This window comes from Stenella coeruleoalba (assembly GCF_951394435.1).
Source record: "Stenella coeruleoalba genome assembly, chromosome: 1".
NCBI lineage: Eukaryota > Metazoa > Chordata > Mammalia > Artiodactyla > Delphinidae > Stenella > Stenella coeruleoalba.
The window spans coordinates 141,310,949-141,554,741 of NC_137169.1; the positions used below are offsets into that span (position 1 = coordinate 141,310,949).

The 243,793-nt window shown below is 39.3% G+C and overlaps 1 long non-coding RNA gene across 1 annotated transcript; it reads right to left on the reverse strand.

Moving 5' to 3' along the window:
* Window positions 1–29,982: 29,982 nt before the first annotated feature.
* Window positions 29,983–242,751, reverse strand: LOC307191587. Its single transcript, XR_013829805.1, has 3 exons — window positions 242,717–242,751; window positions 107,163–107,342; window positions 29,983–30,149 (listed from the first exon to the last, which is right to left on the reverse strand). It is a non-coding gene; the product is annotated as an uncharacterized lncRNA (long non-coding RNA).
* Between the last annotated feature and the right edge of the window lie 1,042 nt (window positions 242,752–243,793).

Here is a 243,793-nt window from a genome sequence, read left to right on the forward strand (position 1 = left end):
CTATATCGTTGTTTGTACCATAGATAATTAGACCAGCTATCATTTGTCACCAAACAAGGTTTTATAAACAGCTTCAAGTGTCATAATATTTTAGCAGTTCATTCTATTTTTCACAGTAAACCAGTAGACAAGGATCTTGGTGAAACATTTCAATAAATGTTTTTTGAAATAAATAATAAAATAAAAAATAAATTTATTGATTTCAAAGAAATACAAACTTTAGCAGTCTGAAGTTAATAAAATTAAGACTAATTCTTTGAATGACAGATTATTTAGAAACCTGTGCCATGACAAAGATATTAAAAAGTTTATCTGACATACTAGGTAATTTTTTCCATACATTTGAATGGCTCTCAAAGGAAGTGGCTTATAAATATTTTGTTCACTATTTGATGCTGTTGTAGAGCTATTTAATTTAACCAATGAAAAATTAGTGGCAAATTCAATGCCAAAATTCAAATATTGAAAAATGATGTGTTTATTTTTCAGAGTTCTTGATGAAGTTAAATGAAGTGATCCTGATGATGCAAGGAAATGAGTTAATCACATTAAAGTGAAAGGAATTTTCATAGGAATTATCAAGAAACACATTTCTTTTAAAATAACCTTTATCACTGAGCATTTTCATTGTTCTTTGGAACAATGAAATGATGTTGTTGGATCAGGTTAAATGTAATAATATTGATATTATATTACTCATATTGATAATATATTACTCTTATATGGCTGAACCTGATAGATGAGATATAAAGATCTGAATGAATTTTCATTAGTGATTGCGTGGGATTTATTTATTTGAAATGGAAAAGGTCCGTCAGCCAACATTTGCAAAGTGAGTTACCTGGGAAAGAAAGAAAGGACAGGGGTCAAAGAATTTAATCAGTCTAATTACAAAGTTATGAATTTCAAACCTACCTCTTTGGAAATAAGCTAAATTACTTATTAGAGCGTTTCCAACTTCATATTTAGCTGGAAAAAGTTTCAGTGCTATCTCACAGTTATTACAAAGTACAGTAACTGTAATTATATTGCAATGGTCATTGAATACGCTTAAAACATACAGCAAAGATGATTTAACTGTTTCAACAAATTTAAAACCTAATATTATTAAATTAGTGGAGTAAGGATTCTTTTCATTTTTTAAAATAAATTTATTTATTTATTTATTTTTGGCTGTGTTGGGTCTTCGTTGCTGTGCGCAGGCTTTCTCTAGTTGTGGCGAGTGGATACTACTCTTCATTGTGGTGCACGGGCTTCTCATTGCGGTGGCTTCTCTTGCTGCGGAGCACGGGCTCTAGGCTCTCGGACTTCAGTAGTTGTGGCACGCGGGCTCAGTGGTTGTGACTCATGGGCTCTAGAGTGCAGGCTTAGTAGTTGTGGTGCACGGGCTTAGTTGCTCCGCTGTACGTGGGATTTTTCTGGACCAGGGATCAAACCCGTGTCCCCTGCATTGGCAGGCAGATTCTTAACCACTGCACCACCAGGGAAGTCCAAGGATTATTTTTAAATATTTTATATTATTACTCAGATATATGTAGTAGCTCAATAATAAGAAAATTGTGCTTTAAAAAATGCATATTTATTTTATTTGGGTTGCCTCTTTTTTCTGAGAAGTGTAGTATTCTACTGAGCCAGTTGTCTTGTTAGAAAATTAGCCTCATACATAGTTTATGTTTTGTATGAAATGTGCATTTTATCATTGTCTACTGTCAAATAATGTTGTACTCCCTTTACAAGTTACATAAGAAGTTTATAGCAGTATTTTTCTATTTTTCCCTCCAATCCTTTGTAATATTACTGTCATTTATTTTTCACTTCTATGTATATTATAAACCACACCACATTTTTACTTACTTTGCTTTAAACAGTCACTTGTATTTGGAGAAATTGGAAAACGAGAAAATGTCCCTAATATTTGCCTGATATTTGCTATTTCCAGTGCATTTAATTTTTTCATGTAGATCTGAGTTTCTAAGTGGTATCTTTTTTCTCCTTTAGACTTAAGAACATCCTTTAACATTTTTTATAATACTTAGAGAACAAATTCTCTCAGCTTTTGTTTGTGTGAAAATGTCTATTCCATTTTCATTTTTGAAGGCTGTTTTTGCTGATTTAGGGTTCTTTTTTAATTTTATTGAAGCATAGTTGATTTACAATGTTGTGTTAATTTCTACTGTACAGCAAAATGACTCAGTTATACATACATATATATATATATATATATATATTCTTTTTCATATTCTTTTCCATTACGGTTTATCACAGGATACTGAATATAGTTCCCTGTGCTGTACAGTAGGACCTTGTTGTTTATCCATCCTGTATATATCAGTTTGCATCTGCTAATCCCTAACTCCCAATCCTTCTCTCCCCCATCCCACTCTAGCCCTTGGCAACCACAAGTCTGTTCTCTATGTTGTGAGTCTGTTTCTGTTTTGTAGACATGTTCATTTGTGTTGCATTTTAGATTCCACATATAAGTGATATCATATGATATTTGTCTTTCTTTTTCTGACTTACTTCACTTAGTATGATAATCTCTAGGTCCATCCATGTTGCTGCATGTTTTAGGATTCTTGACTAACAAGAATTTTGTTTTGTTTTGTTTAGTATTTTTAAAATGTCATTCCTTGTCCTCTGGTTTGCACTGCTTCTGATAAAGTCAGTGGTAATTGTTATCTCTGTTTCCTGGTACATAATTTGTCTTATTTCCTCTGGCTGCCATTGAGATTTTTCTCTTTCTTATCAGTTTTTAGGAATTGTACTATAATATGCCCCTTTGTAGTTTTCTTTGCATTTCTCCTGTTTGGAGTTCATTAGGCCACTTGGACCTGTGTGTTTATAATTTTCATCAAGTTAGAAAATTTTTTGAATGTTATTTCTTCAAATATTCTTCTACTCTTCCCTTCTCTTTTCCTGGGACCCCAATTGACACATTTGTTAGACCTTTTATTTATTTATTTTTAATTTTTTTTGCGGTACGCGGGCCACTCACTGTTGTGGCCTCTCCCGTTGCGGAGCACAGGCTCCGGACGCGCAGGCTCAGCGGCCATGGCTCACGGGCCCAGCCGCTCCGCGGCATGTGGGATCTTCCCGGACTGGGGCACGAACCCGTGTCCCCAGCATCGGCAGACGGACTCTCAACCACTGCTCCACCAGGGAAGCCCTGTTAGACCTTTTAGATGATCAAGAGGGTAACTGGGAATCTGCTTTTTCATGTTGAGTACACTTTGATTCGATTCTGAATAGTGTAAATGTTATAATGTTGATATTCTCCATTTTGTTGTCTTCCTTTCAAGAGTGTTGAATTTTTGTTCCAGCAGCTGTTAAATTAAGTGTGAATTACCTTGATTCTTTGGAGTCTTGTTCTTCAGCCTTATTAGGTCAAGCCTTGAGTAACTATTTTGGCTGTACTCCTAGGGCATGTCTTCTCTGGGGCATCTCCTAATGCTCCAGATATTTAATGAGGTCTTTTCATTCTAACTTGATCAGATTCAAACTCTTCTCAGGCTTGTGTATGCTCGCCTTATAGCTCCTGCTTACTTGTCTTTCCACAGTAGTTGTTTTTCTCCAGCCTCATGAAGTTCCATTCTAGATTCAATGGGACTTCTATGCAGATTTTCTGGAGCTTTCTCTGCATTTCTCCTTTCTCCCTGGCCCTCTTCCCTGCACATTCTATCTCTCTCAGCCTCCCTGGTCTCTGATCTCAATCCCAGGCTCAGCAAGACGGCTGTGCTCCAGGTATGCTGTGCCTCCCCGTGCTGTGGTCCAGAACCCTGCTTCAGACCGAAAACCAGAGCAATCAGATGACATCCCTTACCTGTCTTCCATCTCTTGGGAATCCCAGTCTTGCACTGGCACATGTCCAACATCAGAACACAGTTGTTTCCTACATTTGGTGCAGATATGTATTGTTTACGGCAGGAAGACTATTCTAATACTAGTTCCTCAGCCATGACCAGAAGCAGAAGTGAGTTCCCTGTTAATTTTGATTTTCCTCTTGCCCCAGAAACATATCCTAAAACCGTTTTCTACAGCCTCCTGTGTGTATTACTCTTCTTTTTTCTTAATCCACCCTCTTCTCCCTACCACCTGCCAAAATATTTGGCCTTCAAAGTCTTAATAAATAACAGAAACTGAAAGTGTTCCCCAACACGTGGCAGCAATTTAAAACCTAAGATATGCTTTCTGTGCTACTCTGTCACGACTCTGCCCTGGGTCATTTCGTATGAATTATTCTGACTCTCCCCTTACAAGTGAGATACGGCCCATTTGTCAGACTGTCACACTTCCTCATTTCTCCACTTTGTTGCTCTGCAATTTTCCTTGGCATGTTATCCCAACTTCAATTAAGGTCATTTCTCTCTTTCCCTTATTATACACGAATGAATCCAGGTTGTTACAACCTATCCACACACTAGCTTCCATTTTAGTGTAACTCATACCTCTGCTATTTCATTTCCCTGCTTATCATATGGAGCATGCTTTCTTATCTTTTTACTTGTCGAAAATCCAAACTCTCTCATCTGACTACTTCACTGCATCTTCTATCGAGAATCCAAACTCACTCATCTGACTACTTCACTGCATATTCTAAGTAGCCCTGTCCAGGCATTTACATAATGAGATGCATACTGTTATAAATTGCTTTTCTTTTTTTTTAAACTTTATTTATTTATTTTTGGCTGTGTTGGGTCTTCGTTGCCAGGCGTGGGCTTTCTCTAGTTGCAGCGAGAGGGGCTATGCTTTGCTGTGGTGCATGGGCTTCTCATTGCGGTGGCTCTTCTCATTGCAGAGCACGGGCTCTAGGTGCACGGGCTTCAGTAGTTGTGGCACATGGGCTCAGCAGTTGTGGCTTGCAGGCTCTAGAGTGCAGGCTCTTTAGTTGTGGCACACGAGCTTAGTTGTTCCACGGCATGTGGGATCATCCCAGACCAAGGATCAAACCCGTGTCCCCTGCATTGGCAGGTGGATTCTTAACCACTGCACCACTAGGGAAGTCCCTGCTTTTCTTTTATTTGTCCTTTTTGAGGGTATTATATTTACATGGAGACATATTAATGTTTTTGAAATTATGTGTGTACATAGATGATGTCATTTGTTACTTCTATTTCAGCACAGTGAAAAGCACATGACAACGTATTGGCTATAAGAGGGCCTTGGGTTCTATAGGATTGGAAACCATTGATTTACTTATTTAATACAAATTAGTAATTCCTTTCCATGTTCAAAACATTGTCCTATGTAAAATATAAAGGTGAAGTGGATGTCCTCAAGGAGTTCAATTTAATAAAAGAGAAACCCCAGAGATTCATGAATGTAGGGTTCACATCTGTTTGGTTTGCTACAGTATCCCTTTTTCCTAGAACAGTTATTGACACAGAGAGGATGGTCAATAAATACACCTTGAATCAATGAAGGTAGGTCTTCAAATAGTTTAATCAAAGGCAATAAGTAAAGAATGACCTAATAGTGGTATAAACGGAATACTGTAGGAATTTAGAGAGGGAAATATCAGACCTACACTGCCCATAACAGGTCTCTTGCAGGAAGAGACTTTTCATTTAGATCCTGATGCATAAACCAGACTGACACACAGGAAGTTGACAAGGGCATTCTGAAGTGAGGGGACAAGCAAAGAAACGCAAATGCAGAATGACATGGAGCATTGGAAGAATGATCAGTAACTACGTTTGTCTGGACCTTAGTAATCAAGTTCAAGTAAAAGAGTAAGGAGAGAAGAGGCTTGAGAGTTAGGGCTGGCCAGAGCGCAGAAGGAACTACACCCCAGACAGGAGAAACCAGGGCTCATTTATGACATAGCAAAAGTAATACCCAAGGAAGGTTATTCTAGCCTTGCTGTGTAAGGAAATTGTGATAGCAAGTGCAGAACTTAACCTAGAGGACCTTCTCCTGATCAAATGTCCACCAAATATGTGAACTGCAGAAAAAACTCCTTTTTGAAACTAGTAAATTTGAGAATGACATTATTATTTTTAATATCCTATACCTGCAATGAGGAGATAAAGAGAAATTAGTGGCGTTTAAGTCATATACAGGTTTAGGGAAATAATAGACAGTTTGAAGTAAAAGATTAATGTAATAAGAGATAAAGGGATCTTCCCAGGAACTTGAGTGTTTTGTCCCTCTTTGTTCTTCAATATGGACATTTGTGTGTGTGTGTGTGTTATAAATTAAAAGTTATTTTACTATGAGAATAATTACCTAATTACCAATTACATACCATTGGAATAAAAGACAGTCCTTTAAGTTTAACACATTTTGCATTGTAAGAAACACTTAAATTCTAAGAATCTAAAAAAGAGTGGATATATGCATATGTATAACTGATTCACCCTGCTGCACACCTGAAACAAACACAACATTGCAAATTAACTATACCCCAACAAAAATTATCAAAAAATAAGTAAATAGGAAGAGAGGAACCAAGATGGCGGAGTAGAAGGATGTGCTCTCATTCCCTCTTGTTACAACACCAGAATCACAACTAGCTGCTGGACAATCATCGACAGGAAGGCACTGGAACTCACCAAAAAAGATACCCCCCATCCAAAGACAAATGAGAAGCCACAATGAGATGGTAGGAGGGGCGCAATCACAGTAAAATCAAATCCCCTAACTGCTGGGTGGGTGACTCACAGACTGGAGAACACTTATACCACAGAAGTCAACCCACTGGAGTGAAGGCTCTGAGCCCCACATCAGGCTTCCCAACCTGGGGCTGTGGCAATGGGAGGAGGAATTCCTAGAGAATCAGACTTTGAAGGCTAGTGGGATTTGATTGCAGGACTTCGGCAGGACTGGGGGAAATAGAGACTAAACTCTTGGAGAGCACACACAAAATAGTGTGTGCATTGGGACGCAGGGGAAGGAGCAGTGACCCCAGGGAAGACGGTCTCCTGCAGAGGCAGGGGGTGGCTGTGGCTCACTGTGGGGACAAGGACACTGGCAGCAGAAGTTCTGGGAAGTATTCCTTGGCGTGAGCCCTCCCTGAGTCTGTCATTAGCCCCACCAAGGAGCCCGGATAGGCTCCATTGTTGGGTTGCCTCAGGCCAAACAACCAACAGGGAGGGAACCTAGGCCCACCCATCAGCGGACAAGCAGATTAAAGTTTTACTAAGCTCTGCCCACCAGAGCAACAGTCAGCTCGACCAACCACCAGTCCCTCCCATCAGGAAACTTACACAAGCCTCTTAGATAGCCTCATCCACCAGAGGGTAGACAGCAGAAGCAAGAAGAACTACAATCCTGGGGCCTGTGGAACAAAACCCACAGTCACAGAAAGATAGACAAGAAGAAAAGTCAGAGGGCTATGTACCAGACGAAGGAACAAGATAAAACCCCAGATAAACAACTAAATAAAGTGGAGACAGGCAACCTTCCAGAAAAAGAATTCAGAATAATGATAGTGAAGATGATCCAGGACCTCGGAAAAAGAATGGAGGCAAACATGGAGAAGATGCAAGAAATGTTTAACAAATACCTAGAAGAATTAAAGAACAAACAGAGATGAACAATACAATAACTGAAATGAAAGCTACACTAGAAGGAATCAATAGCAGAGTAACTGAGGCAGAACAGATAAGTGACCTGGAAGACAGAATGGTGGAATTCACTGCTGTGGAACAGAATAAAGAAAAAAGAATGAAAAGAAATGAAAACAGCCTAAGAGACCTGTGGGAAAACATTAAATGCAACAACATTCACATTATAGGGGTCACAGAAGGAGAAGAGAGAGAGAAAGGACAAGAGAAAATATTTGAAGAGATTATAGTCAAAAACTTCCCTAACATGGGAAAGGAAATAGCCACCCAAGTCCAGGAAGCGCAGCGAGTCCCATACAGGTTAAACCCAAGGAGAAACATGCCAAGACACATAGTAATCAAATTGCCAAAAATTAAAGAAAAATTATTGAAAGCAATAAGGGAAAAATGACAAATACCATACAAGGGAACTCCCATAAGGTTAACAGCTGATTTCTCAACAGAAACTCTACAAGTCAGAAGGGAGTGGCATGATATACTTAAAGTGATGAAAGGGAAGAACTTACAACCAAGATTACTCTACCCAGCAAGGATCTCATTCAGATTCCATGGAGAAGTCAAAAGCTTTACAAACAAGCAAAAGCTAAGAGAATTCAGCACCACCAAACCAGCTCTATAACAAATGCTAAAGGAACTTCTCTAAGTGGGAAACACAAGAGAAGAAAAGGACCTACAAACACAAACCCAAAACAATTAAGCAAATGGTCATAGGAACATACATATCAATAATTACCTTAAACGTGAATGGATTAAATGCTCCAACCAAAAGACACAGGCTTGCTGAATGGATACAAAAACAAGACCCATCTATATGCTGTCTATAAGAGACCCACTTCAGACCTAGGGACACATACAGACTGAAAGTGAGGGGATGGAAAAAGATATTCCATGCAAATGGAAATCAAAAGAATGCTAGAGTAGCAATACTCATATCAGATAAAATAGACTTTAAAATAAAGAATGTTACAAGAGACAAGGAAGGACATTATGTAATGATCAAGGGATCAATCTAAGAAGAAGATATAACAATTATAAATATATATGCACCCAACATAGGAGCACCTCAATACATAAGGCAACTGCTAACAGTGATAAAAGAGGAAATCGACAGTAACACAGTAATAGTGGGGGACTTTAACACCTCACTTACACCAACGGACAGATCATCCAAAATGAAAATAAATAAGGAAACAGAAGCTTTAAATGACAAAATAGACCAGATAGATTTAATTGATATTTATAGGACATTCCATCCAAAAACAGCAAATTACACTTTCTTCTCAAGTGCACACAAGAACATTCTCCAGGATTGATCACAACTTGGGTCACAAATCAAGCCTTAGTAAATTTAAGAAAATTGAAATCATATCAAGCATCTTTTCTGACCACAACACTATGCGATTAGAAATGAATTACAGGGGAAAAAACGTAAAAAACACAAACACATGGAGGCTAAACAATACGTTACTGAATAACCAAGAGATCACTGAAGAAATCAAAGAGGAAAGCAAAAAATACCTAGAGACAAATGACAATGAAAACACGATGATCCAAAACCTATGGGATGCAGCAAAAGTAGTTTTAAGAGGGAAGTTTATAACTATATAAGCCTACCTCAAGAAACAACTCAAATAAACAATCTAACCTTAGACATAAAGGAACTAGAGAAAGAAGAACAAACAAAACCCAAAGTTAGCAGAAGGAAAGAAATCATAAAGATCAGAGCAGAAATAAATGAAACAGAAACAAAGAAAACAATAGCAAAGATCAATAAACCTAAAAGCTGGTTCTTTTTTTTTCACAGTACACGGGCCTCTCACTGTTGTGGCCTCTCCCGTTGCGGAGCACAGGCTCTGGACGCAAAGGCTCAGTGGCCATGGCTCACAGGCCCAGCTGCCCCGCGGCATATGGGATCTTCCCGGACTGGGGCACGAACCCGTGTCCCCTGCATCGGCAGGTGGACTCTCAACCACTGTGCCACCAGGGAAGCCCAGCAAGATCTTTTTTGACCCACCTCCTAGAGAAATGGAAATAAAGACAAAAATAAACAAATGGGACCTAATGAAACTTAAAAGCTTTTGCACAGTAAAGGAAACCATAAACAAGACGAAAAGACAACCCTCAGAATGGGAGAAAATATTTGCAAACGAATCAATGGATAAAGGATTAATCTCCAAAATATATAAACAGCTTATGCAGCTCAATATTAAAGAAACAAACAACCCAATCCAAAAATGGGCAGAATACCTAAATAGGCATTTCTCCAAAGAAGACATACAGATGGCTAAGAAGCACGTGAAAACCTGCTCAACATCACTAATTATTAGAGAAATGAAAATCAAAACTACAATGAGGTATCACCTCACACCAGTTAGAGTGGGCATCATCAGAAAATCTACAAACAACAAATGCTGGAGAGGATGTGGAGAAAAGGGAACCCTCTTGCACTGTTGGTGGGAATGTAAACTGACACAGCCACTATGGAGAACAGTATGGAGGTTCCTTAAAAAACTAAAAATAGAATTACCATATGATCCAGCAATCCCACTCCTGGTCATCTACCCAGAGAAAACCATAATTCAAAAAGACACATGCACCCCAGTGTTCATTGCAGCAGTATTTACAACAGCCAGGTCATGGAAGCAACCTAAATGCCCATCGATGGACGAATGGATAAAGAAGATGTGGTACATATATACAATGGAATATTACTCAACCATAAAAAGGAACGCAATTGAGTCATTTGTGGAGATGTGGATGGATCTAGAGACTGTCATACAGAGTGAAGTGAAGTCAGAAAGAGAAAGACAAATATCGTATGCTAATGCATGTATGTGGAACGTAGAAAAATGGTACAGATGAACCAGTTTGCAGGGCAGAAGTTGAGACACACATGTAGAGAACAAATGTATGGACACCAAGGGGGGAAAGCCATGGGGGATTGGGGGTGGGGGTGTGATGAATTGGGCGATTGGGATTGACATGTTTACACTGATGTGTATACAATTGATGACTAATAAGAACCTGCTGTATAAAAAATATTCAAAAAAGAAATAAATAAGTAAATAAAATTTAAAAATTAGTTTGAAATTTTAGATTCAAAAATAAAAGAAACACTTAAAAAAAGTCAATATGGACAATTTTAATATCATCCCAGGCATAAGATACTGGGAGCAATATAAAGTCACAGTAGTTTAAGCTTCAAGAAAGCTGTTGGGAATTCCCTGGAGGTCCAGTGGTTAGGGCTCTGCGATTCCAATGTAGGGGGCCTGGTTTCGATCCCTGGTCGGGGAACTAAGATCCCACAAGCCATGCAGCGTGGCCTAAATAAATAAATAAATAAATAAAAGCTGCCTCCTATATGAGATGACAGACTCAGATAGCTTGACTTTCGTTACCAACAAAAAAACATCTGAATACACATGATTGCCACAATAAGAATGTCACTTAGTGAAGTTTGCTATTTTTTATCTTTCCTGGATGCTTTATCATTTCTTCTCAGTAGCAGAGAGCCTGGGTTTTTTCATCTGTTTTGGCTTTGCAGTTACCTGAGAGAAATAGACTTCAAACTGTAAAGGCATCCTATGTATACCTTCCGAAGAGCCATGGATTCATTCAACCTCTAAGGCGATGGCTAATAAGACTTTATTTATTCCAAAACCCAGGCAGCAAGAAAAAGCCCCTTCCGCAGACTCCAGCTGAGATGACACATGAAAGCTAGAGTGTGGATTCGAATCTGCCCTGGTCAGAAGAGATGAAGAGTCCTGTAATCTTGTGGTATAACATTCGATCCTCAGCGCACACCACAGAAGTCCATTATGGGCCCCAGAAATCCCCTGGTTACTTCTCCTCCCACACCCTAGGAAAATAATTACTAGTTTATGCTCAAAGATTAAAACAGCCACAGCATGAAACGACTTCAGTGTTCCTCTTAGCGTACTTATTTACTTAAGCCCTCTTCCAGAATATCCCATCAGTCAGAATTCCAGGCAGTGCTTAAAACGTGCAAAGTTGCTCAGCTTTCATCTCGGGCTATTTTGACTTGGGCCCCAGTCTCTTCCTCTAAGTGGGGTGTGATTTTTATTTTCATTCTTTCTTATACAAATCACACATTTCTTCCACTTAATGTTTCCTTGTTTAGCTACGGTAACCAGGAATGAGGTCTCTTCCAAATTGAGAAGAGGGAGGAAAAAATAAAAAGCTATTAAGTCTTTTTTTCTTAATCTGAAACTGAATAAATCAAATCTTTGAATGCTGAGTGGGCAAGAGGAATAACCAGCATTCTGTGAATGGATGCGGTGATTCAAATTAACTTTGGCAACTGAGATATTAATTCTAATAAATTCTAATCATTCGTTTTAATTCTAATTAATTCTAATAACCTAACACTAATGAACCTTTAGTTGGGAGCTAATGAAATTTTGATAGAGGTACAGTAATAATAGCATGATAAACCGACACAAGAATAAGATCTCTCAGTAAGTAGAAATGAGTTTATTTATTGATGTCAAACTGACGCAGGCTAGTATGAACTATTATGAATGTGTAAAGTAGAACCTCAATAAAGTATAAGATTCCATGAATTGAGTTCTTTATCATGACTTCATCTATAAAATTATAAATAACAAAAATATTCCATCTTTACTGAGCACTTACTATGTGCCAAGTGTCTTCATGCATTTTTATCATTCAGTCCTTATAGTCCTTTTATGACATAATTCTGTCCAATTTACAGACATGGAAAATGAGCCTGAGAGATGTGAAATAACTTACCTAAGTAAACTAGTGGGTGGTAGGGCCGGGGCACAAAACTAAATCCTTATTCTTAAGCTCTTTGCTCTTTTAGTTACTTTATATATATATTTCTTATATTACAGTATGATTTTTAATCATATGGTTAACATCGTGTTTTGAAAGAATCTTGCTGATTTTTTTCATCATGTGTTGAACAGGTAGGACTACATTTGGTTGCAAGCAGCAGTAAGTACACCTAAATGACCTAAACAAATCGAGGGAGGCTCCTTGTTTGGTATAACGCAAAGTTTGGGGTCTGGTCTGGTCTAGCTTGGCAATGTCATCAAGGATCCAGGGTTTTTCTGTCCAGTCAGTACCCTTAACACAAAGGAGTGTCATCTTAGAAGTGTGATAGAAGTGTGAGCTCCAAGCATTAGGTCCACAGGCAAGTCAGGAAGGAGGGGAAAGCCTGGACCAGTGACATCTGTCCTTTTTCTTAGAAAATCAAAAGCTTTCTCAGCAGTCCCAGCAGACTCTTCATACATGCTACTGCCCAGATTTGTCACATGGTTGCACCTAACTGCAAAGGCAAGCAGTATTTTTGGCAGGTTCTATAAGTGGAAGTAGGCAAGGGAGAAGGAGTTTGGGACTGGGCACGGAGTTAGCCAACCAACAGTATCTGCCAAAAGTAAACATTCAGTTACAGAGGCTCTTAATCAGTTCTAGCTGCTATAACAAAACTACCATAGACTAGGTGCTTAAACGATAGACATTTATTTCTTACAGTTTCGGACACTGGGATGTCCGAAATCAAGATGCCGACAGATTCATTTCCTGATGAGAGTCCTGCTTCCTGCTTTGCAAATGGATGCCTTCTTGCTGTATCCTCATAGAGTGGAAAAAGAAAGATCTGTGTCTTCCTCTTTTATAAGGACATTAATCCCATCATTAGGGCCCCATGACTTAATCTAACCTTAATTAACTTCCCAAAGTCCCACCTCCAAATACCATCATATAGAGGATTAAGGTTTCAACATATAAATTTTAGGAGGGGGACGCAAACATTCAGTCCATAGCAGAAAAGATTATTTGATCAATATATTATAGCTTTTATTAACTGGTAATAGAATTGTTATAAAGCATATTTTTTAAGAGACAAGGTCTTGTGGAAAACAAACAGTTTTCAGAGTGATAACAGTGCTGAGAAATGCCTGTTTGCAGGTGTATGTCTGGGGCATACAGAGTCAAGTACGCATAATGTGCGCGCAGGTCTCTTGACAAGTATGGAGAGAGCATGGGGAAGCAATTCAGGTTAATACGCAAATAATCATAAGGTAACATAGGCTACAAGCTATGAAACAGTGGCAAGCAAAATGCAGACTTCAGAGGAAGGAGAAATTATTTTTCACTGGGGAAAATGTTTTGCTACAAGGAGTTATTTGCCTGTTCGATAGAGAGTGGAAAGAGAATCTTCAAATAAATGACTCTCTAATGGTAAAACTACAAATACTGTGGCAATATGCATAAGAGGTAAAAATGCCCAGTGTAAGTTAAAGCACCAAAACTGCTGGATGGATAAGAATCTGCCTGACAGTGTTTAAGCAGTGTGGCATCGGCAGCCATGGATTGGTGCATTGGATTCCCCAAGTGGCAACATGAATATGAGCGTTCTTGATATCTCTGATGCTTAGATATCACCATGGCCATTTCTGGGATTTTCCTCTTCCTTAATCATTTCATCAGCTTGAGATTCTAGGGTGCTTGGGGATTGAGAATTGTTTGCTGTGTTAGAGAAACACATAACATTTTAATTGTGCTTGGAGACAGGGAGACTCAATGAGGGAGACTAATTAAGAAAAATAAATAAACTAGGAGTTCTGCTTTGCCTCATGTCATATCATTATGGTTCAGAATGAACTTCTAAGCTTTATTATGAGTCAAAGAAGTGATCAGAGTCACTGATTTAGGAACAAGACTAAGGGCTCTATGTAACATATAAAGTAAAGAATGGAGGCAACTACTATGGTATTATAATTATTATTTTTTATTGTACATATACTTTGGTTATCATAAAATACACTAATTATTTATGGGGCATACATCATGTGCTCTGGCATAATCCATGAATGCATTATAACATTTTTTATTTCATCATCACACTAAACAAATGAGATAGATATTCTCATTACCTTCATTTTCTAAATGAAGAAATAAGACTAAGAATGTTCAAGTGACATACCCAAGGTTATATATTCCTCTCTGGGTGCTTGGCAGGTGACACAACTTGCTTTGAATCATGACTTATTAGCCCCCCGCAAAAGCCATGTTTTTAACCATCATGTAAACTTTGATATTTCTGTAACCCAAAGAAAAGGCAAAAGAACTTTGAATTCAAGGAAAGTTTGGCAGATTTCAGGTGTAGAGAGATTTATCTTGGAAACAAGCAATTAAATGCGAACATATTTGATATGGAATGCTGAAATGCACATAGAAATGGTCCCATGATTGGATGGATTTATTAATGCAGCTAACAATACTATATGTGAATGCTTGTTTCCATAGCTGCATAATTAATGGTGCTAAATGCTCATCTACATGCAGGGGTTGGCAACAGGGGTTGGCAAACTTTTTCCGTAAAGGTCATATGGTAACTATCTTCAGCTTTGTGGGCCATAGCGTCTGTCACATTTGCTCAACTCTGCTGCTGAAGTGCAAAAGCAGCCACAGACAGCACATAAATGAATGAATGTGACTTTATTTACGAATAAAACTATATTTAAAACACAGGCAATGGTGGACTTGAACTACGGTCCATAGTTTGCCAACCTCTGTGCTGGAGAACTAAAATAATTCCATTTCACTGAGGAAATTCCAAGATTGCCACAACTGCAAGCAAGAAAAAAAAACAGGTGTATTTGAATTTAAGCAATACCTGAATCTTATGTTTACAAATGGAAGAGGTCAACATGATTCTTGTTTTTACTTTGAATCGTATTAAATGACGAGACGGAGGAAATGGACTTATGGTAAATGATAAAACAATTCAGTAATTCATAAGGAAGACTTTCTTAGCTGTCAGATTAACTAAACATTGGAAGGGACTTTAGAGTCAATATTAACAAAAAAATAATAATGTTTACAAGAACCAGAGTAAAGCTCAGTATCAATCAGTCTATACATATTTAATGCTGCAAGTCCTGTTGGAGAAACACAAAGATTAAAATAAAGTAAAACAAAAGAAATGAATACTAGAGAATGAAATATATTTAGTTCATGAGAAATTGTTATGTGAGTAGTTATTAAAATTATTTATTTGGTGGTGTAGAAAATACTTCCACAGTTAAGAGTGCATAAGCCACTTCTATAATTAAAAGTCTACACGGTAGCCATCTCTAGAGATGACAAAGAAGAAAATAGATCAGCCTTAATGGATTTAGACTTTCAATCGTTTGAAATCATGGAATGGATTCATATAACCTCTTGAAATTAGTTATAGCTCTATTACTCCATAGCTTTATAAAGCACGCACCAAAATGACTACATATATATACACACATATATGTATGTATGTGTATATATATATATATATAGTGTATACATATATATATAGTGTGTGTGCATACACAGACTATGTAAGTATGTTTTATACATATATGTACATTACTTATTATTCCCTATGCTCTGTAAAGTATATATATATACATATATATAGTGTATATTATATATAACATATAGTGTATATATTATATATAACATAGTATACACACTATACATATACTGTGTATATATAGTATATAAAGTTTATATAGTACAAAATGTAAAGCTACGTGTAAATAGTTTATATATAGCATATGCAGTGGATATATACATATATATTTCATTCTACATATATATGCTAAATAGAGAATAAAGGCTAATAAGTGATGTAAGATTACCAACATTTTAACATCATATATCTCATTAGATCTTCACATCAACAGATAATACCAAAAAAGGCAAAGTAACGTGAACAAAGATAATAGTGACTAGATTTTTAAGAAGACCCCTGTTCAACTTAACCTGTACATAAGAGTTGGATGGCTTGAAGCTTCCATTCTTTCCTTCCCCAACAGATGACACAGAAGGAGAAAAATGGGACTCACATCAAGTTGTGCTCCACATCATTTATCTTCTATAAGATGCGGGGAAGCCACTGAATTGGTAAACAAGACTTTTGTAAGCATGCATAAAACGTATTCAATATTTGGTCACAAGGGATTTCCATTAAGCTTTCATGGGAGTTAATAAATCAACAGAAACCACTTACTGAAACATTTTCATGGGTCCTGTGGAATTCTAAGCAAATATCGGGTTTAAGAATGAAAAGTCAGTTATATTTTCAACATAATCTAATGTTCAAAGGAGTGTAAAAGATGCTTAAGTGTTAATATTTTATGTTTCCCCACTCTCAGCAGTAATTGCAGCTCATTAAAAAGAATGCTAAGCCATAGCTGTTAGCACTGGCACGGGCCCAAGGAAACACTGAACCGTCGCAGAAGGGGGTTAATTGCTACACGAAGAGGTAATTTATTAAGGAACACTGAAGCCCTGTATACTCCCCAACGTGAGGCTGAATGGCACAATCTTACGTGAATATTACATTTTATAATCAAGGCCTTTTCTATGGTAGATTTCAGAACAAGCTTAGCTAAACGGTACAGAGAGGTGGAGGGGAGAAAAAAAAAACTCCAACGCAATTTTTCTCTATGGCTCCCATAAACTCGCCCTTGGTGCCCTGCAGTCTGTCGCTCCCACCACCAGGAAAGTTGGCTGCAACATAAAATTCCTGGTGGCTGATGAGAAAGGCTCATATAACTATCAAGTTGAAGGGCGGCTCCTACTGTTTATTTGTCCAGATCTGGTGCTTCAGTCCTCTTCTGAGGGTTAAACTTAATTTTCACCATTTGTCAGAAGTGGTGTTTTCAGAACTTTATCACATTGAAGTAGCCCTTCATCACAGTTTAGACCAATATTGTGAGGCTTATTAAACATCACGTGAAGAGAAAATTGTGGCCGCATGCATCCCTTGCCTAACGTCTCCCTTTTGGCAGAGTTTCATCTCAATCCTCTGCGTTCCTGGTTGTGTCCTGAACTTATGATTTTTGTCCTGAACAAGAGACCAAAAGCAAGTGGGAGGGCAGGGTGGCTCTGAGGAATCCTTTTACCTAAAGTGCTGATGGTTTTCTTGGCTGTACTAACAACAAATTCTCGATTCTCAAAGGATTAGTAAAAGGGAATTAGTTTTACCTCTTTGTCTCTCTTTTCAATATTGTTAACAGCAAACTGACATTGAAGAAAAATTCCCTTGAAAAACAGGGTAAAGGCGAAACAGTGGTTTCTCTAAAATGCATCCTTGATGTGTTCCAGCTTTTTCCACTTTGTAGCTTGGTCCTTTAGACATCTCTGGTCAAACCCTCAATAAAGAAGTGTTTACGGAGTACTTATTTTGCTCCTGGCACCGGGTTAAGAGTGATGATTTAGCAGAATACAAAAGGCATACAAAACATGGCTCCACCCTTACGGAGTGTTCAGTGTTACAGGAAAGATCAAAAAAGGATTTATGTGAAGCAGAGAACACTTTTATAGAAACTGCAATAGGAATGATAGCAGAGAGAGAGCAAGATGGGCAGATTTTGATAGGTCTTTATTCATCTCCTTTGTTGAACTTCTCTCCTGCTACAGTTCTTATTTTCTCCTCTTCTGCCACTTTTTCTATAATGCAATGGCATCTTCCCTTGATCTGCAGATGATCAGAGCCATTATCTGGACCTTTCACCACTCAATACCATCCAACCTTGAAGGGCTCCATGATCAAAATTATGTCTTACACTTGAACTATTTCCCCCTAAAACACTCTCATTTCTTCAGTGTCACTCAGCTAGGTGTTTGGGACAAGATACCAATTAAATTGGCTCACACTCAAGCATCCTCCACCTTCATCCCCCTCTTCTTCAATTTTTTCATGGATGGTCCAGATCTCAAATATTCTACCCTATTCTAAGACTATACCTTGACCATGAATCAGATGATTGGGACACTCCATCTACATCAGGGGAGAGAACAAGAGACGTTTCTTTCTCAGCTTCAGAGGACTGTCTATTCCACCATCCCCTTTTCATTTACCACCAAGTTCCATTACTGTCCTTGATCCTTTTCTGTTTAGAGTTTGATGGTCAGGCTGCTGTACTTGAAACCGAGCAGGACCTTGTGAGGCTCCTGGGCACAGAAGCCTTTCTGTCCCCCATTTCTTGTAGGCAAGACTCCAGCTTCCATGACCTTCCCTGAGTTGCAAAGGGCAGATTCAAACAGCTGCTAATCAAGGGAGGAGCAGCTAAGAAACCACCTGAGGTGAGATTAAAGGGCCCAGGGGAGCTCATCAAGCTTAGGAGACCCACCACCTGAGATGAGATTAAAGGCGTTCAAGCTCTGCACACACCCTAATCTTATCTGCAGCCCCACCCTTGAACCATTGCTATAAAACTCCTCATCAGATCCTCCCGGGTTGGGACACATAGTTTTTCAAGGCAGAAGTCTGCTGTGTCCCCCTTTGCCCGGCAAAGCAGTAAAGCTATTCTTTTCTACTTTACCCAAAACTCTGTCTCCAAGATATGATTCGCACTGTGGCACTGGTGCAGAGGCTGAGCTTTCGACATCATACTTGATATGTCATCAAGGAGAGAGAAGAAACCACTTCTTTTTCAGGCTCCGGACGCTCAGGCTCAGCGGCCATGGCTCACGGGCCCAGCCGCTCCGCGGCACGTGGGATCTTCCCGGACCGGGGCACGAACCCGTGTCCCCTGCATCGGCAGGCAGACTCTCAACCACTGTGCCACCAGGGAAGCCCGAAACCACTTCTTTTTTAGAGCAAAAGGAGCAGCATGCCCTAAGTAAAAATGTTTGCTCTGCTTTAGAGCATCCTCGGGGGGACGCGCCTGTCCACTGGAGACCCCCAGAAAGCTGAAGGCAAACAAGGTCCCTATTGAAAAGAAAGAAGGAGATTGGATCCTCCAGATGCAGATCCGTGTGACTTCCTAGGGCCTTCAAGTTACTTTCTGTTCTCCCCTCTTCCCTCTATTTGGAACTCCAAATGCTCATCCTGGCTATTTGTAATTAATACTAAGCATGGTAATTTCTATTTATATCTTTAAAATGTGTTTTTAAAAAAGAAATAACTTTTAAGTTTTTCCAGTCAGTTTTTTTCATTCTTTTTGCCTCACAGGTGGTTCCTAAATCAGACCAATATATCCCATAGTTAGAGCAGCCTCTATTCTGGATAATTTTTCACTCATTCCTCATCCTAGGCAGATTTAAAAAGTCATTAAAGATCACAGCTTTATGATCACATTAAAGATTCAGCTCACAGAATGAAATCAAACATACACACACATGAACACACACACACATTGCCAGGGGTTAGTCCTTTTCCTTGGGTCTTATTTTTAAAGAAAGCCTTTCTGTATGAGATCTTATTTTTTGCAAGTATTCCATTGAGCAGTATCTTATCTTTATAATCTTGAAGTTTATCTAAAAGGAATTCTTTCAGTCATCAAGGTCAACAACCCTTTTCTTTCTCTCTCCTTGTTTTCAATTTTCTTTCTAAGGAATTGGAAGAAAATGCAGGCAGATGAGTAGTTAAGTAATCCCAGCGCTGTGCATGTCACTTGGACCAGAGCCAGGCACATGTAAAGGTCTTCACTTGCCAAAAACACACCAGGGACCTCTTAAGCAATCAGGAATTGCTACATGTGTACAAGAGCTAACGTCTTGAACACAATAGAAATCTGTAATTCAATTATCCTCTCTTTCTCATACATTTGCCCTCTGAGCATCCCAACATGTAGGAGCTTGAAAGTCTAAACTGGAAGCTACTGAAAGCTCTCCCTGCATGAGGACAGGTAGTGAGGTCACTCCCTCCAGTTCACAAAGGAGCATAAGAAGGAGGAATGGGGCTTCCCTGGTGGCGCAGTGGTTGAGAGTCCGCCTGCCGATGCAGCGGACACGGGTTCGTGCCCCGGTCCGGGAAGATCCCACATGCCGCAGAGCGGCTGGGCCCGTGAGCTATGGCCCTAAGCCCTGGGGAAATGGGAAGGAAGGGAAAGGGAAACAATAACTGAAGGAAAAAGCATCTAGACAAAGGGTAGACTATAATCAGGAAGAAGAGTTAGAGTCATGAAAGCAAAGCAAAGAGAAACTTAACCAAGTGTTAACTTCTGTTGCTCTTTGAGTTCTCTTTGGGGACACCGATAGCATTCTTGGGAGCTGGTCCTCAAAAAAAGGGGGGATTTCTTTGCGTGAGATAAGAAGAACTTATTTTTGCTGTTGGCACATTTTCTACTTAAAGGAGCTTCACTACCTCCAGTCTTTCCCACATGCAAGGGTTCTACTTCTGAAAATGGTATCCTAAAATACACAAGACATTATTCACTACCTGTGTAGGATATGAGAATTAGAAAAAAGTATCCCCCAGCAGTTCTGCTCATATTTATTAGAGTGGGCCAGGACATTTCCCATAAAAATGAGTAACTCCCAGCAGAAAAAAAATGTATAGTATGTGCTGATCTTGAACAGAGAGTATTTATATACTATATTTTATCACCCACAGACCCTACAGAGCTAGGTTTTTCTCCTGGGATGCACTGTTAATATTTCAACCTCTGCACATGTCAAATGGAAACAAAGATTGTTTCAAAAGGTAAATACAGTGCTGTCTTTCTTCCTGGCACAATACAGATGCAGTATATTTAACTAGAGGTACTATGAAAACCGCGTGTGTTTTACAAGATGTGGCAACATTATGCAAATGGCTTAATCCAGTTAAATTCTTTTAAGTACTATGTGTTACACAGGGTTCTTTTGATTGCAAGTAATGGAAACCTAACTCAAATTTACTTAGAGGGAATTTATCGGTTGATACTGGAACATCTCAAGTTATCAAATGAAGGGTTAAATAACCAATTCATTAGAAGGACAAGGATGCTGTTAGCCCTCAAAAATAAATGGACCAAAGTTTCAAAACTGTTGGACTTTCTTTCTGTGTCCCTTATCTTTCCTTTTCTATGTTGGCTTCTTTCTCTTTTAGTTCAGATTTCTTCCAGAGCGCAGGAAAGCACAGTACCTGGCCAATCCAAGGCTTCATAGCCTTCAGTTTTTAACTACAGAAGAGGCTTTATCTTCTCTTTATTCCCAGTTGGAAAATCCAGGTGAAGAATTCTTTTTTTTTTTTTTTTTTGCGGTGCGCGGGCCTCTCACTGTTGTGGCCTCTCCCGTTGCGGAGCACAGGCTCCGGACGCGCAGGCTCAGCGGCCATGGCTCACGGGCCCAGCCTCTCCGCGGCATGTGGGATCTTCCCGGACCGGGGCATGAACCCGTGTCCTCTGCATCGGCAGGCGGACTCTCAACCACTGCGCCACCAGGGAAGCCCCAGGTGAAGAATTCTGATTGGCCTGTCTGTGTCTGGTGCTCATCCCGCAGCCAACGCGTCACCCTTGCATCAATTGTCAGAGTGTGCTCTTTCCTTGCGCTTGGAGTGCCTTCTTCAGATGTTGATTATCTACCAAAATGGAACGAATGTTACTCTCTTCCTTTCAGTTCAGCACCAAGAGCAGCATCATGAGAAGTAAGCTCCGATGCTGAAGATCTTGTGTGGGAATCCTGGATGGGCTACTTGTGAGCTGAGACCTGCAGAAAAATGACCCTACTCTTCGAGTTTGAGTTTCCTGCTCTGTAAAATGAAAAAAGAAGCACTTTCTCAAAAGAAGTGCAGACTGATGCAACATGTTGTGAGTCTTATGTTCATTAGGCTGAATGCAAGAAACCACAAGCAAATGAGGACAGAGTGTATCATTCCATTTTATAAAATTCTAGGAAAGGCAAAACTGTCTTACAGTGAGAGAAACTCAATCTGTCCTGGGGGGTGTGTTGGAGGATGCTGAATGAAAAAGCATGAGGGTAAAGGGCACAAGCTTTCAGCTAAAAAATGAATGAGGTCCGAAGATCTAATGTACAACACGGTGACTGGAGCTGATAACATTGTATTGCATAATTGAAATTTGCTAAGAGAGTGGAACTTAAATCTTCTCACCAAAAAATAAAAATAAAAAAAGAAGATAAATATGTGAGGTGATGAAGAATTAATTAACTACATTAATTAATTCCATGGGGAGAAATCTTTCACAACACATCGCATATGAAACCACTACAGCGCACACTTTAAATAACTTACAAATTTTATGTGACATTTATACCTCCATAAAGCTGAATTTTTAAAAAAAATATGTATTTATTTGTTTGTTTGTTTGTTTAATTTATTTGGCTGTGCAGGATCTTCGTTGCCATGTGTGTGATCTTTAGTTGTGGCATGTGGGATCTAGTGCCCTGACCAAGGATCAAACCCGGGTCCCCTGCATTGGGAGCATGGAGTCTTAGCCACTGGACCACCAGGGAAGTCCCTGAAATTTTGAAAATACAAAAGAGAAAAAAGAAAAAGGCAAGAAGGATCTTTCTGGGAAAATAAAAATGTTCTATGTCTTGATTCGGGTAAAGGTTATATGGGTGTATATATTTGTGAAAACTCTTTGACTCATATACCTAAAATATAAGAATTTTATTTTGTATAAATTATGTCTTGATAAATTTGAGTTTATTAAAAGGTGTGTCTTTCTTCAGAGGGTTGAGATGAGCATCAAAATGAAGCAGGGCACATCAAAGCCTTTGCAAACATAAAGTGACATACACATTTTAAAAAGTCTATTTAATTGTGTCTTGTTTGCTTAGTTAAATTAAAATGTTAATACAACTAAACATGGGATCAGACTCTACTACCATAAATGACTCTTGTCCCTTTGGCAATGTCTCCTCTGGGCTCTTCCCACTCTAGGAGTCCAGTTCTCTAAATCCCAGGTGGTAAGGCTTTTAAAGGTATCCCAACCCCTGGTGTCATTTGTAGCCATTTGGTCTTCAGGGAGACACAAATTGCAACAGAGAAAAGTGTACTCAGCACAAGAGGCACCATTAAAGTTTCCTCCCCCTGCAGGATGGCATTGCTTCTGACCTTGGTAAGGCTGCCTTACTATGCATTTCAGTTATTTCTTGCTGCTTAACAAAACTACTGCAAAAACAAAACTTAGAGTTTCATACAGCAATGATTTATTATTTCTCATGATTCTGTGTGTTCGCTGGGCTCAGTTGGGCAGTCCTTTCGCACATGGTGTCAGTTGGGGTCATCCATGTGAGTGCATTTAGCCAGGAACTCAGCTAGGGTTGGAACACCCAAGAGGGCTGCACTCATATTTGGCACCTCAGCTGGGGTAGCTGGAATGGCTGGGGGTTGCCTGGGCTTCTCTCTTTCCACATGGTTTCTCATAACTCATTCATCCAACCCAAGCTCCTTTCTGTGGCATCTGGATACCAAAAGGATGAAAAAAGAAGATGCAAGTCCTTCCCAAATTCTGACCTCAGTAGGCTCAGAAAATCACTTCCACGTCATTCACTGGTCAAAGCAAGTCATTAGATCATCCCTAATATATGAGATGGGGAATCAGATGCTACTTCTTGATGGGAAGAGCTCCCTTCGGTGGAAGGATGGGAAGACTTGTTGGTGGACAGCTTTACACACAATCTACTGCACTCTGCCATTCACTTCTTTCACCCATTATAAATAATTAAGTTTAAGGTCAGTTAGCCCCAAAGACTTAGGCTACAAAAGGAGGGCCTCCTTCATTCATATATTCATTCATTCAAATAACAAGTATCAAGAATCTATGTGCCATGTACATTGTAGGCTATACACACCAAACCCAAATTCCCTTCACACGATAGGTCAGGAAACCACCCAGTACCTGGAGCTGCAGTCTTGGCACGGTCAATCACACCTTTATTAAATCACATGAAGAAAGTTCCCATTTGCCTGGCTTTTAGGAAAAATAGACTACTTTGAAGGTCACCGGCCTATCCTCTGGATCTAAGAGGAACTTCTTTATATTTCCTCAGCTAGATCATAATTCTTTCCCTTTTGAAAGAAGACTTAGGAACAGAGTGAATAAATAGAGAGAAATAGCTGTTTGTGTACATTAGGGCAGGATCTACTGAAAGATGGAATTGGGTTCAGTCTTATTCTATGAATTATTCCATTATTGTCATCTATCCACTCCATAAAAATAAGTGCTTGCTATCTGCTACATCATAAACACTTCTATTTCCTGATGTAGAGGAATAACCCTTTCATCTACCTTCACTTTAAGTTTAATAAAGTTTCAGGCCCAGCTCCCTACTGGCATTTGTTAAAAGTCATAACTCGAATAGGCTTAATCCTGAGGAAGGCTGGGACTGGGAGCCAGGTGGAAGCCTAGCTGGAGAGGTCCAAAGCCAGGGTATTAAGACCCCTTTCCTTCAAGTGTATGGTACCCTCCTCAGGGACACCAGGGTCTCCAGTGGCCAACTGCCAGGTCTCTTCCATCAGCTTGGTGCCTTTGAGTTCTTTTTTCTTCTCTCCTTCTTATCCTGATAAAACCTTACTGATTCTATGACCTAATCCCTCTAGGGTTAACTGAATCACAAAAGGATGTTAAAGATTGACAGCAGCTTCCTGTGTTACCTCACCAAGAGACATTTGCATTTGGACTCTCAGAGCGGAAGCAAATGATCCCATTAGGCACAAAGCCCTAATGGAATCAGGCAAAGGCATGAGAGAGAGGCACTGGGGTCAAAGTCTCAGGCCAGCATTCCTTACTTCATAAGATGTATGCAGCTTTTGTCTGCCTATCAAATAAATTTATCTGCTTAAAAAACTCCATGCGTTTTCTCCTGGAAACTTTATTTTTTTTAAACGCTTGGTGGATGGTTGTCAAGAGACATATCAGAAGAGAGCCCTTGATTCCTTGTGGAAGCAAGTCACTGGAACACCCTCATTTGTTTTTGTCAGAGGACTCTACTACAGAACTTTGGATTCTGGGAATTGATCAAGACCAAGAGTTTGTGGGGGAAATGAGGTCAAGGTCACTGCCACACCACATGGCTGGGGTTTAGCTCAATGTTGGTGTGTGGGTTTGCTTTAACAATGTGAAGCAGATTAATAAACAGAACATGCTATATTTTGGAAAATAAATGAAGCCCAGTACTAGGAGACTCTTGGGTGGAGTGTGTGAACCCTCTCCTGAGACAGAAATGGGACCTCTGAGGTTTCTCGTGGAAATTACAAAATTTGTGGAATCGAAAACAGAGAAGTGGCCAGATCTTAAAAGCTGAATGAGAATGACTCATTTGGGTAAGGTACTTTGCAGCCCGCACAAACATTGCTCAGTCACTGTCAGGACTGGAAACGTCTTTAGGTGGGCTCTGAAAAACGCGCTGTGGTTTCAAATCATGATGACCACGGAGAAATTAATTTCTCCTCGTCTTTGTTTCCTCTGTTTTAAATGGAGATAATAAGAGTATCTACCTCAGATGCTGTGAGAAGTAAGAGAGGGTCTGGAGCATTTTGAACAGTGTGTGCCCCATAGGACATGCTAAGGAAGTGTTCCTCGTTATTATTTAAGTATTGTCAACTCCTTATCATGTCTATTGCACATCAGAATAGCTGGACAGATTTTCCCAATAATGATGACTGCACAGACATCTGCCTATCAAAGAGGGGGCTGGCCCAACAATATGCTGTATGATAGGAAGAAGGTGGGCTGATTTGTCAGGCCTCTTGAAAACTGAAGATACTGTGGTTTGAGGAATCCAAGTTTCAGAGGAGTAATCCACCATTCGCCTACATGTCCAATGGTGAATGAGGCATTGACTCATTTTATGAAAGCTTTCCTCCAGGCTTCCAACGCTAAGTAACAACACTTTTCCTCCTCATCCAACTAACCATCTTTCTCTCCGAGCATCAGGTATTCATTCCAGGACCGAACATCTGTGTTTCATCACCAGGTGACCCAACTGTTCTTTTATCTTTGTCAAAGTCCTCTGTGTGTTCTGGACGGTGCTCGGCCAGGAGTGTATGCATTTTTATGGCAGAATATAAAGTAAGCAAACACAAAGCTATATAAAGTATAAAATGGCAAGTTGAAGCAGCAGAAGTACCATAGGGCGGCCCCAGGCAGAAGTGTTAAAAAACAGATATTAACCCTTGAGAAGACTCAGCAAAAGCTTACAAAACAGGCATAATGCATTCATTCAACTCTGAAAATGATCTGGGTGTTTTCAGCAGGGACTCTTCAGGTAGGGCTCAGCATCATTGATAGAGTTTCTGTGAGCAGTTTTTTCAAACTGCGAGAAGTCCCAAGGACCTTCTAGATTTGGGGAGCAAAGAAGAGTCTCTGTCAATTAGAAATTAGAGGGAAATGGCATTGACTGTTGTGAATGAGCAACCAGATCAGCTTTTTAAAAACGCAAGTCAGGGCTTCCCTGGTGGCGCAGTGGTTGAGAGTCCACCTGACAATGCAGGGGATGCGGGTTCGTGCCCCGGTCCGGGAAGATCCCACATGCCGCGGAGCGGCTGGGCCCGTGAGCCATGGCTGCTGAGCCTGCGCGTCCGGAGCCTGTGCTCTGCAACAGGAGAGGCCACAACAGTGAGAGGCCCGCATACCGCAAAAAAAAAAAAAAAAAAAAAAGCAAGTCAACTGAAAAACTCTGATTTATCCATTCAACAATAAAAGCATGTTTGAGCTTTTATGGTGAGGTATCTGTCCCCAGCCCTCTCTACATGTAGGGGATGTAAACCTCCCACCTTCCTGTAGTTTAAAAATCTGGTGAAAATGACAGATAATACATAAATAATCAAACAAATATAAATTCCAACTTCAGGTAGTGCATTGAATAAAAATGAAACAGGGCAAGAAGTAGAGATAACCGGGTTGAGGGTATTGTAGAGAGGGGTCAGGAAAGACAGAATGGTCTGGATCCCTTGTTTCTGGAGTGCTGTGATTGAGTCGAGGGAAGTCCCTCTGTGTGATATTGATGGAGACAGACTCAACTCCTCCCCCCACAGATTTGTAACTATTTCTGACCTTTGGTCAAAAGGGGAAATTAGAAACGATTAACCTGCAGGCTTTCCTGAAAGTTAGCACTAGCAGACTTTTTTTTTTTTAAATTTATTTTTGGCTGTGTTGGGTCTTTGTTGCTGTGCGCAGGCTTACTCTAGTTGCGGCGAGCAGGGGCTACTCTTCGTTGCGGTGCGCGGGCTTCTCACTGTGGTGGCTTCTCTTGTTGGGGAGCACAGGCTCTAGGCACGCGGGCTTCAGTAGCTGTGGCATGCAGGCTCAGTACTTGTGGCTCATGGGCTCTGGAGCGCAGTCTCAGTAGCTGTGGCACACAGGGTTAGTTGCTCCGCAGCATGTGGGATCTTCTCGGAACAGGGCTCAAACCGGTGTCCCCTGCGTGGGCAGGCAGATTCCTAACCACTGAGCCACCAAGGAAGCCCACTAACAGATTTTTTGAAGTGTCTTTCAGCCCTGTAACAAACTCTCCTTTATCCATTTATCTCCAGAAGCTGAGATTCACTTGTCCCCAAGTAGCTTGAAAACTAGTCAGAGGAAACAGTGACAGTGCTTTAACGGGTTTGCTATTCCTCGATTTGCAGAGTCAGTATAAATAGACCATGTTTTAAAAGGTGAGCCAGAAAATCCCCAAAAGGTTGAAAAATAGAGAAGCTAAAAATAAATGACTAAAAGAGAAAAGTTCCTGTAATTTTAAGTTTAAAATACGAGGTTGAGTAATCAGGAAAGTATTTTTACTGCCTTGTCAATATTTTTCCTGGAAGCTCAAGTAAATAGACCTTCTTCAGATCTGCAATGTGCGTGCCTAATGGTCTTAGGTGTCTCTAACCACAGAATAACTTTATCCCTAAGAAATAGAGCAAACAGGAACTTTGTGGTTTTAGCATTCCCCACAAATAACTCAATATATGGATGTATATAAAAAAGGTTCAGTGCCATAGGACAGATAATTTGGGCCCATTTGAGAAGTGTTTCCCCTCTAGTGGAATCTTCCATATGAACATTTCCATGCATTGAAAGGTAGTCCTTTTGCCAAGAGTGATCATCGTATTTTCTGCATCATTTGTACTCTCTTTCAATTTACTGTTCAGTGCCCAGTAGAGGTGCAGAAAGCATGAGAGGTTGTCCCTTTTCTAAGTTGAGTCCTCATTTATTTACCGTGCTGGTGAAAAACCCACTGGCTTTCATCTCCTCAATCTGCAGCCAGGTGAGGCAGGGGGTCACAAATGTTGAACAGAGTCTAAAAAGGAGAAAATTTATCATAAGAGCCTTCAAGCACACATTGTCCGCAGTTCTAGCTGTCCCTGGGTTTTACGAGGTATTTGCCCAAAGCCCTGATGTTCAGGCCAGGGGAGCAGCACGTGGTTTTGTTGGCAGCCAGGAGCTCTGTCTCTAATTGGGACATGCTTCCACTGGCTAATTCATAAGGTTGTACTGATTCTAGGGTTTAACACAAATCCATCACTTGAGTAACTAGGACCCCTCAAACCGTGGATCCTTGATTATTTGATGCTGGATGGAAAGCAGGTGCTGGGAATTGTCAGGGGAAACGAAGGGCAGATCAGATGCCCATATATCACCTTGAAGGCCACCAATACAGTGTGTGCTTTCCAGTCAGACATGACTAATAGGTCTTCAATCTGGAATTGGCCAGTGTGCAGCCTGCAGGGTTAACAGAGAGGAAGGCTCACTCTCTCTTCCAAAAAGTTCCAATATGAACTAATATCTCCATTTGTCTGATGGCTTCTGACTGAAAAGATTTGAAAGATCACTTGGAGCCTGGATTTTTTGAACTGGTAAAAATTCATAATTTCACCCCAGAAGGAAAAAATAATGTTGTTCTTCTAGATTGTTTAGCAACTTCTGACATCATCAACATGCCAAAACTTCCAGTTAATTCAGTCAAAAAACCCAGTCAGACCAGTCATTTTCAGGCAAATAAAAGCAGATACTTCTTCAAATAGCAAGTAGCAAATTATTTCCAAGACATTGTATGGGTTGAAAATATCAAATGCTCCAAGAAAGCATTAGATAAATCTATTATTAATCAACTTAATACAGTTTGTCATGGAAAAGCTAGCATATCCTAGAAACATCCATGAAACAGACAACAATCACACTTTGATACAAAATGGCCCAAAAAGCCAACATGCAATGATAAATGTGAATTCCTTGATGTTCTTGAATTTGATATAATGTGGGCAAAAAATAAATGAATAAATAAATAAATAATCATCTGAGCATTTCTCTGTTATGTTGAGGTAGCCTTGTTTTCATTCCTCCCAGGACATATTTGAGATGACTATACTGTATACCAGTTTGTCCTCACCATCTGACACATCCACGACACTTCTTCCTCCAGAAAGGCAGTAAACAGTAAGCAGACAAGCAACAACTTTTTTCCCACAGTATCTTGAGTCTGGTCTTGTTTATCTTTCTATAACAATGGAAACAGATGTATTCCTATGCTTACAGCTTCCTAGATGTATTACTCTAAAATTCCATCAGCTGTTCAGAGATGTTGCTAGTTTTGAAAGGAGTGAGGGCTTTGCCAAATTAATTGCTTGACTCAAGATACTGCATTTTCTGCATGCGAAGCCCACTCTCTGCAGTAGTTGGGGTCCCGTTATAGTGGACGATGATAATAAACTCTCAGCAAAGTGGACCTCCAAGTGGAACTTAGTGTTCCTGGAAACACTGTGTGACAACATAAAGACCTGGAGCTCAGAATCAGTGATGAATAAAATTGCCTTAATCCTGCAATCAGCTTTGGTCAGAATTGATCCCAAGGCCCTGTGCAATAGTTGGTGTCTGGTTGAGGTCGAGTATCCTGGGTTATGGGAAAAAACAGACCCAAAATCTGAATAGAAAGTAGGCCAAACGTTATAGAGTCACACTCTAACTGTTAGAGAAGCCTGTTTTGAAAAGAGCATCTTTCCTTTTCTCTAAATTATAGTAATCCTTCACTAAGTGTGCTTGCATCTTCCACTAACCTCTTAGCCTTTACGAAAAAAGTATACATTTTTCTCTTTATAATTCTCTGTACTAATGTGCTGAGCAACATAAACTTAGAAAGATGTTCAATTTAAAGCTGTGTAAAACACAGCACTTAACAGCAATAGTGAAACATACACTTTTTTTTCAACTGCACACAGAGCATTCAGCAAAACTGACTATATTCTGGGCCATAAAATAAACATTAACAAATTTAAAATGATAGAAATCATACAAAGTATGTTCCTGGATAATAAAAGGATTAAACTAGGCATCAATAACAGAAAGATACTTGAAAAATTCCTTAAATATTTGGAAATTAAGAACCCATACTTCTAAAAAACCCATGATTCTGATGGGCAGTCAGGGGAAATTTTAAAACACTTTAAGCTGAAAAAAATTAAACTATACTGTAACAACATCTACTGGATACAGAGAAAGTTATGCTTATAATCTGCCTACATCAGGATTGAAAAAAGAGATATCACTCAGGACCCCACAGACAAAAGAAAAATGAAATGCTACAAACAATTCAGTGCCTTCAAAATGCAACAATCTAGATGAAACTGACTTATTCCTTGAAAGACACAAGCTACAAAAATTTATTCAAGAAGAAATAAATAACAAGAAACATCTATTACAGAAATTGAGTTTGTAGTTGAAAACCTTCATACAAAGAAAACTCCAAGCTTGGATGATTTACCTGGGTAATTCTATCAAACATTTAAGGAAGACATAATACAAATTATAAACAATCTCTACTGGAAAACAGAAGGGGAAAAAACACTCCCCAACTCATCTAATGAGATCACCATTACCCTAATATCAAAACCAAACAAAACATTACAAGAAAAGAAAACTACAAGTCAATATCCCTCATGAACATACACACAAAACTCTTCAACAAAATATTTGCAAATGAAATTCATCAATATATAAAAAGCTTGCTAGGTCATGACCAAATGGTGTTTATACAAGGATTACAAACTGATTCAACATTTAAAAATTAATCAATATGGAAGAAATAGAAAATATGAACAGACCAATCACGAGCACTGAAATTGAAACTGTGATTAAAAATCTTCCAACAAACAAAAGCCCAGGACCAGATGGCTTCACAGGTGAATTCTATCAAACATTTAGGAAGAGCTAACACCTATCCTTCTCAAACTCTTCCAAAATATAGCAGAGGGAGGAACACTACAAACTCATTCTACGAGGCCACCAGCACCCTGAGACCAAAACCTGACAAAGATGTCACAAAGAAAGAAAACTACAAGCCAATGTCACTGATGAACATAGATGCAAAAATCCTCAACAAAATACTGGCAAACAGAATCCAACAGCACATTAAAAGGATCATACACCATGATCAAGTGGGGTTTATCCCAGGAATGCAAGGATTCTTCAATATACGCAAATCAATCAATGTGATACACCATAATAACAAACTGAAGGAGAAAAACCATATGATCATCTCAATAGAGGCAGAGAAAGCTTTCGACAAAATTCAACACCCAGTTTTGATAAAAACCCTCCAGAAAGTAGGCATGGAGGGAACTTTCCTCAACACAATAAAGGCTATATGTGACAAACCCACAGCCAACATCGTCCTCAATGGTGAAAAACTGAAACCATTTCCACTAAGATCAGGAACAAGACAAGGTTGCCCACTCTCACCACTATTATTCAACATAGTTTTGGAAGTTTTAGCCACAGCAATCAAAGAAGAAGAAGAAATAAAAGGAATCCAAATCGGAAAAGAAGAAGTAAAGCTGTCACTGTTTGCAGATGACATGATACTATACATAGAGAATCCTAAAGATGCAACCAGAAAACTACTAGAGCTAATCAATGAATTTGGTAAAGTTGCAGGATACAAAATTAATGCACAGAAATCTCTTGCACTCCTATACACTAATGATGAAAAATCTGAAAGAGAAATTAAGGAAACACTCCCATTTATGGTTGCAACTAAAAGAATAAAATACCTAGGAATAAACCTACCTAAGGAGGCAAAAGACCTGTATGCAGAAAATTATAAGACACTGATGAAAGAAATTAAAGATGATACAAACTGATGGAGAGATATACTATGTTCGTGGATTGGAAGAATCAACATTGTGAAAATGACTATATTACCCAAAGCAATCTACAGATTCAATGCAATCCCTGCCAAACTACCAATGACATTTTTCAGAGAACTAGAACAAAAAATTTTACAATTTGTATGGAAACACAAAAGACTCCGAATATCCAAAGCTATCTTGAGAAAGAAAAATGGAGCTGAAGGAATCAGGGTCCTGACCTTAGAATATACTTCAAAGCTACAGTAATCAAGACAGTATGGTACTATATAGATCAATGGAACAGGATAGAAAGTCCAGAGATAAACCCATGCACATATGGTCACCTTATATTTGATAAAGGAGGCAAGAGTATACAAAGGAGAAAAGACAGCCTTGTCAATAAGTGGTGCTGGGAAAACTGGACAGTTACATGTAAAAGAATGAACTTACAACAATCCCTAACACCATACACAAAAATAAACTCAAAATGTATTAAAGACCTAAATGTAAGGCCAGAGATTATAAAATTCTTAGAGGAAAACATAGGCACAGCACTCTATGACATAAATCACAGTAAGATCCTTTTTGACCCACCTCCTAAAGAAATGGAAATAAACAAATGGGACCTAATGAAACTTAAAAACACAGCAAAGGAAACCATAAACAAGATGAAAAGACAACCTTCAGAATGGGAGAAAACATTTGCAAATGAAGCAACTGACAAAGGATTAATCTACAAAATATACAAGCAGCTCATGCAACTCAATACCAAAAAACCAAACAACCCCATCCAAAAATGGTCAGAAGATCTAAACAAACATTTCTCCAAAGAAAATATACAGATTGCCAAGAAACACATGAAAGGATACACAACATCATTAATCATTAGAGAAATGCAAATCAAAACTACAATGAGGTATCACCTCACACCGGTCAGAATGGCCATCATTAAAAAATCAACAAACAATAAATGCTGGAGAGGGTGTGGAGAAAAGGGAACCCTCTTGCACTGTTGGTGGGAATGTAAATTGATACAACCACTATGGAGAACAGTATGGAGGTTCCTTAAAAACTAAAAATAGAATTACCATATGACCCAGCAATCCCACTACTGGGCATATACCCTGAGAAAACCATAATTCAAAAAGAGTCATGTACCACAATGTTCATTGCAGCTCTATTTACAATAGCCGGGACATGGAAGCAACCTAAGCGTCTGTCGACAGATGAATGGATAAAGAAGATGTGGCACATATATACAATGGAATATTACTTAGCCATAAAAAGAAACAAAATTGAGTTATTTGTAGTGAGGTGGATGGTCCTAGAGACTGTCATACAGAGTGAAGTAAGTCAGAGAGAGAAAAACAAATACCGTACGCTAACACATATATATGGAATCTGGAAAAAAAAAAAAGGTTCTGAATAACCTAGGAGCAGGACAGGAATAAAGACAGACGTAGAGAATGGACTTGAGGACACGGGGAAGGGTAAGGGTAAGCTGGAATGAAGTGAGAGAGTGGCATGGACATATATACACTACCAACTATAAAATAGATAGCTAGTGGGAAGCAGCTGCATAGCACAGGGAGATCAGCTCGGTGCTTTGTGATCACCCAGAGGGGTGGGATAGGGAGGGTGGGAGGGAGATGCAGGAGGGAGGAGATATGGAGATATATGTATATGTATAGCTGATTCACTTTGTTATACAGTAGAAACCAACACACCATTGTAAAACAATTATACCTAATAAAGATGTTAAAAAAAATACACAGCAAAGGTAAGTTTTGAGCTGATGAAATTTTTGTGAATCGTGATTATGACGGCAAACACTTATTTCTCAGAACTCATAGAGCTTTATACCACAAAGATTAATTTTTCTGTATGTTAATTTTTTTAAAAAAAATCAACAAGGATGTTGTTGTGGGTACCCAAAATGGAATACAACTTAACAAATGACCGTAGGTCTATCACAAACTAACAGCATAACTACACCAAAGCGGGTAGGGAAGAAAAAGAATTAACCTAAATTACTTTGGAATAGAGTATTTTGGTCAGATATGGTAAGACTAAAGAATAAAAGAACTGTGAAAATCTGTAGTTAGTAAATTTGCTTTTCTCAGGGGAATAAGTTAGCAGTTCTGTGTTTCCTAGGGTTGAACAAATAAAAAATATATTAGAAATAATGAGAGCCAAGTTTCCCACTGTCAGAGAAGAAAGTGACAGATCAACCCAGGGGCAAGGTTAGAATGAACATCATGGCATTGGATTGGAATGAAAGGTGTCACTATCAACTCATTTTTTAAAAAATATAAATACAAATAGAAACAGAATAAACATAGATGTATGTGCATGCATGAGTTAGTATGTATACATATACTTCTAATCTCTGTACACTGAGACTGTCTAGAAGTAATGACACGCTTGTAGCAATGAGCATACCCAGGAGCCAGATCTTTGCTTTTAAAATATCATTCTCAAAAAGGGAACCAGGGGCCTTTGGAGAAGTGGTTTATTCTAGGGTTGGGCAGAGAAAATACAAATGAAACTTGGTGCCAGAAAGTAAGGAAATGGTCCCAGAGGATGGAAGCATGAATATAGAAGCCAACCTAAAAGAGCTCCAAATGGCCAAATCTGGACAAATTTTAGCATCAAAAATAACAACAGTATTAGATTTACTTCATAAAATATAATAAATAATACTCTGTCTATACTGATATGAGTAAATAATTGAATAAACAAATAAATGAAGAAGGGGCAGCTCTTCCTTACAGAAGAAATCTAATTAATAAACATAGAAAGAATGAAAATCAACATTAGATCCATTAACTGATGCTAAAATTCGTAGGTGAAAATTTGAAAAGAAGTTGGATATTTGTACTATGTCAAAGTATTTCTTCAAGATATTTATGTATAAAGGAAAACATGGGTGGCTTTACAATGGAGAAACCCATCTGATATCATATTAACCATGTAATCAAGGTTATCATCACCAATAATGAGGTTTATTTATTTCATATGCCCCTTGATATAATGTACAGAAAAGGACACATCTCTTCTGTGGCATTCTGGTAAAAAATTCATAACCTTCATCTAATCATGAGAAAACGTTAGACAAATACAAATAGAAGAAAATTCTACAAAATTACTGAACATTACTCTTCAGAAGGGTCAGGGTCATGAAAATCATGAAAAGACTGAGGAACTGTCACACATTATGAGGAGAATAAAGAATACAGGACAACTTGAATCCATAATGCAGGATTCCAGATTGACTTCTGTAAAAACAAACAAATGAACAAACACACAAAGAAGACATTAGTGGAAAAACTGGTGAAATCCTAAATAAAGTCTCTAGCTTACTTAACAGATTGTACCAATGTTAATTTCTTAGGTTTAATAATTGTACTATGACTATGCAAAATGTTAACTTTGTGGGAAGGTGGGTGAGAGGTATAAAAGAACCTTACATTCTTGCAAATTTTTGGTGAGTCTAAAATTATTTCAAAGTAAAAACTTAAAAAAATAATTAAAAGAGAGGAATGGGAAATACAAACCAGTCACTGGTCTATAGGAAGGATTGAATTCTGATGGGCGGGATTTTGAAGTCTTCTTGCTATGGCAACAGAGATAGTCTCAGTTCACACTGCTTCTGCTTTCTGAGAGGAACTTTTTAAAAAAATTTTTATTGGAGTATATTGGAGTATAGTTTTTACTATAAATTTTTACAAATTTATTGGAGTTTATTGGAGTATAGTTTTATTGGATTATAAAAGTTGTGTTAGGGCTTCCCTGGTGGCACAGTGGTTGAGAGTCCGCCTGCCGATGCAGGGGACGCGGGTTCGTGCCCCGGTCCGGGAAGATCCCACATGCCCTGGAGCGGCTGGGCCCGTGAGCCATGGCCGCTGAGCCTGCGTGTCCGGAGCCTGTGCTCCGCTACGGGAGAGGCCGCAACAGTGAGAGGCCTGCGTACCGGGAAAAAAAAAAAAAAAAAAAAAAAAAAAAAAAGTTGTGTTAGTTTCTGCTGTACAGCAAAGTGAATCAGTTATACATATACATGTATCCACTCTTTCTAAATTCTTTTCCCATGGGAGGGATAAATTGAGAGATTGAGAGAGGAACTTTCTCAATCATTGTCCTTCCTTCATCTTCCCCGACACTGAACACTAATAAGTTCTTTTCTTGTTGATTGCAGATTTATTGAGGTATAATGGACAAATAAAATTGTAAGATATTTAAAGTGTACATCGTGGTGACCTGATAACATGTATACGTTGTGAAAGGATTCTCCCCATTTAGTTAACACATTCACCAACTCAATATTTATCTTTTGTGTGTGAGAGAGAACATTTAAATTCTACTCTTTTAGCAAATTTCAATTATATTACAATACAGTGTTTATGAACTAGTCACCATGTTTTAGATTAGATCCTCAGAATTTATTCATTTTATAGCCTAAAGTTTGTATCCCTTTACCAACCTCTCCTTATTTCCTCCATCCCCCAGTCCCTGGCAACCTCCATTCTACTCTCTGTCTCTATCAGTTTGACTTTTTTTTTTAGATTACACATATACCACGAAGTACTTGTCTTTCTCTGTCTGACTTGTTTCACTTAGTGTAATGCCTTCAGAGTCCATCCAAGTTGTCACAAATGGCAGGATTTCCTTCTTTCTCATGGCTAAATAATATTCCATTGCATACACATATCACATCTTCTTTATCCATTCATAATTGATGGACAATTATACTGTTTCCATATCTTGGTTACTATGAACAATGCTACAATGAACATTGGTGAGCAGATATCTCTTTGATATCTTGTTTTCATTTGGATATATACCCAGAAGTGGGATTGTTGGATCATAAGGTAGTTCTCAGTTTTTTTAAGGAAGCTCCATGTTGTTTTACATTGGAGCTGTACCAATTTATTATTATTATTATTTTTTTTTTTTTTGCAGTACACGGGCCTCTCACTGCTGTGGCCTCTCCCGTTGCAGAGCACAGGCTCCGGACATGCAGGCTTAGCGGCCATGGCTCACAGGCCCAGCCACTCCGCGGCATGTGGGATCTTCCCAGACCGGGGCATGAACCCGTGTCCCCTGCATCAGCAGGCGGAATCTCAACCACTGCGCCACCAGGGAAGCTCTGTACCAATTTATATTCCCACCAACTGCGACCAAGAGTTTCCTTTTCTCCACATCCTCACCAACACTAGTTATCTCTTAGCTTTTTGATATTAGCCATTCTAACAGATGTGAGATGATGTTGAGTACCTTGTCATGTATCTGTTGACCATCCATAAGCCTTCAATGAAAAAATGTCTACTGAGGTCTCCACCCAATTTTAATTGGATTGTTTGTGGTTTTTGCTACTGACTTGTATAAGTTCTTTATATGTTTTGGCTATTAACCCCTTATCAGATATGTGATTTACATGTTTTCTCCCATTCAGTAGGTTGCCTTTTCATTTTGTTGGTGATTTCTTTTGCTGTGCAGAAACTTTTTAGTTTGATGTAGTCCCACTTGTTTATTTCTGCTTCTGTTACCTTTGCTTTTGGTGTCAAATCCAAAAAATAATCGCCAAGACCAATGTCAAGAGCTTACTTCTTACATTTTCTTCCAGGAGTTTTATGGTTTCGGGTCTCACATTTAAGTCTTTAATCCATTTTGAGTTAATTTTTACGTATGATGTAAGGTAGTTGTTTGGTTTCATTCTTTTTTATGTGGCTGTCCAGTTTTCCCAACACCATCTGTTGAAGAGATTACCATTTCCTCGTTGTATATTCTTGGCTCCTTTGTTATAAATTAATTGGTCATATATGTGTGGGTTTATTTCTGGACTCTCTATTCTGTTCCTTTGATCTGTGTCCGTTTTTAAAACTCTGGTAAATTCTTACTGGTCCATTATCCTTCTAAGCCACATCTAAAATAAGTGATGGGAACTATGTTCTCTTGGCAAAAGTACAACATTTATACCCTACTTCCTGCTGGTGCAGTTTTGATGTCCTGTAAATTGACTAAAGCTTAGACAGTCATTTCTTTGCCAATACAATTCCCTTAAAAAAATGATATTAGACTTTAGATATTTTTGCTTCCAGTTGTTTTCATGTGTTAGCAAACTACCTAAAGTTCTTTTTTGGACATATTTCTAATTCCTGCTTTATTTCACCATTTCCACTTGTGACACATGCCTATTGCTCACTTGAATGATAACTGCTTTGAGGTCTTCTGAACCACAAGCCTGGTTGGAAAAGCCACTTCCTTGGTCTGTTCTTTGTCCATCCTGTGTCCCCTTAAATTAAGGTTACGTGTAATATTCTCTTCTCTTTGAGGTATATAAAGAATTAGCTTTTCCTAACATGAGAGACTCCAAATTTCTAGGCACTGTCTATTTTCTTTCTTTTCTGTTTGCAAATTAGCCACTTATTTTCTGAGATTCTATCTTTTTTGAAACACCTTGCTAAAGCAGCAAAGAACTGGAAACAGACACGAAACTGCTGGCTTTTTCTTGCTTCTCTTTAACCTACAGGCTCAGTGAACAAAGGCCATAAAATGTATTATAGGAAAGAGGTTTAGCAACTGTTTTGTCACAGCATTATAAAGGTCATAAGCTCTCTGGTATATCCAGGCCAACTGCTGCCTGACCACTAAGCCAATGTCATATATACTGGTTTAGTTGGAAGAACCCCACTTTTAGTGCCAATTTCTGAATTAACTAAGATGTAGCTGGGCAACAATACAGTGTCTTAAAGATCAAAGAGGCTTAACAGCGGTGTCCTTTAGAGAATAAAGACTTCATTTCTCTCTCATCTAACAGTCAAAGTTGTTGCTCTCTTGAGTTGTTCTCCTCCATCTTTCCATCTTGTTTCTCTACCATGCCTTAGTGCACTGTTCTTATCTACATGATGGAAGTTGGGGAAAAGAGCATGGGAAGTGCATGTGCAATGTTATAAGGGTACAGCCCGGAAATGGCATGTGCCATTCTGCTCACAACCCACTTGAGGCATTTAGTATGTGGCCACACCTGGGTGCAACAGGTGTTTGCAAAGACAATCTTTTCAGACGGTAGGCATTTGCCCCGCTACACCCTAATTCTGCGGAAGAAGTAGAGAATAGATGTTGGTGGACACGTTCTCCATCACGCTGTTCTCTTGGATTATCTATCTCTGCATTTTCTTAGTTTCTCTCTCATTTTCTACACTATTTCTTTAGTCTCTTTTGCTGACTTCTGCTCCTTTGATGAACCCCTAAATAATTGTTAGGGATAAGTGCTCCAGGGACCAGACTTGGGATCTCTCTTCTTATCTTATTTCCTGATTATCTCACCCATGCTATGGTTTTTAGTAACAAAAAAAAAATGTCAGTTCCTAAACTCCTTTCTCCAGCCTTGTCCCCTCCACTCCACTCAAAATGTGGATGACGGCTATCATGTAACCAACTGCTTGAGATCTCAATTCAGCACCTCAAACTTATCATGAACAAAACTGAACTCTTCAGTTTACCCCTGCAAAATGACTTCTTCCATAGTATTTTGTTCGTCCTGACAGATGGTAGCATCATCCAGCCAGTTTCCCAAGCCAAAAACACTTAGGAGATATCCGGGATTTATAAATCCTTCCCTCGTTCCCCCATCCTATTTGTCAGCAAAGTCTTGTTGGCACTGCCTTTAAAATGGATCCTGAACCTATCTACGGTAGGCTGAATAAAACTTCCCCAAAGGTTTCCACATTCTAGTCTCCAGAACTTGTGAATATTTCACATGGCATGGACAAGGAAACGTGCAGTTGTGATTAAATTAAGGGTCTTCAGATGGACAGGTTACCTGGTAGACCCAATGTAATCACAAGGGTCCTCAGAGGAGGGAGGCAGGAGGATCAGGGTTAGATCAGACAGAAGGTGACAGCGGAAGTAAAGAAAGAAAAGGCTATGTTAGACAAGCCAAGGTGTGAGGTCAGCCTCTAGACGCTGGAATACGAAGGAAATGAATTCTCCCCTAGAGGGTCCAGGAGGAACACAGGCCTGCCAACACCTTGATTTTAGCCCGGGAAAACTGATTTCAGACTTCTCAGCTACAGAACTATAAGGTAATAAACTCATGATGTAGAAGCCCTTAAAGCCGTGGCAATTTTTTTCAGCAGCAATAGGAAACTAATACGCTAATTCGTGTTTCTCTGTTTCTATGGTTTCTACCATAATTGAGGGGCAGTTGAGAGCACAGATTCTGAAGCCAGACTATCTGTATTTGAATTCCAGCTCTTCCACTTAACTGCTGTGGCCAAGCCCCTCAAAACTCCTGGACCTCAGTTATCTCACCTGTGAAATGGAATTGCGGTAGGGCTGTTATGAGGAGTCAGTGAGTTGCTATACTTAAAATGCTTGGAACAGTGCTTGGCATATGGTAAACGTTTTATAAGTGTTTCCTATTATTGCTTGTGTAATCTAGGACCCGGATATTTATAACATGAACCACTTGAATATTCTTAGCTCGTCTCCCTGTAATCGTCTCTTGCCCCTGTAATCTCTTATTCACAGAGCAGTAAGATTGATATCTTTACAACATAAAATCACATAATCCCCCTGATTATCATCCTCCAAGGGTTTCCCATTGCAATTAAAATCAAATTCAAAATTCTAACTATAGCCTGTGAGGCCTGATCTGATCTGGTCCACTCTCTCTGTCGTTCACTCCCTTTTACCACTCTGCCCTTCACGCTGTGCCTTAAACACACCAAACCCGTTTCTGCCTCAGCATCTCCAAGTGGGCTCTTCCTTTGCCCAGAATGTCATTTTCCCAGATCTTCACATGACTGTCTTGTTCTTGGAATTCAGTCAAGGTCTCCTTCTCAGAAAGGCTTTCCCTCATCACTCACACTAAAATAGCTACCTCTAACCAATGTTTACTCATTTATCTCATGTTTGCCCCTTGAGAGGAGCATACTGCTACATCCCCAGTGCTCAGAATGCTATCTGGCATACTGTAAGTACTCAATAAATATTTCTTAAATGAGTAAACTGTTGGCTGATGTGTGTGAAGGCCATTTTTGAGGTATCATATTGGTGACTCCCACATACATTATGAATTAGGTTAGGATAGCTGTAGATCTTCCCTCTCAGCAGAAAGGCTCTGCCTAAAGATAAAGTCATTTTTCCAGTGATGATTATGTCTCTTTTCTCACATTTAAAAATTTTTCTTCTTAACAAGTGCCTCTGAGGACATTTTCTACCAAATTACTGTAAAGGGGACTTTACATAACACTGTATGAGAAGTTGAACTATGTTTCACCTCTAAGTCCCATCCCTTTTAACTCTTAATTCCATTACATTTTTAACTTGTTTGGTGAAGAGTGAAAATCTGTGTGGTCTAAAGTATCTGCTTGAGGTGGTACTGCCCAGCTGCACAGCACTTCAGAGACTGATTGTTGAAAGAACTTGGAACTCCCCTCTCAGAAGATGCAAAGAGAGCTGAGATCCAATAGCAAAAGGAGGGTAGATCTTCCATGGTCTGTAGACTAGCTCCCTTGATGTCCTCACACAGTGTTGGCCCATGGAGTGTGGCGTTAGTTGGTACACCTCTGTACCCTGTTCTAACATATTTGTTTTTTCCCTCTTTACTTCTCAGCCTGAGGCTCTGTGCAAATAGAAAGAGGACTTTTCTCAATCTGTATCTCTCTAAACTCTTTCCAGCACCATCCCTTAAAATTCAAGACACTTCATGAGCCTAAAGTGTATTTTCATATCGACGGGGCTTTCTGGGTGTTTCATTGTGGATCTTATTGGCTGATTTGGAGCTGGTAACCAATCTTTCGTTATTTTTAAGATGTAATAGTGACATTGGGGTTTAGGGTTAATGGGAGAAAACAGACCCCTGGAGGATGATTCACTCTTTTTCTCCCTAAAGACCACAAAGTGTAATCCTAGGGTGGCCTCGTCCACATTGCAAGTACATACCTGGCATTTCCACTGACAGCTAGAGAGTGCCTGCTATTACTCAGAAGAAAAGATGGTATATCTGATAATCTGAAAGAACAAAGACTCCAGTTACTTCACCTCTCTTGCCTGAGGGCCTGGAATTAATTGTGTTTCTTTATACCCCATCTAATTTTATAAAATCATACTTTTCCATGGTAGTTTACTAATTTACCACCTTATCTAAGATAAGACTTTGCCAACAGTAATAACATTTAGAAAATTCTGTCAGACTTGCTGAGAATGGCTCCTGCCCCCCCACCAGCCCATACACACACACACACACACACACACCCCTACCCAGCTTGCTCAGACTTTAAAGCCGGTAGACTCGATCTCTGAGGACATGAAGACATCAGAATGAATGATCACGAAGACATCAGAATGAATGATCTGGTGCCTCAGAAGTTCAGAAGAAAATCAAGAATAACTGAATCTATTCAGAGACCTCTGGGTATCTGCTTCAGTTTCTTTTCAAAAGGTAGAGAGAGTAAAAAGAAAGAATTCATCTGCTTTTCAGAAAAACATATCCATGTATTTACACGATACACGTTTATTGTGTACTTACTTACTGTGTAAAAAACCACTATGGGGCTTACCTCCCCTCAGATATAAGGGGATGGGAGGAAAGCAGGGAAGTGGCAAAATTTGGAATGAGCGTGGAAATACCAAGCCTGAAGATTCCAAGTAGGAAAGTTGGTGTTTGGGGGATAGAAGGGAGCTGGGGCTTTTTATATTCATGTCAACTGCATAGTCAGTTTTAGCAACTCCTACTCTATTCTAGGTTTTAAGTAAAGCAGGCTCAGGATACAGAATTCCTCTACATTCCATCACTGGAGTGGCATAGACATGGAGACTCAGAGGAGGAGAATGGGGCAGAGGTCACCAAAATCAACTGTGCTTCCACTAGTCTCTATTCTCCGGGCCATCAGGCAATACACCCCTGATCTTTAAATATGATATGGCGTATGTGCGTGAGACGTGTGTGCACCATGAGCGTGTATGCTTGTGTGAGTGTGGGGTGGAGTCCAAAGCAAAGCAAAATAGTGTATGTTTCCCTTGTGGCTCAGATTCCATTTGTAGATATAATTATTTGTTTAACATAGTCACACCATATTATGTTACATTCTATGATTTATTAGCAAAAGCATGCTCTTTAAACTCCACTTTCCCAAGCCATGATCATTTCTTGACATGTTTCATTCCTGGGAAATGACATAGACATTTGTTATATTCTCAGACAATAAAATATTGCCTTGCTAAAATACCTTCATGGAATATTAAACACAATGAATGCTGTTCCCTTTCCTGTGTTTATCATATCATATTAAAAGTGAAGACGTAGCCCTTATGTTTTCTTTCCTGATAGACAAGACATTGGAAAGAATGAGTTTAGTTTACCCTTCATCCAACTGGCTTTACTTAGCTATGTCCAAAGCCTCCAGCAGTGCCGTTAGAATAGCATTTCAATCATCCAGCTTCTCAAAGGCCATTTTTAATGTACCTTTCTTTCAAATCATCATGAAGAATAAAATCCAAAATTTCTCCTGTAAACTTTCCCTTGGTCTCGACTCCAGATTCAGTGAGTTTCAGGCAGTGATGGAAATTGCAAAGACTGGGGAGGGATCCAGTAGAAGGACTGAAGGACTAATCTCCTTAGAAACTGGTTGTGGACCAGCCTCAGAAATATGTTGTTAATATTTACCAGTCAACATACTGGATCATTCCATGTGCACATAAAGACCATATGAAACATACAGAAATATCAGAAAGTGTTATCTAATCGGAGTGAGTGATTACCTATTCACAGAGTGGTACAGGCACACCCACAACTACACAGATACACACATTCGTTTTGGAAAGTTTTTCCTACTACTATTGACTTTCTGTGTAAAGCAAGCTCATCAGAGAGAACAATAAATTATCCTTTGAGTTTCATCATATGCATAGTATACTAAGGGATTTTTCAGGGCTACATGTAAGGTTAAGTTGAATCCCTAGTATGCCTAAGTTTTTCCAGTTCTCACTGATAGAATTAGTATTAGACGAAGGGGAGCGTTGCTAAACATCAAAATTTTTAGCTAAGGAAATCTGTGTACTTTTTAAAAATTTTATTTTATTGAAGTATAGTTGGTTTACAATGTTGTGTTAATTCCTGCTGTACATCAAAGGGTTTCAGTTATATATATATATATATATATATTCTTTTTCCTATTCTTTTCCATTATGGTTTGTCACAGGATATTGAATATATTCCCTGTGCTACACAGAAGGACCTTGTTGTTTATCCATGCTCTATGTAATAGTTTGCATCTGCTCATCCCAAACTCCCAATCCATCCCTCCCCCAGCCTCCTTCCCCTTGGCATGACTGTGGAAATATAGCCTAAACAATCTAAAACAACCTCAAGCTTAAAGTCAAATGGTCCAGGTTCTATGCTTGTTTTTGTTACTACTTTGTTTGAACATAGACCAGTAATTATATTCTCAACACTGATTTTCCAGTATTCACTGGAGAATAGATTTGCTCTAGCTGCTTTAAAAGGTGGTAGGGAGAATAAAATGAAGTTATGCAATCAGGGCAAGGTTTATGGGAGGATAACCAGTGCAGCTGCATAGGGCCCTGCTCTCAGAAGGGCTAAACGTCTAATGCTTCCCTGTCACTGACTTGAAATCCTAAATAATTTTATCTTTGAGGTTGTGCTTTGTAAGTGAAGTTGGATGGGGGAATGAAACATGAGCAGAGCGGATACGCCAGGTGTCAGCACACGTATGTACAGACTTGGGTCCTCTGGTACAGTGAGTATGGGGTAAAAGCATCAATTGGGGCAGCAGCAGCCATGGCCATGGCGGAGGGAGAGAGCAGGGACTGTGCACAGTGGCAGGACCAAGACCAGAGGTGAGAAGTCAGCTTGCCCATTCATCCCCAGATCCCGTCCTTACAGCATCCGTACCAAAACTAATTCTCCAGTCTGAGCCCTGGAACAGGAAATACCTCAGCTCAAGCAGTAAACTTTGTCAGAAAATTATTACAGAATAAGACTGTGCACACAGACATTGCAATAAACCATATACTCATTTATTATTAAAATTCTTTAAAGGATTTAGAATCTCTGGTTTTGAAAACTTCTACGGCATTGCAAAGCAAATCTCCACAAACTCAGATACAGGAATTAAAGATTGTTACAGTCAACAAAAAAGAACATTATTCTCACATGAAGCTTCAGATAACTAGCTATTAACAAGGCAGACGATTTTAAAATCATTTTTCCTTTGTAATTGAATATATTATAATATGATGTATAAACAAATGTTCTGAATTGTATATAAATCTTGAAGCCACCTTTGTTTTTTTTATATGACCTCTGCAAGTTACAGGAAATGTCAGAGAAAACAATAAAATGCCATTGTGTACATTTACATTGAAAATTAAATTCAGACTTATATGATGTGTATAAAAAGTTAAATCTTTTCTAAAAAATTGTTCTATAAAAATCATCAGCTCTAGATGATTTATTCCAATGTTGTCAGTCTATAAAATACTATTAACAGCTCCAGTAACAGCTGCATCCACAGAAAAATTCTTCTTAAAATTGAATATTCAAGAATTATTTGCAATCTTACAACTGCCAAGAGAACTGACCCTGCTTTCAATTACATTGATTGAAAATAAAATTTCTAAAAGTATAAATTTCGATGACCTAATAAATTTGTAGAAGATTGAGTCAGAAAAACTTTATGATTAATCAAGATATCACATTAATAAAGTATTGTTATTTATTTAAAATTATGAAGCCAACATATTATCGCAATTTGTAAGTTTATGTTGTTACTCAGGCAACATTATTATCCCTATTATGTTTTACAAGTAACGGAATGTTTTTAAAGAAAAAACTTTTTACTTTAGTGCTTTTAATAACACTTTTTTCCTCCTTTTTTGAACAAGGAGCCCTGCATTTTCATTTTGCACTGGACCATGCAAATTATGTAGCCAGCCTTGGATATAATAGAGTTCAGATTTTTGCCACAAATTTGCTGAGTCCTGTTTAACCAAAGTGGGGCTCATTTTTCTTTAAACATTTTAAGCATACTCATTATATGTTATTTATCCAACAAGTCGGCCTCCTGCATATTTGTTTCTTTGTGTGTTATATAAACTTTGATTAGCGTGTTCCTGTTTAGCCTGTATATATCTCTGACAAGCCTATGCATCAGGGTTGAAATCTGCCCCTCCAGTGGGAATTTACATGTTTCTGTCAGACACCCCAGGATGCTGGTGGGCCATCATATTAATACCTTAGCTTGGGATTTTGCTGATCAGTCAAAACCCATATGATGGCGGATCTGTGTTAAACATCGTCAGGAAATTTGTTTTGCTACCCAGAACCCTAACGGAAAAAGACAAGTTTCTTTATCATTCCCTTTTCATGAGGATTTTTTTCCCAGTCCATATTTTCATAAGGGTGTGGCCTTTCAAACATCCTAATTGCCTCCCCTCCCTCCCCTCCTCCCCTCACCACCCCCCCCACCCACCCACCGACCTTGCCCTGAGTTCTCTTCCCACCTGATCTAAAACCAGCATTTAGGTGAAGAAGTGTTCAGCAAACCCAGTGATCCTTCACCTTCCGGTTTCAAACAACCACTTAAAGTTAGTCCCTGGTAATCACAGCTACTCTGTGCATTGGAGATAATGTTGATGACATTTTACATGCCTTTTAGAAGTGTTTTGTAGAAGATCATCCTGTCTGAAACAAGGCCAGAAAAGGAAGTTGGGTCTTTGTTTTCTATTATGTAATACGAAAGTGTTGAGTTAAATTAACACGAAATTACAGTTCACTCCTTCAATCTTCCCCTCAGTGTTTGTCGAACATTTACTGTGTGCTTGACACATGGTTCAAGCTGTTAAGGATGTGGAGATGGATAAGACACAGCTCTTGCCCACAGAGAGTTCACAGTTGGGAGGATAGAGACAGAAACACTAAATAAACTGTGGCAATACCATCATAGGCTTATGCACAGGGTAGCATACAGTGTGGGTCAGTGAAGGCTTCCAGCAAGAATTGAACGGTAAGCCCAGTGTGGAAGGATGAGCAGAAGTGAACCTGGTGTTTGGGGGTTAGGGGGTTGGGAGAGGGGTGCTGCTAGAGTGGAGAATGTGACTCCTAAAGGGGGGATCATAGTGATGGCTGAAATAAAAATGCACAACCTGAGAGCTGTGAGTTTTGGTTTAATCTGGGGACTTACTGAGGACTGTAGCCCAGGAGACAGCCTTTCAGCTAGCTCAGAGAAACTGCTCCAAAGAGGTGGGAGGCAGGTCAGCATAGGTGTGATTTTGAAAAAACGTGCAATCCAGCACACATATCGGTAGACAGTTGCTGCTAGTCATGAGAAACAGATATCTTAGTTAATGATTGTAGTGCATTTCTAAGTATGGGAAGATGCAAGAAATTGGCTTCATAAAATTTTCTCCTGAAAAACTATCTGAAGGCCTGTTCTGCCAGTCTTCCCAGAGCACAGAGTGTCTCATTCCTGATCTCAGTCCTGAACTCCTTTCAGGGTAAGCTGAAGGTCAGGGACTGCAGTGGCTAATGACTCAATCCTTGTAGAGCCAGATGGTGAGCAACACTCTTCAGTTGGCAATTGCAAAAGGACAGAGGTGAAAAAACAATATGGTGGAAACAAGAGGCGACGGATCCAATGAAACAGCCTTGCTCTAATCAGTTTTTATAAAGGATACTTAATAGATCTATGAAAATAGGAACTATAATTGTCCATTCAGTTCTCCTGATTTAAATGCTTCTTAACATAACCTAAGGAGATTTACTTTAACTTAAGATTTTATTTCTTTAACTTTACTACTTTTTTGAAATTTATATAAACTAAAACTATACCCTGGAATAACATGAGCTTTTAACAGCTCAAGCATAAAAGTGTACAGCAAATTGCAAATCACTTGCAGATATAAGAACAATGTAGTTCTGGTGGAAATTAATCAAATCCCTTCTCTAGGGTATTAGTGAGCCCCTTAGCCAAGCTGTCAAGAGAAATATTTTCGCCCCATTTCCTGTTTCTGTTGTCTCGATACTGTCTCCAATCCAAATTGTATGTGGCTACAATTCTCATTGAATCAAGCTGGTCTGATTGCTTCCCTCATAGAGCACTCAGTCCTCAATTCCCTGCAACTGTTCCAGGTTTCCATCTTAAAATACAGGATTTTGGCTTCAACTGCCCTAAGATTTGCAACAGAACATTTACTGCTTTTGCAACTGTTACTCCTGTTTCTTATATTTTATTGCACAATCCCATACAACATGAAACCTGTAAGAAATGAGGTTCCTCTCAAACTCAAATGGATTCTGTCCTATGACTTTAAGTAGGAAACGCTCCTAGTATTCAGATGAGTTACTCTGTGGCTTTAGGTGACTAGAAAACATTTTCTGAGCTGAGTACTCTCCCCCATTACTCAAATGTCCTTCCTTTAAATGTTTCCTTCCCCCATTATAGATGTTCCATTGGAGAAGGAACTGCTTATCCATATTGCTGAATTGGCTTGAAATTCTACTGCTTAGCTCTTATTGGGTCACAAATTCACTTTGAAATGGTTTAACAGTGGTATATATAAATGCGAAGCACTGTTATTATATGTAAATTACTACCTACTTTGTATAATTCTTTCTTTTCCCTCTTCAAAAAATACATACTGATATTGAAGTTCAATATACACACTTTTTTCTGCAGATTTCTGTGAATAGCTATATGATATTCAAGTTGTCAGGATTCATTTCAACCCAAATGAAATTTCATCAACTTTTCATTTGCTAACAACGTAAGTGCCAAATTACTTTGTGTTTAAAGATTACATGAACTAATGTGCTATAGAATGCGAAACTTTCCACTTTGAGGGTTTTTCTTAATGTCTTTAAAGGGCAGTGTTATGGTGTTTGTAGCTTATTTTAAAATACTTCAGTATAGACATTATGATACTGTAAATATGCCATTTAATTTAAGCTTCAGTTCTAAGGACAGTCACTTCCTTCGACTGAAAATCTGCACTCTGGAAAAAACCAATTAGTATCATATCAGAAAGGCCACATGTGTCTATTAAAAGCACTTCTATTATTCATATCTTGATCAACCCCTGAGACTTTGTTAATTAACACAATACATATCAGATTCTCAGAGTCATTATTTAGATTAATGAATGTTACAACTGGGTGCTTATTAGTGAAATTTAAATATATTTGAGATATATAGATTGGGTGAAATATTTTATTAAATTAAAGTTATTTAAGCTGTGTACATTAGAAATTGGATAAAATATTTTAATTCACTCATTCTCTGGTGAATCTAGCAAGCCGACAGGGATAGTGATAGGGATACATTTCTTTTAAATAGTTAAAATCATGACTCTATGATATAAAATGGACATGTATCAAAGATTTTATTTGACTCATTAATTAGTGGGAAAATCAGAAAAGAAGTTGCAATTTGTTCAAAGGAAACCTCAAAGACCAGACAAATATGTAAGTCCATTGGTTATACTGAAATAAATTTTCTTTATGGGTACAAAATTGGCTTCTTCTACTATAGAAAAGGTAAGTCAATTGAATCTGCACTAGAGAGAATGTATTTGCATGTATATAGATAAGAATTATTTGTATTACTATTCACTTTTCTACAGGTTGACTTAGATCTACAGAATTGTAAAATAGATCAAAGACAATGAAAGGCAGAAACCCCATAGAATCAAATAACCAAAAAAGAGTATGCTCTAAACAACCTAGTTCTCTACTAAAACACCCAGTAATCTTTTGGACTCTCTAAAAGTCTTCCACAATTTTCCTTTCAATAGGCTTATCTCCAACCACTGGTTTACAAGGATTTCTGGTTGCTGCAAAACAGGTAACGGAAGGCTGCTTCCAAAATACTGTCTAGTTTTCCTTGAGCTAAAGTTTCTTGCAAGGCATTGGTCAGAGTAACTAAAAGAAGAGAGAACTTGACCGCATTGAACTCACAGAACATATTATATTGTGCTTGCTTGCTCATAAAAGTTTGTTTTAAAATGTCTGTATCTGTGATGAAATTTGTCAGAAGCTTGCTTTCATTATAACCTTGTAGCAGGAATCTATCAACCTCAAACATTTTGCGTTATTGCCTTCACCTACCAAAAACAACCCAAGAGTAGTGCGTATCGAAATTAACTTAGGTAACATCACAACAGGCAGAAATAGGCATCAGGGTTAGCCTTTTTTTTTTTTTTTTTTTCCTTTGAGAGAGGGTTACTAATTCTGCTTACCAAGAGTCAGAATTAACCTCTGTAAAAGATTTGGACTGACCTATGATGGATTTTAGCATTGGTGAGGGCCCAGTTTGGCTATTTACCCTTTGTTCCTAGTTGTAATGTGGCATGGACATGACCCGCTCAACTTAACGTAAGAGGAACCAGGAGACACAATTTTCATTCTTTATCCATTCACACATACCTCCCACCTGCAGCCCCTAGTCTCAATATCCTTGTCCCAGCCTCCCTTTAGCCACTGTCCTGGGGAGGTGGCAGTGGGAAGAGTTAGAAGGCAGGTGTGGCCCCCTCAGGCTCTATATCTCTGAGCCAATATTCTGTGCTCTTTTTCAGTAAGACTATATCACTGGACTATAAGATTCTTTGGCAGGAACTACCTCAAAATGTAAACACACATGACTGTGAGTAAGCTACGTTTCGCTCCTCCAGCTTGGTTCCAGAAGAATTAGAATTTCCATACACCTCCAAATGAACTCTTTAAGGCGGGCCTCAGTGCGAAGGAGGTAAAACAAAGACTTACAACATATGGTTTATCTTTTCAGTAATTACATTTTCAAATGTAATCCTATACACTTTTTCCCCTTAAATAAAGTCTTGTTTAAAACCAAATGTTTCTCTGTTAACACAGAGTAGGCAAATGAGAGTCCACACGCGGATACTGAGATATTCAGTGGTTTCATGGTTTTGAAAAGTCTGAGTTAACATGCTGTACTTGTGGCCTCCTGCAGAATAAGGCTGTGCAAAGGGAAAAGCGGTTAAGCACTATAGGCTTGTGTCTTCCACATGGACAAGGTTTTTCAGGCCACACTCAACTGCAGAATCAGCATTTTTTTTTTTCAGGGAGGACAGAGCAACCATGCACTAGAATATTTCCCTCGTGCCTACATCAGAATGGCATATTTCTGAATTCCAAGTTGCAAGGAGGAAAACTACCTTCAGATTTTCCTCCTCAGTAAAGGTAGCTTCCACTGAGCTTTTTATATCTCTAAGGTCACTCCAAAGGGAAAAACATGAATTTTACAAACCATACCTATGAACGATCACACTCCAAACATGTTTTCTGCTACTCTGGTGACACTGTGAGGTTACCACACCTTTCCTAATACCTAAGTTTTCTGTTCATCAATCAGGCAACATGTTACTTCTTCAGGGAAAATAAAACCCTCTCCACTAAATTAACTTTGTAGAGATCAATAGGACAGGTGTCCTACAGTGAACCAGAGAGATGGGCTGCTGCAGGCTGAGCGGTAGAAAGGCAGATGACATTTACAAGTCAAGAGAGTGTGCTGGGCACTGTGGTTTTGTTTTCTCAGTCTCCATTCAACCCTCTTTGTTCTGCAGAGGTTAGTGAACTGAAATCTACACTTTCCAGACTCCTTAGCAACGGAGGTTGGGGATAAAAATCAGGTTCTCTTGTATCTAAATACATTTAGATGCCTGCATTGGTCTGAGATTTAGAGATAAGTAAAGGAGGCTATTTTCGTGCCAATGTCGTGCTGGCAAACCAGGTCATAGAGATGTAACTCTTAAAAGGCCTTTTTGCTGGCATAGGCAGGAGTCCAGTGTTGGATATCAAGTCTCCTGGGTATCAAGAGGCAGTTACTGTGGCAGCAGAAGGGACCACAGTGGTGTAACAGCAGCCAGCTTCCTGATGCCTTGGCCATAACCATGAATAGTCCTGTGCTGGGCCCTTGACCCCCAGTCCTTCAGTCCTTCCACTAATTTTAAATCGCTTTCTGTCTACAATAGCCAGAGTGGTTTTGCTCCCTGTGCTCCGCTCTGACTAGTATGGAGAAGACCTGTGGTCATTAGGAAATGATCAACCACAGACAGTTAGGAGCTGGAGTCTCTATATTTATAAGTTTTAGAATTAGAAGGGAGTTTACATAGCCTCCATCCCGTCCAACTCTCCTCATTTTCAAGGTGAGAAACTAAGACTTTAGAGAGGTTGTATGGCGTGATTAAAAGATTTGGGGCAATGTAGTACAAAAGACAAAACAGAGAGCAGGAGTAAAGCATATCTGAGTTTGAATCCTAGAGCTGCCACCAGTAAGCCATGGGACCTTAACTTCTCTGAGCCTCAGTTTCCTTGTCTGTAAAACGGGGGTAATCAGGAACACGGTGGGCACTCAATAACCTTAGATTCTTCCCCTTCTTTTGTTCCTTTATTCATTGTCATGTGATGTGGCAGTACCTGCTTAGAATACAGGTTTCCTCATCACTAGAAATACTAAGATGAAAAGCAAGCTCTAACAATGGGCTCATGTCCTAGCACCCTTTTAGTCTGTGGACAAAGGCAGAGCAGTGAAAACAGGCAGAACAGGTAGCAACGCTGAGATGAGAAGAGCTACCCATCAGGAAGGAACAGTGGCAGATGAGGAAGAAAAGAAGTTGAGATCTGGAAATGTTGTCTGTTGGAGTAAAAAAAAATAAAATAAAATAAACGAAATAAAGGGCCCTACTAGAAAAGGCCTGTGTTAGTCAACTCAGGCTGCCATGTCAAATACCACAGACTGAGTGGCTTAAACAACAGAAGTCTATGTTCTCATGGTTCTGGGGGCTGGAAGTCGCAGATCAAGGTGCCAGCCAGTTTGGTTCCTGGTGTGAGTTCTCTTTCTGTCTTATAGGAAGGAATGGCCTTCTCGCTATTTCCTCACAGGGCCTTTCCTTTGCGCACGTGCCTGCAGAGACAGAGAGCTCTGGTGTCTCACCTTCTTCTTATACGAACACCAGTTCTATCGGATTAGGGTCCCCCCTCAGAACCTCAATTAACTCAATTTCACAAAGTTCCTACATCCAAATGAAGCCGCGCTGGGGGCTGGGCCTTCAACACATGAATCTGAGGGACACAATTCAGTCTGTAACAAGATCCAGGGGACCTGATAACAGAAACCAAAGCAGATGATATAATTCATGAGGGAGATGGGTGTCCATGATCCAGACTGAGGAAACTGAGCTGGATCCAGCAGCTGGTGTTGGGGACTACGGCCTGCTATGCCACAGAGAATAGATCTGAATTCTCCAGGCAGGTAGTGAAGAGCAAACACACTTCCCAGAGTTAGAGTACAAAAGCAGAAAGCAAGTCAGACCAGATGTCAGCCTCCTTTTAAGTTCTATCCGATCACGCTAAGACAACAGGATCCACCAGTAAGCACATACTGTACCTCACAGAGCCTGGGCAGCAACCTCTTTACCTGTTCGGTTCTAAAGATGGTACTTGGAGCTACTGAAGTGATAGCATAAGCTTTAGTCTCCTCTGGTTGTTTTGTGTTGACCTACACTCATAGATACGTAGCTCACGTGGCCCTTAAACCATAGATCATACGGTTTGAGACGCTCATTCTATGCCCTGTGGAAGTCCCAATGCATCTAGAGATTTTTGCAGATTCCCAGGGATATATGTTCACCTAGTCACATCTCTTTTTCTAGGCATGTTTTGGTGCTTCTCTTTCATATAACGTTGAAACAGATATAAACATTTAAGTTTCTCCATTTTCACACAAACTTCCATAAGCCTAAGTAGGCTCTGCTGAAATTTGAGGGTCATGGCAAAGAGCTTAGGAAAGAGTCACATTGCCTTCTGCCACCTCTCCAACTCACCTTGCCCTCCTTCTCTGAGCCCCTACACCCCAGCTGTTATGCAGAATGGTTCAGCTCTCCTTAGCAACTTCTCCCAAACCTGTATGTCCAAACCCACACACATGTTGACTTTGGATGCCAACACAAACATATCCAAGATAGATTAAGGAGTTTACTTAAAAACATAAAATCTAATAAAAAGTAAAACTGTAAAAGAAATAAACAAACCAACATTTATAAACAAAACAGGCTCAGACAGAGAAAGACAAATATCCTATGCTATCGCTTACATGTGGAATTTAAAGAAGTGGTACAAATGAACCTTTTTACAAAACAGAAGTTGAGTCACAGATTTAGAAAACAAACCTGTGGTTACCAGGGGGGAAAGGATGCAGGGGAGGGATAAATTGGGAGATTGGGATTGACATATACACACTACTATATATAGAATACGTAATTAATAAGAACCTACTGAATAGCACAGGGAACTCAACTCAGTACTTTGTAATGACCTATATGGGAATAGAATCTTTAAAAAAAAGTGGATATATGGAATGTATAACTGACTCACTTTGCTGTACAGCAGAAACTAACCCGACATTGTAAATCAACTATACTCCAATAAATTTTTTTTTAAAAAAAGCAGGCTGGTTCTCTTAGGGAAAATGAAACACTTCTCAACCTGGGTTGGTTCAGCCTAATGGTGCAAAAAAAAGTGGAGGTGGAATTAATTCAACTATCTTAGCAATCAAGAGGAAAAGAAATCAATTATGCTAAAAGAGAACCGTTTTCATCAGTGCAGTAAAGTCGCCATTAAATAATGTCACTGAAAATAGCTCTGATGTGTTTCTCCTTCAACCTTTCCCTATCTCTTTTCTTTTTACTTATTCATTTATTCAGCACGTATTTCTTGTGCATCTACTGTGCATCAGGGACTGTTTTAAACACTGTAGGTATAGCAGTGAGTAAAAGAGGGGCCCTGCCCTCATGGAGTAACATCTGGTAGAGGAGAGAGATAATAAGCATGAAACAAATGCATAAAATAAGGTCACAGAATGGTCAGTACTAGAAAGAAAATAAAGCAGGGTAACAGAACAGAGAGTAACTGGGAGAAGTTGGGTCAAGTTGATAAGATAGACAGGGAAGCTCTCCAAAGAAGACCCTATTGAACAATGACCTTCTTAGTTAGCAAGAAAAAGACATGGAGAAGAGAATTCCAAAGGTGGGAAGAGCAGAGGGTGTGAGGAACAGCGAAGAGGCCAGTGGAAGGTGAGGAGAAGGGAAGAAGGGAGGTGATGGTAGGTGACATCAGAGACAAACAGGGCCCAGATCACCAAGACTCTTGTGAGTCATGATAAGGAATGTGGATTTCATTACCATCAACACTATTATATTCCAACCATTTGTTAAATATTTTTTTGACAGAACTAGAAGTAAGTAGACCTACTTCTTTCTTTTCGTTTTTTTCTTAAGTAGCTGGAATACGGGGCTTCAGTAATAATGTATAACATTCTAATTAAGTAGAAACTTAAAAATATTAAAAGCCTTAAAGCCCATACACACACTCACACACACGTTGAAGGGGGTTAGCCTCTGTCTCATGGGTTTTTACACATAGAAGATGCACAGCATGCTATCAGGAACCTGCCTTGCCCATTGCCATCTGCTCCTGCAAAATCTACTTGCATAAACAAGAAAATAAGTCCTTGCAGTATTATATCCCTGGCTCCTAATTTCAGACCACGGATGAAGTTAAGCACTTCGAAGACTTTGAGTTTCTTCGTCATTTAAAATCAGTAGAAGAACCATTCCAGATTTTTCTTTTTTGCTGGGTTCTTGGGATGGCTCTGAAGAGAGTACACATGATTTTTTGGAAACTGTAATCCTTTCCAGCCCCTAGAGATGGGGAGGAAGAGTCAACTGGGTGCCAGAAAAGTGAGCTGAAACAAATTATGTAGTGGGCCTAATAGAAAACCCACCATGTGATGAAATATTCTCTCTCTCTTTTTTAATTTATGAAAAGTACTCCCTTGCATGTTCCACACCCATCTCGCTTGGGACTTCCCAGTCAATTTAACTGCATCACTGAAGAATTAATTTTTTTCTCCAGAGCCAAGGTTATTAAGACAGCAAGACAAAGATCAGCATCACTATTCCATTGGTTCAGATGGAGTCCCCTTAGGGATTCCCTTCCTCCTTATCCCAATGTGATTCTAAATAACACTCGTCCACCCCAATTTTGAAATACAGTTGATCTTATCCATTTACCTAGAAGTTAGAGGTACAGAGCAATAGCTAAAGTGAAGCCACCAGCTCACAGATGAAATCTTTTTAGGAACCTTCCCCAAGTTCTACTAAACAGAATAGTGTCTAATCCCACGGTCAGGGTATGGTTTCAAGTAATGTGGGAAAACCAACCTACTGTGGGATTGTAGCCAATCCCTTCGTCTCTCTGGATCTCGGTTTGTCCACATATAAGAAAATAATTAAATAAGAGAAGGAAAAAAAGCAATATGAACTAAAATGCTCATTGAAACATGAAATATAAAGGTGAAACATTAGAAACAATTTAACTTCCAAAATGCTAAAATCATAACAATAGTTTACAGGATTTTGTTACTAATAAAAACAACTACAATTTGTAGAGCATATTACTTTATAAAACGTTTGCAAGTGCATTGCCTGCTTTGTAAGCCGCCTAACAAAAAGCAGAACAATTTATGATTTTATTTATTTATATTTCACAGATGAGGAAACTAAGGCTCAAATAGGTTAAATGATTTGTTTCAGATTACACAGCTTGTATGTGACAGAGCACGAACTCAAACCCAGCATGGAGTTTGGATCCAAGCAAGTTTGGCTTTGAATATTAGCTCTGCCATCTATCGCTATATCTTTTGAAGGTTGTTCATCAGTATAGACCTCAGTTTTCTTATCAGCAAAACAGGGTTGTGGGTATGTGATCAAACAGGAGAACATACGTATAATGCAGTGCCTAGCATGTCATTGTTATAATAAATCCTACTTCTCTTTCCCTTCCCTTTTAGTTGGTCATCCCATAGCCTTTCTACTGACTAACCAGGCTACCTCTACCATCACTGGACCTAGTTACCATGGAATTCTATTCTCCTTATCTGCCCAGTCTGGGGCAGTATATTTTCCAACAGGCCACCAACTTCATTAGTATCCCCTGGCCCAGAGCCACCCATACCCACCAGACAGAAAGAGAAAATGACCTTTCCCCTGGCATCAGCATCCACCAGTCCTGTTCCTTCAGACTCTGACTTCCTGCTTTTGCCTCTTTAAATCTATGGCACTTGTTGGCTCCTTAGTTGCGTTCCCTAGTGTCAGAAAACAACGTGAAAATCTTCATGTTTCTGCATGTTCAAGCTTTTTGAGTAATCTGGGTTAAAGGATGAGTGAATAGCAAACAAGACTTGGAAGTTAAAGATAATACATTACTCAGGAGAGATTTACAGATTTATCTACCCTGGAGCTATTTGTTCACATTCCAAAGGGTTGTAACACCCTTGGGACCTTTCCCTTCTCTCCTCAGAGAAGATTTGTTTACATTAAGGAGCAAAAGTTTCTGTCCTTCTCTCAGGAGGGAATAAAGACACCTGTACAATTGCTCCTATATGAGCTCCAAGATTCACAATTTCAAGGTTCCTCTCCTGCACTCTAGTCACCCTCTCCCTCCATACGTGCATGTGATGACTGCTTTTATCATATCACCCTGAGGAGGAGATGGGGCATAAGTAAATAAATCAGTCTGCCTCTGATCCAGAAACCTTGTGTTTACTGTAAGGATAAAAATAAATAAAATATAAAATATTATCTCCTTGGTTTGATTTCTTATCCATAGAAGCCTGAAATATCTTACAGCCTCCTTCCTGCTTGGTTGAACCTGAGTCATTATCATTTACAGAGTCACCTCAAATGAATGCACATGAAACATTCATTTGATTATCAGTTCCAACCCGAATCAGGTAGAATTTAGTGGAAAGGAGAAATCTGCCTATCTTGAGCACCAGACTTAAGACCCTACACTGAACCCTAAATGTCCTTTAGGGAGGATGGGGAAGATATAAGTCAGAGGAAATGAAAACGTGAAAGAGACACACCCAATTACTATAAATACAATATCACAACATAGTCCTTAACTATTTCAACTTAAGAATGCAAAATGATCTCTCGGCTGCCCATTCCCAAGACAGATTTTAGATTTCTTTCTGGGGCCCTTCAGAGAAATCCTCGATTGTCCTTTTGTATAAAGCCTAGAGGGATCCTGCTACTCAGCTCTTTTACTGCTCCCCCATCCGAAGCACAGCCTGCTGCCCTGCTGGCGTCTCTTTGCACCCCACCCTCTTGTCCCACCTCCTCCTGCTCTATCCAATCAGTTCAGCATTTGACAAAAGTGAAAACGTGGAAAGCCTGGTTTCTCTTATCATCTCAAAGGTAGATTTATTCCATGGCTTTGGACTAGTCATTCAACCATTCTGATCTCTTTTAAAGCGTAAGTAGCTAGCGTGGACTGTCAGCACATAGCTCTCCATGTTTCCAGGGATAGCCTTCAGTAAATTATAAAAACCCTCTGGAACTGTTAGTTTAGCCAAAGCAGGCAAATTCCAACCTTGGAGAGGTTAATCCCTTCATAAAATAGCATAAAAATACTTCAACACTAAGTTTCAGGAGGATGGAATCTGACTCTAGGTAGATTGTTCTGTCCTAAACCTCAGCCCATGTCGTGAGCCAAAAAGCCTTAATAATTAAATGCATTTGGATAATACAGTGGCAACACCAACTTCCTGAAGGAGGGAAATTATATCTGCCCCCGATGGCTTTATTCTGTTTGCATGGTGGCATGAAAACTACCACCAAAGTTATTTCATGAGGTAATTGACCGGTATGGCAACATATCAGCCTCACTATTTTTCATTTTCTGGGGAACAGTAGAAAAGATCAGTGCCCTACCATTTTGAGGCATTAACAGGACTGAAAATATCAATCAATCGAATTTACTGGAAGAGGCTTTTGGATGATAAGGACAATCATTTCTGCCCATGACATTAGGCAGTTTCATTACAGTGAGAAAGGCTGATTGTTTCTATCTTATCTGATTCTGTCATAGTCGTAGAGTTGGCTTCTGCTAGGGGTCGGGTATCCTGGGAAACTGACCTCTTTGCTCTGGGGCTGTTAAATCACAGAAGCCTGTGGGTCTCACCCAGCTCACTTTGAGGGAACATCAAGGCAGTTCTACTCTTTACTGGGTGAGAAATTATGTGAAAAGCTTACACCCAGATTAATAATGAGCATGGTCTCTGTTCTGTAATGCGTACATCTACAGAATCCTACAGCCAGCTTCAGTGATGAGGCCAGCTTTGATTTTAAATTAGACAGCACCAAGCTAATCTCATTTCCTTATATCCATCTAGGAAGAGTGGGTTGTGTTTAAGGCCAGTCCAAGACTATTTTATCGGCTGTTTTATAAGCCTAGCATTCCCTTCCCACCCAGAATGGCCAGTTAATATACCAGGGCTAAATGTTTGGAGAATTACTCTACCATATGGAAGTAGCAAATGAAGAACATAAAAAGCAGAAAGATCTATGCCCTGGTGGATAGTGGTCTCAAATTCACTCATTATTCATATGAAAGTAAGAAACCCAGGGAACAGGAGAAGGTCAGTGGGGTCCATGGAGGCCATTCCTTTCCAATATACTCTTTTTTCCTTGGGCAGCATCTAATTGCTTCTGTTCTGCTTACACTCGGGCCTGGAATTCTATTCCAAATACTTGCTATTTTCAGAAAGAAAAAAAAAGTTCCTGGTGTCTGTTCTGTATATAAATTGCTGAGTTTCAAATATTATTCAAGTTGCTGGCAGACAAGGTCCTGAGCAGAAGTGGGTTTCAGGGCAGGCTTACGTTGTCTCCCAGGGGGTCCCTTCCCTCTTGGAGAGAGAGAAAGAGCTACTTTTAACCCCAAAGTTTGTTTATCATTTTCCATTGGATGGAGGTATACTTCTGGAAAATGGCAAGGCATAGGGGGAAATCAAGTGGGATAGACATTCTTTTAAAAGAAATCATGCTCTCTGGTTCTCAGGAAAATAGAAGAGTGAAAAATGCCTAGGCGTCACCTCCTTCCCAGCCATTAAAGCATTTCTTTTCTTTTTCTTTTCTTTCCTTTTCTCCCTTCCTTTCCCTTGTTTTGTTTTTGTTTAATATACAGAGCCCACCAGAATAAAGGTACCTTATCTGGGAAGTCATTATTTTACTCTTGTCTTCCTTGTTCCAAGGAGATTTCCAGTGCCTTCAGAACAGCTACTGGTCCTAGCTAGCATATACTCTCAGAGGTATGGGAAGCCGCCCCAACTTTTTGGCAACAAAATCCTCAGTGCCCAGGGACAGCCAAATCAACAGCTGCTAAAACTGGGGAAATGAGAAGAATAAAACTTTTGCTCACCCTCAAGTAACTTGTAGCCTTGCCAAGAAGATAATATCCATGCATATCAAACAATTAATTAAAAATACATGACAAGATTCCAAATATATGTGTTAGCATACGGTATTTGTTTTTCTCTTTCTGACTTACTTCACTTTGTATGACAGACTCTAGGTCCATCCACCTCACTACAAATAGCTCAATTTCATTTCTTTTTATGGCTGAGTAATATTCCATTGTATATATGTGCCACATCTTCTTTATCCATTCATCTGTCGATGGACACTTAGGGGCAGGACAGGAATAAAGACAGATGTAGAGAATGGACTTGAGGACACGGGGAAGGGGAAGGGTAAGCTGGAACGAAGTGAGAGAGTGGCATGGACATATATACACTACCAACTATAAAATAGATAGCTAGTGGGAAGCAGCCGCATAGCACAGGGAGATCAGCTCGGTGCTTTGTGACCACCTAGCGGGTGGGATAGGAAGGGTGGGAGGGAGACACGAGAGGGAGGAGATATGGGGATATATGTATATGTATAGCTGATTCACTTTGTTATAAAGCAGAAACTAACACATCATTGTAATGCAATTACACTCCAATGAAGATGTTAAAAAAAATACGTGACAGTATATTGAGAGTATGTGAAGAAGCTCTGAATTCACTACATTAAGACCTAGTGCTGGGCCAGTCTAAGCCTAGGTTCTGAAGTTCTACAACCAACAACTAGGAAATTTTATAGGGGCTCTTGCTTGCTACACTTAAGGATTTTCATAGCAATACGTTAGTCCTCAAAAGATGGGTAAGAGCCATACATTCTTTGTTCAATAAAATTCCTAATACTCTGGGGTTCATAATTTTCTTTGTCTAACTCCTCAGATTCCTTGGGGGCTTCATATCCTGGTATACGCAAGGCAATTATATTATCAGACAAAACGATCTCTCCTTTTTTAAAATTTCAATCCAGCAAGTAATGAAGTGATGCATTTGGGCTGGAATTCTCTCGTTCCTGGGACTGAACATTAATCATCCAATGAGCTGGTCTGTTCTTCCTCAAATCAAGGTTTGGTCCATCTAAAGCACTCTTCTCACACATGAGAGATGGACAAATTTGACCACCACGGGCTGCCTGCAAAACAAGATGTAGTTTTCAAAGAGTGTTATTCATGACCTCACAAATTCTATAGTATGTCTGCCTTGGGTTTATTAGTACAGTGAAATTTTGATGGATTTTTAAATATATATAAATAACTGTAGTAAAAAGTCTGTTTAGCTTTCACCCACACACGAACTGAAGAAACTCACAGGCACAAGTGCTATGAACACAAACACACCCAACTGGCTTTGTTTGGTGAGGTGATGATTTCACTCTTGGAAGCTCTGCTACTCTTGGATATGCTTTATTATTTTCTTCTAATATAAAAATTTTACATGCAAAAAGGTAAGGCAGAATGGCTTCTCATTGACTTATGCTTCTATAATTATGGGAAGAACAAAAAAGGGAAGCAGCTTAGATTAGAAATAAAACATATAAACCTCAATGAAAGCAAAGTACGGAGACATGAATTTTCTAGTGAATTTTATCACAATAACCCTGCACACAAATGCCAAGTGTATCTGTTGACCCCATGATGTCAGAGAGTCAAGACAGAAAAAGCAAGACAGGTAAAAGGAACTTAAAAGTAACAAGAAGAAATAGGAAAACTGAGGAAGGTGAGAAATAAGAAAGTTCTCCTAATGTTGAGGAGTTAACAGTTTCCTAAATTCAGGCCACTATTCCCCATGCCTTGGGTTTGGGGAGAGGGATAAGTTGTATGAATTTTCTGAACTACCAAGACCTTGTGGCTCATTCAGAAAAGAAAACAAACACACAAAAAAGCTTGTTATCTCTAACTGGTTAGCACTGGAGAAATCTTAGAGAAATTACGACTCAGAAGAAAAGTGGTTTTCAAAGATCTCTCAGCTGATCAGTAGAAGAGGGGGTCTAAATTCCAGATCTATTCCCTAACCCATTTTTATGTCCACTAAAATTCTTTCTTGACTTTTGGTGAGCACTTATAATCTCCCATCTTTTTGTGTACCCATCCCCGTCATCCTCCAATCTGCCACCCACCATCCGCCCCCCTGGCCTTCACACACACACACACACACACACACACACACACACACACACACACACTTGCACATCTGCTATATGCTTGTGAAACATGAGTTTTTCCTCAGTTAGGATGGGTTGGCAAGAATTAACACGGAATATATTTTGACAACCCAATGCTTGCAAACTGAACACAAATACCATGTAAATGACCACATGGCACTCCCAGCTACTACGCATGCCTGAATGTAACCTTTGGGAAGCTCCGGATGGAATTTACCAGTTTTCTTCTCTCTTCTGTAGGGAAACAAGAAGCCCTGGGGCTGGAGGCACTTCCCAGTAGGTTCATGTGTTGAAACAATCTTGCTGTTGTCCCAGTGACTGGGAAATAGCCATTTGTTTTGTGAAAATGTGGGGATTCAGTAGACTTCCTCCAAACCAAGTAACAGATACCTAAACTCTTGGATTCCAACACTTCACCTAGTGGGCACTGTTATGCTCCACTCATGTCCCTACCTCTGATCCCATCACCCTACACACACTCCACTCCTTGTTTCCACAGTAAGTGAGTGGGATTTTGCAGTAAGTGAGTGGGATTTTGCTTCAAGACAGATCCCACTCACTTACTGCAAAAGACCAAAGTGAAATGGTAAAAAATCCCTTTATTGTAAATTTTTTAAAAGGGGCTTACATGATGCAGTGTGCGCATCTTCATATGAACAGTGCTGTCATTGGCAAGCCATGAGAGGAACTTGAGGTTTAAGATGTTTTTTTAGTGATAAGGATGCATTGGACAATTGAAACTGGATGGGTAGCATGGTGGGGGCCAGGTGGAATGGTGTCTATCCTTAGAATATTTCATAATAGAAGAGCAAAAAGCAAACCTAGGATTATAAAGACATCCATGACTGCTTTATAGAAGAGGAAACTTCAGTTTGAGACAAAGAAGGACTTTCTAATGAAATAGATTATTATATGCAGTTATTTCAGTGGAGGTTGAATGACCATCTGTTCAGATATTCCTGGCAGGAATTCTTCTGAGAAATGATGAGCCAGAGACTCTGAATCTCTCCCTACTCTCCATACCTGTGACTATGGAAATCCTTCTGATGTTTGGTTGAGAACAGGACAACATTATATGCATTTGGAAAGAACCAGACTAACTGACTGACCTAGGAATTAAAAATGGACTCATTAGCAGAATGTTCCAGCCAACTGTGGAGTGATTCTATAGCTCACAGTGAACAATGTAGTTAATAAGACCTTCAGAGGCCTTCTATAATGAGTAGAAAAGAATATTTTATAAATATCACACCAGAAATGTATTTGACTTTTCCAGTACATGTGCATACTTCAAAAGCTTATTCCCTTAGGTCATACGAATAGCAACTTTTAACCCAAAATTTGGGAAACAATAGTCCTTACTTCATAGAGGCTGTGAGGTTTAAACAAAGTCATGTGTAAAAACCACAGGACAGATCCCCTAGCAGAGTCAGTAAATAATAAATATTAAATATTAGCTGCTTATCTTATTTACAGTCACATTTGATTTTCTCAATAAGCTGTTTCTTGGTCGATGGTGCTTACGTTGATAACACACACTAGGTCAGAAGCAGCCCAATCCCAGATTTCCAGAGTTGCACTGTGTGGTCTTCATTGTACTGAGGAACCTTCATACTGGACACAGTATCATGTAGATATTGGATGCTTGGGTATGCGGCATGTTAGTATCAGTGTCTCTTGGTGTGACCCAGTGGGTATACACTAAAACAGATTCTCAAAAGGCTCCATTTTTCTAAGAAAGTAAATAAAATCACAGCAAGGTGGAATCAAAGGGACAAATAGAAAGAATTGGGTCAAGAGAGACTTCATACACAGATTTTCTTGTGTGACTAATTTAGTGGGCTAGTGTTGCCTTGCAACTTGTGGTGTTTTCCAGCTGGCTCGGAGGAGTAGAGAATTTAGGGCCAAACATTTGGTGAGTTTCCTAATGAAAGAAATTAAACAATAGCTGCTCTGGCTTTTTGTAAGCAAAGATGTGTTATAGTTGAACTCCAGAAAGAGAAACAGCTTTCACTCTATTCCATATTCATGGATTTCTATAGGGTCAGACCAAGGTGGACACACCCAAAGGTCCATGCGACTGCTCTTTCCCTTCACCAGGCCAGAACAAAGGCATCAACATACACTGAGAGGGACTCTTAAAAAAAGTGACCTCTGAGAAGCAAGCTATAGACACTTTTTACCCACAAAGCAAAGGTACAAATTGCCCAGAGGCAAATGGGTAAATGGCCAGCTAACTCCCATCCAGAACACAAGACCAAAGAACTGGAAAGCTTACGTACTTAGAGGACTCTGGAACCAACTCAGACTCATTGGATGATACCACCCAATTTAGGATCAACACCCTTAACTGACAATCTAGCAGAGTTCTCCATTCCAGGGGCCAGCCTTGCAGTGACCGCCTGCGTCTCCTCAGCTAAAGTCTGCACCAAGAAAACTGAAAAGATGAGGTTCTATCTTTGCCTGTTCCTGGACATCAATTCTTACTGGATGTCTGGGACATCCAATTGAGGTATTCTTAGACACAGAAGAGTTAAAATGGTCTTTGACTATGTCCACTTCACAGGTCATGAATTCTACTTTACCCAGAATGAAACAAAAAAAAAAAAAGAAAAGAAAAGAAAAGAAAAAACTGCCCACAGCACACACAATGATTCTTCTTTCAGTGTAAATGGTCCAAATTGAAACCACAGAGCAGATGGCATTCTTTTAGTGGCATACCCTATGACTAGGATACTGACAGTTCCTTGGAGTCTTGACATTTTAATGTAATGATGAAATGGGGTGTGCAGTAAGCAGAGGTCTAAGATGGCCCCCCAAGGTTCCTGTCCCTCAGTATACATATTCAGTGTACTCTAATCCCTTTCCGTGAGAGTGGGCAGGACCTGTGAATAGGAAGTGATAATCACTCCAATGATTAAATGACATTCTGTGAGATTCCACTGTAAGACTAGAGAGAGATTCTCCAGTTGGCTTTGAAGAAGTTCACCGCCTTGAACTAAGAAAGCCTTATGGCTAGGACCTGCAGGTGGCTTCTAGTTGCTGATAACCACCTTCAGCTGACAGCAAGCAAGAAAAATGGGACCAGATTTCCTATATCCACAAGGAAAAGGATTCTGCCAACAACATGAATGAGCTTGGAAAGGAACTCCAAGGTCCAAGGAGAACACAGCTCAGTTGACAGCTTGAATTCAGCCTTATGAGACCCTAAGCAGAGGACTCAGTTAAACCATATGTAGACTTCTGACCCAGCTATGAGACAATAAACATATGTCATTTTAAGCTTCTCAGTTTGTGGCCATTCATTATACAGCAATGGAAAATGAATACATTGCCCCAGCTGAGTGGCCCTATGTCCTCATTTACCAACTGTGTGGCCTCGAGCAGGTTAAATAACTCTCTGAGCCCCCACTTTGTCATCTCCAAAATGTGAATTACAAACATATCGGCTCAATTGCTTGCATATGTTGGAAGAGAGAATGAAAGAGAGATATTATTTAGGAAAGATGTTATTTTGAAAATTGTAAAGCACTAATCAAATAGTTGGTAATATTCAGTGAAAATCTTTGAAGTCTGTGGAAATTCAAAGGTCGTTATGGGCTGAAGACAGGACTTTAAACTCTGGCTCCAGACTTTCAAACAAGGGTAGGATTATGAGAACCCCGGCTCCCATGACCTGTCTCCAAAGCAAATGCCAGAGGAGGCTTGGGTTCCTCCAGCAAAAGGTGTAAACATGGGGAAACTCCCTCTTTCATGGAAACTGGCAAAGCCTCACCCTGCAAATGATCTAGTTATTCTTGACAATACACATTACTGTGTCAAGCGCCAGGTAGGCACTGTGGATAAAGAGGCAGACATGACCCAGTGTCTCTGCTTAGGCCAGTTAAAGTGCTTAGGAAGACACAGATAAGAGATGAGCAAATAATAACGGCATGAAAATGTTATACTAGGTGGTAGGTAAACCATTGCGAAGGGGAGAGTATAGAAGATGAGTGCTCACTCTTCACGGGGATGTGCAGGGAGGTGCCCCAGAGGAAGGCAGGCTTGAGTTGATTAGTAAAGGACAATTAAGGGTAATTAAATAGACGAGATGGACAGGGGACTGAGGAAGAGGCATTTTAGGGGAAATGGTTAAATTAAAGACATAAAGGTTCAAGGACATGACCCTTTGAAAGACAAGCCCCTTAGTGCCATCTGGCTTCATAAATGAGAACATGAAGATACATGACCAAATTCGACTTGAGAGTTGGGAAAAGACCATGAAGGATCTTGCACTCTTTGCTGAAGAGTCTCATATTCATTCTGAAGATGATAAGAAGTCCTTGATGACTTTTAAACAGATTGACCTTTTCAACTTGGACAGCAGTGTGGATAATGGATTTGAAAGAGGAAAGGCTCCCCTTTGAAGGTAATTTGAGTGTCCAGGTAAGAAAAGATCAAGATGTCAGTGCAGATGAAAAGAAAGATGAATTTAAGAGCCAATAAGAAAGGAGTACAAGCAGGACTCAGTTGGCCAGGGTGAATCTAAGAGAAAAAGAGGTCATAGTTGAATCTGAGGTTTCTTTACCGGATGCGTATTTGAAAGATTCATGAGTACTCCAGCTTTCGGCCTTTTAGAAGGGACAGAATTTAGGTAAGGACTTCAGGACTGTCTTAAAGCTTGTCAGGAAGTAGGAGGAGAAATTATTAATACAGGCAGCCACTTAATTTACGTCCTAGATCCACTGAGGCAAAACTTTACCAGAAATTTTCCCTCACCAAGAAGAGTGGTTAGGGCAATACAAGGCCTTTCTAGAACGAGAATAAGGCAGTGTCCTTATGTGTCTCCGATACCATGAATGTCTGGGCAGCCAGATATTCAGTAAGTTCATCATGGGTCCGTTTCTTGATGGGTGTGTCCTCATCGTGGTACAAGTTAACTGTAAGCATTTAGAAGGCAGAATCAAGAACTTGTTGACCGATTGGTTTATTGGCCTAGGAATTTAAGGTAATCGTGGTTTAGCTCAACACATCTGCACTCTTTTGAAAGGAATTACAAAGTGTCTCAGATGACAAAAGAAATTTTAGCCTCAAAAGTTACTCTTGCAGTAAAGGAGTAGGGAGGGCTCCGAAGGATTGTCAACATTGTTTTTAATTCAGTTTTTAGAACCACGTCATTCAAAATGATGTTTTCAATTATTCCTGCTTTTAAATTGAATTCTGCCCGAAAATAAATACCCTCTACCACTTTTAGTGCAAACACCCTGTAAAAAGCACTGAGAATGTGGAATCGATTTTTAGGTTGTGCACGAGACCTGGTACTCGCCAAATCACACCACTCCTTTTAAAACATATCTCAAGTTGGTCATCTGCTGTGGAGCATTGTTTCATTACCATTGATCTTGCTCCAACCCACCAGCAGTAACCCGAATCCACCTTTCTCAGTGTTCATTGTTGTGGTTTTTTGTATTTATCTGTCTCATGCCTATTTCTTACTGAATATATTGACTCTCTCCTGTCTCACAGATTGGGCCCAACTTCATTTTTTACTAAGTGCCCCAAAAAACATGAGATGGTCCTGTCATCATGGCTAATTAACCAATCCTTGTTTATTACTATTCAAGCAATAAACAAACAGACTGAAAAACTGCATCCAGAAAGGAGATGTTTTTTATTGTAACTTTCTTTACCTAACACCTAGAAATTGATGATTCCCTTCTTTTCTTCCTCTCTTTTCCACTATAGTGGAAGGAAGGGACGAAGAGACAGAAATCTTCTTGGATTTGGAATAGAGGAGTTCAAGTTCCCACTGGAGGAGATAGACTCAGCTTAGTGAGACCCAGAGATAGGAAAAGGGCAGCCTGGGGTGGGGGTGGGCGTGTAATGGGAATGGGAGATGGGAGGAAGGCCACCTATCAGTGGTTAAGCCCAAAGAATAAGGATGAATACAGGAGAATGAGCAGCCAGGTTAGTACCTGGGAGGGTCAGACCCAAGATAGAGTCAGATTTGAGGAAAGGGTTAACTGCAGTAAGAGTTACTACAATTAAAGAGAAGATCCATTTTGTAAATAAGTTCATTTGTATCTTTCTTTTTTTAGATTCCGCATATAAGCGATATCACATGATATTTGTCTTTCTCTGTCTGACTTACTTCAGTTTGCATGGTAATCTCCAGGTCCATCCATGTTGTTTGCAGAAGGCATTATTTCAGACTCAAAGACTTAGAGAATGAGCTTAATGGTTACCAGTGGGGAAGAGTTGGCGGGGGAAGGGATAGATTGGGAGTTTGGGATTGATATGGACACACTGCTATATTTAAAATAGTTAACCAACAAGGACTTACTGTAGAGCACAGGGAATGTTGCTCAATATTCTGTAATAACCTAAATGGGAAAAGGATTTGAAAAAGAATAGATATATGTACATGTATAACTGAATCACTTTGCTGTACACCTGAAACTAACACAACATTGTTAATCAACTATACTCCAATGTAAAATTTAAAAAATTAAAAAAAAAAAACCAAACAAACAAAAAAAGAGAAGATCTATTGCAGCTCATCCTTTTACGTGGTTCCCAGATCATTTTGGCCAGTGGAGGCAAGTGGAGTTAGCCCAGGGAACAACCCAAGGAACTCATCTCTACTCTGTGCAATTCCAGGAACTATGCAACCAAGAGTAACTTGATTTTATTTTCACATGGCAGGTGAGGAAACACAGACGGTGGTCTCCTACAGAAGCCTGTCTGTGACTTTTCTCACTTTTCAATAATCCCGTTTTCATTCAGCTCAACACAAGTCAGCCAACAGGTGCTTGCTCCCCAAATCACTACCGGATTTTTATTTTCAATTTAAGATTCTACACCAGTTATTCCATTCCCTAATTCACCACCAAAGCTTTGGCTAGGAGATTTATTTATTCAACAAATACTTGAATGACTTTAGGGTTGGGGTGTGGGGGGCAGGGGTTAGAAAGAAGAATGCAATTAATTAACTGATACTCCATCTTTAAGACACATGACTAGATTGACCATTCCCTACCTGGACTTATTATATGATCGTTCATCCTCCCTCTTCCTGATAGTCCCAAAACATAAGAACTTGCCATATGTCTTAGTATGTTTTCTAGGATTCAGTCAATTTTTTTTTCCAATATTTCTTTTAGGGTGGTTTTCTTTTTTACAACTTTGGAAACTGAGAACAATGCGGCTTCAGATGGTTTGGGCTCTCCTCTGTGAAACTTTTCTCCAACGTTGTACAAGGGGAGGCCATGCTGGAAAGCTCAGCTTACATAACCTCACTTGACAAATATGATACATGCCCAAAACTTGACATTTCACAATACAAACTTTTTATGGAGAAGCTTTATGTTTCAAACACAATACAGCATTCAAAGAGCATGCGATCATCCAACCACCTCCCCAGGTCCCAAGGGTTCTGTTAAAAATATATGGGGGAAGAAGCAAAGCGGCTCCACATCATGGCATCAAATCCTCTGCTCACCCTTTGATCCCTTCCTCTTCCCTCCTGTGTTCTCCTGGGTGGCAAGGCTAATGCCCTTGGAGATTCACTTCACCACCACTCCCAGGGGCTGGGAAAGCTCCTCCTTTGATCTGGGAAGGAGTGCCCTGAAAGAGGTGTCCAGAGCAGCCTGGTGTGACAGAATGGTCATTATCTCAGATGAGATAATTAATGAGAAAATGTTTGGTAAATCATAAAATCCTAAGTGTTAATGATTGTTTTATTATTGTTATTTATTTATTTATTAGTATCGTTGCTACTAATGATGACTCGCCAAGCTTCCTGCTTAGAGTTCCAGTTGAGGCTACAATGCCTCAGAGAGGTATGGCATGAAAAGCTACTGAGGAAAACGGGAGGAAAAGGTAATCCAACCCTGCTTCAGTCTCTGGGAAGAGTTGTCATGTTTACAAGAGCCCACTGGGACCCTCGCAGACTCTAATTTTCCATTGCTGAAATGATTCTCCTTTATCAATGATAATAACACCCATGTATTCTTATTGTGGAAGACGTTTGCGGTTTATGTCTGTCTCCAGTAATTCCACTGTGAAAAGATCACCTCTCCACACCTGAAAGGCTTAAAGACCTGACCACCTTCCCCCCCTCCCCCAATACTCATGGGCTTTTCTCAGACCCCTCCCCTAAAGTTTTCCAACTATCTCACAAATTAGGATCACCCAAAAAGAAAGAAAAAAAAAAAAAAACAGAATATGATTCAAGCGAAAATCTTAGTAAGCAAACGTATCTGGCACTAAGAGATGTGGAAAGTTGAGTCTGAAGCCAGGAGGTGGTTACTTGACTCTGCCCATAATTCTACACAGACAGTTACATGCAGTGAACTTGGGGGGCTCAGATGAGTGTAGTGGGAAGCACTTTCGAATTTTTACTTTTGAGTATTTTTCAATAAGTAACTCCATTTGAGCTCCAGTGGAACAGTCTGCCAAGCTACTTTTTCAACCAGGACTTTAAAAAGAAAGAAATAAAAGAAAATAATTTATAATGATCAAAGATAAAGTAAAATATTAGTCTGGAAGAAATACAATTTCAGGTTTGGAAGTTGGTTTTATGAGGGAGATAATTCTCCCCTATTTTTTCCAGGCCTATAAATGCAATTTTTATTTTATTTTTCCCCCCAGTCCTCAGGTTCCTACAAAGATTGAACATGGGGAAGATTATTTCATTTATTTTCCAGGGGGGTACTCGGCAATAACATTCTGCAGACCCACCTAGTGCTGTTTAGAAGCATAACTTGGAAACGTCCTGCTAGCTGCTGCTTGTCAGTGGATCTAATCTTCACTTTTACAGTCTGATGAAGACCTAGACCTTCTGTATCCGGGGACAATCTGTGAGTTTGGTCAGTGTCTGCCATTGTGTCTTATGCCCATTATCAACAATTAACACAAAGAACAGATAAGATCTTGGCTGTTTCAGCCTTAGGGAAAGACCAATTTTTTTTTTAATGCCGATTAGAATATAAAACTTGATACCAAACCACTCATATTAACGTCACAAGCAGTTCTGAAATATGTCTAATAGAAACAATAACCCTGGTTTATGACATTCTGCTCAAATCTCTCTCCTTTGTGCTTCAGAGGGTCCCATAAGGTACTCTTCCAGAACAGGAAAAGAGAGGCCGCTGTAGCTTCACCTGGGCATCCTCCTGCAGCATAAGAGCAAATTCAAGAGAATTTTTTGTTTTTAAATGTTGGGCCACATTTTTTAATTCTACTTGGTAACAGCTTATTGCGTTCCATGGTAAATATGTATAATCATACAACTTAAATGATTTACCTTTTCACTAGAAGAATGTAAATGAGAAAAAAAATGGCACTGCTTATCAACCTCTAAAATTTCCAAGTATGGAAAATTAGAAAGAAGTAGACAGAGAGAAAAGACCTAATCTTTCCTAAATGAGATTGCCAGCCATGCTGAGACGCAGCCAAATGCTACTCGGCCCGCAGGAGAGAAAGGTGTTTATCAATACCCAGAATATTTCCAGAACATCTATCAAGAACTTGTGCCATTACAGGAAATACAAACCAAGAAGTCACCTTTTTCATTCAATCTTCTAATAACATATTTTTCAGGGACTCTCAGGACAACAGAGGTTTAATAGGACAACATGGCAAATGTACAATACGGATTATTTCCAAGTAATGGTCTTAGTAATGCAGGTGGGTTTGATTTTTATTTAATGTAAGTGCTTTGTAATCAACCAGACCTAGGTTTGAGTCCAAGCTCTGACACTAAATAGCTTTGTGATTCTGGACAAATCTCTGAGTGTGTTCCCTTATCTGTAAGAAGAGGATAATTATGGTATGTATCTTACCGTCTCATTGTTGAGATTAAATAATAGATATAAAGCAATCCAAGCAGTGTCTGACACATAGTACACTCTCAATAAATGATAGCTATTGTTATTAGCAATGTTCCCAAACCTTTCTCCTGCTGTGTTCTGATTTTCTACAGCAATCATTCATTCTAGCTGTCACTTAAAGGGAGCAATGTATGCATTTCTGAGAAACAGATCATGTCAGGAACAGACAAGCAAATAAAAAAACACTAATCAATTATCAGAGAACCCAGTCATTTACATAAGAGACAACGTTCCATTTTTCTGGAGGCCTAAAGGGAGCTGGAGAAAGTCAAACAAAATGTGTTCATTTCTGGCCCCCTTTCATGTCTGTGTACAGATTCCAATGATATGTTTCCCAATAGGGAAAGCAACTTAGTAAATTAGAGCACTGCAGAGAAAATTGCTAGAGATCTGCAACCCCTCTCCCCCTACCTACCACCACATAGACATAGCTAGGGAGTCTAAGCTGGCTGCTCATCTAACTACTAATTGTGGTAGCAATTAATATACATCTAACAATGATGGGTACGTAGTCAGCCTCTGCGTATGTTCTGCTTCCTTAGAAGGACCTTTCTAAGAACAGAGACAAGCTGAGTCTTTTTTGCTTGGTAGAGAAGCATGCTGCCAACAGATTTCAAGACCAATGCTTCCAACTTACAATGGTTAACCAAACTATCAAGGGAGGATTCCAGAAGGAATACCAGGAGCACGTTCCAGGCGTGGGCTTTCGAGACAAACAGATCTGACTTTAAATCTTACCTCGTGCTTCCATGTGTGACCTTGGGCAAGTTAGTTAACTTATTCTACCTCGTTTCCCCATCTAAGTTGCCTATTCATGCCGGTTTGCCTGAGACAGTCCTCGATGATTGTCCTTGGATGATTAATAAAAGCTGCCCCATCACTCCAAAAGGGCTTCTGTTTGAACAATAAATTCATAGCCACCTCATTCTTCCATAAAATTAAAATAATAGTCACCTCGAAGGGTGGCTGTGAAGGCTAGCCATAATGTATATTCCTTGCTACCACAGTGCCTTGCATATAGAAATGTTCAATATAAATTAGTTCCCTCTTTATCAATTTCCTTCCGATCCGCTCTGTCCAATACAGCAGCCATTAACCTCACAGCACTACTGAGCACCTGAAATGTGGTGAGTTCAAGCTGAGATGTACTGTAAACGTAAAATTCACTAGATTTTGAAGATCTAGTACATTGAAAAAAGATTAAACATCTCATTAATAATTTTTATATTAATTACATGTCCAAATGCTATTATTTTAGACATATTAGGTTAAATCAAGTAAATTATTAAAATTAATTATACCAGTTTCTTTTTACTATTTTAGCATGGCTACTAAAAAAAAAAGGTAAAATGACATTTTATTATATTTCTATTGGGCAGCAGTGCTACAGATGGTTCATTTATGCGTGGACCTCATACACCTCATCCCACCTGTTGAATTCTTCCTTCGAAACTCAAGGTGAGAATCGAGTATGCGTTCATCATATTTATCAACATGTTCATAAACTTACTCTGGGCTTTTGAAGGTAAAAGGGCAATAAACTAAGGGGCAAAATAAAATGGACTCTGATTGTGCCTCTCAGCAGTGGTTTCTCCTCAGGGAGAGAAACATTGACCTTGAGTACATTAGGAGAGCTGAAGAACTGGGGCCAACTTTGGAAGATGTCAATGTTGGCAAGGAAAAAGAAGCTTGGTTTGCCAGAAAAGATCTCGCAATCTCTCCCTGGGTCACGTTTGCTAATTCTTGCGAATGCTTATGAAACATCTCTGGTCTCAAATCCGAATAACATAAAAGAACTGGGGCCCATGAGCATACTATATAGGTGCTGCCTTGAAAAGAAGCATTCCCACCATAAAAAATCACCAACTTTCAGCCCCCCAAAATCTTCTAAAAGCATTAAAACAGCCTCTAGTTTGATTCTTGCAAAAGCCCCTGACATACGGGTGGAAGACTCGCAGAACAGCAAAGTGTAGATCAAATTCACTCCAAAACAATAATTTAATTCAGTCAGTGCCCATCCCACACTGATACAACTAGCTGAAAAACATCAGCTTTCAATTTTTAAAATAGTAACAAATTGGATTTTTTAAGCATTTTAATCAAATAATCTACTTCACAAAACCTTTTCAGATATGCAATATTTTTATAAATTATTCTGTCTGGAAGAATCTTATTGGCTGAAGTGGTTGCCCTGCCATCTCATGTCAACTCTGTCATAGAGGTAAAAAGAAATGATTCAAACCGGTTTCCTAGCACAACCGAACAGGAACTGTCGTCCACATATTGAATTTTTCACATTTCAACCAGTTGCTCTAGCACCGTGCAGACATAAATGTTGACATCACTCCTCAGAGGAGCACCGTCTTTCCTGATGGCCCCATAGTTTGGAAAGAAGGTAATGACAGACAATATGAGAAGTATGTGTTGGATTGATCTAAAATTTAATGTGTTCCATGGGATGCTTTGTGTCTGAGCTCCACCAGCTCTCATCAGCTAACTCCCCCACCCACCCACCCCACAATCAAATAATTCCCCTCTCTTTGACAATGCACCAACACAGGGAGAGGCGAGGGTTTGGAACAATAGCATCTGAAGTGGAAGAAAACACAGTGGGCTTCTCACTCTCCCTCTCTAACCACAACAAGTGGAGGTGACTTTGGCCTGAAAAATCTATCTGCTACTAAATGGTACCCAGATGGAAATCACAGCTGCTCTCCGGTACCAGCTGTACCTAGGCCCGTCCATCTTCAGAACATGCCTGCAGCTGAGCAGAGAGAAAAACTGGGTTGACAGAGCAGTTAAATAGCCTCTCTTTTCTTCTGCACACTTTTCCTTTTATCTTTCCCCCTTCAGTTTCAGAGTTTCTTGTTCTCACCTTCATGCTGTGGCAGTGCTGACAAAAGAAAACTGCAGCTCTGGAAAACCAGTGGTGAGTAATAGCCCCAGGCTTTGAATACCTAATGCCTATTGTATGCGTCTGTGGGAGGGAGGGCCAGAGGGAGGGGAAGAATTTGGTCAGATTGCCCCGGTAGGAAGAGGACCTGCGCCGGCAACCCCAGTGCATCCAGAGAGTATCTGACTTTTGATACCTGTCTTCTAATTAAATCCAAACATCTAGTATGCACAGCCCGTAGGAATGCATTGTTCAAACAGATTCGATTCCTGCCCAGAGCCTTTGCAAGCCACTGACCACTTTGAACCTAATTAGAAAAAGCAGAGGATACTGGAGACATTTAATAAAAGGAATCGGGTTGCTGCTTCATCTTCATGACCTGGGATTTATAAGGGAATTTCACTGGCTTTGTAGCAATGTAAAATAAATAGACATTAGATGATGACAGGGAAAACAAAATTGCTGCCAAAGCTAAAAAGAGCTTTGGCAAAAGAAGAAAGAACTACTACACAGTCAGTCATTATTTACTGTACAAACCTTTTCATAAAGCACAGAAGAGAGATACATAGGAATAATGGGCCCTTGCTAAAAGATGAAAAGCGCTTTCTATATCATCCCCTTGCTGGAGGGACTGACATGTCCCAATGGTTACACAATCTTATTGTTCTATTCAGCCATTCAGAAAGCTGAGTGAACAGCCCCGCTCTGGAACTTTCAAAGGCTGAAATAAACACTCCACACGTTTCTAAGGAAAAGAATAAAATGGTAATGGATGGAAAGAACTAATTAATTCGTTAATCCTTGCAGACCGCCAAGGTCCACTGCATAGGGTCTCACCCGTTAATTATTCTTTTGCCTGTAATGCTAAAATGTAAATAAGTGCCGTTAACTAATCTACCGGCTCTTGACAGAAAGATCCAACTGTTCATTATTTCATTGAAAAGAAGAAATGCTTTGCTGTTTGCTGATGGTGTTGTCTCTGAGATGTTGGCAAAACAGTGGGACCTGAAAGAGCCATCTTAAAGAAGCGGTTTGATTCTATACGTTCCCTCTCCCTGCCCCAGGAAACTGAAATCATGTGGCTTCTTTAACTAAAGTTGTGTCCACCCAATCCAACAATAGGGAATTATTTTTAAATGTTAATGAAAAAAATGTTTTTTTTTAAAGACTAGCATTCTCATAGCTGTAAAGCACTATAAACTATAACTATAAACTTGGTCTAGACTAGAACAAGAGATGCGCAATGGAAAGATTTGAAGAACCAAGGTACATTATTGATTATTTGGAATTAGTAGTCTATTGTGCTGCTAGGTTGCATTTTGATAGCTAATGTCATAGGTAGACTCATTTAGCCTTTCGTGTGTGTGTGTGTGTGTGTGTGTGTGTGTGTGTGTGTGTGTGTGTGTGGTAGGGAAGGAGATTGGTGGCCTGAGGTGGAAAGTGGGAATATGTGTTCCTACAGCATCTGAGAAACCTGGAGGAAGAAAGTGAAAATGTATCCAGGGGAATGAACAACAAAGGAACCATTCTAACAAAGGAAAGAACATTGACCCTATAAGCGGCAATGATATATTTTATGGTACCCAAAGCAGAGCGAAACCCCGTTTAACTATGGTGAGCAGAAAGTGGTAGATTCTAATTAATCCTACTCTCTAGAGCAGTGGGGCCATGTAAAGACAACTAACTGAGTGCCCACCATGACTTTGTATAGTTAGGACCTCAGGGTCCTGGGCAAGATATCTGTCCTTCCTAAGCCACCATTTCTTCAACAGGAAACTTTGGAGACTAACACCTCCTGCCTTACAGTATTGTAATTTCAAAGAAAAATACCAAAATGATGGGAAGGTGTTCTGGAAGCTGTAAAGCCCTGTATGAAGATGGTGTTTAACTGATTACAGTAAAGAAGTATCACATACATAAGCAACAGATGAATGTTTCAAAGAACATGGAAAAAATACTCAACACTATAACAATCTTGAACACAATTTAATCTTTCTCTGAGGGTTTAGAAAGTATTTTAGGAAGCCGCAGTGTCTCTCTCTGCCATGAATAGGCATCAATTACAGAAATAGCCAACTGAATTATATGGCAAAAATTAAAGTTCTGATGATTTCATGTGTGTGGTTGTTTGAAATATCAATTATCAGTAGCTACTATATCCCATTATGTCTTTCAACTTCATCATACAAGTTGTATGAGATATTAATCAACCTTTAAAAAGAATGATTTAGAACTATATCGTAGACTGCAAGAATTTTCATAAGATAGTACTGATTGAACAATATAAGAGGGGGATAAGGGGACATGAGTTTGGGGAATAACGAGAGATGCTGTCAATTGGAGAAAGATGCCCCTTACTCAAGAGGCTTTATTTCCATCTGTTGGGATATTCTTATAATATACTGCCATCTGCTAGAAAATCATTGCAATGAATGTAAAACTCTTCACTGTCTGCAATATGATTGGAACCCTATTAGCTGCTGTGCTCTTGTGCAGTGCACAACCCTCCCAACCATGAAGGATGGCCCTGAGATGTTTAGTTTTACCTTTTACACCTTCATTTTGTGTTATTACATTTACTGCAAAATTTATGAACTACCATTTGCAACTTGGAAAACACCAAATAGGGAACATTAAAAAAATATATTGATAGGCCCCTAAAATAAATTTTAATGGCAATGATTAACCTAAACCCCTTAGAGCAGAGTTCTAAATGTCTGAATATAGACATTGGCTCAGAGGCTATGATTTCCAGCTTGGTTTTCCAAATATTTACTGTGTGCTCGGGCCCCAATCGATTAATGCTTTTGCTTCCTTCTTACATCATTTCTAAATTTTATAATGATAGTTTTATAAAAGTACTTAATATTTAGTGACAGATAAAATGACTAGCCTATAATCTTCAATTTATATGTAATAAATCTACCAACTTATATGGAAGAACTTCATAAGTTTTCAGTTATAATATTTTAATTTTTTAACATATAAGCATCATTTCAAATTATAAATAGATTTTTGAGGCTCTGATTCAGTCACGATAACTTTCTGTTTTCCTGCTTGTGTTGTCCAGTGTCACTTTCAATATCTGAAACAAGTATTAAAAGTGTATTAGTATTGGAAACCATCCAGGTGTCCACGAATAGGGGATTAGTTAAGTTAATTACATATGTTCATTTACTAGAATACTCAGAAAGCCATTAAAACAGTGAGGAAAATGTATATTATGTTTAAGAGAAAAAAATGAAGTTAAAAATATGTGCGTAGTATTCTAAATAGACATAGATGCTGTTAAAAGAGGGATGGATAGATATGCATATGTATCTGCAGAATAAACCTGGAATGACATACAGCACACTGTTTCAGTGGTGATTCATGTATGGTTGGAGCATGGGTAATTTTCATTTTCATATTTATACATTTCCATGTTTGTTGGACTTTTTATAATAACCACAAAATGTTTTTGTTGGGAATTTTGTTGGTTAAGTTGTGCTGGGAAAATGTCTGTCTCCTCCTATTTAAGAGGAAGGATCTTTGGACAACCTGGAGGAATAGTTAATATTTAACTTAGCAAACCAGTTAAGTCATTGGCAGAGTTTGTCTTGCTTTCAGTAAGCACCCAGGTTGACTTTTATATGTGTTCTCTATTAGTTTAGTTCTTTAATCATTTTCCTCAGGATAATACAAAGGAAAGAAACTTGGGTCTTGGCCTGCTGGTTTCAGTGGATAGAAAGGACTCAAAGGAAGTTGAAAGGAACAGCAAAGGGCATACTCATTCTCTTTAGGTGGTGGCAGCCCGGCTTAAATATGGTTCTCTATGTTATCCCTTTATTTACACTGTATCTGTAGAGCCTAGCATGTTCCTGACTGTTTTCAATCATGGGAAATACAAAGATGAGAAAGATTCAGTGCTGCCTTCCAGGAGCTTACAATTCATTCTGTGTCTCCACAGTCCTGAAGCTTCCAAACACAGATTGACACGACCAAGACAATTAGCAGAAGACCAACAGTTTGCAGAATAACCACTCATTGCACTAAAACCTATGAATACTTCTTTTCAAAGCATAATTCTACTTTATACAAGGAGACAGCCATTAAGATTCATGAAAATAAGTCACCCGATTAACAGACATCAAAGTTGAAAATCTTCACAGGGCATTGGCAGGAAAGATCTTTATTCTCAGTTTGTGAATGAACATGAAATGTGGTGTGTTCGTGTGGGTGTCTCCCCGCAGAGCTGGCAGTAAGCAGGCGTACCCTTAGTGTCAGGGGAGAAGGCAAAGTGGAAAACACAGCAAGGAGTAGAGACGGCTAATGGAGAGAGTTGTTTAATGGGTAAGCTATCATCTGCACACACGGAAGCCTTCACGTGGTTATGAACGTGGGGTAATTGCAGGATGATTTATTAATTGAAAGTAACTGTTTTATTCTTGGTGAAACGGCTTAATGTCGAAAAACCAAACACATGATAAAAGGACATGCACAGTCAGCAGAGAAACCTCAGCTTTCAAAAATCTGCCAGGAAGAAGAAAGTTTAGAATGGATTTGTTCTCTGGCTTCTCACAACAAATAAACCACCAAGGGACTCCCAAGGATCTGAATAACGAGCCAGTCTCTTCCTCCCCCTTCCCCATCCCTCCCCAAGTCTCTCTCTTTGCCTCTCCCTAGCTCTTGCCCTTCTATCTACTCATATGTGCATGGCGAGCAAGTACCCAAAGAATTGCTATATTTTGGGTCCTCCTTCTCATGTGGCAGCTAATACCTGAAAAAAGAATGAATTCCATGCATCCCATACCCAAGAACTAGGGGCTTACTATAAAAACAAAATAAAAATTAGATTTCTGGTCTATGAGTCATTTTTCCCATTGTTAAATAAATATGATTGGCATTCAACAATTGTGTCCACAAAGTGACTATGTGGGTATACTTGCAGACTGGGTTTCTTACACGTTTTATTCCTAGGTTCAGCAACAGGTTCCTAATTTACACATTACACGATATGGCTGCGTTGGAGGGACCTATTTGGCTATAATGACCAAAGCCTTTGTGAAAAAAATTTTCATTTGCTACTGGGCACTACTGTGAAATGTCTGTGCTGAAGTGTGCTCGAGTGGAGATACACTGCTTTGAGCCTCCCAGAAATGAGCCCAAAGTATCCTTTCATGATGTAATAATTAGAACCACAAAAACATTATTTCACTAGGAGTATTTGTCTTTGAACCAAAACAGTGGCAGTCTCAGGCAAAAGTCACACATATATACAACACACCCTATGGGATCCAGCACCTCCAAGTTTTTTTCTCTCTTCTCCTAGACACATATAATATGTGCCAGAATGTGAATTTAAGTCAATGAGTTACCTTCTTAAGATAAAATTTGTTGGTAAATGATGTTTAAATGTGTAAGAAAAGACTTCAATCACCCTTCCTCTTTATAAACACTCTAAGCACTAAGGAGAGGCTTGGGGAAGTAGCACTGTTGAAAACCTACACCATGTTTTCCTCTCTTGAATGAACCAGTCCCCTTTGCAAAAAAGACAGAAGTGTCAGTCCAGAGGGAGGCAAAACTAAGTGTTCTGGAAATGAAGCCCTGTCAAGAGGTTCTTCTTGGTGTTGGAAAAACTTCAACCATATTACATGTCTTTTCAAAACAAGTTTTTGAGGGCTCTGGAAAATTCTTCCTGGGCCACAATACAGAACAACTGACGGACATGATTTGGTGTCTACCATCCATTTGTCAGTCCAATGTTAGTTCTCATACTTCAGCTTTGGAAATCTATAATCATATCACTGGACTTCCCCTGTGAGAGCCTTGGCTACAGTGAACAAGAACGTAGATTTTCACTTCTTTATTCAATACTACTATTTTAGCTTTTTCCATTTTCTTCCCATGGTTAAAAGAGGAAAATAAATCCTTCCGGGGAGTTCTAGAACTGGCTTCATGGTTTACAAAGGATGAAAAGGACTTGTGAGAAGCACAAGGAGAGAGAAGACAGAGCCAGGGTAGAAGATGGAATGGAATGGATAAATGTCACAAAATTGAGCACACTGGGGAGGTTCACAGCAGAGACCAGCCCAGGTAACATGGCACAGCTGAGCTGAGTTTGCTCTCTGTGCATTTCATCATGGAGACGTACACGACGGCTGCCATTTTTAATGCTGAAATGAAAGTGATTCTGAAAAAGACTATTTCATAAACTACAGGAGCAAATGATCCCCCCCACTGTGTTTTTTTTTTTAACCATGAACGGCATTCACTTTTTCTATTAAATAAATAAATTTAAAACACAAGAGAGAAGTTTCTCTAAGAATGCACAAATTCTAAATCCTCTGATGCTGGAAACAAGGTTGAACAACATGAAAAATCATTCCCACAGCTGTTTCTATACAGCAGCTATTAGGAAGGGAATCTCATGTGTCACTTAACCAGCTGTCATATTGAGGAAAAGTGAATGTACCGATTGATGTAATGCTCCTGGGAGGTGGGAAGAGTAGGGGTTTATTTGAGAAGAGAGGGAAGAAGGGTCAGGGAGCTATGGCTCTAACCTGTGAACAGTGGTTGAATTGTTTGGGATGTTGATTCAGGATCCTACAAAGGCCCCATTATCCCTATTCTCCAGGTGATTGTACACCTGACAAATGGTAATGGCAACATTAGCCGACCTGAGAGAGTTCTCTAGCCCTCTAATGTGTGCCAGTATTAAGTCTGATAGCCTCTCTCTCTCTCTTTCTCTCTCTCTCTCTCTCCCCTATTTTGATAGCTGCCTGCTGTTTAAGCAGAGCGCTGGGTTTCCTGACAGCTGAGGCCCAGGTGGCCTCAGTATCAATCTAAACAAGTTGACGTGAAATTGATCTTCCAGGGTTGGGACTAGGGGAGCTGGTGTCAACAGAGCATTCCACCTTCAGTAAAGATAATTCTTTCATCATCAAGGGTGAGGGGAGGGAGGACTTAGGAGAGCTGACACAGGTGCCCCGGTTGCCCACTTGTATTTGCTTTTGAAACTCCAATTGTGATGACATCATCCTATCAAAGGGCTGTGTTTGTTGATGTTTGTTTATGTGGGTTTTCAGTATATAACCATGCACAATTACAGCTGGGATCAACCCTGTCAATTAAAAAGATGGAAAAGTTGAACCACAAAAGAAATTCTTTGGGCAAAGAAATGTCAACGGAAGCAAACAAAGAAAATGCAACCTGGACGGAAATTTCCATAGTTTTAGAAACAATCTGGACAGTGTGGGAAGACTAGTGGTTCAGAAAAATACATATAGTTGGTTCAATTATCCCACCAATAAAATCCAACCAATAGAATAAGTAATCCAGAAATAGTTTTCTATTTAGGTTTTCAAATCAATATGTGAATATTTTAGAAGTAGACTTATTTTAACCTAAGCCAAACAGCTTAGGATTCTCTGAGTTTTAGCACTTCATTCATCTTTGGGGGCAATAATGTATGTTCAAAATAGAAGTCAGAGTGACCTTCTTGTTTGTCTAAACCTAGCGCAGTCAATGGGAAAAAAGAACAACCACCAACTTTGTAGAGAGAAAATGAGTTGTACTCACGAGTTTAGTTTGGTGGCATGAGTGGGGCATTTCTTTTTTGAATCTCACTGAGTTGGAACAGCTAGAAATGAGGCATGACCTCGAGCTGCAATGCAAGAAGAGCTAATCCCTTATCTATAGGGGTTGTCCTGAGATGAGGCTAGATCTTCAAATCACTATGAAAACTGATTGGAAAGTGAAAAATCAGATAAGCAACTGGTCCTTTCATTTCTGCAACGCTAGAATAAGTTGATGTTGGAGAAACCCAGACTTTTCCACTTAAAGAACATTCTGAAAACTCAACATCAGCCTATAAACATGAAAAAAAAAGTCTACACTTAAAAAACCAACCAAATGAACCAAAGAGCATCTTCCAGTTTGGAAAATGTGAAATCAGAGTTAGCAAATGTGTAGATTTTGCAGAAGGGTTGGGTACTAGCGGTGAAAGATCTAAAGACACACATCGTCCTGGGCTTGCTCCACGACTCTACGTGGCCTGACGCTGAACGCGCAAATTCTTTGAGCTACAACCTAATTTTACCTCTAAAAGTCAATGGAAATAATAAAGAACACTACAAATGTGGTAAGGGTCTTGCTACGATGACTGGGAGAATGGATGGCTGAGCACGCTGAAGAATAAAATGGGAACACTATCTGAAATCTTTATATCAGTCAATAGCACTTCATCGTCTACACACCAAGTTGCATGAGATTTTTCACTCCAACCTAGAAAGTACTAGAAGCCACAATATTTGGTGTAGCCACAAGCTAACTGAAAAACAAGATAGTTTTCATAATGCAGCTCTTCTATGCTGTAAGAGAGAGGCAGGGCATGTCTTCTTAGCACTTTGCCTAATTTCATTGTCTTGTCTTAGAGGATAACACACACACTAAGAAAGTTCTAAGAAGGCTTGCCAATATAGAAAAATCCGTATAATAAATCAAGCTTGAAGCGCTATTTACAATAACCAAGACATGGAAGCAACCTAAGTGTTCATCAGCAGAGCAATGGATAAAGAATATATATATATATATATATATATATATATATATATATATATATATATATACACACACACACATACACACACATACCACTTCCATTGTACATATATACATGCAATGGAATATTACTCTGCCATAAAAAGGAATGAAATAATGCCATTTGCAGTAACATGATGGACCTAGAGATTATCATACTAAGTGAAGTAAGTCAGAAAGAGAAAGACAAATACCATATGATATCACTTATTTGTGAGTCTAAAAAAATGATACAAATGAAATTTTTTGTAAAACAGAAACAAACTCACAGATATAGAAAACAATCTTATGGTTACCAAAGCAGAAAGAGGGGGAGGGATAAATTAGGAGTTTGGGATTAATTATAAACTACTATATATAAAATAGATAAGCAACAAGTTTCTACTGTATAGCACAGGGAACTATATTCAATATTTTATAATAATCTATAATGGAAAAGAATCTGAAAAAGAACGTATGTGTATATGTATAACTGAATCACTTTGCTGTCCACCTGAAACTAACACAGCATTGTAAATCAACAATCAACAAAAGTTAAAATCAAGCTTGATGTAGCACTGAATATTTTCCTCTGATCACTGTTTTACAGAGGACTTGAACTAGAGCTATAAGTCTCCTGGATCAGTTCTGCTCAAAGGCACTTGTTCTTCATATGTACATAATAATATGTATTAAAGTCTCTTTTTTGGACACCATAAAAGTACAAAATATGCAATGTAAGTGAACATTTCAGATAACTTGTTTACCACTATATTCTAGAATCAAGTTCAGTTCTTGACCAGTAGTAAATGTTCAGAATAAATAATTCAAGCTTGTCTTTTTAACAGCATGAGTTGTTTTGAATCTTAACCATTTTTACTACATACACTTCAATCTTAAGGAACAGGGCATTCTAAACGTAATTCCATGTTTTGTCAACAAATGAAGTTTACATGGAAAGCCTCCACTGTTTAATCATGCTATTGTGGTGATGCCTTTAGAGACTGTTGATGAGTGCAAGGCAATTTTCTCCTACACTGGATGGTCCAATCATAACATCCTTTCATAACATTGAGTTCATTAAGCCTACCTCCCTCAGGCCTGTCTTCACTCACCACGCATCTATTTCATAAATATTTATTGAGCATCTACCTTGTACTATACCGGTCCTAAAACTCTTATAGACTATATTCCTATAGAGGAAAGTGCTTGCATTTTATGATAAAGATTTTCCATGCTGTTCGGAAACTCTTCTAACTTATGTATGATTTTACATCTGTGTTCTAAATGACTGAGGTTTCTAGATTTCCAAATTCTAGGTGAGTGGGGCATGAGTGGAGCTCATCTTCTTGCTTTATACTTTTCCTCCATGCTCACATGTTGCTCTCCATCATGCTCTGTGTCTTTGCTTCTAATGACCCGTAAGTCAGGAGGCTGCAAAAGTTTCCCTTCCTCTATCGTGGCTAAACCAGCGTTGATCCTGAAAGTATATCTGAAAAATATTGGGGGTTGGTGGAAAGTTATCACAGAGTAGTATTTGGTTATTAAAAGCCTCAGGTCTCACATTCGTACTCAAAGAATACAAGCCTAGCTCTTTGCAAATTGCTCTGATTTCATTCTCACTGATGTGTTCTCAAATTCATTCTCAAATCAATGCCGTTTTTCTGTCACGCTTGCACCTAATGCATGCCATGCCCAGACAGGAGGTGCACGCAACAGTATGGCAGGGCCAGGAGAACTCGAAGCAGCCCATTGCCCGTTAACTAGTTTTACAAACAACAATGAAACAGGAAATAACAAAGCATGATCCTTGAATTAGTACTTCAGCGAAAATACTCAAGAGTTTTTCCACAGTCTGTAAATCGCTCCAGCTGTGTTTTCATGGTTTATGAAATTGAGAGAGGCAAACTCTAGAGACAAATTAAAATCTTGGATCTGGTCAGAGACGATTTTATAATAAAGGTGCTCAGTTATAGGGCGTAGTGTATAGATACACACAGAGCTATAAGCCAAGCTCTACTGAAAATGCAAACAGTTTACTTTATGCATTGTCTACCCAGAGGTATCAGGACTGTCATATATCAAAACACAGATCAACCCAAAGAATAAGGTCTGTTTTATTGCTATGTTTTATCAGGAGAGAATGGGGGTATAATATTTTATTATGAAACAGCTAATAGAAGGGACAGAAGAACACGTAGAGATGGTCTCACTTTGGAAGGAAATGAATAATGGATGAAGAGTGCCACCTTTTGGCTATTGGACGTTTTGACAGACTCTGTGGGGAAAAAAAAAAAGGACTTTTGGCTTAGTGAATATTGAGCTTTGCAATCTAATTCAGAAATATTTCTAAAAGTTCTTTTCCAGGTATCTCTGGGTCTCATCCTGCTTGGAATGAGCCCTTTCAGACTTCCTCATGTTCTGCCCATTCAGATACTGCCCGAGAGGTTGATGTTAGCTATTTATTGTTCCCTATTGCTTCCAGAGTACCAAAGATATAGCCAGAAAACCAAGAGAACATTGAAAGGCAGGGTCCATTTTTAAATTGCAATGCACTCCTGGCCGGGATGGCACAGAACGAATGAATACAGAGTCTGATTGAGCTAACACAGTCCTTCGAGTCTAATAGTCCTGACCTTAATCCAAGCTGTGACATTTGGGAAGAGATTTATGGTACCTGGTTGGATAAGCATGGAGTCTTCCAGAGAAATAAATTAAGCATACATGTAATAACACAAATACCATGCAGGTACTGATGCATGTCACAGAGGCTCCCCACCTCAAGAAAATCTAAAAATAGCCCATTATTTGTGGCAATATGAAAAGATATTGGAGACTAATGATGGACCAAGGTTATGGGTTACCAAGCCATAGTGAGATGGAGAGTAAAACTGCTGGCTTCACGTTCTCTGGAGAGAATGAGAGCTTTGAAAGAGCACAGTGAACAAGAGTTCTTCCTCTCACTCCAAACAAGACAGAGCTAATGAAAAGAGCCAATATTGAAAGAGTCTTCCCTCCAGAAGAATTTCGTGGTAGCCCCAGAGATTTCCCCCACCCTTAATAGTTTCTTAAAAGGAAGCAACAGCATTTTGAGGTCCCATTGCCCAGGAGAGAGCATAGGTGGACTCCATACAGACAGAGCCCTGGTCTCTATCTCAGCAACAGCTAAGCATCTGCCCCGTGTCCTCAGGGGTTTACTAAGTCCCTTCTGTAGGTGCTCTATGCTTTGTCCCAATAGAGTGCTTCAGGGAAAATATCATGAAAGACCCACTCCTGTATTCCTGTAGGTAAGCAGTCAGAAACAACCCATGAGAGAATCAAAGGAACAATCCAGACAAGATGGAAGTGAGTGCTGAGATGCTGAGGACAGGCCTGAAAGTAACAAGTTGGGAGGACCTCGTCTAGTGCTTGGTTCATATCTCACACTCAGAAAATGTTAATTCACTCCTTCTTTCCTTCCTTCCATCCACTCTCTCCATTCCTTCCTCCTAGTCACAGTGACTTTTGACACACCTTTATCTCTGGGGCTGGGCTACCTACCACCCACAAGTCTTACTTTGACAAACAGTTATTGAAGATCTTCTGAGAATTATTATCCGGCAGCACTGATTGAAGCTTTAACAGCAAATTTCCCCAGAGGTCAGTCCTTCTTCTAATGATGCTGAGAGGTACATATCCACATTGTATCCACAGTAACAGGCAGAGCCCAGAAGCCTGAGTCACCCCCTGCCTGATCAATGACGACACAGCTACACAGCCAGGGTGAGGTGGGCATATGGACAATTCCCCTTACTTCCACTCCACTGAGTTTTTACAATACGCTCTTTCTGACTGAGCCAATCCAAGCCTAAAAAAAAGGAAAGCATTTTACCAAGAACTGATCTAGATGATAAATTTTATTTTCTCACCATCATCAAAATGGCCTCCTTGCACCTCACATTTGCAGGCTCTGGACATGGCCCCTCTTGAGCTGGTGAAGAGCTGGGTTCACAGTCAGAACCAGAACAACAAGCTGCCCAGAAGGCACTTGTTCACAAGTGCACCTGAAAATCCACTGAAGGAAATCCATTCAGTTATTCCACAAATATTTGCTGAGTTCCTATTAAGGTTCCTATGAAACTATCATCTCCAATGTATTTTCTCAATTAATCCCCCAAGCAACCCAACATGATGGGAATTATTATTATCCCCACTTGGCAGATAAGGAAGCTGAAGCTCAAAGGTGAAATCAATATCTAAACCCAGATAGAAATATCCTTAGTGTATCTGCAGAATGGAAAGAATGGATGGGCAGGGAAAAAATGAGGGAAAAGAAGATCTGAAAGGATAGGCAAGGTGGAGGTCTGAGAAGGGCCAACAGTGATAGGGGAAGCTGAAATAAATGCCTGGGCACGGCAGATACAAGTATTCTGGAAGAGTTGAAAATAACTAAAAATCCTCCAAAAGTTATTTTTAAAAACTGTAAGAAAAGGTAGTGTATTGAGAACTGAAAATATTTCTATTTATGATTTTTCATCTTTACTTTGTGCCTTGTGGTTTACGTGAAATGTTTGCAACTTTTATCTTATTTGTTCCTCCCAACCAAATATGTAAGGTGGGCAAGAAAGACAGTACAGTCACCATTTGCAAGTGAACGAACCAAGGTTTAAAGCAGTGAAATCTCCTGACTAGGGTTACACAGCTCAAGAGTGCACGGTGTGAGGTACACACTGGGTTTTGCATTTGAATTCCCGTATTTGTTATTTTACAATGTTTACACACCCTGGAAAAGCCAAGCAAACTCAAAGCTGTCATCCTCAGGTGTAGTTAAAATAGATGGTTAAAAAGAGAATCAACCTGACCGAAGCCAATATTGTTACACTTTTTTTTTTTTTTCTCCCAGAGAAACAAAGTACTAAACGGTAGGAGAACAGTTGAGTCACAGCCACATGCTGAGAAAGCAAAGCCAAAGACTTTTAAGATGGGACTTTGTTCAGCACCTAAAACATATCAAACTAATTATTAATTTTTATTCAATTTTATTTTTTCAATTGATGAATTTTGTTCCAGATGAAAATGTGCATTGTAGCAAAAATGTGAAACACCACGTCATTGTCTTATTATTCTCTAAAAGAACAAATTTCACCTAGGGAGAGATTGTAGACAAATTACTTCAACACGTTAGGTTAAAATTATATACAGGTACAGACTGTGGGTTGCATTAGAGGCAACCTGTCCTTCCAAAAGACTAAGACCAGTCTCCAATTTTACACCCAAGAGACAGAAAAAAAAAAGAAAGTTTTAGAATAAATTATTGATAAAATAAAAATGATTGGAGGAAAGTAACCAATAGCAAGTTTAAGAGATAAGGTGCAGAATTATTAATTATTGCAGTCTTTGGAAAAAAAGTATGCTATTAAAGGGTACCTCAAAGCTAAAATATCAAGAGCAAAGGAAAAAAGGTGGTGGTAGGAAAAATGACCATTTATCTCATTTCTAAATTTAAAAGGCATTTGGTATCAGGAGATTAATAGAGCTGTCAGTGTAATCATTCTCAAAAAGCTGGCAAATTTCCAACTGGAACTGACATATTCTAGATATAATAATGGTTTTCTGGCTTCCTAACTAATTTGAACTTGGCTCTATTTTTTTTTAATAGACTTTATTTCTTTTAGAGCAGTTTTAGATTTTCAGAAGAATTGCAAAGACAATACAGAAAGTTTCCATATACTCCACACCCAGTTTCCCCTATTAGTAATGTCATACAATAGCATGGTACATTTGTTGTAATTTGTGATCAACGTTAATACAGTGTTATTAACTAAGTCCATGGTTGATTCAGATTTCCTTAGTTTTCCCTAAAGTCTTTTTCTGTTCCAGGATCCCATCCAGGACACCACATTACATTTAGTTGTCATGTCTTCTTAGGCTCCTCTTGGCAGTGACAGCTTCTCTGACTTTCCTTATTTGTAAGGACCTTGATAGTTTTGAGGAGTACTGGTCAAGTGTTTTGTAGAATGTCCCCCAATCAGGATTTGTCTGACGTTTCTCTCATGATTAGGCTGGTGTGAGTTTGGGGGAGGAATACTAGAGAGATAAAGCGGCATTTTCGTCACATAGAAAAGGGCACACGCTATCACGATGATTCATCACAGTTGACGTTGACCTTGAACACCAGGCTGAGGTAGTGTTTTTCAGGTTTTTGGTCAGGTTTTTCCACTGTATGCTTTTTTTTCTCTCTCTCTCTCCATACTGTCCTCTTTGGAAGGAAATCACTATGTGCTGCCCACTGTTAAGGAGAGGGGAGCCATGTTCTCTCCCCTTGAAGGCAGAATATCTACATAAATTATCTGAAATTCTTCTGCAAGGATTTATCTTTTCTCTCTTATTTACTTAATCATTACTTATATCAATACGGACTCATGTATATTTATTTTATCCTTTGTGTTGTAATTCAATCCTACTGTATTTGTTTTGTTGCTCTAATTGTTCCAACTGGTTTTGGTGTCCCTTTGACACACCCCCATCAAGGTAGAGGTTTTTTGGTTTTTGGTTTGGTTGCTTTGTTGTTGTTGCTGCTGTTGCTGTGGTTTTTAGTACTGCCTTACTTTCTGGCACTACAAGATACTCCAGGCTCATCTTGTAAACAGTCGTCCCTTGGTATCTGTGGGATATTGGTCCAGGACCCCCCCGCCCAACCCCTTGGATGTCAAAATCCATGGATGTTCAAGTCCTTTATATAAAATGGTTAGTACAGTCAGCTCTCCACATGGGAGGGTTCTGCATCTGAGGATTCAACTAACTGCAAATCTGCAGATGATTGAATGTGCAGATGTCGATATGAACATCCAGCTGTAGGATCAGCCATTTCTCCAAAGAGCCCGGGCTCTTTTTTTTTTATTATCGGGATAATGTCAGAAAACAACTCTGAATGCTGGGTATGCTCATTGCTACTGGGCTGACTTGGTTCTATTTTTAATGTCAGTTGAAGAATTTTTAAAATATTTATTGAACATTCACTGTCTGTTTGGAACTATACTGGACACCCAGCCCTGATTAAGACACCCATGATTTTCCCTCATGAAGCTGACATTTTGGTGAAGTTTAAGTGGGAAAAAAAAAAAAAGGAAAAAATCCGATTGTTAGTTTATTACAAGGTGATGAATACCCTTGAAGACAAAACCCCAAAAGTGGAGTAGGAGGAAGGAAGTTGCAATTTTAAATAAGAGATCAGGGAAGGCCCCCCCGAGGAAGGTAAGGGGACTGAAAGAGTTACACAGATTTTTGGAGTAGAAACGTTCCAGGAGAGGCAAGAGCGAGTGCAAAGGCCCCAAGGCAGGAGCATGCCTGGCATATGCATGGAACAGAAATGAGGCCAGAGAGCAGAGAGCAAAGCAATAAGAGATGAGGCTGGAAATGGAATGGTGTGGTGCAGCAAGGGAGTAGGAAGGAGGTGCAAGGCATATATAGCAAGTCAGCCATTGCGAAGGCTTTGGCTTTGCTCTAAGAAAAATGGGACGGGGGGACGCTGGAGGGTTTAGATCATCTTGGCTAATTATAAATGGAAACTACCATTCAAGATATATTTTTATTTTTTAACTCATGCAAGGGCCATGAAAAGACATTAGGACTCCAAGCCAAACCAAAGAACGCAACCAAGAAGGGGTTCTACATTTTCCAACACGGCTGTTATGGACAGTAGTGAATTCATCTTGAGAAACTCTAGGGGTTTTTCTTGGTCCTGGTGTATTTCTGTGAGCTCCTGAAGGCAGGGTGGGGGACCTCCCTGGTGGGGAATTCTTAGGTTCTATCTTCAAAGATCTGAGAAGGAGAAGGCATCCAAAACATTCCCCCATGCTCCTTCAGGATACTCAGCAAAGCGGTTTCATCATCAGCCTTATCATTAGAGTGTCTGGTAAACTGATCTAAAAGATTAAGAGTGGGTTTTAGTGGGGAAGGGGGAAAATCCACTGGGGAAGGCTAAGGAACTTCAGTGGGAGAGCACACCGGTGGCAGGTACTGCCAGCCAGCTTTCAACATGCCATGTCTGTCTCAGATTTCTGATTTTCCCTTTCTCTCACCTTCTTTCTTCATTTTTTTCTACTCTCCTTTGTAAGACCCCTCTTGTTTCACATTAGGCATTTCTAGGGTTACCTAATCGACAATGAACGAGAGTTCAAAGAGTTTGGGGTCCTTGATCTATAGCAAAGCCTTCCATAATTCCTGCAACTACAGTCAGTGGCTCCCTCCACTTCATGCCCTTCTTTTCTCTCTGCCTTTCTTAGGATGCCCCTAGGAAGCACAGGGTTGAAGCACTAACAGAAGAGAGGAGGTCAGACCCATTTCCACCCCTTACCAGCTGGTGACCTCGGTTAAGTTATTCAACCTCTCAGCTTCAAACTCCTCAAGCACTCAATTGGAAGAAGGGGGTGAATGGAAAATATCCACTTCAAAGGGTTACTGTGAGATTTAAATGAACTAAAGAATGTAAAGTGCCCAGAACACGCATGGTAAATACTACACTTTCGCTAAATTTGACTTGCCTTCCCCCTTCCCCTAGTTTGCTATCATGTAAGGTCTGTGGATATAAAGACTGTCTTGTTCATTTCTGTTTCTCCCTCCATATCTAGCAGTGACTTGCACTAGTAGAGACGCAAAAGCTGTTAGCTAAATTAGTGGATTCATGAGGCTTTATAGTTCCACTTCATATATGTTTAAGGGAGAACAAACACCCACACACAGTGGCTCACAGGAATCGGAGTGTACCTTAATGCACATGTTGTTGACTTACTCTGAAGCTTTCCACAGCTCCACAAAGAGTGGGAGTTTGATAAATGTTGTTGACTGACTGATAGCTCAGACTCCATGAGAGATGGACCACTCAGGTCCAACAGTTACCACCTGTGATTCCCAAAATGATTGCCTTACTCCATGCATGGGACGGCTAGGCAAAACCAAATACTCAAGTTGCCGTTGTTGTCAAGGGCACATAGACTTTACCCAGGACTCACATGTGCTGTATTTCTGCCTCATCATGTGCTTTTCAGCTTCTTAATTAAAGTATAAATTGAATGTGCTTATTGTAAATGGAACAAAGTCGAAATGATGGATGAGCTGCCACTGAGAGAATTGCCAGTCTGCAGCCACTGGACGTCTCTCTCTCTTACAGTGAACTTTCCAAGGGCTGTCTGTTGGCCTGTGAGATATGGTAGAACAGAGACTGCCCAGGGCTACTGAAAACCAGTGTGTCAGTGCTTGCACCCAGTCCAGATTTACACACCTCACTGGACTGACTGCCTCCATATTGATAAGGGGTAAAGTAAAGGGCCTCTGAAAGTTGACTTCAAAGCACAACAAGGCCTCCAAGAAGGGACTGCAAGACTGCAAAGAAAAGGCCCCGATGGGTTACACCAAGGCTTCTTGGTCCTGCAGGCAGTGCCCCAGCTCAGCTCAGCCTGCACAGAAATGATGCTGCCACCAAGCAGTACCCTCTCCTGATGATTCGTTCGGGAGCTGGGGAAACACTGCCACCTCTGTCATCTTGGAAGTCTGTTTGATCTAAACGTGCTTCTTAAGTTCTCATGAAGCACTGTGAGTAGTCACAGCAAAGGAAAGCGGAGCTTAGGCTTGGAGGGGTGGGATGTATATTTACATATTCTTTCCTCTGGGCTAGTTGTGCGGTTAGAAGCAGAGCCAAGCCAACAACCAAGGTCTGAAGCCCAGTCTCTTCCACCTTGGTCTTGCTGACCATCAGAGGGAACAGCAACATGGAAAAAATTCACCCAGCCAAAGGGACAGGAGGGAGGCGTGTGAAGGGAGTTCATTTTGGCCTGTAGATCTCACGTTTTGTTGCCATTGGAATCCCCTGGAGGCTGTTTAAGCATCCTAATGCCCACGGTCACCTCCATGACCAATTAAATCAGATCTCTTGGAGTGGGTCCAGGCCCCAGCATTTTTAAAAAGACCATCCAGGTGATTCCTGAGAGAAGCCAAGTTTGAAAATGAGTGCTTTGGGCCATCGGGGTCCACTGGAAAGGCAGACATTGGAAGAAGGCTTTGAGGGGCCTCATCAGCTCCAGGCCCCTGGAAGCTAGCCGAGCCCACCGGCACCCGGCACCCCAAAGCTGACACACATCTGTTGGCACAAAGCCCATATGTTTCTCTGTTGCCTGGAGAGCAGAATGCTCCCGGGAGTGATTTGCTAAGAGGACCGATTTCACTCTGCGTAACCAGAAGGTTATAGACATATCAGCTGAGGCTCTTCTGTTTCAAGACAAAGGACTATAGGAGGAATAGACTAGAATTCGTCTCTACTCAATTTACAAGGACAAAAAGCAACTGTTGCACCACCACCAGTGTGAGCTTTCGATGCCAAAGGTTTGGTAAAGGCTGGGTTTAATTGTATCTAAGGAGAACAGGAAATATTTATTTAGGATTAGTGGCAGCTGCTCCAGTGGTACAGCTGGGGAGAGTGGAAGATATAATTAAGGAAATTGCGTGAGGGAGGTCTGGAAAGCCACCAGAAGGCACAGGAGCCTTGGTAGAAGTTGTCTGCATTGGCTTTTTGTGTGGGGGCATTGGAGTGTCAATAGGCACTTCGAAAAAGATAAATACGCAGTCTAATTAGCAGCTGACTTGAGGTTGCGGGATGAAGTATAGGTAGAATCCCATTATAGCCTTCACCACAGGTCCTCAAGATTGTTTTGTTGAGTGAAATTGCATGATAATGAGTACATGTTAGAAATCATCACTCATATCTCCCTGTCTTTTCTTACCACGGTTCCTCACCTAGAATACCCTTCTCACGCAGGTGCGTTTGGGAAAGGAGTGGCTGGGAAATTTACAATCACCAAAAATGTGCTAGACCTGTCAACCGTAAAAGAAGGAAGCTGTGTAAATAATGAGCAGAAGTTGTGGTTCTATTTGTTCTCTAGAAACGTCAATTTTTACTTGTTTCAGCATGATAAAAGAATAAAACACTACCATGAACAAAGGCTCCGTGCCCTTAAACCAATCGGTCAAGTCTTCAATTTCTTACTCCGTTGAAAGCACCAGATTCTTCTTTCAGGCCTGAGTGGCCAAAGCCCACCCACCCTGCCCACATCCTTGTGAAAGAAGAACTCTACCTCTTTATAGCCCCAGCCCCATATTATTTGTATGTTACCTGCACATTTATTTCATTCTGCCTTGAATCTTACTGAGCTGTCTTGTTTACCTTCCTCCCCAACGGGTTGTAAGTAATAAAGGAACAGAGCATTTATTTTATCCATCCTTTATGGGACTGTGTTCATGGTAGGTAAAGACTGAATGTTTATGAATTTGAATTATGTCAACCCAGATTCTCTCCAGAGAAAAGAAGGTTGATCTGACTATAATTTTCCCTCTATCCCTACTCTTTGGACAAAGCTAGAATCGGAATGGCTTTTAGAAAACATTAGTTCCAATGTGCAGGTGCCCTTCTTTTCAAAAGATGTTGGGATTTTTAAGGACCCCAGAGAAAAATTGCCCTGTGCAGTTAACTGGTTGGCCCCAGGATCCACAGAAGGTTAGGTCAGACCAGATCCACAACTGGAACTCAGACCCCATGAGACTTCCAGCCTCTTCTAGATGTCCTTTACCCAGGCTACTGGGTTATGTGATAGCCATCTGAAAATTTGTTTCCTAGCGTTCCTTTGGTCAATAAATCTTTGTCAATTGAACTAAAAAATTTCAGAAATAACTTATTCTCCATTCTAATTAAAATAGAATTTTCGGTGTCTCAATCTACATTCTTCCTTAACTTCTCCGTTAATCATCTGTCATAAGCACTATCAAATGTCCTAGAGGCTCCATCCCTCCAATACAGCCACTAACTACAGGAAAGCCCTCCAAATTTAAATTAACTGAAATTAAATAAAATTTTAAATCGCATCAGCCACATTCAAATGCTCAAGAGTCACGTGCGGCTGGCAGCTACCCTATTGGACAGCACAGATACAGGGTATTTGCATCAAGGCAGAAAGTTGCTACTAGAGAAACTCCATCAGTGAAAGGAACCCTGCAATGAATAAAAGGAAAGATTCTCACAATGTGAACAAACACAGCCAAATCCATCTGCTTTAAGTCCGGATTCCCCTACCAGATTTTCTTAAAATAGTCAACTGTGTGCAGAAGCTCATCAGAGAACCCCTATACACTTAAATTTTAGATCCATAGCATATCTTATTCAATAAATACCCAAAATTCATCCCTTGAAGACTTTAAGAATTAACTAGCAAATGCTCGAAACTGTCCTTCATTCTAGAAAACCATTATTCCTTGTCATCACTAAACAGTCCCTCAGACCAAAATAGCTACTTACTAAAACAATTGTCACAGTTTGTGGTCTAAGGAACCTCCCATTTCAAAGTCTCACGGCCAGGAAAAAGTTATTACTTGAAGCCAATATTTTTCAGTTTCTGCTATGAGCCAGGTATGTGCTGGGTGCTTTATGCTTTATTGCTTTTAATCCTCTCAACGACTCTTTGGGATAAGTATTCATATCCTCATTTTATAGGTAAAGAGAATGAGCTACAGAGGCATGAAATTACTTGCTCATTTTAGGGCTGACCAACATCCCAGTGTGCAAGGGAGTGATGGGTTTTCCAGGATATAGGACTTTCAGTGCTCAAATCAGGAAAGTCCTGGACCAACTGATGGTTGTTCCCCCGTCAGGTCACAAAACTCATAATCTCAGAACAAAAATCAAACTGAAATCTTTCTAGATCCAGAATCCAAGTGGGAATACACCTAGAAAAAATCGACACATGCTCCTATAATAAAAATTTCCCTCTCTTATGTCCCTCATGATCTTGTCCTATTTTCTTACTGTTTCTAGTTCTCATTGGATTCAAAAGTGTTTTTAAAATTTAGAGTCCATGCGATCAGATTTTCTCTTTTTGTGCATTCCCAGTTTTCTTCCTACATAAATTAAGCTTTGTGTTGATATCTCAGATATTAGAACGATCCCACAGGGTTTCAGGAGTTTGTTTACTGGCCTCCTCCAATATAATCTAACATGTCTGATGCATTCCATTGTAGGATTTGGATTGTGCTTTAAAAGACGCTGGTGAACACATCTGACAATTCATTTTCCTCCCTGGTCTTTGCCTGCTCTGTAGGCAGGGGAGAAAGAGAGAAACGAGGCACTACACCAGTGTTACTGAAAGTTTGACTATCAGCAGCATCTCCTGGCATCTGGTGTGAAAATATAATTTCTGAGTCCCACCCAGACCTAGAGAATCAGAATCTCTATGAATGCAGACCAGGGACCTGAGTTTTAAGAAGCCCTCTAAGACAGCTGTCTGTACATTAAAGTTTGAGATGCACCAGGCTACACTCAATGAGTTCTTCTCAAATGTTGTTGAACATTAGAATCACCTGGGGAGCTTTTAAAACTACTCATGCCCACACCACACCCACACTAATAAAATCAGACTTTCAAAGGTGGAAACCCAGAGGTAAGCATTTTTTTAAAAAACTTCCCATATTATGGACAAATGGAAAAAAATAGGACAATAGAAAATGATTTAAGTAAAAGCTACATCCACTTGCAGCAAATAAAATGACGTGTATATTTATTTGAATGGAAACAAATAGCTATTTTTAAATGAAAATACAGTTATAACAACATCATCCATTTTGTGTATAAGCTGATAGGAAACTTGTGTGAAAGATATCTACAAAATATCAATGGCGGTTTTCTTTGGTGGATAAAGTGATTTGTATTCATATAGTTAAAAAAAAAAAAAACTTCCCAGATGATTGCAACATGCAGCCCAGGTTGAGAATCTATAAACTAAGGGAGATGGAATCACAATCTTTTGAGATTTTTAGAGTCATTTCCTGTCTCTGCAAAATAATGCAAAGATACTTGGAGTGATTCCTAACATGTTTTGTAAATAGGTCATCTTTTGGAATGATAATGAACAAGGAAAATAATAGCAAAATATCTTTTTTAAAAAATTTTGAGTGGAAAAGAAATGTCTCTTTCAGGAGCAGCTTGTGGTAAACGCCCAAACACAAATCGTATGTTCATAACAAGTTTCAATCCTTTCAACAAATGAATAAGCCAATACCGCCATAGGCAGGATTGTATTTTCTTCCTAAGGTCATCTCAGATGGCAAGGATAAGCTGGCAAAGAAAGGACGCGTAGATATCTGTTTTCTATTACTCTAATTATGGAAAGTGATGAGAGTCCATTTGCTGTTAACGTTTCTGCAACTCTGTGATTTGTGGCCAAATATTGAAGTTTACTTGATGGTGTGGTGATTTTAAGCACAGCCAACATGATCACAGATAAAGGAAAAGTGCTGAAATGGGGCATTTTTGAAGCACTGGGAGCATGGCTCTCCTTTTTGGCAGCTGGAAGCGATGGTGTAAACTTCATAGCCCACGGTTGTGTTTATAAGCCCAACCAGTTTGACAGGATTTGACTGAATTAGTAACCGGTCAATTCATTCATCCCATATTTGTCTGAAGTTAATTTTGATGAAAACAAATTTAGTCAAATCTGTTTGCCCAGTTGACCAGATTTTTAGTGGTTTTTCTTTTTTTCCCCACTTGAAGGATAATGTGTTTGTTATATAACCTGAGGGATGATGCAAAAGTCACCAAAATTAAGTTCTCTCATTGAGAAGGCATGTACTATGGTGACATTGCAGCTCTGTGATGGTCTTCAGATGAGAAATCCATACACATCTGGCAGACAACTGGAATGAGGGCACTAGTTACCTCTTTAAAGAAGCAATGGGGACCATGCAAACCCCAGGCTGCTTTAGCAAATGGTTCTTCTCGTCCTAAAACAAAAATGTAGTTGATCTTAATAGTGGGGGGACTCCAAAAAGGGAGTTAGTCTAACCATGAAAGCATGCTCAGTCTAGGTGCCCATGATCAGATCAAGTAGAGAAAAGCCATGAGAATTAAGCAATCATGCTCAAAGGAGATAGAATATCCTGCTCTCTGGGTTTAAAGGCCGTATGTTTCAGAGCAGCCAGGGCAGTACCATATCCTGTGACTCAATACTCCATAAATAGGAAAAGAACTAATAAAATTGGCCTGGAGATGCTCTAAAACATAGTGTTTCTTCTTTCCTTTCTTCTTGCCAAGAAAAGCTATCATATTTTAAAGTGGTATGTACTTACCCCTCTAGAGGACACCCTCTAACCAGTGTTTTCCCAAGCATAGGATTCATGCCCCTGCTGGAACATGAGAGAATTTTAGGGACACAGAATTTTAAAATATAAGCTCAGAAAAAGCCCTGGGAAGGAGTACAGAGGCCCCCAGCTCACCTTCTTTTCTCACCCTCAATCTTGTTCTGCATTGCAAGGGTCCTCACGTGCACGTCTATGGACCCAACGAGCCACATCTTAATGCACTAAATACATCTTTCCTAACAAGCCCTCTTGCTCACCTCTCACACCGAGGTGTGTGCACATCAGCGGCACACCCCATCCTCAGGAGGACAAACATGGGGTAGCATCTGGTGGCGCTGGCTGTCTGGAGGACTAGGGTCTAGGAGGACTTGTCCCTTTGACTCTGTGGATCACTCTTCCCACGGGTACAGCACAGTTGGAAGAGAACCAACACAGGCCTTCTAAAAGCATGGTGTCCAGGGCAGGGGACCAGTCACTTTCATCCAAGGGCACACTGTCCGGTCAACCTCCAGCAAGTGTTCTTCCAACTCTGGGTTCAAACACTTCAAAGGGCAGAGTGATCATCACTTCATAAGGTGCTTCAATATTTAGTAAGGGTCACAAACTCAAAAAAGCAGCAAGAGCCAGGAAGTAACATAAATGAGTGAAGGAGGCTGATGTAGGTCCAAAGAAAGTGGTGGAGAATGTGGTGAGCTGGAAAGCACGAGTCCTTTCCAAAGGAAACAGCCTCCAGCTGGGAGGCAGAACAGGGGGAGTTTGGGCTCTGCTGCTGAATCGTTCAAATTTTCAAAAAAAGCCAGAATCTAAAATCTTGGGCCATTCCTTGATCCTTAAATGTTGGCAACTAATTCCAATATTCTTTGAAATACTCTGTGGGTACAGCAAGCCACATCTGCTAGCAGTTTTTAACTTATGGGCTACCAGTTTGCAACCTCAGAAATAAAAACCTTCTTCATTAGGTTGTATTTAAATATGTTTCCTTGGGAATCCATGCACCTGAAGTAACCAAGAATCACTATCCCTCTTCCAACATGCCTTATTTTGAAGCTAAACCTCATTTCCCCTGAATATCTCCCTTTTTTAAAAATTTATTTTATTGAAGTATGTTGATTTACAATGTTGTGTTAATTTCTACTATACAGCAAAGTGATTCAGTTATACATATATATATATATGTTCTTTCCCATTATGGTTTATCACAGGATACGGAATATAGTTCCCTGTGCTATACAGTAGGATCTTGTTGTTTATCCATCCTATAGACAACAGTTTGCATCTACCAATCCCAAACTCCCAGTCCATCCCTCTCCCACCGTTGGCAACCACAAGTCTGTTCTCTATGTCTGTGAGTCTGTTTCTGTTTCATAGATAAGTTCATTTGTGTCATATAGTATATTTGTCTTTCTCTTTCTGACTTCACTTAGTATGATCATCTCTAGATCCATCTAGGTTGCTGCAAATGGCATTATTTCATTCTTTCTTATGGCTGAGTAGTATTCCATTGTATATATGCACCACATCTTCCTTATCCACTCATCTGTCCATGGACATTTAGGTTGTTTCCATGCCTTGTCTATTGTAAATAGCACAAATAGCTCCCTTTTTTTGAGATTAGTTAGCTGAAATATCAGCTGCAGCTTCTACAGCCTAGCTTCTGTGTCCCCCACTGTCACAGCCACCCCCCTCTGCAAGTCTCTCCTTCATCAGTTTTTATGGGCAGGTAACACCATGAGTGAAATACTTCAGCCATGATTGCTTGTCCTCGCTAGGAACTATTTTTCTTAGGTTTGCATGCCCGGCTTGGAAAAAGGAAATGATGACTCAATCACCAGGCTTCTTGTACAAAGAGGGTGATTTCAGTAAGTGGATGGAAGGCTGACGCTGCTAACAGCATTCTTGATTAGTCGGAGAGTAGAAAATGAGGTGTGTATTTGATGTACTGTCGGAGTAGCAGATGGAATGCAGCAACCACGACACGGTGGAGGTAGAACTTAATGGATCATCTTGACGTGCCTGGGGCTGATTAGCCGTGGTACGGCTACATTCAACTTTTAACTGATTGATTTGAGTTTGTGGTCAGAAAATGACTGTCGGCTCCAGCTTATCTATAATTATCAGTAATCAGAACCAGACTTCTCTCTCCTTAATCGGCCAGGGCTCCTCCAGTGTGCTTGACTTTTCTACTTTTCAGACTTTCTGTAACCACTGCCTAATAGCTTTCACTGCCATAACATGATACCTAGTGACCATCTGAAAAAAGGCCCTGGGGGCACAAATAGAAAGGTAACAGGAATGCTGCTCATTCATTAGCTTAATAGTTTGACTGTTTTGAGTGGAAGACAGTTTCAGGTTAATAGGAGTTCTCTCATTCACCATTTAGCTAGTCTGTTGTAAGCAAAACCAAATAAAGGATTAAAACAAGAATTCCTGTAACTCTGCCCAAAATCTCATTTTTAACCTAAAAATGATCTTGATGTTAATTAGAGACTGGAATTATTTCTAGGAGTCAGGGTGTCCTGGGTAAGGCATCACTCACTGTCCAACAGACCACCCAAATCAGAAACCAGGAAATCCTTCTAGACCATTCTCCTCCTCACTGCCACCCACCACCTGCCACATCCAGTCGACCATGAAGGAGGACTGAGTCCACCCTTCAACTCTGCATGGCCTTAGAACAAGTGTCTTGGAGACACACAGACCTGGGTTCAAATTCTGATACCATCACTTATGAGTTGTGTGGCCCTGAGCAAGTTAAACAAGACATTGTATGTAGCACATGCAGTGTGTGGCATGTATGTGCTTAATGAGTTATTTAAAATATTATTGTTGGAGAGGAGAGTGGCTAGTTACTGGGGAGGGACCTAGGTAGGACTTTTGGGGGAAGGGGGCTGGTAATATTCTGTTTCTTGATTCATCAAGCTATGTATTTATGATTAGTGTACTTTTATGTACAATAAAAGTGAACCCAATAAAAATACACTAAAATATTGAAAAAATTAAAAAAAATAAAACATTACAGTTGATGTATTATTTCTACCTCCCCACCAATGCAGCCTAGGTCCTAGACAAGGAATCTCATGCCTACATGAAAAAGGAGGGGGAGGAGGTGGGAAGGAGAGGATGAAGGAGAAGAAGAAGAAAAGAAAGAGGAGGCGGGGAAGAGACAGAGAGAAGCGGGTAAGAGAGGGGGGGACTGGATAGGGGTTGGGGCTGGGGAGATGGTTACGGTGGTGGCTCCCCTCCTTGCCTCTGAAGTTGTGTGAATTCCCCTTGTGGCCACCCCAGGACCAGCCATCAAGAGGTAACATCTGTGTCAGTGGGGTCACCATTTCCTAAAGCTATAAGCATGCATCTGCCTGCTAAGGTAGAGTAGCTAAACCACTGGGCTAAATTGTCTTTTACTTTTGACTTCTCGTTGCTATGTTTTGTTACTTCAGTCTCAAAGATGGAGTCTCTAACTCTTTCAAAATCCTCGCAAGATTTTGTGAGAAAACAGTTCCTTTGGCTTTTTTTTCCTTAGAACCAGACTCGTCTATGACTCTAAGGAAAGGGGATTAACCCCATTTTATTTTATTTTTTTAACATCTTTATTGGAGTATAATTGCTTTACAATGGTGTGTTAGCGTCTGCTGTATAGCAAGTGAATCAGCTATATGTATACATATATCCCCCATCCCCTCCCTCTTGCGTCTCCCTCCCACCCTCCCTATCCCACCTCTCTAGGTGGTCACAAAGCACCCAGCTGATCTCCTCAGGCGATGCAGCTGCTTCCCACGAGCTATCTATTTTACATTTGGTAGTGTATATATGTCCATGCCACTCTCTCACTTCATCCCAGCTTATCCTTCCCCCTCCCCATGTCTCAAGTCCATTCTCTACATCTATGTCTTTATTCCTGTCCTGCCTCTATAACCCCATTTTAAAAATGAGAAAACTGAGCATAAGGAAGGGTACAAAAAACTTGCTCTAAGCTACACAGCAGAACTAGGGTCCTATGACCCCAAAGTCCAGTTCACTTCACCAGATAAGATTCTCTCTTCATCTCTTTCCTATGAATTCATTATTATAAATGCTGTTTTCTCTATGCATTGCCTTATTTCCTGAGAGTGGGGAAGAGTAAATGCTGGAAAGGTCTGAGGAAGGACTCTGGTCTTGATTCATTTGTCATTCTAATCTCATCAAGCAACAGGAAAAGTAGACTGATAGAAATGTTGACTGTATCACTGGTATTTACTATATGTTCCTTCCTTTAAGTAGCTCTGAGGTATTCAACATGCATAGAAGATATACCAGTACCCAGGATGAAGGTAGGCATTGGAATTCCTGCTCCTTCCCTTCTATCACTCATTATCAATTTTTCCTTAGAGGGCCAGGCCCTGCTTTGGACCTAGAGATAGAACAATAAATAAAGCCAAGTTCTTACTCTCAAGCAGCTCACGTTCTTGCACAAAAAGTGAGGAAATAAACAAATGAAGATATAGATAAATAAATGTCAGGTGGCAATAAATACGATGAAAATGATACAGCAGACTTGGAGAGGGTGCCATTTTATATAGGGTGGTGGGGGAAGGGTTTGAAGAGGAGGTGACATTGAAGCAGAGATGGGAATGAAGTGGTAGATTTCAGGCAGAATAGATATAGCAGGTGCAAGAGCCCTGAGGTATAAATACAGCAACCACGTGTGGAAAATGGCACTGTGTCCAGAGAGGGAGAGGGAGAGAGGTAGGCATGGAGATTGGGAGGATTGGGAACAAGGCGGGGTGGGTGGGGGCGGGCGGAGAGAGAGTGCAAATCATATAGGGCGTTACAGGCCATAGTAATTACTTTGGATTTTACTCTGAGGGATCTGTCAGGGAAGTTAGATTTAAGCAGAGAAATGACATGATCTTCCTTATATATTTTTTTAAGGCTCATTTTGGCCATGACACAAGGGCTAAGGTGAAAGTAGCAGTTAGGGAGCTATTACGGTAGGTCAAACAAGAGACTATGGTGGATCAGACAGAGGTGATGGCGATGAAGATGTCAATGACTGGCTATTCTTCAAAGGCAGAGACATTTAGCAGCGGGGCTACTTTAACTGAGACAATTAGCACCTCCTGGCTTCAGTTCCCTCATCAGTAACATGAAGATAAAACACAACCAATCTCATGAAAGCACTGTGCGGATTAAAGGAGATCATTTATAAGATGCGCTATGCCTGCGGTTGGTTTCCTTTGTTGTTTGGGGCAAAGTCTGCAACCTTTTGGAAAATCCCACTGCATATGTACTCAGTGTCCAAGATGTGAGAATATAGAACCTTGGGTTCAGAGTAGCAAAAAACAATTTTGAACCTATAGCAATTTACACATGTCTATCTCAACCTTCCAATAAGAAAACAATGATGGTTATTAATAAGTCTGCCAGCTTTTATGGTTCATCACAGGACCATGGCACATCCAAAATTATAAAACAATAGGCTAAGGGAGGGAGAAGGGAATGCTGAGTCTTATTTGTAGAATAAAAACTGGAAATATTTGTGAAAATATCTTAATAGTGATTATATTTGGTCAGTGATATTGCAGAGCATTTTTAATTTCCTCTGTTCTTTTCTACCTTTTTCAAATCAATACAATTCAAAAGGTATGTGTAAGGGGATTTGCTCCTATATCTAATGAGCAAGAAGAGTTAGAATCTCTGAGAGGAAAAGGGAGACAAGCAAAGAAAATGGTATGTTGAAATTATAAGGGAGGTAAAAAATTGACATTATGAGGGCATCAACTATGCACAAAATACACCAAGTAGCCATCTAATTTATGCAAATTAATTTAATTATTGATGTCCTGCACTAATTATAGCAACAGACAGGATCCAAAATGACACTATTTAAGCAAAGGATAAAATATAGCAGCAGCATTCAAGTAAAGCTGTGCATCAGAGCAAGGGGTCTGGAGGAGCCAGGCCTGTGCTCCAGTTGTCCTCTCTTTGGAGGGCCATACCAGGGAGTGCTTCTTTCTTGATCAAGAACCACTGATGGATAAAGAAGATGTGGTATATGTATACAATGAAATATTACTCAGCCATAAAAAAGCTGAAATTTTGCCATTTGCAACATAGGTGGACCCTGAGGATATTATGCTAAGTGAAATAAATCAGATGGAGAAAGAAAAATACCAAAAGATTTCACTCATGTGAAATATATAAAAAATAAATAAAGGATCAAACCAAACAGAACAAAAACAAACACACAAAGAACAGAGTAACAGAGGGTTTCGACAGGCATGCATTCCATTCATGAGGTTTCTGTTTTGCTGAAGCCTTCCCTAAGCCGTGTGGCTGACAGGGTCTTGGTGCTCTGGCCTGGTGTCAGTCCTGAGCCTCTGATGTGAGAGAGCCGAGTTCAAGACACTGGACCACCAGAGACCTCCTGGCCTCACGTAATATCAATCAGTGAGAGCTCTCCCAGAGATCTCCATCTTAGAGCTAAGACACAGCTCTGCTCAATGACCAGCAAGCTCCAGTGCTGGACACCCCCTGCCAAACAACTAGCAAGACAGGAACACAACCACACCCATTAGCAGAGAGGCTGCCTAAAATCATAATAAGTCCACAGACACCCCAAAACAGACCACCAGACGTGGACCTGCCCACCAGAAAGACAAGATCCAGCCCCACACACCAGAACACAGACACCAGTCCCCTCTACCAGGAAGCCTACACAGCCCACTGAACAAACTTTAGCCACTGGGGGCAAACACCAAAAACAATGGGAACTATGAACCTGCAGCCTGCAAAAAGGAGACCTCAAACACAGTAAGTTAAGCAAAATGAGAAGACAGAGAAATATGCAGCAGATGAAGGAGCAAGGTAAAAACCCAGGAGACCAAAAAAATGAAGGGGAAATAGGCAGTCTACCTGAAAAAGAATTCAGAGTAATGATAGTAAAGATGATCGATCCAAACTCTTGGAAATACAATGGGGAAAATATAAGAAATGTTTAACAAGGACCTAGAAAAACTAAAGAGCAAACAAACAATGATGAACAACAAAATAAATGAAACTAAAAATTCTCCAGAAGGAATCAACAGCAGAATAACTGAGGCAGAAGAACGGATAAGTGGCCTGGAAGATAAAGGACTGGAAATAACCACCGCAGAGCAGAATACAGAAAAAAGAATGAAAAGAATTGAGGACAGGCTCAGAGACCTCTGGGACAACATTAAACATTCGAATTATAGGGGAAGAAGAATGAAGAGAAGAAGAAGAGAAAAAGAAAGGGACTGAGAAAATATTTGAAGAGATTATAGGTGAAAACTTCCCTAATATGGGAAAGGAAATAGTCAATCAAGTCCAGGAAGCACAGAGAGTCCCATACAGGATAAATCCAAGGAGAAACATGCCAAGACACATATTAATTAAACTATCAAAAATTAAATACAAAGAAAAAATATTAAAAGCAGCAAGGGAAAAGCAACAAATAACACACAAGGGAATTCCCATAAGGTTAACAGCTGATCTGTCAGCAGAAACTCTACAAAGCCAGAAGACAGTGACAGGACATATTTAAAGTGATGAAAGGGAAAAACCTACAAGCAAGATTACTCTACCCAGCAAGGATCTCATTCAGATTCAATGGAGAGATTAAAACTTTTACAGACAAGCAAAAGCTAAGAGAATTCAGCACGACCAAACCAGCTTTACAACAAATGCTTACAATAAATGCTAAAGGAACTTCTCTAGGCAGGAAACACAAGAGGAGGAAACGACCTAGAGAAACAAACAAAAAACATTTAAGAAAATGGTAATAGGAATATACATATTGATAATTACCTTAAATGTAAATGGATTAAATGCTCCAATCAAAACATATAGACTGGGCTTACCTGGTGGCGCAGTGGTTGAGAGTCTACCTGCCGATGCAGGGAACATGGGTTCGTGCCCCAGTCTGGGAAGATCCCAAATGCCGCGGAGCGGCTGGGCCTGTGAGCCATGGCCGCTGAGCCTGTGCATCCAGAGCCTGTGCTCTGCAATGGGAAAGGCCACAACAGTGAGAGGTCCGCATACTGCAAAAAAACAAACAAACAAACAAAAACATATAGACTGGCTGAATGGATACAAAAACAAGACCCATGTATGTCTACAAGAGACCCACTTCAGACTTAGAGACACATACAGACTGAAAGTGAGCAGATGGAAAAATATAATCCATGCAAATGGAAAGCAAAGAAAGCTGGAGTAGCCATTCTCGTATCAGATAAAACAGACTTTCAAAAAAAGACTATTACAAGGGACAAAGGAGACTACATAATGATCAAGAGATCAATCCAAGAAGAAGATATAACAATTGTAAATTGTTATAACATAGGAGCACCTCAATACATAAGGAAAATGCTAACAGCCATAAAAGGGGAAATTGACAGTAACACAATCATACTAGGGGACTTTAACATCCCACTTTCACCAATGGACAGATCATCCAAAATGAAAATAAATAAGGAAATACAAGCTTTAAATGACACGTTAAACAAGATGGACTTAATTGATATTTATAGGACACTCCATCCAAAAACAATAGAATACACTTTCTTCTCAAGTGCTCATGGAACATTCTTCAGGATAGATCATATCTTGGGTCACAAATCAAGCCTTGGTAAATTCAAGAAAATTGAAATCTTTTCAAGTATCTTTTCTGACCACACCACTATGAGACTAGGTATCAATTACAGGAAAAAAACTGTAAAAAATACAAACACATGGAGGTTAAACAATACACTACTAAATAATGAAGAGATCACTGAAGAAATCAAAGAGGAAATCAAAAAATACCTAGAAACAAAGGACAATGAGAACACAACAACCCAAAACTTATGGGATGCAGCAAAAGCAGTTCTAAGAAGGGAGTTTATAGCAATACAATCCTATCTCAAGAAACAAGAAACATCTCAAATAAACAACCTAACCTTACACCTCAGGCAATTATAGAAAGCAGAATAAAAAGGAAAAAACCTGAAGTTAGCAGAAGGAAAGAAATCATAAAAATCAGATCAGAAATAAATAAAAAAGAAAGGAAGGAAACAACAACAAAGATCAATAAAACTAAAAGCTGGTTCTTTGAGAAGATAAAATTGATAAACCTTTAGCCAGAAACATCAAGAATAAAAGGGAGAAGACTCAAATCAATACAATTAGAAATCAAAAAGGAAAGTACCAACTGACACAGCAGAAATACAAAAGATCATGAGAGATTACTACAAGAAACTATATGCCAATAAAATGGACAACCTTGAAGAAATGGACAAATTCTTAGAAAAGTACAACCTTCCGAGACTGAACCAGGAAGAAAGAGAAAATATAAACAGACCAGTCACAAGCACTGAAATTGAAACTGTGATTAAAAATCTTCGAACAAACAAAAGCCCAGGACCAGATGGCTTCACAGGTGAATTCTATCAAACATTTAGAGAAGCGCTAACACCTATCCCTCTCAAACTCTTCCAAAATATAGCAGAGGAAGGAACACTCCCAAACTCCTTCTACAAAGCCACCATCACCCTGATACCAAAACCAGACAAAGATGTCACAAAGAAAGAAAACTACAGGCCAATATCACTGACGAACATAGATGCAGAAACCCTCAACACAATACGAGCAAACAGAATCCAACAGCACCTTAAAAGGGTCATATACCATGATCAAGTGGGGTTTATCCCAGGAATGCAAGGATTCTTCAATATACACAAATCAATCAATGTGATACACCATATTAACAAACTGAAGGATAAAAACCATATGATAATCTCAATAGATGCAGAAAAAGCTTTTGACAAAATTCAACACCCGTTAATGATAAAAATTCTCCAGAAAGTAGGCATAGAGGGAACCTACCTCAACATAATAAAGGCCATATATGACAAACCCACAGCCAACATTGCCCTAAATGGTTAAAAACTAAAACCATTTCCTCTAAGGACAGGGACAGAGAAGAAATTCAGAGAAGAAAAAGAAATAAATAGAATCCAAATCGGAAAAGAAGTAAAGCTGTCACTGTTTGCAGATGACATGACACTATATAGAGAGAATCCTAAAGATGCTACCAGAGACTACTAGAGTTAATCAATGAATTTGGTGAAGTAGCAGGATGCAAAATTATTGTGCAGAAATCTCTTGCATTCCTATACACTAATGATGAAAAACCCAAAAGGGAAATTAAGGAAACACTCCCATTTACCAATGCAACAAAAAGAATAAAATACCTAGGAATCAACATACCTAAGAAGACAAAAGACCTGTATGCAGAAAACTATAAGACACTGATGAAAGATATTAAAGAGGGTACAAACAGAGGGAGAGATATACCATGTTCTTGGATTGGAAGAATCAACATTGTGAAAATGACTATACTACCAAAAGCAATCGACAGATTCAATGCAATCCCTATCAAGCTACCAATGGCATTTTTCACAGAATTAGAACAAAAAAATTCACAATTTGTATGGAAACACAAAAGATCCCAAAAAGCCAAAGCAATCTTGAGAAAGAAAACAGAGCTGGAGGAATCAGCCTCCCTGTCTTCAGACTATAGTACAAAGCTACAGTAATCAAGACAAAAACAGAAATACAGATCAATGGAACAGGATAGAAAGCCCAAAGATAAACCCACGCACCTATGGTCACCTTATCTTTGATAAAGGAGGCAAGAATATACAATAGAGAAAAGACAGCCTCTTCAATAAGTGGTGCTGGGAAAACTGGACAGCTACATGTAAAAGAATGAAATTTGAACACTTCCTACCACCATACACAAAAATAAACTCAAAGTGGATTAAAGACTTAAATGTAAGGCCAGACACCATAAAACTCTTAGAGGAAAACATAGGAAGAACACTCTTTGACATAAATCACAGCAAGATCCTTTTGACCCACCTCCTAGAGAAATGGAAATAAAAACAAAAATAAACAAATGGGACCTAATGAAACTTAAAAGCCTAGCAAAGGAAATCATAAACCATAAACAAGACAAAAAGACAACCCTCAGAATGGGAGAAAACATTTGCAAACAAAGCAAGTGACAAAGGACTAATCTCCAAAATATACAAGCAGCTCAGGCAGCTCAATATCAAACAAACAAACAACCCAATCCAAAAATGGGCAGAAGATCTAAACAGACATTTCTCCAAAGAACATATGCAGATTGCCAACAAACACATTAAAGGATGCACAACATCACTAATCATTAGAGAAATGCAAATCAAAACTACAGTGAGGTATCACCTCACATGGTCAGAATGGCCATCATCCAAAAATGTACAAACAAAAAATGCTGGAGAAGGTGTGGAGAAAAGGGAACCCTCTTGCGCTGCTGGTGGGAATGTAAATTGATACAGCCACTATGGAGAACAGTATGGAGGTTCCTTAAAAAACTAAAAATAGAGCTACCATATGACCCAGAAATCCCACTACTAGGCATATACGCTGAGAAAACCATAATTCACAATCATGTACCACAATGTTCATTGCAGCACTATTTACAATAGCCAGGACATGGAAGCAACCTAGGTGTCCATCGACAGATGAGTGGATAAAGAAGATGTAGCACATATATACAATGGAATATTACTCAGACAGAAAAGGAAACAAAATTGAATTATTTGCAGTGAGGTGGAAGGATCTAGAGTCTGTCATACAGAGTGAAGTAAGTCAGAAAGAGAAAAACAAATACAGTATGCTAACACATATATATGGAATGTAAAAAAAGAAAAAAAATAGTTTTGATGAACCTAGGGGCAGGACAGGAATAAAGACGCAGACTTAGAGAACGGACTTGAGGACACGGGGATGGGGAAGGGTAAGCTGGGAGGAAGTGAGAGAGTGGTATGGACATATGTACACTACCAAATGTAAAATAGATGGCTAGTGGGAAGCAGTCGCATAGCACAGGGAGACCAGCTCGGTGCTTTGTGACCACCTACAGGGGTGGGATAGAGAGGATGGGAGGGAGACGCAAGAGGGAGGAGATATGGGGATATATGTATATGTATAGCCGATTCCCTGTGTTATAAAGCAGAAACTAACACACCATTGTAAAGCAATTATACTCCAATAAAGATTAAAAAAATTAGTTCCGTAAATTGAACAAATGTTACATTAAAAATAAAGAGACAAATTGACAAAAACAAACAAAGAACAGAGTAGGGGTCGCCATAGGGGAAGAGCTGTGGGGGAGGGCAAAATAAGTAAAGGGCATCAACTATATGGTTACAGATGAAAACTAAATTTTTGGTGGCAAACAGAAGTAGAAATATATTGTACACATGAAATATATAATGTTATACACCAACATCACCTCAATAAAATTCTTAAATTTTTTTAAAAAAGAACAACTAAAGGGGACTTCCCTTACAGCCCAATGGTTATGACTTCACCTTCCAATGCAGGGGGTGGAGGTTCGATCCCTGGTTGGGGAGCTAAGATCCCACATGCCTCGGGGCCCAAAAACCAAAACATAAAACAGAAGCAATATTGTAACAAATTCAATAAAGATTTTCAAAAATGGTCCACATCAAAAAATCTTAAAAAAAACAAAACAAAACAACTAATGTGTGCATAGAATACCTTTGCAGCAGTGAGCCAATCATGAGCTCTCAGCCTGGACTTCATATACCCTGTTGGTCACTAAAGCATAGTCCTTCTCTGTAACCACCATATTCACAGAGCCCTTGAGGTCTGACTGAGATCAGGTGCAAATCATCAATCTTACTGTTATCAATAAACAATGCTGACCAGCTGGTACATACCCCCCAGTAATTCCTCAGATCCACAGTGACAAAGCAGCACTTTTGATCTGTCCATGTCATGCCTTTGCTCCCAAGAGCCCCACATTTTCCCCTTGAAGGCCACTGGGCCTTCTGCCCCCCCATCTAGTGGATATGCCAGAAAAATTAGACCCTGCGCATTCAAGCATGGACGAAGGAAATTGACCTGCCTTGTCCAGTTTCAGAGTAAAATATCTATAAGGTTAAGCATTGTCACTGCTTAAACAATCACTTCTTAGCATAAGTCTCACACTTTATTAGGCTTAGAGCCACCACCACTTTTCTCTGCCTTGCCAAATATCTCATTTAGTTACCATATCTAGGTATGAGGAAACTGTCAGGTAGTCCAGAGAAGTTAACTATCCTACCACACGAATAAGGAATATAATACTAGAAGGTTTAAATGTCTTGCCTAATCCCTGACCCTTCTGAAATCTAACTTATTAAAGCCTTTTCTCCTTCATGAACTTTCCATCTCTAGTCTAAATCAAATGCATGCATTTCATCAGACATCACAACCTCTCTCTCTCTGATTTCAAGACAATGGCCAGGGCCCTGATTAGTTCATACAACACCTTTACATGAATCAGACAGAAAACACACCCCTTCCTCTTTCTCTTCCTCTGGGCAGATGCAGCCCCATTCAGGCTAGATCTCAGCTTCCGTTCAGCTGTGAACATGATGCCCTAGTGCTGGTACAGCCTGCACCACTGTATACGAAGTCCTTCCATTGGACTGGATAATTAAGATGGCTCCCAACACGAAGAAATTTCCACTTAAATATCTTGTCGACATTTTAAATTAGAGGTGTTAAAAGTTGAGGGTATTATCCTCTTCATCAAACCCTTTTCCATTTTGTCTGTTCCTATCAGTGGTATGCTCAGACCACCTCTGCTCTCAACTTTGGAATCAATATATATTCTAGCCAGCTTGTCTTCTTCCTCATATCCAGGTCAACAGCAAATCTTTCCAATTCTCTTCTGAAAAGTAAGTATATTCTTTCCCTCCAGCTACTGCCCTCTGTTAGCCTGTGGATTTCATTCTTAGACTCCTGAAACAGATTCTCAGTCTGTTTTATATTTTAGCCTCTTACACATCCAGATCTTCCAACACACCAACAAGAATCATATTTCTTGGCCACCAAGTTTAATCATGTTAATCCCTCTCTCAGAACACTGCATCTGCTAAAAATAAAAAAAATAAGAAATTCTCAGCTTTCATACTCTTTTCTAGTTTTAACCCCACAAAAATCCCCTTGGTCGTATAGCACTGTTATAGGTTGGGTGGTCCGGCAGCAGACCTGATATAGAGCTTAGTGCGCAGGATACAGAGTGTTCCCTTGGGACCAACACCTGTGGAAGGGAGTGGAGGGAAAAGTGGGATTGAGCAGAAGAAATACAGATTGTGATACAGACCTGACAGACTGGACGGCCTTAGCCAACCCCACAGGGAGCTCCAGAACCTGTCAGTTATGCCACCCAGGACTAAAATGGGTGAGTTTTTACACCCCTACTTCCATCAGTCATTGTTCGTGGGCCCCCCAAGGGAAGGGATGACCTTAGGTAAGGCAGCTCTCTGCAGCTGAGATAGTCCTTGAAGGGGCTGAGAACCACAGGCTGTCTGCTGAGGATAGTAGCCAGAGACATGTCCCTCTCAGAAGGAGGTTTTGGGGTGCACATCTATGTGTCCATCACAATCTATCCCTTGTGTCAGTTGGATCCGCTTCCTCAAATATATTCGGGGAGCAGTTTTTCCATCGTTCTAACCAAGCATCTCTTCCTGTGGAAAACTAAGATGAGAAGTCATTGGGATGAAGCACAGCCCCTGCTCCTGCACCTGGTCTTGGAGATGCAACTGATACTCATCATCTCTTTTCTCCATTATCCAGTCTAGAATCTCCCCCCCGCCCAGGCAGCATCTCAGCTGGTATTACGGCTTATCTGGTGGCATACACTAGATTCTCATCTCTGAGGGATCTGGGCCCCTGGTCACCATGCCCTTATCAGGCGAGGGGTGCTGCACTTGTCCATTCACCATCACAGTGGGGCAGGTACAATGGACACCCAGGTGGAATCACTCGGATGCCACTCTCTTCCTCTCTGCAGCTGAGCCTCCAGTGCTGATGAGAGCCAGTTACTCTGCCATGATGGTGACTCCACTTGTTGCCTATTGTCCCTGAAAACAAGAAACCCAAAGTGTCCAGGCAGGAGCCATAGAATATAGTGAAATGAGACTCTTTGTCGTGGTCCTGGCAGAAGTGTCGCCCTTGGGGGGAAAAGAACTTCTAACCCTCCAGAAGTGTGGGGATGGAAAGCACAACTTGGCAGGATTTTCCTTCTCTACTGAAATGCTAACTTTAGTGCACTGACTAACCATAGTTTGCTCTCTGTTGCAACCACATGGATGTACTTTTGCCTTCTATTCATGATTTACTTACCTCTGGATGCTTCTACGTGATGTTTCTCCATTATGGGCTACGCTTCTACATCCTCCAAACCATTAACGTTCTTCCTTTCCAAAGTAAAACTGATTAAAATGGTATCAGGCTAGTAGTTTCTATTAGAGATGGCTGTCTTCAAAAAATTCCCTTTAAAACATCCGTGCAGCAATAATAACAAATGAAAACATGCAACATTGAAACTCAGCATAGCAGCTGGCTATCTGTCATTATTCCTGGAGGACTTTTCACAATGACAAGGCAGATAACAGTGGTCTATTATTCCTACCTTATCAAAAGCAAAGACTTGTGATTTGAGTGGTGACCTTTTCAAAGGACACTGTAGAAAAGAAAATAGAACTACATTCTTTACATTTCTTAAATGATATTTAATGTGAGCCAATGCATGTGTCCTGGCAACACTTCTTATATCTGCTTTTCTCTTCTTAGTACTCAACTCCATTGCTTCTGGAATCTCTCATTGGCTGACTCTCAGCCCAAGTTCTCCCTCTCCGCTCTGTCCATTCAGCTTTTATTCTCAATCCTTTCCTTTTTCCTATATTGCATTATTGAGTAACTCCACTTAGCCTCACTAGTTAATTCTTTTCTCTAGTCTTTCTGTCATTTCTTCCCCATCTCATTCTCTACACTCTTATTAGGCATCACAGAGCTGTAGAAAATCACTTGGGAGACAAAGACTGTCCTCAGAGGGTAGAGAAGGAAAAAGAATGGAGGAAATAGGGAAAACTATCTTGCAAGTAAAGAATCTTCTTTGAAAAACTGGATGTTTTGGGGAGGGAACAACACTGTCCTGCTAGCCAAGAGGCAAAAAAGAAGGCATTCCAACTCTCTTTGAGTGCATGACCACAATTAGCTCAATATATGGAGTGAACACTCAACCAGAAAAACAAGCAGCTGCTTCCTTACTTAAGAGACTTCTTTGGGAGGTCCTCGAGTCATCTCCCTTAGCAGACCAGTACCATTCCATTCCATCCAGCCAGCCATCTATTCATGTCATTTAATCAGCAGTTATTTATTGCAGCTATTTATTGAGTATCTACTATGTGCCAGTTCAAAGAATGTTCCAAGATCACAGGAGGAATTAAAAACTGTTGTTTGGGACTTCACTGTAATAGAGAAACACAATGTAACAATGTTTTTGAAAACAAGAGAAACAAGGCCAAGTATCAGGACAATAAATGTAAATGTTTTCAGTTCCCCTATGAAACCTGAAGACTTTCAGATTCAATGAACAAGAGTACCCAGAGCACCATGATATGTAGAAACAAAATACTAGAAACAATAAATGGTGGTAAATTCATACTGTAGAGTACTATAAAGCAATAACTGTGAATAAACTACAGCTATATTCAACAACATGGATAAATTTCTCAGAGAAAATATGGAGAAAAAGAAGCCAGAGTTAAGATTCATACGGAGTGATTGCATTTCTCTAAAGCTGGAAAAGGGGGACAACAGAGTTACCGTGTTAGAAATGAGGATAGTGATTGCTTTTGAGGAGGAGGGAGGGAGTGGTGTTTGGGAGGGGGCATCGGAAGATTTCTGAGTGCTGGGAATATGCTTTCTTGAGTACTGTTACATATCTGTGCTCACTTTGTGATAATTCACTGAATTGTATGTGTTTATATATTGTGGATATTTCTGTACAGAATTCAATAAAATATGAAGAAACAAAATTATCTCTGCGATACCTCATATATTCACCCCATCATAGTATTGGGGGGAAAAAGATAAACTTAGAATGTTTGGGAACTACACAAATTCTGAATAGAAGTAGTCAAATATTTCAGTACATTGAACCCCAGATTCAGCATGCAATAGACAACCTGCCAGGGATCTGGTCATTTTCAATTGAGTATGAGGCATGGGTATTAATACCTCTCTTGACTACAAAAGACAGATGATTACGCAGGCTCAGTGACCCTATTTGGTAAGATGGTCAGGAAAGCATCTCAGCAAATTCAGCTATTGTCCAGCAGTGGATAAAAAGTGTTTTGGTGGTATGATTTTCCTAGAGTTTTCAGTCAATTTTATCAAATTGGTTAAAGTTGCCATTTTTGTTTGTTTGTTTCTTTCTTTTTTAAAATTTTGTGTCAAAGTTACCTGTGACCAGACTTTGGAGGAATATAAATACTGACTCTTCAATATATTTGAAGGACTGAAACTCTACTCTGATGAATAGACCTTTAAAAAGGTATTCAGTGAACAAAAATCTATGTGAGTGGGCACAGATCCTAGAAATGTCTCCATCATCACCACTGGCTTTATCCCATCCTTGGTACTGAATACAAGATCTTCCTGGAGTTCAGTAAATATTATACAATTCAAGATTTGTGGAGAGCTCACTACAATTCCTTTAATGGTCTGACTCAGAGATATCAGATTTTAGATGCAAGGGAAAAAAAATAGAAGAGAAAGAGAAGTTGAGTGTTTTTGAACCCTTTAAGAGTTACTGAGTAGACACATTAAGCAAATGTTTAAGGCTTTCTTATCCTGTTTTATTTATTCAATTAATACTTATTGAGTGCCTCCCTTGTGCCAGGCACTATTCTAAGAGCTAGGAACACAACAGTGACCAAAAGAGATAAAAATCCCAGATTTCATGGAGCTGATATTTTAATTAGAGGAGACATAATAAAAAATTAAAATAAACATTATATGTGACAGGTAATGAATGATATGTAGAAAAATTAAAGCAGAGAATAAGGAATGGGGGGAGATTTCAATTTTAAATAGGATAATCACTGAGACAGTGACATTTGAGAAAATACCTAAGGGAGTTGAGGGTGCATGCTTTAAAAAAAAATCTGAAGGAAAATAAATCCAGGCAGACAGTAGAAAGTGGACAGGCACTGAATAGGGAATGTCCCTAGCTTACGTGAAAAACAGCATGGAGGTCAACATGGCTGGAGTGGAGTGAGTGATGGGGAAAGTATTAGAAGATATAAAGTCAGAGAAATAGCAAGGGGTACCACCTATTGTGGGCCATTATAGGACTTGGGCTTTTACTCCTAGTGATGTGGGAAGCTCCCATTAGTTTTTGAGTGAAGGATAGCACACTCTGACTTATCTATTGAAAGGACTACCCTGGCTGGTATGTTGAGTACAGACTCAAGTTGGGTGATGACAGAAGCAAGAAGACCATGTAGGAAGCTATGACACAAACAAGTGAAAGATGAGGTGGCTTAGACTAGGTAATTTGCAGTGAAGATGATGAGAAGTGATCAGATTCTGGATATATATGGAAGGTAGAGACAAACAATATTTAACAGATTTTTATTTAGATAATTTGAACACATGATATGAGATTAAGAGAGGAATCAGAAATGGTTCCAAGAGTTTTGGTCCAAGCATCTGGAAGGATGGAGTTGCCATTGACTGAGATATGGAAAACTGCAGAAAGAGCAGATCGGGAGGTAAGCACAGGAGTTCAGTTTTGGACACATTATGTCTGAGTTGCCCAGTGGACATCTAGGTAGGGAATTGAATAAGTTTTGAATTCAGAGCAGAAATTCTGAGCTGATCCTTTTAGCATGTATTGAATCCCATCATTTTTTTCACTCTAAACCCTCCAATTACTTCCCAGATATAAACTTAGGGAACTGCCAGCATTGGGATGCTTTTTAAAGCCATGACAAAAGATGAGATCACCAAGGGAATAAGAGTACCTAAAAACAGAGATGAGGTTAAAGGATGGGGCTGTGGGTGACTCCAACATAATCTCTCACCAGCCCTACCTACAGGAAACTGAAAATATCTCCAGAGAGAGAACGAGGCCATCTGGACTTGTAGGGCTCAAAATACTCTTGGAGATCTGAGGAAACCTGGGGGCCACCTTCAGGGTTTGTGTCCATGTTGCTGGTGTCCTGCAAGGCCAGGGGAGTTGTCTACTGTCCTCTGTGGGGTTTGACAACTGGAGCCAAGCACACAAAGCAGCTGTTAAATTAAGGGACATGATAATGAAGGGATAATCTAAAGACCCCAATCAAAGGGCATCATTGCTTCCTCCTAGAGAGCCAGAAGTTTGCTTTGAAATTGGTATAAACTACAACTGGTTACAGAGATGTTGAGTTAAGGGCTGCCCAGTGAAATGGAAATATAAGAATCTGTTTGACCTTTGGATTCCTGCCCCATCTTCCTGAGAGCATAATGTGACAACTGTGACCATTGGAAAAGGAAAGAAGCCAATAACTGAAATGAATCAGGTTACTGGGGACCTAAGACATGTAAACAAAACTTGCCTAAATGCAAAACATTTGCCTTGCCAATTTGGACATTTTTTTTCCGGGAATCATTCAAAGCAGCAATTCTCTAGAGCTAGTGTGCTATACTTCTTATTCCCGGACAAGGGTTGGGGTGGGGGGGATAGAATCCACGTTTGTATGGAGCCTGAAGGTTATACTGTTTTGGGGAGGTGCTTTTTAAATAAAAATAATACAAAACTAGGTACAGGGTCTTGGAAGAGACCTATGCAAGTGAAGGCCTAAAGCTATAGTTTCATAAGTTTCACAGAAAGTCCACTTCTGACCCTGGAACCAGACGATAGAAACCTTGGGAGCAGTAACTGATCACTTAATCCTCGGTGATCAAGTTCATAGAAAAGCCAAGAGACATTCACAGTTAGCCAGGCATCGTGGGGAAAACACTCCTTGATGTCTGTTTCCCCCTCAATGCCACTCATATAAAGGGAAACATTGAAAGTCATGTAGATGAAAGGAGATACAGTAAATATTCTTGTTACTTGGGATTTTATAGAGCAGGATCATCCCAACAACCCGTAGCACATCCAATAGTCTGAGCAATCTCGCTGCACTTCACTGACACTAGGGGCACTGTGGTCTGAGCCAGAGGACCAGTGACGGCATCAGAAATGATGCCCCTGGCTTTTATCCTACGCGTAGAGTTGTCCAATAAAAGGCAGCATGCCCGTTTAAATTTGAATTTCAAACAAACAATAAATAACTTTCTACCATACGTCCCAACATACTCATACCAGAAAAGTACTTGTTTATCAGAAATTCTGATTAAACTGTGCATTCTGCATTTTTATTTGGTACCTCTGGCAATGCTACCTACATTGATCTCTGCTTTGGGATATGTAACAAGATAGGAATTTAGAGAGCACATCTAAGGAATGTGCTACAAATAGCGTATTGATAGATCACACCATTGCTCCAACACTGGTCCCACATTCACAGAATGTTCCACTGTGGTATCAGAATCTATAGGGAGAGAACAAAGGACTGTGCAGCATTTGTGCATATTTGATTAGCACAGAATGGATGACTAGTAAAAGCTATTCCTACGCAACTGACGAAAAGGATGAAAACACTGCTGTGTGACAGGCGACATCATTGGAAATACAACATTCCACTGTGCCCCTGGTCTCCCAGAGGGATAAAATATTTTGTTATTGCTGGAAGTGTGATAACAAACCAAAATGCATAACGCAGTCTAATTGTGAAAAGTAAACCTATACGCTCCTCTGTAAACTATTTGTTCAACAAAGTAAAAGTCACTCATTTTCTCTTAAGATAGAAAATTAGAATTAAATATAAGACCTAAGTCTCAGCTTGTGGAGAGAATTACCAGTGCTATGTCCAGTACTATGGACCTTACAACTGTTTTAGTTAGATAATGTCTCTGAATAACTAATATTTTAGTACTTTATAGTTTTCAGATATCTATAGATAAGCATACGTTCTCTTATTCCTTCCCTACAAAATCCAAAAGATAATATCTTATCATCACCCTCATTTAAAAGCTATTTATTTATTTAACGGATATTTACTGGGTATTCATTATGTGTTTAGAATAGTGAACAAGACAAAGTCCATCGTGATGGAACTTACCTTCTAGTATGGAAAATATATATTTAAAAACTAATGAAGTTTCAGAAGGCAATACTGCCATGAAGAAAATAAAACTGGGCAAGAGCGTAGACAGAGAGGAAGGCAGCTACCATTTAGATAAGGTGATAAAAGCCTGTTTGAGATGGTAGCTGAGCCAGACATACAGCTTGTATAATAAGAAGATCCCAGGCATGTGGAAAAGGAGTAAGAATATCCCCTGAAGAAGAAATGAGTTTAACAAGTTTCTGGTACTGGATGGTACAGTGGAGTTAGTAGGGGTGTGGAAGGAAAGGAGGGTTGGATGTGGCTGGGGATTAGGTAGGCAGGGGCAAGCTCACATGGAGCCTTGAAGGGCATGGAGAAGTATAGTCTGCCAGGGCAATGGGGAGGCACCGGAGGGTTTAGAGTAGGGAAGTGCTGTGATCCAATGCATACTTAAAGGATCAATCTGGCTAATATTGAAAGCAGAGCCAATAGAACTTGCTGCTAAATTTGAGGTAAGGGATGAGGGAAAAATAAAGCACACTGGACAACTCTTCAGATTTTTACCTGGAAGGTTGGATGCTAGTAAGTGAGATGGAAACTGAGGTCTCTTAGTATTAAAATACATTCCTATATTCACACTTTAACAGAGCCAAGATTTAAATTCAGATCTTTCCAGTGTTCCAATGTTTTGGGACTGATAAACATAAATCTACTAATTTATTTACTTTCTTAAAAGTCCACCTTTTCAACTGTAAGCTCCTTTATAAATGACAGAGGGTTCTGGTAATATCTGATATCTAGCCACAGCAGTCAAAAGCACATTGATGCTTTTTGATGGCGAGAACATTTGTAAGAAGTTATGACAAGTCTATCATCCTCCACATTGGCCACCATCCCTGATTAATTCACCAATCGGATTCTTTCAGAAGACAATACATGCTTCCTATATTGTTGGCTTTGGAGTCTGCTATGGAAGTACTGATTTCATGTCAGAGACCAGCAAACTTCCCCTTCCTAAGAATGTATATGGGTGCAATTGCAAACATATGTTCATGGAGATAAAAACACATGCTAGTTATTGTCCTACAGGCAAAGCTGTCTTGGTGGAATCAACAACAGCCTTTAATTATTTGAGAAAATCCAACAGAAGAATATCTCATCAACTATCTTACAACATTCTGTGTTTGATTACCATCTGAAACATACTATACTCAACATTAGAGTCTTATAAATTTAAAAAAACCCTATAGTTCCCATTATCAATGCAATTCTCAGTCAATCATGGCATGATTTTGTCTTCCTCATAAATGGTTAGGAGCCACACAGTTCCATATATTTTCCAATAATCCTTCTAGAGAATATTTAAACTCAACACATCAGAAGCCTCGATTAACTCAATGATTACTATTATATTCTTCAACTGGTATTCCAGTCTTGGATTTTCAATACCTTCCTCAAATATTCAAAAGAAATTTTTCTTCACACTTCATATAATCCTCTTTTCTTCACACTTCATATAATCCTCTTATTCTGTATGTAATATTAAGACTCAAGGCCCTTCTTCAAGTTATCTTAAACTGATCTACCAAAAACAAAAAAATCATTTGTTTCCAACTTGCCTCTTTCAGTGACAAAATATAATTCAAACTGTATCACTCTATCATTTCCAGTTTTTCTAATACCCTTCAGAGAAAATTAAAAGGTATAGGGGTGACAAAGCTAGAAGGGGAAACACATTCCCCTTGGCATTCATTCCTACGACACTCAGCTATGCCTGGAACATCTACTTCAATCTGAGGAATCTGGCATTCCTGACAAATAGGGGAAAATTTTTCTGAAGGCCCTTGAAAAGAGAGATTTTTCTCACCCCAGATACTGATCAACATCAAACAACTTGGCTCAAATCTCTTTCTGATAAATAGATCTTGCCGTGTGATTAAGAAGCTTATTGATAAGGTATTTTTTTTTTAATACCCACTGAGATCTCCTAAGTGAAAGCTTTTGGAGATATTGTTTATGGCACATCTGTCGAGAAAGTCATTTTCAACTTGTCAGGCAAGACATGAGCTAAAAGCCTCTTTATTCAATACATCCACACCCACCCCCCGCCACACACACATGAGGGACAGACATAGAGAAAGGAAGAGGGGAGAGAAGGAGAGGGATGGGGAGAGAGGTTCCAAGTTACCTAGGAGTCTGTTGGGCAACACCAGGCCTTGTAATGTTCCTCATTCTTATGATTTTATCCTCCCAAATGAGGGGAGAACAACTAAATTTTTTGCCCTACCTACTAAACCCACAGCCTCAGAAAAACATGTCTGTTTTCGGGGAAGAGAGGTGATGATGGCGAGCAGAGGAGGAATGATGTTTGCAATCACATTATTCCAAGTGATTTGTGGATGTATTTGAGAAGAAATGGATTGAAGCTCCTCAAAACTGCTAAGACAAGCTGAAGAAGGAAACATCGATTGTCTGAATAAATCTAAACATTTTTGGAGCAAATTTAGGGACTATCACTTCTGAATGTGATTGAATAACTGGGAACAAATTTGTCCCCTTGCTGTAAACAATAGGAAACTGGATAAAATATATGAAACAGGTGTTTCAGACACTGAAAACAGAGCACAGGAGTGTGCATTCTGTAAACAGGGAAAGAAATGAGGTAAGTCCTATGATCAACATGGCTTTCTGGCTGGAGGCAGCCACTTCCTAGACTGCAGGAAAAAGAGGTTTGAACCCTAGCGGAGCACTGAATATAGGAAAGAGAGATAAGAGTTCAAGGAGGCTGAGAGAGCTGAAATGTGACGGGCAGAGAGAAAGAGCTCCAGAAATACATAGAGAAGTTACCTTGAGTCCTTCGTTGAACATGGAGCCACACATGCATAAGGTGTAACGCTAAGAGGCCACTCATAAAGCAACTACTGGGATCTGTGAACCAGGAGTTAAATTGTGACCAGCTAGAATGGGGAGAACTTGCTGAATACCCTGACTATTTATTAGAGCCTCTTGAAGGGGCATGCTTTAAGAGTATAATTAAATTAGCCCTAAAGGAAAACATTCTCCAGATTCACCCTAAGAAAGCTTAAAAACAAGCCTCACAAGGGTCATATTGAACTGCGAGTCACTTAACTCCCTGCCAAAACAAAATTCAACTTTCTAAAAGAAGATGACTAAATACACATTTTCAACAATATAGCATTTGCAGTATCCAGCATCCCAATAAAAATTATTTAAAATACAAAGAAGCAGGGATATATGACCCATAACCAAGAGAAAAGTCAGTCGGTACAAACAGATGCATAATGACAGAGATAATGGGATTAGCAGTCTAGGATGTTAAAACAACTATGACAAATATTCACAATGACTTTTAAAAAATATGAACGTAATGAGGGTATAAATGGAATACACACACATACACACATACACACACTCAAATAAAAAAATAGCTCATTGAGAAAAATCAATAAAGTTGAAAAAATTTTATCAAGACTGAAAAGAAAAAAATAGACAAGGTACAAATTACCATAACAGGAAGGAGAAAAGAGGATATCACTGCAGACTGAAGACATCAAAAGGATAATAAAGGAATACTATGAAAAACTCTACGCACATAAACCTGACAATTTAGAATAAATAGACCAATTCTTCAGAAAGCACAAACTACTACAACTCATCCAGTATGAAATAGATAATTTGAATAGTCACATAACTTTTCAGAAAATTAAATTTGTAATTTAAACCCCACCAACACCAAAAAACATCCCCAGGCCCAGTGGGTTTTGCTGAAGAATTCTACCAGATGCCTAAAGAAGAATTAACACCAACTTTCCACAATCACTTTCAGTAAATAGAATAAAAGGAAATACTTTCTAATTCATTTTAAGTAGTTAATATTATCCTGATATCAAACCAGATAAAGACAGTACAAGAAAACTACAGAGTGATATTCCTCATAAATTCATGATGATTAAATGCATAAATCCTTAACAAAATATTAGCAAAAGAATTCAGCAATATATATAAAGAATTCTACATGATGACCAAGTGGGGTTTATTCTAGGGATGTAATGTCAGTTCAATGTTACAAAATCTCTAACTGGAATCTACCATACCAACAGACTGAAAAAGAAAAATCACATGATCATATTGATCAATGGAATAAAAGCATTTGACAAAATTCAATACCCATTCATGATAAAAAAAAAACTCAGAAAAAGAGAAATAGAGGAACTCTCTCAACTTGATTAAAAGCAATTATACAAATCCTACAGCTAACATAAAATGTCATAAATAGTTAATGATGAAAAACTAAATAATTTCCTTCTAAGATTTGGAATAAGGAAAGGATGTCCACTCTTATTCAACATAATGCTAGACATGTGAGCAAGTGCAATAAGGCAAGAAAAAAAAAAAGGCAGACAGATCAAATAGGAAGAAATAAAACTGACCCTAGATGCAAATGACATGATTGTCTACATAGAAAATCCCAAAGTATCTACAAAAGCTTTTAGAATTAATGAAGAGTTCACCAAGGCTGCACAATACATAATAAATATATAAAATTAATTGTATTTCCATATACTAGCAATGAACATACAGACACCAAAATTAAAAGGACAGTACCATTTAGAATGTCAAAAAATAAATGTTTAAGTGTAAATCTAAAAAAATATTATGTACAGGACTTATATACTAAAAACTACAATTTACTGATGAAAGACTGATGAAAATACTGATGAAAGACTTCAAAGAAGATCTAAGTAAATTGAATGACTTACCATCTTCATAGAAAATAATATAATAATAAAATAATAAAGATGTCAATTTTCCCCAAATTGATACACAAGTTTAATGCAGTACCCATCAAAATCCCAGCAAGATTTGTTTTAGATATAGATAAGACTATTCTAAAATTTATAGGAAGTGTATATATGTCCGTGCCACTCGCACTTCGTCCCAGCTTACCCTTACCCCTCCCCATGTCCATTCTCTATGTCTGCGTCTTTATTCCTGTCCTGCCCCTATATTCTTCAGAACCTTTTTTTTAGATTCCATATGTATGTTTTAGCATATGGTATTTGTTTTTCTCTTTCTGACATACTTCACTCTGTATGGCAGTCTCTAGGTCCATCTACCTCACTACAAATAACTCAATTTCGTTTCTTTTTGTGGCTAAGTAATATTCCATTGTATATATGTGCCACATCTTCTTTTTTTTTTTTTTTTTTTGTGGTACGTGGGCCTCTCACTGTTGTGGCCTCTCCCGTTGTGGAGCACAGGCTCCAGACACGCAGGCTCAGCGGCCATGGCTCACAGGCCCAGCCGCCCCGCGGCATGTGGGATCCTCCCGGACCGGGGCACGAACCCGCGTCGCCTGCATTGGCAGGTGGACTCTCAACCACTATGCCACCAGGGAAGCCCCTGTGCCACATCTTCTTTATCCATTCATCTGTCGACGGACACTTAGGTTGCTTCCATGTCCTGAGTATTGTAATTAGAGCTTCAGTGAACATTGAGGTACATGACTCTTTTTGAATTATGGTTTTCTCAGGGTATATGCCCAGTAGTGGGATTGCTGGGTCGTATGGTAGTTCTATTTTTAGTTTTTTAAGGAACCTCCATACTGTTCTCCATAGTGGCTGTGAGAGAGTGGCATGGACAAATATACACTACCAAATATAAAATAGATAGCTAGTGGGAAGCAGCCGCACAGCACCGGGAGATCAGCTCGGTGCTTTGTGACCACCTAGAGGGGTGGGATAAGGAGGGTGGGAGGGAGACACAAGAGGGAGGAGATATGGGGATATATGTATATGTAGAGCTGATTTACTCTGTTATACAGCAGAAACTAACACACAATTGTAAAGCAATTATACTCCAATAAAGATATTTTAAAAAATTAAAAAAGTAAAATTTATAGGAAAAGGCAAAGGAATTAGGATTGCTAAAAACAATTTTGAAAAAGAAGAATAAATTTGAAAGAATGAGTCTATCCAATTTCAAACTTACTATAGAGCTACAGTAATCAAGACTGTGTGGTATGGGCAGAGGAACAGAGACATAAATCAATGGAATAGACTTGTGAACCCAGAAATTGACTCACACAAATATGCCCAACTGATTTTTACACTTGATCTTAGCCAAAAGGCTGAGAAGCGATGCCCAACTGATTTTTGACTGAAGTGCAAAAAAAATTCAATGGAGGAATGACAGCCTGTTCAACAAACGGTGGCAGAGTAATTGGACATCCAGAAATAATAACCTTGACCTAAGTCTCATATCTTATACAAAAACTAGATCATGGACTTAAAAGTAAAACTATGAAACTTAAAAAAAAAAAAGTTGGAGAAAATCTTTAGGATCTAGGGCTAAACAAAGAGTTCTTATACTTAACACCAAAATCATGATCTATAAAAGAAAAATTGATAAATTTGACTTCATCAGAATTAAAAACCTTTGATCTGTGAAGGACCCCACTAAAATAATAAAAAGGCAAGGTACACACTGAGAGGAAAATATTTGCAAACCATATATCCAACAGAGGAGAGGTATCTAGAATATATAAAGAACTCTCAAAACTCAGTAAAAATCATTCTGTTAGAAAATGTCAAAAGACATGAAGACACATTTCACTAAAGAGAATATACAAATGGCAAATTCCACTCCTACATATTTACTCAAGAGAAACGGAAACCTATGTCCACACAAAGACTTGTACACAAATATCCATAGCAGCTCTAATCATAATAGCCTAACTGGAAGCAATCCAAATACCTGTAAACAGATGAATGAATAAATACACTGTAGTGTAGCCAAACAATGGAACAATATTCAGCAATAGAAAGTAACAACACAACAACAACACGTTATAAGATACAACCACGTGGGAGAATCTCAAAAACATTATGCTGAGTAAAAATAACCCTACACCAGAGAGTCCATACTGGATGATTCTATTGATAGAAAATTCTAGACTAGGCAAAATTAACCTATAGTGACAAGACGAAGATCACTAATTGCTTGGAGTTAAGGTGGGATACAGGTGGGGTCTGACCACAATGAGATGAGGGAAATTGGGGGTGACAGAAATGTTCCGTATCTGGATCATGGTGGTGTTGGTTACACAGGAGCATACAACTGTCAAAACTCATCCAACTGGAACACGTTTTATGTGCAAATTTTACCTCAAGAAGACTGATGAAAAATAAAATCCAAAGCATCCAACAAATACGTATACTACTAACATATTTTTGTCACAGGGCCAATGAAATTCAGTAATATTCAGATATCAGAGCAGTTAAAGATTCATTTTAAGAGCATGATATAGCTGACTCTGCACAATGCCATCTGACTTCTGCTGTAGAAAATAAAACGATAAACTTTAAACGTGACCTTGTTGTCTACAAAGTTCACATTGCAGGAAGGAAGGAGGGGTGCTCACAAGCTAGAGTCTGGGGATTACCAGTTCTTTAATTCCTGAAAATTACAGGTTAGCTTTCATTCAAGAGTTCAAATTAAGACCCTTCCAAGAATTTTTGTGAGTGTAGTCAGGAGGGAAAGAGGTTCTTCCCAAGTCAGGTATAGAAGGGAGATCTCATGATACTCAGCAGGGGTGGGGGGAGAGCAGACTTAGTAATCCCAAGAGAGAAAACTTCAGGAAGGCAAATGAACTGATGTACAAAACAGAAACAGACCCACAGACACAAAAAACAAATTTACGGTTACCAAAGGGGAAAGGGAGGGAGAGGGATAAATTAGGAGTTTGGGATTAACATATACACACTACTATATATAAAATAGATGATCAACAAGGACCTACTGTGTAGCACAGGGAACTATATGCAATATTTTGTAATAACCTAGAAGGGAAAAGAATCTGAAAAAGAATATATATATCATATATATATATATTTGAATCATTTTGCTGTATACCTGAAACTAACACAACATTGTAAATCAACTATACTCCAATAAAAATTTTGAAAATTAAAAAATAAATAAAAATAAAAGGGGGACCGATAACCCACACTAGAGAGAGCTCAGAGTTTGTCCATTAAACACAAAGAATCTATAAAAGGAGCACACTGGCAAGTGATGTAAGACATTAGGAACCTCTTTGTTGAGACTTTACCTTTCTTGGTAACTAAGGGCATGTAGCACTGTCTTATTATGCAGAGGCCAATTACCTCATTTCTTGGTGGGTCTGAGGCCATCAACCCACACAATTCTGGTCAAAAACATTTTCGGAAACCAAATTTTTTTTTTTTTAACAAAGAAAAGGCAAGAAAGAAACGTTACACAATGTTAAACCCAGTTGCCTTTAAATGCCAAAATTATGGATCTATTTCCACTAACTTTCTATATTTCCAAATATTGTTTTATAAGTATTACTTTTGCAATGGAAAAAAATAGTAAACATGTCATTATGGTCAGCATTTATTGGTAATGAAAAAAAAATTTCAGGGACAACAAATTGTTCTGTTGTACTCTTCTAGCTTCTATAAATTTCTGTTACTTTTGCAAGAAAATTGCTGCATATTCTAGTCTTTTCTATTAATAAACAAAGTGTGCCTTCCTATACCACAAACAATTTTATCCCACTTGGTTCCTTTTTCCACTGCATGTGTCCAATACGTCAATGTCCCCTCCTACACACCACAAGCCACAGACCACGCACGGCCACCTGGGGAAAGTGGAAGAAGTCTCCTCTGATTTTGTCTACCTAGGGAAGGAATTCATGCTACTTCATCCCAGGCGACTTTGGTAGCTAAGATGCTCAGGGTGTTAGCACAGGAGGCGTCTTCACTCAGGAGGAAATACCAAGTATCACAAGTAAATTTAGAAAATACAAGTAAAGAATTGCATGCAATTAAAAGAAATACCTTCCCCTCCCAGATTAGGGTTACTTTTGCAACTGGTGACAATTTAAGATGGTGTCTGATTATCACACCAAGACTCTGAACACTGAAAGCATAATTTGCAGCCCTTTGCTGGCAAGAAAGGTTTTTCCATGATCCCTTTACACCTTCTTAAAGATTAATGAGCTTAAATGAATGCCAGTATACTGCCATGCCAGAACTCAAACAGGTGTGTTCAGGAGTGGAAGTTAGGTTTGGGGTTTGAGAATATTTTTGTCGCTCCCTTCTCAATAGATTATAATGGAAAAATGACTGTCCAAACTATAGCTGGATTATGGCTTTAGGCCATCATGTGTGGTGGTCTTGAGCCATCTTCATGCTTCTTACAACCATCTCATTTCTTTAAAATAACTCTCAAGAAAACATCTTTTACACTTTCTTAGCAAGCCCTCTGCTTATTTCTTAGCTCAGTAAAGATAAAGTAGCTGTTTGGGAACCTGGAATCAGACATGCCCCCTGATCTGGGTAATTTTTCTCACATTAGTGCTGCTGGTACTGTGTTACTGGGAGCCAGAATTCATTCATTAGTACATTCTGCCCTCAACTGCACTCAAAGAGGACCATAGGAGGGGTTTGCGCGTGGGTGTCCTTCTAAAAGGCATTCCATGTTATCTCTGACTCTGTGTCAAATGACAAGGAAATTTATAATGGATCCTAAAATCAAATGGGCTATTCAGCAAGGAGAAGGAAACTGATACTTACTGAATGTCTACTGTGTACCAAACACATGACGTGCATTAAACCCTTGCCACTCATGGTCAGTCTTCACCTGGGAGCTTATTGGAAATTCAGAATCTCAGACACCGTCCAGACTTGCATCGTAACAAGACCCTCAGCATTGCTTCATCAAAATTGTGGACATACATGATACTAACTTTATTTTATATTAGGAGATTAAGGATCAGAAAGGTTAAGACATTTACATAAAAGTCACACCATAGTAATGAGTAAAGCTGGATTTGGGGCCCATTTTAAAACATCATATTTCCGCTCCACTGGGCCAAATCCTAAACCAGCCTGAAGGTGCAAGACTTGGGTTTCAATCCAGACTCCACTATTAATATCTTTCCAGGCTCTTATACACCAGTTAACCTAACTGGGTGTCACTTTTTTTTGTGCTGTTTATTTCATGGAATTGCTACAAAACAAATGAAATGAATATATGTGAAAACACTTTGTAAAGTATTTAGTGCTGGCCAAAATTAACCTGATAATGGAATCTTCTATGTGACTCTTTCTCACTCGGTTTTTGCCAAGGCAGAGAAACCAAGAACAAAGCATGAGATGCCCAGAACTTCCACATCATACGGTGAGAGATCAGACTGCCTATGTTTTGAAACTGGACAGGTCAGCCTTGGGCCATCACCCACCTCAAGGGTATACAAAGTTTGAAAGAACTGGAGACTCTCAAAAGTGTTTTTATAGAGTAAGATCACTTGACCTGCATCTCAATCCTATAGAAAGGGGCGCTAAGGAGAGCACACAGGGAGCTTAATATTTGTTCCCTGAAAGAATATAACTTAATCTGGTAGGAGAAATCTACTATATTTTGGTATTACCATGCTGACTATAAAACTGGATGGCAAAGTTTAGTTGTGCGTCTTGGGGCTGAAAGTGACTAGTGGACTTTTTATTATTTAAAAGTGTCTGAAAAGTTTTCTGGAACCTGGTCAAGATTTCAACCAAAAAAAATAAGGAAAAACTAATCCACAGATCTGGTTTAAGGGATAGTGAGAAAAAATAAGAATAATAGAGTTTGCTGCTTGCATCCTCTGGAGAACTGCTTTTCCAATGCTCTAGTTCCTATTATTATTAAAAACCAACACGAGGTTGATAGAAATTGTGTTTTCAAAGCAAAACTTTGGCTTTACAGATAAAGTCACAGGAAATAGATGGAGCAGGCAGGTAGTCTTTCCTCCGAATTACCTGTTCTTCTCCTAAATCCAAAACCCTAAAGGACATCCTAGTCCAGACTCTTACAGCTGCTAATCATGCAGAGCTAAGTGAAACTTCCCACCAGGAAGGGAGCCTACTTCCATTTTTCTGTGGGAAACCACAGAGGTTTAGAAAGATTCTACCCGCAGTCAAGTACCAGCCTAGCAGATGGGATAAGATGGGAAGAGAGCAGCCAGCTCGCCCCTCACAGGCGTGCCTACTGGGGATCAAGGTCCCTGCCAGACTAGTTAAGGTAGCGAAGCTGGGAGGAGAAGCTTAGGAAGACCCAGAATGTTGGGCAGGATCTGGGGACGTGAACAGAGGAGCAAGGTTACATGTGGTTGGTTGGAGATAAAATCACACATGCTTAGCTGGGAAACCAAGAAATCAATATATGTATTGGAAAACAGAAATTGAAAATATCCAGTTGACCAGCTTGTTCAGTTACCACATGTGTCAGGATGACTTCAAATTCATATCTCCATCCCAAACCTTTATAGGAAGCTCAACACCCATGGACATCATCTTAGTCTATCTTCTGATTCCATCTTCCCTCATCCCCTCCCCTCTCCTGACCATCCAAACATCAAAGAGTGGACTTGTAAAAACTGTCATACCATCACGCTCTAAAAAATCCTTTGCTGCCTTCCACAGCCTTTAAACAAAGTCTAGTTTCCTGAGTTGGCATCCAAGGTCTCTCACGATCTGACTCCCACTTACTTTCAAACTCATTTCTCACCAATTCCCATCCCACACCCCACGCCCCACAATCCAGCCAGATGGAACTGCTCATGGTTTCCAAACACGCCCCACCTTAGAACCTTCGCGTTTCCCGTGCTGCAGAGGTTTCCAAACTTGTGATGATAAGAGTTACCCGGAATGCTTGTTAAAATGCAAATTTCCAAGTCCTAGTACAGACCTACCAGTTCAGAATTTCCAGGGAAAGAATATGGGAATCTGTGATCTTTATAAAGCTTCCAAGTGAAAATGATCATCCAGCAACTCTAGTGTAAGCTCTACAAGGGCAAGGACTCTAGCTGCCCTTTTCCTAGTGTTACATCCAGCATCCTGAGTAAATGCTCTTCCCTCTGTCTACAATGCTCGCCCTGCACCCCGCTTTTCACCTGGCTAAATCCTATTTTGTTCACACAATACAGGTATCATGGGATTAACCTAATATGCAGTTGATATACATTGAATGAACAAACAAATAAATAAGAAAACAAGTGAGTGAATCAAATGAATGGAGCTGGAAATTTGGGGGGTGGGGTAGGCTGAGAGTTTTTTACAAGTGGCAGGCAACGCATAGATGTCACTCACACTGGGGACAGCATCTCGGAGGCCTGAGCACAGGGATCCGGGATCAGAAGTCACACATCCAGGCCCTGGAGCATGAGCTGCCAGATAAGTATCTGGTCACTAAAAGGACTAAGGTCACAGTGCAGAAATCTTGACATTTAAGAATAATGGAGATGATCAGGGAAATTTGTTCACTGGAGAGTTGACTAGAAAATAGAGACTCAGCCATACTGGGACTTAGAAACAAGATAGAGACCCAATAACTGGGGAACTTACTGCTAAAATTTGAGTGGGACCAGCCACAATACATTCTAATAATGAATTACTGAGGGGTCCTGAGAAGACAGGATGGGGCCGGTCTTTGTTGCATATACAGGAGTTTTACAACCCAGCTCTGAAGATTAGGAGGAGATACAGAGTCTAAGAGCCTGCACCTACGTCTATCTGCTACCCACCTCCCTTCCAGGTGCAAACAAGATCATTAAAGTTAATGAGTTCTTCCTGCCTCCTCAACTAAGAAAGTGCTTTCCTAGACTTATAAGTTATTCAAGGAAATAGCAGAGTTGATTTATTTATACTTGAGAGTATGTGAGGACATAGAGATTTTAAAAATGTCCAGGAAAGCTGGACAAATAGAGAAAAAAGAAAGAAATCAAGAAAACCTCAGACTGTGCTCTTTTGACATCAGACCCACCTGGTGAAGCTGGGAATGTTTATTAGTTTTCCACAGCTACATTTATTTATGTCATAAAAATTTATCCATAAAGCCTTCAGTGGTGGCAAGAAGAAAGCCAGGTGTACTTGAGGTTTTGTGAAGCTCTCAAACTCTCCCTTTTCCTTCCCAGATGTAAGTGGAGAAGTTCGAAGACTCAGAAAGAGAGAAAACTATGAAACTCACAAGACATAACCACTTTTCCATTCACGCTTAAACCATGTGTACTTGAGCAGAAATGTAACTCATGTGATCCTGATTCATTTACGCGATAATCATCAAAATATTGTTTTCAGGAGCAATTTAGTATCCACAAAGATTTTTTGAATCTTTTCAGAAACATTGTGAATCCATTTTCCTCATAAAAAAGGAAGCTGCGTTTACCAAATGTCAAGTGGCTCAATCATGAAGAAAAAGTTCAGACTCCCTTCAAATTTTCAAGACCATGACTTTTAGTAGATTTTCATTATGTCAGACTAGGTTTTCTAGCCCCACAGAGAAAGGATAGTGCTTGCCCAGGCGGGTGGGTTGATTTTCTGCAGGTGTTACTGGAAGCTGATCTCAGCCAGTAGGTAGGGTTCCAGCCCATCATACACTGGCCCTGAGTTAATAATACAACAAGTTATAAAGAAAAATTAAAGTATTGTGCTTAGGTAAAAAAATCCATATTTAGATGTATAAATGCATAGCAAAGGGTACCATTTTAAAGAAGTCACAGTTTAAAAGGGACCTCAGCAAACTAAAGTGGTTTCCAGCGGGGAAAAATCTAGATGGGAAAGAATTCAAATAGCTTGATAGTATAGAAATTGGGACCATTTAGCCTGAAGATGAGAAAACTTTGAGGGGATAAGACCACTCTTCAAATAAAGTAGATGACAGATAAACAACCACAAATACATTTTATAGTCAGAATCATAGCAATGGACTAGCCTATCCCCCAAACCCTTCTAGATCTGAGATTCTGCATTTTTCCCCCACCAAGGCCTATCCAGCCCTTTTCCTTCAGAATACCTCAGCTGGTTTAGAAATTTATAAATACTAACAACCGGTTTGGAAAGCTCCAGTATAAAGTTTTCAACTTAAAAACTGGCACTGCCTTTCACATCAACTTTTTGACTTTTTTGTTTCCTCAGGCTCTTCTAAAAAGAGATGCCCGACTGTAGAGGTCACCTTCTCCAAGTTTAAAAGACGTAAGGAAATCTACGCCCGAACTTGACGTATCTCATCAATTTGTAATCAGCCACCTTTTATATACATTGGCACATTCCCCAGGTCTTTTTTAAAAGATCTAAGAACCAATCCCTCCACTCTTTGGGGGATTTTTAATTATTGAACTGAGTAGCAAGAAATGGCAAATGTGTTCAGTGATGGAAGAAACTAACAGCCATGATTTCTTATGACATTTAAGAGAATGGGAAACTAAGATAAACTCTTTCTAGGTAACCATTCTAAAGGTTGAATATTTGGCCACTTTTTTATTTCCACACAATCATTAACCGTTTTGACCCAAAGAGTTCCAGAGTACAAGGCTGAGCATTTGGATGACAAACTAAGAGACTGCCTGGTGATGAGAATTTACTGTGCGCTCCGTCCAAAGTATTTCATTTGGGAAAACTAAGACAAGAAAGTCAACTAACTTTACAAGAGAAAGAAAAAAAAAATCAATTTTTTCTCTTCAGTTTACCACTGTGAGTATTCAAAAGACTCCACTTCCAAGAAAACTATTAATTTTTGCAGTGTCAGCATGTTTTTTTTGCAACTGTATTTTTATGATACCATGCTCAGTGTTGGGAACATTTTATACCCAAGAGGAAAGTCTGAGCTTTTGCAAAGTGGAGGACTAGTATCATAGTTAAGCCATTTGATCAAGTTTTTGAAAACACTGTAGTTAATCCCACATAAGAGCATCTTTTAAAGTCTTTTAAACAGTCTTTGCTAAGACATCTCCTAAGTGTTGTATCCTGTTCTGTCTCTCCTTTGTCTGAGCTCCCACCATACTCTGCATGGTCCAAGAGGGTGTGTCGTCTATGCAGTCAGATGGTTGTGTGTCACATATCAACAGAGAATCCTCCTGCCCCAGCATAAATTAATCTGCTGCCTCACACATCCTGTCTGGGCAAGAGAAGAGCAGTCGGCATGATTAAAAGGATCAGAAAGAGTTCCTGCAAGGAAAGGTTAAAGGAACCAGAGGTGTTTTACCTACAGAAGAGAGAGAAGGATTTGAGCATAGTCCTTCAGTCCATGGAGATTTCTTTTCTAAAAGCTATAAATGATTAAATAAATAAATAAATATGCTCCGTGCCCACAGAGGACCCACAAAAGGAAATATACTTAAGTTATAGCCAGAGAGTTTGCCATTGGACCAAAGAAGGTCATTTCAAGGTTTGAGTGATAAAGCATTGAAATGATCTCCTCTGGGAGGTTTTAGAGCCTGTCTTCCTGCAGAGCTTCCATAAGACAAGAGCTGTTCCTTTGTCTCGGATGGTTGAAACAAAGAACATCTGTGGCTAAAATGCAGAACTGGGGCCTCGTGGCCCCATAATGCCAGACAGAGATGAATCCATCCTGCTACAAAGGCCTGTGGGAAAGTATTCCCTGAACGTCCCTTGGTAATCAATTCTAATACTTCGCAATCTTCCCTCTCAGGGAGTTCCTCTTTATAGACTCAAAGCCCATACATTAAGTTCAGGACTTTTTCCAGGCACGTGAACACACACAACACACCCTTGAGCGGTCCTTGATTTCCTTGCTGATGGGGTGCTCACTTGTACCCTGGTATAGTGGTATTCGATCTAGTTTATTCTTTCATGTGCCTGTCATGGGGTAAGCTCTTCAAAGAGCACACACATGACAGTTCTGACAGTGGATAGAAGAGGCATGTGTGCTGTTGGGTGATCTCAAAAGGTACCAGCATCAAATTCAGCTAAACTCAATAAGGACATTTTCAGTGACTTTCCTTTGCCCAACTCTAAGCTAAATTTTGGGTAGGTACACAATAAAAGTATGTCTTTTTTGCTTGAAGTCATAGATTTTAGGTAAAAATGAGATATATTCATAGTAAAGAAAATAGAGTGAAAAAACCATAATGGAAAAGACTTTTTAAAAAATAATGTATATGTATGTATAACTGAATCACTTTGCTGTACAACAGAAATTAACACAACATTGTAAATCAACTATACTTCAAGAAAAAAATAAAAATCAAATAAAAAGTAGAGTGAGACAGCTTTTGTTAGACAACAAGGTGACACAGTGAATAAGAAATCAGAGGTGGCAAGGACATCTGTGGACTAGGGTAGCTGGGGAAGTCCTCGTGCAGCTGATGGGACAAAGTTTGGAAATCTTGATACATCTCGTAGCTACTTTTCCATCTAAGTGACTTCCCAGATTGACCAATACTCTTTTGTCTCTGTGAAGCACACTGACCCGTACCCACAGGCAGCAGATCACTTTTAGTTTGTAGGTGGCTTGTCTTGTTTTTAAATATGAAAATTTCATACCAGCTGAATTTGTTTTGACATTGTGTTTTTAGTGTTTTCTTTTTAGTGTTTAGTTTTTTAGTGTCTAGTTTTAGTGTTTTTACATAGCAATCCAACTGGAAATCTTGGCTAATCTAAAGAAGACAACATGAGCTCTAATCCCTGGACTCATACTCAGAAAAATAAATTATCCTTGGCCATGAATGTTTTTAAGTCATTCATTATGTGTTCACTTATACATTTTCATGATAAAATAAAATGTTAATGTTAAAATATACATACCATCTCTTTTAATGATTCTCTGCTTTAAATGACTTCATTAACCTGTCAACTACTTACCCCCTAGCATTGCATAATAGGGCTTTGCTTGCCAAAAGTGACCTAAGGAACACTGGACCAGAGGAGCAAAGAAGTGGATTCTAGCTTTTACTCTCTATTGGAACTTGGTCAAGACCATTCCTTCTCTGGCCCCAGTTCTCAATTCCATAAAAAGAACTGGGGCACAGTAGGTCTCTCTATGGCTCCTTCCAGCCTTGGAATTTACAAATCAGTGATACCAGCTTTCATGAGCTCTCTGCGCACTGCAAGGCCATAATAAATACTTGTTAACCAACAATCATTTGCACTTTTTACTGTCCCAACATAGCACATCTTTAAATACTCCAAGGCTGCAGCACCCTTGGAGCTGATCTTATTTCTCCATGTGACTGCTTTTCTCAGCAGGAAATGTGGTATCTTCATTTCGATCTCCATTGGGTTTGAAACAGAATGGAGAGCAAGGTGTATTAAAAAAAACACACTTCCAACAAATGCAAAAAAATATGAGAGTTATTAGCAGGCATTAATTTGGGCAAAAACAAATCCTTGATGATTTTGGCATGTGCCTTGAGAAGAGATATGATAATTACAGTAAATTCTTTTTATAGAGAAACAGAATGCATTTTTCCCAACCCAAAAGCACCCTGCAGCCCAGGGAGGGAACGGTCAGCCCTTTCTCCTACTGACAGGGACCAGAACCCTGAAACTAATGTTTTGCTGTCCTTTCACTGAAATGACTGCCTTCCGGGAGGTCTGGATTACTCTTAGGCCCAAAGGGCATTCCTGTAACTCATTGGAGTGAATTTTGGGACACAAAATACTTGCCAAAAGCCTGTACAGTGGCATGGCTATCAGCCCGGGAAGCCGGTGACTGAGTAACTCACACACGGGCAAATCATAGGATAGATATTTTCCACTAAAGAGCAAAGCGATATTCACAGATGAAGTTTCTCTGGGTCTTCTGCAGACAGGAAGTGAGGAACATTCATGGACTCTTCAGTTACCTTTTCCCTTTACATCTGAGTCTCTCCTTGCATCAAGGACTAGTAAAGCCGAAGTGGTGGGACTAAGAATGAAAGGAAAAGATTATCTAAGAAAATGCAATACTAAGGGTCTCCAGGGGAAATATGGCTACCTTAGGAATTATGGTTCATCTTTATGTCCCAGGATTTTCTACATATTCACATCATATATTCTGCAATATTGGTTTAATTGAGTCAAATAGAATCAGATAAAAATAGCATTTTAGCGCTAGAGTTTATCATCTCATCTGATTGTTTCATGATCTGAACACTTTGCCATAAAAATAAAATGAGAAGAATGAGTGTATCCTAGTCAGAGCTGTTAACAGGGGCAGCATCCCTCATGGCTGTTATAATCCACAAAGGAATATTGACCGTGGACCGCGGAGCCTGGGAAAATGAGTCGGGGACTGGACAGATGCTGTATGGTGAGGGATGACATGCAGACGTGTCAGTGCTTACCTGGGGTGAGGCAGCCATGGACAGGAAAGATATACAGTACCATCCTCTTGGAAAACCTTGAGAGAGCCACAGCCAGCAATGCAGCTTTGTAATCGAAAATACTGTTTAACGTTGCATCGATCCCAGAACATTCACTTCAAAGGAACTGAGAAAGCCCATGCAGTTCAAATTCCAAATTGAAATATTAATAAAGACGTTTACAACTCTTACGGCGGTGCCTGAGCTGCAAAACAAATGATCTGTTGCTGCTGCACTCTGTCTTTTTTTTATATAATAGTTTCTTCATTGGAAATGAAAAAGTAGTTAATGGTGCAGAATGATCATATGTTATCAGGCCCCGGAGAGTCATGAGAGAAAATGGGGAATGAAAGAGAGAGAGAAAAAAGAAAAACCTCCCTCTTTCCAGGGCTTTCAAAACTCTGCTCCTCCCTAGGGAAAGCTGCCTCTGATTTTAAAAGAGACTTCTGTGGCAGCAGGCAGACCAAGGTAAGTACACCTGCTCAGGAAACTCACCAGGAGTGGCTTTATGAGTTCCTGATCTCCTAAAAGCATCTGGAGGCACAGCTGCTTTGCAAGAGTTGAGGAGGGCAATAAGCAGGGTTAATCCCATCCCTTGGAGTAAAATAAAAATAAGAGGTGATCACTCAGCTACAGACAGGAAAGTACTCTATTGCTCATGTGGGTGGAATCCAAGCATTATAGGCTGGAAACAGACATGGAAATACAATAGAGTCTATTCCTTTTTCTACTCCAAGACATTTGAAAAAAAAATATTGTGTTCCTCGGGTTTTATCCCACTGAGGAGAATAGCTCTCTACATTAGGAACAGTGTTGTTCAAAAAACACCCTTGAGTTCCATGCCCCATAAGTAATGCCACCTTATAATGAGGTCTTGTTGGCCCTTTAGGTCCTAAGTCCTCTTGAATGGTGTCCAAGAGCAGCCTGCCTCACATTGCATTCCATGTGACATGAAGAAATTAGAGTGGGGTTTTGGCATTGGTTTAAAAGTCAAAGAAAAAAGCAGCTGGCCACTTCTAGTAACATTTTATAATTTCCGTCATATATAATCAGAAGGCAACTTATTTTGACCAGTTTATGATATGCAGTCACTAAAACTGATATATTCAACTAGAATAGCTGAAGTTATTATTGAAACTAGCTCAGAGTCTAGAGTAAAACAGTTGCTTCTCACATCAAATATTAGGCAGTCTTTAACTTAATTCAGGGATCATCAATCTATGACCCCTGGGTCTGGTCTACTGCTTATATTTATAAATAAAATTTTATTGGGAAACAGGCATGCCCATTCACTGACTGCATTCACAATACAACAGCAAAATCAAGTAGTTTTGCTGACCCTCGGATAAGCCATAACTTGTTCTTCTAAACAAGATTACCTTGATTCTGGAACTGAGAAAGATATCCCTTAACAGACAAAACAATCTCTGAATGGTCATAGGTAAAATATATTTCCAGAGTTGCATGCATTATTCTGCAAATAGAATCAGTTCTCAGATTATATACTTCCATCCTGGTAGAAGCCTGCCATTTTGCTGCACTGGAGCCAGGGCAGTCATGAAGACACGCAATCTTCACATATTGTAAATAAAATTTGGCTCTACAATGGCTTTTGGTTGAAGAATATTTAAAACACTGTGGCTTGCTTTCATGGGTGTGTGTTTTTCTTCAGAACTAAGTTTAAACATCTCATTAAATGATTTTCATTTATTTAGAAGTCATCTGAAGATTGTGGAAAGGCCATAATGGTTTTTTTTTTTCTTAATTTTGAGCAGTCCCTTTTCACTCCCCTTTTAACTTTCAAAAGGAAAAGTAAAAAGAATTATACTCTAGCCCTCTCAGCGTAATTCCCTGATGACTAGTTGACTCTCCTTTTTGACTCCAAAGCACTTTGTCTCTCTATACTATCTCTTCAGCTAAAAGAGACTGCTGAAAAACAAATAAAATGAATTCTGTTCCAGTTCAATAGTTTCTTTTCAGTTGTTTTTATTTTGCCTCACCAAGTCACTTGGCCTCACTTACCCCAGTCATGGGAACTTTGTCCATACTGGATACCCTTCACTCTAATCCCCAAAGCCTCATATCCTGTTTTTCACTCTTTCTCTTGATTTTAGCAGATGTTGTCTATTAATGTGTCTGAGAGCCTAGGATGCTTCCATTATTGACTGAAGAAACAGGCTATTTTCACTCTGTGTGTTTCCCCACAGCTACTGTCCATTTGTCACTTGCAAGAGTGCAACCACCAGGATAAATCAATCACGAATTGAAATATGTGGAATGATCAGGCTCTGAAGATTTGGGTTCGGGGCATCAGAAAGCAGAAACGCTACAGTTGTCTCATGTTACTAATCACAACTTAGAAACTCTCACTTGTCTAAATAAATCCAGGCAATGCTTCCTTGTTTTTAAAAATCTGCCATCCACCTGACCCTCCTTGTTTGAGTGTCAAAACATAGTGTAAATCAACGGCTAAGCTCTGAATGTGTACTAAGCGTATGAAAAAAATGACCGTCTGGTTTGGTTGAATGTAAGTTCACCAGGGAAAATTGGTATAAGCCAAATCTAGAAAAGGTAGGGTAAGCCCTGATCACCTTGGTAAGAAATTTTGTGCTTATTCTCAAGGCCACAGAGAGCCAGTGAAAATATTTAACTAGTACGGACTACTGGGTTCTGGAAATGCATTCTTTCTCATTAGCTGATTGATTTTAGCCATTTGATTAATTTGTCCTCAAGTTTTACTAGCAGTCAAAGTAAAACCTACTTTCTATAACTCAAAATATGGTTCAGAGGAGCAAATGAGATACACTTGCAAAATGTGTATAAGGATAAAGTTTTATGATTATCATCATATTCATCATAATGGCCCAAGTTATCCCACCAATTTCAGTTCATTGAAACCAGTTTAGCAGAGTACACTCAAAACACCTGAGCCTGGATTCTGGCTCCACCATGTACTATGTGGTGACTTACCTTACTGAAGTTTCAACTTTGTCTTCCCAAACTACTGTGATAATAATAGTACCTACTTCACAAGCTACTAAACAATAAATAAGGTAACTCATAAAACACTTAAGACAAGGTTTGACAGATGGTAAGAGATAAGAGCTAGCTTTATCATCGTCTTCATTCATAGCTCACAATGGGAGTGTTAGTTGGGTATGAGGGACAGAGCAATAACTTCACCCCACATCACCAGGGAGTGTGTGCAGGGTCACTCCAACGAAGGAATTTTACCAGTTGATAGATGACTTTCTTAGCTTGATATACAGTGCACATAGTAGTGCTTCAACAAACATTAGTTCCTTCATTCAGTAAGCTTTCAACAAATGTGTGCTGAGGACCTAATTCATGCCACACAATGTGGAATATAACATTGAACAAGACACTGTAGAGTATGGATTTCACAAACCAAACAACAAACCGGGCTAAGTGGAGGGTTCTGAAGGAATGCACTGCAGAGCCACTTAATCCAGTCCAGAAGGGTTAGAGAGGGCTTCCTAGAGGAAATAATGTCTAAGCCAAGACTTGAGGCAGGAGAAGGAATTGGCCACATAAAGCAGTGTGGGGCAGGAAGGTTATTTCATCAGAGGCAGCAGGATGTGGAAAGCCTCAGCGATCAGAAGGATCATGGAAATCCATAGATCGAAAGAAAGTTAATATGGCTGGAGAGCAGAATACGATGTGCTCTGTGATGGAGGTAAGAAAAATAGCTCATGGCAGAGGGTATTGAATGTAGACTGAAGCAGTTGGACATCATCCGAAAGCAACAGAAAACAAAGGGTTTCAAGCAAGGAGTGTGATCTGATCACCTTTACATTTGAAAAAATTATTAAAATAAATGAAATCACTCTTGCTAGAGAATGAAGTTGTCTACCTGAAAGATGATAAGATGATGATGATTTCTGTTTTGTTTTGTTTTGTTTGGCCAAGGGCACGCGAGATCTTAGTTCCCCGACCAGGGATCGAACCTATGTCCCCTGCATTGGGAGCTCGGAGTCTGAACTACTGGATTTCCAGGGAACTCCCGTGATTCTTGTTTTTAAACCTTAATGTTCAGCCATTAAAGGCACTGGCAGAAGGGCAGTGGCAGATAAGTTTGAGATATCCAGGGAAATGGAGAATGGTGAGGGATTGAGAATTCAGCCACAGATTTCTAGGAGTGGAGGGAGTCCTTGTTCTTATCTCTGAGTTTTAGTTGTGTCCAGTGATCAAGAACCATATTGTTCCAATTTATAACTACTGCATATGACAGGGACTATATATATATATAAAGTTATGTGCTTGCCATCTTTCCCACCTCCTCCACCCTCACCTGCCTTTCAAGAAAGATAGCTTCTTGCTTTTGTGTTCAGCTTTTATAACCTCCTTTGCCGCAAAGAATGCAGGGAGAAAAACTCAAGCAGAAAATTTAAAAGACATCTGAGAAACCAAGTGGATTTACCTAATAAGTAGTTGATCCAGAAAGAGGAAGAAAGAAGCAAGAAACATAATAAGATTAGTAAAAGTTTGGGAAAGCTTGACATGGTTGTGGAGATATATTTGGGGATGCAGGATAGCGTAGGAGATATTCAGAATGAAAAAATGAGGAAAAACATTTTACCAAGTGTTCCTGTGTTATAAATGATGTAATCACAAAAAAGTGCAGTAAGATTTAAATTGTTTTTCAATTATTTAAAACACAGAACAAGCATTTATTGTATTGCAACACCAAGCTGAAGTGGGGCTGCAAGACTTCTAAACTATGCAAAAGTTACCTGTATGATGAGGAGGCTTCCCCCAAGACATAGTGATCCATTTCCAGAAAAGTCTGTTTAAAATTCTTACCGAGGAGGAAAGGAAAAAGGGGGGAAAAGGGTCTTTCTTTTCACATCCACATGTATAGGACATAAAGTAAGAATTTTGACAGACACTGTTTTTTCCCTTCCAATTATGCTCACTTAATAGTATTTAATAGGAAAGGTCTTAGGAAAGATGAATGAAAAAGAAGCTCCAAAGAAAAAATGCAGACCTGGAATACCCTAAGCAGCTGCATAAGAGAGGGAAGAGATACTGTGGTATAATCATTATTTGCTCAGAACAGAGCAGAGTAGGGATTTGTGCTCTGTTTCTGCTTAAAATATTTCACATAAATGAATCAACCAAAGAGTGGAAGCTAAATCAGACAATTTAGCAGACTAGAGTAGGGTATCTAAGACCACAGAAATAAGAGGAAAATACTGCTTAAACTGACAACAATTTAAGCGTGATTTATAAGGAATCCAAATGTATTTTTACTTTTTATTATCAGATAGCAAAGATTTCAAGGAAATGATTGCTCAACCTGTTGGAGAACAAGGAATTTTGGGAGCCTGAGACAGCAAGGAGCCCAAGAGGTACATGGCCAGGGCATTTGAGAGTGTGGGGCAAGAGGGGGACTTTTCTTTGCAAAATTACGTCTTTGAATCAAAAGTTTAAACTTACTTTTTTTACATAGGAGGATTAGGGCTTGGGGTGATTTGCTATTTTCTTTCAAAAACCAATAATGAGCTTGTCTCTGAACAAACATACTATCTAGTCTATTGTACAGGCAATAGAAAATTGGGTGTAATTGAGAATGCTGCATATAGCATTCATGCAGCCAGCCAAATGGCTAAAAGCCTGTGTTTTCATTCTAGACCCAGAAAAAGGGGAATTTGTGGGAAAGGGGAAATTGTATGTGGAAAAGAAATATATCTGGATACTGGATCTTTATTCAGTATTCACTTTTATGGAAAAAACTGAGATATCCTATTTTTAAACCTCAAAGTCCAGCTATAAAGGAAAATCAGTTTTGAATATGCATCATTGGAATACAGTTTCTTCAATTTGTTCCATACGTTAAGCACCAATTACAGCTCAACCTGTAATGGGTAGCTGTTTGGCAGCTTCCATGAGAATGCCACAGCAAGACATTTACACTATGTTACAATTATTGAAACAATAGCGTGGTACTAACTACTTCATCAGCAGGGTATGCCAGTACATGGACACACAAGGAACTCCTTTCTCTCCACAGTCCCCAAAGAAGGATGGAAAAAACAAGATCTAATCCCTGCATGATCGCAACCCTGGAGACCAAGTGAGCTGTCGGAAAGAAGAATGCTGAAACAATTAGCGATCATTCAATCCAGGCATCACCAAAAGAAGATGCAGATGATTATTAATCTGTATGTGCTGAAGATGAGCAATACATTCTCTCCAATACCCTGCTGCCCACAAGAGAGAATCAGAATCAACAACAGTGTCATCTAGGGCTGTAATTTCACTCCACCTACATTTCTAGATGATTATCTCAACTTCATGAGACAAAGGGGGAAAAAATTTATCATTTTTATATATAAGTAAGCTGAATAAGGGAAGCTGCCCTTCCACAAATTTCCTGGGCTATTAAAGAACACCCAGATGCAGAAGTCCAAATTCCCAGTCCAATATTTATCCCATTAGACTACGGAGTTTCCTGTGGTCATGTCAAGGGCCAGAGCAGTTTCTCATTGTTGATATTATTGATATTTGGACAAGACAATTCTTTGTTGGGAAAGGGAAGCTGTCTTGTGCATTGTAGGATGTTTAGCAGAATCTTTGGCTTCTACCCACTAGATGCCAGAAGCACCTTTCAGTTGTGAAACAAAAATGCTTCCAGACATTGCCAAATGCCAAATATTCCCTGCAGTGCAGAATCACCCAGCTGAGTATCACTGGACTAGAACAATATTAACTTACCTCTTAAATTATTAACAAAGTATATGAGTTCATCTTAAGAATTTAGCCATACTCTTTTAAGAATATCATACAATTTGTTATTAACACTATCATAAACCCCTATTATAAAAGTCTAATCTATACTACAGTTTAGTGGTGAGTTAAATCATTTCTTAGCTACTCGTTAAGCAACACAGAGGATCCTTCTCATACACACAGGCATTAATTTCAAGTTCAATAGCAACCAAACACTGATAGTCTAACTGTCTGTTAGAAGCTGTGAAAATATACATTATCTCATTATTAATCACTTGGCATTACATAGACATTCTCAAAACACTGATATCCAGCCTGTCATAACCACGTTATATGTAGATGAAATGGGACTTGGGAACACTTTGAGGAAATATTAAATTCTGGGAACCTCTAGATAAATAAAGATATCAACCAGGAAAAGTTGGATTGTTCTAAAGTCAACATACTTACAATTACCCACTAAAGCCAAATGTAAATTCCAAGTCAGTGAGCCTAAACACCTTCTATACTTCATGAATCCTTTAGTAATTATCTTCTTGGACCCATCAAGTTCTTGGGAAGATGTCATAGATAAATTATGGAGCATACAATTCTCCACTTAGAAAATTTTGTCTGAATTTGATAGTCTTTGCAAAATTGAGCCAGGCTTATTCATCAAAGATCACTGAAATGGAAAGATCACTGTTTGATCCATCACTTGGATCATAATTACGTGAAGATATTAGTTGAAGCCTACCGTGGTGCTCACCTTTCGTTGGGGTCTTTTTTTAAAGGACATCTTCCTTATGGACATAAGAATTTAGAAATTGGGGCCAAGAATCTTCCAGGAATAACACTGCCACAGGACCTCTAATGGAAAACCGTTATTGTTTCTTCAAGCAATATGATTGTGTGAGGATTGGATGCATACAAATGAAATATTTTAAGAATTACTCAAAACCATGATGCCTTGATTTCAAATGAGATCATTTATTTAGAACTTGAGTTTCTGTTCTTCCTGGAACACTACTTCCAAAGAGAGACATTTTCTGGGGTTGAAAATCAGAGTAGATGAACACTTTTTGGAGGAGTGCCAGGTTAAGTTGTCTTTATTCATATAATGCTTTTAAATATAAGATCGTCCTCTGAGTGATCACTCTGCGTAAATTCATCTCCATTCTTAGAAAAAGAATTATAGATGACAACACAGGGTCATAGTGAAAAGAACTATCTCCCAGCAGACATCGCCTTTGGTGATTATCAGCGTGAAAGTTTTTAGCTATCTTTCTGAAATATACCAGAGCTGTGACCACAGTAAACTGAAAAGATGGTCAGAAGTGTATAAATATCATCACCATCCCTACCACAACCTGCTAAGGATTGGAGTTAAACACTAGGATTAAACAATGTCCAATGATAATTCCCAAGAGCCTCTTCTGCTTGTGCACGGTAGAAATTACAATGGATGATTCCAAACCTAAAATAAACAACTGTTCCACTACTGGTGAATTTAGAAATTATTAGCTTATATAAAAGATTACAATTTAGGTCTATTAAAATGAAAATCTTGAGCCCACGGGAAAAGAAAGGATAAAATGTATTTGTAACATAGGAAATTTAGTGTTTCTGTGACATGACATAGTAAAATAGTCACAACTTATCCTCAAACAAATGTCACTTTACTAATAAACATGTTGCAACCAGGTTGGCAATGATAGCATGAGAAATCTTCTAATCTTGCCTGGTTTTGTATATTAAATGATTCTCCTTCATAGGGAAGAACAGTGGGTACAAAACCATGGGAATTTGGTTGGTGTTGGACATTTGCCCTAAGCACATTTTGCAAAGAAAAGCCATTTGTGTATGGAAAAATAATAATCTAGTCAAGAGCAAACTCCTATGTGTTTTGCAATCAAAGAGATAGTTGCAGAGTTCTAATTTGCTTGCCAATGTTACAAGGAGTCTTTAAAAATGTTAAAACAGATGATAAAGTCCACATGTTGGCTGACCTGTTTCTTCCTTGCCCTTCTTATAAGAGCAATGGAAGTTAAAGGTAGGCAGGAGGGTGTGTTGCAGTAGGTGGGTCATGGATATTGGACTTACATTTGGTTGTTTTTGTACTTCCATTAAATGAGAACTGATGGAATCCCTAGGATAATACTAGAAACATCTTTTTGGCACTTCGGAACAAGAGTCATTTGACCAAGAACTATCCCATGACACAAGCATGGATATAATAAGATCCAGGCACATGAATGTGAAATACTGTAAGACCTTGAATATAAAGACGACTTAGAACTGGTTACAATGGAAATATGGACATTATCCTGAGAAATATTTTGGGACCCTACTTCTTCAGAGAAAAGAGGAGAAATCATTTGTCTTCACAGCAAAGGAATTGAAGGAATCATTTAGTGGCTGATACAACACAATGAGATATCTATTCTCCAAATATTGGCTTCATAAGGCATAGATTATCCGTGAAGAGGTGCTGCACCAGTTATCTACTGCTGCATAACAAACTTCCCTGAAACTCGATGGATTACAAGAAATGTATTTCTCAGGATTCTGTGGGTCAATGGGGCTGAGGTGGACAGTTCCTTTCTACCTGGTATATCTAAGGTCACTCATGTGGCTTCATTCCTCTGAGCCATCGGCTGGGGCTGGAAAGTCCAGATGGCCTGTTGGGTTGCACAGTCTCTTTCCACGTGGTCTCTCATTCGGCAGTTTAGCCCAAGATTCATGACAGCATGATGATTAGTTGCCAAGAGGAAGACCTCCAAGATGAGAAACCTCACTGTGCAAGACCTTTCCATGTCTATGCTTGCATTAAGTTTACTAATATCCCATAAGACAAAGTGATTCACATGACTAAGCCCAGATTCGCTGTGAGAAGAGGTTACCAAAGGGCATAAATACTGGAGGCAAAGTTCACTGGGACCATATATATAACAGTCTATAAGAGACGCATAGGAAATTTACATCCTATTACGTTGCATTGTATTTGTTTTATATTACATTATATTTGTGGGATTAAATTGGTGGAGAAATTCAAAATCAAACCGGAACTGCATTAAGCAACAATAACTGTTTGAAAAAAATGCCTTCCAACTACTGGGTAATTTGGTTTACAAAATACCAATTTAATCTCATTCCCCACCCCCCAACCTCCACCCAATGTAATCTCCTCTTTTCACAATACTGAAAGACAAGATTCATCTTGAAGAAATGATACCAAACTAATGGTAGGAGTAAGACGGCTGCCATCAGATAGCCGAATTATTTTGTGATGTTCTATTTTATTACTATGAAGCAATCATTAGGATAGAAATACCTGCTTCAATTTTCTAACATGTTTATAAAACCCAAACTCATCTGAGCCCTCTTGGCTGCTTTACAGACCCCAGGCAATCCCCATCCTGAGCTGGGTCCCCACCTGAGACTAGGCCAAATGCTGCTTCCTGGGATCCTTAGTCAATTTTGGAACCAAAATATTATGTGCCAAAGTCAGGTACTTAAGACCAGTCATTTCTAACTAGCCCCTCATTCCTTTGATCAATGAAAAACAATTTCCCTCCGGCTCATCCCTGTCCCTTATGTTCTCAATTTTCTCATTCCTTAGCCATTGCGGGCTTTCTCACTACTTGTTTTCCCACTACTGACTTGTCACTGAGACCACCTTCAACCATCCTTCTAATACCTTCTTACTATTGAAAATAGCTTCGAAAATCTCCTCATTTAATTCTACACCTACCTCTTTGATACAGCTCCACTCTTTCCAATGGAATATATTACATGTCAAAAGGTTGAGATTTTTCCTGCTTTCTCATCTCTGCTTTGAAATAATTACCCTTCTGCTCTCATGTAAAAGTTCACCTTTCTATAAGATTTGGACTATTTGCAAAACCACTCTCCAACCCTGCTGTGGCCATGACAACTTCAGTAATGCTGACTCCAAAGCTCATTTCTCAAGTCAAGTCCTCCCCTAGCCCAGGCCTTCAGACTTACAGCTACCAGTCTACAACTTGAAATTTTCACCTGTTTATACTGAAGGTGTCTTAACCTCAATGGATTGAAAACCAGATCCACTACCTCTCCCTTAAATTTTTGCTTACTTCATTATCATCTATATTAGTATCACCCATAATCAGGTAAGTTAAAAAACTTGGAAGTCATCCTTAATGCTTTCTTGTTCCTCACTCCTCATCTTCATCACTCTTTGAGTCCTGCTGATTTTCCATTTGAAATATTGTTAGAATCCACCTCCCTCTTTCCATCCACTACAACCTATTTCAGTTCTCAGCATCTTTTACCCACACTACTGAAGCCACATCCCAACTAGTTTACCTGCTTCTAGTCTTGTTATCCTTACATCCTTCCTCTGCACAGCTACCAGCACATAAGGATCGACAAATCCAACACTGTCATTGCTAAGCTTAAAAAACATCAATAGGTCCCTATTCATTTATTCTGCAGAGTGTTGAGCACTTCCTATATGCCAGGCATCACTCAAATGCTGAGGGTACAAGAGTGAACAAAACAGACCACATCTTAGTCGACTTTCACAAAACTACACTCTGCTGAAGAAGACATGAGTAAAATAACTTTTTAAATAGGTATGTAATATTATGTTAGAAAGTCATGCATGCTCTGAAAAAAACAACAAACAAATAAACAAACAAAAAAGGTAAAGGAAGAGAAGTTGCCAAGAAGTACCATTGTATATAAGTCCTTCAGGGAAGGCCATTGAGGGAAAACAGAATGACGGAGGGGAGCCAAGGGACATTCAGGGGAAGATAAACCCCTCAATTTCAGGATAAAGTCTAAGTTTGTAACGCCATAGACAAGACACTCTGTGCTGACCTCTGCATCCACTTCCCTCTACTTACTATCTCTCACTTTCCACCAACAACACAAAGCTGCCCTCAGTTCTCCACAGTCATCATCCCACTTTTTACTTTTGCTCCTTTTCTTACACTGTTCTCTCTGTCTGAGATGTCCTCTCCATTTGTCCCTCTACCTCAAACTTCACCACCTCCAAGCAGTTTCCCCTGATGTTCTCATCTACATATACATACCCCAAACACCTTGAGCTTACCTCGTATTTTTTAATATGGAAATAACATTGGATGGTAATTCAAAAGATGCAAATGTGAAATCTTGTAATTTAATAAAGTTTTATTTTATTTGAAATAATGCACCCAATTTGACATAATGCACAGCATCAATTTTTCTTTTGATTCATTGAGCTGTTTAATTTCAAAGTTAACACTCTTTGTATTTCCACCATTAACAAACGGCAGTGCCATATTTGATTAGTAAGTATAGAGCTGCCATCCTTTTGGTCAGTTTTATGGGACAAATTGTCTTGAATTCTTTTAGTTGTTTGGGGGATTTTCTTGGTGTCCCTATTAGATATTTATAGTGTATTTTTAGTTCCTCCCAGTCCAAATGCAGTTTACCAATTAGGGTTCATTTTTGCCATGGCAATATTGACTAGAAACATAGGAAACATGCTTCTTTATGAGGTTTCTGGAGGAAGTGAGTTAGGAAGTTAACTAAAAGTTAACTGAAGGTCAAATACACATGCATAATAGGAAAGGGTTTTGTTACTCTTCTTCTATAAGCAGCTTTTGAGGTATAATTGACATAAACTAACTAAAGGTTTTTATAATATAAAATTTGGTAAGTTTTGACAAATGCATACATCTGTGAAACCATCACCACAATCAAGGCAATGAATATATGTATCACCCCCAAATATTTGCTTGTGCCCCTTTGTAATCTATCCCCTGACCCTTCCCCAACCAATGCCCCTGTCTCCAGGAAACCACTCACCTGCTTTCTGTTAATATAGGTTAGTTTGTGTTTTCTAAAATTTTACATAAATAAAATAATACAATATATACTTTTTGGAGGAGGAGGGAGGAAAGACTGGTTTATTTCACTGAGCATAATTATTTTAAGATTCCTACTTTTTTGTGTGTGAATCAATAGTTCATTTCTTTTTATTGCTGAATACCATTCCATTGTAAGGCTATACCACTATTTGTTGATCCATTCACCATTTGAGTTGTTTTCAATGTGGGGCTGTTAAATTGTTGCTGTTATTTTTTGCTTTTATAGTGTAGTCATTTGAAGCAAAATCCAAATAAGATCACTACCTAATTCTATAATTCCTACTGCATTTTTTTAGCTGGATGGCATCTATAAAGAGAAATTTCCCCTCGTCAGTATTTTGGTTACACTAAAATATACTTTGTACTGGAAGGAAAGCATTCATGCTTGATTGTACGTGAGCTTCAGTGTAGAATATCTTTGCTCCCACAGGAACAACTGGCTGATTTGGATTAGGGCTCTTTCCTGACCAATAAAACTCTAGAGCTGAGCTTCCATTCAGCTGAGCACCAGAGACAAGAGGAAAATGTTCCAGGACATCTCTGATTAGCTGTGTACTGTAGCTCCTTGAAGTTTGAAGTTTTGAATTATGAAGGAAGACATCCCTCATAATTTAAGTTTATATATCTATTTCTCTCACTAACCTGTGAGCTCTTTGAGAACAGAGATTTAGTCTTCCAGAGCTGTATGTCTACAGCATTTAGCATAGTGCCAGGTACATGGGTAAGCTCCCAATAAGTGTTTCTTAAAAGAACAGAACGATTGAATTAAATTCTACTGCAAGACTGTAGGATCTGGTGCTGAAAGAGCTGAGGCCCTGATTCTCAATAACACTTTAGCAACTGGGAGGAAGAGACTGAACTCACCTGGAAAAGGAGAAAAGTTTTGTGTCCTTTCTACTTCTGGCCCAACCTCTCATTTTACTCCTGAGTCCATTTATTGGTAGGTTATTGTTCTGTTTTTGAGCTTATTGAGAAGTATTTAAAATCAACTATACTTTCAATTTAGTGATGAACTGTTGGGGATTAATTGCTATATTGCAATTTGATGGCAGATACATACATACATACATAGACAGATAGACAGACAGCTATAACACATGTCCTCTTCATTCTTGTCTTCCTGACAACCATATAAACACAGTGACTCATGGTTGATAGGGCCCCTCAAAGTGCAAGTTCATTTAATGCAGAAAATTCATTGTATCGAGAATAATTTGTTTTCTTCATTGTAGTCAGAATAATTATTTAAAAAACAGAAAACAAAAGTCAACATGGACTTTGGAGGGAGACAAACTAGGATGAGACCAGGGTATCAGTTCCACCCACTATATGCCTTTGAATATGACTTAACCTGTCCATTTTTCAGTTTCTTAAAATAAGAATAATAAAATGTATGTTCACGATTTTTGTGAAGATAATAAATGACATATGCAAAATATGTAGTGTAGCCCTCGGTAAATGATAACAACTCTCATGACAAAGCATGAAGAGCTTGATCCTATAGAGGACAGGATTTGGAAGGCCAAATCCTGTACTAGAGAAAACCTAGATTTTAGAGTCAGACAAACCAGGGCTCAAATTTTAGTTTTTTTAAGCTTCTATATTCTGTCATCTTTAGTAACTTACTTAACCTCACTGAACATCAGGTTCTTCCTCTACAAGATAATAATAATAACACATAGGTTAGTTGAGAGGAACAAATAAAATAATGTTTGTATAATACTTGGCATATAGCAGGGATATCATAAATTTTAGTTCTCCTCTTTGGGCAATAATATTTATTATAATACTTTTCACCTATATCTATATAGAAAGACAGCCTCCTAACTTTCTAAACATGTGTAATTGGTATTTGCTGGAAGTAAAACTTGAACAGTGACTTCAGTCAGAATTATCATCTGAAAAGTGAACCACAGCTACCCACATACTCAGTTCTTAGATCTATCTAGGGAGCAGAGCTCTTGTTCCTTGGGCCAAACCATACTTTCTTTAAGCAATGATCTCATTCAGAGCTTCCCTCTCACTTGTCTCCTACTCGCCTCCTACAGTGCCCATCTATTTCCATTATCCTGAATGTCTTGGCTAATACTCCATGGAGTCAGCCAGCCCTACCTCAGTCATCTTCAGATCTGGAATTTGTTCTTCCACAAAAATATTTATTTTGTTAAAGCAAACCAAAGGATTCTCAAGTTCACCCAAACAGCAGGTTTCTGTTTTTGCCAAAAATGCTCCTTTCATTTTAAGGACATTGTTTCAGGCACCAGAAATAGAAATGATGGAAAACCTGAGTGCAGGTCTGTGTGGTTCCACTAGGTTTAGGTTATCACCGGACACTGAGCAAAGAACAAGGAACTGGATAGTTCATTAACCCTTCCCACTCTTACGGTAGCTGTGAAGAAGAGATCTTCAGCTCAAGAAGACTGGAAGTTTAGAACTGTACTCCTTACTCTTATACTGCTGTGTGACATTTGTACACAGAATTTAGAATTCAAACTGCAATCCCAAAATTAAAAAATCAAAAGGGGAAGTGGAGGAGAGATTTTAAAAATGGAACTTAAGTAATGGAAAACAGTTGGCTGCTTCTTCAAATATTAAAGCTCTGTGGAGAAAAAGAACCAGAAACTCAAGAAGACATAGAATAAATCATGAACAGTGCCTGTAGGTGGCTTAGACTTCTGAGTTGAGATGCAAAATTAAGGTGATATTATTTTGTAAATGTACAGAGAGCTTGGAAATAAAGATGCTCTCTAGAATGCGGAGAAAAGGGAAACTTCATACACTGTTGGTGGGGATGTAAATTGGTGTAGCCACTAGAAGAGTTCTCACAAAATTAAGAATAGAACTACCATATTATCCAGCTATTCCACATCTGTGTATTTATCTGAAAACTGCAAAAACACTAATTCAAAAAATATGTACACCCCTATGTTCATTGCAGCATTACTTACAATAGCCAAGATACGGAAGCAATCCAAGTGCCCACTGACGAATGGATAAAGAAAGTGTGATATATATGTAGATATGTGTGTGTGTGTGTGTGTATATATATATATGTATATATATATATACACATATACACACACACAATGTATACATATACGTATATATGTAGATGTGTACATATATGTAAATATATGTATATATGTGTGTGCATACACACACACACACTGGAATACTATTTAGCCATGACAAAGGGTGAAATCTTGCCATTTGCAAAAACATGGATGGACTTGGAGGGTTATGGTGCTAAGTGAAATAAGCCAAATGGAGAAAGACAAATACCACATGATTTACTCACATGTGACTTATATAAAAATAAATAAATGAGTAAACCAAACCAACCAAAAGCAAACGCATAGATACAGAGAACAGGGTAGTGGTTACCAGAGGGTGGAAGGGTGAAATGGGTAAAGGGATCAACTGTATGGTGACGGATGGAAACTAAGCCTTGGTGGTGAGCACACTGTAGTGTAGACAGACTTTGAAATATACTATTGTATATACAAAACTCATATAATGTTACAAGCCAGTTATTAAAAACGATGCTCTCTAATGTTCTCATTACATAACCATGTCAATCAACAATCTTTTAATACTTGGTAAACATCTTTTGCTCCTAATTGATTCATGTGTCCTGGCCTCCCAACTACCAAGCAGTAAGATCTGAAGAATATCACCTCATTTCTTCTGTATCCTCCACAACACCTACCATGATTCCAATAATTTATTGTGGAAAGGGAGAATAAATGAGCGAGCAGTAGATAATGTACTACATATTAATGTCCTAAAACACAACTGTGTTTGGGTTATTATAATGAATTTTGATAACTTCTACTGTTCAAGATGATATTTTGAAAGGTTGACAATAATTCTCCAATAAAGAAAAAAAGAGCTAAGTTACCATTCAGGATGATATGAAAGTTATAAGAAAGCTATAAGAAAACTTTAGAATAAAACAACCAATATTTATCTACAAAGAGGATATAAGGTAGGCAAGTTCTGTATTCTCAGTCTTATAAATTGTCAGATAATATCACATTTCATTTGTAATAATTTCAGTTTAGAAAGCACTTTTCTATCTTATCTCATTTAGGTGTTTTTGCAACTCTATGAGGAAGGTATTTATTATTAGCTGATTTTACTAATGAAATTTAGATTCAGAGAAGTAAAGTGTCTTTCACAAACTCACAGAATGGGTAAGTTGTGATGCCAAGACACATCTGGTTTCCTCACCTCAGGTTCTGTGCTTTCCCAGCTCTCCAAAGTGGCTAATTACAGACTTTGGGAGGGGTTGAATAGACAGATAGGTATGGTCCAGACAGGGAGTGATGTCTCCTTTGTGACATATGACAAACAGGAGTGACTAAGAAAATACAGTCAGAGCTTGAGAATCTAGACAAATACCCAAGATCTTCAAGAATCCCCGAACTTAAGAATAGCATATAATTTACCTCAGAAAAAAATCCCCAGGGCAATGAGCAAAGTACAGTTGAGTCCATTGAGAGGCTGACGCTGAGCCGTGAGCTGGGCCCCCCTCACTAGCTCTGTGGCTAACAGCAGAGAGACCAACATTCCTGTTTCACAAAACCCCACGCCACGGATCTCCTAGAGCTCATAATTTCAGACCATGAAATCAAAATGACCGCCTGTTTTATGTACTAACTCTGAGGGAAATTTTTAGAAAGCACTGACAATTTTATGGATTTGCACCTATTTATACGTTTGGAAAACTTCACACAAAAGTCAAGGTGAGAGGCAGCAGAGACCATATTTGAGGGGATAATGGCTAAGAAATCGCCAGAGTGGATAAAAGCTACTGATCTGTAGATTCAAAAGTACCAATGAATCCCAAAGAGGATAAATATAAAGAAATCCATACCTGGACAGATTTAAACTGTGAAATTAAGAAACATTTGTGGTAAAACTCTAAAGAAAAAAATAAAAGATTGCTATATATTTCAGGATAGTGGTCACAGAAAGACCACTTGGAAAAATATCTTGCGGATTTCTGGAGCTCTGACTAGGTATCATTGCTTGATTTGAGTAATTGTTCCATGAACATTTTTATCATAATAATTACACATCATGTTATTTTATGTGTGGTTTTTAGAATTTTTTAGAGCTGTTTTAGGTTCAGAGCCAAACGGAAAAGAAAGTACAGACATTTCCCATATACTTCCTGCCCTCACACATGCGTGGCCTCCCCCATCACCCATATCCCCCCATAGAGTCATACATTTGTCACAACTGATAAACCTACATTGACTCATCATTAACACCAAAAATCCATCGTTTACCTTAGGGTACACTAGTGGTGTTGTGCGTTCTATGGGTGAGGACCAATTTATAATGGCATATATCCACCATGAGAGTATCCTACAGAATATTTTCACTGCCCTAAAAATTCTCTCTACTCCACCAGTTTACCCCTCTATCTCCCCTAGTCCCTGGAAACCACAGATATTTTTACTTTCTCTACAGATTTGTCTTTTCCAGAATGTCATATAGCTGGAATCACAACATGTAGCCTTTTCAGATCGGCTTCTTTCACATAGTAATATACATTTACGTTTCTTCCGTATCACTTCATGGCTTGATAGTTTTTTAGCCCTGAATAATATTCTATAGTCTGCGTGTGCCAGTTTATTTACCCATTTACCTACTGAAGGGCAATCTGTTGCTTCCAAGTTTTGACAATTATGAATAAAGATGCTATGAACAAACAAAAAAGTCAAGGTGGATTTTCCAGAATGTATATGGTACTTTAGATGGTTACAAATTGTTGGATGGATACAAACTGTTGCTAAAAATTGTCCTTACAAGATATACCAGACCTCTCATCTGACAGGGCACAGAGGGATAGTTAGTCAGTACGTGAAAGTTTCTCTTCACAAGATCATCTAGCACCAGCAATGATTCCCTGAAACTTACCAACTTCCCTCTATTTGAACTGGAAGTTGTATCTCCAACCACATAGCTAAGTGAGGCAGCTACCAGAGCTGATACGGAAGTCACCGATCTGAAAATAAGGAAGAAAAAATGCTGGATGCTGGGGGGTATAGGAAAGGATGAAAAAAAATCTAGTTCTTGGAATTAGAATTCAGTAAGAAGGTAGGTGGGCCGGGGCTAGAGTCTGACATCAGGTCAGCAGAGAGGCCATGCTGAAATCTGATGTTAGAGCAGAGAAGAGGGAGATAAGAGAAGACACTAGTACAAACATCAAGTCAGCCTGAAGAGATACCCATAGATGGGTAACCCACACCATTTTTAAAGGCTCTGTTCTCTGCAAGACATATTTGACACTAGAAGTGGCTTTTCATGAGGGCAGGAACCAAAATTCTATAAGAAACAGGGATCTACAAATATCAATTGTTCCTGAGGAACTGAAATAGATGAATAGACTCTATGGCCTGAAATGCTACAAATATGACAGAGAAACACTTTATTTCACAGAAAAGAAATGATTTATTATTTAGACTCTCTCTGCTTTCTAAGGAGACTGCTTCTAACATGGGGCCTTCCTAATTGGAGATGATGGTTGAAGGTGAAGATAGGAGAAACTGTGAGAAGATTCCGTTGCTTTACATGGGGGAGGGTGGCGGAAGTTCTGCAAGGTAAGAAAAGGTGGATTCAGTGAGGCTGTAGAGTCTGTAACTTGGGGGCATCTAAGAGTGAAAAGAAGTAGATGGTGACTGCAGAGGCACTGGAGGGGCAAATTATTTGACTGAGATTTTTATTAAGTTTTGCTGGATGGTGTTACCATCTCTTCTCTTGCCTGTGACATCTTCAGTAAAGTTAACGTTATTCTCGAATACTCTATTGAACTGGATTGACTTTTGGAGATTTGACAAAGAGATAAGTCCTGCTCAAAAGGGAGAGAAAGGAGCAATGATATAAGTTAATCCTGGAGGCAGAATCATATTTGAAATATACAGTAAAGCTCTTTTATTCTTTAGTCACAATAACAGGGAATGCTGATCACAGAGAGTTCTGAGCCATGTACACTCTAGGTTGCAACTGATCTGAAAACTACTGAAGTCACTACTTCACAGGTAGCCTCAAAATTGCAGAGGACCAACATAAAAAGGATGATCTTCTCACCTTCAAGTCTCATTATTTTGAAATTAAGTGATAAAATAGTCCGAATTTAAAACAAGAACAGAAATTATTTTTCAGAATTGAGTTAATTTTAATAATACTTCAAAGATTGTCAAGATACCAATCACTGTTATTAAACAGTAATTTGATCTTAAGCCAACCATGTACCAACTCTGGTCCCAAGTTTGTTCATGAGAAAGATGAGGGGGATGGGCTTGAGAGCATACATTCCCCTTCCAGCTCTCACAACCCGTAATGTCATGGGTCCAACCCCATCTCACTCTGATTCCAAGACATCAGTCTCTCAGATTTTTAAGTCAGATTCAAGCCCTTGGTCTCGGGGCAGGATAGGAATAAAGACGCAGATGTAGAGAATGGACTTGAGGACACGGGGAGTGGGGAGGGTAAGCTGGGACGAAGTGAGTGAGTGGCATGGACATATATACACTACCAAACGTAAAACAGATAGCTAATGGGAAGCAGCCGCATAGCACAGGGAGATCAGCTCGGTGCTCTGTGACCACCTAGAGGGGTGGCATAGGGAGGGTGGGAGGGAGACGCAAGAAGGAGGAGATATGGGGATATAAGTGTACATATAGCTGATTCACTTTGTTATAAAGCAGAAACTAACACACCATTGTAAAGTAATTATACTCCAATAAAGATGTTTAAAAAAAAAGTCCTTGGTCTCACCCATCAGAAAAAGGATCATCATTAATAAGACAGATGGTAGGCTCTTTGTCGATATATAACTGGTTTATTGAACGAGCTCATCTCAGTGGGAGTTTCTGTTTTTCTTTATTCTCCTATTACTGTGTTCAATGCTTCTCTCTTGAAGCTCTCTTTCTTGTCCCCAAACAATGTCTTCTGAAGATTCCATTATTTTCCTTTGCTTTCATTTACAGGACTCCACTGAATTTCAAACTCAAAACTTCTCTTCCAGGCATGATCTGCTCTTTCATTTCTCCTCCACCCCTTCTCCTTAGAGTAGATAGAAGCGTATTCTGGGTTTGGCACCTCTCCGCCTTCGCCCTCCCGAAGGTGTTACTCCACTTGGTATTGAGGGTCGGAAGGGTACATGGGTAAGAAAGAAACGTCTCTCTTACTTAATTGAAATCCTCTCTCCATTGCGATTTTCCCTCTGTTGGGTTCTGCCACATATATGCCTGCTGCTGATCCACACCAGTGCCCTCTCAGTGATCAAGCATTCAGTTATTGCTCTTTCATAAGACAAGAGAAATTTCTTTGGGACTTCTGCAAGGCCATCCACACGGCACGATGCTCTGAAGTGAGCTTCTGGACCTGGCTCTGCATCTTCCAATTCCTCACATTTCTTAGCCCTAGCAGAGCATCCCACAGCCTCTTGATGCCAGACCCCTACACCGCATAGCCCACTCTCTTGAATGGGGAACTGGTAATAAACTTCAAGTTTTTAAACAGAGTCCATTTGGCCCATGGGAAGATCCCACATCTTTTTTTCCCCTGCCTCTTTGACATTCCAACCACTGTGAGTGTGGACTACTCCAACGCCATCTCCTCTCTTTGCCCTGCCATCGCTCTTCAAAAATTGTCTTTTCTGTGCTTAGACACAAGGGGTACTTCACTAAGTATTGCCTAGCCTGGTAACTTATCAGGGACAGTCTTCCCTTTTTCAGTGACCCTCAGTCTCTACCAGTGAATCTCAGAGCTCTCATTCACCTGATTTTGAAAAGGTGAGGGAAGTCAATGCATCCCCAAGTATGTTAATGACTCTACTGCAATAACTATTGATTCTCAAAGATTTCCATGTACTGCTCTACATTTCTCAGACTCCTTGAAGTTAGGCTAACCATGTGACTAATTCTGACCAATAGAATAGAAGCAGAAGTGACATGTGTTCCCAGGATGATCTTAGGGAACACACAATGGTAGAGCCACAAGATGGAATTAGCAGCATCTATAAGTCCTAAAGGAGGTTTATGGTCCCAATAGTTGGTTTTTCTTTTTAGAATGTGAAATTCTTAATGTCTCTTTGTCCTCAGTTTTGAGCTCTATTTGAAGGCAGTAGAAAGAAGTCATCCAGTTACAAATGTTATTGCCTTTGTCTTCTCATTTGGTGATCTGAACACGAAGCTGATGACTCAACAAGGCCATGCAACCACAAAGAACATACTCTGTAAGGTTGTGATCCAATGTGTTTGTGTTTCCTTCCATGATAGCTCTCTTCAATTCAATAGCTCTCACAGACTTGGGCGATTGTAACATCTTCAGTCTGGACTGTGTATCTCACAATCATGTACTGAAATGCAAAGTTGAAGTTTTATGTTTAACACCTATTAACTGAAATACACAAAGCAAGAAAAATTGGATAATGACTGCAATGTAAACTCTGAGAAGTTCCCATGTATACAAGGGTTATTTGAGTGATAACCCCTTTCATCTGTTCAACTCAGTATCTGCCTGGTCAAAACAAATAAGTGTTTTTCACAGTACTTTACAAGGAGGTGCTTGACTTTAAAATTCACTTTTATCAAAGACATGAAGCCAGTTGGTTCCCATGGTGCTTTGAGTTCTTGTGCTCCTTCCTATTTGCATTGCTTCTTTATGGTGTCAGAAAGGAACAAGGTGAGAGCCTGCAGCATATGCCCTGAGGAAAGGACATTTGCTAGAGTTCCTTGTGAGTGTTTTTCTTTAACTGAGGTTTCCTAGCACAAAACCATATAAAGTACAAATGCCAACTTATAAGAATTTCATCCACAAACTATATTTAAACACGGCATAGTTACCAAATAAAATAAGACTACAGAAACGGCTTTACTGCTTAGGAGAAAAAAAAAAGTATGCTTTCTGAAGTTAACCCACAATAGCACAGCTGACAACTTCAAATAACGGCCACAATCCTGTGAGCCTGTAACTCAATTTTACATAGGCTTGGTGTAGTGTTTCATGTCAGGGATAGAGTTTCTTTACTTCTTTTAATGGTGGACTTTAGAAGCCTTCTTCCTGCAATTAGTATAATGGAGGATATAAGAATGGAAATAGAAGACTTTTCCCCTGTTCACCCAGGCAATGAAAAAGTTTAAAATCATAAATAGTCCCAAGGTTAAACAGAGGTCACATAGATTATCTCCTTGACTCTATAATTGTGCTTGTGTTTGAGAGAATTTCCTGCTTAAAAATTATTCTGGTTAGATCACGTCTTAAAAAGATAGACCCAGTCCATTGTCCACTGACTAATACATGGCCCTGGAGGAAATTCTCAGCTGTGCAGGAGTTACTGTACTTGCCATGGACTGTGTAAGCTTCGCATCCCAGGGGGAGGCAGTGCACTTTCTGAAGACTCTGACAGTCAGTGCTGGCCCCTCCATAATCTTCCTTTTAGTCATGCCCACTTGGCCTCCAGGTTACCAGTGCATCTGTGATTCCTTGCTGTTCTATCTAACCCTGGACTATAAGTTCCCTCCACAAAGATGGTGCTGCAAGACTTCTTGACTCTCCAGCCAAAGGTTCTTGGCCTATAGCAATCTCTCACTTTAAAATATTGAACAAGTGGTGACAGTACATGTTTCTTCCCTTATCGACTTTCCAGCTAGGTAACTAGTGTAATAAATTATTCAATCTTAAAGTTCTGAGGATTTCATAGATGATACGTTTCATGCATTAGCTACCACCAATGAATCTAATTTCAAGAAAACTGAAAAGATTCTAGTGCCCTGAAAATACACATTTCCACCTATTGGACAAGGCTTGAAATTCCCATTCCACATTCTAGTTCTTCATGGAGAGATTTATTATCTGTTAACAATTAAATAGTCTCAGGAAGATTGGCACATTAAACTATTATTATTTATAAAAGTATAAGTAAGGACTCTTAAGGAAAGTAAGTAGAGTAGAAACATAATTTGGTCACTGGATTTCTGAGGAAAGTCATGCAGTGAAAAGAGAGGAAGAGGTAAAGAATCAGAAGTTTGAGGGCACAAAGGAATTTCATCCATTTTTTTTTAATGAGTAGTATTTCTGTTCCAGTCATTCCAGAGAGCCTCAATCTTCATCGAAAACTAAGCACACTTTTTAACAGCTCTTTGGAAAAATACTTGGGAAGACGAGGGCTTTCTAAGGCATATCTTAAAAATCAAAAATAGCCTACTATCAAATACCTACCGTGTTCTAGGGAGTCTACATGAATATATTCTCACTTAATTCTCAAGCAAGTCAAGAGTTCCCATTTTATAGATACAAAATCAAAGATTCAGAGAGATTAAACAAGAATTGGAAAAACAGAGATTCCAACCACATAATATACTGGACCACCTACTCCAATGCCAGCAGCTTCACCACCGCCACTATAAAGCAAGTCTTCCCCAAAGCAGCACTGTGCGTGTGATGGTAAACGTGATCCTGTGTGGTCCTGATCCAACTAAGCAGTCTGCCAATACTGCTGCTGGTCCTGACTCAGCAGTGCCACAAAACTGTATGCTGCCGTACCCTAGCACAGAACTTGTGTTCAGAAGCGATCTGAATAGAAAGTGGCATTAATATTAATATAAATCAATATCTGTTGAAACTCAGAAAGCCAGACCTAAGGAGCAGCCAAAGGCTTGCACTAAACCTGACTCCTGGTGCTTTGTACGTTCATGCCTAACCATCTAAGCAATTTACAGTCTCTGCTCCCAGTTGGTGCAACCCATTCCCAGCAGCTTGGATCAAGTTGGTGGTGAGTATCCAGTCTTCAGAGCTGGAAATGGACTCAGCGCCTCTTATGAGCCAAATTATGACTTCATGCAAGGACTTTTCTTTTTTGGTTTGTTTCTGTAGCTGTAATGATGCATTAAAGAGGAAAAAATGAATGAGAACAGTCAGTTCAACAACTGTGTCTGAGCACCTCTTATGGCAAAAGCCCCATGCAAACTAGGCACTAAAGGGACAAAGAGATTTCAACATGTGCTCTCAAGAAACTTATCTAATTGTTGGCACGAATATTTAAGGGAAAATGGGCTGCACTCACCTTCCAGAGTAAGACTATCAGGCATTCCACTTCCTGAGTGAAAAACAATATTATCCATATTGAAATAATGTCTTGGTCTTCTCCTGAAGCATCAAACCCTTTATTTTTTATTCGACAAAATTGATACCCGTTGCACAGCAAGCTCCTACCAGAGCTGAGAGGTTTCCATCAGTCACCGACTGAGAAAATTACTGCTAAATCTCTCTTCAGATGCTGCCTCTCAACATCTTTGCACCCTTTGCTTGAACATAACGTAAGTGCATGTGTAATTCTAAGATTAATTTAATATCTACATTCCATATCTCTGCCTTATCAGCTCCCTCACCATGCGCCCCCCCCCCCACTTGGTCACCACATCTGTCCACTTACTCCACTCAAAGTACAATCCTGCCCATCACTGAGGCCAATTAATGTGCTATAGAGTGACATTTTCCTTTTCATCCTAGTGGGCAACCTGGTCCTCATTAGGGCCAATTAAATTAGAACACCACCCTGAAAGTATATTTAAAGTTTGTTCTGAGAACAAAAGAGCAAATGCAGTGTTATCTGTCAGTTTACTAAGCAATATTTTTGTTGGGTTTGCTTAAGGAAGAAATTGCTGTTAACTCATAAATAAGCCATTAGCAAAAAGATAACTACCAATTGACATAATCTCCTAATCTGCTCATCTCTGTTTTGACCACAGAGTAAAAAGGTCAATAAATCTGTTGATTGATCCACCATAGAGATAGAAGGAAAGCACTCAGGTCATTCAGACTCCAGAAGAAAAAGAAAAAATAACTTTTTTTGTCTCAATTACCTCAAAACTTTGCACTAAAAATCTTGCTTTGGGGTTGACTTCTTTGGTTCCTTGCCTTACCTCCCACTTATTTTATGAACAGACATAACCTTAGGGCTTAGAGCCCATTTAGCCCAATTCCCTCATTTTACAAATGAAGGACAGGAGTCCAAGGGAGGTTAAGGGAGGCCCCCAGGGGTAGAGCTGGGCTGAGAACTAGGTGTCCTGCCTTCAGCTGCTCCCAAGATTTCAGCTCCGTCGGCTCACTTACTTCTGCAGGAGAGGGGAGCGATGCTTAAGTTAGCACTACCCAGGCCAGTCACAGAAGTTTTGTTCCTGCAGAGCGTGAGGACGTCAGTGCGGGCTGGGGGTCTTCCTAAAGGAAACCTACGGTGCTGTCCAAGCTAATCAAATGGCAGAAGACCCAAACGGGGGCGGCGTGGGGGAGGAAGGGGTGTGGCTGGAGAAGAGAAGAAGACCCGAGGCCAGGACAGCTGCAAAATGACTGACATCCAGAATGGGACCGTGTGACATCAAGCTTCCTCTCTTTGGAGTCCCCTGAAAAAAATACGTCTTAAGCTTCTTCAGCTGCATATATTTGGTTCTCTGGCGCCCTTTGTATTCTGGATGATGATTCTTTTCTTTTTCCTTCCCTACGTTTAAAAAGGGAAGGGGAAGGGGGATGGAAGTCGGGTACTGTTGCGACAGCTTCACACCCTGCAGCCAGCTTGACGCGCTGCAGCCTGTCTTAGAGCGCCCCCTGCCGTTCCTATCGTGGCTCTTTGTCTTAATTTTTCTAGGGATTCCATCGCAACACCTGAAAGAGGTTACTGCTCTGTGTGTTAAGTTCTGCTAATAGCCGAATGTTACCGCAGTATCTCTGCAGACACCGTGCTTCTGTATGCTCAATGGGAAAAGCTTGGAAAGTAGCAAAATTAAGTTGATAAAAATTGTTTCCTGCAGGAGTACCTCCTAATTCCAGTGGAATATCGCTCACCAGTGGGCTTAAATAAACCCTTAAACATCCACTTTATCATGAAAATGGCACTGTTTATTCCACTGGAAATATCTTGTGTCGAAATCTGAACAGTATTTCTTCTCTAATGGGAGTGAGACAGAAAACCCTGCCAATCAAACAGGAAAAAGTAGCCTGCATCAGACAGCAGGCCTCTGTTTTCAGGGATAAAAACCCATATTCATTCACACAGGACCACTGCAACTTTAAAAAACAATGTCACGAGGGAAAGAAGTTAGAGTTGCAAAGAAAGTTCTCTGGGCGCTCTTTTTGTTTGTTTCATCTCTTTTCTCTCTCACTTTCTACCCTTAAGGAAAAAAAAAAAAGCAGGCATAATTTCTTGTTTCCTTAAAGGCTAATGTATATTTACAAAAGCATCCAAGCCATAGATTGCTTTGAATTTAGTAGCTCTCAGATATACAATAGGGTTACTGTGTTTCAAAGGATTTGGCCACCCATCGTGACCCACTATTCAGTCTGTCATCCATGAATCTAAACACAGGCTCTCTCAGATAGATCCAGATGCCCAAGAACCTTTTACATTTTTTGATACTACTTTCTGGTTACTGTACCTAAGAGGGAAAATGTTGCTGAGAGATATTCCAGTGTCTCCCAAAGGGTTTTTAAAAAGCTCCCATCCACTTGCCATACACAACCATACACACACACACACACAAAACCAGGCTCTCTTTTCCCTTGTCAAGTATCCATTTTTGTATCAGTAGATATAGACTAATGCTAGAAGCTGATACAATAAAAATGGAGCAGCCCACAGTGGGGAAAGTCTTCTCACTGCAACCTGATGAGAAAGTCTTCTCATGCAATCTGATGAGGATTTGGTTTGACTATGTAACTCTTTTTTAGAGCAGCTTCTAATCAGCAGAAATAAAGTTTCTTCTGATGCTGTAATAAATAAATGACATCTATAGAACTTTAGAAGCATGAGAATATTAAAAAGAAAGAAAGAAAAAGGAAAAATGACTCCTGAATTTCTATGCCAATTAGTCAGTTTCCAGCTACATTATTAGTTCCTTCCCCTTGCCTCACCAAAAACTACATCACCAGTCAGGTTTCCCAAAGAATCTCCTTCCTTTCCCCCACCCCTGGATCAGGGGATTCATGGAATTCACCAGTTACCATAAAATTTCCTTCTACCATACAGCAGTGTGGAGCCACATTTCATGTGGAACCCTCTTGCTCCTCAATTTCACTCATGAAATCCTCTTGATCTAATACAATGCAAGAAGAAAATCACCTATTCTGCCTGAAATTCATTTATTTATCTGTAATATAGGACCACTGCCTCCTCTTCTATATTCATAATTGTACTGGGGCTGACCAAAAGGGAAAACAAGAGTATTTGTGTTCCCCATGATCCCTTATAATTTTATGGAGTAGAAGGAGTTTTGTGGCACTACCTAATTATTCCTCAAATATCCAAATCTAAAATATCCAAAATATCTAAAAACCTCAAGTGGGTGAAAGCCTACCTTATTTGGAAAATATCCACGAGAGGAAGAGGGAGAGACCTCACATCCTTATTTTAACCTGTTGCTAAGTCCAAATATCCACAACTACCAGAGTCTAAGCTGAATTCTTCCTAAGAATTCTTCCTAATCAGCTCAGCACTGGTCATTGGAACAGAATTTGACATCATGATTAACTAGCCCAGTGATGACTGTTTCTATTTATCACTACCAGGACTATTTGCAAAATTAAACTTCTAATCTATCCCTCACTTTCATCCAAATGATATCAGAAAACATTCTGACCCACTTATTCACTGAAACTCTTTAATTATGGCCAGATGTTCTCCAGAAATTACTCTTCTTTCTCTAACTTTATCACCCACAGCTTTCCTTCAACCACCCTTTAACCACCTCCAGTGACATGGAAAAGCTAATGCTCCAAACATATCACAATGATCCATAGCTCTGTCTTTACACATGCTGTTGAACTCCTACGCATCCTTCAAAACCCAGAGTTCGTACCATATGAAGTGATTGTGAAGCCTCTCCTGATTCCACCCCTAAACAAAGGCTTATCCCATCTCCTCAGTGTTGTTTCTGCATCCTATATACAAGAACTCCTCCATGAACATCCTGCATAAGAATTACCCAGAGTGCTTGTTAAAACTGCAGAAGGGCTTCCCTGGCGGCGCAGTGGTTGAGAGTCCGCCTGCCGATGCAGGGGACACGGGTTCGTGCCCCGGTCCGGGAAGATCCCAAATGCCGCAGAGCGGCTGGTCCCTTGATCCATGGCCGCTGAGCCTGTGCGTCCGGAGCCTGTGCTCCGCAACGGGAGAGGCCACAACAGTGAGAGGCCCGCGTACCGCAAAAAAAAGAAAAACTGCAGAATCCCAAGCTCCATCCAGTTCTGCTAAATCAGAAACTGAGGCAGAGGCTCAGGAATCTGCATTTACTAAGCTTCCCACCCTCTCCCCAGTGATTCTGATACAAATACAGACATTTATTTTATTGCCCGCATAATTCTGAAGAGCACCTAATATTTACTAAGTGCCTAAGTTGTGCCAGCCAGTGGTCAAAGCACTTCATATGTGTATTAACTCTTTCATTATAACAATATCAACTCAATTAAATACCCCAATTATCTTTATAAGAAGAGAAATTTTTATCTCCATGTACATGTTGATTAACTTCTCTGAGATAAAGTGAAATTAGGAAACTTTCCCAAGAGCACATAGCTAATAAATGGCAAAGAAAAGATTCAGAACCAAGCAGAACCCAAAGCCCATCACCAAATCATTGGGTTTTACCATCTTGAAAATATTTGTTTTCTGTCTCCTGTACTAGGCTGAGAATTCTTTCAGAGAAGGAATTATATCCTTTCATCTTGATAACAGCAGCACTTACCATAGTGCATGATAAAATCAATAGATATTTATTGAATTGCTTAAAATGTAGAATAAACCAAGATACCATGTTTTTGCCTATGGATAATAATATCAGTGAGGTGAAAAAACCTTCATGAACCACAAAAAGCAACAAATAAGTAAATGTGGCAGTGCTTCGGTGAAACACCAATGAGATTATGTCTGGTTTTCATTTAAAAACATAAGTAGTATAATAAATACAGTTAAATTAACTCATACCAGAAACCATACCCTCCTCAGCGTCACCACATGGCAGAAAGCAGAGCTGGGGACCATGAAGCGGTCCCCAAGGAATTACTAGTGACTCCTTAAACCATATTTTCCATCCCTTAGTCTAGGTGTAATGTCAAACAATTAAAAGATATGTAAGGTTATGCAGCTGCTTCATTTTGAGGAATGGTATATAATTGCACTCTTCCTTATGAAACACCTAGAGCCTTCAGCCAAACAGCTTGAATAAGTAAATTTTTCCAAATCTTTGAAGAAAGATCCAGCTCTACAAGGGTGGTAACACCTTGCAAGTTAGGCTCCGCTCCCTCAAAGGGATATCCTATGCATTCGTCCCTTACCCCAACGTGGGGTATTGACAGGTAGACCCAAGTGCATCAGAAAAGCCACAGATGTTACCAACTACTTCTTCAGAAGAAGAAACATAAAAGGTCTAGACTCTGAACTATTAAAAACTGGCATGTTTTTACATAAATGATATCAGAACTTACATGCTGTGTCTACACTTAGCCTAAAAACCCAATGAAAACTGAAAAAATAAGAAACCATTCAGCCATATAGTTTGCATTATAGAGCATTATATACACAGATAACAAATGAGATGGTTTTCCATTTTTTTATCCAGATGTTTTGCCGCTATGTATACAAGCAGATATGTCCAAATGGCCACAGTCCCTACATTTCTAATCTGTTGTGTAACCTCTCACATCTTCCAAGCTTTGGCTCTCAGCCAACGTCACAGGTATCTAATGACAGGTGCACATCCCCCCACACACACACAGAATGCTGATTCTGATGGGATTTTAGATTATTCTAAGTGGTTCTCCCACCTGAGCCAATCTGAAAACCCCGTCAAAAGAAATCTCTGGGCGCCGGCATTAAACCCCGTTCTTGCTTCCAGACTTGCTGAGGAAACATTTTCCTCTTTAAAAAAAATAAAATAAAATAATTATTTATATATATATATATATATATATATATATATATATATATATATATATATATATACACAATACCCTACAAGAGCATATGTCATCTAAACTGTTCAAGTGTAAAGGATAGTTTGCTGGTGGTGACTTCAAAGTTCAGGGCAAACACTCAGAACAACATTTAAGGACAAGTTGTTACCAGACACGTGTGTAACTGTGGTACACAGACCTGCTCCGTTACTGACAGCTTGCTTCATATGCTTACAACTCCGGGATGCTCCGGAATTTTGGTCTTGTTGGGCTAAGACCAAATGTCAGACAGGGTAAGAAGTGGTCCTGCGTGTGCAGAGAAGCAGAGTCGTCAGCCTTCCCATTACTTTTAGCAGTGGAACATTTATTTCCCTTTCATTTCAAGAGGAGTTATGAAAATGGTGATGAAAGATGTGGCCATTGTCAGCTCCTCCAGGACCAACAAGAAAAAGTAGAAGTCTCACCACCACAAGGAAGATTTTTGCATGATTTCTGTTTCCTTTTGCGATTTGCCTACATATTCTCCTGCCAAGGAATGCAACACTTTACAAACAGTGACATGAGGACGTAGCTGGACTTTCCAGCGGAAGTCAAAAGTGGTTTGCTTTGGACTTGCTAAGGGGAAGCACTCTGTGTTCAGTCTCATCGGTTCGCTCAACCCTCCGTCAAAGGAAGTCTTATCCCCAACTTTCAGAACCGCAAAACATGAAACCATTCATCTCTCGCTTTAGAACCTTGTCTGAGCCACTCAACACCCCTAACGGAGGCATGCGTCTCTCCATCCAGCGAAGCGTGTTTCTCTGAGCCAAGCACGTTTCTATAAATGCTTTACGTGGGAAGGAACAAAACCAGTAAGTCAGAAAGCTGACTCAGAAATGATTAGAAGTGTTTCCTTTCCTCCCCCAGTAGTGATTTGCCTGTGCGATCGCTACGCGAGGCTTGACTGACTGTCAGTAAAGGACAAAGTATCCAGCTACCAGTATCATGACTGCCCAGCAAGGAGTCCTTATGGGCAAACTCCGGATGTTTGGGAACCTATGGCCAAGCCTCATTGAGCTTTCTCAACAAGGGAAGCCAGCTGTGAGGGCCATCACTTTGGAAGCCTGGGATCCACCCCCCTACCCCCCGGTCAATCAGCAAAGACTGAGATCACTTATGCCTGGACCAAACAGCACCAACTTTTTCAAAGAGCCACCACTAAAAATAACCTTTGCATTTATAAGATAGTGCAGCATACAAAACACTTTCCAATGCAGCGTGCTCTTGCAGTCCTGACAACAGCATTGTTAGGTCACCACTAGCCTTGTCCTCATGGACCCATGAGAAAACTCTGCCCTAGAGGAGTTAAATGCTGTGCCCAAATCACAGATGTTAAGAGCCACACTTAGGCCTGGTGTCTTTCCAGTACCCCTCAGCTATGAACATGAACTAGAAACCAGTTCCGGTGTCCTCCTTGGAAGAATCCCATGCCCCCAGGGGTGCTGCCAAGTTCTGTGGGAATCACACAGTGGGGCACAGGGTTGAGGGGGCGAGTGTTACAGGAGGGGAGGGAGAAGCCCCTGTGGTTACCTGCTTATCCAGAGGCAGCCGGACCTCCTTGCTGCAGTTGCTTTAGTACCTGCCGTCAACTAGACCATTCTTGGGCTTCCGTGTCTACTTCTCCTTGTCAGGAGAATTGGAAGGTGAGAAAAGACTTGTGTTCGTGGCAGCGTGTTTAGTGCATTAGCTCTGGAAAAAAAAGAGACCAGCTTGGAATGCTAGCTCTGCACTTTTTGCTGTATGACCTTGGGAAGTTTGGTCTTTTTTGTTTCTTTCATTTTGTTTCTTTACCTTCGCTTCAATGTTCTTGCCTGTGACCCAGAAATAACTAAGGTGCCTACTTCAAAAGGTCATTTTAAGAATTAAATTATAGTGAAAGCAAAGCCACATATCGCCTGGCATATGTAAACACTCAATAATAACTACTAATATTGTTACTGTTATTAATTGTATATTTATAAAATACTTGGAGACTAATTTTGTTCCAAAATGTATATACTCATTTCCTGTGTGAAGATGGTCTGATAAGCATTAGTGGAGCGCCTGGTACTGGACTAGGCCCCAGGGACAGGAAGAGGCATTGGACACAGTCTCTTCAGTAGAGAAAGGAACTCCAATATAGCAGGCGCTTGATTCATAGGAAGAGGAAGTAGGCATTAATTACAACTGAGAAGGTTTTTTTTTAATTGTTCAAAATTTGGAAAAGGAAGCTTCAAGCAGGCCCATGCACGCATGCATGACACACACTGAGTACCTCCAAGCCCTGACAGTTCTGGATCTGTCACCTTTTTCCCCAAAATAATGCCTTACTTCTGTCTCATTCTCTTGGGCTTTTGCTAAGTGACTAGCTATTTGAAAAAAAATTCACACTGAAGTATCAGTAATTTCAGTTTACTGCTCTTAGAAAATAAAGTTGAATTTGATTGGAATACCAAAATCTCTCTACTATAGGAGCTTCAGATAATACTGTTCCAAGGAGTGGATATCGGGCTGGGAGATGGAAATTCATTCATTCGTTTATCCAGCCAACCGACCAGCCAGCCAGGCATTTGTTCAACAAATGTGCCAGGTTATAGGTACTGAGCAACACAGTCACAGCCCTGACTTCACTAGACTTAGAACCTAGCAAGAGCAACAAACATTACTCAAGTGATGTAACAAAGAACCAGATACAAATAGTGGTAATGGTGAAAAAAATAGGTAAAATGTTAAAGGAGGGGGCAGAAAGCAGAAAGCATTCATACATAGAGTGACGTCAGGAAAGCTCTCTCTTTATTTAAATGAAGTCTGTGGATGAATTTCTTTTTAACTTCTTATTTTATATTGGCGTATAGTTGATTAACAATGTTGTGTTAGTTTCAGGTGTACAGCAAAGTGATTCAGTTATACATATATCTATTCTTTTACAAATTCTTTTCCCATTTAGTTTGTTACATAATATTGCACAGAGTTCCCTTTGCTATATAGGTCCCTGTTGGTTATACGGATGAATATTTAAATTGAGGCTTGGGGCTTCCCTGGTGGCGCAGTGGTTGAGAGTCTGCCTGCCGATGCAGGGGACATGGGTTCGTGCCCCGGTCCGGGAGGATCCCACATGCCGTGGAGCGGCTGGGCCCGTGAGCCCTGGCCGCTGAGCCTGCGCGTCCGGAGCCTGTGCTCCACAACGGGAGCAGCCACAACAGTGAGAGGCCCACGTACCGCAAAAAAAAAAAAAAAAAAAAAAAAAAAAAAAAAAAAAAAATTGAAGCTTAAAGAAGGAGCCAAGTCAATCATTTTGCAATGCAGACAAATATCAAATCATTATGCTGTACACTTGAAAATAATATAATGTTATATGTCAATCATACCTCAATTTTTAAAAATTTTTTAAAAAAGAAGGAACCAGCCCTACAAAGGAAAGGCTGGGGAGCAGGTGAAATGGCAGCAAAAAGCCCAAGGAAAAAGAAAATGGTTTGGATTGTAGGACTCAAAAGAGACTCACACTGTGAAAGCTTGGAATGGAGAGCCAGGGAGAGATCACACATCACCTTGAAGATCCTGGAAGGAGTTTGGATTTTCCTGAAGGACTTGACCAGGAAAGCTTTCCAGATCCCTTACATGTATTGGATGCTTTAATATATATTTTTATTTCAAGGAAATGTAAATTCATTTTTCATTTAGGACAAAATCTTAGTTCTCTTGATTCTTGGCCAGCACCTTCTCTCTCCTCTGTAATTTCAGACTCCTGCCCCTGCCCCGCACCCGGTTCTGGAAAGAGTACAGGGTGTCTTCGTTCTGGTGCTGGCACTGCAGGGCGCTGGCACTGCCGGTGGTGTGACCTTGACCAAGTCCCTGCCATTGCAAGCCTTGACTCCATCAACAAAGGAGGTGGGGTCAGATGATCTCAAAGATCCTTTTGGCCCTAAATTAACTTGATCAAACATGTGAAAAAAATGGTCTTACTCTCTCAGTGCTTAGTACTTACCCTTCCTGCTGTAGGCACAGATTGGGATGTGGGTTAAGAGTCTGAACCGTGGTGTTAAAATCTAGATTCTAATCATGACTCTGCCTGCTAACTTTTCAATCTTGAGCAGCCAACTTTATCTCCCTAAATCTCCTTTTCTCTGTCCTCAGCTGTAAAGTGTGGATAATAGCCATACCAACTTCATAAAGCTCTTAGGAAGAACCAGGGGCATCGTTACCACGATGCCACCAATACGCACCGGGCTTCCCGTAACAGGATGGCAAGACTCGGGCTGGGGAAAAATAATGCATATGAGACTTCAGGCATAATCCCAAGCAGGTCTTTGGAACCTGCTCTCATGAATCAGCATCTATTATGCCAAAATTAAGGGTGAACCAACATGAAGTCAGGCTGGATCTGTTTGGAGCCCAGAGGTAAAGTCTGGTCTGGAAACTTGAGGCCGTTGAAAGGTTTTTCAGCTGAAAAGGTATTTGCTCGCTTGATGTGAAACACATGGCCCGTTGGGAACCTCAAAAAAACACCAGCCATCCACAGTTCCCATCTCATGTGTGTAAGGAATGAGAGCGGGTGCTTGGACAAAGCTTTATTCTATTAGATATAGTCACTGCCAGCAAAAAAATGGAGAAGAAAAAAACAATTAAACTTCTAACATGAGCTAAATCAAATAAGCCCACCAACCTCTTAGTAAAATATACAGGCTTTAAGCCAGGCTGTCCTGACACGTGTTTAAAGACTACCCAACTTTCAGAGGAATTGAATAAATAGACTTCAAGTCATGCGCTCTTGGGAAATTTTCAAAAGAGTAAACGCCATTAGGTGGCATAGCTTTCCTCCTCTTGTTCATAAAAAAATCACAGAATCACAGGGTTGGAAGAGGAATAAGAGGTCATCTCACCTCAGCTGGATTTCTAACACAGTTGTGTCAGGAGCAAAACGATTCTGGGCAAAATGATCCCCAAGTTTAAATTCTGACTCAACCGCATAACCAGATGAGAAGAAATCTGAAGGGAAAATGGAGACAAGGGAGCAAAAGAAGCAGCCCAATTGGGACAACTTCTTATTTCAACAACTTATTAGTCAGCTTCACTGTGTGCGATTCCGAGAATATTCTGCCTTTGTAAGTGCTTCCTTGTCAAACACATCTTTTGAAATCATCACATATGTTTCCTGAACTTGGCTCTGTCCAGTTATTAGCCCTGCGGAAAGTTAAGAAGGAATGAGGTTGGGAGGGAAGGACATAGGGCTAGAGGGTTTTCAAATCCAGCTCCATTCCTGACTCTGTGGCAAAGGAACAGAACGACAAACAGGTATTGACCAAAAAGTTAGTGAATAGGGTATGGGGTATGGGGCTCTACTCAGTAAGGATTACTAGGTTTAAATCCTGTAGACAAAATATCTATGATAAGTTGGTTATCAATTTGTATGTAGTCTATGGTTTATATGTTGGAAAGAAGGAGGGACAGAAGGAAGGAAGGGGTGGGAGGAGAGAAGCAGGGTGGAGGCAAACAGGTAAACACGCAGAAATACACTAAAATATGCATTAAACAGTACACGCCTTTATTGAAGGCGAGGCCCTGCGCTCTCTATGCTTTAAATATCTCATATTCATCCTCAGAAAAGTGTAAGCTGTTTTTCCCATTTTACAAACCAAAAAACCTGACAGTTTTTTTTTAAGTACTTCAGAAGTTTCGAATAACTTTTTTTCTCTTCTCTTTTTGGAATACGGAAAGATAGTTTTGAAAAGAAAAAGCAAATGTTTACTGCTTATGGTTGGTCTGTGGATGTAAATGCAACGAACGAGGCAGCTGACCACCCAGCAGACAGAGGACTCAGAAGGAAGACACTAAGGAAAATGCAGAGCAGGACTTAGCCGAGGATGGGCACACACAAGAGACTTGGAGAATTCAGCAAAGGTTGCCAACCTGGCAGAAATCCCTGTCCTTAACCTACTCCCCTCTCTGCACACAGAAGTGCAGCTCTCACCTCTCTGAAAAGGGTAGTTAAAATTCGCATGAAACCTCTCTCACTCAACCTACTCCTAGATGGACTATTTCATCTAAGTCAGCTTGTCACTGCCAAGCACTTATGGAGAGCCTTCTTTTGTGATATAAATAACATTTAAACATACACAGATTTCCTTTTTCAAAAAAAAAAATTGTCTTATACTTTGGGATTACAGTGGTGGAAGTATTTACAAGAACAAGCTTGTAACAACAGAGAAGCAAGAGAACAATCTTCTCTAACTGGGAGGGAAGTTCCTCGTTTTTCCATAGTGGCATCTACATTACATGTCCAGACGCATGGCCAGATTGCTAACTCTACACCCCAAAGCATCTGATTTTGGCAAGCTGAGATCAAGACACACAACTAAAGCCAAAACTGCGTAGGAGCCATGTGAATAAGGACCAAATCTCAATTAGCAGGTCAAGAAACAAACTAATCAATTAGCAGCCTGGCGTTCTCCAACTCACCAAATTAAGATGCCTTTAAAAGCAAAACTGATCTTTGTAAATCAACTTGCCCCTCTGGTCCCTCCTCTGGGAGGTTAGATATAAGAAAATAATTGTATGAATCATCTATATTTCTGGAAAATACTGAGCACCTCCAGGTGTGACACAGATGGTGGAAAATAAAGGGGGAAAAGCAATTTTTCATGAATAAGGCACACACATCCATGCACTTGCATAAACAGCAAATCCTACTTACTTCCTGGCAAGACTCCCCACCTGTCCACCAAGGCCATCAGCAGTACCAATGTCCCCATGCCCCACACCCAGTAAAATTGTCTAAAGGGAGAGAGAAATCTAACAAAGGCAAAAAATCACCAAAAAACAAAAAAAACAGTGCCCCAAAAGGGCTCTGGAGTCAGACTACCTGGATTCAAGTACATCCCGTATGGGATGTATAATATTGGATAAGCAATTAAACCTCTCTAAGCCACAGCTTCTTCATCTATAAAATGGGAATAATATTAGTATTTCCCTCTAGGAACTATGAAGATTGCATTAATGTCTGAAAAGTAACTAGTATGGTTTTATAATAACTATAATTGGAATATAATCTTTAAAACTTATGAATCAGCATATTGTACACCTGTAACATATAATATTTTACATGAATAAATAAAAATAAATAAATAACTTCCTTTAAAAGTAGCTAGTATGGTAGCTGATACCAAGCTTTGTAGTTTGAACATAATTGTTAACCTGCACTATTCCTACGAGGAAGAAGGAGAAGGAAAAGAAGAAGAAGGGGGAAGGGGAGGAGGGGGAGAAGGAGGAAAGGAAGAGGAAAGAGAGAGGGAGAGAGGAAGAGAGAAATATGGAGAAGGAGGAGAAGAGGGAGGAAAGGAGAAAGGGGAGGGGAGGTTGGGGGAGGGGAGAGGAAGTTTAGTTTATCCCTTCCTCCTTCCGTGATGACGGATTTAGCTGAAGATCTTTCAGAGTATGTCACAGCCAGGAAAAGGGAGATGCTCTTTAGAAGAGGGAAGCCAGGAAGAAAGCTAGGGAAGCTGCACTCCCTGAACATCGATGACGTACCAATGATTATACGCACATCATGTCACTTTCTGAAGAAGCGCGCACTCAGGAACCTCAGTGACCTGTTGCATGTTACATTGTCAGCTGAGCAGCAGAACTGAAATTCAAACTTAGGTCTATATTTCTCTCAAAGTCACTTTCTTCCCATGTCACTACCCTAAAACATTCACCCCCTGCCGAGGTAGCAAATTTGATCTGAAAATTATTCACATGGTTTCTCTCGTTCTGAGCGTGCTATCCTGCCAGACAACGCTGGTAGAGAAACACTGAAGCTGCAATATTATTTCCAATTAGTGTTGCACAATCTCTACTTTCAACTCAAACTCCAACTGACATACTAAGCAGTTGTGGATTTCGGTGGTGGTGGTGATGGTGGTTTTTTAATGTCAGACTCTGGTCTAAAGGAGGAATTCAGCTTATTAGGAAACATTCTGAATAAAGGTTTAAGTTTAAAATAAGAGCTGTCTTTCCAGATAACTCAAACTCCACAGGTTTCAAATCAGTCTGGGTACCTGGTGGCCTGCATGCCGAAGTGCGGAATAGCTGGAAGACCGATTTTTGTTGATCCAGTTGGGAAAGAGGTGAGCAAAACGGTGGAAGAGGTGCTTACTACACACAAGGCTGTCGGTGGATTCCTTCCCCACCTCTCTTGCCCAGATTATTAAAAAGCCTCTGTGTTGACCTCCCAGCCTCTGCTCTTGCCCACTTCTCATCTGTCCCCCACATAGTGGTCAAAGCGCTATTAATAGGCATCAAATCATGTCACACCCTTGCTCAAAATTCTTCAGTGTCTTCACACTGCCCTTAGAATAAAGCTCAAAATGCTTATGACGGGCTTCAAGGCACTGTATGGCTGGCCCCAACTTGGTCTTAGGTCACACTGCTTATCCAGGTCTTCTAAACCGGGACCAAATTTGGTTTTCCTGACCAACTCTCACCAAATTTTTTCTGCCTCAGAACCTTTGATTACTGTGCTCTTTCTATCTAGAATGATCTTCATGATACCCTCCCACACTCCTACCCCACCAACACACACACCCATCACCCCCCACACACAGCACTGTTCCCTCTGCCACCTCCTTCTCATAATTTAGGTCCTTGGAGAAGCTTTCCTAGACCCCCGTCTAATGTGCTGCTTGGGACCACACATGACTTCATCCAAGCTCCTGCTTCTTCTTAGTCTTAGCCCTTTATTTTCTTTATAATACTCATCACGGGTACCATCTCCATCAGGTCCTCAGTGCCTGGCACAGTACCTGTCACATTCTGGGTCCCCAATAAAATTTTGCTGGGCAAATAAAGAAAGATATATGGGGCATGTTATTTTCATTTTGCTTTTCTTCAAATCTCTCATCACTCCCTAAAATTATATTGTTGGTTTCTTTGCTTACTTTTTTATTGTCTGACTTCCCCACTAAAAAGTAAACTTTGTGAGAATAAATACTTTGCCATTTTATCCGTGATGTCTAAAACCTGCCTGGTGCGTAATAGGCTCACAGTATTTGCTGAATAAACGAATTAATAAATAAATGAATTCTTGAATCCCTAGTATCAAGTGCATGCCTAGATCAGAATAAATGCTTAATAAATGGCAACATACTCTGATTTCTTCTTATAATTTAGTAACAATTCAATTTTGATCCACACAGTGGGTAAACTGATTTTTCGTATCGTTAAAAGCAATAACAGACTAAATTTTGTAGATAGTTCACTTTCAAGAACAGGGAAGTATCTTTTCCCTCACCAAATCTTTACAGTGGTCCTCTGCTTCAGGTCCTGAATTGAAACATGTCCTCCTGGTATGGGGTTTTGGATCACTTTTGCCTTAATGGTCCCCCAATAACTTCCCTCGAGGCCAATGATGACCAACCTTGGGAGATGTTCTTTTGAGAAATAAAAGTCATGTGCCCTTCAAACAACTGTTTTCATGACCAAATCCCAGTTCAACTCTTTCAAGTATTGCCTATAACACTCACAAAGGAAAACAAATCTCTCTTGACACAATTTTGACAAAGTTCAATCAGATTATTCATGTTATTCCAACTTTTTTTGGTAGAAAAGATAAACATGGTCTCTAAAAAAAAACAAAAAACACACAATCAAAAAAGCACTACCCAGGCCCTTCCAAGGCCCAGCCCTGGTTTTCAGCTTGGTTTAATGAAAGCTTCATATGTCAGCAACCCATCAGCCTCAGGTGTGATTCAGATTGCCCCAAAGCATCAGAGAGCTTGCCAAACTACCCAAGCATGAGAGCACAGTTGAGAAATGTACTCCCTAGAACAAAGCCCGTCATTACAAGGGAAAGGCTTGTTGGGAGGAGAAGGAAAGTGATGATCTCCATCCCTGCTTTGGATTTAGAAACATAACAAAGAGAACTTGGTTCAAATTCAGTCCGTGTCTTAGATCAGTGACAATGTTCTTGAGGGAAGCACAAGACTTCTGAAGTCTAACTCGACTTGGCTACCTCTCAAACTATGGTCATGGAATGCAAAAGATGCTGAGAACTCTAGTGCGCCTGTACCCTCACACAGTAGAAAACTCACAGCATGCTTGTTTATTCTTCTTCTTTTCCTCCTTGGTGTGTCAGATCTGAACTTTTTATAGTGCCTCTGGGTCTGTAGTTAGACAAAAAATGCAATTAGCTAATGGAGTTTGCTGGCTGCAGTAGCCAGAAAATGAAAGATAACTCCCAACATGATCCAGTCTTAGATGAAAGCCAAACTCCTGTGGGAGACGGGGAGGGAATTCTCTTTGAATAAACAGGGCGTTTGCTCAAGACTTGGAGCCCAGAGTGCACAAGCCCTCCAAAGACAGTGAGGAAGCATGGAAATGCTCCCCCAGTTCCACAGTATGGGATACTGGGTCCGCGGTTACATGAATGGGAAGCTTGGCTTAACTCGAATTTTATTTCATGCAGCTAAAACAGATGTAAAACAAAAGTGGTACCTACACAAAACCAATTCATTCATATATAATTCTGGAAATCACTAAGTATCTTTCCTCCACCACATTTCCAAGAGTTGTAACCAGAAGTTTTAGGTATTTTGTGAAGGCAAGAGTAGCTCATTAACACTTATGTGATCTATGAGCTTTCGGAAGAGTAGATATGAGCGGCTCATGCTCTGGACTGAATGAATTGACTGGTTGTCTTCAGATCATGAAGAGAAAACCTGAGCATCTGACAGCTCACAGTGATGCATGTGAGTCAAGAGGGATCTCCTGGAAGCAGTTTCTTTTTTTCCTTTTAATTCTGGTACCAGTTTATTCATGACACTTTGAGATTCAATTCTGAAATGATAAAGTCTGATATGCCAATTTGACATCAGAAGATAACATCTATTATCTTTTAAATGTTGTAATTTTTACTCGTAAGTTTTCCAATGTATTTAAGAGTTGACCTTTATCATGATTGTTTTTTTGTTAATCTTTATTGGCATTTAATTGCTTTACAATGTTTTGTTAGTTTCTGCTGTAAAACAAAGTGAATCAGCTATACATATACATATGTCCCCACATCTCCTGCCTCTTGTGTCTCCCTCCCACCCTCCCTATTCCACCCCTCTAGGTCATCACAAAGCACCGAGCTGACCTCCCTGTGCTATGCAGCAGCTTCCCACTAGCCATCCATTTTACATTTGGTAGCGTATTTATGTCACTGTTACTCTCTCACTTTGTCCCAGCTTCCCCTTCCCTGCCATGTCCTCAAGTCCATTCTCTAGGTCTGCGTCTTTATGCCTTCCTTGCCAGTGGATTCACCAGTACCATTTTTTAGATTCCACGTATGTGCGTTAGCATACGGTATTTGTTTTTCTCTTTCTGACTTACTTCACTCTGTATGACAGACTCTAGGTCCATCCTGGAAGCAGTTTTTATGGTATAAGTTGCATCTTGAAACATGCTGAGAAGCATGTAAAAAACAAACAAAACCTGAATCTCCTAGAGTGGCCTTGATACACAGAATAAAGAGCAGTGTGCAACTAGATAGTATGGCTCATCACTGGAATGTGGGATGTTGTTCCTTAGAAGGGCCACGAAAGCTACCGTGCTAATCAATACGCTATAACATTTTCTTGATTCAATCAATTCTTGAATTGAATCAAGAATTCAATTCAAAATCTTATTCTTGAATCAATACGCTATAACATTTCTTGATTCTTCATCAACAAATCAGTCTAATGGGACGGTCGCAAGACATAGCGGGAACTGTACTGGATGAATCAGGAGGCCTGAATCCTCCTCCTAATTCTATTTCAACTTGCTAGATGACCTTGGGAAAGTCATTTTATATCTCTGTTTCAGTTTCCATACTTGAAAAATGAGAATAATAGTATCTGACCCGTCAACCCTAGAGAACTGAAAGAAGGTGATATATGCAAAAACGCTGTGGTCCTAGGTATATGCCCCAAAAAACTGAAAGCAGGAACTCAAACAGCACACCAATTTTTATACCAGCCTTCTTCACAAGAGCCAAAGGGAAAAAACAACCCAAATGTTCATCAGTAGAAAACTGGATACACAAAATGAGGTATATGCATAGAGTGGAACATTAATCAGCCTTTAAAAGGAAGGAAATTCTGACATATACTATGATAAGTGAAGACATTATGGTAAGCGAAATAAGCCAGATATAAAAGAACAAATATCATATGATTCAATTTATATATAATAGAATAGGCAAATTCATAGAGAGAGAAAGTAGAACAGAGGTTACCAGGACTGGGGAGAGGGGGGAATGGGGAATTATTGCTTTTTGGGTCGAGTTTCTGGGATGATGACAAGTTCTGGAAATAGATAGTGATGATGGTTGTACAACATTGTGAATGTACTTAATGCCACTGAATTGTATACTTGAAAATGATTAAAATGGTATATTTTATGTTGTGTACCACAATCAATTTTTTTAAATGTATTCGAAAACTAAAAGTTTGAAAGAAGTGCTAAGACTTAATTTTTAGAGTCCTAACGTTTCCTTGTATCAGTTCACCAGTGCCGCTTGTAAATGGAATCCCTTTAGGCATTATATGAAAAAGAAAGGTTTTTTTAAGAGTTCTCAAGTTTTTATCACCTTGTTGAAGAAGCTTTTGATCACTAGGTATTACCTGTTGGAAGCACTGGGAGGACATATAACGTAAAGAGCTAACTGGAAAAATTTCTTCACAACCTTTTAGCAAAATACTATTTTTCCTTAAACATCACTGTTCAATGATGTCTAAGAACTGCTATCAAGAGAATTTAGAATCTGGGGCTTCCCTAGTGGCACAGTGGTTAAAAATCCATGTGCCAATGCAGGGGACACGGGTTCGAGCCCTGGTCCGGGAAGATTCCACATGCCACATTGCAGCTAAGCCCGTGCACCACAACTATTGAGCCTGCACTCTAGAGCCCGCGAGGCACAACTACTGAGCCTAAGAGCCACAACTACCAAAGGCCACGCGCCTAGAGCCTGTGCTCCGCAACAAGAGAAGCCACTAATGAGAAGCCCGGGCACCGCAAGGAAGAGTAGACCCTGCTCGCCGCAACTAGAGAAAGCCCATGCACAGCAACGAAGACTCATCACAGCCAAAAATAAATAAATAAAATTTTTAAAAAAGAGAGAGAGAATTTAGAATCTGTTTCGACCAAGATCAACCGGCACAGAGAAGTCAGGAGAAGACAGATCTCAAAGCTCCCACAGAGACACTTTTGTCCATAGATGGATGCCAAATTGTTATTTTTAAGGGGGGGAATTTGAGCTTAGTTGGCCATCTTGCTGTGCATACTATTTTAGCCCAGACAATGATACCTTAAAGTTATATTAGAAAGTTTTGATTGTCTCTGTTCTTGGGGGAAGGGTGAGGGAGATAAGGGTATGGGGGCAAAGCTTTTTCTCTCACATTTTCTTCTTTAGTCTAAGAACTCCAAGGACAAAGTCTTTTTCTTTTCTTTCCTATATACCTTTATCAGAGCTTAGTAGTGTTCCACCCATGATTGATGAGGGATAAATCAATACTGCAAATTATTGAAATACTATCCAAAAAATATGGAAAGCTTACAGAAGAATATTTCATGACATCTATTATATTTTGAAATTTATAATAGATCATCTCCCATGCTACCCCACACAGAAAACACAAAAGAGGACACACCAGCATCAAAAGGATCACTGTCTCTGAAAAGAAACCAAAAAGGTAATATTATATGAGGATAAGTTGGTCTAAATTGTAACTTATGTTGTCTTTGAAACGAAGAAAATTTTAATACACTCCTCATTGTAAGGCTAAATAAACGCTAGTTAAAAAGTAAAAGTATGGGGTCTTATTTCTAATTATGGGCCCTGCAGAGTTAATAGAGAAGAAGAAGCCACAATACCATACCCTCAGGGGATTCCTACTTGATAATCCTAGACAGTTGTGCAAAATGACACTATTTCTCTCTGGACACACTGGAGATGAGAAAAAGAGGTATTATGGTTACCAACGGGCAACTCTCTTGTCAAGCTGTTACTAAAATAAGTTAAAAGACATTTATCCCAGTGCTTCCCACTAGCTATTTTACATACCGTAGTGTATATATGTCGATGCTACTCTCACTTCGCCCCAGCTTCCCCCTCCCACCCCGTGTCCTCAAGTCCATTCTCTATGTCTACATCTTTATTCCTGCCCTGTAACTGGGTTCATCAGTACCATTTTTTTTTTTTTTAGATTCCATATATATGCGTTAGCATACGATATTTGTTTTTCTCTTCCTGACTTACTTCACTCTGCATGACAGACTCTAGGTCCATCTACCTCAATACAAATAACACAATTTCATTTCTTTTTATGGCTGAGTAATATTCCATTGTATCTATGTGCCACATCTTGTTTACCCATTCATCTGTCGATGGACATTTAGGTTGGTTCCATGTCCTGGCTATTGTAAATAGTGCTGCGATGAACATTGCAGTACATGTTTCTTTTTGAATTATGGTTTTCTCAGCGTACATGGCCAGGAGTGGGATTGCTGGGTCATATGGTAATTCTATTTTTAGTTTTTTAAGGAACCTCCGTACTGTTCTCCATAGTGGCTGTACCAATTTACATTCCCACCAACAGTGTAGGAGGGATCCCTTTTCTCCACACCCTTTCCAGCATTTATTGTTTATAAGGTCTGTTCTTAACTAGATGTGCCAGGAGTACCATAAATTTCATTTCCATACTCCAAAAATGAAGACTTCTAAAGCATGGTACCTGATAAGGCAATGGCCTCAGAATACAGCTGAGGATTGTTTAGAGACTGCTGCCAGTTTCCTATTTCCTATATTACAGGAAAGCAGTGGTTTGGGCATGAAGTCCTTTAAAGAGCTCTAATTTGTAATGTAGAGTTTTATCTCAAAGGTATTCATTTTATCTAATTTAATCATAATTTGGGCCTTCCCTCTTCCTTGGATAATTATGAATATTTTGGGTTGCGTTGGTTTTATGGCCCAGACACTGGAAGTTAAAAAGTATAGTCTTGGCCATCCTTATAGCAATGAAGGCAGAGTGTCATCTTTCCTGATTACTGCTCATTCCCAACAAAAATCACTGAGATAATCTGTTGTGCTGATCCCAGCATATTGATGGTGACAGTCTCAGCTAGGAATGCTGGGGCCACTCGCTGAGCTGTATTACTCTTAGCAAGTCTCATAGACATTTATTCCACCGGGGCCAATGTTGCGTCTAGGCTCGTCCTTGTGGTTCTTACGATTGCAGGATACACTTCAGCAAAAACCGTTAGGGAACTTTGAGGAACAAAATTTATTACTCACAGGTCCTGGAGAGTACACCTCAAAGCCTCACAGTGAGGTAGAGGAAGAGAGACACTGTGGACCTGGGGTTCTACATTTATTAGACTCTGAGGTGTAGGTGTTTAGGGTTTTGCAGGGTCCTTCATTATTGACTAATTTGAAGTATCAGAGCAGGAATTAGGGCACAGGAGAGTGAAGGTCACTAGGGTCACTAGGTTGCCCAAGGTTTCATGAAAGAACTTCATGGGTGTGGGTGGCCTAGTTTCTTATCTGGTTGTTTTGCTAGTAGCCATATCATACAACTGGCAATATGTTCAAGACAGATGTCTTTTGAAATGAATGCCTTGGCAGTCAAAAGCTTAATGTCAGGCACTTACACTACATAATTGGAAAGGAAAAGTTAATTTAAAAACAAAATTTTCTAGGTTTTAAATCCATCCACATTTATGCAAATCAGCAACCATAGCTATGCCTCTTTCATTTGTTAACACTTACTAGGTACCAGGAACTATATTATATTATATTACTCTTGCAATGATGATGCAAGAGTAAATAGGACACACTGCTTTTGGTAGGAGAGTCCTGGAAGTAAAGGGGCAATCACAATATGATGTGAGAAGTACCATGATAAAAGTAAGAAAAGGGGGAAGGTAAGCCCAAAGTTTGAAGGTGGAAAAGAAGTAAACAACAGTAGTCTTATACAAGATGCTAAGTAGTTTTACATTATTCTGATAGCAATAGAAACTCATGGCAAAGTTTAGGAAAACAAAGACATTCTATTATGACAGTTTGCAAACATACAGAATGGTTGAAAGAATTTTACAGTGAACACCCATATGCTCTCCACCAAGATTCTAGGACTAATAATTTACTGTATTTTATCACATTTCTATTATCTAACCACCCCTCTCTCTATTCATCAAACCACTTTGTTCATGCATTTCAAAGTTAGTAGTAGATATCAGTACACTTCCTCCCACACACTTCAGCATGTATATCATTAGAGTTCAATATTTGTTTCCTTTGAGATAAAATTTACATATAGTCAAATCCCTTTCAAGATACAAGATATTACATTAAACCCAGAAAGATACTTCATGTCCCTTCCCAGTAAATCCCTGCCTCCACCCCCAGATGAAACAATTGTTGTTTTTCCACAACAGTTTGGTTTTGCCTAGTCTATAATTTTCACTCAACTTAAAATTTTCCAGATTCATGCACGTTTCCATGTGTCAGGAGTTCATTCCCTTTTATTGCTGAATAGTATTACACTGTATGGATATACCACAGCTTTTTTGTTCTCCTGTTAATGGATTCCTGGGCCATTTCTACCCTAGGCAATTATGAATAAAGTTCCTATGAACATTATTTTACAAGTCTTTTGTGGACATATGCTTCCATTTATCTTGGGTACTACACACCTAGTAGTGGGATTGCTGGGTGATAGGACAGGTATATGTTTGGTTTTCTAAGAAACTTTCATAACTTTTTCAAAAGTGATTGTAGCATTTTACACCCCCCACCCAAAATGAATGAGACCTCCAATTGCTCTGTATCCTTGCTAACACTTGGTATTATCAGTCTTTTTAAATTTAGCCATTTGGGTCCATGTATAGCAGTAACTCGTTGTTTTAATTTTATTTCCCTGATGATTTAATAATGTTAAATGAGCTTTTTATGTATTTTGGATACCAGTCCTTTGATAGATGTCTTACAAATATTTTCTTCCAATGTGTAACATGACTGGTTGTTTCCTTAATGATGTCTTTTGATGAGCAGCTTTTCATTTTTATGAAATCTAATTATTAATTTGTATATAGTTATTGCTTTCTGTGTCCTGTCTATGGAAGCTTTGCCTATTCTAAATTGTGCCTACCCCAGATTGCAAAGATATTCTCCTATGTTTCTTTCTAAAAGCTTTACAGTTTTAACTTTTCACATTTAGGTCTAGGATGCATCTTGAATTAATTTTTGTATATGGTGTGAAGTAATTCAAGGTTCTTTATTTTCCATATGAATTTCCTGTGGTTTAAGAAACACTTGTTGAAAAGATATTTTTCTCCATTGAATTGCTCTGCTGCCTTTATTAAAAATCAAATGACCACATAAAATGGAATTATACCAGCCTACATCTTGGTCTATTCTGTTCAATTAACAGATTTATTATCCTCATGTCAGTACCACAGTGTCAGCTAGAGTAGCTTTGTGTTTTAAAATTTTAAATTTTATATAGCCAGGCCATTCTATGTCCTTTAAATTTTTAGTGTCCTCTTATATTCAAGCTTTATAAGACGCTATCAGGACTTGGATACAAACTCTAGAAGACATCTTCCACAGAAATATTGGGACCAAAGGCACTGTGTTTATTGGTTTCTTCAATAGACCCTTTTAAAAATATTTTAAAATTTTTTATTTAGATTAAAAACACTTAATATGAGATTTACCGTCTTAATAAAGTTATGTGTATAATAAATTATTGTTGATTATAGTTACAATGTCACACAGCCGATCTCTAGAGTTCATTCACCTGGCTTAAATGAAAGTTTATGCCTGTTGATTAGTAACTTCCTATTTCCCCCTTCCTCAGCCACAGCATCAAATCACTCTTTGATTCTATGAATTTGAGTATTTTGAATACCTCATATGTTAAGTAGAATCATGAAGTATTTTGCTTTCTGTGACTGGGTTACTTCATTTAGCATAATGTCCTCAAGGTGCATCCATGTTGTCACATATTAGAGATTTCCTTTTATTTTAAGGCTAAGAAGTGTATGTATACACCACATTTTCTTTATTCATTCATCTCTCAGTAGACATTAGATTTTTTAGGTTGATTTCAGATCTTGGCAATTGTGAATAGTACTACAATGAACACAAGAGTGCTAATATCTCTTCAAGATCCTAATTTAAATTCTTGTGGATAAATACCCAAAAGTTGGGATTGCTGGAACATATGATGGTTCTATTTTTAAATTTCTGAGGTGTTCCCATACTGTTTTCCATAGAGGTTGCACCATTTTGCATTCCCAAAACATCTACTTAAGTTCTTTCCTTAGTACCATTCTTTCAAATAAAGTAATTTGACACCACCCATAAAAGAATTATTTAAATGCAAATGGATTAAATGCTCCAATCAAAAGACTTAGGGTGGCTAAATGGATAAAAAGCAAGACCAAAATATATGCTGCCAGCAACAGACTCACTTTAGATCTAAAGACACACATAGACTGAAAGTGAGTGAATGGAAAATGTATTCCATGCAAATGGAAAAAAAAAAAAAGGAAAGCTGGGGTAGCAATACTTATATCACAAAATAGTCTTCATTTTTTCTTTTTTCAATATTTTAATTTTATTGGAATATAGTTGATGTACAATGTTGTGTTAGTTTCACATGTACAGCAAAGTGATTCAGTTATATATATATACACACACATTCATTCTTTTTTAGATTCTTTTTTCATATAGGTATCACAGAACATTGAGTACAGTTCCCTGTGCTATACAGTAGGTCCTTGTTGGTTATCTGTCTTATATATAGTAGTGTGTGTGTGTTCAACCCAATCTCCTGATTTATCCCTCCCCCACCCCATGTTTCCCCTTTGGGAACCATAAGTTTGTTTTTGATATCTGTAAGCCTGCTTCTGTTCTGTAAATAAGTTCATTTGTACCTTTTTTTAGAATTAGATTCCACATATGAGTGATCTTATATGATATTTTGTCAGACAAATATCAGCCAAATAGACTTTAAGACAAAAACTGTCACAAAGAAATACGTTACATAATGATCAAGTGATCAATTCAAGAAGAAGATATAACTGTTGTAAATGTACATGAACCCAACATAGGAGCAACTAAATACACAAAGCAAATATTAAAAGACATAAATGGATAGATATATTGACAGGAACACAATAATAATAAGGGACTTTAACACCTTTAAATATATCATGCCACTCCTTTATGACCTGCAGAGTTTCTGCTGAAAAGTCACCTGATAGCCTATGGGAGTTCCCTTGCATATAACTTGTTGCTTTTCCCTTGCTGTTTTTAATGTTCTCTCTTTATCTTTAATTTTTGCCATTTTAATTACAGTATGTGTTGGTATGTTCCTCTTAGGGTTGAGCCTTTTGGGGACTCTCTGTGATTCCTGGACCTGGATATCTGTTTCCTGTCCCAGGTTAGGGAAGTTTTCAGCTATTATGTCTTCCCCTTTCTCTCTCTTTTCTCCTGAGACCTCTATTATGTGAATGTTAGTACACTTGATGTTGCCCCAGAGGTCTCTTAAACTGTCCTCATTCCTTTATATTCTATGTTCAGCTTCAGTGATTTTTACTACTCTTTCTTCCAGCTCACTAATCTGTTCCTCTGTATCATCTAATCTATTGTTGTTTCACTCTAGTGTATCTTATATGTTATTGTAGTTTTCTAATGTTTTTGGTTCTTCTTTATATTTTCTAACTCTGTTAAAAATTTCTAGCTTCTCACTCTGTTCATTCAGTCTTTTCCAGAGTTCTCTGAACATCTTTATGATCATCACCTTGAACACTTTATCAGGCAGACTGCTTATCTCCACTTCACTTAGTTCTTCTTCTGGGGTTTTATCTTGTTCCTTCATTTGGAACATATTTCTCTCTCCTCATTTTGCCTAATTTGCCATTTTAATTTTTATGTACTTGGTATGTTGTTACGTAGGTCCTTGGAGAAGTGGCCTTTTGTAGGAGATATCCTATAACTGCCAGCAGTGCACTCCCCTCTGGTCACCAAGCTATATGCTCTAGGGGTGCCCCCTATGTATGCTGTGTGAGTCCTTCTGATTTTTGGGGCTGACTACTGTGGGCAGTCTTGTAGGAATGGCTGGCACCCAGTCTGGTTTGTTGCCAGGCTTTGCCTTGTGCTAAGGTTGCTGGCCACTGGTGGGTGAGGCTGGGTCATGAGGTGGCTGGCTGCAGAGCCCAGAGCTGTCCCCAGGCTACAGCTGGCCCACTGATGGGCACGGTCAGATTCTAGGGTGGATAGTGGTGGGACCGGGAGGTCCCAGAACTAGTGTTGGCCTGCTGGTGGGCAGAGCTGGTTCCTGACATGACTAGGTTCAGGGTCCAGGATGTCTCAAGGCTGGTATTGGCACACTCGTGGGTGAGGCTGATCCTGAGGCTAGTGCCCACCCACTGGTGGGTGGAGTCACATTCCAGGGTCACTGACTTGTTGGCATATAATTGTCAATAGTAATCTCTTCTGTTCCTTTTTATTTCTGTGGCATCAGTTGTAATGTCTCTTTTATTTCTGATTTTATTTATTTGAATCTTCCCTCATTTTCCTTAACCTAGTTAAAGGTTTGTTAACTTTATCTTTTCAAAAATTCAGCTGTTAGTTTGATTTTTTGTTTTTCTAGTTTCTACTTTCTTTATTACTACTCTCATCTTTTTTTCATTTCCCTTCTTCTGCTAGATTTAGACTTAGGTTGTTTTCCTTTTTACAGCTCCTTGAGGTATAAATTTAAGTTGTTTGAGATCTTTTGTAATACAGGTATTAATTGCTAAGAACTTCCTCTTAGTACTGCTTTTGCTGCACCTCATAACTTTAAGTATGGTGTTTTCATTTCATCTGTCTCAAGATATTCTCTAAATCCATTTTTTTCTTTGAATGATTGTTTAAGAGTGTGTTGTTTAATTTTCACATATTTGTAAAATCTCCAGTTTTCCTATTGCTACTGATTTCTGGTTTTATTCCATTGGGGTCAGAAAAGATACTAGGTATGAATTCAACCTTCTTAAATTTGCTAAGACTTGTTTTGGGACCTAACATGTGATCCATCCTGGAGAATGTTCTGTGTGCACTTGAGAAGAAATGTGTATTCTGCTGCTGTTGGGTGGAATGCTCTGTATGTCTAAGTCCATTTTCTCTATAGTGTTGCTCAAGACATCTGTTTCATTATTGATTTTCTGTCTGAAGATCTATTATCGAAAGTTGGCTACTGAATTCTCCTACTCTTACTGTAATGGTGTTTATTTCTCCCTTCAGTTCTGTCAGTGTTTGTTTTACATATTTAGGCGCTCTGATGTTGGATGCATATATGTTTATAATTATTATATCTTCCAAGTGGATTAATCCTTTCATCATTACATAATGTCCACCTCTGCTCTCTTTTGGTTACCATTTTCATGAAACATCTTTTCATTTTTGGCCTATGTTTGTCCTAAATCTAAAGTGAGTTTTTTGTAGGCAGCATATAGTTAGATCCCGTGTTTTAATTCATTCAGCCACTCTATGTCATTTGACTGGGGACTTTAATCCACTTACATTTAAACTAATAATTGATAAGTAAGGATTTAGTATTGCCATTATCATAGCTCTTTTCTGTTGATCTTGTGGTTCTTTTGTCTGTCTTTTCCTCTCTTGCTTTCTTCCTTTGTCTTTGTTGGGTATTTTTGTATTGATATGCTTTGATCTCTCGCTCTTCTTTGTCTGTGTGACTTCTGTAAGTAACTGTTTGTGTTGTTACCTTAGGGCTTACATGAAATGTCTTATAGGTATAATATTTTACTGTACACTAACAGCACTTAAGTCCAATTGTATATAAAAACTCCATACTTTAACTCACTCTCCCCCCCAGTTTATGTCATTGTTGTCACATTTTACTTCTATTTCTATTTTGTATCTTTCAGCATATTTTAATTACAGTTATTTTTAATACTTTTTTCTTCAATACTTTCAATTTTTATACTAAAATTAAAACTGATTTATTCACCACCTTTACAGCAGTATAGTATTCAGTGTTTCTCTATATATTTACCTCTACCAAAGCAATTCATACTTTCTTATGTTATCATGTTGCTGTTTAGTGTCCTTTTATTTCAACTTGAAGAACCCCCTTTAGCATTTCTTGTAAGGCAGTTCTAGTGATGAGGAGCTAGCTCAGCTTTTGTTTGTCTGGAAAAGTCTATTTTTCCTTCATATTTGAAGGACAGGTTTGTCAAGTATAGTGTTCTTAGTTTGAAGGTTTTTTTCTTTTAGCACTTTAAATCAATCTTTTGGTCTGCAATATTTCTGCTAAAAAAAAAATCTGCTCATAATCTTTTGGGAGTTTCCTTGTATGTGGAAATTGGCTTTTCTCTTGCTGTTCTCAAAATCTCTTTTTCTTTGACCCTTGACTTTGACAATTTGATTATAATGTCTCAGTGTGCATTTCTTTGGATTCATCTTATTGGATATATTTTAAGATTCTTAGATCTGGAAGTGCATTTCCTTCTCCAGATTTGGGAATTTTCAGCCATTATTTCTTTGACCAACATTTCTGATTCTTTCTTTCTCTCTCTTCTCCTTCTGAGGCCCCCATAATGCACTTATTGGTCCATTTGATGGTGTTCAACATGTTCCTTGAGCTTTCTTAACTCTTTTTCATTCATTTTTCTTTTACTCCTCTGACTGGATTATTTCCTGTGCCCTGTCTTGTGTTCATTGATCCTTTCTTCTGCTTGATCTAGTCCGTTGTTGAACCCCTCTAGTAAATTTTTCAGTTCAATTATTACATTCTTTAGCTCCATGATCTCTGTTTGGTAATTTTTCATAGTTTTTATCTCTTTGTTAAAATTCTCCATTTGTTCATGAATTTTTCTCTTTACCTTGGTGAGCACCTTTATGAGTTATTTTGAATTCTTTCTCAGGTAATTCATATAACTCCATTGCATTAGGGTTAGTTTCTGGAGATTTCTTTCTTTCTTTGGAACATGTTTGCTTGATTCTTTATTTTCCTTGACTCTCTGTGTTGGTGTCTGCTCATGAGACAAAACAGACACCTTTTTGGTCTTCATGGACTGGCCTCATACAGAAGAAAACTTGACCAGTCAGTCCAGCCAGAGAGTCAGGGGACTTCTACCAACTCTCTCCCTCCCCAGAGAGAATCAGGTAGCTGTGGTTTTTGTGTATTTGTACTGTGCTGAGCCGGTGGGTAAAGCTACAGCATCTACCAGTCCAAAATGTTGTCTTTATTCTCCCCTGTGGGGCTAGACTCTGCTAGACTTATTTGCACTCCAATACTGACAAGCCATATGCCAGTCTGTTGGACAGTCCCAGAGAAGTTGGGGGTGCTAGATACACAGCTCAACTCTTTTCATCCCCAAGAGGTAGCTGAGAGCTGATATTTTTTCATCCACTTACCCTGTACTGAGCAGGGGGAGGATCTATGTCATCTAACCAGCAACAGCTGCCATCTCCATTCTCTCTCAGGTGGCTAAACTGCCAGACCCATTAGAGCTCCAAAACTGGTAAGACAGAAGCCAGTCCTCTGGGGACACCGCTCAGAAAACCTAGGACACTAGACACGTAAACCAACACTTTCTCTCCCCTAGGAGAAGACAGAAACTTGGAGTTCTTCCTTCCAATCACATGGCACTGTGCCAGGGGCAGAGATTCTAGTGAGAAGGTGTCACACATCTCCCTACTGGCTTAGATGAGTCTGGTTTTGTGTTTACCTGTGATGCAATGCAGGAGCCTTTGATTAGTTTCTCACAAAGGGAATTTGTGAATTGTTACTGAAATCAGTGTGTTTGTGAGGGGGTGGGGAATTCAGGGCTTCCCACTCTGCCGTCTTGCTGACATCATCCTTCTGGTAGCCTTGCCTTCAAATTAAGTAAAGTATGCGAACTTTGCTCTTATTTTTCAATATTTCTTTCGTTATTCTAAGTCCTTTGCATTTCCAAATAAATTTAGAATTGGATTGTCAATTTTTACCCCAAAAAAAATATGGTGGGATTATTATTGGGGTTGTATTGAGTCTGTACATCAATTCTGGGGAGAAATAGTGGAAGAATTTTAAACAAGTGAGGCAATATCAATAGCTTTGTATTTTATTACTTACTCTAGTGTGGAAGATAAATTGGAAGAGGCAGGAAAATCGTCAAGAGGCTGCTGCAACAATGCAAGTGAGAGATGATGGCCTGAACTAAGGTAGTGATGATGTTGATAGAGAAGAGACAAAGTTGTAGAGATATGAAGAATGTCAAATAAAAAGTTTCATTTTAAGAAAGTGTTTTTTCACAACTTTAAAAAAATACTTCAAAAACAATAATTTGAGTATAATGTTCTTACTTCACAAAATAAGGAAATGTATATCCACGCAGCAAAAGTAACTTTATCCATTGCCATTAAATATAAATTGATTGAAGTAGTTTTAGGTATAGAAAGCAAGGATCACTGAGGAGCAGACATTTGAGTACAAAAGAGTAATAACTGTGATGACTGAAAATCTGGAAATCACTACTATAGAGCTGAGCTTCCCAGTGCTTTACTGGAACCCCACTAGAGCCCATTTTTCTATCATCAATTTACCAATGAGGAAACTGAGGTGACTTTTGTCATGGCTACTTTGTAGACTGTTTTTTGTGAAGAAAAAATTGGACTTCTAACATCTGGTACTACACTATGCCACAACTTCAATTTTATTCTGGATAAAAACCAAAATTAGCTCATTGCAAAGAAATAACCACACTCTGACTTTTTGTACAAATAAACACTACAGTTTGCCATTTAAAAAACCATTACTCCAAGATCATTTTTCAGAGTTCAAGCAAAAAAAAGGACCACTCTCTTAAGCAACACACTGTTGTGCCCCAAAAATGTCTAAAGGACACAATGGTCTCATGCTTTACATAAAGTATTGCCACATGGATCACACCCTGTTGGCTAGGGGAGAACACTAAAGGATGAGGATCAGTTGAGTTGCAAGCTTCATAAACCTCCTGTTCTTCTCTGTTGAAAGCAACAGAAATGGCAAATGTAACCTGATTTGAAAATGATTTGAATCCTCACTGATCTGGGGAATATCATTAAGACAATATACCCTAATATATGTAAACAGGTTTGTATAAACTAAAATAAAAGATCCCTATCGTGAAAGTTTGGTGTCAATTTCTTGACCATGGGGCTAAGTTTCAAATAACCCATCAATTGAGGAAGGAAAATACTCTGAAGTTGGTTGTTTTGCATCATTTAGCCAGAACAACCAGTTGATTGTTAGATGTATTTGCTTGTCCATTAGTCCTTTTGGTACTTGAAAATAATGAATCAATACAGACTCTGAGGGGCTTGGTGCATCTGTCATCACAGAAGAGATTGGAAAAACTATATAAAATCCTGTTGAGCTATTCACAGGGCCACGTCAATTTGTTAAAAAAAAAACAACAAAAAAACGGCGCAGGAAGACTGTACAAGTTGAAATATGATATCCTCAGACGGAGCTGTTAACTAAAATGAGATGTAATTATTACATTAAAGTATTACTTTATCCCTAAGAAATGGGACTACAGCTAACTTTTAATTTCTTCTTATACTTTTCAGTATTTTCAAAGTGTCTGCAAATGTACGGCAAATTGCTTTTAAAATAAAATCTTTTATTTAAAGAAATAACCTTCAGATTTTATTTAAAGAAATGACTTTCAGATTTAAAATAAATAAATAAAAATCGTCTATATAATTTAGAATACTGAGTGGAAAAACAAGAGTGAAATCTGACAAAGTCCTGTGTTATATTTCTGAAAAAAACATGGCAAAATAGATGAACAAGGCCTGACTGAACAAGTTTGTATTAAAGGGATCAGTAGAGAGGAGTTGGGAGGAGATAAAGAAGTAAGCAAAGGAGGACCTTCAAGATGGCAGAGGAGTAAGACGTGGAGATCACCTTCCTCCCCACAAATACATCAAAAACACATCTACATGTGGAACAACTCCTACAGAACACCTACTGAACGCTGGCAGAAGACCTCAGACCTCCCAAAAGGTAAGAAACTCCCCATGTACCTGGGTAGGACAAAAGAAAAAACAGAGACAAAAGAATAGCGACAGGACCTCCTCTGGGAGGGAGCTGTGAAGGAGGAAAAGTTTCAACACACTAGGAAGACCCTTCACTGGTGGAAACAGGGGGTGGCGGGGGGAATCTTCAGAGCTACGGAGGAGGGCACAGCAATAGGGGTGTGGAGGGCAAAGCAGAGAGATTTCCACACAGAGGATCAGTGCCAACCATCACTCACCAGCCTGAGAGGCTTGTCTGCTCACCCGCCGGGGCAGGTGGGGTCTGGGAGCTGAGACTCTGGTTTCGGAAGTCAGATCCCAGGGAGATGACTGGGGTTGGCTGCGTGAACACAGCCTGAAGGGGGCTAGTGCACCACAGCTAACCAGGAGGGAGTCCGGGAAACAGTCTAGAACTGCCTAAGAGTAAAGAGACCATTGTTTTGGGGTGCATGAGGAGAAGAGCTTCAGAACACCACCTAAACGAGCTTCAGAGGCTCAAGCCGAGGCTATCAGCACAGACACCAGCGATGGGCATGAAATCCTAAGGCTGCTGCTGCAGCCACCAAGAAGCCTGTGTGCAAGCACAGGTCACTATCCACACCTCTCTTCTTGCGAGGCTGTGCAGCCCTCCATTGCTAGGGTCCCATGATCCAGGAACAACTTCCCCAGGAGAACACATGGCATGCCTCAGGCTGTTGCAATGTCATGCTGGCCTCTGCCACTGCAAGCTCTCTCTTTTTTTTCTTACTATTTTTATTTTAATAATATTTTTAAATTTTTTACTTTAATAACTTTATAGTATTGTATTTTATTATTTCTCTCTTGTATTCTGAGCCATGTGGCTGACAGGGTCTTGGCCCTCTGGCCGGATGTCAGGCCTGAGCCTCTGAGGTGGGAGAGCCGAGTTCAGGACATTTCATCACTAGAGACCGCCTGGCCTCATGTAATATCAACCGGTGAGAGCTCTCCCAAAGATCTCCATCTCAGCGCTAAGACACAGCTCCACTCAATGACCAGCAAGCTCCAGTGCTGGACACCCCCTGCCAAACAACTAGCAAGACAGGAACACAACCACACCCATTAGCAGAGAGGCTGCCTAAAATCATAATAAGTTCACAGAAACCCAAAATGCACCACAGGACGCAGCCCTGTCCACCAGAAAGACAAGATCCAGCCTCATCCAACAGAACACAGGCACCAGTCCCCTCCATCAGGAAGCCTACACAACTCACTGAAACAAACTTACCACTAGGGGCAGACGCCAAAAACAATGGAAACTACAAACCTGCAGCCTTCAAAAAGGAGATGCCAAACAAAGTAAGTGAAGCAAAACAAGAAGCCACAGAAATGCACAGGAGGTGAAGGAGCAAAGTAAAAACCCAGCAGACCCAACAAATGAAGAAAATAGGCAGACTACCTGAAAAAGTATTCAGAGTAACGATAGTAAAGATGATCTTGGAAATAGAATGGAGAAAATACAAGAAACATTCAACAAGGACCTAGAAGAACTAAAGAGCAAACAAACAGTGATGAACAACACAATAAATGAAATTAAAAATTAAATTAAAATTAATTTTTAAAATTAAATTAAAAATTCTCTAGCCTTCTAGAGAATCAAGAGAAGAATAACTGAGGCAGAAGAATGGACAAGTGACCTGGAAGATAAAATAGTGAAAATAACTACCACAGAGCAGAATAAAGAAAAAAGAACGAAAATAATTGAGGACTTCTCAGAGAACTCTGGGAAAACATTAAACGCACCAACATTCGAATTATAGGAGTCCCAGAAGAAGAAAAGAAAAAGAAAGGGACTGAGAAAATATTTGAAGCGATTATGGTTGAAAAATTCCCTAATACGGGAAAGGAAAGAGTCAATTAAGGCGAGGAAGCACAGAGAGTCACATACAGGGTAAATCCAAGAAAAAACACGCCAAGACACATAGTTATTAAACTATCAAAAATTAAATACAAAGAAAAAATATTGAAAGCAGCAAGGGAAAAACAACTAACATACAAGGGAATCCCCATAAGGTTAACAGCTGACTTTCAGCAGAAACTCTGCAAGCCAGAAGGGAGTGGTAGGACATATTTAAAGTGATGACAGGGAAAAACCTACAACAAAGATTACTCTACCCATAAGGATCTCACTCATATTGAATGGAGAAATTAAAAGCTTTACAGACAAGCAAAAGCTAAGAGAATTCAGCACCACTAAACCGGCTTTAAAACAAATGCTTCAGGAACTACTCTAGGCAGGAAACACAAGAGAAGGAAAACACCTACAACAACAAAACCAGAACAATTAAGAAAATGGTAATAGGAACATACATATCGTTAACTACCTTAAATGTAAATGGATTAAATGCTCCAAGCAAAAGACATAGTCTGACTGAATGGATACAACAACAAGATGTGTATATATACTGTCTACAAGCGACCCGCTTTAGACCTAGGGACACATACAGACTGAAAGTGAGGGGGTGGAAAAAGATATTCCATGCAAATGGAAATCAAAATAAAGGTGGAGTAGCGATTCTCATATCACAAAAAATAGACTTTAAAATAGAGACCGTTACAAAAGGCAAAAAGGCCACTACATAATGATCAAAGGATCAGCCCAAGAAGAAGCTATAACAATTGTAAATATTTTTGCACGCAACATGGGAGCACCCCAATACTTAAGGCAAATGTTAACAGCCATAAAAGGGGAAATCGACACTAACACAATCATACTAGGGGATTTTAACGCCCCACTTTCACCAATGGACAGATCATCCAAAATGAAAATAAATAAGGAAATACAAGCTTTAAATGATACATCAAACAAGATGGACTTAATTGATATTTATAGGACATTCCATCCAAAAACAACAGAATACACTTTCTTCTCAAGTGCTCATGGAACATTATCAAGGATAGATCATATCTTGGGTCACAAATCAAGTCTTGGTAAATTTAAGAAAACTGAAATCGTATCAAGTATCTTTTCCTACCACAATGCTAAGAGACTTGATATCAATTACATGAAAAAATCTGCAAAAATACAAACACATGGAGGCTAAACAATACACTACTTAATAACCAAGAGATCTCTGAAAAAATCAAGGAGGAAACCAAAAAATACCTAGAAACAAATGACAATGAAAACACGATGACCCCAATCCTATGGGATGGAGCAAAAGCAGTTCTAACAGGGAAGTTTATAGCAATACAATCCTACCTCAAGAAACAAGAAACATCTCAAATAAACAACCTAACCTTACACTTAAAGCAATTAGAAAAAGAAGAAAAAAAGACCCCAAACTTAGCAGAAGGAAAGAAATCATAACGATTATATCAGAAATAAATGACAAAGAAATGAAGGAAACGACAGCAAAGATCAATAAAACTAAAAGCTGGTTCTTTGAGAAGATAAACAAAATTGATAAACCATTAGCCAGACTCATCAAGTAAAAAAGGGAGAAGACTCAAATAAATAGAATTAGAAATTAAAAAGGAGAAGTAACAACTGACACTGCAGAAGTACAGAGGATCATGAGAGATTACTACAAGCAACTATATGCCAATAAAATGGACAATCTGGAAGAACGGGAAAAATTCTTAGAAAAGAACAACCTTCTGAGACGGACCCAGGAAGAAGTAGAAAATATAAACAGACCAATCACAAGCAATGAAATTGACACTGTGATTAAAAATCTTCCAACAAACAAAAGCCCAGGACCAAATGGATTCACAGGCAAATTCTATCAAACTTTTAGAGAAGAGCTAACACCTAACCTCCTCAAACTCTTCCCAAATATAGCAGAGGGAGGAACACTCCCAAACTCATTCTATGAGGCCAGCATCACCCTGATGCCAAAACCAGACAAAGATGTCACAAAAAAAGAAAACTACAGACCAATATCACGATGAACATAGATGCAAAACTCGTCAACAAAATACTAGCAAACAGAATCCAACAGCACTTTAAAAGGATCATACACAATGATCAAGTGGGGTTTATCCCAGGAATGCAAGGATTCTTCAATATACACAAATCAATCAATGTGATAAACCATATTAACAAATTGAAGGAGAAACACCATATGATCATCTCAATAGATGCAGAAAAAGCTTTCAACAAAATTCAACACCCATTTATGATAAAAACTCTCCAGAAAGTAGGCATACAGGGAACTTACCTCAACATAATAAAGGCCATATATGACAAAACCACAGCCAACATCATTCTCAATGGTGAAAAACTAAGATCAGGAGCAAGACAAGGTTGCCCACTCTCACCACTATTATTCAACATGGTTTTGGAAGTTTTAGCCACAGCAATCAGAGAAGAAAAAGAAATAAAAGGAATCGAAATTGGAAAAGAAGTAAAACTGTCACTATTCGCAGATGACATGATACTATGCATAGAGAATTATAAAGATGCTACCAGAAAACTACTAGGGCGAATCAATGTATTTGGGAAAGTAGCAGGACACAAAATTGATGCATAGAAATCTCTTGCATTCCTATACACTAATGATGAAAAATCTGAAAGAGAAATTAAGGAAACACTCCCATTTACTCTTGCAATAAAAAGAATAAAATACTTACGAATAAACCTACCTAAGGAGACAAAAGACCTGTATGCAGAAAACTATAAGACACTGATGAAAGAAATTAAAGATGGTACAAACAGATGGAGAAATATACCATGTTCTTGAATTGGAAGAATCAACATTGTGAAAATGCCTCTACTACCCAAAGCAACCTACAGATTCAGTGCAATCCCTATCAAACTACCAATGACATTTTTCACAGAACTAGAAGATAAAAATTCACAATTTGTGTGGAAACACAAAGACCCTGAATAGACAAAGCAATCTTGAGAAAGAAAAACGGACCTGGAGGAATCAGGCTCCCTGATTTCAGACTATACTACAAAGCTACAGTAATCAAGACAGTTTGGTACTGACACACAAAAAAAGAAATATAGATCAATGGAACAGGAAAGAAAGCCCAGAGATAAACACACACACATATGGTCACCTTATCTTTCATAAAGGAGGTAAGAATACACAATGGAGAATAGACTACCTCTTCAATAAGTGGTGTTGGGAAAACTGGACAGCTACATGTAAAAAAAATGAAATTAGAACACTCCCTAACACCGTACACAAAAATAAACTCAAAATGGATTAAAGGTATAAATGTAAGGCCAGACACTATAAAACTCCTAGAGGAAAACATAAGCAAAACAATCTATGACATACATCACAGCAAGATCCTTTTTGACCTACCTCCTAGAGAAATGGAAATAAAAACAAAAATAAACAAATGGGACCTAATGAAACTTAAAAGCTTTGCACAGCAAAGGAAACCATAAACAAGATGAAAAGACAACCCTCAGAATGGGAGAAAATCTTTGCAAATGGAACAACTAAAAAGGATTAATCTCCAAAATATACAAGCAGTTCATGCAGCTTAATATGAAAAAAACAAGCAACCCAATCCAACAATGGGCAGAAGACCTAAATAGACATTTCTCCAAAGAAGATACACAGACTGCCAACAGACACATAAAAGGATGCTCAACATCACTAATCATTAGAGAAATGCAAATCAAAACTACAGCGAGGTATTACCTCACACTGGTCAGAATGGCCATCATCAAAAAATCTACAAACAATAAACGCTGGAGAGGTGTGGAGAAAAGGGGACCCTCTTGCACTGTTGGTGGGAATGTAAACTGATACAGGCGCTATGGAGAACAGTATGGAGGTTCCTTAAAAAACTAAAAATAGAGCTACCATATGACCCAGAAATCCCACTACTGGGCATATACCCTGAGAAAACCATAATTCAAAAAGAAACATGTACCACAATGTTCACTGCAGCTCTATTTACAATAGCCAGGACAAGGAAGCAACCTAAGTGTCCATCAACAGATGAATGGATAAAGAAGATGTGGCACATATATACAATGGAATATTACTCAGTCATAAATAGAAACGAAATTGAGTTATTTGTGTTGAGGTGGATGGACCTAGAGTCTGTCATACGGAGTGAAGTAAGTCAGAAAAAGAAAAACAAATACAGTGTGCTAATACACATAGATGGAATCTAAAAAAAGAAAAAAAGGTTCTGTAGAACCTTGGGGCGAGACAGGAATAAAGACGCAGACATAGAGAATGGACTTGAAGACACGGGGAGGGGGGAAGGGTAAACTGGGATGAAGTGAGAGAGTGGCATTGACATATATACACTACCAAATGTAAAACAGATAGGTAATGGGAAGCAGTCACATAGCACAGGCAGATCTGCTCAGTGCTTTCTGACCACCTAGAGGGGTGAGATAGGGAGGATGAGAGGGAAATACAACAGAGAGGGGATATGGGGATATATGTATACATATAGCTAATTCACTTTGTTACACAGCAGAAACTAACACAACATTGTAAGGCAATTATACTCAAAGATGTTAAAACAAAAAAAAAAGAAGTAAGCAAAAAAGAAACCTTTTAAAATTAGTTGACTGCTATTTCAAAATGAGCTTACCAGATTAACATGGTTGTTAAGGCAGTTAATGGAATATAAGATTCCATTAGCAGATCAAAGGAAGGAAGAATTCCCATATCCTCTGCACTGTTCAGCCACATCTGTAGCAGCACATTTTGAGAACACTGTCAAAATGGATTGTATTCAGAAGAAAGCAACCTGGATGATGAAAAAGTTCTGGAAAACATCTTTACAAAAGGATTGTTAAAGGAACTCAGCAAATGTAACCTGAAAATAGGAAATATGCAGTAGCTGTCAAATGTAGTCTACACAGACACACAAGGATCAGGCTAATTCTAGATTGATTTTTCCTTAGAAAATGAGTTTGTCTCTCCTAGGACTATGAAAGGTAATGCAGGGAAATACAGGCTCAGTTCCTGGAGCTCGGTGTTAAAAGCAGCTCTCCAAAAAGAATATTCACTCACCCTTCTGCTAAGGCCACTTGTGACTGAGTTGCTTTCCTTCCTGATTCTGGCAGTTCAATTTTCACCAGCTTCTTGAGATATATCATTACCCTTCTTACAAGTATCTCTTTTTGCTGAAACTATCCAGAGCCATTTTCTGTTGCTTCCAAAACCCTAAATAAAATATATCTATTTAGGACTTGCTCCTTAGGCTGTTCTCTTCTTTCTGTCTTTAATAGATAAGAAGTTTTAAGTGAGAAATTATCAACACGTGTTAACAGAACCTAACTCCTTTGAGGTAGTATCCAGTATATTCATTATCATGTAATAATAAATGACAAATAATGACTAATAACAACAGAATAACAACAGGAAACTTTATTTCTGTACACAGTCACTTTCTCAAACTGCCACAGTGAAAATATGCAACAAAAATCGTTTTAAAAAAAGCCTCTACTTGTGACCTTGAGTTCATATGCCAATTATACAACAACCTATAAGTCTTCATTTGCAGCAAGTGAGTCTGTCATTCTAATTGCCTAATATACCCACTGATTGCTCCATTAAGGAAAGATTTCTAATTCCCTGTATATGAGATTTATGTAGACAGTTTAGTGGATCTTGCTCATTGGCCTACCATCAAAGAAAAGCTTATTGTTTAAAATAATTAAACATGTTTGACAAATTAAGAAGAGGGAGGAGATGAGAAGCTTTCTACTGGAAAGGTAGTCTATTGTATTCAGTGGGAATCTTTTATAAAGTAGCCCTATTGCAGAGTCCTGCTATATGAAGGCCTAATGATATGTTTCACTGTCCTATTAAAACAGAATGTTTGAAAGATATATTCAGAAAACATGTCTTGGAAAGTAAGCAAATAAATATTAAATCAAAACCCTAAAGCAGTATGAAAAATAATATGTCACAGAAACAGTTGGACCACTCAAAATGGACTACAATGCAAACTTAGGGAGAGGTTTTTATAATGCTCATATTTACGTTAAATGGCTACTTTTATCTAATGAATTGAAAACACCCAATAAAAATAACCCATTGAATCACAACGCACCAGATAAGCCATATGTCATACTCATTCTTGTCATCTTCCTTTCTCATTAGCTTCTTCCGTTGACTCTCACTCCTTGTCAAGCACTATTGGCTTGTTTTCTCCATTTTTTTAACTCCGCCTAATTCTAATGGCACACAATCTGAAGACATACTTGTCCTTCTCCACTTCAAACAGTACAGAAAAAGGACTTTATTTTGGAAAATGTAATTAAAAATTAAGAATATAAGCTTACCAATTTAACCTATTTTAGGTTATAAGTTCACTTATATGCTACTACTTAAATCAAAGAACAAATCAAGCACTGACTTTTGGCACATAAAATTTCCTTCCACAGGGCATGACAGCATGCTAGGACAATTTAGCTCTGCATTTGACTTTCACTACACAATTATAATGAGGATTGTTGTTATAAAAATATTTGAGAGCTTCTTTAGGTCTCCTAAGGACAGCTCTTAATCATTTGGTATTCAAACCATTTTCTTTAGAAGCATGTTGCCATTTGTCTTGTTGACTTTCTCTCTTTCGTTAATTGTTTTAACTCTACCAGATCCTCATTTGTCAATGGCTTTGCAGGTGATTCAAGCACCTGTTCAATATCATTTTCACTGACTTTAAGTCCTCCATCTTTTTCAAGATTTTACACTCACATTTGCAGTTGATTTTCACTGTATAATAAGTAAGTTATAGTAAGCAAGAGACTAACTGACAAAGAAATTGGCTCTAAGGATCAGGCTAGATGCTGGTATTTAAGGGAGAGGTCAAATGGGGCTAATTTGATGTTTAGTGTACCAGTTAAAGTATTAATAAACTGCTGTAACAGAAAAAAAATTTCTGATATTTCATTGGCTTCCAAGGTTATCTTGGGCAATGCCACCAATCAGCAGATTAAAAAAGAAAAAGAGAATTGCACATGGACAGTTTTCATGAGCCACATCTGGAAATGGGTGCACAGCAGATCCACCCACTTTCTGTTTGCCAGAATTCAGTCATCCTTAACTGCAAATCTCCCTGGAGAGAACTCCCTTGTCCATTGTTCTTGTTGCCCCTGGCTCTGATCTCAGAGACAGACTTTCCTAAATATTATCCTCCAAAGAATCACACAAAGTGGGAGAGGATGGTCTCTTTAGGAAAGCACAGTTTTCACAGTTCACTTCCTGCCCATTCTTGCTGGTGATCCAAGAGGTCTAAGATTAGTCCAAACTCATGGTTTCTTTGGCAGGATAATTCCCTCAAAATTTGGTAGGTTCATATCTGTTTGCTTCCAGTCAACATCATGTGCCAGCAAACACACTCAAATTTTTTTTGCTACATATAATTCTCAAGCCTGTTTTATCTCTTTGATTTGTTGCCACCCTCCCTGTCCCCACTGTCCTACTTCTCTCAACTTAATGGCAGTTCTATTGAGGCCATCAGATCTGGGTGGAAATTCACCTTCACTAGACCTTTGCCACAGAGCTGAGTTTTTAATAGGTCTTTCTCACTCCAGCGATTTCATTCTATGGTGGGCAGAGTCTAGAAACAATCGGCTTTTACAATGTGTGAAGGCTCCCCAGTTCTGTTCTGTATGCTTTTCCACTTGTTTGCAAACTAGCCGATTCTTGCTTCAACTTGTCTCTTTCTTTGAAAAACCAACTAAGTGAAGCCAGTAATAATCAACATACTCTAGTAACGTTCTATTTTCCATCCTAGAGCGATACACTTTGTCTTCCCTTTGTCTGCTTTCCAAATTCTTGTAGGGTAATGGCTTTACCAAATGTTTTGCCACTAAATAGCACGGGTCTTTATCTTTCCAGATTTCAGTATCAATTTTCCCACTGCCTGTTGCCAGGAAAACAAATGCTAAGTCAGTGCCACACATTTTGACTTTGATAAGATCACACCACTTTTGGTTCCAACTTCTATATTAAAGTGTCAGTAGCTTCTGCGACAGATAAACCCCCAAACCTCAGTGGCTTTACAGGTTCCTCTGGGTTTCAACAGCCAACTAGCCAATGATGGAGGAGAGAGAACACTCTCTGTGGAGGAAGGGTTTTATATGGACAAGACCTGATACGGTACACATCATTGCTACCCAAATTCTATTGGCCAAAACTCTATGTGGTGACTCCTAAATGCAAGGGATGCTGGGAAATGTAGTTCTAGCTGTTTATCTAGAAGGAATAAGAAGAAGTTGTGATAAACATTTGTTACCGTTTATGAATATTTTTATGTTGTGGCAAATTCAGTTACAAGTAAAGCTGTGCTTAGGTAACTTTTTTCTTTTTCATGTTGTCAGCAATTATTGAGTCCTTGTCTTGTTCCCCAAATGATGAACCATCTACCGCGTCTGCCTTTGTCCTTAGGATAATCCAAGAACAGAGTCCTATGCATCCCACCTGCTTCCTTTCCCGTTCTCCCAGATATTATCATGCCTTTTCTATTCATCAAAGCTAGTTCCCAGGAGAAGATATTTAAGGTTTACAAGTTTACTCACATTGTAGTATAAATCACTGAAATGGCTTAACATGTAAATCATCTAACCAGTATTTACATTTCAGGCAGTACAGGAATGGTTTGTCTTTCCTTGGAATTTCAGGAGACCACAGCTTCACTGTCTGAGAGAGCTATTCTGATCCTGAAATACTTTGTCAGCTAATCCTTCCTCTTTCGATATGAATTACTTTTCAAGTTTTCAGAGTGTTACTGAACTCAGGTGTGGCTGCTCGTTGCTCAGGAATCCAACACTGAGAGACAAGTGTTGGATAAAAGAAAAGATAGCTTTATTGAGGAAGGTGGCACTCCTGGGGAGAAAGGGGACTCTTGCCCTCAAAGAACCAACTCCCAATTGCCGATCAGGGGCCAAGAGCTTTTAAAGGAGGGCTTCAGGGGAGCACAGGCGAGTGGGGCTACGTGCAGAACAGCACAGTCAGCTCCAACAATCATCTTGAAATTGGTCATGCAGTGATCTGATCAGCGTCATCCTGATTGTTTTAAGTACAGTTAACCTTCAGTTCCAGGGTCAGCTTGTTCCCATTTCCTTGAAGCCAGTTCTTGTAATTGTGTAAGATGGAGCAGCTTATGTCAGACTACAGTCTGGTCATCATGCAGTTAACTTCTTCCACCTGGTGTGGGTTTCAGATTCTGCAAAACAGCTCAAAGGATATGGCTCAGAATATTATAATATATAGACCTTGAGGAGGAATTAAGGGTCTTTGACTTTGCTTAATGACCAAACCATTATTATTTTATCTTGTTTGACTATTTTCCTTTGCTTCTGCATTTTCTCATTTCTCTGATTAAATGTATTCTTTAACTAAGGTTTTTCTACAAACAAGAGGCAGGTGGAGGATATAGGGATTGGGGGGTTTGTCCTGGGAGTGCCCCATAGGGTCCTGCTCCATTACAAGAAGACAGAAGTAACTGTGATCTGATATCCCTAAAAGCCCTGCCCAGCAATCTAGCATATTAGAGTCCTACTCAGCTGTCATTATGTAACCAAGGCCAAGCTTGTACCACTCACCACACAACAAGCCAGTGAACTGAGAGACAAGGTACTGGGGCAATGAAAAGTGACAGCAAACCAAGAAGATGGCAGACTAATGTCCTAAAGAACCATCCTGATTTGCCGTAGAATTCAAGCTTCTTTTAGGCTAGGGAAGGGGGAAGCAGGAGGGGGTTAAGTTCAGGAAGTGACTAACGACCACAGATATCTGGGTGCCAGCAAGGAGGGTTGTGAAAGCTCTTTGTTCCTAATCAGTTGACTTCAGTTGACATGAGTCTGGTCACGATGTTCCTACAAATCTCGACAAGACCATCATTATTTTTGTTCGTACTTCTTTATCTCCCCGTGGGAGGCAAGTTTCAGGTAAGGGGCTGTTAGCACAATCTTAAGCTCTAAGCAAATCTTAAGCTCTAAGCAAAATTCCTTTAGTGATTAACATGTCTACGTGCAGGGCTAAGCAGAGGCTATGACTCAGAGGTTAAAGCAGCAGAAGAGATAGATACAATATGGAGTCAGAGATGTTAAGCTTATTTGATTAAGTTTGCTCTTTGGAACTTGGGGAAAGCCCTGGAGGCTAGCTTTTCTACAAACAAAGGGGACATAGGAGTCTGTCCTTGGGAAGGCCCCTCAGCCTCCTGCCTGGTTTCAATGATGAAGTCAGAACCACTTAGGTAGGAAAAAAGAAAAACCTTAATATTTAAAAACTCCATTCCTATGCTGTGTAGGAGTTTTCTATATCCTACTTATCTGACATGGCAACTCAACACTTTGGCACCACAAGGAAAAGTCAGCAGCCAGGAGAGAAAGAAAAGAGACTTGTACATTACATGAAATAATGTTATTCCACTCAACAAAGGGTAACACACATAAATCCAGTCATGTACACTCCAGGAACCCTAAGCATTCTGTACACAGACGGCCCACAAACATTTTTGAACACTTATTATCTACCAGACTACATGTGTATATATCAAACTATATGGTAATATATATGTTAACTCATTTCAATTTTTGCAGTATACAATATCAGCCTAATTTTTTATAGATACAAACACTGAGAAGTTAAATGATTTCCTAAGGTCATAGCTAAGTAAGGGAAGTAAGAGAAACACCATTTCAGTCCTGGTAGGTTTAACCCTAGAATTTGCTATTCCCTCTCTACCATGCCTTTCATTATTCAACCTTCTAATATACTTGGTACTCTCATAAACCAGTACCTGATTTCCCCCACTGCTACCTATCCTCGGCATGTAACTTCTGGGGACGTAAAGGTCAGAGGCAAGAGCTTTCCCAAAGGATCTTTTGCTTCTTGTCAAACTTAGGTTGAAAAGTCAGCATCTAATTTTCCCACAGTAACAAAAAAGACAAAGCAAAACCAATACGCGGTAAGAAAAGGCAGAAAGAGGGTGCTAAGAGACATCAAAATGATGCCTTTTTTGGCATCTTCTTTCTACATACTTTAATGAAGGAGAGGCTACCTAGATACTTTCAAAGATTGTCTCTTACTTGAGGAGTGGGGGTAAAAGAGAAGAGCAAAGGTAAAGAACAACTCAACAGCTGATAGTGTATCTTGTGCCTTTCTATATGCGATCAAATGTGTTGTATAAGAAGAATCATCTACCTCTTTGCTGTAGAAGACACAACTAACCATGTGAGTTAAGGGTAATAATACTTTCTCTATTTTACTGTAAGCATTACAGCCAAGATATCCCAAATGGGTCCATCTCTTGCAGCCTACACCTAGTGAAATGTATAGAAATAGGAGCTATTTACATCATCAGAAATGTATGTACCTTGCTATTTGAAAATCCAACATAAAGTTTCAATCATGCAAGATGAATCAGTACTAGAGATCTGCTCATCGTTGTGTCTATAGTTAACAATACTGCATTGTACACTTAAAATTTTGTTAAGAGGGTTGATCTCATGTTCAATGTTTAACAGCATTTTAAAAAACCTAACACTGGATGACATCAAGAAGGGATGTTGTCAAAAAGTGGCCAGGACATTCTTGCCTGGAAATTCGAGAGGTCTTAAAATTGCATTTTAGGGGACCAATAATGGCAGCCTGCCTAACTGGAAATCTTCCTCTTCATGGAAGAGGAAGTTCCAGTTCATAACTGGAACTAGATACTAAAAGAATCTTTTAACATCTTTTGTCAAAGCAGAAGAATTTCTAAGAGGTGAATGCCAATCAGTTTCTTTTCATGCCCACAGAGATAAAACAAAGGGAGAAGGTTTAAATTACAGTTGGAAAGCTTTCATATCAACCTAGGAAAGGGCCTTCACGAGAATGATAAAGCACTTGTTTAGAACACTGAGAAATGTGGTAAAACCTCTGTGTTTAGACATCTTCAAGAAGAGCAAACAGCTGCCCTAGACAAGCAACCCTTGCTAAAGTCAGGGGAAAACCAAAATAGCTTCCCGAGGTTCCACCCGGCTCTGACTCCATAAAATGAGTATCAACCAAAGGTTCATGAAAGGAGATGCTTTTTTTTATTTTATCTGTAAATTCAGGGCTGAAATATAAGCCTTAAAAAAAGTGATTCCAATGCCTATATTTTTTCTTTCTTTTTACATCTTTATTGGCTTATAATTGCATTACAATGTTGTGTTAGTTTCTGCTGTACAGCAAAGTGAATCTCCTATATGAATACATATATCCTCTCCCTCTTTAGCCTCCCTCTCACCCTCCCCATGCCACCCCTCTAGGTCATCATAAAGCACCGAGCTGATCTCCCTGTGCTATACAGCAGCTTCCCACTAGCTATCTATTTTACACATGGTAGTGTATATATATCAATGCTATTCTCTCAATTCATCCAGCCTCCCCTTCCCCACCGTGTCCACAAATCCTCTACATCTGTGTCTCTATTTGATTATACTTGAAAATAACCAAACTGTCCTCCTCTGAAAGTCACTACTCTGAAAATAAAATTTAAAATATCAATATGCTCATCTTGTCACAGAAAGCAATGTTCATTCACGTTTCCCCTCAATGGTGTACTAGAGCAGGCTCATATGGGGTCCTAAAAGCCAATCGTGCTCATCCCTTCCTAACCCCGCAGTCAGTGACTTCACAGTGGTAGTTTGATATCAGCCATAGTGTAAATAGTTACACCATGGAAATTAGCAAACACCACAAATCAGGGATATTTTTTATATTGCTGCTGTTGTTTTCAGAAATCTAAAGGTTGTTAAAAGGTTGTTAAACCTTTACCAGTTCATCACTGTTTTCCATTGGTTTTTTTTGTGTGGTACACGGGCCTCTCACTGTTGTGGCCTCTCCCATTGTGGAGCACAGGCTCCGGACGCGCAGGCTCAGCGGCCATGGTTCACGGGCCCAGCCACTCCGCGGCATGTGGGATCTGCCCAGACTGGGGCACGAACCCGTGTCCCCTGCATCGGCAGGCAGACTGTCAACCACTGCGCCACCAGGGAAGCCCCCACTGGGTTTATTTCTTAAATTAATTTTTATTGGAGTATAGTTGATTTACAATGTTATATTAGTTTCTGCTGTACAGCAAAGTGAATCAGTTATACATATACATTTATCCGCTCTTTTTTAGATTCTATTCTCATAGAGGTCATTACAGAGTACTGAGTAGAGTTCCCTGTTCTATACAGTAGGTCCTTGTTGATTATCTATTTCATATATAGTAGTGTGTATATGTCAGTCCCAGTCTCCCAATTTATCCCTCCCCCCTTTCCCCCCTTGGTAACCGTAAGTTTGTTTTCTACATCTGTGACTCTATTTCTGTTTTGTAAATAGGTTCATTTGTACCATTTTTTTTTAGATTCCACGTATAAGCGATGGCATATTCCATTGGGTTTAGGAAGAGAACATCAACTTTCTGCCCAGCAGAAATTCTAGCTATGTGACATTTGACAAATTACTGACTCCCTCTACTCCCTCTGCTTCCTGATCTTTGAAATGAAAATGATCGTTCTTGCTTCACAGGGTTGTTGCAAGCGTTCACTGGGATAACTCATGTGAAGTATCTAGCACAGTGCCTGCACATAGGAAGCACTTTGTTGTGGCGATGTTGGCAGTGGCACCGGGGGTGATGTGCTAGCAACTGGCATTGTTGTGTCAGCAGTATCCATCTTGATACAGTCTGGCTTTTTAAAAATTACTTTGGGAATTGAGTTTTTAAAACTGTTACTGTAAATTTAGGGACCAGTTCTACATAATAGGCAGCATAGAGTTGAAAAATATTCTTTGCTTTGCAAACTCCTGTCTGAAATTTCCATACTTTGTAAATAATTGTGCCTATTTGGGTGGTTTAAGTGAGTGTTTCCAAAATTACCGAATAGTGAGTATTACCCGAAGAATTCCCAGGAGAGAGGTGTAAGAAAGTTTCATTCTTATCCCACTCTTTTTTAATCAAACTTTCTTGAGCATCAAAATCATTTGGAGGGCTTGTTAAAAGGTAGATTGTTGGGCCTTTACCTGTAGAGTTTCTGATTCAGTAAATCCATGGTGTGGCCCAAGAACCTGCATTTCAAACAAGTTCCTGGAGGATGTTGATGCTGCTGGTTCTGCAATCACCCTTTGAGAATCATTCCTCGATCTCATTCTCCACCATTATCCTTGAACAAAACCAGTGCATGTTCATGTCGCCCATCTTTAGAACATTTGGTTTCCCAGGAGACATCTTAGTCTCTGTATCAGTTATGTACTGTTGCATAACAAACCATCCCAACATTTAGCACATTAAGAAATAAAAATTAATTATTCATAATGAGTCTATCATTTAGCTAGATGCTTCTGCCAATTTGGGCTGACTCAGTTGATCTCCAGCTGGGCTTAATCATGCAACTGGGGTCAACTGGCTGGAGATTGGCTGGTCTAAGATTGTCTCACATGACTGGTGGTTGAGTGACTGTCAGCTGTGGTGACAAGGACAACTGGGCCATGGGTTGCTCGTCATCCAGTAGGCTAGCCTAGACTGGTTTGCAAGTGGTGACAAGTTGCTAAGAGAGAGAACAGAAGTGCTCACAATCTCTTGACACCTAGACTTAGAACCAACAGAATTTCATTTATCTACATTCTGCTGCCCAAAGCAAGTCATAAGCACAGCCCAGATTCCAGGGGTGGGGAACTAGATTCTACCCCTTGACAGAAGGAGTTATAGACTCACATTGCAAAGGGTGTGGCTGAAGGGAGGGATAGAAAATAAGAGCCACTTTTGTGATCAATCTCTCACAATCCCTTCTGCAAAGAAAACACTGAGTTAGCCCACTTGATATTCTGAGAAATGTCCAGATACATCTAAACACTAAGGTAAAAAAGCTTCGGTTCTCCAGCTGACATTCCTACTACATAGATTACAGCTTGAGTATGCATTACCTCTTCCTAAATCTGAAGATGAGAAAAACACCCCCCACAATATAGATACCCATAACCACGTATTACAGAGCCAAACCTCTGCTTCCCAGGTGTAGCTGGATCCTGTCCACTCCCACATGTACACATTAACCACTGCCAGTTGTCTGGTCTTGGAAGAAGGATGTTACATAATAGGTTTACCACACAATTAAGAAATATTTTTCTTGGACCCCTGTATCTCCCTCCTCTACTTTGCCCTTAAATACATTTTATATTTTAATAACATTTACCCAAGACATTGCACTGAAAGAAACTGAGAGAAGTGTTTTTAAAGAACACTTTGATCTAACTTTGCAGATGAAATCTTCCCCAATCCATTTAATTCTAATTTAGTAGTATTAAAATGCCATGTATTGTTTCCTTAATAGAAACAGTGCCAACTCTACCACGGGAAAAGGTCAAAGAGATGAGAAGACTCAGACAGCTACGTCATATTTATGTTACATGTGGCTATTTTTTCTTCTTTATTCTTTCACTATTGACATTACCCTTTAAAAATGTTTGAAGGGATTTTAAATTATAGCTCTCTATTGGGACTTATTAGACTCTCTATGGAAGCCAGAACTCATTTCTAATGCTTGGTGCTCTTCTAGGAAAATCATACCTAGGTTTAGGCTGCAAATGTTAATATTGCAGAAAACTTCCATAAATAAATGAATTATGTATGTGGCAACCCTGGAAATTTGCTTATGAACATGTCTAGAAGGTGTACACCTGAAATAAATAAAGCTATAGGATCTCTCCTCTTTCTTCCTTCCACTTCTCCCTCTCTGTTTCTGTCTTTTCAGAAAAATGAATATCAAGATTCATCTTTGGAGGGGAAAAAAAAGAAGTCACAAAGAGCAGCATGTCACCTAACACAGGAATCTGTGTGAATGGGGCAGACCAGTCTCTCCAATTTTGCTTCGGTGACACTTGAAAGGGAATATATGCGCTCATTGCATATGTAGTTTCTTTGTTGCAACAACGTTACAAAAATAAAGCTCTATTTTCTATTACTAATCTCAAATCTGGATCCTCCGTTTCAGATCAGCAAAAGAAAACCTAATCTAGCCCAATATGATCGAACTCAAAACTCAATTTAAACTCAGTTGTTTTCTTAAAGGAGTTTTTCAGTGGCTTCTGTACTTTCACTCACATCACCCTCTGCTGAAAGCATGGAGAATTTAGGCAGTTGGGTACTAGTAAGGGTCTGGTGGGAAAGACAGGGAGAGGGGTAGTGTGTTCCTATTCTTGGTATGGTTTCGTTCTCATCTTCTCTGATGTATGGGCATTTGGCTCTATAAGAAGGGTAAGTATCTGACACAGGCTCAGTCTGGTAGCATTTTAGACGTCTATAGCCACCCTATTGGATTCCTGTGCAGCTTCCTGGCCTGAATTATCCCTTAAAGGCAGACCCCACCTCCAGTGAGAATTCTCCATAAACTTCATCCATCCAGTGTGCTCAATTTGCCAGGAAACTCCTTGGATCATGGTCACAGCTAGTATCCTTTCTTTATATTCTGGGTCCAAAGGAAGCTTATGGACCTTTGCCAACCATGTGAGGACCTCAGGTTATCCATTGGCCCAATATCTTATCAACTGATACCACCATCTTTGTCAAGCTCCCCAACTTTATGAGGATCTATGTTCAGCCTCATTCCAACCCTCCATGAGACAACTGGTTTGTGTGTGAAGACGAGTTTAAGTTTTTAAATTTTAAATTAATTTTTTGAAGCCACATTTATATATGTATGCAGTCTAAAAGAAGTTAAATTCAGAGGGAAAATTATTGCTATAAGTATTGACCCAAGCACCAAAAAAAAAAAAAAAACAACCAAATCTATTACTATATGGAGAAACCTTGAAAAACGAGAATTCACTTTACATATTAGCTATGAAAAATGGACCAAAAATTGACCAAACCAATGTTTATAACTGAACAAAACATCCTAATTTTGCTTTAACAGATTCACATATCGTTATAACGCCAGAGAACTCCTTGTGTATTCAAATTGATTACAGTAGGCAAGTGAGTAATTGAGAGTTCAGTAAAAAGATCATCTCACCAATAGGCTTGAAATACATGATTGCTTTGCTAAATAAACTTAGGGATTTTGTTTTGCTATGAATTCCAAAACCTAAGGTTTATAAGTTGATTTTTTACTCCAATTGTTTAGTGCGTATCCATGATTTCTCTGCAGCAAGACTATAAGCACCAGTGAGATGGTACAATGTCTCATCCTTCATATGCCTCAGCAACAAATATAAAACTGTGTTTTAAATGTATTAATAAATACTGATAGTTGCTTGAAAACCTCAAATTCAGAAAACTCTTAAAGAAAAAAAACAGAGATCTTTTGTCAGGATGGTCTTATACCTGGGTCATATTCTCCTTTCTTGGTCAACACTTCATCTCTAAATTTATGAAAAAATTCTTTCTACATTTGTGGAATTGGATTAAGATAAGAGAAAATAGTTGATGAGCACAATATTTTTAAAGAAAACACAGTAATCATACAGATGTGGAAATCCCTATCCATGACCAGGGACTGATTAGACCATATCAATGAGCTATCTGTTAAGCAATAATAATAACAAGCAATAATAATAATAAATAAAGGCTCTTTCAACAAAATAGAGAACTGCAAATATATAGCAATGCATAGTCTATTTCCATTCAGGTCCCAGAAGCTTATAAAATAAAATGGTATAATTCTTGTACATGGAGATAGCTGCAAACTTAGGAAGCAAAACGCTTCACAGCAATCATTAAAATTTTTAGCATACGTTGGAATAGTATTTCCCAAGTTTCATTTGAAATAGTCATTATGTGTAAAAAAAGACTCCACGGCCAAATAAGTTGGGAAATACTGGATTAAATAAAAGTAAACAGACTTCTTAACTACGGAACTTTTCAAAGCTTTAAATATGCTAGAAAGAGTGATAAGCCTCAGAGAGGGTATCACATTGTGTTCATTTCCAAAATTTACTCAGCCTCAGAGTGAAAAGTCTGTACTTGTGAAGAAGAGGAATCTAATTTGTGAAGCCTAGACATTAAAAATAGTGTACATGGTTCACTTGCACATCAAATAATTTGTTTTAAGGCTTTTAGGTATTAAGCCCATCCAAATGGTTTGAATACATCTGTCAAGTAGCTGGACATACACTATCCTAAACATTTAACATTTCCAAATATCTGTATATCTTCTATTGTTTAAGTAAAAAAGCTTAAATGGTAAGCTGAATTTTTTACTTCAGTTGCATATACAATCTATATAATATGTGCCATTTAGAGAGAGAGAGAGAGAGAGAAAGAAAGAGAGAGAGAGAGAAAGAAAGAGGGGAGGGAGGAAGGAGGGAAGGAGGGTGGAAGGAAGGAAGGAAGGAAGGAAGGAAGGAAGGAAGGAAGGAAGGGTGGGTAGGTAGGGGATCTATTTAAGCCTTAGTTTTCTCATCTAAAACTTAGGATTATAATAGTTTCTACTACATAAGACTTATTCGTTCACTCATTCATTCATTCAACAAGTATTTACTAAGCACTTACTACGTACCAGGCATTGTTCCAGGACTGAGGCTACAGAGGTGGTGGTGAGGAACCAGGGAAGAGACAGCTGGTGAAGAAGGAAACAAGATAATTTCAGATAGTAGAATGAAGACAATAAAAGAGGTGTGCAAAGAGGGAGGAACTGGATGGATACTTTAGTTTGAATGATCAGGGAGAGCCTCACTGAGGAGGTTATAACTGACATGGAACCTGAATGACTCAAATGAGCTAACCAGCAAAGATATGGTAGATGAAACAGATGCCAAGGCCCAAAGAGAGTAACATGCTTGGACTTTTCCAAAGATCAAAGAACTTGGCCCGTGTGGCTGGAGCATAGTAGGCAGAGACCGATGGAAGGTCCTAATTTAACAAGTTGTGTGCAGGAGACTTAGAATACTATATGACCCACGTAAGTGCTCAATATATGAAGGTTAGGGTGAGGATGATGATAATGGTGATGGCAATGCTGTTCTATGAATCGAAATAAAGTAGAGTAAACTTCCAAATGTCAGAGTCAGAAAGTATGTTCTTAATAAACTTAGAGTTAAAATACATACCACTGGTTCTTAGCCAAGAACCAATGACACAGATGATATAAGTACTACTCAGGGTAGTAACCCTAGTGACAAACAATCTTGAATCTCAGGAGTTTGACAAAATAATGTTCATTTCTCACTCACATCACAATTTGCTTTGAGTTCTCAGCTGCCCCCCAGGTGGTACCTCAGTGATCCAGGCTTTTTCCATCATGCTTCTCTGCCATCTTGGAATCCTTCAATTCTTGTGCCAAGATAGGAAGGGGAAGAGAGAGTAAGGAAGGTACACTAGGCGCTTCTTCATCTCCCAGAAGTGATGCACGTGACTTCAGCTCACATTTCATTGCCTGTATCAGTCACATGATCCTAACTAGATCCAAAGAGCCTGGGTCATATGGTCCCCTGTGTACCCAGGAGCGAAGTGGAAGAGTATGGTGAACACTGTTGAGCACATTCTCATGGTCTCTGCACAGTATGCTTAATGTCATGAGCATAGCCGAAGTTTGAGAAAAACTCCCCCTTGAATTGGCAGAGAAGTAAAACAAACAGTGCAGCAAATTTTGAGACTGAAAAATCTCTCACTTCAGGCTGTGAAAATATTAGGCAGATACTGGGCTATCCTACCATTTTCCCCCTTTTCCTCCCATTCAAGAAAGTTTATCTAATTGTCAGTGGTTGCGTTGCGTTACACTATAAGTGTTATTTTTTTAGTAAGCCATTGAAAAACTTTGTTTTAACAACAAATTATTGACCAAGCCTCATGATTGCTACACAGTGTTGCATCTACACATCATGGTTAGGAACTGCTAAATGTACCATATCGTAGTATAATATACACAACAAACATAAAAGACTGGACTGATCATCGTTCAGTTCATCTGTCCATTGAGTCAGATTATTCACCTAGCATCCATTATGTGCCTTCAGCGGCCATATCAGGACCTGTGCTCCTTGAGGATATTTCTATCATCCCCATTCTGAAGGTCCAGCTGGAGTCCTACCCCTTCCCTGTAGCTTCCATGATGATGCTTTGAGGGTAGGGAATAATGGGGGGAGTGGGCGATGAGCAGACAGAAGGCTCTCCTAGACTTCCAGGTATGAGGTGATTGTGGAACTCCAAATGAAGAGACTAGGACACTTTTGTATGGGAAAGGAGGTAATAGTGGACACTGTTTAGGAGCACAAGTGTTTCTGAAGTAGTGGGACATTACTCCAGTTAATTCTCCCTCAGCCTGTTTTTTTACCCATAAAACAGATGACGGGGTTATGGTAAGATTAAATGAGAAAATGCAGGCAAAACACTTAGCTAAGTATCTATTTTATAAGTGGTAAATGTCTGCACGTAGTATGGTAAATTGAGGCTATATGTACGTATCCATGAAATGTAGTCTGTGGGATTAGCTGAGGTAACCTATGAACAGCATCCAAGAACAAACTAAGGGAAGGATGACTAACATGATGAAGTGAACAGATTGCAAGAAACCACAGGGAGATAACATGGTGAATGTTTTGCCTGGGATGACGGCAGACAGGGAGGGTGGGGAGAAGCATCCGCAAGTCTGCCCTGCAGGAGAGCTCAGGGTGTGAGCTGGGAGTGCCCCATCCCCACCATACTGTCAAAAGGAATCTTCTCTGAGTTCAGGCCACCCACTCCCTAACATGGTCCAGTCCTGCCAGGATTTCTGATACAATACACCAGCTATACCACCCACATCCTGTGGTTAGAACACCCTTGAAAGAAGAGGAAGGGACAGACTTACCAAAGAAAGAAAGGAAGTCACAGAAGAAAATGGAGTGCAGGGAGAAACAGCATGTCCTGGTCTTAGCTCTATTGTTAGGTGCTCATGCTTAGAAGGGGTAGGAAGCCAAGTGTAGACAGTTTTCCATTAAACCAGATTTAATTAGTGTAATTAAATACAAATAAATGTGTAAGTATAACTGGTGAATACTAAATCAATTACAGTATACCGTGCAAAGCCTATGGTTATTACCTGACCTAATGGGGCCATGATTAACAACTCAAGTGGTCAACAAGAACAAAATTCTAACAAGTCAGACAGATTTCCCTAAAAGTTAAGCAGGTATTAATTTAGTACTTGGAATCTCAAATCACCAAATGTATTTCAAAAGCCATTCACTAATTTTTGACACTCTGAATCTGAGAAAAGAAAACATATTAAAGTGTATTCATCATCCAGGAGACCTCGGCCACAAGGAAAAAGACTAGGATTATACCCCACAGTATCTCCCCGGATGTCCCAGGGAAGGGTAACATATGAAAATATTCTCAGTTGCTTTTGTTGCTGTTGTTCTTTGGGTTTTTATTAGGCCACGCCACACGGCTTGCAGGGATCTTAGCGCCCTGACCAGGGATCGAACCTGTGCCCCCTGCAGTGGAAGTGCAGAGTTCTAACCACTGGACTGCCAAGGAATTCCCAAAACATTCTCTGCTGTTAAAAAGTAAATACAAGCTATTATATGAAATAACTAGAAATCACCTTAGAAAACAGAGGATAGAGCCCTGAGCCAATGTGCAGGAAGAACGGCTACAGAGGAAGATCCTATCTAGCCCAGAATCAGGGGGTGGTGAGGGGATGACTAGCACCCAGGGAAGAGAGAGAGCATCCAGGCAAGGAGAAAAAGGACCCAGAGGCAAACTTCTCCTCCGTAACTTTGTATGAGCCAAGCCTGTGCAAGATAGATGAACACACACAGCCCGTGAAAGCTGAGTTCAGATCCCACTGCAAGAGGCAGATTAGACAACATGGGAGATATATGGCCCCACACGTAGGTGTAAGAATGCTCTATTCCATTGGGAAGGTCAATATTTTTATTCAATTATATCAGAAAGCTTTGGGTCCTAGTTCATAAATATGTAGAATTCTCCCGAGTTTTTGTAAAGCTCTGTTATATTTATCGGAATGTTTCCAGGCTGGTGAACATTTTGGTGAGTCCAGATCCTTCTAAAATCTTTCTGCAAGTCTGATTAAATCCATCTGGCTCTGATTAATTTACCATTAACCTGCCAAGTGTTGTCTCGGAAGAACAGCAGAGTCCAAGCCCCTCTGAGCCATCATCTTGCTAAAACTAGATTTGAGAAGAGCGTGTGAAACCCAACAAAAGTTCAAAGGAGGGTGATATCACTGGGGGCTGGAGGCATCAAGAGGTTCCATGAAGGAAAGTAAATGTGGGCCAAACTGGAAGGAAGCAAGAATTTCTATTCTTCTGTAGCCACCCCTGGGTTTAACAATGTCTTACAAATCACAGATACGTAATAACTATGTGATGACTGAGGAGGCCAAAATAAGGACTAATATGCTTCTCCATAAATCATCAACAGCAACATCTCTGAGATTTCAGTTAGTTAAAACATCATCCCAAGGTTTCATGACCCCAGTGAGAAAACGTGCCTTCCTAAGCTTCTAGCAACCGGCTGGAACGCAAGTGGAAGCACTGATATTCCTAATCAGGACTGACTGAGACTTTTGCCGGAATTCAATTAGTCCACACATTGAGAGTCAAAAATCCTTTCTTTACAGGTGATGGGGCAGGGAGGAGAAGAGGTAAGAATTGGTTGTTTAATTAAATTAATTAGGATTATTGGTGGGTTCTTGTTTCTTTCTTTCTTCTGATTGCAGCCCAACCTATTTCTGGGGTTTTTTTTAGCCTCTGAATCCAATGCCTACAAGATTAGGGGGAAAGAAGGAAAGAGGGACAGATTCTTGTTTGTCAGGGACAAATCTGAGTCTGGCTGGATGTCTGATATTGTTCAAACATCTACTTTTTCACTTTTGAACAAGTTATTTTGCTACTTCATAGATCCAGCCTTTGGTTGTGTAAAGAGAGAGAAGTGTTTTCTGAAGACCGGATGCTCAATGATTCTCTCTTGTTTCTCTTGGAGGCTGAAACATATGCTTCATTTAACGTCTTCAGGGGCTTTGCCTGAGGAGCATTCTCTTTCCCAGCCTCCCAGGATGGCTCCTCTTTCTTGGCCCTTCCCCTCTGCACCGGCATTGCCCAAGCTTCTGTCTTCAATCTTCTTCTCTTACCCTACGTGATCTTCCTTGCTTGTCAGACACATTCCACCCTTGCATTTTGACCATTACTTGGAGGCTGATGACTTCCACATTATAGCTTCACCAAGATATACTCCTGAAATCTAAAACTGCTTACTGAACATATCCACCTAAATGTCCCACAGGCACGTGTCCATGTGAAGCCACTAATATTCCTCCCTTACTATTCCTTTCCCTATGTTTCCCATTTCAGAAAATATGGAAGAATCATCTACCCTTCACCCAAACCAGAGACCTATGAGTATACCCTTTGTCTCACTCCCTGTTTCCAAGATATGACCAAGTCCTGTTGAGTCTAACAGGTAAATATCTCTCAGAGTCACCCACACCTGTCTTTTATGCCATCACCCTAATTCTAGCTACCTCTCAGCCTCACCCTGACTATCACAATAAGCTTGACTGGTCTCCCCATGTCTCCACTCTTGTTCCTCTGCAATCCATTCCCCCAATTGCAACCAATGTGATCTTTATAGATTTGATAAAATTCAAATGTGATCAGATCTCACACACACACACACACACACACACACACACACACACACACACATATATACACACACACCACTTCACTTAAAACTCTTCTCTTATTTCACTTGCCCTGAGGATAAATACCAAAATCCTGGCACAACCTTCAAGGCCCTGCTGAGCTTTCTCCCATGTCCTCTTAAGTCTTATCTCACATTGCTCTCTACTTTTACTTTACATTCCAGTGACACTGGTCTTCCTTCAGCAGTACCTCCAACAGTCTTATGTTCCCCATGGCCACAGGATCTTTGTACATGCTGGCTCTGCCTATACCCTCCTCTCCACCACAACATCCCCCCAAGCATTTGGCTGATTGCTATTTACCCTTTAGGTCCCTATTCCACCCTCCCTCCCTCAGGGCATCGTTCCCTGAACTGTAGACTAGGTCAGGCTCTCTGTTATATATACATAATGTATACCATCCTGCTCCTGTGTTTCAGACCACTAATGATTTTATATTTGTGATGACCTGATCAATAAGACCCCCTACCAAAACATAATGTCCATGATTAGGGACTGTATCTGTTTTACTCACCATTATTTTTCTAGAGCCAAGAAATAAGTAAGTAAGTACTTCTGTAAGTAGCCAATAAATGTGATGAATAAATGACCACATGAATAAATGAACAAATTCTCTATTCCTCCTCCAAACAATAGATAACAAATGGTTTTCAATTCTACTTCTTTGACATCCCTCATCTTTATCTCTGCCTCTCCATCCCCCATGCTATTTGTTCAGAACTTAATAATCTTTCATCTATTACAGAGGTCCCCTAAAGATCTTCATGCTTCCTGTCTTACAGCATTCCAATTCAACCTACATACTTTGAGAAGAGTGAAATTCCTAAGATACAGATCTGAGCATGACTCTCTCCTATTCAAAATCCTTTGGATGTTTCTAAAAAACTGTGCTGATTCCCACCTGTGTCTCTTTGCTTTTGCAGCTCCCACTACCCTTCCCTCTTCCCACGTGTCAGCTTAGCAGTGATCTTCCACATTTTTCATACCATGGCACACATTTTAAAATGGCAACATTTACACAATATATTGGAGTCTATAGAGAAGGTTCCAAGAGCCCAAAGACTAAGGAATTTAACAGTTTAATACAATTATAATCCACGTGCCCTGTCACCCAGATTGGGAAGCTCTGATTTAGGAAATACCAGTTCAACATTCAAGTCTTGCTGAAGAGTGGCTTTCTCTATGAAATAGTTCTCTCACTTTTGTGACTCAACTACTGTGTAACAGACTTTTTAACAGTACTCTGAATACTTATTTTGTTTACATTCCTGCCTTTTTCTATGAAACTGAAAACCCATTTGAAACAGAGAATTTCCTACAATCATCACATACATATGTATAGATAGATAGATTTTTTTTTTCTTAAGCGAAAGTTATTTCTTTCCCTTTCCCAAGCCTCTTTTCCTAGAGGTAAGCTTCCAAACTACAACTATGACTAAGCAAAGTGCTGGCATTTCGAATGATAAATATCCCAAAAAGCAAAATATGGCTATTCTGTGAAATTGAGTCCCAAGTACCCAACAGGCTATGATGCTTTTTGCTGCCAGAACATTTTCTGTCAATTGATGCTTCCAAAATTAGATGTTTCTCATCCCTAAGAAGAGAGAGATTCCAGAAGGTGAAGATTTTATAAAGGCATTGGAAAAGGTCAACATTTTCGGTTCAAGTTATGATTGAAATGAGTATAACCTCATACTTTAGAATGCTAGGAATTCTCTTGAAGTGGTGAAAAAGCAAAGGGAGCACTGAGGCTGCCAGGAGAATTTTTTGATTTCTCAGATGGATTTGACAGCAGAATGAGCATGGCCAGGAGTTCCCCTTCACCTGGAAAGCTCTCATGCGCTTACTAAGAAGCCAGTGACCATCATCAAGCTAATAGCCAGTTCCAAGGGCATCCCATCCAAGAAAAGATGGTCCAAGCAACATGCCCAAACTGAACAATGTCCTTCAGATTTCACTTGTGACAATTTATTGCTACTGACCTAAAAGCCAAGGAATTACTTCTTTATGGTAATAATGTCCCTGCTTCTTTCCCAACCTCAGATTCCCTGGTGAATAAATACCCCAGTACCCTCAACTGTAAAATGCAGAAGATATAATGCCTATCTCTCAGGTTTGCTGGGAGGAATAAGTGAGAAAATAACTACAAAAGCTCACGGGTCTACACATTTTAGTATTAAAGGCCAGCTGAATCAGAAGCCAATGTCACCCTCTCTTCTAGGACCACAGAAGAATTCTGAGGAATATGGGAGATCAAGGCAGCTCTGAGGATTCCTTTGAATAGTTAGGTGAAAGAAGGATCCCATGAAGACGTGGTTGGTGACTTTGTACTGTGTTCCCTGAGATAAGCTGGACTACATTTCTAAGAGTTTCCTTCCCTACGTGGTGCCAGGTTGTGACTGTCAAGGAGAAATTTCCCTACTTTTTATAAGGCAGAAATGAAGCAGCAGCCTTTATACTCTGAAGGTCGGTAAATGTCGTGAGATGCAGTGGCAGCTGGTGAATGCTGTCACTGATCTGCCAGCTCACCTGGATGACATGGAGCTCTGCCAGCCGACAGCAACTCCTGTTCCTGCCACAGAGCTTCCTTCTACTTCCTCAAGTCCAAGGTAGTTTGTCCTTGAGGAGCCTAGTTTAACCACAGGTTGGTTTTTGCTCTCTCCCACTTCATGTGCAGTTTTCCTTTCTTCCAGACAGTTAGTCCTCCAGACCCACAACAATTTTGGGCTCACATCAGGTACATCAGAGACAACAGTCTTCTGCAGATTTCTTTGCCAGGTCCTGCAATTGTGTAAAGTCTTAAACCCCCTATCTCATCTCACTCATTGTGGTTCTGCTTCTCAAATTAAACCTAACTGCTAAAGTAGAATTCCTTAGCATCTTAGTTTTCCCTTTAACTTTCCTTAGGAGACAAAAAGAATCTTCCTAAAGAAATATACCATCCTCTAAAGAAGATGTGGTACATACATACAAAGGAATACTACTCAGCCATAAAAAAGAATGAAATAATGCCATTTGCAGCAACATGGACCTACAGATTATCATACTAAGTGAAGTAAGTCAGACAGAGAAAGACAAATACCATATGATAACACTTATATATGGAATCTAAAATACAACACAGGTGAACAGATCTACAAAACAGAAAGAGACTCATAGACATAGAGAACAGACTTGTGGTTGCCAAGGGAGAGGAGGGTGGAGGAGGGAAGGATTGGGAATTTGAGATTAGCAGATGTAAACTATTTTTTATAGAATGAATAAACAACAAGGTCTACTATATAGCACAGGAAATTATATTCAATATCCTGAGATAAACCATAATGGAAGATAATATGAAAATGAATATATATATATGTATATATATATATGTATGTATAACTGAGTCACCTTGCTGTACAGCAGAAATTAACACACTGTCAATCAACTATACATCAATAAATTTTTTTTTTAAATGTAACATCCTATGCCACAGATGGAACAGGTTATATTCCTAGTCATGTGACTCAAGAATACACTGCCACCAATGCCTCATCCACCCTCATCTCCAACAGCTGGAGATCAGAACAACATCTGATCCTTCTAAAAAAAGACACTTGTAAGAGAAATTGATGACCTTCAATCTGAGGCATCCAATGTACTCAGATTCAAAGGAAGCAATTCTCAATTCCTTTAACAACAGATGGGACCAGGGAGGAAGGATCCTAGTGATTCTCCAAATTTCTAGAGTTCCTCTCCCTAAACTTGACATGACTAGAGTAAAGACGGACTTAATTGATATTTATAGGACATTCCATCCAAAAACAACAGAATACACTTTCTTCTCAAGTGCTTATGGAACATTCTCAAGGATAGATCATATCTTGGGTCAAAAATCAAGCCTTGGTAAATTTAAGAAAACTGAAATCGTATCAAGTATCTTTTCCAACCACAATGCTATGAGACGATATCAATTACAGGAAAAAATGTGCAAAAATACAAACACATGGAGGCTAAACAATACACTACTTAATAACCAAGAGATCTCTGAAAAAATCAAGGAGGAAACCAAAAAATACCTAGAAACAAATGACAATGAAAACACGATGACCCCAAACCTATGAGATGCAGCAAAAGCAGTTCTAATAGGGAAGTTTATAGCAATACAATCCTACCTCAAGAAACAAGAAACATCTCAAATAAACAACCTAATCTTACACCTAAAGCAATTAGAGAAAGAAGAATTTAAAAAACCCCAAAGTTAGCAGAAGGAAAGAAATCATAAAGATCAGATCAGAAATAAATGACAAATAAATGAAGGAAACGATAGCAAAGATCAATAAAACTAAAAGCTGGTTCTTTGAGAAGATAAACAAAATTGATAAACCATTAGCCAGACTCATCAAGTAAAAAAGGGAGAAGACTCAAATAAATAGAATTAGAAACGAAAAAGGAGAAGTAACAACTGACACTGCAGAAGTACAGAGGATCATGAGAGATTACTACAAGCAACTATATGCCAATAAAATGGACAACCTGGAAGAACGGGAAAAATTCTTAGAAAAGAACAACCTTCTGAGACAGATCCAGGAAGAAGTAGAAAATATAAACAGACCAATCACAAGCAATGAAATTGACACTGTGATTAAAAATCTTCCAACAAACAAAAGCCCAGGACCAAATGGATTCACAGGCGAATTCTATCAAACTTTCAGAGAAGAGTTAACACCTATCCTTCTCAAACTCTTCCCAAATATAGCAGAGGGAGGAACACTCCCAAACTCATTCTATGAGGCCAGCATCACCCTGATGCCAAAACCAGACAAAGATGTCACAAAAAAGGAAAACTACAGACCAATATCATGATGAACATAGATGCAAAACTCGTCAACAAAATACTAGCAAACAGAATCCAACAGCACTTTAAAAGGATCATACACAATGATCAAGTGGGGTTTATCCCAGGAATGCAAGGATTCTTCAATATACACAAATCAATCAATGTGATAAACCATATTAACAAATTGAAGGAGAAACACCATATGATCATCTCAATAGATGCAGAAAAAGCTTTCAACAAAATTCAACACCCATTTATGATAAAAACTCTCCAGAAAGTAGGCATACAGGGAACTTACCTCAACATAATAAAGGCCATATATGAATAAAACCATAGCCAACATCATTCTCAATGGTGAAAAACTAAGATCAGGAGCAAGACAAGGTTGCCCACTCTCACCACTATTATTCAACATGGTTTTGGAAGTTTTAGCCACAGCAATCAGAGAAGAAAAAGAAATAAAAGGAATCGAAATTGGAAAAGAATTAAAGCTGTCACTGTTTGCAGATGACATGATACTATACATAGAGAATCCTAAACATGCTACCAGAAAACTACTAGGGCGAATCAATGTATTTGGTAAAGTAGTAGGACATAAAATTAATGCACAGAAATCTCTTGCATTCCTATACACTAATGATGAAAAATCTGAAAGAGAAATTAAGGAAACACTCCCATTTACTCTTGCAACAAAAAGAATAAAATACTTATGAATAAACCTACCTAAGGAGACAAGAGACCTGTATGCAGAAAACTATAAGACACTGATGAAATTAAAGATGGTACAAACAGATGAAGAGATATACCATGTTCTTGAATTGGAAGAATCAACATTGTGAAAATGCCTCTACTACCCAAAGCAACCTACAGATTCAGTGCAATCCCTATCAAACTACCAATGACATCTTTCACAGAACTAGAAGATAAAAATTCACAATTTGTATGGAAACACAAAAGACCCCAAACAGACAAGGCAATCTTGAGAAAGAAAAACGGACCTGGAGGAATCAGGCTCCCTGATTTCAGACTATACTACAAAGCTACAGTAATCAAGGCAGTATGGTACTGACACACAAAAAAAGAAATATAGAACAACAGAACAGGATAGAAAGCCCAGAGATAAATGCACGCACATATGGTCACCTTATCTTTCATAAAGGAGGTAAGAATACACAATGGAGAACAGACTGCCTCTTCAATAAGTGGTGTTGGGAAAACTGGACAGCTACATGTAAAAAAAATGAAATTAGAACACTCCCTAACACCATACACAAAAATAAACTCAAAATGGATTAAAGGTATAAATGTAAGGCCAGACACTATAAAACTCCTAGAGGAAAACATAAGCAAAACAATCTATGACATACATCACAGCAAGATCCTTTTTGACCTACCTCCTAGAGAAATGGAAATAAAAACAAAAATAAACAAATGGGACCTAATGAAACTTAAAAGCTTTGCACAGCAAAGGAAACCATAAACAAGATGAAAAGACAACCCTCAGAATGGGAGAAAATCTTTGCAAATGGAACAACTAAAAAGGATTAATCTCCAAAATATACAAGCAGTTCATGCAGCTTAATATGAAAAAAACAAGCAACCCAATCCAACAATGGGCAGAAGACCTAAATAGACATTTCTCCAAAGAAGATACACAGACTGCCAACAGACACATGAAAGGATGCTCAACATCACTAATCATTAGAGAAATGCAAATCAAAACTACAACGAGGTATCACCTCACACCGGTCTGAATGGCCATCATCAAAAAATCTACAAACAATAAACACTGGAGAGGTGTGGAGAAAAGGGGACCCTCTTGCACTGTTGGTGGGAATGTAAACTGATACAGCCACTATGGAGAACAGTATAGAGGTTCCTTAAAAACTAAAAATAGAACTACCATACGACCCAGCAATCCCACTACTGGGTATATACCCTGAGAAAACCATAATTCAAAAAGAAACATGTACCACAATGTTCATTGCAGCACTATTTACAATAGCCAGGACAAGGAAGCAACCTAAGTGTCCATCAACAGATGAATGGATAAAGAAGATGTGGCACATATATACAATGGAATATTACTCAACCATAAATAGAAATGAAATTGAGTTATTTGTGTTGAGGTGGATGGACCTAGAGTCTGTCATACAGAGTGAAGTAAGTCAGAAAAAGAAAAACAAATACAGTATGCTAATACACATATATGGAATCTAAAAAAAAAAAAAAATGGTTCTGAAGAACCTCGGGGCAGGACAGGAATAAAGATGCAGACATAGAGAACTGACTTGAGGACATGGGGAGGGGGAAGGGTAAACTGGGATGAAGTGAGAGAGTGGCATGGACATATATATACTAGCAAATGTAAAATAGATAGCTAGTGAGAAGCAGCCACATAGCACAGGGAGATCAGCTCAGTGCTTTGTGTCCACCTAGAGGGGTGGGATAGGGATGGTGGGAGGGAGATGCAAGAGGGAGGGGATATGGGGATATATATATGTATAGCTGATTCACTTTTTTATACAGCAGAAACTAACACACCAGTGTAAACCAATTGTACTCTAATAAAGATGTTAAAAAAAAAAATGAACTAGCTATGTAGACTCCTTGCTTGACCCCTGTAATTAACACTGCACTTTCCTTCACCACAACCCAGTGTCAGTAGATTGGCTTTACTGCACATGGACAAGCAGACCCAAGTTTGCTTCGGTAACAACTGGGGTGCCCTGTAAGCTTAAGCACCTTAATTACTGATAGTGCCTCACATAGACAGAGCACTTACCAGTACTCAGTGGGGCTCCTTTCACCTTATTGCCTCTGAACCTCACATCTTCTTGAACAGTCTGTGATTACAATATTGTAGAGGCCATTTTACAGGTGAGAAAACTGGAGACTCAGTACTGACATGACTTTCCCATGTCACATAGCCACTTAGTAGCAGAGTCTCAGCAAGGGCCCAGGTTCTCTGGGTCTTGGTCTGAGGGTTTCCAGTATATCACACTAATTTAAGTTGTTCTTGCACATAAAAAAACATTTTACAAATAAACCAGGTGGTTTCTACGTTCTCCAGGTGAAGTTCACCACATCTGCCAAGCAAAGCATCAGATGAGGATGAGCATCTAGACCCAAAGAAGAAAAAGAGCAAAATAGATTCCACTAATTTGATATATCCAAAGTGTTCATTTTTAGTAGCATCTCCTCTGTATTCCAGCCTTCAAAATATTTCAGCCTCTTATTCAAAGCATTAACTAAATAGAACTCCTCCAGAGAAAGACGGTGTCTATAGGAGGCAGAACATTTCCATCACCCACCCACACGCCCTGCAAGAGGACACATAGGGCCCTTTTTAATTGGCTTCCACTCCCAGCTTCTCTTGGGAAAATCACTTTAAGAAGCCTCAGCTCCCTCATCTGTAAAATAAAGCACTGGAATAGATACTCCCAAATGTCCCTTACAGAGATTACATTCTATGTTTGGTGGACAATGCCTGAGGGAAACTGTGTGTCACGGGAGAACACTGGATAAAGAGTCAGAGAGTAGATTCAGAATAAGTTTGCCTCTGCCTCTTGCTACCTTCAGGCAACTCAGTTACCCTTTCAGAGTTGAAAATACCATCTCACAGATCTTTTGGGAGGAGCAGATGTACACACCACAACTCTAGGCTATGATTAATTATCACAGCAGAGCTTCCCTGCCAGCCCCAAAGGAGATTCAAGATCTGGTTGTGTCAGGTGAACCTGTGAGCCATTGGAGCTCCAGGATCTATTGCCTAAGTTGACGTGAATGGAGGGGGGAAAAAAACCCAAGAAAATGTCTTGGAGGAAGGCAGAAGAAAAGGCTACAGGAGATGACAGCTCTGCGTGTGTGGGTGTGTCCCCACCCAGGCCTAGAGACCTAAGTCTACATTTACCTTGAGGAAGCTGCAGGTAGGAGCCAAAGGCACCATTTCCCAGAGAAACTTATGTCTTGAGATCAATCAGGCTTATTCCAGGACCAAGAGACCAAATTCATCCAGGTGGAGAATGGGGACCTTTTTAGAGGGGAACACGGTGTCACTCTTAGCATGAGGGGGGACACATAAAGACCAATATTTGGCACCTGTGGGTTCCAACCAGGGTAGTAACAGGCCTGGGAGCGGCACTCCCCCAGAGCCTGTGCAACAGTGCTCACGCATATTTTTCCCTCTGGCAGACAGTGGGCAAGGGTACCAGCTGGGAGTAGAAGAAAAACTGCACGTGAACACATAGAAGACACTCCAGGGACTCCCAGAGTCTCTGCTTCTGAGGAGGAAATATCTTACTTTAATATGACTCCATGGGTGCCCACAGCCTAGAAGATATTTGGGTTCTATTCCATAGATAGGGTGGTAGGGATGAGAAAAATACTTATCCCAAAAGTTCATCCAATGAATAAAAACTACAGAGTAAGAGTTCAAACTAACTTTTCTTTACTTGATATTTACATTTACCAAGTAATATTTTTAAAATAAGTTCATTTAAAAATATTCTCCCCAAATAGGGTAGTTCTTTAAATTTGACAATAAATTCACTCTCAATCCATTGTTCAGAGGATAGCGTCAATGGACAAAGAAGTTGACCCCGTTTTCCAAGACAGAAAATGTAATTTTGTTGATGCCCCCTGTTCAGTGTTTCTTACGAAAATAATGAATTTCACACCGTTCTGTTGATAAGAGAGAAAACCACACAGGGAATACATTTTTGAATACCATCTGTGCCATTAACAAGTCATATTATATCAGCATTTCACAGTGTGGGGCAGTGTCCCAGGGTACAACATTTGGCCTGTGTCACATAGAAATGCATGAAATTTTAAGCTTAATTATCCCTCACCGATACAACTGAGGGCACTGCCCAGATGTTCTTAAAGGGTTCATCCAGGTTCAACATTGCATCTCAGCATTTCTGGTATGATGTGAACTGTGAACTCTTTCCATGGGCATAATTATCCCCAAACTCTCTTAGAACTTTTGTTTCAACTGCTAAGTGGTATATGAAAAGAAATGATTTTTTTTATTGAAGTTTAGCTGATTTACAATGTTGTGCTAATTTCTGCTGTACAGCAAAGTGACTCAGTTATACACATATATATATTCTTTTTTTATATATATTCTTTTCCATTACGGTTTATCCCAGGAGATTAGATGTAGTTCCCTGTGCTATACAGTTCCCTGTGCTAAACTGTTACATTCTATTTATTTATTTATTTATTTTTGTGGTACGCGGGCCTCTCAGTGTTGTGGCCTCTCCCATTGTGGAGCACAGGCTCCGGACGCGCAGGCTCAGCGGCCATGGCTCACGGGCCCAGCCGCTCTGCGGCATGTGGGATCTTCCCAGACCAGGGCACGAACCCATGTCCCCTGCATCAGCAGGCGGACTCTCAACCACTGCGCCACCAGGGAAGCCCACTGTTACATTCTAAATGTAACAGTTTTCATCTACTAACCTCAAACTCCCAGTCCATCCCTCTCCCTCCCCACCTCCCCACTGACAACCACAAGTCTGTTCTCTATGTCTGTGAGTCTGCTTCCGTTTTGTAGATAGGTTCGTTTGTGTCACATTTTAGATTCCACATATAAGAGATATCATATGGTATTTGTTTTTCTCTTTCTGACTTACTTCACTTAGTATGATAATCTCTAGGTCCATCCATGTTTCTGCAAATGGCATTATTTTGTTCTTTTTAATGGCTGAGAATATTCCATTGTATATATTTACCACATCTTCTTTATCCATTCATCTGTCGATGGACATGTAGGTTGCTTCCATGACTTGGCTACTGTGAATAGTGCTACTATGCACATAGGGGTGCATGTATTGAAAAGAAATTATTTTATATAAAGACTTGCTTTTATTTTAGAGTGGAATAGTATTGATTGCATTATAAAAGTCCCACTAATATTATCATTAATAATAATCATGATGTATGAAGACTCATTGTGACTTAAGTTCCATTAAATTAATTTTGTTATATAAAACAATTTACCATAAAAAAAGTAAAACCGCCTATGTCTTATTTGGTTTGGAGATCATAAACTATATATATATTATATAATTATATACATGTAAATATACATGTAGATGTAAAATATATATGTATATATATTTAAATGTACACTACAATTAACTACCTTTTGGCAACAAATTAGACTTTTCATACTTTTTATTTTACTTCTAAACTAATTCAGAAAGGTTTTATATTTTTACTTGTAAACCCTCTTCACATATAATATATTGCTGACATATAGTCTTTATTCCCAATAAATTGGGTATAATCATTACTATAGTTTCTCTGTAAGTATTCGTTTTCTCAAAGTTCTGGAAACATCTCAAGGTATTGTATAAATTTTTCCATCAGATAAATTAAACTTATAAATATAGGGAAGAGCATCTTGTGATTAATTTACAGGATTATATCCATGTTTCAGCATCAATATTCTTTATGATCCAGAATTTAACTAACAATCTATTGTAGGTACAAAATTTAAAATATATGAGTAAGAATAAAAGTCACTTTTAATTGTACCACCACCAGAGAAGGAAGTGTTCAGCTGAGAAACAAATTAGCTGAATGACCGAATCTTCAGCAGCCTCCATAAAGGGTCATGTGTTTGCTAGATTCTTACTTAGAGCCCTTCACACTGATTTGTTTTGAATGAGGAAAAAAAATGACTTATATTTATTCATTGAAAAACAGATGGCATTCCTGTCTTTATGTGATCCCACAAAATACTTTGCAAACCCCAAAATTGATAGATATGGGTTAGGAAATGTCATAATATTGAGTCATTTTCTAAAAGGCTCTGCTGTAACTGAGTTCTGTTTGTCAAGATCACCAGAGCTTGGGGAGAGAGACATCCCTTCCCCACTGTAATTCTGGGACTGGCCACAGTGTAAGACACACGTAACATTGGAACATCTAAACACGTGTGCCAGCAAGCAGGCTTTGTCTCCTATGGGAGATCATTTCTTGCTAATAAATCCCCTCTGACTCTGCTTCTTGTGGATTGTGTTTCTTTGGCCTTTGCAAGTTTCGTCACTAACGTCTTCATCCTTTCAGGGTTCTGAATTACCTGTGCATCTTGAACTTGGACTTGATTCTCAAGCTTTCCCTTGACCTTGTTAGCTCACTTCCAGTTCAGAATCCTTTCTGAACCAGCTGCTGTCCCTGACTCAGCACTCTAAGAAAAGCAGTTATATGTTCTTTTTCCAGTATTACTTTTCATGTCTAGGAGGACAGCTCTGAAACCAGACCTCAGAGTTTCAGGAGAAGGGTGTTAAGTTCTAAAACAACAGAACAATATCCATGGTAGACAGGCAAGAGAAAAGTCATCAAACTGCTTTTCTAGACACGACTGACATCTTTCCTTTTGAATGAAAGAAAAAAATAGAACTTACGGACTATCTTAATTAGGTCTGTTTTTTCCCCATTTCTAAGTTGTGTTCCTTTTCAAGATCAAAAAGAATCAAAGAAATCTCTTGAGGCTGTTTTCTTGTCATTGATGTGTTAAAAACAGTAAAACACCTTCACTGAATTACCATAAATTCAACACAGCATAAAGGAAAACATTTTATAGTGCTTGTTTTCTTTTTTTGTAAGAAAAAATGTTACAAGTCCTCTCCATATCCCTCCTAATTGCTATTTTTTATTTCCCATACACTCTTGTTAACCTTCTTTGCCTACCACAGTGGGGTCAGACCAACAAATGTTGCTGTTGGAATGGAAATATCATATACATAAAAAGCAAACTTCAAACTGAATGCTACCATATCATTCACAGATGTCATCACTAGCAATAGGAGAAGGGGGTTGTCTTGTGTGAGAAGAAAAGCAAAATGGAATTGCAGCCCTATATGAGCTCTCTCAAATGGAGCCAGGAGACCACTGAGGAAGTGTGACTTATGCACATCTCGGCCCAGGTGGAATCTGACCTATTGACCACTTACTGTCCTAATGAAGGCATCCAAAACATCTGTAAGAAACTCAAGATATTTACTGGATTCTTACCCTAAAATAACTGTAACAGCCCGTCTACTTATCAAGCCCCTCTCCTGAAACAACTCATGATTCCTTAAGGACAAATATTTCCTGACTTGCATCAGGGTCCATCACAATTCTCACTGGGCAACTTTAACAGTTGTGTGGCTTTTTGTCTTTATAAGCCTTTCGACTCTTTCACCTTAATCTGTCTCTCCTGAAATGCAGCTCTTAAGACCACAAATAAAGGCCTTAGTTCTTTGCAGCCTTGATACTGATTATTGTTCAACGCCTGCAATTGTAAGGGTGGCTCCAGGGAGTCTACTCCTTTAAGAAGGCAGCAGAGGCAAGAGCTGCTGATAGTAGATTGATCTCTTCCCCTTGGAAAGTGACCTCAAGCTATGATACGGCAGAAGAGAGTGGTCCAGCTCAGGAGTTTGTACATACACTGACAAGCATCTTTGGTAGGAGAACCTCAGAAAACTCAATTAACTGCCTCCCATGGAGTGGGCAGCTTCTGCCTTGGCATTGCAGGATGTCAGAAGGAACACCCCACTGCCTTAAGAAAACCAAAGAAACACATTATCCCCCTTCTGAGAGGTTAAAGTATGCAAGATCCAATAGGCCATTCTCACTGCAGTCAGGGATGCCAAGGATATGAAGGCTTTCGTTCACAGGGAAAGTTCTCTTCTCTAACACCACCATCATCTTTTGCCACTGAAGTGGCCATTACAAAGCTCATTATTTCAGAAAAAAAAATATTCACAGAGAATCAAAGATGTACAGTGTAAGGGGTATAAAGGATAAGAAACTGCCTACCCACAATGCATTTATTCATGAGGCTATAAGGGAAGGAGGAGTAATTAAACCCCAAAGTTGGAAAACCTAAAGTCTTTTCTATTCTTCAGGATTTGGCTTTAGAAAATCCCCTTATAAACCAGAATTACCCCCAATGAACTATAGAGAGGGAAAACTTTTCTTCTCTCCTCTTAGATTCTATAACAGAGGCTTGAAAAGTAAACTGACAAAAGACAGATAAGGAGGGGAAAGCCATACAAATTGTATTAATATTTTTAATTTTACTTGCATAGGGGCTTCACAGGAAAGAAAAAAAACAGAAAAACAAACACACACACAAAAACAAAGAAGCAGTTAGACCCAGAGGCTTATATACCATTTTAACAAAGGACTATAAATTGTGGATATGTAGCTAGACAAAAGAAAGGAGGTTGGGTTTCTAAGGGCAATGACATGTGGGAAGGTGACTAGGAAATATATAGAGGAAGCTCATGATAAGGATCATTTAGTAAGCTCTGTTTATGCAGACTCAAATCAGTGCCACTTATGGCTCCAATGATAAAGGCTGTTCTCCTCTTCCTGGTATGGGAGGGGAGAGACACATCACAAGATAAATTTATGCCCTGCTGTTAGGCAGTGAGGGGAGAACAGAGAGCTCATCCTGTATCTGCTTTTTCTCATTTGCCTTCAGCTCAAAATAATCTTTAAGCCAAAGTACCATAGTTTGGGGTGGCATATTCTGATCTGCTTCAACTCTTTCTCTGACAGTGGCATAAACATTGGGGTGATACAGCTGGTTCATGGAGGCTCACAAAGGAGTGGCTTGTTAAAGTTTCACAGATTTTGTGAGCCAGTGTTAAACACAGCCATTATTAGAAATTAAAATTAAATGAATTATACTGAAAAAGAAAGGTAAAAAAATACTCAAAATTCTCACTTCTTAATTACTTTACTGCATTTTACAAAAATTTATACTCCTATATATACATCTATTACGTTTTTATGATGAAAATACAGTTAGCCTTCCATATCTTCCAGTTCCACATCCATGAATTCAACCAAATATTCAAAAATATTTGGAAAAAATTCTAGAAATTTCCAAAAAACAAAACTTGAATTTGCCATATGCTGGCAACTTTTTGCATAACATTTACATTGTACTTACAACAATTTACATAGCATTTACATTGGATTAGGTATTATAAGTAATCTAGAGATGATTTAAAGTATACAGGAGGATGTGCATAGGTTGTATGCTAATATTGTGTTACATTATTTCAGGGACTTGAATATATATGGATATTGGTATCCATGGTGGACCTGGAACCAATCTCCGTGGATACAGAAGGACGACTCTACTATATATGGTGTGTTACTGATCGTCTCTTCCCAGTTCCTCTTTCAGAAGCATCATGTTGGTAACTAGAAATCAGCCAAGGTGGGAGTGTCTGCACCATGGAAATCAGCAAAAGCTAAAAATCTGGGTTTGATTTATTGTTTTATTGATTGCCTGTGCTTAAGAAAGAGATGAAGAAAATGTTAACATTGCAGATGAAACTTTTTTTAAAAGTGTATCATATCTGTAGCCATATATTCTAAGGCACACAAAATAGGGAGGAAATACTCTCCCAGCATTTGAAAAGTATCTAATTCAGCAAAGAAGTCACTCATGTCATTGATAAGTGACTGAAGTTTTGACATACATAGTACTGAAGCTGAAAGAGATTTCTGTTTAATGAATGTGATTTGTACAAGAATGAGAAATAGTTTAATCATAGATCATACAACAGATGCGATGACAATAAATTTTACTGGGAAAAGGGCAGATCAGAATGAAACTCCATTTTTCATGTCGTGGTTGAATTGCACCCATAGGTTGTCTATAGACACAAGAATTCAGCAAAAATCAACAAAACATTTATGATAAGAAATACTGTATATGCTATTATTACTTGTAAATTGTGTGCTACACATCTGTATACCAGTAACATTTATAACAAAGTATATATAGGTATTTCTGTATCTAACACACATGCACACACACACACACTCACATCTTTTTTTTGCCACTAGTTAAACAGTTACTAGCCCATCATTAGACATTAGATGCAAGGATGGTCATGGACACCATGGAGGTTACCCCCATTTTATTATCTCTGAATGCTCCATACAGGCCCTGAACATCCCTGTGGTCTAATGAATAAATTCATTAGATGGACCTTTTGTCTATAAATTTAAATAAAACTTGTTTAAAACTGCTCATATACTTGACCTATATGGTCTCAGGGGATAATGAGTCCCATATTTCTTATTCATGATACATAAGATTTTAGGGAAAAAAGTTAGAAAAAAATATCTAATCAAACAGTTTTCAGGCTTCTTTTAACATTCATTGCCCAGCATACATAAGATACTCTTAATGGTTAGTCCTGGGAAGTGAGATTGAGGACTCAGGGAAGGTGAAAGGGGATTTTCATTTTCATTCTGTGTCAGTTTGAATTGGTTTCCTGAGAAGGAGGAAAGATCCGAAGAAGATAGGTAGAAAACGGAGGTCCAGAAATGTGCTGTGTGGTAGGGCAAATAGGTTTTTATTTGTTTATTTAGATCCCAGCGTATTCAAGAATTATTTAAATAGCTTATAGAAATTCATATAATGCAATAGGGTAAAAGTAATAACAGTAAAACCAAGGTGAAGGCATAATCATGGCAGCACAGAAAGGGGAGTCAAAGATAAAAATGCACAACCTGAGGTCTTGCTTAACTACTATGGGTAAACAGAGAGTTCTCCTCTACACATGAAAAATTTAAGGATCAAAATACAAAGAGATATATAAACCAGTTTTCTCAGACTTGTTCACAAAGACTTAAATACCTCTTGCTTACCACTGAACATCATCAGAGAAGAAGGGAAAGACCTATTTACAGAATAACCTGAAGCATAAGAGCTCACAGAACTCTTGATGATTCAGCAAACAAATCCTTCCCTCTGGTGATGCTTCTTGCTCCTATCAGCTGACCATATTAGGATTCCAATGCTTCAGGATTCCACATTGAAGTGGTCCTCATGGAAGCCAGAGAGCTAGATTACATGAGCCACTGTGATCTCTCTTGACCTTCTAACTAGTTCAATGAGTACTTCACAGGGCATTCCAGAATGTTCCCTTCACTCCAGACAGGATTATCTAACACTCACTCAAATAGTCTCCTTACTTAAGCAATGTTGTAAAATCCAAAAATCCATCCCTTTCTTCCAGCCCTAATCAAATTTTACCAATTAGTCAAGGCCCAACTGAAGTCCCAGGGGCTACATTTTTTATCATATATTAGTTGATTAATGATTTATCTACTTTCCATGAACAAATGTTAACATTTTCCTAGCCACTTCCCAACCAGAATTATTCAATATTGGAGGCCTGTTGGCAATAGGCTCTCCTGGCTAAATGACTAATATGACATAACTCCCTGTACACATAGAAAGGAAGTCTGAAAACCAAGGCAGAATGGGCAAAATTAATCAGGCAGCTTCTTAAATACTGATGAGGTATGTTGGATAAACATCACAGTCAAGGCACTGGAAAAATTACATGGAATACATTTTCATTCAGGTATATTTTCTTCAAAAAAATAAATTATATCTGAAAAAAAAAGTACTTCATCACTTTGGGAAAAGAACTATATCAGGAAACACAGACTTTCATTTCCTGGAAGATGGAGGAGAGGTAATTATGAACAAATGAAAGAATAAAACCCTCAGCAAAGAAATAGGAAGTCTCAGAGAACAAAGCAACCAAAGATATAAAAAACAACCAAATGGACATTTTAGAACTGAAAATTACAATAATCAAAATTAAAACTCGGGCTTCCCTGGTGGCGCAGTGGTTGAGAGTCCGCCTGCCGATGAAGGCGACACGGGTTTGTGCCCCGGTTCGGGAAGATCCCACATGCCACAGAGCGGCTGGGCCCGTGAGCCATGGCCGCTGAGCCTGCGCGTTCGGAGCCTGCGCTCTGCAACAGGAGAGGCCACAACAGTGAGAGGCCCGCGTACCACAAAAAAAAAAAAAAAAAAAAAAAAAAATTAAAACTCAATAACAAAATAGAGGGGATAGAGGAAAGAATCAGGGAACTAGAAGATAAAACAATAGAAATCCAATCTGAACAATAGAGAGAAAATCAGAGTTTTGAAAAATGAACAGAGCCTTAGGAAACTGTCAGGGCAGTGCTGAAAAAATACTTGAAGAAATTAATGGCTGAAATCTTCCCCAATTTGTCAAGAGTCACAAATCTACAGTTTCAGGAAGCCCAGTGAATATCAAACAGAATAAACCCAAAGAAATCCACAACAAGACACAGCATAATTAACTTCTGAACTAAAGAAAAATCTTGATTGTAGCCAGAGAAAAACAATACCTTACCAATAGGGGAAAAGAGTTCTGATAAAGATTTTTCATCAGAAACCATGGAGGCCAGAAGAAAGTGGCACAATATTGTTTAAGTGTTGAGAAAAAAGAACTGTCAACCCAGAATTCTATACCCAGTGGTAACATCCTTCAGGAATGAAGCAGAAATCATGACATTCTCAGTTGAAGGAAACTGTTGCCAGCAAACACATGCAAAAATGGCCAAAGGAAGTTCTCTAAACAGAAAACAAACAGTAAAAGAAAGAACTTTCAAAGGAAGAAAAAGCAGGTGAGCAAAAAGATAAGTAAATCCAATAGGCTTTCCTTCTCCTCCTGACCTTTCTAAAGTATGTACGATAGTTGATACAAAAATTATAACACACATTGATGTAGTTTTAAGTGTGCATAAGGGAAAGTTTTAATAAAATTGAAGTATAAAGAGGGGAGGAAATTGGGATATAAAGGGAGATAAGGTCTCTATACTTCACTTGAAAGAGTAAATTAACATGACTGTTAAATTCTGATAAGTTATGTATAATATAATGTAATACCAAGAGCAACCACTAAAAAAGCTATACAAAGAGACACTCTCAAAACTTCTATAGACAGATTAAAATAGAATTCTAAAAAAATGTTCAATAAATCCACAGAAAGTCAGGAAAAGATAACAGAGAAACAAAAAGTAAAGTGAACAAAGAGAAAACCAAATAAATGGCAGAATTTAGCCCTAATATACTTGACCCTTGAAAAACACAGGTTGAACTGAGCAAGTTCACTTACATCTGGATTATTTTCAATAAATAAGTACTACAGTACTACAATCCACAGTTGGTTGAATCTGTGGATGTGTAACTGGAGATACAGAGGGCTGACTATAAAGTTATACACAGATTTTCAATTGTGTAGAGGGTCAGTGCCCCATCCTCCACACTGTTCAAGAGTATATCAGTATTTTGTACTGTAGTTCAATAATTACATCAAATGTAAATTATCTAAAAATACCTATTAAAAGACAAAAATTGTCAGAGTAGATTAGAGAACTTGAACCAACTATATTCTGTCTACAAGAAATTCACTTCAAATATACAATATAGGTAGGTTGAAAGTAAAAGGATGAAAAAAGATATATCATTCAAACATTAATGATAATTGTCATTAATCAAAAGAAAGCAGGAGTGACTATATTATTATCATTTAAAGTTCAGAGCAAGAAAATTACCAGAGGCAGAGAGGGACCTTAAAAATTAAACACACTAAGAAGGCACAGCAATCCTAAATGTGCCTAAAATGTTCCAAAAAACACAGCTACAAACTATGTGAGGTAAAAACTGATAGAACTAAAAGGAGAAATAGACAAATCAACAATTATAGTGGATATGTCAACACCCATCTCTCAACAATTGATAGAACAACTAGACAGAAAGTCAGCAAGACTATATAAGAATTCAACAGTACCATCTGTTATGGTCTGAACTGTGTTCCCCCAAAATTTATATGTTGAAGTCCTAACCCACAGTACTTTGGTTGTGGCTGTATTTGGAGATAGAGCCTTTAAATAAATACATTAAAATGAGGCCATCAGGGTGGGCTCTAATTCAATCTGGTTAGTATCCTTATAAAAAGAGGAAATTTGGACATACAGATAATGAGACACCAGGGATCTGTGCTCATATAGAAAAGACTCTTTGAGGACACAGTGAGAAAGCAGCCATCTTCAAGCCAAGGAGACAGGTGTCAGGAGAAACCATACCTGCCAACACCTTAATCTTGGACTTCCAGGATCCAAAACTGAAAGAAAATTAATCTCTGTTGTTTAAACCACCTAGTCTGTAGTATTTTGTTGTGGCCGCCCTAGCAGACTAATATACCATCAATCAACAGGATCTGACATTAATAGAATACTCCATCCAACAACATCAAAATATACATTCTTTTCGAGTACACATGAAACAAAAATAGAACATATCCGGGGCCATAAAACATACTTCAACAAATTTAAAAGAATTGAAATCATACAACGTGTCCTCTGACCACAACAGAATCAACCTAGAAATCAATGACAAAAAGATAAGAAAATATCAAAACAATTAGAAACTAAACAACACACTTCCACATAATCTATGGATCAGAGAGGAAGTCTCAAAGCAAAATTTAAAAAATGTACAATTATCCAAAAGAAAATGAAAACACAGCATATCAAAATGTGTGGGACACAGCTAAAGTAGTGCTGCAGGAATTTATAGCACTAAGTGCACATGCTTAAAAAGGGTCTCAAATCAATAATGTTAGCTCCCATCTCAAGAAGCTAGAAAATGAAGAGCAAAATCAATCCAAAGCAAGAAAAGAAAGGAAATGATAAAAACTGGAGCAGAAATCAATTAAGTTGAAAAGAGGAAAACAATACAGAAAAATATTGAAACAAAGAGCTGGTTCTTTGAAAAGATCAACAAAATTGACAAACTTCTAGCAAGATTGAAAAAGAGAAGACACAAATTACCAAACTCAGGAATGAAGCAGAGTATATCACTATAAACCTTGCAAACAACTGAATAATAATAGGAGAATACTATGAACAACTCTACACACATAAATTTGACAAAATTGGCCAATTCCTTAAAAAACACTATCACAATCACCTCATATGATAGGTACTATGAAGAGTTCTCAAACTAATAAGAAATTGAATTTGTAACTTAAAATCTTCCAAAAATGAAATTTCCAGGCCCAGATGTTCTCACTGGAGAATTCCACCAAACATTTAAAGAAGAATTAACACTAATTCTATACAATCACTTCCAAAATTTAAAAGAGAAGGGAATACCTCCCAAAAATTTTTATGAAGATAGTGTTATCCTAATACCAATACCAGAGAAAAGAAAAGAAAGAGGGGGATGGAGGGAGAGGGAGAGGGAGGAAAAAAGGCAAGAGGGAAGAGAGGGAGGGAGGAAGGAGGGCAGGGGAGGAAGACATTTACAGACCAACTAGTTCCTCACTAAGTAATTATTTGCTATGGAAGTAAGGACTCTTCCCCTTAGAGACTCAAGTTGGCATGATAATATCAAAGACCTTCCTCTTTACATTTAAGCAGTATTAGAGAGCCAAAATGGTAAAGCAGAAATAATACAGAATTCGGATTAAGAGGATACAGTGAAAGTTCATTCATTACAGCAGTGCTTCTCTAACTTTAACATGCATCAAAATCACCTGGAACAATTATTAAAACAAAAGTTTCTGGACCCCACCTGAAGAGTTTCTGATTCAGTATGTCTGAGGTGGAGCCTGAGAATTCACATTTCTAACAAGTTCCCAGGTGAAACTGTTACTTCTGGTCCAGGTACCACACTATGAGAATCATTGTTTTACTCTTAGTAGCTCTGTGACCATAAGCACATCACTTAACTCTCTAAGTTTTAGTGACCTCATTTGTAAAATTCAGACGGCAATAATATCTACCCAAGCTATCGAAAAGAGTAGGCTATGAAAAAGCAAAATAAGAAAATGTACATGAAAACATTTGGCAAATTAGAAAGTACTATATAAATTCATTCCTTCACTCAAAATATACTTTTGATAACACATTATGTGCTGGTACTATGTTAGGATCTGAGGCCAAATCAATTATTGGAGTCTATAATCTAATATGGAAGAAAAACATTAAATAATTATTTACCTATGAGTGTAAGTAAATGTCATTAACAAAAATATTTCAGCTGAGCTTCAGCTCAAGATGGCGGAAGAGTAAGACGCGGAGATCACCTTCCTCCCCACAGATACACCAGAAATTCATCTACACGTGGCACAACTCCTACAGAACACCTACTGAATGCTGGCAGAAGACCTCAGACCTCCCAAAAGGCAAGAAACCCCCCACGTACCTGAGTAGGGCAAAAGAAAAAAGAATAAACAGATACAAAATAAAAGGGACGGTACCTGCACCACTGGGAAGGAGCTGTGAAGGAGGAAACGTTTCCACACACTAGGAAGCCCCTTCGCAGGCGGAGACTGCGGGTGGCGCAAGGGGGAAGCTTCGGAGCCGCGGAGGAGAGCACAGCAACAGGGGTGCGGAGGGCAAAGCGGAGAGATTCCCGCACAGAGGATCAGGGCCGACCGGCACTCACCAGCCCGAGAGGCTTCTCTGCTCACGCTTCGGGGCCGGCGGGGCTGGGAGCTGAGGCTCGGGCTTTGGTCGGAGCGCAGGGAGAGGACTGGGGTTGGCGGCTTGAACACAGCCTGAAGGGGTTAGTGCGCCACGGCTAGCCGGGAGGGAGTCCGGGAAAAAGTCTGGAGCTGCCGAAGAGGCAAGAGACTTTTTCTTCCCTCTTTGTTTCCTGCTGCGCGAGGAGAGAGGATTAAGAGCGCTGCTTAAAGGAGCTCCAGAGACGGGCGCGAGCCGCAGCTAAAAGCGCGGACCCCAGAGACGGGCATGAGACGCTAAGGCTGCTGCTGCCGCCATCAAGAGGCCTGTGTGCGAGCACAGGTCACTCTCCACACCTCCCGTCCGTGGAGCCTGTGCAGCCCGCCACTGCCAGGGTCCCGGGATCCAGTAACAACTCCCCGGGAAGAACGAACGGCACACCTCAGGCTGATGCAACGTCACGCCGGCCTCTGCCGCCGCAGGCCCGCCCCACACTCCGTGCCCCTCCCTCTCCCCGGCCTGAGTGAGCCAGAGCCCCCGAATCAGCGGCTCCTTTAACCCTGACCTGTCTGAGCGAAGAACAGACGCCTTCCAGCGACCTACAGGCAGAGGCGGGGCCAAATCCAAAGCTGAGCCCCTGGGAGCTGAGAACAAAGAAGAGAAAGGGAAATCTCTCCCAGCAGCCTCAGGAGCAGCGGATTAAAGCTCCACAATCAAGTTGGTGTACCCTGCATCTCTGGAATACCTGAATACACAAACGAATCATCCCAAGTTAAGGAGGTGGACTTTGAGAGGAAGATTTATGATTTTTTTCCCCTTTTCCTCTTTTTGTGTGTATGTGTATCCTTCTGTGTGAGATTTTGCCTGTATAG